Source organism: Ylistrum balloti, unplaced genomic scaffold, assembly GCF_031769215.1.
Source record: "Ylistrum balloti isolate Yb309-2 unplaced genomic scaffold, AGI_CSIRO_Ybal_v1 Utg369858, whole genome shotgun sequence".
In the NCBI taxonomy this organism is placed as follows: domain Eukaryota; kingdom Metazoa; phylum Mollusca; class Bivalvia; order Pectinida; family Pectinidae; genus Ylistrum; species Ylistrum balloti.
The window spans coordinates 800082-1045083 of record NW_026782007.1 but is presented as its reverse complement, the minus strand read 5'-3'; the positions used below and the strand labels follow the sequence as shown (position 1 = coordinate 1045083).

Sequence of the window (245002 nt, the reverse complement as noted above, 5' to 3'; positions counted from 1 at the left end):
CTAATTCATAGTAATCTTATGTCCAGAGGAACAAGGACAGGCCACGATGTTGTATCACCCAGCTGGTACATACCTCAATCTTTTCTTACAGAGAGGTACAATGTTTTGTAATTGACAGGTAGAATGATTTGTAATAGACAGGTAGAATGTTTTGTAATAGACAGGTAGAATGATTTGTAATAGACAGGTAGAATGTTTTGTAATAGACATGAAGAATGTTTTGTAAGACAGGTAGAATGTTTTGTATTAGAGAGGTAAACGTTTTGTAGTAGACAGGTACAATGTTTTGTAAGAGACAGACATAAGTTAAATGTTGTGTAGTCAACAGGAACAATGTTTCGTCAAAGACATGTATAATGCCTTGTAGTAGAAAAGTAGAATGTTTTGTAACAGAGCATGAAAATTTCTCACATAAGTCCCTGTGTAATCAATCTGCTGGTTGCTAGGAATGGGGTTAGACAACTTGCCTGCACTGGGATGATATTCACAATAGAATCATTTACATGCAGCATAACCACAGAGCAAATTGATAGTTATCAATTTTGATGCATATTTCATGGGACACGACAGCAAAATGAAAAGGTTTTGCAACAACCTACAATTTGTTACTATTTTTAAAGTATGTGAGAGAAATAATAAAACATTGTTCAATGGACAGGGATATCTCAACCCTCAGGTAAAAGCAGGAAACAGATCTCAACACTTTATTCTGGTCATCAGACATACCTTATTCCCATATAGGTACAAAATGAAAATTGTACACATCAACATTAACTAGTACAACACAGGCATAGAAAGAATTAGGCCATCTTTAAGATATTCTTTGTTTGGCACTGGCTGACCCATATTTGTAGATCTTGTGATATAGCAGGTATTTCTTTTTATATATAGGAAGAAAATCCAACTCCTTAATTTATGCTGTTTGACCCAGATCATATATCATAGTCATTGTGTGAACCTGGATGTCTAAGTATGCAGCTTGTTATTCACTGTATTGGTGGTTGGGTCAAGTAAGTAGTAAGCACTATTATGACTTAAGAATAGAAAACTCCATAAAATGCAGACATAAGAATCCAGAAATTATGTTTACAATAATAAAAACTATTAATGTTGGATTCCACATAAAATTATTTCAGTCAAGAGTAAAATTCTGGGTCAGTAGGTCAATGCCAAACAGTATTTGAATTTAAGCCTCATCTTAGCATCAATGTATCTAGATATTGTTCAATCGTAATGATATTATGAACAGATTCACAATATAAGGACACTGTAATACAAAAAATGATAAAACAGGACCTTTGTTAGCTTTTAAATTGCATCCTTATTTCTAAGGAAATGTTTGTGATCTGCGAAAAACAGATCTTTTTTATTTAGTCTTATACTGTAGAAACAAATCTTTGATTTTTAAACTTCCATATAACTGTGTTGTTTGTATGACAAGACTTATCCTCAGTAAGAATTTGAATACATATTTATCACAAGATTGCCTTGCTATTCAGTGAATATATCCATGTCATATTTTTCAATATTATACAAATGTATATAACATATGGTGACATCAGTTTAGCTAGTGGAAAGACATCAAATATCCAGTGACGTAACAATGGAGACCATAGAAATACAATGGATATGACTTTAGTTTGCCATAGAAATTCTGTTTTCTTAAAACTGCTCCGTTTGATGAATGAGTTACCAAACTAGTCATGAATAATCTATTTTAGTAAGCATTTGAAAAATTATTAAGACTCTTTCCATGACTTCATATCACAAATAGAAAGTCACGTAAGATCTTGTATTTATTGCAAAAGTAAATTCTGTACTAAAATATCAGTTTAAACATAAGCTATTGGTGAACAGTGTGATACCAAGTCATTGTCTCAGAGGGTTCAATAGATGACAAGGTATAAATCACTTATCTGTAGACTTTGTTATATTGTGATAGGACAGATTTAATGTGACATACACCTCTCTTAAAGGACAGATTTAATGTGACATACACCTCCCTTAAAGGACAGATTTAATGTGACATACACCTCTCTTAAAGGACAGATTTAATGTGACATACACCTCTCTTAAAGGACAGATTTAATGTGACATACACCTCTCTTAAAGGACAGATTTAATGTGACATACACCTCTCTTAAAGGACAGATTTAATGTGACATACACCTCTCTTAAAGGACAGATTTAATGTGACATACACCTCTCTTAAAGGACAGATTTAATGTGACTTACACCTCCCTTAAAGGACAGATTTAATGTGACATACACCTCTCTTAAAGGACAGATTTATTGTGACTCACCGCTCTTAAAGGACAGATTTAATGTGACATACACCTCTCTTAAAGGACAGATTTAATGTGACATACACCTCCCTTAAAGGACAGATTTAATGTGACATACACCTCCCTTAAAGGACAGATTTAATGTGACATACACCTCTCTTAAAGGACAGATTTAATGTGACATACACCTCCCTTAAAGGACAGATTTAATGTGACATACACCTCCCTTAAAGGACAGATTTAATGTGACTTACACCTCCCTTAAAGGACAGATTTAATGTGACATACACCTCCCTTAAAGGACAGATTTAATGTGACATACACCTCCCTTAAAGGACAGATTTAATGTGACTTACACCTCCCTTAAAGGACAGATTTAATGTGACATACACCTCTCTTAAAGGACAGATTTAATGTGACATACACCTCCCTTAAAGGACAGATTTAATGTGACATACACCTCCCTTAAAGGACAGATTTAATGTGACTTACACCTCCCTTAAAGGACAGATTTAATGTGACATACACCTCCCTTAAAGGACAGATTTAATGTGACATACACCTCCCTTAAAGGACAGATTTAATGTGACATACACCTCTCTTAAAGGACAGATTTAATGTGACATACACCTCTCTTAAAGGACAGATTTAATGTGACATACACCTCCCTTAAAGGACAGATTTAATGTGACATACACCTCCCTTAAAGAACAGATTTAATGTGACTTACACCTCCCTTAAAGGACAGATTTAATGTGACATGCACCTCCCTTAAAGGTCAGATTTCATGTGACATACACCTCCCATAAAGGACAGGCTTAATGTGACAAAAACCTCCCTTAAAGGACAGATTAAATGTGACACAAACCTAATTTGAAGGACAGATTTAATGTGACATACACCTACCCTGAAGGACAGATTTAATGTGAAACAAACCTATCTTAAAAGACAGATTTCATGTGACATAAACCTCATTTGAAGGACAGATTTAATGTGACATACACCTCCCCTGAATGACAGATTTAATGTGACATACACCTCCCCTGAATGACAGATTTAATGTGGCATACACCACCCCTGAATGACAGATTTAATGTGGCATACACCTCCCCTGAAGGACAGATTTACATGTGGCATACACCTCCCCTGAAGGACAGATTTACATGTGACATACACCTCCCCTGAAGGACAGATATAAATTTAACATACACCTCCCTGGAGGCATCAGATTTAACGTGACATACAACTCACTCGATGGACTAGTTTACACATGACATACACCTAATTACAAGGACAGATTTTTATGTGACATACTGACTGGAATGATTCTGATACCATCAAGTTTAGTGATTCAAGTTTGAATTTAGAAGTTAATTTTAGTAATATCATAAGTGAAAAGTATACAACACATATGTATTAACAAATTCTGGTATCAGAATTACTTTGTAAACAAATTTTGAAAGTTAAAAGGGAGATAACTCTGAAACTGTTCTATATCACTATATACAGTACCACTGTGATAGATACAAATGCAAAAAGGAAGCCTTTTTTTTTAAATTTTTGTTTTCTGTGGAGTATTGTATATATGGAGAAGATGAAAGAATAAAAAGAGGTCGCCCTTAACTACGTAATGTTAACATAATAATCACAGTCAAATCATTGAAATGCGATTCATCAACAAAACTATTAAGTACTTTTAACATGGCCATTATTTGACCGACGTACATGTACATCGCACGAAACTCTGCCATTTTCTCCACTTAAAGTTTGTTTGGATGTGACATTTTCCTGTCCATCTATTGATAATGAACTTGTATCTTCGATGTGACTATATTGTTTTTGTATAGACCCATTAACCTTGGTTGTATTCCCCTTGAATATCAACTGTTCCTCTATATTGAGTTGATGTGTAAATCCCAAGCGGATGACGATCCAGACGCAGAACTTGCCAAACAATGGAATCATGGCGGCCTGATGGAGCATGGACCAGAGGTGATACCACTGTCCATAAAATGGATCAGTATAGGCGGGACACATCATGTTATTAAGATTTACAAGTGAGACCTGTAAATAAGGAAACAGATAAAAATAAATAACATCATTAAAGAATACCTATACCTGACTAAGCCATATGTAACCATCCTGCATACCTAAATGTATCTATGCCTGAATGACAAACCCAATATACCATCACAAGGAGGCTAGACATAGGTTCCTCTTTTACAAAAAAATAAATATTTGATAACAAACCAACTAACTAGTAAATTAATGTGCTTACTCAACTCTTTTATTTTTTTGAAATAAATTATTCAATGGATCAAAAGATGAAAATAGATAATTTTCCAGCTCAAATTCAAAATTTGAAATTAAAATGTATGAAATGAAATAAAGATGATTTGTTATTTTTTCAATATTGTAAACAGATTGTTGATTTTCCTACTTTTGTATGAAAGATCCAAAGACAAAATCAATTTGTTAAATAGTGTTTTGACAATGACTGAATTTTCTTCCGCTTTTCGATCCCAAGAAAGACAAAATTGTTATCAGTGATACCATCAGGAACAAGGAACATCCTGTCTATTGTGTAACAAAAAATGTACACAGATACTGTAGTAGTGTGTAGCAATAGAGCAATGTAAACACAGCTCTCATCAAACTTACATAGGCCAGTAACTGAAGTGGTATGAAATGGTATATATACTGTAAACCAGTTGCTATAAAGGACCAGTTGAGATCACGTAGAGGCTCCGCTGTATAAACCCCTGAAATGCAAACAAATTGATGTGAAAATATTTCTCTATTAGATTTGTTTACAAATCCAACTGAGATTCTCATTATATGTACTATATAAATTGACATGGACACATTCAATGCATTTTCAAATGTAAACCAACCATAAAAAAATTTCGTGTCAGAATAAAAACACACCTGTACTCCAATAAGTCAGTTCATTGTCTGAGTGGGAAAATATCATTTTTAATGAACAGCATTGAAATCTGATATATAATGCTGACAAATCTTTTCTATGTAGGCATAGAGGTATGACCAGCATCAAAGTATGACGACTCTGTCACTTACCTCCAATCATCAGTAGATATATAGGGACGACCAGCATCAAAGTGTGTTGTATGTAGTAAGTCTGTACCTCAAATGGTAACTGAAATTGAAGTTATAAAGAGTGAGACCTGAATTAAATGACAGAAGCATTATGATCACTTCACTAATCAACACATCAGTCATGGTATTAAATTCCTTACACAAATATGAACAAAACATTATGAAAACATGATTGAAAAGAAAGAGATCTTTTCAACAATGCAATCTGCCAGAATTTGAAACAAATATAAGATTCTGTTTCTGTGAATCACATTTATAGTTTTTCGGCTATAGATGTTCATAGAAAAATTGTACTTCTCCACATCTGATATGCTTACAATGGCAATACTTTCTGCTAGAACTTTCAATTTTGAGAAATCACACTGCATGTGATTGGTAATTTAACAGAAACATGTTCATAGCGCAATTAATTGTATCAAAATCAGAAGGTCTAATGTGAAGTCCAACCAAATATACTTGGTAGGTCACAGCGACCTACTTTTCCTCACACATTCATATTTTGAAAACTGGATAATACAAGCTAATACATATAAGAATAACTAATCATTACAGAGTAAAGACAGACACACAATACTGTTACGTCTTAAAAAAAATTAGTCTCTAATAATGTGCTTAAATATCACAGTAGCAAAGTAAATGAGGGTCATTAATCCTGAGGTCACAACCACTCTCATGGTTTCTCGTTGGTTGATTTAGAATTTTGAGTGATTATGAGCAATGTCAGTCTATAACTCATTATCATTACATCAGACTTTTTATCTGCCACTATTTAAATCATAAATCACAGAGCAGACATACCATGTTAACCATATGTCTCTCTCTCACAATCAGAATGTCAAAATGTGCACTTAAGTGCTTAGTTAGGTCAATATCTCAACAATACTTCAAACAAGGTAGTTTTGGCATTAGAGGCCCTTTAGGGGTCTAGCAGTATTTTGATATGGGTTTAGTTTCTGAGCAAAAGGTGCAACAGTCCTGCATTACCTTTTACAAATCTAATTTTAGTGAGTTTAAAACTGACTATAATGCCAATTGCAAGGCTTGAGAAAGAACCACAACTTTTGAGGCCAGGATTCCAAAACTGCTGACATGATTCAATTTGCTAGGCAGAACACAATTCATTTATGTGTGTTGCATCACTGAATATGATGTCGCCATCCCGTTCATTGAAATATTGCTTAAATTTTCTTATATATACAAGAAATGTTGGAAGGGATGGACAACCAACGCCAAGAATAGCAAGAACTGCGAATGTTTCACCATTTATTTTGGATAAAGTTTTCCAATAATCATGAACCTGCATTCAGCTAATTACAACAATCACAGTGAAATGTTTCCTGATTAAGATAAAAGCATGATATTAACAGTGATAAAAGTGTTTATAAATATCTCCCACAAGAATGGCCCCCCACGGATTATAATGTCTATAAATATCTCCCACAAGAATGGCCCCCCACGGATTATAATGTCTATAAATATCTCCCACAAGAATGCCCCATCACTGATTATAATGTCTATAAATATCTCCCACAAGAGTGGCCCATCACTGATTATAATGTCTATCAATATCTCCCACAAGAATGGCCCACCATTGATTATAATGTCTATACATATCTCCCACAAGAATGGGCCACCATTGGTTATAATGTCTATAAATATCTCAGACAAGAATGGGCCACCACAGATTATAATGTCTATAAATATCTCAGACAAGAATGGCCCACCACTGGTTATAATGTCTATAAATATCTCAGACAAGAATGGGCCACCACAGATTATAATGTCTATAAATATCTCAGACAAGAATGGCCCACCATTGATTATAATGTCTATAAATATCTCCCACAAGAATGGCCCACCACTGATTATAATGTCTATAAATATCTCAGACAAGAATGGCCCACCATTGATTATAATGTCTATAAATATTTCCCACAAGAATGGCCCACCATTGGTTATAATGTCTATAAATATCTCCCACAAGAATGGCCCACCATTGATTATAATGTCTATAAATATCTCCCCCAAGAATGGCCCACCATTGATTATAATGTCTATAAATATCTCCCACAAGAATGGCCCACCATTGATTATAATGTCTATAAATATCTCCCACAAGAATGGCCCACCATTGGTTATAATGTCTATAAATATCTCCCACAAGAATGGTCCACCATTGATTATAATGTCTATAAATATCTCCCCCAAGAATGGCCCACCATTGATTATAATGTCTATAAATATCTCCCCCAAGAATGGTCCACCATTGATTATAATGTCTATAAATATCTCCCCCAAGAATGGCCCACCATTGGTTATAATGTCTATAAATATCTCCCACAAGAATGGGCCACCATTGGGTATAATGTCTATAAATATCTCCCACAAGAATGGCCCACCACAGATTATAATGTCTATAAATATTGCTGACAAGAATGGCCCACCACATATTGATGACTGGATCAAACCCTCACCATGACAGCTTTCCTTTGAAAAGAGCATCTAATAAAAACATACTTCAGGTAGAAACAATATAAAGTATCAATGCTATATGCACAACAACTTATATGATTACAGGGTGGTGTCTGAATAAAAACCTCACAGAACAAATCCTGTTACAGAGTAGAGTACAAACAGATTTTGCTAAAAAACCAAATAACCTTTAACTTACAGTATAAAGAAAATTATTTACAACGAACATACAGAAATAAAAACATTTAAAAATTACCCCAAATTAACACATATTCACAAAATGAGATCATAACCTCTGTGTAGATTCACCAAACTTGAAATTTAATATAAAGATTTATTGACCTTGAACAAACCTTTGGACCCCACATAGGTACAAGAACATTCATAAAAAAATCAACATTGTAGCATTTGACTTCAGGACTTGTATTCTAAGACAAGTTTCATTTTAAGCAGAGAATAGAGGACTAAATTCTGATTTGATTAATCAACGTACATCTGTTTTAGTAGATATCTAGATGTAATTAATATTTATATCATTGTACTATAGGGATCTGCCTCTCAAACACAAGATTTCTCTGCCAGTTCTGTAGGGAATTCTATAGCCCCCCCTTTGGGAAATTAAGGCACGAAAAAGCTCTGAGATCAATAATGAATCAATACTGAAGATATCTTATGATTTATATTACTTTACGCTGAGGCTCGGCCTCAAGAGTTAAAGGGGATAACACAAGTGTTAAATCCCACAGTGATCATTCAATATTTGGATGAAAATCACTAATACTACAGTACATAAGACAGTGTGGTTTTGGTGCAACTTTCCAGCAGGATAATGCACCAGCGCACATCAGACACACTAGCAGAACTTTCCTACAGTGTACACCAGTCACACCACACCAGTCACACCAGCTGAAGCTTTCTGGGTGGTCGGGTGGCGCGATGGAAATGCACTTGCCTTTCACCTGCCCATCCAAGGTTCAATTCCCTAAATGGATGTAAAAAGGTATGGGGTCACCTACCCGACCACATGGATTCCAGTTTCCTCCCACACCAAGACCCCTCACCTCTCTTCCATTCGAGCCAGCAAGAGTGATTAATATAAGTTGGAACAACTTGCTTCGCAAGATTTGTAAAATAAATAAAGTTTATTATAAAGTTTCCTCCATTATACACCAGTCACACCAGCAGAACATTCCTACAGTATACACCAGTCACACCAGTGGAACTTTCCTACAGTATACACCAGTCACACCAGTGGAACTTTCCTACAGTATACACCAGTCACACCAGTGGAACTTTCCTACAGTATACACCAGTCACACCAGTGGAACTTTCCTACAGTATACACCAGTCACACCAGTGGAACATTCCTACAGTATACACCAGTCACACCAGTGGAACATTCCTACAGTGTACACCAGTCACACCAGTGGAACATTCCAACAGTGTATACCAGTCACACCAGTAGAACATTCCTACAGTGTACACCAGTCACACCAGTGGAACATTCATACAGTTTACACCAGTCACACCAGTGGAACATTCCTACAGTGTACACCAGTCACACCAGTGGAACATTCCTACAGTGTACACCAGTCACACCAGTGGAACATTCCAGTCACACCAGTAGAACATTCCTACAGTGTACACCAGTCACCCCAGTGGAACATTCCTACAGTTTTCACCAGTCACACCAGTGGAACATTCCTACAGTATACACCAGTCACACCAGTGGAACATTCCTACAGTGTACACCAGTCACACCAGTGGAACTTTCCTACAGTATAAACCAGTCACATCAGTCACACCAGTGGAACATTCCTACAGTATACACCAGTCACACCAGTGGAACATTCCTACAGTATACACCAGTCACACCAGTAGAACATTCCTACAGTGTACACCAATCACACCAGTGGAACATTCCTACAGTGTACACCAGTCACACCAGTGGAACATTCCTACAGTATACACCAGTCACACCAGTGGAACATTCCTACAGTTTACACCAGTCACACCAGTGGAACATTCCTACAGTGTACACCAGTCACACCAGTGGAACATTCCTACAGTTTACACCAGTCACACCAGTGGAACATTCCTACAGTATACACCAGTCACACCAGAGAAAAATTCCTACAGCAGAATGAAAGTGTAAGACCAGGCATCAAAATCACCTGAGCTGTAACAATGGAGCATATCTGGGCAGCAAACTAGTAGGAGCTGGCCCAGGCCTTGAATGGTACAAGTTACGATATTTCAACCAAATATCTAATTATCATTACGCATTATAATTATATAACCATATATCATTACAATTATATAACCATATATCATTATAATTATATAACCATATACCATTATAATTATATAACCATATATCATTACAATTATATAACCATATATCATTACAATTATATAACCATATATCATTATAATTATATAACCATATATCATTACATATTATATAATAATTATATAACCATATATCATTACAATTATATAACCATATATCATTACAATTATATAACCATATATCATTACAATTATATAACCATATACCATTATAATTATATAACCATATATCATTACAATTATATAACCATATATCATTATAATTATATAACCATATATCATATTTATTATCACACATATATATTAATATTATTAAATTCAGGTGATAATACATGGACGTTGTAGATCCTGTATATATTTTTTATTTTTGTGTTACACAGTGATTGACTTATCCATCTTGTCATTTTGTTAAAAAAAACCTGAAGTGGTCCCACACCTTAGACCACCTGGAGGCCGTCATTTTATTTACTGATGGCGACTGTTTATTTATACCCGAATTCATAATTCGAGATTCAAACCGCAATGCACTGAAAGTTTCTGTGAACTGCAAACCACAAGTAATACACATATTCACTGAGAAGAGGTAGGGATGGGAATTTGATCTCATGATAAACACATACCATATAATGCAATGTATTTGTGCCAAATTCAGGTATCTACAGAAGCAGATACTACATAATATCAGCTTAATCCTAGCTAAAGAAGTCTGAGGTTGACTGGTTGCATTAAATAGGCAATACATATTAAATATTCATGTAACTTACTCTACAGTAACTGTATGTATTGACATGTGAGTCAGATTATAAAACTATCTGTTAATACAGATACTAATTTCTTCTATGTTAAATAACGGTAATTGATACATTTTAGAAACAAAAGAAATTTTTCCTTAGTATTTCTTCTCCCACAAATAACAGAGGATTATCAGCTAGAAAAATTGTTAATTTCCAGTTGTTTTTATTGTCTCTTAAAATCTTTCATACTGTTAAAAAAGCAAAAAATCTACCATTTTTTTTAGGACAAAGCCTATATTAATGGGGTTGCCAGTATTTCGAAGGTGGTGGCCTGTTTTTAAATTAAGGTGGTGACCCATTTTAAGGAGGTTATCATATTAATAAGGGGGTAGCCTATTTTAAGCAGATGACCTGTTTTTTAAGGGGATGGGCCTAATTATTATCCACTTTTTTTTGGGTTGAGTGGGTTGTGGGGGCGGGGTGGAAGGAGTCTTACCATTATTTATAAGGGGATAACTTTATTTAAGCTGATGATTTGTTTTAAGTGGGAAGCCTAATTTTAAGGAGAAGTCAATTCTTAAGAGCGAAGGTTATTTACAAGGGAAAGCCTATTATTTAGGAGGGTGTTTATTTTCAAGGGGTGAGCACTGAGGATTCTCTCACTACTAGTAATGAGAAGGATGGGACCATGCCACATGTACTTCATCATACGACATTAAATCTAAACACATTTACCAAAGTGATGTATCATAACTGATACCACAAGGGACCAGTATACACTGTCTATTTTTAGAAAAAAGTCATCACTATTATCAGTGACAAATTTTACAGACAGTGTGAATCTGTTTGACAAAAACAGTGTGTATTTTACAGACAGTGTGAATCTGTTTGACAAGACAGTGTGAATCTGTTTGACAAAAACTGTGTCTATTTTACAGACAGTGTGAATCTGTTTGACAAAAACAGTGTGTATTTTACAGACAGTGTGAATCTGTTTGACAGAAACAGTGTGTATTTTACAGACAGTGTGAATCTGTTTGACAGAAACAGTGTGTATTTTACAGACAGTGTGAATCTGTTTGACAGAAACAGTGTGTATTTTACAGACAGTGTGAATCTGTTTGACAGAAACAGTGTGTATTTTACAGACAGTGTGAATCTGTTTGACAAAAACAGTGTGTATTTTACAGACAGTGTGAATCTGTTTGACAGAAACAGTGTGTATTTTACAGACAGTGTGAATCTGTTTGACAGAAACAGTGTGTATTTTACAGACAGTGTGAATCTGTTTGACAGAAACAGTGTGTATTTTACAGACAGTGTGAATCTGTTTGACAGAAACAGTGTGTATTTTACAGACAGTGTGAATCTGTTTGACAGAAACAGTGTGTATTTTACAGACAGTGTGAATCTGTTTGACAGAAACAGTGTGTATTTTACAGACAGTGTGAATCTGTTTGACAGAAACAGTGTGTATTTTACAGACAGTGTGAATCTGTTTGACAGAAACAGTGTGTATTTTACAGACAGTGTGAATCTGTTTGACAAAAACAGTGTGTATTTTACAGACAGTGTGAATCTGTTTGACAGAAACAGTGTGTATTTTACAGACAGTGTGAATCTGTTTGACAGAAACAGTGTGTATTTTACAGACAGTGTGAATCTGTTTGACAGAAACAGTGTGTATTTTACAGACAGTGTGAATCTGTTTGACAGAAACAGTGTGTATTTTACAGACAGTGTGAATCTGTTTGACAGAAACAGTGTGTATTTTTACAGACAGTGTGAATCTGTTTGACAAAAACAGTGTGTATTTTACAGACAGTGTGAATCTGTTTGACAGAAACAGTGTGTATTTTACAGACAGTGTGAATCTGTTTGACAGAAACAGTGTGTATTTTACAGACAGTGTGAATGTGTTTGACAGAAACAGTGTGTATTTTACCAACAGTGTGAATGTGTTTGACAAAAACAGTGTGTATTTTACAGACAGTGTGAATCTGTTTGACAGAAACAGTGTGTATTTTACAGACAGTGTGAATCTGTTTGACAAGACAGTGTGAATCTGTTTGACAGAAACAGTGTGTATTTTACAGACAGTGTGAATCTGTTTGACAGAAACAGTGTGTATTTTACAGTGTGAATCTGTTTGACAGAAACAGTGTGTATTTTACAGACAGTGTGAATCTGTTTGACAAAAACAGTGTGTATTTTACAGACAGTGTGAATCTGTTTGACAGAACAGTGTGTATTTTACAGACAGTGTGAATCTGTTTGACAAAAACAGTGTGTATTTTACAGACAGTGTGAATCTGTTTGACAGAAACAGTGTGTATGAATGTGAACCCAGTTTATATAAAATATAGAATTAAGTGCACATTGACAAAGTGTGTATGGTAAATGTGAGTCTGTTTGGCAGTGTGTCAGACAGTGTGTAGCTGTGTATTTTACAGGACTTATCATTATCCCTTCTTATACACCATCATAGTATCTATATCATGCTGTGGTCTAGGTCTATTCAGTCTTATACACAGAACAAACTACACATTCACATTGATACACAAAGAGAATGGTTGATGATTTGAATATCCTTTTGGACAACGAAGTCTTTATTTACAATTTAGACACTAGAGCTTCGTGAGCTAAAAATATTAAAATCTGCTCACATGAATGTGATACCATATTCAAATATATGCAAGTGTTTGCTTTAAAAAGCACATTTCTTGGTCTGAAATCAATGTCTGCATCTTCATGTAGCAAGTCAGATCAAACTGACAATTACATTAAATTCTTTTAAGTTGGTAATAAACAAAAAAAGATAATAACTCTGACAAATGTTTCAAACAATAAAAAAAAAATTTTTGACTTTTAAATAATCTTAATACTGACACGTTTATCAAACAAAACTAAGCCTTGATATGTTGTCACATACAAACCTAAGCCCTGACACAGTATAGCAAACAAACCTTAGTACTGACACAGTGTATCAAACAAACCTTAGTACTGATGCAGTGTATCAAACAGTGTATCAAACAAACCTTAGTACTGACACAGTGTATCAAACAAACCTTAGTACTGACACAGTGTATCAAACAAACCTTAGTACTGACACAGTGTATCAAACAAACCTTAACCCTGACACAGTGTATCAAACAAACCTTAGTACTGACACAGTGTATCAAACAAACCTTAGTACTGACACAGTGTATCAAACAAACCTTAACCCTGACACAGTGTATCAAACAAACCTTAACCCTGTATCAAACAAACCTTAGTACTGACGCAGTGTATCAAACAAACCTTAACCCTGACACAGTGTATCAAACAAACCTTAACCCTGACACAGTGTATCAAACAAACCTTAACCCTGACACAGTGTATCAAACAAACCTTAGTACTGACACAGTGTATCAAACAAACCTTAACCCTGACACAGTGTATCAAACAAACCTTAGTACTGACACAGTGTATCAAACAAACCTTAACCCTGACACAGTGTATCAAACAAACCTTAGTACTGACACAGTGTATCAAACAAACCTTAACCCTGACACAGTGTAGCAAACAAACCTTAGTACTGACACAGTGTATCAAACAAACCTTAGACACAGTGTACCCTGACACAGTGTATCAAACAAACCTTAACAAACAAACCTGACACAGTGTATCAAACAAACAAACCAAACCTTAACCCTGACACTGTGTAGCAAACAAACCTTAACCCTGACACAGTGTATTAAACAAAACTTAACCCTGACACAGTGTATCAAACAAACCTTAGCCCTGACACAGTGTATCAAACAAACCTTAACCCTGACACAGTGTATCAAACAAACCTTAACCCTGACACAGTGTATCAAACAAACCTTAACCCTGACACAGTGTATCAAACAAACCTTAGTACTGACACAGTGTATCAAACAAACCTTAACCCTGACACAGTGTATCAAACAAACCTTAACCCTGACACAGTGTATCAAACAAACCTTAACCCTGACACAGTGTATCAAACAAACCTTAACCCTGACACAGTGTATCAAACAAACCTTAACCTTGACACAGTGTATCAAACAAACCTTAACCCTGACACAGTGTATCAAACAAACCTTAGTACTGACACAGTGTATCAAACAAACCTTAGCCCTGACACAGTGTATCAAACAAACCTTAACCCTGACACAGTGCATCAAACAAACCTTAACCCTGACACAGTGTATCAAACAAACCTTAACCCTGACACAGTGTATCAAACAAACCTTAACCCTGACACAGTGTATCAAACACACCTTAACCCTGACACAGTGTATCAAACAAACCTTAACCCTGACACAGTGTATCAAACAAACCTTAGTACTGACACAGTGTATCAAACAAACCTTAGTACTGACACAGTGTATCAAACAAACCTTAGTACTGACACAGTGTATCAAACAAACCTTAGTACTGACTCAATGTATCAAACAATCCTTAGTACTGACAGTGTATCAAACAAACCTTAACCCTGACACTGTGTAGCAAACAAACCTTAACCCTGACACAGTGTATCAAACAAACCTTAGTACTGACACAGTGTATCAAACAAACCTTAGTACTGACACAGTGTATCAAACAAACCTTAGTACTGACACAGTGTATCAAACAAACCTTAACCCTGACACAGTGTATCAAACAAACCTTAACCCTGACACAGTGTATCAAACAAACCTTAACCCTGACACAGTGTATCAAACAAACCTTAACCCTGACACAGTGTATCAAACAAACCTTAGTACTGACACAGTGTAGCAAACAAACCTTAACCCTGACACAGTGTATCAAACACACCTTAACCCTGACACAGTGTAGCAAACAAACCTTAGTACTGACAGTGTATCAAACAAACCTTAACCCTGACACAGTGTATCAAACAAACCTTAACCCTGACACAGTGTATCAAACAAACCTTAGTACTGACACAGTGTATCAAACAAACCTTAGTACTGACTCAATGTATCAAACAAACCTTAGTACTGACAGTGTATCAAACAAACCTTAGTACTGACACAGTGTATCAAACAAACCTTAACCCTGACACAGTGTATCAAACAAACCTTAACCCTGACACAGTGTAGCAAACAAACCTTAGTACTGACACAGTGTATCAAACAAACCTTAGTACTGACAGTGTATCAAACAAACCTTAGCCCTGACACAGTGTATCAAACAAACCTTAACCCTGACACAGTGTATCAAACAAACCTTAACCCTGACAATGTGTATCCAACAAACTTTAGTACAGATACAGCGTAGCAAACAAACCTTAGTACTGACAGTGTATCAAACAAACCTTAGTACTGACACAGTGTATCAAACAAACCTTAGTACTGACACAGTGTATCAAACAAACCTTAACCCTGACACAGTGTATCAAACAAACCTTAACCCTGACACAGTGTATCAAACAAACCTTAACCCTGACACAGTGTATCAAACAAACCTTAGTACTGACACAGTGTATCAAACAAACCTTAACCCTGACACAGTGTATCAAACAAACCTTAACCCTGACACAGTGTATCAAACAAACCTTAACCCTGACACAGTGTATCAAACAAACCTTAACCCTGACACAGTGTATCAAACAAACCTTAGTACTGTCAGTGTATCAAACAAACCTTAACCCTGACACAGTGTAACAAACACACCTTAACCCTGACACAGTGTTTCAAACAAACCTTAACCCTGACACAGTGTATCAAACAAACCTTAGTACTGACACAGTGTAGCAAACAAACCTTAGACACACAGTGTATCAAACAAACCTTAGTACTGTACAAACAAACCTGTATGACACAGTGTATCAAACAAACCTTAACCCTGACACAGTGTATCAAACAAACCTTAACCCTGACACAGTGTATCAAACAAACCTTAACCCTGACACAGTGTATCAAACAAACCTTAACCCTGACACAGTGTATCAAACAAACCTTAGTACTGTCACAGTGTATCAAACAAACCTTAACCCTGACACAGTGTATCAAACAAACCTTAGTACTGACACAGTGTATCAAACAAACCTTAACCCTGACACAGTGTATCAAACAAACCTTAACCCTGACACAGTGTATCAAACAAACCTTAGTACTGACACAGTGTATCAAACAAACTTTAGTACAGATACAGTGTAGCAAACAAACCTTAGTACTGACAGTGTATCAAACAAACCTTAACCCTGACACAGTGTATCAAACAAACCTTAACCCTGACACAGTGTATCAAACAAACCTTAGTACTGACACAGTGTATCAAACAAACCTTAACCCTGACACAGTGTATCAAACAAACCTTAACCCTGACACAGTGTATCAAACAAACCTTAGTACTGACACAGTGTATCAAACAAACCTTAACCCTGACACAGTGTATCAAACAAACCTTAACCCTGACACAGTGTATCAAACAAACCTTAGTACTGACACAGTGTATCAAATATGTATTGAATAGTCTGGTCATTATATCTGTCTATTGATTATGACATCACTGAAGCCACCAGGAAAATGGAATCACAAGGAAAATGGAACCTTTGCGAATATGTATATAAATATATCATATAATGATAATTCTATTTATAACTATCAAAACAGTGTTAGTTTTGTTATCTGCTAACTAGGCCTTCATTAATTGTAATAAGCTGTTTCCTGCATATGTATATCATGTTGTAGTATACAGTCAGTCTTCGATGTACCTAACTGACAATCACCACTTATAACAAAATTAAATAGTATAGAACTGATGTTAGATTTCCAATGACCCAGACTATTAATTGGTATTCAATCTATACTGGTAAATGTATTGACAATGTGATGGATCTGTGGTACTCAGGCTATGAACTCTCATTAAAGATACATATTTTATTAATGGTTCAATCATCAATGAGTGTGGTATTATTGAATTTTTCCTAAATCAACATCAACAGATCTAATCTATCAAATTCACCACCATTCTATGTGAAGATACAGTTATGACGCCAAACACATCCAGAAGCCCAACAGGCCTGTATCACTTACAGAAAGACACTATGGTAGAAGAGCTTATTAAGACAACTTTAAATGTTTATTCCTAACCTAATCCTCTTCCTTCCAGTATGCTACAGCTGGAATAACATCACCTTGGGTACATAGGTAATTCAAGAATGTTGGTCAAGGCAGATAATTTGAACCAACTTGATAGCTCCTTGCTACTGATTCACTAGCCTCACCCTTGACATTTTGGTTCTTCAAAAAACGTTTTTGAAGGATACAAGTTGTTCAACATCAATGACCTTTTAAGTGAGATAAGGCTATCTATTTCAATGAAACTGGATAAGTCTCCATTCCAGTGTAATATTAGCCAGAAATCCTCACCCTGTGCCTTCTGATTTACTGTATACCAGGAAATATTCACCCTTGTTTAGTTTTCGCCCTTTTTGCTGATGAACAGGGAGTGCAAATTTAAGATGGGGCGAAAACTTGTTACACATACCTGGTATATAACATATTTATATAATCCCCAAAGAGTGAAATTAAGTTGCGGTAAATTAATGTATAACGGTGCAAGGGTGAAAATAAGCTAAGGGCAAAAATATCTTTGTATACAGCACCTGGAAATTGATGGTTGAAAATTTTTACACATTTGATCCCCATGATCTTGAACATAATTCTAAGTCATTTATTTTAACAAGTATGAGTGCCTTTTATTCATGCATAATTCTAACTGAAGGTCATAACCTCTGCCATTTTTGTTACCCAAAAGATGTTTCAAGAATTTGGTCACAGCAGATTCTGTGACCTTAAAAAGTGGACCAAATTATTTCATTTGGAGAAAGTAAAAAAGCCCTGCATCCCAGCTTCTTTACAAGTGAGTGATGATGATAAGTGATGATGATAAGGACCAAGTAAAACTTACCAGTCTTGTGTTAGTGACTGGAAACAAAAGGGCTATAGGTGCTCCAGTCAGCAGATGTAGATGTAGTCGAAAAATCACTGTTAAAGACCGTGTTGGAGGTGCTGCCAAACAGTAGATCTGGAAATGTAAAATAACAAAATGAAATATTGTAATGATGAATGGCACTTACTTCTGACATTGTATGGCAGTACTTAAAGTCCTAAAGAATCAAACTTCTAGGTCTGTATATGCCAGCCCTACAAGATAATACACTGTATGTCAGTCCTACAGGATCATACTTCTGACACTGTATGTCAGTCCTAGAGGATCATACTTCTGACACTGTATGTCAGTCCTAGATGATAAGACTTCTGACACTGTATGTTAGTCCTACAGGATCATACTTCTGACACTTATGTCAGTCCTACAGGATTATACTTCTGACACTGTATGTCAGTCCTAGACGATCAGACTTCTGACACTGTATGTCAGTCCTACAGGATCATACTTCTGACACTGTATGTCAGTCCTACAGGATCATACTTCTGACACTGTATGTCAGTCCTAGACGATCAGACTTCTGACACTGTATGTCAGTCCTACAGGATCATACTTCTGACACTGTATGTCAGTCCTACAGGATCATACTTCTGACACTGTATGTCAGTCCTAGATGATCATACTTCTGACACTGTATGTCAGTCCTACAGGATCATACTTCTGACACTTTGTGTCAGTCCTAGATGATCATACTTCTGACACTGTATGTCAGTCCTAGATGATCATACTTCTGACACTGTTATCAGTCCTAGATGATCATACTTCTTATACTGTATGTCAGTCCTAGATGATCAGACTTCTGACACTGTATGTCAGTCCTAGATGATCAGACTTCTGACACTCTATGTCAGCCCTAGACAATCATACTTCTGACACTGTATGTCAGTCCTATATGATCATACTTTTGACACTGTATGTCAGTCCTAAATGATCAGACTTCTGACACTGTATGTCAGTCCTAGACGATCATACTTCTGACACTGTATGTCAGTCCTTATTTCTTTTCAAATCAGGGAAGCTGTTTATATCAAAAATTTTACATTTGAACTTATCCATTTCACCAGAACATTTTTTTGGGAGGGATATTTAATATTTAAGAAGATTTTGAATGGTTTTTTTTAACCATTATTCAGACACTTCTGCCCAATACACTCTGTTTTCTACATAACTATCAAAAATGTAGAGGAAAAAAAGTCTGACTCATTGACACTTCTCACACCAAGTCTGAAATTAGGTGTGAATATATACGAAACCTTGTATCTTTAACTATCAAAAGTATAAGGAAGCAAGTCACCAATCATATATACAAAACCACATTGGTGCGTTATTTTTCTTCAGGAAACCACCACATTTTGCTGTAGGAAAAAAACCTTCCGGGTGATCTGGGACTAACACTCTGGTCTTGTGAGATTACACACTCATTGTAAACAGCAGTCAATAGTCAGGGTCTCAGGTTTATCTGAACTTGTGCATGTGTATTTATCATGGGAAATAAAATACTCGTCTCCAATGCATGTCAGTGTAATTTCAGCTGATAATAATTATAAAGGAAAGAACTTTTTGTTTAGTGTATAGAACATGAGATACATTGAAAAAGTAGATTTGTACCAGTATTTATGTACATATGTTTAGTGTCTGCTAAACATATACATGCACATATTTCTTTGATTTGTAAGTGTAGGAGAAAAAACATACTGACTCTACAAGTCATTTGTTTTATGTGGTATACACAGAATCAAGCTACTAGTGAAACAGACAATAACACCGCCTGGACCGATGATGGTGCAGTAACTCTGATCTGTATAAATATTGAAACAACAGTAATTACGTTAGGCTTTGGGTTCCACCTTGAAATTCAGAGACTACCAATAGCAGCTATGCCACCTGAGCTATGTATCCAGGTTTCTGGTGATCAACACAACAACATTGCATAGTTCTGTTCAAGACAGGATGAATATCAGTATTACTTTGTGAAAATAGGATTTACATTTTAATATATGTTGAAATAGCTAGTTTAATAGCTTGAAGCTAGGCACTTTTAAATCTTATATGCACTTACATAGCATAAGAAGTGCAATTGTGGACATATCGAAGGTCCTATCATGTACAATAAAATTCCAGACTTGAGAAGTTATCATAATCCTTTTTATGCTAAATTCTTTATGGGAGTCAAAATGTACAAAAAGGACATATTTTAAGTCATAAGTTGAAATATTTTGGAGACTTCATTGTTTTAGTATATCATATTTTTTTGAATGATCGAAATATCTTCTAACAACTTAAAAGAAATCTTTGTTGTACTCTATAATACTTGGTTCAACACACTGTTATCTCCGATTACAAAATCACATAGATGTTACTGACTGATAGGAGAAACTAAGGCTGTGGTACACAGTTCAGCTGACACACAACACACACAATTTTATAACACAACTACAATGTAACAATGACCATATATACTGATTACTTCAGCTTTTTAAGCTTTCTGCCATAGACTATTTCACCCCCGACTTTTACAGAACAAATTGTACTACCAGGTAATATTCCAGCTTTCAGCAATTGTGACATGACTCAGCAAATCAGTAGAAATGCTTCTTATGAATCTACTTACATAAGACAATTCCTATTTTACTACTGACATTCACTGAATGGTATATAGGTAAATCTACCTACATAGAACGTATATATTTTACTACTGACATTTACTGAATGGTATATAGGTAAATCTACCTACATAGAACGTATATATTTTACTACTGACATTTACTGAATGGTATATAGGTAAATCTACCAACATAGAACGTATATATTTTACTACTGACATTTACTGAATGGTATATAGGTAAATCTACCAACATAGAACGTATATATTTTACTACTGACATTTACTGAATGGTATATAGGTAAATCTACCAACACAAAAGAATACCTATTTCACTAATATATTCACTGAATGGTATATAGGTAAATCTACCAACATAGAACGTATATATTTTATTACTTACATTCACTGAATGGTATATAGGTAAATCTACCAACATAGAACGTATATATTTTACTACTGACATTTACTGAATGGTATATAGGTAAATCTACCAACACAAAAGAATACCTATTTCACTAATATATTCACTGAATGGTATATAGGTAAATCTACCAACATAGAACGTATATATTTTATTACTTACATTCACTGAATGGTATATAGGTAAATCTACCAACATAGAACGTATATATTTTATTACTTACATTCACTGAATGGTATATAGGTAAATCTACCAACATAGAACGTATATATTTTATTACTTACATTCACTGAATGGTATATAGGTAAATCTACCAACATAGAACGTATATATTTTATTACTTACATTCACTGAATGGTATATAGGTAAATCTACCAACATAGAACGTATATATTTTATTACTTACATTCACTGAATGGTATATAGGTAAATCTACCAACATAGAACGTATATATTTTATTACTTACATTCACTGAATGGTATATAGGTAAATCTACCAACATAGAACGTATATATTTTATTACTTACATTCACTGAATGGTATATAGGTAAATCTACCAACATAGAACGTATATATTTTATTATTCACATTCACTGAATGGTATATAGGTAAATCTACCAACATAGAATGTATATATTTTATTACTTACATTCACTGAATGGTATATAGGTAAATCTACCAACACAAAAGAATACCTATTTCACTAAAATATTCACTGAATGGTATATAGGTAAATCAACCAACATAGAACGTATATATTTTATTACTTACATTCACTGAATGGTATATAGGTAAATCTACCAACACAAAATAATACCTTTTTCACTATTTACATTCACTGAATGGTATATAGGTAAATCTACCTACATACGTAAATACAAATTTTACTATTTACATTCACTGAATGGTATATAGGTAAATCTAGCTACATACGTAAATACATATTTTACTATTTACATTCACTGAATGGTATATAGGTAAATCTAGCGACATAAGAAAATATCTAGTTCACTGTTTATATTCACTGAGAGGTAAGAAAATTTAGAGATAGATGATCAACCCTGAGATAAGAAAATATCTCTGCAGCTTCTGACAAACATACTTTTTGTGCTAAGGTATAACAACATGTTACCCTGACAATGGCAAACATCAGTATGAGAACACTTCATTAAATGCTTAGTATGCATCTGTTGTGTAGAACACAGCAGGTGACATGTCCCATGGATGGTCGATCCTAAACTCTAGAATTAGGCTTCTCTCTAGACAGCTCACATACACTCACATGCCATCAAACAGACAGAATTATGCGCCGTGGTAAGGAATATAACTTGTCAGTCAGAGAATGAATTCGGGTAATTTCAATGAGCCAAATTCTATGATAATTTAACCTCAAAGATACATAATGATATATTCAATCCCTGAAATACATCATCTTAAAGCTGAAACCTTGAGGTTAATATATTACTTTGATAACAACCCAAGGCTGAATTATTACATAACTTAACCTCAGGGTTAAATTTTAGTATCAATTATTAGAAGTTTTAACATGAAGTCTTGAAGTTTTTAATTCAACTTATACTGTAGCTTAACTGTGGATTGGATAACTAGCACATCCTTAATTGGGCTAAAAAATGCATATATTTAATTCATACCCATTGCCAAACAATTTATTCCATCTTACGTCAATCAGTCTTGTTGGCCTTGATAGGCATGAGCACATGAAGAGCCTTATTGTGGCAGGACACCTGAGTACCCAGGGAAAACCCACAAGGTCGGGGAGGTGACCCCATACCTTTTCATATCCGTTCCTGGAATTGGTGAATGCATTACCATCATACCATTGTATCATCCTATTGGGATTTACCCCCACGGAAATATGGTCTATAAATTGGAACAGTTTTGGAATTGTTCTAGACCATCAAGAACAGTTCTAGAACTGCTCCATATTTGTGTTCTAGAACATCTGTTCTGGCATTGTTCTAAAACTAACCTTCATAAATGTTCCAGAACAGTTGTTCTAGAAATTGGTCTCATTTAACATTCTAGAACTGTTCCTAAATCATTCGAGAACATTTTCAGGATGATTCCAGAACACTTCTCATCATGTTGTTCCAGTACATTTCTAGAAATTTTATAGAACAGTTCCAGACTGTTTAGCAGGGGAAGAGCTATGGATCATCCAATGGCTGGGGGTTAAATCACCTTGGCCCCCATCTGCTGTCAAGTTTATCGCTATAACATCTTAATGACCGAGTGAAAGAATAGGCAGTAATTCCAGGAGATCAGAATGGATTACCAGGCCCCACTTGTATAAAACATCTCAACTTGAGATTTCCTCAAGTCGAGATTTTCCTCAGCTTATATCTTCTTGTAAATATCTTGTATGAAAATTCCTCAAGGAATTTCAGGACATCCTAGCCAATGACTTCCTCCTGTTCCTTGAGAAAATCTTATACAAGCCGTTTTTGAGGAGATATCAGCTGAGGAAAATCTCGACTTGAGGAAATCTCAAGATGAGATGTTTCATACAAGTGGGGCCAGGTTTTTGCTTTATTCAAGTTATAGTAAGAACTGATCTGATCTTATTCCTCACACTAAAGGTATTGTCTGAACTGATCTTATCCCTCACACTAAAGGTATTGTGTGAACTGATCTTGTTCCTCACACTAAAGATATTGTCTGAACTGATCTTATCCCTCACACTAAAGATATTGTCTGAACTGATCTTATCCCTCACACTAAAGGTATTGTGTGAACTGATCTTATCCCTCACACTAAAGATATTGTCTGAACTGATCTTGTCCCTCACACTAAAGGTATTGTCTGAACTGATCTTGTTCCTCACACTAAAGGTATTGTCTGAACTGATCTTATCCCTCACACTAAAGGTATTGTGTGAACTGATCTTATCCCTCACACTAAAGGTATTGTGTGAACTGATCTTATCCCTCACACTAAAGGTATTGTCTGAACTGATCTTATTCCTCACACTAAAGGTATTGTGTGAACTGATCTTATCCCTCACACTAAAGGTATTGTGTGAACTGATCTTATCCCTCACACTAAAGATATTGTCTGAACTGATCTTGTCCCTCACACTAAAGGTATTGTCTGAACTGATCTTATTCCTCACACTAAAGGTATTGTGTGAACTGATCTTATCCCTCACACTAAAGATATTGTCTGAGCTGATCTTATTCCTCACACTAAAGGTATTGTCTGAACTGATCTTATCCCTCACACTAAAGGTATTGTGTGAACTGATCTTGTTCCTCACACTAAAGATATTGTCTGAACTGATCTTGTCCCTCACACTAAAGGTATTGTCTGAACTGATCTTGTTCCTCACACTAAAGGTATTGTCTGAACTGATCTTATCCCTCACACTAAAGGTATTGTGTGAACTGATCTTATCCCTCACACTAAAGGTATTGTGTGAACTGATCTTATCCCTCACACTAAAGGTATTGTCTGAACTGATCTTATTCCTCACACTAAAGGTATTGTGTGAACTGATCTTATCCCTCACACTAAAGATATTGTCTGAACTGATCTTGTCCCTCACACTAAAGGTATTGTCTGAACTGATCTTATTCCTCACACTAAAGGTATTGTGTGAACTGATCTTATCCCTCACACTAAAGATATTGTCTGAGCTGATCTTATTCCTCACACTAAAGGTATTGTCTGAACTGATCTTATCCCTCACACTAAAGGTATTGTCTGAACTGATCTTGTTCCTCACACTAAAGGTATTGTGTGAACTGATCTTATTCCTCACACTAAAGGTATTGTGTGAACTGATCTTATTCCTCACACTAAAGGTATTGTCTGAACTGATCTTGTCCCTCACACTAAAGGTATTGTGTGAACTGAACTTGTTCCTCACACTTAAGGTATTGTGTGAACTGATCTTGTTCCTCACACTAAAGATATTGTGTGAACTGATCTTATCCCTCACACTAAAGGTATTGTGTGAACTGATCTTATCCCTCACACTAAAGGTATTGTGTGAACTGATCTTATTCCTCACACTAAAGGTATTGTGTGAACTGATCTTATTCCTCACACTAAAGGTATTGTCTGAACTGATCTTGTTCCTCACACTTAAGGTATTGTGTGAACTGATCTTGTTCCTCACACTAAAGGTATTGTGTGAACTGATCTTATCCCTCACACTAAAGGTATTGTGTGAACTGATCTTGTTCCTCACACTTAAGGTATTGTGTGAACTGATCTTGTTCCTCACACTAAAGGTATTGTGTGAACTGATCTTGTTCCTCACACTTAAGGTATTGAATGAGCTTATATTTACATAGAAGACCTGATCCCTAATCAATATCAGCTGACGTTTTGATAAATAAATAAGGTTATTGTTCCTGTAACTGGATTACAAAGAAAGACAAACAAATCCAGATATATTGACCTGAAGCATTATACATCTACAGCATGAAGATTGCTGGTCAATACATGTATTATTCTTTGGTTCAGCAATAAACTCATTCATAGACAAAAATCTATCTACTGTAATATATGTAGACAAGAGTAAGTCATAAGTGTATCTATATTTCTGTTTGAGGAAGTGGACCAGGAAACTACAACTTTTTTTTTGTTTTTCTTTGCACACAGGAAGAAAGAGATTAGAAATTCTATGGTTTTACCAACGGAAAATTAGACATTTATGTGCATAGAAAAACGAACAAAAAACAATAAAAACTTCAGTTACTTTGAACAGTTCATGTCTACCTGTATCTATCACAGTATGAGGAAAAATACTGCAGATACATTAAGTATATATATATGAGGCAATGCATCATTATAAAGCTGCAGTGATATTGATTCTAGAGTTTCTAGTGATGTACCTGAAAACCTTATAATATTGACCAATTAACAGCCACAGGATCTTTGATGGTTCCAATATGGAGCTCAAGACCAATGTATGACTGCTAGCTGACCACAGGATCTTAGATTGTCCTAGAGCTAATGACTTTACAGTGACAGAGCAAACTTCATAATCATTGATGGTCCTTATGTCATATAACTGACCCTATAGCGACTGACCAAATGATCTTGGATTGTCCTAATAAAGAACTTAAGACTAACAATGACTGACACCAGGATCTTCCCTACAGTAAATGTCTACAGGATCTTTGATTGTCCCAATGTGTGGCTAATGTCCCTACAGTAACTGTCTACAGGATCTTGGATTGTCCCAATGCGTAGCTAATGTCCCTACAGTAACTGTCTACAGGATCTTGGATTGTCCCAATGTGTGGCTAATGACCCTACAGTAACTGTCTACAGGATCTTGGATTGTATCAACATAAAGCTAGATTTTTGTTTTTATTTCTATAACAATGAACTACAAAGACGGATAGTAAAAATTCTTCAACAAAGTAAAGACACTTTTAATACTTGTAAAAATTTGAAAGTACATACTTGTATACCTCAATAAATTTTATAGTTTAAATAACATATCATAATACAAGCATTTCATCCTGTCATATTTAATTTTCCTTGAACAACATCTCATAAAAATCTTACATATCAGTTAAATTCAAATGAAATCCTTTATGATGAAGACTGAAATTTCCTCAATACACATGAATGATTCACTGGTAGATCTTCCTTTTAATGTGGACTAACAATCAATTAAGACTTAAGCTTGAAATATAGAATTCATAAAAAAGTTTGTAAAATAATTGTAAGATAAAGCCTAAAACAAATTTTTTCTCTGCAGTTTAATTTTTAGATTGTCATCTTCTCTTTCTGTTGTTAAATTATATCTATGTGTGTAAACAGTAGTGTCGTTATCTTTTGTTGTTGTCTGATCTTGTTAGAGTTGAAGTTATTTCCCTTGTAATTTTCCAGATTTGGGAACATGCTGTCCTCTTTATTGCATTACATAAGTGTTTGTCAGGCACCTGAAACGGATGTGTCGTTCCTAATACTTTACCACATGATGTATCTTATACATAAGTTAATATAATATTATTATATACATCAGTTCTACCGACAACTCCAGTCCCAATACACTGTAACCCTAGTCACTTCTATGCAACAATAATACTTCTAAGTTAGCTGAGAACTTCTCTCGAGTCTAATCCTAGAGTATTAGACAACAACGACAGATAAAGAGGTCTAAGGTCAAATCCCTATAACAAATAACGAACTCTGTTACAATGAATGGAACCTATATAAAGAGATTCGGGAATCATACTTGGCATTGCCGCACATCCATTGCTGTAACCCTTGGAGGCTCAAAGATAAAAGTTCTTTCCTGGAGGCGGATTATGTAACCCTCTAAATTACATACAGCTTAGATGCATGTACAATATACAGTATTTACATCAAGTGTGATGACAACAACATATGTGATCATAGGTATCTGCGTTTTCACAATATTAGTACATTTCTGAACTTTTTCTTTCTGTGATCTTAAAATCCTTTTGACAGAATGATTTTGTTCTCTTTCAAGGGTTATTTAGTGCTCATAATGAGCCTTATACTCAATGAAAATTATTCCATATTTAAGATAAATTCCTCAATTTACACCTTATTCCTGAAAATTGTATTCTTCATTCACCAATTTTCCTAATTAACCAAAAATGAGAGCAAAAAATCCCAAATGAGTGAAAAAATTCTAACTTCATCATCAACGAAAATGTCAAAATGTGAAAATTAAGCAACTTTCATTGCCCAGCTGTTGCCATCCACAAATGGATTTAACTGTTTAATGATTGAGTCCCCCATGTGTTGATTATATCCATGACACCACTTTTAACAAATATGTTGTCATGGATATCGGAGACTTTCAGAGATTATCAAAGGTACTGATCAAGAATCAATATCCAATCATTCAGGCAATTGGCACGAAAATAATATACTGGACTGTACATATATGTAGATCTGGAAATCAATGATCTGTTAATTCATTGCACAGTTGTGTAATCAGATTTAAAACCATCTTATTCCGAAGTCTCACACAAACTTTAGCATCAGTGGCAAGTGCATTATAAATGATAAAGAAAATGAGTAGCCCTTGAAACCAGACCTCCAATCACTTTTCTATCTCATTTGTCAATTATGCATTCACCTCCCACCTAGATGTTCAGGTTCAATTCCTAGAACTGTTGTGAAAAGGTATGAGGTCACCTGCCCAACTACAGGCCAACAAGAGTGATTAATATAAGTTAAAAAGCTTGTTTTGCAATTGTTATAAAAATAAATCAGTTTGATTTTTGTTATTATTTTAAGAGAACTCTTTGTATACCATTATAGACACTGAGTATCTGCCTAAAACCTAACAAATGATATGAAATGCATGTTTTGTATGAATTTACATTCATGTTTTATATTTGTTTTTATCAAATTACTGCAGCATTCTTTTAAGTATATAAATTACAAGTGAGGAGACACTAAAAAACATCCTCTAAAATTAAGTTTATTGTTTCTGAAGAAGAGATATAGGATGAATGGCTGACAGATCAGACATCTTCGATCACATATTAATACATATTACTATAGACTCAAAATGATTTTGACATTATTGACAAATCCTAGGCCCATAACTACAGAATGATAGTTGGTTACTACAGGAAAAACCCCAGATCCAGGTATTGTACAGTCCATGTAGCTATTTACTTTGGTAACAATCACAAATGTCACTAAGTGTCAATTCAAATATTAATGTATTCATTATATATAGTTCACAATGTATAAAGTGAGCCTTCGCAGGACGCATAGTTTTAACATAGTATTCCATTCTTACTAACTGACTGCACTTTTGGTATTGCAGATATAGATTAGTTCATAAATCATGTATTATAAAGCTATAAGTCAACCTTCATCAAAAGTATATTGTCTATGAATTTAGATTAGCCATCACATTTCCATACAATACACTTGATATTGTATGAATGCCCCTACACTGTACATACCATAATTTTTAACCTGAGCCCTACAATATGTCTCACAATGTCTCAGATATAAAGTTTCCCTTTTGTAACTGAAACTGTTTTGGAACTTGAAAATGACAAAAACTACAGCTGCTAATTTAAAGAAAAAAAAAACCAAGTGAATTGTTAAGTGGCTCAGTGGTTAGTGTAGGATCTCAGTGTACCTTTTATTGTTTGATCATCTGCGTGGTTGCTGCACTCAACATCATCTGGTCAGGGTCTGGTATTGGACAACTTATATGACCATGTGTGTTTTGTCCATTCCCCCTCCCCCACAAAATTCAGACCTGTTTGTTAGGCAATTGCTTGTATGCCAAATGCCAAACTTATATAATGATTGAAGAAAAATAACATTGATCAATGGAATTTGCAGGTATGTGGGTGCTGTGTTCCCAGCTATGACGAATGAGGCATATATCTGCATCATATGAATACTCTTATCTAAAAATTCTTCATAAAGTGTTATGAAGACAAAAAAATATTGTAGAAAATTATTATTGAAAATTTATTATTCATACAAAGTAAATTCATTTCCTGGAAAATTTAAAATTAAACAATAAAAACAATAAAAAAAAAAAACTTACCTGAATGATTGTCACAATATGACATGGGTTCAGAGTATATATCATTTGTCCTGTAGCTAATTTGAATCCAAGTTCAATTCCAAAAGTCAAACACATAACGACTAATAAAACACGCTTCCCACACCTGTCCGTTTTGTCGATGGGTGTCACCTTTTTTGGAAGTGTAAGACGTAATAATGATGGATAAATCATGAATCCTGCTACAACACATGCAAATATACTCTCCAATATTCTCTGGAATAACACAATAAAGTTCCGACATTCCTCGCCTCCATTTCCAGCCAGGTCAAAGTCCACTCCATTATATGCCCAGTCAAACATCCCCTTCTGGGCCACAGGGGTCATGGTTGGCTCAGTTGTCAACATGGTTATATCAAAGGGTCAAAAGACAAAGTTCACAAGTTCATGATGATTTTTCCTGAATTATTTACCTGAAAAATATGAAGGAAAATTTAAATACATTGTGCAATGTGCTCTTAAATTAATCATTTTTTCAATGGATTTGTGTATTACTGAAAAACAACCTGAAATCAGCCTAAAAAAATATTAGTCATCACATATAGATCCACTTACCTTTTGTTTTCTCTCTAGTTCCTAACAAATGCTCAGCTCATATAATAACTAAAAAAGGGGTATTATTCTTTTTTAACTGGGGCAGAATGTCCAATTTCCTTTCAAAACACTCTACATGAATCAAAGTTATGTAAAAGAATAAACACATGTCACAGAGCAAGAGATAAATAGAATTATAAATGTCTAATGAAAAAACAGCTATAACTCAAAGCTAGTCAAGCATCAGACCTATTTTCTGTTCTGACTGACAACAAGTTTCATGTAAGAATTCACATGAAATTCTGAATATACAACAGAAACTTGAAAGACATTAATCTAAGGTGTAGTTACAAAGATGATAAATTGAAGACTTAAGGGTTGCGGGTAAGTGTTTTAAATTGGTAATTTCAAAATTCAAAACTTCAAGGCTACACATGTAAAGTCTGTCGATAGTGGTTCGTTGTTTCACTGTGTATTGCTTTAAATGAAGATTAATTAGGGTGTAAGTATTCTACCTGTCTTCCTCATTGTATGATTCATATGACTCCCATAAGTGACACTGCCTTCCTGTTGGCTTTTAGTTGAGCAGTTATCACTGTGAAGAAGGCCATAACACTGGAAATTATGATCGAATCAATTCCAATGTTAGACTCATCTAAGATCTTATTGATGCAGTTTATATCTACATACCAAGTTTAATCAAAATCTGTTCATAATTACTAATGAAGTTATTGTATTCACATTGTCTACGGTACTTAAACTGCAAAGGGCTCATATTTATATTTGGTTTAAAGTTTTTTCATTAAAATTGATTCATATTAACTCAAGTTATCGTGTTCACAATGTCCATGGTATGAAAACTGCAAAGGGCCATAACTCAGTAAATTACCATTTAAGCAATCCCATTTTTAAACTCATCTGAGTTCTTATTGATATAAAGCTGCATCTGAATTGGTTCATATTTATTCAAGTTATCATGTCCACTAGATAAGTTAAGATGGTGGACGATCAACGATCGCTATGGGTCAACATGACCTATGGTCAGCTGAACTAATAAAATGTGATATTGTATCACTCTTTTGTTACTGTTTAAAATCACCTGATTATTTTTATATTAAGACACCTGTCTAATAAGGTTCCTTGGAATTTCCTTTTTAGACAGGTTTGGCAATAAATATATTATTCATGAACCACTATTGAACTTGAACCCTATTTGAAACAACTTTGGCAAGGTACTGTCAAAGTATAACTTCTATCAATTGATTTATCACAAGTTACAACCCAATGTGAAAGCCAGAATGGCAGTTAGAAAAATATACATGTACCTTCAGGTAATGTGCCAGTCACCATATATATTTACATAAAAAACTTGTAAATTATCCAGCAATGTCATTTTTTGTTGACATATTCTTTCCAACACCTCATTACCAGTTTGTTAATTTTGTGACAATTAATTCTTAACACAAACCAAAGGTATAAACAATTTCAAAATGGCTCCACATGTACAAAATACGTGAAAGTTTTGTATTCCTTAAATAATGTTATAAATGAAGGAATTTTTTTAACTTTCTTTCAGCCAAGTCAGTTTGCATCTATTGAATAACAGCTTTTTTAAAAAGATAAAGGATTGATTTGGTTTCAGCTCAAGTAAATATAAAACCTAAATCAATGATGTCAGACTAAGGTATGTGGTATTGGCACTACACACTCATCAGATTAAGGCAGTCTTTCCTCTTCAAATGGCAACTTAGCCCGAAATTGGTCTAAAAGTGGATAACCATGCTATGACATTTACACCAGTATAGAAAAGATACAGGTTCAATATACATTGGACCATACTCTTTGAAATACCAGTGCAAAGGTAACTTTTAAATGAGAATGTGTCTGGATAGTACCTAACAAGAGCACTACAGAAATAATTGAAATACAACTGAATAAACACAAACTATATATAATGAACCTACAATTGTCTACAAAAGAACAACTACCAAGATTACAATAGGTTGGTTAAAATCTGAGGGACAGGACAAAACTAAACTGTTGAAAAGAACAAGGGCAATAACTCTCTAAAAATATGATGAATTAAAATTCTTGATGAGGTAAGTAGTGTTCCAAATTTAATGACAAGTTTAAAAGAGAAAGATACAAAAACTTACAGAAAAAATCTCCAGAAATGAAAATGAGAATTGAAATTTAGTTATCGCTAATTCATAAACAATATATGCCTGTTTAGCTGTTATGATGAATACATTAGTTTAAGTCTGATTATATGCTTCAGGCCACTTTTCTCTAAAGCATTGATTCAAGATGTACAATGCGACAGAGGAGGATGTCTCTTGTATCATAATTAGCAGTTTCCTCACTGATGGGATGTTTATTTCCTCATCCGCTGCAAGCTTCCTCCAACATCTAAAACAATATTTAACCCCTTCACAGCACCAATTTATATAGCACAGTTTCATTTTCAATTTTACCATTATACGTAATTGTTCAGTTCCCTTGACAGAACTTGATGCGTAAACAGTTCCACTGGGATACAATTTATTACCTTTTACATTTAATAATTCAAATAAACGATAACAGACTCACTCAGGGGTGGTGTTGATGGGCCTACAGAGCTACACTGTAAAGTATTTATATTTTATTTATAATATTGAACCCGTAAATGAATTTACAATATGTTTATCCTATAACAGCCATTGTAGGGAGCCAATGCAACATATTTTGGTAATTCTACTGGAAATGATATGGCAAGGCATTAAGTTGATCCTTGACATCTGACAATCAGAAGTCGAATCACAAATATCTGATAGGTCAAAATATCTGTGAAATATATTAATGAATTCCTCCAAACTCAAGTCAAAACACATTTTTGGGAGTCATAAACATATTCTGACAGGTCTGAATGACCTGTATGGTTAGATCAGTTCCCAATCGCAGACGCAGCACTATTATGGAGAGTTTAACAGATATGGTACTGGGACAGAAGTGCTATTGTGTGTCTTGTGTTTCCTATACAATAACTATGATACCACATGGTCAACTTTTTATGCAAGTGACAGCAGTCCAAACAGTACAAGCTGACCTACCTGTTTTTTCAGTCATATAAGGATCGATTTAAATATCCTACATGGATTATAACACATAAAAGATAACATTATACAAAAAGATAATTTCAGTGTCTTGGTGCGGTTCTGCAATTCAATGAAAAATTGGAGACAAGGTCCATCAATCTTATATGACAAGAAAACAAATGATTACAAATCCTTCATGTTGAAACTTTTCTGAATGTTTATAAAAACAATATTACCATTACCACAAGTTAAACATATAATCAACATGAAATTAACCAGAATGGTTGCTGTTGTCATTGTGATTAATGTCCGAGGCCTAATTTCACAATGCACATTACTAATGGACAGGTAATACACTAAAAACATGTAGTCTTATAATAAGGCCGACAAAAACTGCTTAATGACTTCCTGCCTTTATAATTCTAATCTGTGTCAAAGTGGGTTGCTAAAACGAAGTTGTCAGATATCATAGTAATCCACATATTTATCACATAATCTACCAATTTTATGGTAAATTCATTGGAGACCTTTTCATTGATTATTCCATTTAGAAATTGATCGTACGTGTAATTTGTCATAATGATGTTATGTAATAAATTAAAAATGGAGCAAGAAAGTGGCTGCTTCTGTTGAATTTTGTCTTCCAAATTTTTGCTCTAAAACCTGTCAAAGTATAACTTAAATGAGTTATGTGAAAAAAGGTAACTTAATTGAGTTTTAATTTTATATGTGATTTTATAAAACTTGTCTCCCAAGTTTTAACTTTCGCTTGCCAAGCAGTAATATTTTTGAGTGGCATATTCGAGTTCTGGGCTACCACTTTTCCTATATTACATATCCTTACTCATATTTTAAGAACTCATAAAAAGTTACAATGTCTAAAAATAAAAGTCACAATAACCTGCTAATTATTCAACAGGTTGACAGTACGAAACAAAACTGATCCAGAGAGCAAGTCGAAAGTTGAATGGAAAATAGGGATCTAAACATGGAATATTATTTATTGGACAGGTTTTTTTTCAAAAGATAAAATAAACAATTCAACATAAAAATCCAATTGTGAATCCATCTCAATAATTCCAAACTGGACCTATGGACTTAAAAATAATTATTTTTATATTGCCTAACCTATTGCTGCTGCTGATGATAATGATGATGATGATGATGATGATGATGATGATGATGATGATGATGATGATGATGATGATGATGATGATGGAGATGTGTTAGATCATTACATTTAGTTAATACCATGTGTACGAGAGTGGTATTGTTCTGTTAATCAGAATGCTAGAAAGTGTACAGATCAGTGAATTCTGACTGATGCTGCAGGATGTAACATTATAAAATATCTATCTGAATGACACAATTACTACCATAATAACAGCTAGTTTAGTTAGGAAAGAGTAATTAATGAAAAATACACTTTGACCAACCTAATGTCCCTTATAATGACCTTTTCTCTAGATGAATAGCCTCATCAACATACAGTTCATGTAGCTATAATGTCAGGGAATGTAAAACCAGCTGAAGCCAGTAATTATCAGGTATTCTGACTTCTACATTATCCCCTTTTTCACATGTCTCAGAACCCAGGTTCATTTAGCTTCAGACGCTTACATCTCATACTTAGAGTGGTTAGCAGCTGGGGAAGTCAGTGATGAAAATGCTTGCTTTGGCTGAAGCTCAAGCCACTGACCTCTCCCAGAGAGTCTAGGTGACTATCCCAACACCAAGATAAATGGAAATGTATGTACAACAGTGTCATATATACAAATCCCATTAATTTATGAAATAACAACAATTAGCAGTTTTAAGTAATTCCAATTTTCTTAAAGCAATAATGACAAATAGTTGATCAATAAGACTAAAATTAAAAAAAGAAGAAATTATATTATATCAAAAAGAATTGTGTAATGTATATGTATATTTGTCATAGGATTGAATAAAAATAACATTTTTTGTTTTAAACTCGAACTGTTTAACACTAAATTTCTGTACATCACATCGATGTTTATTCAACAATGACCACGATCGAGTATATGAACATGTCTGGTAAAGAGATATGATCTAAATTATCTGCTCGTATTATATCGATAAACTGGACGGGTTCGTTGCGATCGTTTGAACTTGAAGAACAAAGACGTTATCTCATTATAACAATAGCAACATCTTATGATCTTTTAGGCTTCTTGCCAATATATTTGTCAATTTGCAATTCGCTTGACAAAAATATCAAGAAAGAAATACATTTCAGAGTATTCCGGCAAAATGCAAACGCGGCATCACTTACCATACGTGTCGTAAGCAGTCGTCAAGATTTGACCTCAGTCGCCGGTGTATACCGAGAAATCTAAATTTTCCCTAAATATAGCACTGCTAGGACTCCTGTCATTTTGACAGTGCCCGACTGTTTACTTAAAACCGGAAGTAAAACCGAGGTCAATTAATATAGATTACCTGATTATCATCAATCACATTCATATAAAAGTATTTAAGTAATTTGCCGTCACAGAAATAGCAGCTGTAGTTTGGTAACCAAATATGTGCTATCTTATGCATAAATACGAATTTAAACAAATGCTAAATATAGCACAATATTAATCCGCTTTATCCTGTTTCAAGGGCAAAAATATTTCTAACCATTTGATTGGTTGTTATCGATAGAAGGGGTTTCCCCAAACGCATGGTGTACGATTAGAGCACGTTTTACAAAGTTTGACCAGGTAAATAAACTGACATGGTTGCTTTGACATCTTTTCCAGCTCCTTCCGAGTTAATCCGGCACAAGGAAGGAGACACCGTCGTCAACATTGATGGAACTGGATATGGAAATGGCACTCTCTACATCACTGAAACGTGAGTATTGTTACTGTATTATTGATGCAACAGGGACTGTTTAATAAGAATGTTAAAGCGTTAAATGGACAAGCGCTCACACATTTGCTGTTAACATGGTTGATAGGAAATAGGCCACACATGAAAAGAGCACATTGGTAAAACAATGCTGGTAATTCTATCAACACATGTCTGTTATGTAGCAGTATTCATAAAATTCATTTTCACTTTATAACAGGTCATTTTCACGAGTAAATAATGCTGGGTTTAAATGAAAAAATTAAAGACTTATGTAGAAGTTGAGAGTACATGTTGCCTTATAAGTTTCGTCTAGTGGGAATATCCCTTAAGTCCAGTGGTAGAGTTCCTGGCTAATGACCAAAGTGTCCCTTATTCAAACCCCAGTGGTGCTAGGCTATTTTTTTACTACTGCTTGTTACTGGTAGTGCCATTGACAACACAAAGGGTAGAAGCTTTATGAGATTGAGATGCTTCCATGGAGATGTGAAACTTATGTTGTTGTCATTGAGGTCATTAGAGCTTCAAAGGGGACAATTATGTAGTTATCATTCATTACATTTACACAACGATCATACTCAAACTGCTTGATTTGATATGGGGATTTTGTCACACATTGAACAAAAAGGTGGTAGTGTTGGAATGCACATGACGGGAAACAGCATTACAACGTATCTTAATCTACCCTCAAGCTTATTAAGATTTATCCAAATATGATTCATAATGCTGAAGTTTGCAACATTTGTGCTGCGTTTAAGTCATTCTGATATTGGATTTGGCTGTATAGCACATAAAGGTGATCACATACGGTAACATGTATATTATGTGGCTGTGGGTAATGTCTGAATGGAAATGTGTGCTTTATGTGTAAATCTTGCAAAAATAAATGTGAAATATATATACTGGTACATGTATATTTATAAATTAATCAATATATTACACTTTTATATATATTTCAATGATATATGTATTGAAACTTCAATCAGCTTTTGAAATCAAAGTCATTTGATTGATTAAAATATTTCGAAAAAAAAAAAATGAAAATGAAAATAAAAAAAGATATTTATAGTTACCAAAAGAGGTCATTTGTAAAGTGTATGTAAGTGACCTAAATGCATTTCCCTTTTGTTCAAGGGTATTCTGTCCATAGGAAGACTGCTTTTCGTTCAAGGCCATAAAATTGGATAACACATTTTGGAAGGGAGGCAACTCTGTTTTTCTGTGGGAGTGCTTCTCACTTTTAAAAAAAGAGTATTCATGTGTCTTAGAATCTCATTACTCCTATATTTTTCAAGTGATTATTAGGGCAATATCATTGTATTACTATATATGAAGTTGTAAGAGTTGTATTGAATCACATTTTGATTATACTCCCTCCCTCTCCTTGTGACATTAGCATTAAGTAGGGGATGGGAAGTGGGGGTTAACAGACTGGAATCGGCTCATTCATCTGTCTTAAGACAGAATTTTATTAGGTACAGGGCATATAAATGTATACATTTATCTCACTAATGTTAAACTGTCTATATGTTTTGCCCCAATGTAATTATGCCATCTTACTTACTTTTTTTAGTTTGACTCTTTTTTGACATCAGGACACAAGTCTCACAGTTGGGGATATTTTATTTCTCTTTCACTCATTTAATCTTTTTATCAATGACAGAATCTCACTTTATTTTTTGTCTGATTTCAGTGTTGTAGCTTGGCAAAACGTTGAGGGAAAAGGTTTCTCCTTGAATTACCCAAAGATCAGCCTGCATGCTTTGTCCAGAGATACTTCAGCCTTTCCTCAGGAGTGTTTGTACTTGATGGTAGAAGGTAAACTACCAGGTAGGTCCAGAGAAAAACCAGTAATGCTACTTAATGGCTTATATTGCATTTATATGCAATATTCAATAATGTAACATACTTTTTAAAGGCAATTGAATGCTTAAAACATTTCTCACTTCATTTTGACATATATCTTTTTGATCTCACATTTGACTGCTTAAAGTCTATATACCATACTGAGAGCTATACCTCTGTCCAGGAGAGTTCCACACTAACAATCTTGTATAATGTACTAAATGAATGGTGACTTGGATTCAGTTAATAAATGGAAGGGAGAATTATAAAAATATATAAACAAGTATTCAGGACAGACAGAAACTTTCTATGTTAGCTCACATGGCATCAGTGTCACACCCCAAAATGTTTTAAGTTTATGGGTTAAGTTTTCGGTGTCAGTCATTTGCTTGTTACAAATTAAATATATTAATAATTTTCCATTAGTTATAGATATCAATATTTCAATCTCCACAAAATCTGTCTCGCTGGTCAGATAAAATCGTAATCAATCTGATTTAAATCAATAAAATTGTAGAATTTATTTATAGATCTAGGTTTCAGAAGGATACTTAGTGGTATCGGGAGTCCACTTGGTCAGGAAAAATAAAGCGGAAAAAAACATTAATACATAGTTATATAGTAAGTCCTGCAGCATGGTGTTCAACATGTATATATTCACCATAGCTACTATATATACATGTACACATACTAATTAATATCATTGTTGTTGTATGAACTATCATTCTACTAGCAGTCTTTTCATTATTGTTAATCATACAAATTTCATTTTTGTGAGAAAAGTGCTCTGAAGTTTTATTTTCTCAGATTAATACCTATAGCAAAGCCTTGTTAAGGTAACACCTTTTGATCTAGGTAAAACTGTCTGCATTCTTATTACATTGCTATATCAATGTACCTATGACTCGAGAGAAAAGTTCCTATTTTGAATTCTAAATTTTGACTGTACATACAGATGAAGCTGACCCATCAGAGAGACAGGATAGCGAGGAGGAGGAGGAAGAAGATCAGAGTCAGGTCATCACAGAAATACGATTTGTTCCCTCCGATAAAACGTCATGTAAGTACACTTGTATAAAGTTCCACTCACTGTAAAAAGATAAAGCTTCTCTTTTGTATATCTTAAATGTTGTCAATAACAATCTAAATATTCCACCTAGAAATGGTTGTCAGTAGAGTGGTCGGGTCACACATTGGTAACACTTAACCTTCACCTAGATGTCTGGGCTTTGATTCCTTAAAAGGAAAAGGTATTAGAATTATTCTTGAGTATCATGCCTCTCTATTGATTGTATCATAAAGTATATAAAATTTGTGTTACAGTAGAGGTGCTCTTTTCCTCCATGTCTGACTGCCAAGCACTACACCCTGATGAACAAGATACAGATTCAGAAGCTGAGGAAGGTAAGGAAACAAGGCAAGGAGGGTATGTAGCTGAAGAAGGTAAGGAAACAAAGGCTGTATGTCAATAAGGAAGTTAAGGAAGCAAAAAAAAGAGTGTATGTAGCTACGGAAGGTTAGGAGATAAAGAAAGGAGTATATATAGCTGAGGTAGGTTAGGAGATAATGAAAGGAGTGTATGTAGCTGAGGTAGGTTAGGAGATGAAGAAAGGAGTGTATGTAGCTGAGGTAGGTTAGGAGATACGGAAAGGTGTGTAGGTAGCTGAGGTAAGTTAGGAGATAAGGAAAGGTGTGTATGTAGCTGAGGAAGGTAAGGAGATGAAGAAAGGAGTGTATGTAGCTGAGGTAGGTTAGGAGATAAAGAAAGGAGTGTATGTAGCTGAGGTAGGTTAGGAGATAAGGAAAGGAGTGTATGTAGCTGAGGAAGGTAAGGAGATAAAGAAAGGAGTGTATGTAGCTGGGGTAGGTAAGGAGATAAGGAAAAGAATGTATGTAGCTGAGGTAGGCTAGGAGATAAAGAAAGGAGTGTATGTAGTAGTAGCTCAACATTGAAATGCTTGTCATGAGATGTTTTAGAGGTTTCAAAAACTAGATCTAATGGTACATATCCTGTTCCCTATGTGCTATTTTTGGAAAAAGATAAAGACAAGAAGCATTTACAAATTTCAGATAATCAGTTGATTATTAAGGAACATGTTTTTTACTCTGTTGCTCTTTAGAGTTTGATTTGCTCTTGAATTTTTTCACCAAATATTAACCAGGTACTACAGATAGAAATTGTGATGCAGTATTGATCTAACGAAATATTCTGTTAAAAGTCTCTTAGTTTTATTATAACATTATTTCACAAAATAGATTTGATTTAAAAGAAAATGTAGAAACAAATTCCAAGTTAAGATTGAGGATAAAAAAATGTCAATTCTATTTGTAACAGAGGAGGAAATGGCATATTACGAAGGAAGTGAAGGATATGACCACCTCACACAACAAGGGCAGGCCACATTACAACACCTGGAGAACTTGCTCATCTCTGGTCAGGGTGATGGACAAGTACCTAATGGTAAGTTTTATGGTGAAGGTAACAATTAGACTAAAGGTCAAGGGTCGAATGTTAAGTATCATGGTCAGTGCTTCACATATATTACTGTTGTCTGTTGTCAGGGTATCTTTTCTGTTATGCTGATTCAGGGCTCTCGATCTGCCAGATTTGGGGTCGATATTCTGCCCCATTCCCATTGCAAAATAGTATCTTTTTTTCCCAATTTAGACCCCAAGTTTCCCAATTCTACCGCAAACGCCACTATTTTTCCCAATTCTAAGGGCCCCGGGCCCCAGTCCCAGAATGGGGTGTGAGAGCCCTGTGATTTATCATAACTGTAATAAAATGTAATGACAAACAGAAGCCAATTTATCACAAATTTCAATGAAAATCAGACAGACAGAAGAAAAAATCAAGATATTTTCTAAAAGATGTTATTTTTCCCAGTGAGACAGTAGTACATAGATAAAATGTTTGTATCACACGCTGGTCTAGATTTCTTTCTTGTACAGATTTCATGAGAGATACGATTACAGGTTTTGTTCTGATGAATGCCTCTGTTTGAATGCCTTAATAATTCATTTATTTCCTCTAAAACTCTCTCTATATCTTATTTGTTATTCAGGCACAAACGTCACATCAGAGCAATTTGAAGATGCAGATGAGATGGACCAATAACTTCTTTCTGGATTGGTAACCATGACAACAGCTGCTGATGAGATGTACTAATAAATTCTATGTGAAAGGTTATTGGATCGGTAAACTTGATCTCAGGTTCTGACGAGATGTACAAATAAATTCTACGTCGAACGTGATTGGACAGGTAAACTTGATCTCGGGTTATGATCAGTTATACTAATATTCTTACTCGAATGCTATCGGATGGATGACCTTGACCTCACCTTACTACTAGATGGATTAGTAACACAGAACTAGACTGATGAGATGGACAAATAATGTTCATTCTAGTTACTGATGGTCCCATAACCTTGACCCTGATAATTTTTTGAATGGTTATTTGACCTTGACGGTTGTTATTGACCTTGGCTCTAGAGGAGATGGTCCAGTAACAATGACCTCAGCTATTGTGAAAATAATCAAGAGACTTTGTACATTGAAGTTCTTTATGTTACAGTGACCTTCACCTTGTCTGCTCTGGAGAATGTCCAGTAATGTTAGCACTGGAAGGCTGGTTTTTAAAGCGTTGGATTTTCAATGTCAGTTCTTTATTTTTAATTATCAAGCACAATTTATATTAGTTTCTCTTATTTTGAGAATTATTTCAGTCCAACTTTCCACTATTAGTATGAATAAAGGAAGAACTTCAGCTTATACTCAATATTTTCAAATGAGTTTTCCTCATTTGAACATAGGCAAAGGCTAGGCTGTTGGGAGTATTACTAGAATGGGACACATGGGATTATCCTGTGTACTTAGTTAAGAAAGATATCTCCTAGTATATCAAGGTTGTTTTTGAATGTTAAGGTCTATATTAAAAGATCCTCGATTAGCATGAAATTGAAGTAAAATTTAAGAAGGGGATTCGGTGTTGATGATACTTTGGCCTTTTATGGTCAATTCATTGGTTACTTTGTGAAACAAAAGACCCCGAACTTTTTCTATGGTAATGTATATGTTTACTTTCGAATGTTGTCCATTGAAAAGTGCAGTCATCATCATAGTAATGATCATGTGATGTCCATTCCATAAAATGTATGAAGCCTCATTTAGTGAGAGAGACAGAGAGAGGAGAGGGAGAAAGAGAGAGCATGAGCGATAGAGAGAGACAGAGAGAGAGAAAGGAGAGAGAAAGAGAGAGCACGATCAATTGAGAAAAACGGAGAGAGAGAGGAGAGAGAAAGAGAGAGCGCGAGAGACAGGGAGAGAGAATGAAACATAAAGGATATCATGTATCATATTGTTAACCATTTACTGAAAATAAAGCGAAAATATCATCAAGTTTCTTTGTTATATTAAACATGTTACACATTGTGTATGTGGCAGCAGAAGATTATTTCTTTATCTCATAAACAGACTGTTTTTAGCTGTACTATCAAGGTCAAGAGGCTGGATTAAAGTTAAAGTTAATATGAATTACTATCCAGACACTGGCCCATATTTTTTCTGAGGCCTTAAGTGGGTTAGACTTTTTTCTTTTAAATAATGATGAACATCTTAGTTCAGAAGCATTTTACTAAGTAGTAAATGGCCAGCGTGCAACAACACCTTAAGGGAGGTAATTGACTTAAATTGCCAAAAAATATCTAAATTTTTTCAGCAGTTTTGACACAATCAAGCAAAATATGAAGAAAAACCACTACCAGTATGATTTGAAGGTTGATCTGAAATCTTGGGGGTTAAAATTCTGTAGAATCTCATGCTCTGTTTTGCTTTTAACACATTTTATTACAGATCTTGCGGAATAGTTTAGGTAAACATAGTAACAGATTATATCGGTAGTATTCCATGTACAGCCTTGTCCACACATTCCAGTGTATTGACAAGCTAGATAAACTGAACATAACTATATTTTTGTGTCATGAATGACACCAATAACCTTCTTTTCATTTTTCTGAAGAATAAACATGAGAACTTGTATATGCTATATCAGCTAAAAGAAGGACAAACACTCCGAAGTTAAGGTTTTGTGTTTTATTGAAACACATTATAAATATCCACTTTTAAAGATCATTTACAGACATACTTGATTCAACCAATGATATGAAACACAAAAAGTAAAAGTTCAAAGGTTAGGATGAGGTCAGCTGGGGTTTTTTAAAATAAATTATGGTAAGTAAGCTATTTGGAGAAAAAAAAAAGACAAACAGTAATATAATTCCTTTATCAATAATACACAGAAAATATCTAACGTTACATGTACTAGTTACTTTCAAATTGCACACAAGTACTAATGTCGTAGTTTCTATTTCTAATATTTCATGGTTGCTACATCTGTCTTGTTCGAATTCTAATTATCAAAGATGTATTACTTTTTATTACAAAACTAAATTTTCTGTCAAACTGAACATTTTTTTTTATTTTACTGTAAAAAAAGCCAGAAATTAAATGTGGTTATAATTGGTTCTGATCTTGAAATACTAAACAGAAACTCAAATTGTAGACATGTATGCATTTAGAAATATACAGGTAAGACAGTTGATCTATATGATAAACATGGTTATTTTACATGGCTTATCAACAAATGAGATCAGTTAAATTGCAAAGAAAAAAAAAGAATAAACAAAACAATGGTGATACATATCACAAAGTAGATTGCAGCAAAATCTGACATACCAACAGTCAAACTTGTCTCTTACACTAGATAAAACATTACAGACAAAATGTTTTGGCCTATGAAGGTGGACATTTTCTAAAGACACATTTGTATTAATTCATTGTCAATTATGAACAACTGGCCATTTGTTTTGGATGCAAATTTGTGTATGGAACTTGACCTACACAGTTTTAACACTGAGGACAGTTGTGGATGGTGAATTTCCCTGATATTATTCCGTGAATCACATACATAGATGAGATCTACATTTCTCGTCCATTCATGAGAGTATATTGAACTAAAATGGCCTGAATATGTTTTCATCAAAACACATTCAACTTTGGGTTATAACACACACATGATCATTTTGCTAATCTCAACTTTGTGTGATGGTAGATGGATGTAGTCATTGATAAATATTTGAGTTAACAAGTTTGACTGTTTAGGAAGATACATTTTAAATTGTGACACAGACTAAACTGATAAAAATGCAGCTTTAACAAACCAGTCCTACTATGTAAACACACTACAGTTGTAAACCTAAAAACTACAGAAATATACACTTTCCTTGCACAGACAACTGACACATTTTAGTAATAGCCACTGTCTGACCAAACTACAGTAAAAGCTATGATTTTGTATACACAGCAAAGCAGCATAATTCATCAAAAGTGTGCCAAAGACTTTGTGCCAAGAAACTGAACTTTCAATGTTGATGAATGAAATGAGCTCAGTTTTACATCTGTAAAGTGTGATAAGGTAGAGAAAACTGATGTACTGAGAAGTAAAACCAATCGGACAGCAAAGTCAATAAATGTATCCCAGCAATTTGATATCTATATTTGACATATTATAGAGTGCACAAGCTAGACATCCAGGTACCGAGAGTCTTATTTTTAACAGTGATTTTGGGGAAGGGAGATAACTACTTAACTGATATCACTCAAGGGGGATAAGTGTTGCATGTATTTAGTAGGGTGGCACATAACTAAAGGTGAATACTTGTAGTAGTGTAAATGTTAATACAAAGCTTTATGGTCTAAAAAAAATTATCATTATTGTAATCCTGCTAAAATACAGGGACATACCACACAGACTTAGATATAGATATCTAAGTTTGTGGACCTAACACAGTATCAAGCAGAGATTGAAACCGAAAGCAAAATATCAACAAGATTCAGATTTTGATCAAATAAAAGTAACACTAATACCTTTTTTTTCTAATTCACATTTCTTAAATGATTTATGTAATTTGTAGTTTATAAGACTTTGTATAACAACCTCTATGGTAACAGTGATGTGCCATCAAACATGAGGTAAAAGTGAAAATATCCATGGCAATAAGTTACAGGGAGGTATATATAGTCAGTTTTTCAAATCCATTGCCTTCCTGATTTAGCTGCCAAATTATGTAATAAGTACTGTAGTTTTTTTGTTATACAACTTGATTTCATGCCACATTTAACACCTTATTTTGTTTCTGATTAAAAGGAGTTATGTGTGCTCAGCGTTGAGTCACTAGTATACACATACATACGAAACTCAATTGCTTTGTCTCAAAACAGTTACTCAACTTGAAAAAAAAAATATGTTCAACCACAACAGAATGGAACAATGTGGCAAAAAGTTGAAAATAATATATTTCTCAGTTAAAAGTTTGTGCCTGAAGCAATAAGACCATGTCTGAAAATAAGCCCATTCATATACAGCTCTTAAGTAGAAATACCCACTAATATCACTACATTGTTCTGCAGTAACTCATCCCCCGTTCCTGTGTGCACCTCCATCGCCTTTTGGTGGCTAAATATTCCTGATGTATGGTCAGTAAAATAAAAAATAAGGTTACGATGTTTATCTTTTGTCTGTTTCATCAGAGTTACTTTAAACATTATTGTTAATGTTACTTTATGAATGAGACTTTATACAGAAGATAGTATTTATTTTAAACTTCAAACCTAAGAAAAGTTCATATCTCACAGTACTACTTAAAGTTTATGTCAAAATGAAAAAAAAAAAAAAAAAAAATAAACTTGAGGAATCAAGAAATCAAAACTGAAGTATCCAAGTTAAACAAGGGAGGGTTGGTAAAGGTCTTCCACAGGTGACACAACATCTACAGTTATTCTGCTAACCAGTTCGGGAGATTATACCTAGATGTCTAATATTTCTGAACAGAGTCTATATATATATATATATATACCACCAATTTTTTTTGTTAAATTCTTACCAGTTATATCGATCTCATGATTTTTTTTTTAAGTGTTATGAAGTAAATCTTCTAGGATCATAAAATGCCTAGTTTGATTCTGGAATGGAAACTTTTTCATCCTGTACATATTTCATGACCTACCACTGTTTAATTTTGTCAATTCCTTAAGAAATAATGATAACCCTCCCACTAGATAACTCTGACCTATCACTATCTAAACAAGTGTCTGAACATAAATTACACAACTTAAGTAACAACACAGTTACATTCAATTCTGAAATTCACAAAATACCAATCCAATGTAATACTATAAAAAAGTAGAACATGTTTTTCATATTGTGTCATCCAACTAATTTGAAAATCACACATTTTAACATTAAACAGATAAACGTGAAAAAATTGTAAGTATAGAAGAACAAGCAAACACGCTTCATTTATCTTATCGACTTTAACATAGATCTGAACTGAAGTGTAAAGAGATTGATCCACCAGACAATACAGATTGATACATATTAGATACTGTATCTCACTATTAGCAGTAAAAATACCTGGTAATTATAACCTATCTATACTGATAAAAAAAACTAGTAATAATTTTTTCATTAAACAAACTTTCAGTTCTTACATCAAATTTGTCAACTCCATGTTGATATAGTATATTATTGGAAGATCAAAATGAATCCATTTACATTTGTAAAGTACAGATTTTTTTTCCGTTTCAATTTATGACACAGACAAGTAATAATTGCCAGGCAGTTAGTGATTCTTTGTCTCTTTTGCATTACCTCAGTTGGCTAACCTTTATTTCAAACAACAACAAAACTCAAATTCAAAAGCTGAGAAAAAAACAACTAGTAAAATACAGCAGCTTCTATTTCAGATGAAACTTTCAATGATTTATAAAGTTTATTATCTGTATTCAAAAAATGATATAGACATTCTATAAAAAGTTAAAAACTACCTGTTATCAAAGAAACAAAATGGAAAAAAAATCTTCAAGACAGCATATTTGTCAAGATAATAACATGCATAACACTTTCTCCAGGTTGGAAAATAAACTTATTGGCTATCCACAAGTCATTCCTTTAACAATTGTCACTGTATAATTACTGGTATATACAAGAACATATCATAAAAAGACATTGATCATAAAACTGAAAATAAATATATTACATGTCTCTTGTTTTTTCTGTTTTAGTGTGAACGTCTTTCACTTGTACAAAATATAAGTTTCTGATTTGTGGATTAAACAATGACAATATTCCATCATTATTATGAGGTGAGAGGAGATGACAGCAGCGATGAGACGATGATGTTGATGTCTAAGAGAAACTACCGTGTCACACTGATGAACAACAAGATGACTTATACAGTGATCGATGACAATACTGACGATGAATGCGATTTAAATCTATATGAGATATAATTAAGATGGCTGTTAATGGTCTAGATGAAAGCGATGAAAATGATATGAATTAAAATCTTTTAGATGTTTGTTGATAGTGACAATGTTTTAGATGTGTGATGATAGCGACAATGTTTTAAATGTGCGATGATAGTGACAATGTTTTAGATGTGTGATGATAGCGACAATGTTTTAAATGTGTGATGATAGCGACAATGTTTTAGATGTGTGATGATAGCGACAATGTTTCAGATGTGCGATGATAGTGACAATGTTTTAGATGTGTGATGATAGCGACAATGTTTTAGATGTGCGATGATAGTGACAATGTTTTAGATGTGCGATGATAGTGACAATGTTTTAAATGTTTGATGACAGTAACAATGTTTTAAATGTGCGATGATAGTGACAATGTTTTAGATGTGCGATGATAGTGACAATGTTTTAGATGTGCGATGATAGTGACAATGTTTTAGATGTGCGATGATAGCGACGATGATTTAGATGTGTGAAGATAGCGACGATGATTTAGATGACTACAATGATGATGGTTGAGATTAAAGTTGATAATGATGATGACAGTCCAGATGAAAGTTGATATTGATAACTTATGATGTGACAATGTTTTAGATGAGTATAATAATGACGATTAGGATGACAGTTGATAACGATGACAGATGAACAATGACAAGGACAATGACTAATGATGGCTTGAGATCAGTTATAAAGCCTATACATTTCTAGGTAAAAATTGGCACAAGACGGTTCCCTGCACTGTTATAGTTTGATTGGCTGATGATATCTGATGTCACTTCTCTCCTGGTCACTACGGAAGACAACCATGTCCAGAGTGATATCCTCAATGACCAGTGTCCAGAGCAATGTCCTAACACTGTATTGTGATCAGCAAATTTTTCTCATAAAATTTAAATCATAGTTTTTTTTTCAACTACCAGAAGTATTCTTTGCTAATAAGCATTACTTAAGTGATATATCTACAATTCAACATCCACCTTTATTTTCTCGTATTAATTGACATTGTAAGTCATTTAGCATGAAATTGTAAGATTACAGTTTCAATATTTAAAAGACATAGACACATAAATATTTTTTTTTAATCCTAGAGAAACTTTTAAACTATTGACCAAATCTATCAATACCACCATACCTTTTAAAACATTTCCAAGTAGGATAAGGACTACAATTTGGACGGATACAGAAACGAGGACAATTTGCTGAGGGATATCACACTGGACAAGCTGTTGTGATATGATTGGACAATCTCAACATTTATGTAAATTGTGGTTTATCCTCATTTGCATAGCTTTGGTAGCCATTTTTCTCCTGCATTCATTATGTAGAACAAAGTTTTCCTTAGAATATATTCCTGGGTTTCATGGTTATGTAGATGGAGATATATTCCCTGATTTTTATCAATCGTTGCTGCAGTTCTTCAATATATTATATACAAAATTGAAGGATAAGTTTGTTGAACATGTCCTCTACCGATCTATCCCACATGAAATTTTAAACTTTTTTCTCTTCAGTTTTTTTGTTGTTTTTTTTTGTTGTTTTTGTATTTTTGTTTTAAATTATTACAATTTAAACTTAAAAATATACAAAATAGTATAACATTATTTTGGAAAAGAATTCTTTAATTCCTGTGAATACAGCCTCTATATTTCATGTAAGATAGAGGTTTACCGGTCCTACAGGTAAATAAAAGAAAATCATATTTTACATACCACAAACAAAATCTTCCAAAGACCAGAAGATTTGAGAAACATGCTTGAATCTCTCCTCCATGGTAAAATAAATAATTATCTTTCAAACACCCAGGACTTCTTAGTATTGTACATTTCTTATAAAATAATTTAACCTGTCAATAAATAAGTCAGCCACTTCTAACAGCATGGACACCTGTCTCAGTAATGACATCACAAACCCTAAAAGTATTCATCCCAACATTAACCAATTCTATCTTTAAGAAACCCCAGTTCAACACCATTTCTTCATTACAGCAAAATCATATATTTTTGTGGGACTGAAAATCATGGGTTTTTTTTTCAACTTGCCTTTCCTTTAGGTATCTGCTATTGAGAAGCAGATGTTAGTTACTCAGGAAATCTCCTAAAACTAAAAATGAAGAAACTATTCACTATTTATCAGATACAGTTATAAATTATGAAATGTGATGTTGACGATAACATGAATCAATTAAAGAAGAATTTGAGCAATTGAGTAAATTCTAAGTTACTGGATGGAATTTTCGAAAAGAAAATAGAATTCTGCTTCAGAAGAATACAGGTAGGATTTGTGATGTATCATTTGTTGTAGTATTTCAATTAATAATATTCAGTCACTCATAAGTAATCTATTAATGCACACATATATAACTGTCATCCATTTTCTCCTAACTAAATTTCTTCTTTAGAATATCTTTGGAACAACAACATCAATTCTTTATCTTTCATCTTGATAAGTTTATCAACATATGTGTTCAATATTTGTCTTCATTTTCCAGGAACAATTTTCTCTAAATTATCCTAAATACCTCCACAGTTTCATCTTCATCAAACAAAAAACGGTGAATCAGTAATAATGAACTTACATTTGAAGTAAATTACTTTAGATTCATCATCTCCCTAAAAAAAAACATAAATAAACCAAAAAAGAGACCATCTACGAAAAATATGCCTTTTATAAAAGTATATCCTGAGAAAACTTGATACTCTTCACTATGTTTGAGGATGCCTGTATGATGATGTGTGTCTGTCTTTCCAACCTCTCTAGAATGTACATGGTTTGTGTGTGTTATACACATTGCTCTCTCTCTCTAGACGGTACATGTTTGATTGTGTTTCATCAGTGTTTAAGGCAGTGTCTGTTCCTTAAATCTCTTTGATGACTTGTTTAGGTATATGTGGAAGTTTCTCCTCCTTTCTGTCCTCCTATTTCTCAAGTATACACAAGAAACATTCTCAGCTGGTTAATGCTGGTACCTACAACAGCCAGAAAACACATATTAACAAATCCGGTTTTAGAATTCCACACAAGTCTGCATTAAACCTATCACAATATGTAATACTCATTTGAATATCTGTGTATATCTTGTAAATTCTATTAACATGATATACCTTTAGGTTGGTAATATTGTTCATATTCTGGAGCTCATTAACATCCGTTGTCCGAGGATGGTTTGGATAATTTATTACAGGTAACACCTCGAAGCACCTGACCCTGGAATGTTTCACATTTTCATAAATTTTAAAGCCTGATTCCTTTCATCTGTTCTACTTACATTTGTGTGATGTTGAAACTTGTCGTAAATATCGCACAACTCGTCAAGTTTGTATTGCGCTAATACAACAAATCCCTCCAGAACAGAGCTGATACGGCGAGCACAATCCTGACAGTGGACCACAAACTTTTTGTCTTGTTCCGTCACAAACAGGATATCAAACACTTCCACCTGGTGACAGAAATTGATACAATCTTAAGACGTGTTGTTCATTGTTTGTTTACTTAAAAAAATGATATTGGTCTCACAGATAATTCTCGAATGTTAAAACACATTGGTAGATTGAAGTACTTGGTTACACACACGAGACAAAATCTGTATAAAAAATGGTATACTAGGATATGTTGTTCTTGTACCATAATATATCAATTTGCTTGATGTACATTTCTCTCTCTGAGAATTGTATAAACTGGTTTCATAAGTGTAACAAATTTTTGCCCTAATCTTAAATTCGCCCTACCTGTTCAGGGTGAAAAATGTAACTGGTGAAAATTTTCCAGTACACAGTAGTCATGTGATCAGTCATGTGATCAGTCATAAATAAAGACAGATAAATAGCAACAGGGATTAGTAAATCATAAGATTGCTCCAGCAAACATTTCTACGATCTGACTACCTGTACATCTTACCTCACATTCGTTACAATAATGAGCTGCCTCCGACTCTGAGCGGCCATGCCACTTCACCTCCAAACCAAGGTTTTCCACAAAATCCAAGGTAAAGCGTATCTGCTGTAAAGACCGCAGTAAGCAGGACCTACAGTACAAAAAATGTTTAATTAATTCAAGTATCCTTCAAATCAGAACAATTTCAGTCTGGTCCATCCTATTGTCTGGCAAGAATGACTTTTGTTATCAAGTCTGGTGATTACATACATTCTTAGAAATGATAAGTTGTTATTTGTTACATGTAAAGTGTACACTGCATGCCAAATAAATAATCTCTCTTAGATTCTTACAACAATTATCAGTTGGGCTAACTATATGTTCCCTATTCATATTTTGACTCACAAGTAATCAGCATTGGAAAATCTTATCAGTATTGACTAGATTATCTGAGAAACAGGTGAATAATGAATTAAAATGTGGACATTTCATCATCTGATAACACCCAATCTGTATATGAACACTTACTTGACAAGTTCAAAGAACTTTGGTTCGGAGATGTGAAGGTTACGTGCTATGTTCCATGTGAGATGCACCATGGGTACAATGGATTTGTAGTTCTGGAGCTTGTTCCATTCGTATCTCTCAAGAGCCAGTTTATATTGTCTGGCGTTCACTGGACCAACGTTCCACGCAATATTGTTACACCAGCCCTGCAAAATGTAACAGTGCAGATGAAATACCATTACTGCATAAAGAATCTAGGCATCGAAACAGGCTAACCTTATATCTATTTATAAATGACCTTTGAACTCACATCTTGTAGCTTGTAAATATATGACCTTTGTACCTGACACAACTTTTAACCTGCAAATATAGGAACTTTGAACTTACCACAGCTTGCACCCAGTGGACTGTGCCAGCACTGACCCAAACCAGGTCACCAGGTTTTTGTATAAACCTATAGACAGGAATGTCTTCCTCATATAGATCCTCCAACATTGGCCACCAGGACCCTGTCAGGTAGTCCACACTGTTCCTACAATAAAGTCTGAGGTTAGTCTCATACATCAGGTATATTACACCATATGTAAGGCAGTAAAATTACACAATACTCCATGTATGTGTCAGAATAAACTCACTACATATATCATGGCATTCTTATATGTTTGGAAAATCCCAAAGAATGCTTTAGCCTTGTTAACAATACCATATTAATGCATGGAATGAAAATTATCGCTTTTAAATAGTAAATGATCTTTTGTTTAGTTAAAGGCCTGAAATTGACAGCAATCACTTGTTTGTGGACATACTTCTGACACATATTGTAGATCATGCCCCAGTAAGGCTCTGGCACTCCAAACCACTCACAGTCTCCTGGACCAATGTTTACATTGATAGAACAGTAGTTATTGTTCTCTTGGTGGCCTGTGGAAAAAACAACCATAACTGTACAATTTTCCAATCAATTTGTACAATAATTTTCAATCTTCCTTCGATTACTAAATCAAAAGTTGTACTGTTTCAAAAACTTCTATGTTCAAGATGTTCTTTTTCTCTTGATACCAGAATAGCAGAATTGTTATCAAACCATAATGATAATGTAATAAAGAGTTGGTATTATCAATCATTTCCTGTTGTCTCCCTGACAAAATTTTCTCAATTCAAGTTAAACTCACAGAATTCAGTTCAGGTCACAACCCCATACAGGACAAGTGTAAGTGTGCATAGTGAATGGTGATCAAATATATTTTAATCAGATTCTAATTGCCAAGGACACAATCTCAACAGCATCTTAGAAAACATAAACCTTCTTGGGCAAGGATGAACTTGCATCTATGAGGTTTCAACAATTCCAACTACCTGGTGTGTGTGAGACCTACTTGGTGAGACCTACTTGGTGAGACCTACTTGGTGAGACCTACCTGGTGTGGGTGAGTGTGATCTACCTGGTGTGTGAGACCTCCCTAGAGTTTGTGACCTACCTGGTGTGTGATCTACCTGGTGTGTGACCTACCTGGTGTTCGTGAACCTGGGACCTTCATGTACAGCTGGACAGTGTTCATGCCTAATATAGTGTGGCCCACATGACTCATCATATTGGAAGCAGAGATAACACGAGCAAATGCAGGTAACTTGGTCAGCTCCATCAACTGGGGTTTCCATTTCTTCTCGTCCGAAAGATCAACATTTGTACCGAATTTTATAATTTTCCTCTTCTTGCTATTTTATAGTAAAAAAAAAAACAAAATTTGTTTAAACAGGTACAATGATCTGATACTTAAAAATCTCATGTGACTTAACAATTACTTATAACCAAATGTTTTATCTTAATATAAACCTAAATGAAGGACATTGACTTGTACAGGTTTGGTGATCAATTTACCTTGTTAATTTTTATTTCATTGATTAGAAAAAAAACTATTATGAATGACCCCCTTAGAGTTATATATTTTTTTTAATTATTATTATATTACTTTTTTATCATTTTATGTCTTAAGCATAAATGTTGTATGAGTTTTTACAGTCTAGTAGATCATAAACTCACGGCTTTGGTCCTGAAGAGGAGTTGGAATCACTGTCGGAGTCCTTCTGGATATGTGTACCTTTGACTTTTTCGTTTTCCTCCTGGAATCAAAAGGAAGTGTAATGTTACATTTGAATTAATACATGTTCAAGTATTGGTATCGTCAAATTTTCTCATAAAATCTGTGGAATACATGTACCACCTCCAATAAGGAAAAAATGTTGCTAGATATACAGGAACTATTGTAAAGTTTAATTTCTGGAAAATGACAAAAAAGGTAAGTCATTTAAAATGAAATCCACTGTCACTTAAAACAATCCTGCTACAATTAATATGTTGAGAAGGGCTCTCCTGAGAGACAACAAACAACTCTCTAAACGAAAGTGAAAATTTGAACATGGGGATTTTTTTTTGGACAGACACCCATTCTGTCTCCAGATGAGTGCTACACATGGTAGACTTACTCTCAGAGATTCCTGGAAGGATGCTGCCTGGTACTGAGCATACTTGGCAACAGTTGTGTGGCCCCGACTACTGTCACAGCGCCACATACGGTTCCCATACATATCACAGTTTTCATCCGGTGCTTGCTGTTTCTGTAACAAAACATCACAACCAAAATGTAGTCTAAGTATTCTTTACAGTAGCTATAAGCTACAATATCTTTCTAAATATCAAGGATATTTTTTCTTAATATTCTAAGGATGCATTCATTAATAAACCAAAAGAATACTTTTTAAGCCTAAACAATCAATACCTATTATATTAAATACAACCTTAAATTTTAAAAATTAAATTATACAAGTCATTGCAGTATACATTATGTCAAACAAAGTAATTCAGCCTGCACCGTCCTCCAGCATTACCTGAGTTCTGACTTCAACAGGATGATCAGCATTAGCCTCCACCAAACTTTTTGTAGAGAAAAGACCAAGGTCTGAAAACGAAGCAATTCTCACATTAGGGTCAAATATACAGTAAGTAGAATTCATCCTGTATACTGACTTTAATAGAGTACTTTTTAACATTAAAATTAAATTACATTGGATTACTATGAAATTATGCAGAATTTTCTTCAAAATAATTTATCACATTTAATTTGATGGAAAAATGCACATTATATCTGTGGGATAAATCTCCTCTGTATATTATTACAGTATAAGCTGTATACAAACATTGAGTGAGAAAATTGAAAACTAACCTAACTTGAGAGCACCAGCTAGCCCACGAATCACTACAACCGGCTGTGAATAACAGTACTGTTGAAGTTCTAAGGAAAAAGCATCCTTTTTGGTCTCAAGCTGTAAAAGATATTAATAATAAATTAGAAACACATAAAGAAATCAACCTGACTTTGACCCTAGGATTCCCTCCAGTAATTCCTGCCAACTCCCCCTATAATCAATACAGGGTCATATCCACCAGGTACTGTGTATGTAATACTGGTATACACTATATGTATCCATTGTCACATATTCTGTAACTCATCACATCTTCCCATATAGTGATACACCCCCTAGGTTTGCTAAATGTATATGACTTTGTTATTGATTTGAACAAACTTTACAGCTGTGCTCCATCATTTATCATATTTGAAAAAAGAGATTCTACTACCAGACAATTAAATTCGTAAAAAGATTTCATTAATCTATATATACATTTTTAAGAATATTCTGTCTCTTTCAAAAACTGATGATAAACATAGTAATAAATTAAATTATTCCATTATTACAAAAACATTCACAGAGGTCAATTTTAAACCAAGATAATTTAAAACAATCCTTTATCATTAGCAATCCACAATGAGATACTCACATAAACGCTGGGAGTTGGGGGGTTGAGTGCCTCTTTAGGGAGTGGGGGGTATGGTGGTGAGGGAGGACGAGGTGGACATCGATCTCCTAATAAATTTGTTGTGATACCATTCTTCCCTACAGTGTGGAAAAATGAGTATTTTAGAGACCTCAACCTAGCTAATCATTTGTCAATGCAAAATAACACAGAAAGTAATACAATTTCAAAACCAAAGTCAAAGTTGTGTTGTTCCTTTTTTTTTAGCATCAAGATTATGATAAGAAACCTTGCATAAAAAATATGTATGTAATCAAATATTGATAATCTGAAAATGAAGAGACTTAAGGCTACATACTACCTTCTATGACATACTCTATCATTGGTAATATCCATGCCAGAATTAATTACATCATATTTCACAAACAAACATACCAAGCAAACATTTCTACATTGGAAGAAAATTTCATAATTGTCTATTATGTCTGTATATAAGGACAAAAGTTAATAGGTATGTTCAAAATCAAACACCCATTAACTAGTCCAAAACCAGGACAACTACGAAAAGTAAAATTCAAATCTATACAGAATTGTATCTAGTGGTATATATGACTTAAGGCTAAATGCTACCTCCCTATGTAATTTCATATCTAGTAATATAATAGATTACATCCCACCTTTCCTTGCATGGGATTTATCTTCATGTGCTACTCACCATGTCCCTTGCAGGCTTTGAGTATTTCTTTGCCATTCATGGAGATGTTTAGATTACAAGTAGATGGGATGACGCGCGATTGGATAGTTATTCCCGGTCTTTTAGAGTCTATATCACACTTGACGCTGTATTCCCGCTGGGAGAAAGAACCAGTTGTATTCTCTTCCTCCTGTTTGGCTTTACCCTGAGACACAGAGGAATGTACACTGGACATATCAGAATTAACGTCCTTTGTTTGTGGCGTTGTGTGTGTGGGCATGCGACTAGGATCCCCACCTGCAGTGTGTGGTGTGGCCTGCTCAGCAGATTTTTTATTGTCTGAGTTTGAGCCACAAGAAAACTGCGCAAGCAGGCCCTCCGCAATTGAGGTAGGATCGTCAGCACGAGACGACAATAAAGCTATATCATTCTTGTTCCAATGATCACTAACAAAGCTTTGAAGGTCTTTTGGCAGTCCCTGATCTGATGATGAAAGTGATGAGACTGAAGATGGTGATGATGACATGTTGTTTGAACCCATTGGCCGCTGGCTGTTGTTGCTGCCTTGGAAACCAGCTGTATGTGGGGCGTTGACCATTAGCGGTGACAAACTGGGAGGCCCAGATCCCTGAGATGGTGGTGGCGTTGGTGCTATATTGCCTGGAATGTTACCTTGCTGCTGTGTCTGAGGTAGACTTCCGGAAATGGCTGGATGGGGACTGCGAAGTGGCATCCCATTGAGCATATCCAGACCATGTCCATGAACTCCCCCTTGTCCGTGTCCCATCCTGTCAAAACCAGGGGGAAGTGGGGGTGGCATTTTAGCTGCCTCATTTCCTACCTCTGAGTTTCCATGTTCATTTTTAATTCCTCCTTGCATAGGAGGCATTCCATGATGTAAACCCATCCCTCCCATAGGGTTTTGTGACCCCATGGGTGAGGGAGGTGTCCCACCCCCAGGAGAGGTCTGGAATGGGTGAGGGGGACGGGACCCAGGGGAAAACCTAGGTCCAACCATGCCTCCCTGTGCAGGGCCCCCAGGACCCACTGGGGAATGCTGCTGAGCCTGTTGCATCTTCATCTGATGCTGCTGTTGAAGAAAGTATTGATGCTGCAGATTTTGGAGGAGCTGCCTCTGTTGGGGGTCCAAGGACGACTGTAATATTGATGATAAAAGTTAAGCAAGAGTTATCTCCCTTGAACAAGCTCTCTCTAGCCTGATAGTGCATTTGTACTTCAATGTCCAAGCTATATTCTTTGACAAATGTTTACTTTCAAAATTGAATTTGTTTATGCAATTGCCATTTAAACAACAGGTACCTAAATTTAATGAATGAAAATGAAATGAAATATTCAAGATCTTTTTATTTCAGATCTCTTCTGAAATCTGTGCCCTATAGTATCTTGTGACATCCTATCAATGCGCCGTAAATCTCAAAATGTTTATATGACAGCAGTGTAAAATTGACGAAGAAAAAAATATTATGCAAATAACCAGGATGTGAATGTTTCCTGACATGTGAAGGATTCACATTACACATAAGATCCTAATTGACATTAAACAAGACACAAAGTTTGGCTCACCTGATTCTGCTGCAGTCTGTGAAGCATCTGCATCTGTTGTGGGGTGAGATACTGGGGAGGGGGTGGAGTAGGGGGGTCCAATGGCTCTGTGGCAGGCTGTAGGTACAAAACATATAATTTATCAATGTCCCTTTTAATACTCATATCAATCAGCATCCTATATAACAATTAATCAGTCTATTCCAGACATATAAAAAATTATGTGCAAAACATTCCAGTATGCTTCCAGTTCCTTTTTTTGGGTAATGAACTAAATAGAATCACACTTTGAGACACCAACATCAATTGATAACAGTAAAACAAATGTTCTTTACCCTTTTGCGTGATTGCCCTTTTTTCTTTTTGATGGGTCCTTCTTCAGCACCTCCTGAGGTAACGGCAAAAGACCCTTGTTGCCCTGGAGACACAGAGTTGGGAACCATTCCAGATTGTGGGCCCATTGGTTGGGAATGCATCATTGGTGCCTTTCCCTGCTGCTGTAAGAGGGAGAGTTACAGAATAACAAAAAATGTAAAAAAAAAAAAATTGATCACTGTACAAGTATGCCTTTAGATAGGTCTGAATCAAAACAGGACCTTTCTTAACACTTTTTATTTGAGATATCCTCGGTGCAAACCTAATGCATGTTTGAAATAAGCTCAGCATTATACATTCTGGGAAACAGATATATATGCAAACATGTACAAAGGAAAAAGACATCTTCCCTATGTGGAAAAAATTATGTACCTAGTTTATACCTGATGAAAGGTTATAGACCAAATTTACTTGTGGGGTCACTATTTCCCCTTGGCGAGATGCGAGTTCTGAAGGATTTTGAAAATACTTACTTGTGGGGTCACTGTGGCCCCCTGGCGAGATGTGAGTTCTGCAGGAATGGGCAGAGCCCAAGCTTCTTCTATGCTAGGTAGAGTTCTAGGCCTGTAATAGATCAACATCCATACAATACATACCAACAGCAGGTCCTCGCACACCTGTCTAAAACCCCTCAACATTTGTTGATTTATTCATTTATCATTAATTTTTTTTTCAAAATTATTACAACTTCTTTCAAAACAATAATGGGAAAAAAATGAAAAACTACCAAAATACAGTGTTTATGACTGAGGAAAATACTTTATTTTTTTTAATAACAAAGATTGCACTAAAATATGTCTGTTCCTCGAAGAGATAGGACTTCACTTTTGCTAAAAAAAATGTATCTTACCACAAACACAAATAAAAGTTTACACAAGTCTGATACCTGACAAAGAGTATCAGGTACTGTACTTACTTATTTTGAAGCAACTGCACTCTAACGCTATCAAGGTTCTGCTGAAGAAATTTTATCTTTGTTGCCAAATTAGAGTTGAAATTTTCTGTAAAAAAAAAGAAAAAAAAAATTTAACACAGATTATCAAAGTCGCTGTAAAAGATATAAACCTGGTCAGAAGGTCACAGGTTAGAAAAGAAATGTAAAAAACCAATAGTTCTTGTCTATTACTGCATGCTCAAATGTACTACATAGGTACATAGCATGATCTACATGGCATGGATGTTCCCATGCACATTAAGTCTCATTGTTAGAAATAAATATGAAAAAAGATGTCAAATGTGACCATTGATCTTTCAGCCTTGGCCAATGACCATCTCAAAAAGACCACGTCTAAGACCTGATATTATGATACTATTGGGTAAATATAAACCAAAATGTCTCAAGTTAATACTTTATTATGAATGAGGTGGATGTGACAGAAGTTAAAGGTATTAGGTGGGATGGCCAGACATGAGTAATATTCAATATTCATTTTGAAAAGTATTGATGAAATTTCATTTTGGATTATTACCTTATCAAATGAAATAAATCATGATTTGTACAGCTACCGTAATTCTATAAATGTGCTATCATTTTTGTAGACTGTTTTAAAGTAACAAATCCATTTAAAATGTACAAATATTTTGCACAGCTACCGTAACTATAATGGGCAGCAGTCCTGTTTTATAGTTACTCTCCGTATAATGTATAAATCTTTCGTACAGCTATCAAAACCCTATAGATGTACAATTATGTTATACACCTGTTCTACGGCAACTGATCGTATAAATTGACAAGTTTATATTAATGGTCCATATAAATCGTACAAACCATTTGTACATCTACAGTAACTCTATCCCATGTACCAATAGTGAGACAGATCACAAAGAATCGATACGCAAGAAATTTAAATATCACCAAGAAATTAGGTCGTGCATTTTACTGCTATCTTACAAAGCTATTAGAATCTTTTATTACTTGACTCAACATTTGTCTGCTATTAGATGCTTCCAAGTCTAACCCTCATAAATCTGGAATTTAGGCAGACATGCTCAATAGAATTTGGCAGAAACTGGAATAACATCAATTTAAATATTCCATACAATTGATGTGTTCTTGATATCACTTACTAGCACAAATAGTTACTAACAGGTAATTTCCATTATTACTTGGTGGTTTTAAACCATTGTTATATAGTATACATTTTGTACGTAACTTTAATTCTCAATAAGCTATCATGTTTCGTCAAATCTAATATTTTCATAAAGTAAATATTCAAATTGACTCTATCTTTTGCAGTTGGAATACTGAAGACAATGCCAGCCACAAATAAGTGTAATTGCCACAGTGAAAGTCAGTGATTCACTGTTATATGAGAGAAGTAAGACAAATGGTTTAAAGTCGCGAAGGCAGCCTGCTGCACACGATCAATACGCTCTCCCAAAGGCATGGAACAAAACTCAGCTTGGAAATATCAATTATACTTCAAATCTGCTTAATATTTTTTTTTAGTCCATACAAGAACAAAATACAGATGATAATTGCTACCCAAATGCCTATTTCTGTGGTATGCATGTGAATTGTGAAGAAAGGCTCCTGTCACTGCATAACACTGAAATCAGTTCTCAGTAGACTACACATGCATTAAGAGTTTTGACAACATGACTTGGAAGGAGTTCCATTTTATGATGTTATACATGCAAAACTGCATGTTGTTCCATATGCCTTTAATTACATTGTATAGGCTATCAACTTCTCTCTCCTATCCCAACACTCCATCACAGACGTCTCGATGGCATCAAATCTTCATACTTTGTCATTAACATCTCACACATTCAGTCAAGTGTGAAAAGCTAACAGTCTATGAAATGCATGATCTAACATGTCTTTGGTGCATTCTATTGTTTTTAGTTGCAGTGACCAGATTTTGCCAAATGTATTTAACAACAATGTACAATAAAATGAGAATTGGTGTCTATATACCATTACTAGCTTTTACTGGCAGACAAACACAGACTGATTACGGTCCTCCATCACCAAGACCATTAGCACCAATAACATTGAATACTAAACATAGCTTTCATCTTTGTTTGTTGAGAGGGTTAACTTGTACATTATTATGGGGTAGGTAGCACTATATCACAGGAGGTAGTTTTCAATTGCAGGAGACAGACAACACTTTATAACAGGAAGCAGTACTTTATTACAGGGGCTTGTAGAACTATATTTTAGAGGGTAGGTAGATCTTGTTTACAAGGGTAGGCAGTACTTTATCACAGGATATAATACTTTATTACAAGGGTAGGTAGTACTTTATCACAGGCATAGATAGTACTTTATCATAGGATATAATACTTTATTACATGGGTAGGTAGTACTTTATCACAGGCATAGTTAGTACTTTATCATAGGATATAATACTTAATTACACGGGTAGGTAGTACTTTATCACAAAGGCTGATGTGTAGACAATACTATATCACAGGCTGTAGGTAGTGTATTATTACATGGGTAAATTCTACTGTGTTACAGGGATAGACAGCACTTTATTATAGGGGTGGGTAGGTCTTCATCACAGAGTGGGTAGTACTCAATATTACTGGGAATGGGCAGTACTCGCAAGAGGTCTTAGGTCTTTATTCAAGGCACAGATAGTACTTTATTATAGGGTTATGTCTTCATTACACTGGGAAAGTAGTTCTATATCACTGGGGAGGTTATACTTCATCAACAGAGGTCTATAGGTCTTTATAACAGGGGACAGGTACCACTTTATCATAGTGGTAGGTCTTTACTACAGAGGTGTAAAGTACCTTATCACATGGGTAGGAAGTACAACATTTTCACAGGAGGTAGATCATTTTTAAAGGTGATAGGTTGTAGAGGTAGGGAGATCTTTATCATATTAAGAGATAGTACTATATCACATGGGATAGATAGATCTCTGTTACATGGATAGGTGGTACTACAGTAAAACACAGATGTCGAAGTTGAAGGGACCAAATGAAATATTTGAATTATACCATTGTTTGAATTGTCTAACAACATGGCGTGACAGTAATGAATAAGTTAAAAATAAACAAAAATATTTTGTAATTTTATACACTAACAATCTCTTATATAATTAAACAGTTTTAAGAATATAAAACGAAAAATGTAATGTGAAACACTTGTTATTGAAATGCCCCATGTGTGGATACGCACCCACTCTCATACACATAACTTAGTGATTTCGATACCTATAGTGATACAATTATTACACCCACATTTATATCTTTATGAGTAACAACACCAGTCAACAATATTTTAAAATAAAGCTCAATAAATATGTACTCATATACATTCTACATTGATATAACATTAAGAGCATCGAGGTGGGTTACGAAAAGATGAAGGCTGCGGCAATGTCAGTGAACCATAAAATTTACATGTACAGCACCGTAAGAGCGTAACCCTCAAATAGAATTAAATAAAAGTTGCACGTTGTATCTGTACATGTATATCAGTATATGTACTTAAAATCAGAAACAAATGTGTCAATGACAAACTAGTATTTTTATCAATCTGCATCAGTAGATTTATGCCTTATAGACTACAATATGTGCATGAGTAAACACAGGGATTAATGCTTGATCGAAAATTACAAAAAGTCTTGTTAGAAACAGATGCAGCTGACCATGTACACACAGCCATTTGGACCAAAGCCAGGATTTTTTTATTCCAGATAAGGTAATGCCTGAATGTTCAACACCAAAAAGGAAATTTTCGCTGAATTTAGAGGGAAAGACCACAAAATATATTCAACACAAACACAGTATTCAACTAAACAGTATTTGAATCATCCGTGTTTAGGTTACTAAGATAAAGAAGAGAAAATATCGGAACCAATCAAAACATTCAATTTATCCTATATTTCTTTATTCAAGCGTGTTCAACACAAGTGAGTTTTACTGTATATCATGTGGTAGTACTATATTACAGGGTCGGTAGTACTATATTACAGGGGTAGTAGTACTTTATTACGTGGTATAGGTAGGAATTTTGTGGCATTTGTTTCTAATGTCTATGGAGGTTTATTTACCTTTGTTTCTAGTAGCATTAAGGTAGCATGTGAGCGCATCTATCGGTTGGTTACAGGACTCGTAGAGGATGCCAAGGTCAGTCCATGCCGCAGTGTGGGACTTGTCTAACTGCACAGCACATATGTAGGCCTGCAGGGCATCCATAGGCTGGTTCTGCTGCTGATATAGTACTCTACAAGATACAATGAAAATAGTATGGTGAGTTACTTGTGTGCTAAACAAATGAATTGTTTACCAGTGCGATAGACAAACTGTGTGTCGCTTAATCATGTGCTTGAAAAATGAACTGTGTGTTACCTTATAGTGTGCCAGACAAAAAGTACTGTGTGTTACCTTATAGTGTGCCAGACAAAAAGTACTGTGTGTTACCCTATAGTGTGCCAGACAAAAAGTACTGTGTGTTACTTGTGTGCTAGAAAATGAACTCTGTGTTATCCCACTGAGTGCCAGACTCTTTGATTTTATATAACACTTCATTTTCATAACTTGTCCAAAGTCTTGTTTCTTTCTTACACAACATTCTCTGATTATCAATGGAATGTCGGATTTCCCTTTCACCAGAGACAGTTATTACCCAATTTCTGACTAGCATTTAAATCTCCATGATACAGTCTGATAAAGCCTTGCCAGACCTTTACAAAATAAAGATGATAACTTACCCTATTGAGCACCAGGTGTCAGCACTGGCCTCTGACTTGTCAATGGAGTTCCTGTACGATACAAAGGCATCGTGGACTTTGGCAAGACTTGAGAAACACCTGGAAAAATTGATGATGAGGAAATCATTCTTCAATATTTCTTTACATAGTTTTGTTAAGTTTTTTTTTCAGAAAGTTTAGGACTATTGATGTGAATGGGGAGATATTTTAAAACAAAATGCAAATTTTCGGAGGGAGAAACATTCATAAAAGGTTTTCATAACCATAAATAATCACCTGGTCAAATATATATTGGTCTGTTGAATGAATTAATTTTTTAACTAAATCATATTTCAAAACAGCATACTTTATAGCTACAGTTCTGTGCTAAATGATTCAATTCCATTCAGGAGAAATATGTAATTGAAGGTACAGGTTTTAAGGTGACTTATTGAAAAAAGATAGAGTATCAAATTATGTTGCTTTGTTTTTGCAAACATGACCAATATCAAATAGATTCTTTTCTTTCTGAGAACAAGTTTTAACAACCTTACCTTCCAAGGAGGTACCAAGTCTGTCCGTTTGTAGTGTCAGCCTCTAGAGACTGCTTCAGGTAGTGGATAGCAAGTCCCTCACGCGTATTCTTGTCACCAAGCTGATCAACAGTATGAAAGAGCCAACCTACAACATCAGAAAGCATAAGCCTTTAATTATTCAAGAAATAAAGAAACAACTGCAGTATTTAACACAGAACCCTATCATACTGATATCTCTATTGCGATAAAAGACATTTAAGTCAATGATTACAGTGTTCTGACGTTTGATTTCCTAAACCGTGAAGGTGTCTGTAACACCTAAAATTCATGTCATTCATCAAATTAACACAATCACAAGCTCGAATGACTCAACAGAATATACAAGACACAGACCTATGTCACAATCATTTAACATTCATAATATATCTATGTATATCACAAACACATGACAGTCAAGATGCCTCTATGTATATCACAAACACATGATAGTCATGATACATCTAAGTATATCACAAACAGTTGTGTCATTATACATCTACGTATTTCACAAACACTTAAAAGTCATGATACGTCTACGTATGTCACATTCACTTGCGTTATGACTACAAATTTGCCTCTGAGTTATGTCTACAAATTTGCCTCTGAGTTACATCTACAAATCAGCCTCTGAGTTATGTCTTCAAATCAGCCTCTGAGTTATGTCTACAAATCAGCCTCTGAGTTATGTCTACAAATCAGCCTCTGAGTTATGTCCACAAAATAGCCTCTAATTTATGTCTACAAATCAGACTCTGAGTTATGTCTTCAAAACAGCCTCTAATTTATGTCTACAAATCAGCCTCTGAGTTATGTCTACAAATCAGCCTCTGAGTTATGTCTTCAAATCAGCCTCTGAGTTATGTCTACAAATCAGCCTTTGAGTTATGTCTACAAATCAGCCTTTGAGTTATGTCTACAAATCAGCCTTTGAGTTATGTCTTCAAATCAGCCTCTGAGTTATGTCTACAAATCAGCCTCTGAGTTATGTCTACAAATCAGCCTCTGAGTTATGTCTACAAATCAGCCTCTGAGTTATGTCTACAAATCAGCCTCTGAGTTATGTCTACAAATCAGCCTCTGAGTTATGTCTACAAATCAGCCTCTGAGTTATGTCTTCAAATCAGCCTCTGAGTTATGTCTACAAATCAGCCTCTGAGTTATGTCTACAAATCAGCCTCTGAGTTATGTCTACAAATCTGAGTTATGTCTACAAATCAGCCTCTAGTTATGTCTACAAATCAGCCTCTGAGTTATGTCTACAAATCAGCCTCTGAGTTATGTCTACAAATCAGCCTCTGAGTTATGTCTTCAAATCAGCCTCTGAGTTATGTCTACAAATCAGCCTCTGAGTTATGTCTTCAAATCAGCCTCTGAGTTATGTCTACAAATCAGCCTCTGAGTTATGTCTACAAATCAGCCTCTGAGTTATGTCTACAAATCAGCCTCTGAGTTATGTCTACAAATCAGCCTCTGAGTTATGTCTACAAATCAGCCTCTGAGTTATGTCTACAAATCAGCCTCTGAGTTATGTCTTCAGCCTCTGAGTTATGTCTACAAATCAGCCTCTGAGTTATGTCTTCAAATCAGCCTCTGAGTTATGTCTACAAATCAGCCTCTTAGTTAAGTCTACAAATCAATGAACACTTGGAGATATCTACTTATTACGATGAAAGATGAAAATTTGTATCTAAATAGAAATTTGTGAGGAAATTGTGTTAAACTTTCATAAAAGTATATCAGATTCAGCAACATCATAGTTGTGAATTTTTAACTTACCTAATTGTTTAAGTGCTGTGGCTTTGACTGGGTCCTCAGAACTATCAAGGTCAGCAAACTGTTCATAGGCTTCTTTAGCTTGTTTGTATTTTGCCTGAAACAGACGAATCATTATAAACATAAGAAAAATATAGAGACAAGAATAAAGTTAAGAGACTATAACTTGTGTACGTATGTTTTAAGAGACCTTTCCATCTGTCACTCGTGTAGAACCTCGCATGAGAGACCTCTCCTGTCAATAAAGTAGAACCTATCTTAAGCAACAACATTCGTCCATGTGTAGCTGAAGTAGAACATGTTTCAGACCCAACCCTTTCTGTCATTGTCTTCAGAGTCCACCCTCCTCTCATAACAATAAAACCTGACTAAGGAGACCATTGCTTTGTTACAGCAGTCATGACCGATCACCATCCTTCTGTTGTTAAAGTAAACCCAGCTGGTGAGACCATTATTTTCTATTATTATATTGGGTAAATATCTTACCATATAAGGTATATAGAGTAAATATCTTACCATATAAGGTATATAGAGTAAATATCATATATGGTATATAGAAAAAATATCTTACCATATAAGTTATACAGAGTAAATATCTTACCATATAAGGTATATAAATATCTTACCATATAAGGCATATAAAGTAAATATCTTACCATATAAGTTATATAGAGTAAATATCTTACCATATAAGTTATATAGAGTAAATATCTTACCATATAAGGTATATAAATATCTTACCATATAAGGCATATAAAGTAAATATCTTAACATATAAGTTATATAGAGTAAATATCTTACCTGAGCTTCAAGTATGTGAGCAATCTGAAGACGAACTAGAAATAAAAAAAGGCTTATGTTAATAATGTCTTTTATCTTTAAACTATAAATCTAAAATCTCTTTCCTCGATAAATCGCTGCAACATCTAAAGGACAAAGTTGAGAACTGTTTATATACTTCTGATCTGTAAGGTCTTTGATCTTGAATTTTTATAAATATTTATGATTTTAGAATAATGTTTTGATCTTTAAACATTATAGTGATCTAAGTTTACATTCTTTGTTAATTTTTTCACCTAGGATCAAAACAGTTTTACATCAAAGATTTCATAATAAATAAATTAACCTAAAAATGAAATAAATCCTGCATAAGGCATCAATTGCTACAGTTTGTTCTAGCTTGATAAATAAAATATCCAACCTAATCTTTTCCTATGCAGTGTTTCAGTAACACAGTGTGCATACTAAACATTTAAAACATATTATGTATCAAATCAGAATTCTGCATTAAATTTCATGAAATGCTAAACAGCAAACTAAATCATATTCTCATGAACTTGCTTATTCCAGATTAAATGCAGAACACAGGAAACATATTTCCTTTCATTTAAACACTGTTGTTAGGAAAGAGTGGTTTAGAATATATATACTCCTGGTATATACTCACTTTGTGCTTTGGAAAGGGAACAGGGGTTGGAGTCTTTGAGGGCCTGGTGAAAGTGCTGCAAAAAGACCGACATACAGTTAGAAATAACTAACTTAAATTAATACCTAATCTCCACTGAATATTGGTTTTAACTTTAAGCATTTCTTATATACCTACTCTTCAATGTACACCATTACATGTTTCAATACTCTGTCATGATGGCAAGCCACCCAGCACCCAACAACCTGAGGCCATCGTAAATTTTCCATCTGATAAAGTTAGGGTAGATATATTGGCTGTTCTAAAAGGAGGTGAAAATTGAAAATGTCTATAAGAAAAAGAATACTGCTTGGTAAGTCAAAGTCCCATCAGGTATAGAAGTTAATATTATGATACTATGGGGTGAATATGAAACAAATCTGTTCAGAGTTTCTCTAGATGACACTGATTCAACAGACGCACATGAAAATGGGATGTGAGAAATATCAGTAACACTGTGTGCCGCCCCCCACACCCTATGCTTTACCTCGAACGGTGGAGCAAAAAATATTTTGGGGAGGTCTGTCTTGTACCTTATAGTAAATCAATTGATACTGAATCAGAGCATTTTCAGTGCATTTGTATTAAAAGGGATAATGTCATTTATAATGTCATAAACACCGTACTGAGGCATGTTGACTGACAACGTATTTAGCTTTACTTATTTTGTGTCATCGCTTGGTGGTTGTAGCCATTACACCAATCACCGATCTGTGAGAAAAGTTTCTACAACATCCTCCACTATTTCTGATGTCATTACTTGTTAACAGACATTGTTAAAAATTGTGATGAGTTCATTATTTCTCAGAAATATTCCGTCAACAGTCTCATGAATTGTGAGCAATATTTTCCATCTACTTGTTCAATATGAAAATTGTTGTGATTGATTCTTGATAAAGAGTATACTTGATAGTTTTGTTGTTTGACATTAAAATCTTGCATTTGATGCTCAACAGTATACCTGGCTGTTTTCTTGTTCTCTATTTTTTGAGAACCTGACATTATGGTTACTTGGACTTTACCTGATTTTCATGGCAGGTGTTGTTCAGAAGAAGCTTACCCTTCCTAAACACCTGGTCATCTTTTCCTTGTCCTTTTTCTCATTTTATTTACAGTGCTGGTTTTGTAAACTTACATGTAGAATCAAGTTGATTCACATTTCATTACTCTTCACTTGTAGTCTTTTGTGTGAAGGAGATTTCTTATCAACAAATGGTGTGATGTTAGATTTTCAATTATTGCTCTTGTGATCTTTTATTGAACCATAAAAAGAAAACCTTCTAATCAATGTGCTTTGATGATGAAAACAAAAAAAAACTTAAAGTATGCAGATTTTACAAATACATTGTACTAGTTAATTTCCTGGAAATTAGTTTTTTTCCTGCATGAAGCATCAATTACCAACACTAAGGAATTTTTAAATAACCCCAAGTGTTATTCTCCATTCAATTATTAAAAGTGATAACAATCTCCTCACCTTCAAGCTTGCGTCATAGTTGGCAGCGACTTTGGACATCAATCCCAGGCGTATGTGGACCTCATTAGCCTTACTAAACCCCGGCTCTCTGTACAACACTTCCTGGAAAGCCTTCGTAGCCCTGTAATATACAAAGAAAAAGTCTTCATCACATTATGAAATGCTTCTATAAATGAATTGTACTGCAAAATATCTTCCTGGTTTGGATTTGACAGGTAAAACAAACCACTGCCCTGAAATAAAATCATGGCAGAAAAATCAAATGATTATTCTTTTTCTTATGAAAAATGCATCATGAAAATATTGAATGCCATTTTCTTCTACACATCATACTGATTAAGTATTTTTACATCTTATTGACTCAGTATTTCTACATCTTATTGACTCCGTATTTCTGTATCATATTGACTCAGTATTTCTACATCATATTGACTCAGTATTTCTACATCTTATTGACTCAGTGTTTCTACATCTTATTGACTTAGCATTTTTACATCTTATTGACTCAGTATTTCTGTATCATATTGACTTAGCATTTTTACATCTTATTGACTCAGTATTTCTACATCTTATTGACTCAGTTTTTATTTATTGACTCAGTATTTTTACATCTTATTGACTCAGTATTTTTACATCTTATTGACTTAGCATTTTTACATCTTATTGACTCAGTATTTCTACATCTTATTGACTTAGCATTTTTACATCTTATTGACTTAGCATTTTTACATCTTATTGACTTAGCATTTTTACATCTTATTGACTTAGCATTTTTACATCTTATTGACTTAGCATTTTTACATCTTATTGACTTAGCATTTTTACATCTTATTGACTTAGCATTTTTACATCTTATTGACTTAGCATTTTTACATCTTATTGACTTAGCATTTTTACATCTTATTGACTTAGCATTTTTACATCTTATTGACTTAGCATTTTTACATCTTATTGACTTAGCATTTTTACATCTTATTGACTTAGCATTTTTACATCTTATTGACTTAGCATTTTTACATCTTATTGACTTAGCATTTTTACATCTTATTGACTTAGCATTTTTACATCTTATTGACTTAGCATTTTTACATCTTATTGACTTAGCATTTTTACATCTTATTGACTTAGCATTTTTACATCTTATTGACTTAGCATTTTTACATCTTATTGACTTAGCATTTTTACATCTTATTGACTTAGCATTTTTACATCTTATTGACTTAGCATTTTTACATCTTATTGACTTAGCATTTTTACATCTTATTGACTTAGCATTTTTACATCTTATTGACTTAGCATTTTTACATCTTATTGACTTAGCATTTTTACATCTTATTGACTTAGCATTTTTACATCTTATTGACTTAGCATTTTTACATCTTATTGACTCAGTATTTCTACATCTTATTGACTCTGTATTTCTACATCTTATTGACTCAGTATTTCTGCATCATTTTGACTCCATATTTCTGCATCATATTGACTCCGTATTTCTACATCTTATTGACTCTGTATTTCTACATCTTATTGACTCAGTATTTCTACATCTACATCATAATGACTCTGTATTCCTACATCATATTGATTCCGTATTTCTACATCATACTGACTCAGTATTTCTACATCATACTGACTCAGTATTTCTACATCATATTGACTCTGTATTTCTGCATCATATTGACTCCGTATTTCTACATTATATCATTTTCTACATTTTATGCTGATTCATTATTTTTCTACGTCGTACTGACTCAGTGTCTGAACAGTTCAATCAGTAACAAAGACATCAAGATATATTTGGGGTCCAAAACAACCAGATTAAGTAACAAACACCAGAGATCAGAGATCCTGGCCAGTCGGTCAAAGTCAAAGCTCCTCAAAACAGCAGAACAAAAAAATTGCCATATTTTGAGTTTCAAAAATGTTCAATATCCTCTGAATGGCACCAGGTCAAACATTAAATTACAACTAACTTTTTATCTGCTCCTTTAATTAGCAACGAAGGAGGGAGTTTTGAGCTAGTGTCCCAAGTTATAAGATTCAAGCAGATGGTGTAAACAGGAGATGGATCTGGGGCTGTAGCATTTCTTGGTGTATGGTCCTTTATAACCTGGCTCCCTCAACTTTAGGGATGGAAGTTTGGACTGATATCAGTCTATTTTGTATCATGGAGAGTTTGAGACTTGCCTGAGTTTCCTGTGAAAAAATCTGTGATATATCTGATTGGGAGTTACGAGGCAATAATTAAATCACTTTTGAACATACATAAATGAGTCAGAAGTAAGACGCCAGGTAATGGTTTTAACATAACACATAAATTAGCTAAACCAACAGGGACAGCTTGCGATCTGGTTGAGGATAAGACAAATTAGGATTTAGCAGACTTTACACTATCCTCTGTAGATGTCATGCCTTCAAATGACAAAATTTAAAGTAAAAGTCACTGTGTACTTAAAGGTATAAAACCTATTGTCTCCCAGAGATGAAAAGAAACGCCTGCAAATTATAAATAAGGCACATCGCATGTCAACATTTCATTCAACAAAGTATCATGTAATATCACTAATTACAATAAAAACACTAAGGACTAATTAACTAGTTGCTGGCGGCCAACTGGTACCTGTATCACGATGGTTATCACACAAGTTTATTGAGTGGAATTCAAACATTCTTGTAAATGAATTTCAGTGGATATTTAAGTTAGTGTAAGGCCTTTGTAAATGTGTAATATTGTGGAGTCAGTTTTCAAGATTAAACTAAAGCTGATTCGACTGTGATCATATTAAAAGTGTTCATTTTATGTATGATGTGGGGGACGTTCAAACGGGTGATGCCCAATTCCGTATGCTGATTAATACTGGTGTTGTCTTAAAGACAGGTTTGGTACAATTGAAGGCATTTTTAATCACATCAGTGACCAGTTTGGTAGGATGGAAAAAACTGAACGTTAGAACACAGTAAAACAAAGATAAGTTTGGTACAACTGATCAAACATTATCCTCAGTTTTATTTTTTCTTTTATATTTGCAATTTTCTGGAAAAAAAATGGAACAAACTGATAGCAAATTTCCTAATGGAAAAAATCTATTGTGACATTCAAATATTTATGAACCAAGTCAATAATCCACAGTGATATACAAGAGGGATCTGTTTGATTTTAACCTATGGACAACATGGTTCAGAGTATAAGACAGTCCTACTTGATTACTACATAAAGGTAACAAGTTTCAGAGTATAAGATTGTCCTACTTTGACTATTGGGTAATAAGATAGTCCTACTTTGATTACTAGCTACAGGTAACAAGCTCCAGAGTATAAGATTGTCCTACTTTGACTATTGGGTACAGGTAACATGCTTCAGAGTATCCCAGACAGTTTTTAAGTTTGTCTGTCAACACAGCACACTTGGTATTTTTTTCATTAATTGTAACAATCATATATAATTTTATTCCCTTATAGAGTTATAAATACAAAATCTATCCTCATGATTTACAATGTCACTCACTGAGTGAGTTCATAATTTTTTTATGAATGTCTAAACCACAGCTTATTTACATAAATAGGAAGTCTGTCTATTACGTTAGACCACCCAGCAAGCGTAGAAGGTTAACAAACTCAGGTCATGTCTCCAGCGGGTCACACTTAACATATCTGTCTATCTATCAACACAATGGAGAGGTATGCATGTTAGTATGTACAAATTAAATACACCAACCTTGTATAGTAAAAGGTGGTAAAAGTATACTAGGGGTATGTTATACAGGGTGACAAATACAGGCCAGGTATGTTATACAGGGTGACAAATACAGGCCAGGTATGTTATACAGGATGACAACTCAAGGCCAGGTATGTTATACAGGGTGACAACTACAGGCCAGGTATGTTATACAGGGTGACAAATACAGGCCAGGTATGTTATACAGGGTGACAAATACAGGCCAGGTATGTTATACTGGATGACAAGACAGGCCAGGTATGTTATACAGGGTGACAACTACAGGCCAGGTATGTTATACAGGGTGACAACTACAGGCCAGGTATGTTATACAGGGTGACAACTACAGGCCAGGTATGTTATACAGGGTGACAACTACAGGCCAGGTATGTTATACAGGGTGACAACTACAGGCCAGGTATGTTATACAGGGAGACAAATACAGGCCAGGTATGTTATACAGGGTGACAAATACAGGCCAGATATGTTATACAGGGTGACAAATACAGGCCAGGTATGTTATACAGGTTGACAACTCAAGGCCAGGCCAGGCCAGTTATGTTATACATACAGGGAGACAATTCTCGGTCTTGTATGTTATACAGGGAGACAACTGTGAGTTGTCTAGATCTAGGCCTGGTTTGACCTCCACTGACTTGAAATCTTCAGATCTTTGACATGCTCTTGCAGACTAACCCTACTTAACAAATACTGTAGAAATGTCTGTGTTTATATCTTTTGCCAATAGCTACCTGTGCTATCCTACACCTGTCTGCTTGTTACCTCCCTTTTATCTTGATTTGTATACGTAAACATCAAAGAAGCTGTGGCTGGATTGACAGCTTACCTGTCTGTCCAGTAATCACCTAACATCCTCTCAACAGTTAACTACAAAAGTAACTTGATCAGATCATTACCACAAACCTATACATAACAAAGTGTTATGTCAGATCAGTTTATGAACTACAGTCACAAAGCACAAACAAGAAAATGCTACACGGTATAACAAGTCTGGAGTAACACACCTATAAAAAGAATTTTGCAAAACAGATTAATAACAGCAGTATGTAAATAGCAGTGCACAATACAACGTGTAATGGTTACTTGTATCAACTTAACAAAGCTCTGATAAAGGATATCAACTGTCATATATGTCAGATTTGTTCTTAAAACAAATTCGACACTAAAACCTGTGAGACGTATTTCATAAATTTGAAATCAATCATTTATCAAACTGATGACATGACTGACAGATATACAGGATGGAATGTTTACATTCAGGAAATACTCATCAAAATGAACCACATCAAATATTCAAGGGAGACAATTTTAAACCACATGAGTAAATTAATGTCGCTATCATGTAGCCTTAACTTGTGAAACAATCATTCGTATTTACATCTTTCAAGATGTTTTTTTTTTTTTGAGACCTAGCTACAATACACTCAACAACTTTAAAATGCCATTAAAATGTGTAATTTAGACATGAAACATAAAACTTTGTGAAAGGAGCATGGGATTTACAATTGTTGTGTACCTGCACTCATACAACAGAAATTACAGCGTGGAGAATACCATCGAATAAAAAAAAAAAAAAAAAGTTCACCTGTGCGTATAGTGCATCTGTCGTGTGCTGCAACATGATAACAAAGATTGTATGGTGCAGTGTGAACACTTTAAGAAATTGTATAATGCAGCAGGACAACACGCGTCTACTAGCATAAATAGTCAACTCACACGTGGCCCAATTCTTCAGAATCATTGTAATAATTCTTGTTTTGATTTTCAAATGTACCTGAAAGTCCTTGTTTTAACTTCAGCATAAATAGATTTCAACTTAACTTGACGTCAAGCTAAACTATGTCAACTTCGTGAAGCCTTAATCCCAGCAATAAGGTATAAATAGAATCAGACATAATACAACTGTAACACAATCTTATTTTGAATTGTAAATATACCTACCAGGTAAACATAACTTATCACTGATGTATACATTCCTAGATTTTTTATCATCATATACAAGTTATGACTCAAGTTTACCTGCCACAAGTTCCAGACTTACGTTTTAACAATAAACTTCCAGGTAAGAAACATGATTGTTATTTCACATGCATCATTTCCTCCTAGACACTTAGGTCCATGCGCCAACAGACACAGATATATTGGACTATACATAGCTTTGATGTCTATTTAAAACACAATCAACATTCCTATTTCTATACCTGTTTCTGACGAACTCATTCATAACACATACAGATTGGACCATAGATATTCCATTCATCTTTTAATCAGAACACTGCTATGTAATCTGACATTAGTCAATCTTTCCAATAACTTTTCAAAGTCAAGTCTTGATAGTTTCAATGACAGTTTGTATGTAAGGTGTTCAATGTTTTAAAATAAAGATAATTGACTTAATTTCAGGTGATAGATTTTTGGCAGGTACAAGAAATTATATAGTTAATGAAACCCAAGGTTGTTTAGTTCAGAGACCTGAAAAGAAAGTTAAGTCAATCAACCATGACCTGACATGACCTAATGTCTTCACACTCCAACAAACATGTGTAACAGCAGATCCTCATCTGAAAACAGCACTCCCATATCAGCAGGCAGCTAGCTGTGACAGCCTTACTAAAGAGTTTTTTAGGGAAGGGACAGGAAAATGTGGATATAATAAAAAAAGAATGTCTAGCTCGCAAATACTGTTACAGAAAAAATGGCCACACCTACCGTTAAGCAACAGAAAGAAATTGGAATATCATCGTTAATAACCAATAATGTGAATTAATATATTTACTGTAGTGAAAAGCATGGGATTATCATCCATGACACTAATCCTTTGAGATGTACTTGATAGATAATATTCACGATAATATAATAAAGGAAATCTCTGAGTATTTAACAAACAAAGTATCCAATCAGCTTATTTGTCTCTTTAGGAATGGAACATTCATCACAATGACAACAGATATAATATGTGATGGATGATCTGTTGAACCAGTCCATCTTTCTCTGCATCCCTACAGATCAGCTAGGACAATGGCAGACCAAGAAGATGATGGCTGATATCTCTTCCAGGTTATGAAAACTAAAGTGGCAGGGTTGACTTCCGGCCCAGGGAAACTAAGGGGCTGGGCTTACTTTGGCCTATGAAAACTAAGGAGCTGTAGGAACTAAGTGACTTTGCCGAATTCTGACCTACAGAAACTAAGGGGCTGGACTGATTCTGGCCTATGGAAACTTAGGTGCTGGGCTGACTTATATGGCCTACAGACACTGAGGGTCTGGAATGAAGTATTGGGTGATTCCATGGCAAAAGAAATGAACCCTTATGATTAATTCAATTAAGTCTATTAAAGAGCTGATTCAACTTATAAAAAAATTCATACTACATGATTAAATTTGTTCTCAATAGAAGCTGTAGACTTAATTGAAATGAAGGCAAAACCAAAACCACATCATCATAAAAGATAAGACAAGTTTCTTAGCATTTCAGATACACAAACTCTCAAGCGTCATGTCATAATAGTGAAATTGGATGTATACAGGATCCTCTATGTCTACAGAGCCATATATTTCTAAGTGATTCTTATACCAGCTAGAGTTTAGATTATGTCACAAGATGATCAGCTAGCTGAAGTATAAAATGTCATAAAATGATCAGCTGGTTTAGGTTTTGAGGTGGTATGAAAAAACCCGGGAAAGTCTACCCTAACAGTTGTAACTACCCACAGAGTCTATTGGACTAGAGCCAGACTGAGTGCCAGACAGGATAAATACATAACTGGGTCACAGCCATCAATATTCCTATATTGACATCAAGGGTCACAAAGGTCAGCTATCAGCTTGTATATACATAAATAGATGTAACATACCTGTGTGTGGTAAATAACTGGTGTATAACTGATACATACATATGTGTAAATGACAGGTATGCTATATATGTATGCTTATGTGTGTAAAGCAAACCTGTGTGTACTTCCTGTCCCCCCCCCCCACTATCATACTGACAGATGTCCCCCCTACAACCTATGTGTGCACCTTCCCTCCCCATACTGATAGCTGTCCCCCTACACCCTAGTGTGTACCAACCACACTGATATGTGTCCCCATACACCCTAGTGTGAGTACCTTTCCCCACCACACCAACAGATACCCCCTACACCCTAGTGTGAGTACCTTTCCCCTACCACGCCAACAGATACCACCTACACCCTAGCGTGAGTACCTTTCCCCTACCACACCAACAGATACCCCCTACACCCTAGTGTGAGTACCTTTCCCCTACCACACCAACAGATATCCCCTACACCTTGTGTAAATGTGTACACTTTTCCTGCCATACTAACAGGGGTCCCCATACATTTAGTGTGTGTACTCTCTGCCTACCATACTGATATTGGTGTACCCCTCCACCCTCATGTGTTTAACCTCCGCCTACCGTAATTAAAGGTGTCTACAACTTCCCCCTATCTTGTTAACAGGTGTCCCCCTCCACTCTTGTGTGTTTAATCTCCACCTACCATAATGACAGGTGTCTATTATAGTGTGTTTCTTCCCCTACCTTGCTGACAGCCGTCCCCCTCCACCCTCATATGTTTAACCTCCACCTACCACAATGACAGGTGTCTACTATAGTGTGTGTACCTTCCCCCTACCTTGTTGACATGTGTCCCCCTCCACCCTAGTGTGTTTAACCTCTGCCTACCATAATGACAGGTGTCTACTATAGTGTGTGTACCTTCCCCCTACCTTGTTGACACGTGTCCCCCACCACCCTAGTGTGTTTAACCTCCGCCTACCATAATGACAGGTGTCTACTATAGTGTGTGTACCTTCCCCCTACCTTGTTGACATGTGTCCCTCTCCACCCTAGTGTGTTTAACCTCCGCCTGCCATAATGACAGGTGTCTCCTATTGTCTGTGTACCTTCCCCCTACCTTGTTGACATGTGTCCCTCTCCACCCTAGTGTGTTTAACCTCCGCCTGCCATAATGACAGGTGTCTCCTATTGTCTGTGTACCTTCCCCCTACCTTGTTGACATGTGTCCCTTTCCACCCTAGTGTGTTTAACCTCTGCCTACCATAATGACAGGTGTCTACTATAGTGTGTGTACCTTCCCCATACCTTGTTGATAGTCGTCCTCCTCCACTGTAGTGCATGTATATCAGATTACCTAACATGACACAATTTCTACTCTACAGGGTTAGCAATGAGCATGCAATGCCTGTTTACTGGAACAAATTTACCTGACCTGACATGAGAGATCTCATTTTTAACTGCCCCCCCCCCCTCCTCCCCAGCCCACTTCCTCCTCCTCCCTCCCCAAACCCCATCACTTTGTCTATCCAAGGAAAGTTGTCAATTACTAATATATAATGTTTCCAGACAGAATCTCAACAGATCAGGATTCATTGCTATTTTCATAAAAAAAATATTGCAAACCAATATTACAAGTTTTATCAATTTTATGTAAATTTTGATTTTCTACATACAATTACATAGAAGAATGTGTTATTCAGCTTGTGACAACCTTGCAGAATGAAATCTAACATCATATATCTAATAATGATAAACACAGATATATTTATTATCACCTGGCTGGTGTATATACTTACACCAATAAGAATACATCAATCCAAACAATAGACCAACATCTCTTTGTTATAAGTCGACAATGTCAAACACAGCTTCGATATACACAAAGAAACACCACACAACACATGGTTAATTACTAGCTGAATCATTAATCCAATGCTTTACCAGTATATACATAATACTTCCCTTGTCCAACGAGGAAGTTTACATTTCTTTTTCTTCCAAAAGGAATAGAATATTTCCTGAACTAGGAAACAACGGAACACTTGTCTGGAACATTAAAGTGAAAGTAGAGGTTTTTGTATGAGTGCCCCCTGTTGACATAGGTATAACCAATGCTTTGATACCTGTACAGGTAAGAAGTCTGATAAACACCACAAATATCGGATCCTTCCCTGTCCTGATCATAGCATGCCCACAGCACTGATGTTTATATCCCAAACAAAACTTAAAGATAGTGGCAACAGGTATGACTGGGCAGTGACCAGCTGTCAGTGCAAATAGCACGTACACCACACAGATGTGGAGTGGACATACATCTGCTTACACACATGTACACACACGTCGCTGTAGTAAAGTCAGCTTACTGTTGTAAAACAAGCTGTCATTGTAGCTCACATAGGTGTGGGATTTACCTGTTTGTGGAAATCTTACTCTTCACTCAGATCTCTTTGACCAGTGTCCAGCACTGGAAAAAGTCTGATCTTCAATATGACCTCTTTGTTGAAAAGCTGAGGTAAGCCCTGTGGCATGCCAACAATGTCAATGTGAATAGAGCCATCTGATTGCCTTACCTGTTACAAACATTGAGCCAGTCAGAATGGCTGTATAGTACAACAGTGGCGCCCTATATATACTCTGTACTGACGGCAGTACACACAATGTACTTATCAAAGCCCGAGTGGCTTAACATTACAAGCTCAGTCCTGCTCACTACAAATTAAAAATCTAAAGTATATCCATTTTTATTTCACTACTTGTAATCAACTTTTTTTTATCCTAATTCTTAACAATTTTTTTACTTTTTTTTTGTAATCAACAATTTCCTACTAAATATGTAAAAATTAAATGTCTGTCCCGATTATTTATGGGAAAAGGTGTTTGTTTTCTAATCTATCACAGAACCCCTGCTACCTACGAACAATGCAGTGAACAATGGGTCTCCAACACAATAAAAAGGCTAAATATAATCATGTGATTTCTGACGTGTGGTCCTGTAATCACAATTATGTAACCACAACACCCATGCTACCATACGTTACCTGTCTAGGAAGTGATTGTAGGCGGGAGCTGGTCTAACTTCAACCTACACACTTGTGTGGTATCCACAGACATAGGTCAGTTACACAGATGTAACATATTACCAATATTTCAGTCCGTAAATAATTGATTGGTGACAATTTGTACATCAAAATACTTGATAAAATTATTACATTTTAATTGTAGTGAAGATCAGTGAACCCCTGAATAATGAAACAGCTTTGTGTTCACAGGCACACTGCAGCAGGGTCAAGTATAACAGCTGTCAGACAGTCAACATAAGGTCTGGTGACACCCTCTTTCTACTGCCTAAATCATGTTATTATAGAAGCTTTCAATAAATACCAGCATTGTGTGTTTTTTTTTTCATATGGCTAGTGATGTACCAGTGTTAATGTCTTGTGAGGTACCAGTGTAAACATCTAGTGATGTACTAGTGCAAACATCTAGTGATGTACTAGTGTAAATGTCTAGTGATGTACCAGTGTAAACATCTAGTGATGTACCAGTGTAAACATCTAGTGATGTGCAAGTGTTAATGTCTTGTGATGTACCAGTGTAAACATCTAGTGATGTATTAGTGTAAATGTCTAGTGATGTTCCAGTGTAAACATCTAGTGAGGAACCAGTGACAATGTCTTGTGTTGATATTAAAGACCTACAGCTATAAGGAGGGGATAACACATACTACAGACTTAAAAGCCTGTGGAGGGCACTACCTACCTGATATAACATATCCACAGACCTGTGGAGGGCACTACCTCCCTGATATAACATACCCACAGACCTGTGGAGGGCACTACCTCCCTGATATAACATACCTATAGACCTTTGGAGGGTGCTACCTCCCTGATGTAACATACCTACAGACCTTTGGAGGGCAATACCTCCCTGATGTAACATACCTACAGACCTTTGGAGGGCAATACCTCCCTGATATTAAAGACCTGAAGGCCTGTGGAGGGCACTACCTCCCTGATATTACAGACCTGAAGGCCTGTGGAGGGCACTACCTCCCTGATATTACAGACCTGAAGGCCTGTGGAGGACACTACCTCCCTGATATTACAGACCTGAAGGCCTGTATTGGACACTAACTCCCTGATATTACAGACCTGAAGGCCTGAGGAGGACACTAACTCCCTGATATTACAGACCTGAAGGCCTGTATTGGACACTAACTCCCTGATATTACAGACCTGAAGGCCTGTGGATGACACTACCTCCCTGATATTACAGACCTGAAGGAGAGTATTGGACACAACCTCCCTGATATTACAGACCTGAAGGCCTGTGGAGGGCACTACTTCCCTGATATTACAGACCTAAAGGCCTGTGGTATCCCATACAGTCTTTCCTCCTACGCATTCACAAACATCAGATATAATATGTCATGTGTACAAAGAATGTCACAAACCGCAAGTATCTTAGCAAGCTATAGCTTGCTCCAACTTTCCAACACACGCTGTTTGATGTCTACAATTATTCCACTTAATATAGTAATATAAAAATATTTCTGGTTTAGTTATAAATCTTAGAGATGAAATAAGGTTGTAACCTCCATAGTGGAGCGATGAGTCACCCTGACATCTACCTGTCCACCCCTTTTTTATCAAATGACCATTGACATGGGTGGCCTATTTCAAACTTTCAGCGCTATAATCAAACTTTCTATGGTGAGAAACTGAACCGGAATTCCTTAACTTCCGAAGACCGTTTGCTAAATGACCTAGATTTTAACCAACCCCTCCTCAATCTCTTTAAAGTACAATATGGCAGAAAATATACCCTTTCATGTCCCAAAATGTTCAGAGCCTCATACTGGCCCCATACTGGGTTGGGTCATATCAGCCAGATCTACATAAAATTCAGTTTGCTTTAAATATTTCTTCAAGTATAAAGTATAAACTAAACATTGTTACACTATATGAAATAAGTAAAAATTGCAACCATATTAAACGTTATTTAACACACGGAGCTAAAAAATGTTTGAGAGTGTTAATAAAATAATTCCATTATCATGAAGTTTTCTTATCAGTATGTCAATAGTAAAAACAAAGTGACCAGGGGCTCTCACAGATATAATCTCAGTCCTCATTTTTTCTTCTCTTTTTTCTCTCATTTCCTCATCTTTTTCCTTAGACCTATATGTATGGAGGGCTTAATATGTAAAGGAGTTCACAATGTATCATGTACACAAGCTTAGCCACTGACCTTTGACCTTGTACCCTCGACAGATGACCATAAAATTCTAATCAGGTTTAAACCTTCATAAAGGAATGCTACTGATGTGAATATAAAATGTCCAAAGGTTCATGAGACAATGTGTTCATGAAGTATGCATAGATGCACAGACAAAATTATCACGGCCAGTATAGACCCTTCCCCCTCACCCTCTTCCGATGTAATTTGGGTAGGCCATATAGCTATAAAATTACAACTACAGGTATATTTGTTATTTGTGTATTTGACTATATCATAACTGACTTCAATAAACAAGAAATACATTGCAAGCTTAATAAAGTGTTGTCATATTAACATCCTACCTCTGTATCTATGAACACCTTACCTTTATACCTGGTGGACACCTTCTCACCCTATAATTACATATTAATGATGTCATGACACAGACCGCTTATATACACAGATGCAGTCGAGCATTAAGCCAAATATCAATATTTATGAAGTGTATAGTGAATGAGACTATCCTTTCCCATTCTTTACCTACTGAAACCAGAAATATCAAAACAAGCAGTCACCGAGTGCATTATAGTATTATTGTAACACCTTGTGTATATAGTCACTTATATCCCTTCTGAACAAGTACATAATTTCTGTATGACAAATTGGCTCTAGTAATATCATCCTGTGTTGTTGGTGAGGTTCGTGACAGGATTTACAAGGACTTTAATGATTTTCACGAATCCCCCAGTTACATGAAATAAGTCTATCATTGAGTAATTCATTCATAAGTTAGTCTGGTCCAGCATAGGAATCACTTATCTGTATCAGTAGGACAACAGGAAGTTATAATCGACACGTACTGTTACAACTTCGGTTATGTCAATATCTCTAATAATGTTTCCTTTGTATACAGAATATGAGCCCTTGTTGCTAATGATACCTATTTTGCTATATTCAGAATCGGTAAAAATTCATTGAAATTCTTTCCAAAAATTATATATACTTTAAAAAAATAAACTTCTTAATCCTGAAACATATCTTTAAAATATATAATGTTCACTCTCGATCTACATTATAAAGTGGTTTGATACATTTCTATGTCTAACAAACATGTGAAAATAAACAAATATATACAAGGATACCTCAATGACAGTCATGGCTCAAGTTGCTTTTAAACTAATCATTGTAAAGTATGTAGGTCAATTTACACCGACATCAACTGTGCCTAGTAACACCACTGTAGTCTCCTTGTCAAAGAATTTACCCTTACTCTAGTTATTAATGAGCAACTTGGAGCATGTCTGGAAAGCAACTTCCGCCTGAAATATAAAGAGACCTTGCCATCATACTAATGTTATAGAGGCCGGAAGGAAGCTTTCGGAATGGCTCCAGACCCACAGTTTGGGTAATGAAGTCTCGATATAAATGCTTTCCTCCCAGTCTATTTCAGTCATCTAATGTTTTCAAGTTGTAAAAGGTTTTTTTTTCAGTATTTCTAGAAATAGGACCACTCTGATGCATTAGGCAACCAATGTACAGAATCAGAAATTCTTTCGAAGCCAACATTAAAATCCACTTATAAAACAATGTAGTTCTGTAATATTTCGTTAAACAATTCTACTGTGTAAAGTACATATCCTTATGAGAAAGACATTCCCAGGTCATTGGTCTCTGTTTTAGGAAAGGTTACAAAGCTGCAACGACAATCTGCGGACATTTCAATTAAAATTAGTATCATATCCATGAATGTCGCACATCACCTGTATCCTACCAGCATTACTTATACAGGTGACAACTTATTTGTTTTTCAAACCAATTTACTTTAGAATTTGTAGTACTTATCAATGTCAAGAACTGGTAATTAATAATCTTATAGCTACCTGTATCTTTGTTAAGGGCAGGTGTGTTTCCCTCTAAACGAGCGTTTATAGTCTATGTACTTACAGCTACCTGTATTTTCGTTAAAGGCAGGTGAGTTTCCCTCTAAGTTAGCATATCAAATTGAAGGACTTACAGCTACCTGTATCTTCGTTAAGGGCAGGTGAGTTTCCCTCTAAGTGAGCATATCAAATTGAAGTACTTACAGCTACCTGTATCTTCGTTAAGGGCAGGTGAGTTTCCCTCTAAGTGAGCATATCAAATTGAAGTACTTACAGCTACCTGTATCTTCGTTAAGGGCAGGTGAGTTTCCTTCTTAGTGAGCATTTATAGTCTACATACATAAAAGCTAACTGTGAAGGTAAAGTAGAAGTACTCACAGTTAAATGTATCTTCATTAACAGCAGGTCAGGTGAGTTTTCTTCCTGGCGACTTATAGCTGTCTGTACTCTTCATTAAGAAGAGATGATTTTCTCAGTAGGTGTCTAGAACTAGCTAACAACACAGGTTTTAATCAGGTATCCTATGATAAACTAGCTGTTGAGATAATTATCCACAGGTAAGGACCCTGATGCTGTTTACAGGTGTGAAGGACACTAAGGGGTATTTCAGCCAAGTACTTGTCATATACAGGTGTGACTAGGATTAATCAATGTTGTTAGCTGTGAGTTAAGCAGACATCAATTTCCTAACTACTGCTGCTGATTAGCATAGAGACTTACGAACTGGACTGGACGCAGAGTTTACTAGGTATACACATCACAATATGAATTAAGGGTAGGGCAAAGATACCAAAACAACTAGCTCTACAGTTTGATGTATGCCGTTCAAACTCGGCCCACAACTCATATAATCATTGCTATCAGCCCTGAGAGTGGGCAAAAAATAGGGTTAATGTAATATTTATGATGTATGCCGTTCACACTCGGCCCACCACTCATATAATCATTGCTGTCAGCCCTGAGAGTGGGCAAAGAATAGGGTTAATGTAATATTTATAAGTGGGTATTGTGACCTGATGTAGTACACAAATTCCAGGGCAACTGTAACTTTATCCAGGAAATGAGACCTAGTATGTAGGAGTTAAATGATCATCATTGAAAACATGTTTATTTATTATTAATATCAACTATCAGTGTTGTAGGGTTAGGTAATGGCGTATAGGCTTACATTCTGATGCTGTATTATTGTACAATCAGGACAGAAACTGAACTAATTGAAAGGAAAAAAAATAGGTCTATATGTCCAATATCAACTTGTCCTTGGTAAATTTTACACTTAATTCTATGATACTTTGGTAGTTTGTACAATCATCTGCACTTTACAATCATTTCAACTTCATTCGCAATACAGAATTGAAGTTCAGGGATGTCCCAACTATGCCTTTATATACAAACAATCTGTGTCCATCTAGTCCAGGGATGTCCCTACAGACTTATATTGTCCATTTAAGGAATACACCTTTATACACAAACTACCCTGTGTCTATTGATCTAGTTCAGGGACGTCCTACTATCCTGTGTCTATCGATCTAGTTCAGGGACATCCTACTATACTTTTATACACAAACTACCCTGTGTCTATCGATCTAGTTCAGGGACGTCCTACCATACCTTTATATAAAAACTACCATGTGTCTATTGATCTAGTTCAGGGATGTCCTACTATACTTTTATACAGAAACTACCCTGTGTCTATCGATCTAGTTCAGGGACGTCCTACCATACCTTTATATAAAAACTACCATGTGTCTATTGATCTAGTTCAGGGATGTCCTACTATACTTTTATACAGAAACTACCCTGTGTCTATTGATCTAGTTCAGGGATGTCCCTACTATACCTTTATACACAAACTACCATGTGCCAATCTACACCAGGGAATTGATCCTTACAATTTATCTACATTTACCCATTTATCTATATCACTATAATGTGATTTAATAATTTTTTCCATAATTTTTTTTCTTTAAAAAACAACATACAAATTGCTATCACTGAAATGTCTGAAAAATAAGACAAAGCCTATAGCAAGCACATATTGATGTACCTAACAGGACATAAAAGGCTAATAAATGACTATATCTCATTTCTTTTTTAAAGTCCTGATAACAATTTGTAGCTGTTTGCTGACTTGAAAACAAAACTTCAGATAACAAGTACAAATGAAACACTGAGAAAAAACATTAATTTCAACTTTATGCCTTATCTAAAGCCAAATTTTCTCTGTTTTTCTTTCAAACACCTCAACTGAGGTCAAAATTCCCCTGTAAAATTTATGAAACAAGAGGCCCATGGGCCTGAACAGTCATCTGACATATAATACAAGAATTCAAATTTTGAACTTGAGAAGAAGTTGAAAATGTCTTTTCAAGATGGCGGCCATGTTGGAATTCGGACCAACCAGAATAAAATTTACAATCCACAATTCTTGTCACTTAAATTAAGTTTGTTGGCAAAGCCCAATATCAACCTTAACCAATCATATCTATTTGATCTTGTCCTTCTTCTATCTCTACCAATCATATCTATTTGATCTGGTTTTGACCTTGTCCCCCTTTTCACTTTCACCAATAAGGCTACTTGACCTAGTCCTATAGATAATCTGTACACTAGCTGTTGGAAGAATGACTAGCAACTTCTGAAATAGATACATCTGTTCCAGAACAAAAAGTAATAAACAAAGAACTGGTCTTACATATATAACAAAATAATTGGTCCTCCCCCCCCCCCCAACACACACACACTCCCCCCTACTGTTTCAAGCTTCCTTTTCCCCTGGTGTTTCCTGTTTCAAGACCCCTCTTCCTCCTTCCTGATGTTTCTTCTTTTTCAAGCTAACAAGTCTTGATAAACATGTAGAGTTTTAATTGGAACTAAATAAAAGTGTTTACCAAGACTTGGTGCTACCTTATTGATTGTTTTCCTTGCTGTGTCTATAGACACAGGTCCCACAGGCCTGGCCAAGTAAATGGTGGGGAAGATGAAAAGCCTCGGATGCTGAGTTATTGCATGTGATCCTCTACGCTGTAATAATGATTGTATTGAGGGTCGAGATCAATCAATAATGATCAACACTTATACTGCACTCAGTAACACACATAACCTCAGTAATATTCCAGAAAATCTAAAGGTATTTCAGTTAAGTAGAATTCTGTAGGAATTTCCCACTCGCAGTAAAAAGTTGATATACATCAAGTGGTGAACAGAAATAGACCTACAGTCATACGAGTCTCTGTATCCATCTCAGGACACTAGTATATATGTCATACGATGTACCACTTAAAACACATTCATCCTATCTAATTATCAATAACCTGATTCTTCATCGTTTTCCTTTAAAACTAGTTACATCAACTCATTTCCATGAAAAAGTGTTTGACTGGGAAAATGGCTTTTGTAATTGATTGAATTAATGATATCCCGAGACCCTGATTGTCCGTAAACACTGGTCGAGTTATTATATTTTCTAATATCACCATCCATCAGGCATTTAGTATCAAAGTTTTGAAGCTATCTTTACCTTGAATACGCAAATAATTAGCAAATCATAAACAATGAGATTTAAATCCAGAAACAGAGATCTGAGTACGGAATAGCAGATTTGAGTATGGAACAGCAGATTTGAGTATTGAACATGGCAGACCACATTACTAGATATAAATGTACATTGATTATCTGGTCTCTTTAACCTTGTAATAAAGTTTATAGGTAAACACAGCTAGACCTGTGAACTACTGTATAATATCTAGATGGCTCTGAGAGTTAATGTATTGTGTATTATGATATACATATACAATACTGTGTACTGTCTAGACAAGCGTTGACCTTAATTTGGTGCCAATATTAGACTAGAGTAAGTGAACTGAATGACCCAGATATTTTATGACATGTTACTATATATAAACACATCAGACCCTCTTCCCTTGTTATTGTTCTGGTGAAAACAGTAGTAAAACTGGCACAAGCTGATGTAACCAGGGAAAGCTCTGACATCCCAAAACCTGTCAACTTATTATGAGATTTTCACCAGTCCTGTTTTTTTGTTATTGATAAATTGACCCTTATCCTATCAAACCTGACATCTAAATGAACGACCTATGTATGGACATCTAATGGTAGTCTCAATTCACATCTACCAGTGTAAGGACATCTAACTGTAGTGTGTCTTAATTAACATCTACCTGTGTATGGACATCTAATGGTAGTGTCTTAATTAACATCTACCTGTGTATTGACATCTAACTGTAGTGTGTCTTCATTCATATCTACCTGTGTATGGACATCTAACTGTAGTGTGTCTTAATTTATATCTACCTGTGTATGGATATCTAACTGTACTGGAGGTGTCTTAATTCACATCTACCTGTATATGAACATCTTACTGTACTGAAGGTGTCTTAATTCACATCTACCTGTATATGGACATCTAACTGTACTGAAGGTGTCTTAATTCACATCTACCTGTAAATGGACATCTAACTGTACTGGAGGTGTCTTAATTCACATCTACCTGCATATGAATACCTAACTGTACTAGAGGTGTCTTAATTCACCACTTTCTATGTATGGACAAGTTACTGTCCTGAAGATGTCTTAATTCACCACTATCTATGTATGGACAAGTATCTGTACTGAAGGCGTCAACACCTATCTGTTTACGGACATAAGTTTCTGATACTGTTACGTTACCTCAGACATCATGATACTTACTCAATAATGGCAGTTTCCAGCAAATCCTCCATCAAATCAAGGTGAAGATGATCCATATTAAATTATTTGCCGAGTGACAGTGTGATTTTTTTCTGTGAACACTGACAATAGGTGAACAAAGTTACTTGTCAGTTGCAGTGAGGACAAGAGAGAGCAGGAACTGAGAGTAGGTTTAGGTTGTAACAGTATCCTTATATAGAAAACTGGAAAGCCTCTGCCCACGCTTACTACAGCACGTCATCAACATAACGCCATGTCGTGTCAAATATCAACCACGTCAGGCCAATGGTTCATCTCAAGTTTTTAATAATCCAGAGGCTGGATCTGACTAGGCTCTGTGGGGATCACAGCAAATCTACCTGAGTTTATGTCTGGTCAGTTTCAGACGACTCCTGACAGGAAAGACAATATGTGACATCTCTAGAGAGTTCTCCTAAGGTATATTGGAATCAGGGGATTGGTATAATCTCAGAAACTGTCTGAGATAATTTTCCCAAAGTTAATCATTTGCACACACTTCTGGAAGTTCTAGCACATTCTGTCACATAACTGACAAATCCAGACCCACTGTTGTGCTAAAGAAACGATCTTTATATCTCTAGGCTGTACGTTAATTTTCATAAAGCTTAAATCTGAAATGCTTGGCTTGGAATATTACAGTAATTTAAAAGGAGTCTAAACCATAAAACCGCAGAACCCACATAATGTTGAGGTATATTGCCACCTTTTGGGAACTGTACACACCAATTATATCTCTCGTGACATCCATCAGAAGACTGTTTTCTACAGTGTTACAGCAGGTGTTGTGAGGCTGCCGTTACTGAACACAGACAGCACCTTATATGGTCATATTTTGTTTGTGCCTGCATTGCAAAATTTCACCAGCAAGGTAACAGTACCATTTTGCTACGTATGCAGATATGGAAGTTGTTTGGAAACAAAATCTTGTCTGCATTTTAAATTTCCCAAAATAAATAAAAATGGAATGTACTTCTGACATCTCAATGAAATATTTATGGAATTTTTTAAGTTTCCTGAAAGATAAAGAAAAGAATGTGGAGGAGGGGAGTTAAGAGAAAGAGAGAGAAAGAGTATGAGAGAGAGAGACAGAGACAGAGAGACAGAAAGAGAGACAGGAAGATAGAGTATGAGAGAGAGAGAGAGAGAGAGAGAGAGAGGGAAGAGATAGAGATAGAAAGAGACACAGGGAGATAGAGTATGAGAGACACAGAGAGAGTGAGAGACAGAGAGACAGAGAGAGACAGAGAGATAGAGATCTACCATCATGCTATAATTGGTACTCCAGTGTCATTTTTTATCATGAAATGTTAAATAAGCCAAGTACAAGGATGGGTGGTCATCTAAACGGTCTGGTCACTGGCCTACATCACTAGTAAACACATCTATAAAACTGTCATCTTTTGTTGTTTCTGTGGCTACAGATGGTTTGACTCGCCAATGGTCATCAGGTACTATCCATATAGACAAAATCAGACCAGGCTGGTAAGAGCCACTTTCACAGGACAATGCACTATACAGCTTGGACAGTGCTAGTAGTGTTCCTAAAGTTATATATCTTTCAAAATGAAAAATAGCTTCCCTTCTAGTGTGAAAAAATCCTGCAAGAGATACTCTAGTCTCTGGTGTTCACAGGGTAATCCTCTATACCATAAATTACATCAGTGAAGCTTAAATCACCCCTGGTAATTTATCAGCCGCTGAAGCCACTTGGAAACAAAGCTAATGTGACTATAACTTGCTGCAGTCACAATGGATAAGTGTTCCTGTTGCAGACCTTCCAGTCAATACAAGGAATCACAGAGTACCAGATCTTCAATTCTAAAACCAATGCAAAAATGTTCAACTTTCAGTTTTGTGTTTTCAGTATTGATTGTTTCAGTGCTTGACAAAGCCTCCATTTTGTACAATATTGTGCTTGTATGGTTTCACAGGAACTCTTCATTACAAGAGAGAAATAACTTTATAGATTAATTTTAGTTAACTCAACCAAACTTGAAAGGAAGCCTTTCATTATAAGATTGTTGTGTGGTTTCTGTTAAATTCCTGCAGCAGAAGAATTTTTTTTCTATCACAATTGTATGTATTCATGCAGTGGTGCCTGAAGAATTTTGTCATTGAAGCAAACCGGTGTGGTATTTACCACAGAGAGAAGCAAATATACTGTTTAATCGAACTGTTATTGAATACTTATCAAGGTTATATCTTCATCACTTTCTTACACATTATTTTCTATATAAAACTATTTATGGCAGTCTGGAATAATTCCATGAGCAGTATGTTATCTCCCTTGTTAAAGAACAACTTGATTTTTCCAATGTAGATAAAAATCTATATCAAGGTGACTAGGAATTCATTTTAAAACTGTTTTGTAGAGTTTTGACCCTCACCTCCCCCCCCCCCCCCCCCATCCCTAATTTTTTTTTTATTATATTGTATTAATCAATACAGATGAACACAAAGTACAGAAACTCTACTAGAAGGACTCAACATTATGTCAGTTTTTAACTCTGTCATGATGATTTATTTCATGTCTGCAGTTAGCTTTATATTTTGATTTTTTTAATCTATTGAAGAATTTTGTCACATAGTGAAATGTTCTTGGTAACACTCTTTATGCCAGCAAATCACTTCAGCACCATACAATGATGATAAATCATCCATACAGCCTGTTACAGATGGATACTCTCAAGTAAACACCATATGTTCTATGTAACAGATGTATTCATTGTATACAAATATCTGGGATACAATTCACCAGGCGCGATATCAGCCTGAAAGCAGTTTAAATATCCTTCTATTCATTATGAAGAGGAATATAAATACAATAATCTGATATTTTAAGTCTATTTCTGGTGTATTGGGTTAAATTATCATTATTCAACAAATTTTAACACCAAAGACAGTTCTGTCTAGGAATGACTAAGCTGAAAATGTGAATGACTAAACTGAATGTAAAATCATTTAATTTCAGTAAAACACACATGTTCCAGTCTGTTCACTGTCGCTGAACTCATAGTGATCAGAATATGTGTATTCCTTGGCACTTTCATAACAAATCAATTCCACAACTGTATCAAGACTACATTGTTTAATATCTAATGTCTCTATAGCTGGGTAATTCCTTGTCTATACACTGTAGTGTTGACTGTACATGGCCCCATACAATCGATGACAGACTAGCAGCACACTAACCCACTGCCCTCTTGTCCTTGTTAAACCTACATAAACCAGGCATTATAAATATGAAGATGGAATATAACTTACCCATAAAATTGAAATCACTGTAACCTCTCTACTGCGGTAATATTAATAAATACAACCTTTTTTTAACTTCATAACAAAAGCTCAGTTGGTTACATCGACTTCATTACTCTTGACGTTCATGTTAAGACCTCAATCCTCCAGATCTTAGCGTTATGAACCGTATTACTCCTGATCTCAGCATTCCCATCTCGTTACTCCAGACCCTAAAGGTCTGAACCTCCTCACCCCAGACCCCAGTGTTCCAACCTCCTTACCCCAGTGTTCCAACCTCCTTACCCCAGAGTTCCAACCACCTCCTTACCCTAGACCTCAGTGCTTTGAGCCTCATTACCCCAGACCTCAGTGCTCTGAACCTCATCACCAAAGACCTCAGTGCTCTGAACCTCATAACTCCAGACCTCAGTTCTCTGAACCTCACTACCCCAGACCTTGGTGTTCTGAACCTCGTTACCCTAGACCTCAGTGCTCTGAACCTCATTACCGCTGACAGTGCTTTGAACCTCATCACCCCAGACCTCAGTGCTCTGAACCTCATTACCCCAGACCTCAGTGCTCTGAACCTCATTACCCCAGACCTCAGTTCTCTGAACCTCACTACCCCAGACCTTGGTGTTCTGAACCTCGTTACCCCTGACCTCAGTGCTCTGAACTTCATTACCCCAGACCTCAGTGCTCTGAACCTCATTACCCCAGACCTCAGTTCTCTGAACCTCATTACCCCAGACCTTGGTGCTCTGAACCTCCTTACCCCAGACCTCAGTGCTCTGAACCTCCTTACCCCAGACCTCAGTGCTCTGAACCTCCTTACCCTAGACCTCAGTGCTCTGAACCTCATTACCCCAGACCTCAGTTCTACGAACCTCATTATCCCAGACCTTGGTGTTCTGAACCTCCTTACCCCAGACCTCAGTGCTCTGAACTGAACCTCCTTACCCCTTAGACCTCAGTGCTCTGAACCTCCTTACCCCAGACCTCAGTGCTCTGAACCTCATTACCCCAGACCTCAGTGCTCTGAACCTCATTACCCCAGACCTCAGTTCTCTGAACCTCATAACCCCAGACCTTGGTGTTCTGAACCTCGTTACCCTAGACCTTAGTGCTCGAAATCTCATTACCTCGGACCTCAGTTATCTGAACCTCCCTATCCCAGACCTCAGTGCTCTGAACCTCCTTACCCCAGACCTCAGTGCTCTGAACCTCCTTACCCCAGACCTCAGTGCTCTGAACCTCCTTACCCCAGACCTCAGTGCTCTGAACCTCCTTACCCCAGACCTCAGTGCTCTGAACCTCATTACCCCAGACCTCAGTGCTCTGAACCTCATTACCCCAGACCTCAGTTCTCTGAACCTCATAACCCCAGACCTTGGTGTTCTGAACCTCGTTACCCTAGACCTCAGTGCTCTGAACCTCATTACCCCAGACCTCAGTGCTCTGAACCTCATTACCCCAGACCTTGGTGTTCTGAACCTCGTTACCCTAGACCTTAGTGCTCGAAATCTCATTACCTCGGACCTCAGTTATCTGAACCTCCCTATCCCAGACCTTAGTGCTCTGAACCTCATTACCCCGGACCTCAGTTTTCTGAACGGCATTATTTGAGACCTTAAGTGTTCTGGAGTGCAATATTCCAGACCTCTGTGCCTAATCCAGATCTGTTTAAAAAATAGTACTGTATGTTATTCACGTCTTTTCTTGAGATGAAATTACAAAGTAAGAAGCAAGTATTTACATTGATGTTTTCTGTTTATCAATCCTATGTAACACCACATGGAAACATCTTAAATATCTACAAAGAAGAATATCACTGCTTGTAGAGGATTCAACAGACGCCAAGGATAGTGACAAGTAGAATAAGATGTTTAGTATTCTCTTTTTTCTCCTTGGGACAATACAATCATTTATATGTTTCCATATAAATATAATCAATTGTCTTCAATGGTGATGTTTAAGGAAACGTTCACATGAAGGTTTATCTAAGATGGCCCATTATATAATCCAGTCCATTGGTCCCCTTCTTACCCAGCTCTGTCAGCATGGCCAGACCCTAATAATAGCTGTCAGCCTAATTACAGGGAGATACATAATTGATGATGGAAACATTTGAAGAATCAATTCTTCATGATGATTTCAACAGATAACAACTTCTTTAAAGAAAGGTCGTGAATAGAAAAAAAAAAAAAAGAAAAAAGCCAATTCATTGTAATCACCAATACGAAGTCTAATTAATTATAATCCTTTAATTGATATGATGTCTAATTCAATGTATTCATTGATAGGATGTCTAATTCAGTGTATTCATTGATAGGATGTCTAATTCAGTGTATTCATTGATATGATGTGTATTCATTGATATTCAGTGTATTCATTGATAGGATGTCTAATTCAGTGTATTCATTGATAGGATGTCTAATTCAGTGTATTCATTGATAGGATGTCTAATTCAGTGTATTCATTGATAGGATGTCTAATTCAGTGTATTCATTGATAGGATGTCTAATTCAGTGTATTCATTGATAGGATGTCTAATTCAGTGTATTCATTGATAGGATGTCTAATTCAGTGTATTCATTGATAGGATGTCTAATTCAATGTATTCATTGATAGGATGTCTAATTCAGTGTATTCATTGATAGGATGTCTAATTCAGTGTATTCATTGATAGGATGTCTAATTCAGTGTATTCATTGATAGGATGTCTACTTCATGTGTTAAGTTTTAGACTAAGGTTAACTGTTTGACCATGTGTTAATTTTTAGGCTATGATTGGACCATGTGTTAATTGGTAGGCTATGATTGGACCACGTGTTAATTTTTAGGCTATGATTGGACCACGTGTTAATTTGTAGGCTATGATTGGACCATGTGTTAATTGGTAGGCTATGATTGGACCATGTGTTAATTGGTAGAGTATGATTGGACCATATTTTAGTTGATAAGACTATCATTGGACCAAGTGGTAAGTATTGCCTGAACCATGTGTTACAGTATATAAGTACAGAGATCCCACTACATGTGAGGCACCAGGATATAATCAATGGCTTGTTTAACCCTGACCCATCAATGTGTTACTGTTCTGTTTCCTCATTCCAATCCACCCACCTCACAAGCACTCATCCTACAGAGCCAGAAAGAATTCTACAAATTGACTCAAATTTATAAACAGAAGGAGTTAAAAATAGAACTTACTCTAAAAAATTCTGAAGTGATGAAAATTATGTAACAGGCTCTCATATATCTGAAATGATGCTGGAGATAGCAGCCGTTCATTCCTAACATATTACTGTATAAATATCCCTAATTGGGCCTCTCTGAAGACTTAACTATTTTTATCAAATAGGAATCAGACATAAAGATTGGGCATTTCTTGGTATTTGGATTCAGGCCCTTCAGAAAAGATAGAAATAAAACCTTTCTAATAAAAATTTAACCTTCAAAATGCAATATCTATACAAAAATTTCGCCTCAATCATTCTAGATTAAAATTGTATCAGCAGTTTATACAAAAATCAAAGAATACAAAATCATTATATTGATTTGTCCATTTATCAATAAAATCTCAAAAAAAACTTTCTAAAATGTTAATGATTGACATTGAAATTATATTCAATAAGTTATAACGATATAAGCCAAGGGAGGCAACATTATCTCTGAATTATTTAGGAGGTGGGCTTATTACATGACATGAATAAGCACTTGTTTTCTTCTGAACAGTAAAATTTGGATGGTCTATAATTTTGATGTAGCAGAGATAAACGGAGCCTCAATCAAGTCGGTCTGATATTTATTTCAATATTCTTTCATATTCTCTTGGGGTTTTATTAGCATTTGCATTTTTTATTTTGACATTATATGAACATTCTTCTCAGCTCCAATGCCATTTAATGTTCAATAAATGTGATAAATATTTTATGTTTTTCTATTATTATTGATGATAGTTCTATACAAACCCCTTCTTGTCCCCCTTATCCATCACACCAGCTGAATAATTATCATGCATGTTCATGCATGTTTAAGTTTGAGGATGTAAACATTATGATGTAATGCTTATACTAACATATTAGTGCTAGCCTTTTACAGGCAAGTTTTTCAATGAAATTACCTCATAAATTTTGCAGGGCCCAACAGATCAATCACCTGGGTGCATGTTGGCCTACCATTATAGATATCAGTGACTGTTACATGCTGCCATCGATGGACATTTTGGGTGTGCAGCACCACTTAATATCACAATAGAGATAACAGAACTTGGGATGGTATAGAGATCTTACTGTACGTTTACTCCCCTATAATTTGATTATGAAAGTCACATGTGTAATCAAAAGTCATGCCTGAAAGCAGTTGTGCATATTTTTTTTTATATATTCTTCCTGGATGAAAGAAAATATAAATGGAAAGGTTACCTACTATACAGATACAGATGAATCTGACCTTGATATGAATCATGACATATTACATACCGTGCATTCAAAACCATTAAACCTGTCTAGAGAAATCATTTTTCATCTGATGAAACCTGTCTTGAGAGACCATCAGTTATCTGGCACAACCTGTTTGAAAGACCGCTTGTCATTTAACATCATCCTACCATGGGAGATTACCCGTAATCTAATTCCATTTCACCTGACTAAATGACAGGATCTGACACAACTTGTCCTCTGATTTATCTGTGTTCAGAGAAGTACTATTGTTTTGCACCACCTGTTTAGAGGGACCACTTGTCATCAGATACAACTTTTCTTAGGAAACAACTTTCCATGTGCCCTAACCTGATTTGAGAGACCACAAGTAATCTGACACCAATTATCTGTCTTCAGAAAACTACTGTCATGATGTACCACCTGTCCTGTGGGACAACTAGTCATCTGATAGAACCTTTCTTGAGAGACCACTTAACATCAAACACCATTTATTTGTCTCCAGAAGACTACTGTTGTTTTTCATCACCTGTCCTGTGGGACAACTAATCATCAGATAAAACCTTTCCTGAGAGACCACTTGAATTTCATCATTGACAAAAAAGACATCTACAAGCTTTTCTTTACTTACCCATAATATTTAGACAAATTATCCTTGTTAAGATTCCCAATTGATTCACATGTCTGCCACTAAAATTCTCGTTGATTTTTCAGTTACCTTGGATACAACTTTGCACAAATGTAAATAAAAAGAAGCTAAAACTTATATATATATATATAAGTAAATAGAATATAACCTTCACATGATATATATATATAGACATATGAAATGACACATGCAGTAAAATGACTTTGGAAAGAGATATTATATCATTACAATTTGTACACAAAGACTTTGATAATGACCATCCTCACCTGTGACCTAACGCCCTAATCACAACCTTGACCTTTACCGAGAGTGACCTAATGTCCTTGCCACAACCTTTCCAACAAATGACCTTATCCCTCCTTATAACCTTTGATCTTCCCATCAGTGACTAACCACCCTCCTTATAACCCATACCTTTTCCATAGATGACCTAAGCCCTCTTCACGACCTATGACCTTTCCCTCCTATATTGGCTGTTGATGATGACCTTGGCTATTCCAGTGGGATACAGACTCCTCTCTACCCAATGTCACTTCAGCAGCTCTCACAGCTGTTTATAGTCAGTATAACCATTGATTTAGAGGGTATGTACAGGAAACACACAAACTCACAAGATATATATACTAGACATCTGCGGAACCGAAAGTCATTGATTGGGTACACATAAAATCCAGCAAGTGTAGGTTTCCAATTTACTTTTCGATCAGACAAGATGATTGCTTATATAGGCACATACTGCAGTTACTTCTACCACTATAGGTCTATTAATAGCATGGCTAACCTCAGTAGTCTGTGTACTATCATACCTTTGCGGTCTGGATGATTTGGTTCATGTTAACAGTAGAACTTCTGTAATCCAGACAACTTGTGTGTATAAAGTGGAACCTCTTTAATCTAGACCCATTAATCCATGTAGGGTAGAACCTTTGTGACCTAGACAAGCTGTTCTGTGTACCTTTTGGTTTGTGTGTACAGTGGACAAATGGAATAAGCACATTTGGTTTGCATGTACAGTGGAGAATTGGACTAAGCACATTTTGGTTTGTGTGCTAATTTAAGCTCTGTGTACTGAGCATCATACACTGTTTGGAACCATGACATACCCATCAGTATGTAAGAAACATTTTCATTTCAATGAAAATGTCCATGTCTTCTTACACAGATAACAGGTAGCCTTTTTACACTGACCCTGACATTAGCAATATATTGTATTCTTAAACCTTTCATTAATATTAACTGCACTACAAGGACATATTTTTATAGTATGACTTGATGCATACATCTATTATACTACAGTAGATTTTAAAGTAATTACATTATGAAGCAGCACATTGTAATACTGAACAGATAACATTGTGCATGCAGCACCACAAGGTGCACAGTACACTATGCACACAGGATGGGGTCCTATGAAGCGTGCCTGCTTATAATTATCTATTAGCAAACTACAATGCTTGATTCCAGCCAGATAGCACAGTGTACTGATACTTATTCATGCTTGCAGCTCTGTATTGCTTATACTATCGATGTATTCCACGGACAGCAGCATGCAACTATACAGATATAGCTGGGTGAAATCCTTACCTTCTCAATGTACAAGATATAAGCAGTGATTCCAAGCCTGGAAGGGGAATCCTGCAGAAATATGTGCTCCCTTCTCCAATCCTTCTCTCTCTGCTTCTGCCTCACCAGACCCAGCATCAACTAGGGGTACAACTTGGACCCCTTAAAGCCTTGGGTCTGGACCCTTGCAGAAGTCTTTAGAACATACAGGTACCTTCCTCAAAGGGCCAACACACACCAGACAAACAGCCCTTTCCCTACCCTCTCTCCTCCAGAGTGTTGTACTGGCTACACACAGCTCGCATCCAGCTCCCAAATCAATACAAAGCTAGCTATGCTCTGTTTCACGAAACCCCACAGAGCATTGAGTGCATGGTTATAGTAATAAAACAAAACAAACTTATCTGGAACCGACTACATTTACTGGAATCTTGTCTCCCTCATTTTCTATAGAGTCACTCTGGACCAAACATTAATAGAAATCACAAGATTATGGATTGGATTCACTGCTTTAGTGAAAACATTAGCATGGTTGACCGTCTATTGTGCTTGTCACAGGATAAAGGCTAAAATGAATAAAGAATTCTATGTGAACATGTTTTCTTGTAAGGTTTTAACGATTGCTTCCCACTAAACGACAACTACTCTGATCTTTATATATGCGGAAGTGTTGTTTCATTGTAATCCCGCCCTGAAAGGTTGACATAGTATCTGTAGACCATCTCTGTTCAGATGATAAAACGAGCCAACTCTGCTGGAAAGGGCAAGGGTTTTGACTAGGTTTATCAGTTACATAAATCTCATAAAAACCTTATTGGTGAATGCACTTCCCAGGGAAGATGCTAACACAGTGCTGTAATCTGGTATCTCAGATTACTACTTTTTTTTTAAAAATAAAAACGTCAGTGAAGTATGGCCTCTGTAATTCATAACACAAGTGAGATAATCTTCATATGAAAGCCGTAATGTACCTGTATGTTTTCTACATAATAATCACTCTGGATACGTGAATTCAGTATTGCCCTAATTTGCTGAAGGTGATATAATACCCTAATATTTTATAGCATTCAATGAAGTACATTTACAGATACGACAAGAGAAAAATCTTATCTTGGAAAAACCCTTCAAGCCACACATTATTTCCGAGGAAGATTTTTTTTTTCACTTGTTTTTTTTTTAAATGTGAACTTACAAAAAAAATTTCAAAAAATTTAAAGTAGCTTTCATGTTTCCTGTGCTGTGTGTTCAACATTCAACATGTGTCTAAGCAATGAGCACAGACTTTTCACAAAACTACATCCGTACATGGAACACCTTGCTGTGTTTGCAAATTGATTCAGGCTCATGCATACATGGGCCGAGACAGTTTGTAAAGAAACACCTGAAGTTTACAAAAAGTTTGTACCCGACAACCAGCTTGCTAATACAACAGTTGGAGTACAGCTCAAGGCCATACCACTCAACTCCATTCTTAAACCATAGTATTTCCAAAGCACCCTCCATCCATGTGTCTCCTGTCTTTAGTAAAAACCAACAATACATGACAGTCTGAAGGTAACAATGATATTCACAAGCTCAGTATGGAGTACTGAATACCCTTATACTAGGGAGATCACTACAGATCACATATTCCCAATTATTTCCTCACTTACATACAGGGGAGATCACTACAGATCACATGTTCTCAATAATTTCCTCACATACGTACAGGGGAGGTCACTACAGATCACATGTTCTCAATAATTTCCTCACATACATACAGGAAAGATCACTACAGATCACATGTTCTCCATAATCCCATCACATATATACAGGGGATATCACTACAGATCACATGTTCTCATTAATCCCATCACCTACATACAGGGGAGATCACTACAGATCACATGTTCTCATTAATCCATACACATACATGCAGGGGAGGTAACTACAGATCACATGTTCTCAATAATCCCATCATCTACATACAGGGGAGGTAACTACAGATCACATGTTCTCAAAAATCCCATCATCTACATACAGGGGAGATCACTACAGATCACATGTTCTCATTAATCCCATCACATACATACAGGGGAGGTAACTACAGATCACATGTACATTTTCATTAATCACATCACATACATACAGGGGAGGTAACTACAGATCACATGTTTTCATTAATCATATCACATACATGCAGTCATTTAAATAGATATGGTTGTACTCTATAGAAAGAAATATCATTTTCTTTTTCTTATTATTTTTATCACAAATATTGCAGAAAACAGCTGACAAACTAATAGCAACCACTAACCCCATTAGCTCCAATATCTAGTCAAGCCAAGACTAGAGTCAGTCATTTAGGGTAGATTTCTCCTCATAAATCTAAAATCACTTTTGGACGATATTTTAAGTGAACATGAGAATGACTAGATCAGCAATATCCCTTTGTACAGATTGGTCAGAAAATGTGTCTTGTACTCAAGTAGGTTTCACCTCACCAATCAGTTTGAGTGACCTTGTGTATGAATGACCTTATTAATCGACCAGTATGAGTGACCAGTGATGGTCTTCTTGACAAACTATTATTTCTAATTAACAATATAGGCTAGCCAGAACTCATCATACCCTACAATGTAAAATAAAAAATTAATGTCAAGGTAACTGACCATTGACTAGGTACCAGATTAAATCAATCATCAATCTGCCCACAGCAAGAAATGACCATTACCTGGTGATTGGTCAAAATCAATGGTCAGTAATTACACATGGGTAAAGTAAGCATGCTGATACAAAGCTACAGTGGTCTTCAGATCTATTGATCATGGTCCAGAGTCTAGCTAGTTGTATATATGCTTGATATGATGACCAGTAAACATGATTTGTGGACAAATACTGATGGGCCAAACTGACCAATACAAGTGGTCAGTCAACATGGATATGCAGTCTTGCATGCATTACACATGTGTCACGTGACCAGCAGGCTGTAAGTTGACTGTCCTGGCATTACCAGGTCGAGAGTTGAAGTTCAGGTCAGATTTCCATATCAATGAACAAGCTCGGAGTAGAGAGCAGCTGCTATAGGGAGTAATTCTGTCAGTTTTCACTGACCACAGAGCCACTTACACATAAACAGTAGGCCTGCTCATGTCTTATACAGCTCAGTAGGGTTCAGTAAGATCCTAATGAAACACATTGTACATGGTCAGTGACAATAGTCTTGTTCTTCCAAGGCAAAAAACTTTAAATGAATCAAATCTTGTTCTAATCACAAACTGGTGGAGAGGGAAAAACTTCTGGATATCAGTCACTGAATTAAGGATTAATTAAAACAATACTACTTTATATTTGAGGGAGTGAGAAAACTTTAGGATAAGTCACTGACTTAGGATTAATAAGAACAACATTTTTACATCTGGTAGTTTTATGTACTACATAAATATATTTTTCTCAATCTGTATACTAAAATGACAATGTAGCCTTGTTATCTAGATAGAAAGATTCAGTAATTTCAGAGTTTGTTGTCTAGCAGAGGATATAAACGGTAATAAAAGCATGATTTATATTTTAATAAAGATTTGCAATAATGAAATGGACGGAAGAATAGGTGAATGGGTGACTTTATTTTTACTTAGGTCACTAGGTTTACAACACTGTTTTATTTTGAAGCATGGCTACAATAATTCACATTACACACATTAAATGTACTACGTTTTCACCAAAAGACTTCAGTCGCTGGGTACAATACTGTAAACACGGGGTATTCAGATAAAGTCTAGGCTATATATACCCAGGTAATAGCCATGGCAAGCACGGATCTAGTTCATCAATAATCAGAAAATGCTCAATCAATAAAGATTCTTAGGGATACAAAATGTCTAAGTAACACTGATATACTTAAATAGTTTACACCAGGACCTGGAAAAGCACTTGATCAGCAAAATCCTATTTATATTTTTACATAAAATCCAATATCATCTGCAGCTTTCGACACCAAGTTTTTAAAATTTTTCTATTTCCCTATTCATTATTTCAACTGAACGATAAATATCAGTTCCTATTCATTGGAAGAAATTCATCAAATTTCTGTTTTTGAGACACAGGTAGTCGAGTCCTGCCAATGGACATTCACGTACATAAGTATGTATCAACAATGATAATTTATGATGATGGATTTGTGTTTGTCTATTAAAGGAGATCTTGTCTGAATGGTCCGTCACCTCTTTTTGTCAACTCAGGTGGAACTACTTACTACCATCTCATAACAAATATTACTTGGCACATTGTCAGGAAGAAGTATCTACCTCATCATTTGTCTTCCAAACTAACCTGTACTGACAATAACTGAAGGCCCTAAATCATCCATCCCTTGCATTCAGTAACCTTGACTACAGGGACTGTCAGCCCAGTACCTTGACTACAGGGAGTGACAGCATGTCCCTGTAACCTTGACTACAGGGACTGTCAGCCCAGTACCTTGACTACAGGGGATGACAGCATGTATCAGTAACCTTGACTACAGGGACTGTTAGCATAGTACCTTGACTACAGGGGATGACAGCATGTATCAGTAACCTTGACTACAGGTACTGTCAGCCCAGTACTTTGACTACAGGGGATGACAGCATGTATCAGTAACCTTGACTACAGGGACTGTCAGCACAGTACCTTAACGACAGGGGATGATAGTATGTATCAGTAACCTTGACTACAGGGACTGTCAGCCCAGTACCTTGACTACAAGGGATGACAGCATGTATTAGTAACCTTGTCTACAGGGAGTGACAACATGTCCCATTTAACTTGAATTTGTCACAGGGATTAGAGAATTCCCAGCTACCTTGACTAGACAGACTGACAGTATGTCCCAGCAACCTAGACTTCAGGACTGACTATGATAAAGGTATGACAAGTATTAAACACACAACTAGAAAGTTATCACACAGACTGAGAATAGTTTGTCATTGTAAAAAGTACAGTATGGTAGGTGTTTAATGTCACCAATTCTGAAAAGTAAAATTGACATAGTTGATATTAACTTAAGACTTTATTATAAAGCATAAGGAGAGAATCTCACAATTTGCTTGAAATGCCTCTTTTTAATGCAGTATAATTCATTAATTTACAGAAAAGCTTGCATGGATTAAAGTCAGCTGTAGGAAAAACAAGTCACAAACAAATGCAGATGATTGTTATAGGACAGACACTTTGTTCTTTATGGTGCAGAAACGGGACGTTCAGATGAGCTAGACTGTTTCTCTGGTGCACTACAGATAGGAGTAAATGTGGCACCACAGTGTCCCACGACTAACTTCTGTTCTCGAATCTGCTCAATAATGCAAAGCATATCAAACAGAGTTCAAAGAAAACCCTAGGAAAAATACATACAGATATAGGACCTGGTAGGTCAGCTATTGTACCTAAGGATTGTGTTAATAGGCGACCATCACAGGATTATGTAAGGCTACATTTGATGTCCTACACAGAAAGTGAAAATCTTATTTTCCAATTTTACTTAAGTGGAAAATGAATATAAGACAAGCCTTTCTGAGTCACAGCATTTACTAATATGCAGAAACAAATGTCTATGGTTATATAGATATACTATGAACAATAGGTTTGTTCTTTTTATCTACCATACTTTTTTTTTAAATTAGAATTTGTTTAATTTCCTGATGGCTGGGGACAATATTACAGACTATAATTTTGGTTCAACTTTGGCCATGGAAAGTTTCTACAAAATTTCACTGGTTTAACAGAAGAAATCACAAATGTTAATAGTTAGCGATGCATATTGCACATAACACATGACGCCGGACAAAAAAGGCGATGGGCTTCGTCTAAAGTGACCTAATAAAAGTCTATATTGTCAATGAAGTGTAGGTAATTGTCAGTGAGATATGTTAAACAATCAAACTTTGCATGTCCAGAGTCGATCTAGTTACACCTAAAATTAATTTGGAAGTTTATCACATAACAAGTTATACCAACTAGTTTCCAATTCTTCATTTAATACCATCTGCTTCTTTTCTGATAACCAACTTATTTTTTTTTACCTAAAATAATGAACTGATCGCTTGAACCGATGTGCTCCTCAATGCCCTAGATCTGTATGACTCTTGACTTAGTTCAGCTGACCCAAAGAAAACGTCACATTTTTTAAAGATTTGACACACGAAAGCCTGAAGCATTTAAGCTGTGATTTGCATACAAAAAGACAACCAAACTGTTCTAAAAAGCAAACCCATAATCTCCCACGAATGTAAATGCTTTTCTGCAGATGCTTCATTCACAATAAAAAAAAACATTGAGCTAGATTACCTAGTTCTGACTCTTGTTATCTATATAGAGTAGTCAGTTTTATAATAAAAAACCACCCTGGTTTGGCTGTGTTACACAAGATTAAAGATAAACTTTTCAGTCACACATGACCTACATATACATGTATGTAAAATCTGATGTGTTAAATCCACTTCAGCAACCCTTGTTTAGATGATGGCCTGATTAGCTATTTTGTGAGCTCCTGGGTTGTTGTTGTACCCTCAGCAATGACAAATATTGATAAAGTCCATACATAAAGGGAAACCTGCTCGTAAAATATCATGTCAGGGTCAATGTTCTTTCTGACCATCCACCGACATATGGGACTCAAACAGTTCAATAACCCTGATTGGTTATGCAGTGATCAATCATGACACACATTTGATAGACCATCCGGATATTTGTATATACACAAGTCTCATTGTCCATGAACTGTCACTCTGTTTACTCTGATATTTGTATATATAAAAACCCCAATGCACACTGTTTACTCTGATATTTGCAGGTCTCTAAAACAATAATATTTTCAACTGTTAGAACATTTACTTCAAGAATATTTACTTCAAGCATTTTTGGTTGACACAATGTTGACACAGTGAACTTTTATATCTGTGCCGTTTCCACTGCTGCGGATTTAAGTCCCACTGAGTATTATTACCAGGTATTCTCACATTCTTCTGAAATCAATGAATTAAGTCTGATCTATTTGAAATCAGATAAATCAAGTAACTATCCCTTTATCAGTGTTAAATGAAGACATACTGAAACACTAACGACAAACATATAAAGTTCCTATAGCTGGTTTGTTAGGACTCATGGTAACTGGTGAGGTCACATAAACATAATTATCATCATTTAGTGGGATTTTTTTTTAAAAAGCAAATCATCATTTCTACCCAGCTGTATTATCCTCAGCAGCATCACCAATCCTCAACAAGCTCTAGAAACATCACACAAACTTCCATTAACACAAAATAATCAAAGCAATTGGATATCACGTATTATTTATTGGGAAAAGCTAAACATAAATATTTTGAATTGATATTAAAGCTCTATTCCTACCCATTAATTTTCTTTCTTGACAATATCTAAGCTCGCTGAAATATTGAGTCCCATTGACCTATTCATGAATTCAAATATTCTTTGACCTAAAGTATAATTTCATAAAGTTAAAAAAAATTTGAAAAAAATATAAAAAAAAAATATATATATAAAAGTTCCACCCAATGGCAGAGTTTTTCAAAGTTAATTTATTTATTCCTTAAAAAAAACTAAACAATTTTCTGCAGTGATATAAAGTAATTGATCAGTCAATGTTGAATTATATAGAAACAAAAACCAATTCCAGTAAAATGAAAACAATCTGAAACCTTGTAACAAAACTGTAGTAAAAAAGCATCAAGGGTAAAGATGAAATGTAATCAGTCCGATCAGGAGAGAAACCGTTCCTCCATTCCGCTCCAATTCCATAGATATGCAGACACTGGCAATCACCCTTTGTGGGATTCCACTTCACATAGAACATAAAATAGATGTTTTGGTAGAGGGACAGGAAAGGATGCAAGGCAATGGGAGATGTGTGTATTTGAGGGATATATAGGAAGTACACAGGACTTATGAGGGTTTAGAATCGGGAATTTTTACCCTTAAGGAGATGTCCTCATGATTCAGAACAGGTTATTAACCAGTACTATCAGGGACAAGGGTAGACATAGCGGGACAGGAAAGTCAGGTCAGCACTTATACAGGAGAGTAAGGGACAGACAGATAGATACAAAGAAATATAACCTTGATTTGTAACAATTGTGGAACCAGTTATACAACGACATAGGGCAAAAATATATTACTTTGGCAGATGACAATGCTTCTTCTCACGTCAATGAAAGTATTAAACCTTGGCTGCTTAGACGCATATTTGGCGAGATACCACTTCATCAAACAGGTGAATCGACAGTAGAAGGTAGCAGACATTTAGAAAAATCTAGGTAACACCTTCACTTGATCTAGAGGCTTTGGAATGCACCAACAGTAAAATTCAGTACATTACAGTAAGACCAACCCATTTCACTGAATATTCTTTCATCCAGAATTAATTAAAAAGAAATCTGAAGTCTGATGGAAAGTTATTTCAATTACTATTAAACTTAAACATGTACTGGTAACACCAGTTTGTTTACAAAGCTTCAAACCTGTTTCCAGTCAAATTAGTAAACTTACAGAAAGTACAATCTGATACAATTTGACAGGCTGTAAGCTTATACACATTGCTTTCACACAAAGTGGAAATTAAATATGTAAAAACTTAATGATGACTGTCAGATTCCTGGCAGTAAGGTGATTGTAACATCTGGCTACAACCAGTTTCAGAGCTCTTCACACATGGAACTTAAGAAACAAATGACCCCTACCCTCAGACATATAAGGAGACAGCCCATTCCCTTCAGACACTAGGAGAGACTGACAACTTCCCTTAGGCACATAAGGAGAAAGCCCTATCACTTCAGACACCAGCAGAGACTGACCGTTCCCCGAAGACACATGAGGAGACAGTCCCATCCCTCCTGATAGTAGAAAAGACTTAACCTTTCATTCAGACACATGACTGCTCCTCCATTCTGATATTGTACATTATTGACTGTTGCTGACCTGCTTCATTCAGCACCCTGCCTGAGACACTGATACAGACACTTTGGCATTGTGATCACCTCCACTCGTCCCCTGCCTGAGACACTGATACAGACACTTTGGCATTGTGATCACTTCCACTCGTCCCCTGCCCGAGACACTATAGAAGAATGATAACCTCCATTCAGCCCCTACTCAAGATACTACATATAAGTATTCTGATCCCCTCCACTCTTTCCCTGCCCCAGACACTTGAGTGATCTGATCACCTCCACTTGCCCCTCCTACCCCAGACCCTATAGTGACCTGATCGCCTCCACTTGCCCCTCCTACCCCAGACCCTATAGTGACCTGATCGCCTCCACTTGCCCCTCCTACCCCAGACCCTATAGTGATCTGATCGCCTCCACTTGCCCCTCCTACCCTACCCCAGACCCTATAGTGACCTGATCGCCTCCACTTGCCCCTCCTACCCCAGACCCTATAGTGACCTGATCGCCTCCACTTGCCCCTCCTACCCCAGACCCTATAGTGATCTGATCACCTCCACTTGCCCCTCCTACCCCAGACCCTATAGTGATCTGATCACCTCCACTCAGCTCCCTGTCCCAGACCCTATAGTGACCTGATCACCTCCACTCAGCCCCCTGTCCCAGACCCTATAGTGATCTGATCACCTCCACTCAGCTCCCTGTCCCAGACAGTACAGTGATCTGATCACCTCCACTCAGCCCCCTGTCCCTGACAATACAGTGATCTGATCACCTCCACTCAGCCCCCTACCACAGACAGTATAGTGATCTGACCACCTCCACTCAGCCCCCTGTCCCTGACAGTACAGTGATCTGATCACCTCCACTCAGCCACCTACCCCAGACAGTATAGTGATCTGATCACCTCCACTCAGCTCCCTGTCCCAGACAGTACAGTGATCTGATCACCTCCACTCAGCCCCCTACCCCAGACAGCATAGTGATCTGATCACCTCCACTCAGCCCCCTACCACAGACAGTATAGTGATCTGACCACCTCCACTCAGCCCCCTGTCCCAGACAGTACAGTGACCTGATCACCTCCACTTAGCCCCCTACCCTAGACAGTACAGTGATCTGATCACCTCCACTCAGCCCTCTGTCCCAGACACTACAGTCTATGAGCTATTCTACAGATGGCAAAAGGCCAGAGCATGTCTATTAAAGTTATCTCTTGGTAATCATGTCATATGCCAGTAGTTAGGCCAGGGGTTACTGAGGCATTTGATAGTCTACTGGCCCAATAACACATATAAGATGCAGGAAAAGAATGCAGACTGAATTCCAATATAAACATTTTTTTTTTGTACTTTATACAATTGCTTTACAAGAAAGTGATGGTTCCCTTGTAAACAGTAAACTATATTCACTTGCAGGCAATGGATAATGTGAACAGACAGATTTAAGAGGGTTCAAAGCTTGGCTTCAGGAAAAGCACAAAAAGCCCGCAAACTTATTTAAACACAATATGTACTTTTTCTTATTTGGAACCAACTGTCGTAGTCTTAATCAAACTACCTGATGACATCAATATTGCCAGGATATCATGTTTTTATTGTTGTATAACATCTATGGTTTAACAAGAGGAATTAAAAGTACATTGGTGTTACCACCACACATAGCTATGATACATATATATTACATCTGTAGATATTGTTTTCTTCAACAGTTCTAGCATTTTACTGAATATTTGTCAGGAGACATGTTAAAATCACCAGTGTCATATTTTTCAACATTAAATGTACCATAAACAGGAGACACATGATACACTTGAGACCTTGTGCATTGTTGAGAATCACTGTGTAAGTTAAACCAAGCATACCAAGCACAAGATGTACTTAAGATGTCAAAATGGAACCAGCCTCAAAATACACTTAACATGTCAAAAGCAAACCATTGCATTCCAAAACCAAGATATACCTTTCAATATCAAAACTTTAAATCAACATGCATCAAAGATGTCAAAACCAAACCAAGCACACCAAAGTCAGTCAATACATCATAAAATGTCAAAGCCAGCTTTGCCTTTGGCAGGCCTAAAGAAACAAGTGTCAAAATCCCCTTCTTGGCAGGTACCAGTAAAATGCCTGTAAACATCTCTACCACACCGTTTTGGTGGGGATTTTTTTTTTGCCTGTCTTGTGCTTCCAAATAATGTTCCATTTGTATTCATCAGTTGGTAAGTAAAGCCAGTTAGGCTCCACCTGGTTCTTTGAAAAAGGATCAGGTAGCCACGAAGTCCCAGACATACCTGTTATTGGTTTGTCAGGGCCAGTACAACAGCAGACTGTAGCCATATGCTAACCATTCCTTACAGCTTAATGATTATCATGCATAGGTGAATCTAGATAGACTCATCTTTCACCAACACAAAAGAGCTGCATGATAAAACCTGTACCCAGCTGTTTTAAGCAAGATCAAATAGCATGTGTTGCATTCTCTGTTCAGGTAAGAAAAAACAGGTACACCTCATTTTCATGCAATCTGAACTTTACTTTTTAAAAAGAGGTCAATATTGTTACAAGATTGAAATCCAGGTGCATTTATCTTCTAATATTTTCCACCAACCAATACAATATACCTCCATCACAACACTGGTAATGAGTTTTTCTTTTCTTCTCATAATCAAGCACTGAGCAATTAATCGTACAATTTCAAACATTTTTCATTTGAATCGATGAATTCTTAATCAGAATTCATAAATTTACAGTAACAATACCAAATTTGTAGGGAGGCAATTTTCATTGCTTTTGAAAGTGATCTTTAACCATGAGTTCATGTCCACAAACTGTTAAAATCAGTAGATCTACTGAGCCATACTTATCAACGAAATTTAGTGTACAATCCAATAACATTGAAAAAAACCCATGAAAATTTGGCTCCACAAAAACGTATGATTTTAAAGTATATTCTTTATGTTTCATGTCAACAGATTTCCCTGTATATAAAGTGTACAATATTTTTTTAAACATGAATTAAGGTTTACACAGATAACCAGTAGTCGTAATGCCAGCTTCACCCCAGACATGTTTCTCTACATAAAAAGTAATTTTCTTCTGTTGGATGAAACATGCTACAAAACATGTACCACAGAATCTTATTGATTTTTCCTCTTCGTCTGTTTCCCAATCCTCAGTTAAAAATAGAATACTGTCGCATTACATCATCCAATCGGGGACAAGCGGAGCCCGAACTGCTGAGAGTTAAACAAGTCTCATCTTCTTCTCAATCTAAACACTAAACATATCACACTTTTCCCACTCACCTACTTCATGTTAATGGATTATAAAAAATTGAATTCATGTGATTTTTACTGAGGTAGGAGACTTTTATGTCATACAGCAATAATTTTTTGGACGATAAACTAGATTTTATGTTATTTCTAACAGATACATATGTAAGATTTAATATGATAATCTAGAAAGGGGAGATAATTTATAATTCTATCTGGATCTTTAACACTTTACGATACATACAACTTTGTGTCATATCTACTGATATGAAATACTGTGTCATCTTTAATTTTAAGGCCGTGGCAGTACTGCTAAAGCTACAAGAAAGCAGGTTTTTTAGAAAATTTTCTTTGGGTTGGTAATGTCATTAGAGTAGAAGTTCTTATAACACAACCAGTAGAAGATTTGAGTGTGATGTTTCAATGAATAAATGGTCAAAGAGAAGACAAATATTCTACAGTACACTGTTACTATCTCGTGTATTTTTATTTTCCATAACCTGTTTATCTTGTCACACTATTTCTAACCTTAGTGTACATAGGATTGAAGCATAGCTGAACAAGTTGGTTGATTCCTCACCAGCTTGAACATTACATACATCATTGCTAGTACACTTCACACTGGTCATTTGTCTGATAAAGATGACTGTGTAGTCATTAAAAAACATCACATTGAAATTTTCTGCTGATTGTGTTACAAGACCTATAAGGTGAATGTGTAGTCATTGAAATGTCTCACTCAAATCTTCTACTGGTTGTGTTGTAAGAACTTCAATTCTATCATTCCAGATACTGTTTCTCATTTCAATAGCTTTCATTAGTAGAGACTCTGCATGCTGAATTATTATTATCATTACAGTAAGTCATATTCTATAATTCAGACAAACATCCTTCAGATAACCTAGAATTTCACAAATTTCAACAACGTCAAAAAGGATCTTTAGACTTGTAACGTTACGATAAAAAAATTCTGAGCAGACAGAAGGTCAATGCAGTCCAATGATAAATGTTTAACAGTGAATGGCTCATCACATCATATGCAGAGGTTTATCTTGGCCTTCCAACATATACGGAAGACCGGGACAGGAAAGGACAACTTTGTCTTGGTGGTTGACTCTATAGCACAGAGACCATTCACCACCGATAGGTTCTACTAAATGCAATTTATCTGCATGCAGAATCAATCAAATGATTTATCACTGGAAGTCAGAGATTTATACAAGTATAATTCATGCACAAAATCCTGAGGAATTTCATTTTTGAAAGCCAAGTGAATCAGAGCGTAGAGGGTACACATAAAAAACATCAAGAATATAAAATTTATCAAAGAACTATTTTTTCTAAGCACCAAATGCTCCAATCTTCAGACAAACTGTACATGTATATACTTGTCTTCAAAGCTGCTCTATTGCTACTACTTGAGATTTATTTATTCGACATGAAACTATGTTATATTTTTACAGAAACTAAAGTATCTCCTCCACTAGGACTAGTGACACATGTGTAGCTGAGAAGGGCATGATCATATTCACCTCCATCCCCATGGAAAAATGCTTTAATAAAACCAACATCCATCCCAGAGTCCTGGTAACTTGACATGATATGCATGGAACATCTGTCACAGCCAGAGTCAGTCACTCCATAGGAACTTCTTCTCATATAAAACACCATACATTGGCTGTGAACATTGTCAACCTGTTTCCTCAACATGCTGCATATGTTTACTATTACTCTACAGCTTGGAATATATGAAGTAGGCCAGTTAAACTGAGTAAGGACAGAGGTCAACTTCCCAATATATACACTTCTCTTATACTGCAAAATGATGAGGGTCAGTGAGACAAGGTAATGATGGAGGTCAGCTTCCCAATATATACACTCCTGTTATACTGCAAGAATGATATAGGGCAGTGAGACAGGGTAATGATGGAGGTCAGTGAGACAGGGTAATGATGGAGGTCAGCTTCCCAATATATACACTCCTGTTATACTGCAAGAATGATATAGGGCAGTGAGACAGGGTAATGATGGAGGTCAGTGAGACAGGGTAATGATGGAGGTCAGCTTCCCAATATATACACTCCTGTTATACTGCAAGAATGATGAAGGTCAGTGAGACAGGGTAAGGGAGGAGGCCAACTTCCCAATATATACACTCCTGTTATACTGCAAGAATCATGCAGGTCAGTGAGACAGGCTACAAAGTTTTGAATAAATTAGACAAAATGTAAAACAGTTATGTTTACATAAAATTTCATTTCTGTTTTATAATTGTCTATAGGTAGCTCATTGTATTAGAAATATAATTGTCAAGAAACCAGCTGTAAAGCTGTACTGTATAATTAGATGTTCTCTTTATAATCTGTTTCTATCCTCTGTGATTTTACAGGTAGCCCTGGTAAACATGTTCAATGGAAATTTCAGGCTAATCTTGTCATTTCACTTATTTTCTATAACAAAAACTTATTTTGACCTCTTATTTTGAGATGATGAGGGATTTTGAGAAACAGCATTTCTGACTGATGACCATGAATGTAACCAAAATTTAAAACATGATGGAATGATGAAAAAGAAATAAAATAATGCTATTGTCTTCCACACAAAGGATCCTCTATGTTAACTCTGCAAACAGTGATTTGTCGCGGCAAAGTGTATGCATGCTGATGTGAATGCCATGTGCATGTGCATTTGTTTGTTGGTGCTAAACCACATGACACTATTTACATTGACGGTAACAAAGAGAAAATATTCCTGCATGGTTACACAAAATCTGTATTACGTAATGATAGCACTTCTCTACATGTGTCACTCTCTTTGCATTTGAAACGGACTATTACATATTCAATTCTAAATTACCGCATGAAATGTATGTCTGTTCTGGAATACCAAATGTTGTCTCGTATAATTAGCTCATACACCATGTCACATAATAATTGTTTGATATGAAATCTAACACATTAAGAAATACAATATTCATGTGTACAGTCAATGTCATCAGCAAATTTTATCTGTAAACTACAAAATCTCCTAAACCAAGTGTAAATCAGATTAATAACTTCCTACACTAAACACTACAAAAGACCTCATCTAAACACTGTGTACATCAGATTAATGACTTCCTGTATTAAACTATAGGAAAGACTTCATCTGAACCCTGTGTAAACCAGTTTTACGCAATACACAGTAAAATGATATTTTTTTCCAGTTATTATATCAATCTATATAAATATATTTGTGTGTGTGTATTACTTTATGAGCAATACCAGTTGCTTTTCACTGAAATATACACATTAAAATTTTAATCAATAATTATAACTGGAAATCTGTGGCTGTTGACCAACTGTCTGTAAACTTTTTTGCATCATGAATGATAACGCATGCGCAGAGCATACACCACCTGTAAACAAAATGTCTTCCTGCATGAATAGGACATAGAAGAAAAAGGTTACAGCACCAGTCACAAAGCAAAAGATGTCCAAATGAACTCATGAAAGCCCCAGATTTTTGCAAAGGAAGCAACGGCAGATGTGAACTGTATAAGCTAGAAAAAAATTGACATAGCAGTCAGGATGGTGGGTTTATTCCGCTGGTAAGACTTAAACAGAAACATTCACGATACTAAAATATGCCTAATGTGTTCGATATCAAAATAGAGAAATTTGTTTTGAGACGGAAAAACAAGTGTTTATGTTTTGTGTCATTATTGTTATTGTCATTTGTCTCCATCGTCCTAAGTTTGTGTTTACGAATGGACTGCCTCGGTTTCAAAACAGTCGAGTGATGTTATCAGTGCTGTATCTGAGAGGGCCATGTTTCCCAGGGAAAAAAAATGATTGTGAATAACAGGACAGCATAGAAATGTAACTGAAAGTGTATAAAACACAAACAATCAATAGAAAAAAATAATTGTTTTTACTGTGATGTTGCTTCAAACGTCCTATACTAACTGCACTACAGACTTTCACTAAACCTGAAGTAATTCACATTATGGACTTCTTGTACTAAATGTACCTAAACACTGTGTAGATCAGGTGAAGGACTTCTGTACTAACTGTTACCTAAACACTGTGTAGATCAGGTGAAGGACTTCTGTACTAACTGTACAAAAGACTTAAACTAAACCCTGTTAAAACTAGATTGAGCAGTACTAACTGTACCATACACTTGCAGACTTGAATTTTTTTCTTTCACGTAGCACTAAAATGAAAATATGTGCATGTTGAACAGGTAAAACTTTAGAAACAAATTTAGACAGTGAAATGCTGTTGGAATAAATAGCTCACTTATTATTCTGCAAGTCTTGTAATATTTTATTGGTCCATATGTTAAAAAGACTGGTCATGGAAGTATGGCTTCCAGGTCTAGATATAATGAGACATTTTTGTCTGTGATGATTCAACATTTTATACAAACCTACAAAAACTGTAATACATGGAATGGCTGCACTCAATTGGATTTACTTCTGTTTCTGGGTCAACTTATACATAAAAGATTCAATGATTCACTCTCCTGGCACATTGATGTATATAAAAGGGGATTTTGAATTCTGAAACCATGCAAACATCCTATAATACTACAACTATATGTGGTGAAAGGTGCCAGTTCGTATGGCCCCCTACGGTTTTCTGATGTACCGGGGTGAGGTCATTCTCAATATTTGCTCAGCTGCTCAGTGTATTTTGGGTGTAAGCTGCTGATTGGGATTTTTTTTTAGCTGGTTTTCAGCTTAAAATTCTTCATTACCTGAATTGCACACGATTAGTGCACTAGCTAAGAAAAGACCTCCCTGTGTGCTTCTGTAAAAATGTGCTTAATTTGACACAATTAGATTTTATCTCATTATCCTTTTTTGTCAAATTAGGTAAATTCTCTCATCTGAAATAGTACCTACTAGTTACTCAGTGCTAAAATAAGAGTACTGCTAATATATGTCCCTAGATCTCTTACCTACAATGAATTGATTGAGGAAAACCAAGGTAAAACTACCTTTATGTTATTCTGGGCACATATCTTATGACTAGTAAAGAACATGCCAGCGTGAAATTTCATGATCAATGAAACCTGTACAGAAATTAACCCAAAACTGTTTATACTGGTTTACCTTTTTAACCCTTAAAGTGAAAAGGTTAAAAATGCTCATAAACATTTATGAAAATTGATATTGATATGGCATGAAATTGCTGTTACAATCATCAAAATTCCTGTTTTGTTAACAGTGACCTATCTTTTTAACCTAAAAGCTCAAAAAGGTCATTTAAGGAAACTGTGTCACAGAGGAATCCAATAACTGTAAAAACAAGCAGATAACATCAGGAATCTCATTGCAATACAACACAATCTATATACTGTATTTTCTGGGTTATAAATTACATCAGTATAGAGTCCGCAGAGCCAAATTTTGACAATTTTTTTCTATTTGATCCACATATTAGCCGCACCGAAATGTAAGCCGTACCCTTTTTTACAATATGGTAACAATCATGTTGACAAAAGTTTGTTGATATTAAAGACGATGGAAGGCAATGCATCAATTCATCGTCATTGGAACCATATTATTTCTTCTTGTATGGCGGTCATTCTAGAATTTGTTCTATAACCTGGTGACCTATCGATCCCAGGGTGCAAATGCTACTGTAAACTTTAGCCATGCCTTCTTGCAATCGCTGTGAAGTAACAACGGAAGTCATGAAGATGTTATTGTGATTAATATTAAAAGATATGATCAATTAAATCCATGATAACATGAGTTTTATTGCAGTCTCCAAATCATACTATATAGGTTACAAGTGACGGTTCTAAACAATCTGTTTCAGTCACAAGTGTGGTAGGCAGGTACGCTTTACCATTTTGTACTGGTAGGCTTTTGTTTCCATTTTTTTTTCTTCATCAACAAATAAGCTGCACTGGTATATAAGCCACAAACCCAACTCATGAGGCAAAAAAACTGCAGCTTATAATCCAGAAAATACAGTAATGTATCACCCTGAAATATAACACAATCTTCTGTATTATCCTTTAGCTCTGCAATATTTTCAAATCACCCTGAAGTCCATTAAAGCAACAGAAGTTAATTGATCCTGAGGTTTGATGTCTGGGTTATACCTATTTCTGGGCTGTAATCCAGAAATAAGGTCATATGTGATTGGAGTTACACAATGCTTGTCTATTGATTACACATAACTGATTGTAAAGGCAATGTCTGTGTCCAAATTAGCATGAAAGATCTGTGTCCCAGGATTTACCTGTATGCTCATTACCAGCTGGTAGTACCTGGTTCTATCAGGAACGGGTCTATAGGGAGGTGCTCATTTGTTATCTCCATTCTAGCTTGTTTAGCTTTCATAAGGTTGAATTGATAGAATTATGGCACATAATTCTCATCTGAGATGATACAGCAGCTGACAGCCAAGTCCCAGAAAACTCAGTGAAGAGTTTGCTACTTGCCAAATTTGTTTTACGAGATATTGAAATGATTTCAAAAAGATTTTTTGAAGTATTATAGATTTACTTGATGCAGTATCTGTGATCAATTTTCTTTGAATCCTTTTCAACTTCATTGCTAAAAACAATGGGTTCAACAATGTAAAATTAAAGTTATTTCCAGATCAAATTCTATGAGTACAGGGCTCGCATGTAATTGATCACTGAATACCAATTTATTATGCAATAATGCATCAAATATACCAGTCCAACTGATCACAATAGAAAATAAAGAAGACTAGTAGTGTTATCACTGAATCCAACCCACTAATATACTTGGATATGATACTACAGGATCCAACCCACTAATATACTTGGATATGATACTACAGGAAACAAGAGATATTCAACATCCCATGGTAACTTTAAGTTCATATACTGGACTAAATCTGAAAGTCATAACACTGTAACCTTCATCTATGACCTGAGTGGACCATGACCTCCCATATGACCTCAGCTATAATGATGACTGAGTGGACCATGACCTCCCATATGACCTCAGCTATAATGGTGACCGAGTGAACCATGACCTCCCATATGACCTCAGCTATAATGGTGACCGAGTGAACCATGACCTCCCATATGACCTCAGCTATAATGATGACTGAGGTGACCATGACCTCCCATATGACCTCAGCTATAATGGTCACCTGGTTGACTGTAACCTTCACATATGACCTGAACTTTAATGGTCTTTTGGTTGACTGACCTTCATGCATGACCTCAGCTATAAAGGTCATTTGGTTGAGAGTGACCTTTAAAAATGACCTCAGCTATAATGGTCACCTGGTTGACTGTTACCTTCACACATGACCTCAGCTATAAAGGTTACTTGGTTGACAGTGACCTTTTACAATGACCTCAGCTATAAAGGTCACCTGGTTGACTCTGACAAGTCATAAAGAAAACCTATACAGTTACTTTTACGTTAAGAAAGCCTCAGCCTTTCATTTATTGTTTTTAGCTGTATATTTTATCTAATTTATTCTGTCTGTATAGAAATTAACACACTTGACCCTAGGGTAATTGTGTGATTACAATCTGTGTAACAGCTCTCCCTGTAACCTTTCCTATCACATATCTACAGCTTGTCCTGGTTAGTTTTTGTCTGTTTGAATATGCGCCTTACTCACCATATTTCCAGCAATAGACCTTTCATGTTAGTCACTAATAGTAGGGCTTGACATGAGTGTTATCCCGGGGCTTCCAGATTCCAGATATTTATTCCAGATACTAACTCTTGTCAGTCCATATTCAGCTGTAGGATACCAGACCTTTGTTTCATCTAAAAACTCTACAGACCATTTTCATGAGCAATTATTAACTACATAAAGTTTGTAGGTCTATAATCGATAACAAAGATTGCTTTCATCAACTCTTTGTTTATGATTTACTAGCAATTCATTTGAAACAATTGATAGTTATATAAATATTATTTCAACTAATTAGTTGGTTATGGAATATTAAAGCTGGCTTTATGGAATTCATGACATCATCATCTGAACCATGCTATTGTAACATAATGTGCACATGAATGTTTCATTAAAAAAGAAAACCAAGAATAATTTTATTTGTTAATATCTAAATTGGTAGATGGTATCATCACCATTGCCAGTGATTAGTTTTACTCTAAATATGATCAGCAAACACATCTAACAATAAATTTTATGAAATAGCATCCCAGATGGTAAGTGTGATGACAAGATAGTGAAATTGGTATTATTAACCAGTTCAGCGTAAATGTTAACACAACAGTTTTCTATTGGTGTATTGATATGTGCTCAAAACCTTTCGCAACAACAGCCCTGGGACACAGGATCACTCAGCTTTTGACGAGATCCCCAGTTCTCGCCAGGCGAGCACCCACAGTATAACAAAGCACCCCAGTTGTTTATACCGGTACCAGCATGTAAATATGAGTCCTGTCCACAGGTGACATGTGCTCAATAATAACAGGATCAGAAAGAGAACATAGAGTAGTCAGATGAATCTATCAGATAAACACATGTTACAGAATTTCATCTTAGGCATTGTATAACCTTAGAACATCCTCCATTCAACCAAGAAATTGTTAGCTTCTCTATAACAAATCTAAGTTTGAATGATGACAAACCACAAGGCTCACATATAGACAAAAGACAAGTCCAATTTGTGGCAGACATAGATTAATTATTGAGTTATCGACATATATCCAAATATTACAGCTGTCAATTAATGTGTTTCCTAATATTACAAATGTCAATGAGTATGGTGTATCACAATATTACAGCTGTCAATGTGTATGTTTATCCCAATATTACAGCTGTCAATGAATATGAGTATCCCAATATTACAGCTGTCAATGTGTATGTTTATCCCAATATTACAGCTGTCAATGTGTATGTTTATCCCAATATTACAGCTGTCAATGAGTATGTTTATCCCAATATTAGAGCTGTCATTGAGTATGTTTATCCCAATATTACAGTTGTCAATGTGTATATTTTTTACAATATTACAGCTGTCAATGAATATGTTTATCCCAATATTACAGCTGTCAATGAGTATGTTTATCCCAATATTACAGCTGTCAATGTGTATATTTATTCCAATATTACAGCTGTCAATGTGTATGTTTATTCCAATATTACAGCTGTCAATGAGTATGTTTATCTCAATATTACAGCTGTCATTGAGTATGTTTATCCCAATATTACAGTTGTCAATGTGTATATCTTTTACAATATTACAGCTGTCAATGAATATGTTTTTCCCAATATTACAGCTGTCAATGAGTATGTTTATCCCAATATTACAGCTGTCAATGTGTATATTTATTCCAATATTACAGCTGTCAATGTGTATGTTTATTCCAATATTACAGCTGTCAATGAGTATGTTTATCTCAATATTACAGCTGTCAATGTGTATATTTATTCCAATATTACAGCTGTCAATGTGTGTTTATCCCAATATTACAGCTGTCAATGTGTATGTTTATCCCAATATTACATCTGTCAATGAGTATGTTTATCCCAATATTACAGCTGTCAATGTGTATATTTATCCCAATATTACAGCTATGGGTCAATATTTTAATTTCGGAAGGTGTATCCAAAGATCCCAGAACTTTACCACAACTGTCCTTTGACAGATGTAACCAAATATCACAGCAATCTGCCACAACTGTCAATGGACATGTGTATCAAAAGGTTACAGTATTGTGCATATGACATAGGACATTTGTTGCTAAAGGATACAGTATTGTGCATATGACATTGGACATTTGTTGCTAAAGGATACAGTATTGTGCATATGACATAGGACATTTGTTGCTAAAGGATACAGTATTGTGCATATGACATTGGACATTTGTTGCTAAAGGATACAGTATTGTGCATATGACATTGGACATTTGTTGCTAAAGGATACAGTATTGTGCATATGACGTTGGACATTTGTTGCTAAAGGATACAGTATTGTGCATATGACATTGGACATTTGTTGCTAAAGGATACAGTATTGTGCATATGACGTTGGACATTTGTTGATAAAGGATACAGTGATCTGCCACAACTTTCATGGGATATGTGTATCCAAGGACTTTTTTCTGGCGAGTCCAGAACTCCATTTGCAAACTTTTGATGGTCCCATTACTAAGAGATAGTGTGGATCTTTAAAATTGGAGCGAGTCCCACAGGAAAAACATGAGTACAGGACTCAAATGTCTGAGTACCAAAAATCAGTGCCACATCTGTCATTGGACAAGTGTAATCAAAGATTGTAGAACTCTGCCAGAACAGTTATTGGTCATTACAGTATCCATAGATAACAGCAATTGTCAAGGCAACTGTCAGAGTTAGATTACAGCTCTCAGTCATATAGCTTTGTTTGGGGACCCTAAGAGTAACCAAAGCATATTTCTGATTTAAGAAAGAAAATTTGTCAACTCTGATAGGGTTGTAGATTTGTAAACATAACATCTAACAGCACAGGCCAACAAAAAAAATGGAAAGTGAGTTACTGGCATGACAACTGTTTGTGTTAAATTAAAAATAAACAGAATCATAGGGAAGACAGATTTTGTTTAGCCCATTAGCGGTGGGTGGCAGGCTCGGAAGTCTTGGGAATTAGGGTGTCCCATATTCTCAGACCTCAGTTCATAAGTCTTGTCAACTTGTTGAAGTGTTCATATCTATTCTCTACAGAATATTAGTATCTATCATATTTCAAATAGAAAAAAAAAAACCATCAAGATCTTATACAAAGCTACCAAAGTCTCTAAATATCATCACCTTCAAACAGTAACAAATGGACACTGTTAAAAAAATGAAATTGAAGTAACAACAACATCCCCCCTCCTCCACACACACACCTGTCTGCCAAAAAGGTTCAAATTAGTGACCTAAATAGTGAACTAAATAGTGAACTAAATAGTGAACTTTCGTTCTCTAGACAAGATTCTCCAAGGTTGTAAGTAGTGATCTCTGTTCCTGTAAACTGATCCCCCCCCCCCGGACAACAGATCACCACAAAGTTCTAACTAGTGATCATCTGGTTCTCAAAACAGATGTCCTATATATAAACTACCATTATAGACTAAAGGATATTCCCATCAAAGCAGATTAGTAATTTGATCTTACACTCTCATCTTCCACACACTTAATTACGTAAAAGAAGGTAGATATGAGATATAGGGAAATAACATGCAAGTTCAATTTGACCATCCTGAACCAAACGTTCATCAATGTTATGTAACAGGTTCATACGAGCCACAAATCTAAGGTATAACTCAGTTTTCCTACCTAACCCTTAAATTGAATATAGCAATGACATATTGTACAAGTTCGTACACGCATATATCAAATTCAAAATGAGGCTGTGCTACCAGGCTGTTTACTTTCACTTTCAGACTGAAATCTCAACACTGTTTGAGGGAACATTGGTGTCAATAGGTAATCCCTGCTTGATATGTCTTCTTAGATCCTTGAATACTGTCAACAGATATGAGTTCAGTCCTATAATTACAAGGAATCTAAAGTACTGTCAACTTAATGAAACACATGATTTGATAATAGTAGCGGAATTCAGTGTATTATACAATTTAAGATACAAATTAATTTGACTTACATATCAAAAATGTCATTTCTTTCCCAATCACTTCAGTAGGAAGTAAACAAACAAAAAATCTGACTTAATGAAAAGTTCATTAAGATTTTCTATATAAAGTCTGGACCTTTGAACATAAAAGATAAACATGTTTTGATGAAGGCTGTGTTTTTTTTCAAATTTTCATTTGTATAAAAGTAAATTAACTCATTAAAGTACAATCAATCAAAACAATATTAAAAAAAAATAAATGTCACTTCACACACAAACAATAAATAGATTGTAGCTTTACTAATGTGTAATATCCTGACTGAAACAAACATAGAAAGCTGACTATTCCTAGTACAGCCAGGAGCTCCAAGATTGGTGATGATGCTGGAACATCACATCTTTCAGCTGCATCATATTTCATAAGGATTGTGTGACCTGGAGTCCACTTTACTGGCTTCACACAGCTTGTCAAAGACATTCTACTGAGGCCCCAAAGGGTTATTTACCAGAAAACCATCAGCAAGTTCTATGCCAGGTGTCTCAAAAACTTCACTTACATTCAGCTTTTTTTCCCCCTCTTAACAAATTTATGAAAGATTTTGTACATGAACATCATGTGTTCATGAAATACACATTCTGTAGCTTTGATACCAAATTGAATGTATTGGTTAACTCTTCTCGAGGAGAGAATCTAGTTAATATTTTCAACACTAAAATTTCTTTCCATTTTTTTTTCAAAACTAAAACCTTTCTCAGTGGCATGTGTTGAAGAAACCATTATACTGGATGTTTCTTCTGACATTTTTGCTCGAGGAACCCATCTACGTTTGAATATACCTCTGCAATTTTTTAATGTTTGATATAAAATTATTATCATTGTGTCATGTAACACCTACAATATAATATTTATATCTTCATGGTATTCAGTGATTTCTTTTGGCCCCACGAAAAAGAAGAAAGGAAATTTCACACTTCTATTGCATCAACCAATGTTTGGTAATAAAAAGGTACAGTTAGCACTGCTGATTCCTAATATTAAATAGAGGCAGAAATGCAGGTTTCTATGTGCTATCTCATAATATAATAACCCTGCTATGATGGCATACTTTTAACATATTTTTCCTCAGTTAAACTGTTGCATTACAGCGACTTGTACGCCAAAAATGTCAAGTATCAATGAAATTGATTTTATGATACCAGAAATAATTGATATATTCTGGTATTTAACTATTATTATAAATATCTTCACATATTCCTATAAATAAAACCTCTAGTCGGATCTGTATCACACTGTCTGCACATAATATCTGTATTAAAATAACACTGTCTGCACATACTCATCTGTATTAAAATAACACTGTCTGGTGTTAATGATGTTAATCATTTATTAATATTTACATATTATTATAAATATCTTCACATATTCCTATAAATAAAACCTCTAATGACTTGAAATTATATCAAAATAACACTGTCTGCACATAACTGATCTGTATCACACTGTCTGCACATAATATCTGTATTAAAATAATATCTGTATCAAAATAACACTGTCTGCACATAATATCTGTATTAAAATAACACTGTCTGCACATAATATCTGTATTAAAATAACACTGTCTGCACATAATATCTGTATTAAAATAACACTGTCTGCACATACTCATCTGTATTAAAATAACACTGTCTGCACATAATATCTGTATCAAAATAACACTGTCTGCACATAATATCTGTATCAAAATAACACTGTCTGCACATAATATCTGTATCAAAATAACACTGTCTGCACATAATATCTGTATCACACTGTCTGCACATAATATCTGTATCAAAATAACACTGTCTGCACATAATATCTGTATCAAAATAACACTGTCTGCACATAATATCTGTATCAAAATAACACTGTCTGCACATAATATCTGTATCAAAATAACACTGTCTGCACATAATATCTGTATCAAAATAACACTGTCTGCACATAATATCTGTATCAAAATAACACTGTCTGCACATAATATCTGTATTAAAATAACACTGTCTGCACATAATATCTGTATTAAAATAACACTGTCTGCACATACTCATCTGTATCAAAATAACGCTGTCTGCACATAATATCTGTATCAAAATAACACTGTCTGCACATACTTCTCTGTATCATAGTAACACTGTCTGCACATAATATCTGTATCAAAATAACATCTCCTGCACATAATATCTGTATTAAAGTAACACTGCTCTGTACCTAACTGATCTGTATCAAAAAAGCATTTCCTGCACATACTATCTTTATCAAAATAACACAGTCTGCACATAACTGATCTTTATCATAATTACACTGTCTGCACATAGTGGCCTGTATCATAACACTGTCTGTACTCACAACTCTTGACCTCAATATCATATATACAAACATTTGAAATCTATAAAAAGATCATTTTTCTTAAAATAAAGTAATGAATCTATAGCAACAGTACATATATAAACATACATGTATATATAATGATATACTTACAACCAAGACCAGATGTATAGACACACAGACAAAATGGTTAAGTTTGTAGTGGTCACTCATAAAATCCTAACTGAAAACTCTCAATGTCCATTCAAACCCTCCTTATCTTAAGTGTTATAGCCGCCAGAAGGTCGGAGGTCAGTGACTATAATTAGAAACCCTTTGTCAGCTGAAAAGGTCTGCTTTGTACAACAAATATAGTTGTCTTGCATAGAGTAACCAGGCACTCGTGCACACAATTTATACATATAAATATGAAAGGTGACCTACCTTAGCACAGCTGATGCCCACAGTTATCTCAATTAATCCGATCAAAGAAAAAACTTCACGCACAAGAATGTTGTGTAAATTTACATGTACACACAGACAAAACTGGGTCAAAGTTGGCTGTAGGCACAGTCTCAACCTGTAATAGTCTCAATGTATAAATACAAGGAAAATGGTGTGGATATTGAAGAGGAAACACCCTTCTTCCTCAGTGCTATACAGTATGAGAGTACCTCAGCACTGAGTAGGGAGTCTTTTGACTAATCACTCCTCACAAAACCTACACGGGTCAGGCCATCCATAAAAGGAAACAGGCCAAAGTTCACAGGTCACAGAGCATGCCTACAAGACAAAATTTGGTTCAGTGACCTCAGATAGTAAATAGTGGAAGAAAAAGACAAAGGAAATTAGACAATTTACACATAGATGAAGTGTACCGTGCACATTTGCACGTATGTACATGTAATGCTTGTCTACAGTAATTCTAGGGCTACCTACAACTACTTGAACTAGAGAATGGATATCAACATACAGGGGCAAGAAAAATGTAGAATACTTCAGTTTTTAAGGATAAATTTTATGAACATTTTACATAATGTTACAATATAAAATCACCTAATTGCATCAGTAAAAATTCTTGCAAGCTTATATATAAATTTTTTGAAAAATATTCAATACAAAAAGAAACTGTTTTGTTGGTTGCTTTCTCATTTAAATAAGGTTCCTAAAACTTATTAGAAATTTAAAAAATGCTTTTTAATAATTCCATACAAAGCTGCTGCTGTTTTCGAATATCACCTTAATAACAATAATGAGATTATAACAAATCCTCAAAAAATTATGATAATAAAAAAAATGAAATATGAAAAAGTTGTGAAAAAAAGTTTTTAATTGTCAACAATGATTAGTTATCTTCTATGATTGTAAAAATTATAGGACTGTAAAATTTCACAGACTGATGTTATAAAAAAAATTATGAAACACTTGTTTCTGAAAATATACAGAAAATCACATTTAGAAATGGCTATCAAAAAAATAATAATAAAAATGAGAAAAAAGACGTTTTAATATAATATGAATTGAATTGATAATTGTGTGCCAAAGGTTAAGTCTCAAAACCATCTGAAACATGGTAATCGTTCTTCTGGTAAAGTTCCTTCAAAATCCCTCAAACAAAGCACTATTGTGACTAAAACAAATGCCAACATAACTTAATGCACTGCTGAACAGTTGACCCTATCTGTTACATTCAGAACATAATGAGAATTCGGGGATGAAAGTAGAAGTATATTTATTGTATGATGTTAACAACATGTATGATCAAACAATCTAAACATCAGTTAAGATCAAACACACATCTGAACAAACCTGCCTCTACAACACTGGGGCGTAGTCTGAACATATTCAGTGTTACATTAACATTCAGCTTAAAAAAATCTGACCAAACGAGCTGGATATATCATATCACATAAAATCCTTAATACTGAATAACAGCTCATTATGTATCCTGATAATTAACTGTGCATACCCTTAATCACAAAGAAAATAGCATACATGTATTTAGGAATATATAGGGAAAAAAGAATTTCATGGTACTAAAGAACAAAGACTATTTGCAAACAGTTATCAAATTAATGAATAAACATTATCTATAATCCAAACTCTACACATTAAATCTTTCTTCTCCTGTGATAATTACACATATACAATTTCAATTCAATATTATCTTTTCAATATAAATGCAATTCTCTTTTGGTTTCTCCAATGAATTTCAAAATCTCCTAAGATCAATGCCAACAAAAATATTTTAATATCACTAAAATAAGCATCTTTGTAGTGTAACTAGAAATACAAATACAGGTCACCTTAACTACTGATTATAGTGTAACTAGAAATACATCTCCAAGGTTTTGTGTAAGTAGAAAATACAGGTCACCTTAACTACTGATTATAGTGTAACTAGAAATACATCTCCAAGGTTTTGTGTAAGTGGAAAATACAGGTCACCTTAACTACTGATTATAGTGTAACTAGAAATACATCTCCAAGGTTTTGTGTAAGTGGAAAATACAGGTCACCTTAACTACTCATTATAGTGTAACTAGAAATACATCTCCAAGGTTTTGTGTAAGTGGAAAATACAGGTCACCTTAACTACTGATTATAGTGTAACTAGAAATACATCTCCAAGGTTTTGTGTAAGTGGAAAATACAGGTCACCTTAACTACTCATTATAGTGTAACTAGAAATACATCTCCAAGGTTTTGTGTAAGTGCAGAATACAGGTAACATTAGCTAATAATTACAGTGTAACAAGAAATATGTCTTCAACGTTTTGTGTAAGTGGAGAGTACAGGTAAACTTACCTACTAATTACAGTATAACTAGAAATATGTCTTCAATGTTTTGTGTAAGTGGAGAGTACAGGTAAACTTACCTACTAATTACAGTATAACTAGAAATATGTCTTCAATGTTTTGTGTAAGTGGAGAGTACAGGTAAACTTACCTACTAATTACAGTATAACTAGAAATATGTCTTCAACGTTTTATGTAAGTCGAGAATCCAGGTTACCTTAACTAATTAGAGGGAATTTCCCTTACGGACCAATCTAGCACTGTTTTAAGTAAGAAAGCATTAGTTAGAGAACTGATGAGGGAAGGACTACTTTTTCATCATAGCAAAGCACTACACTCCATTGATGGTTTGATAATTTTACCAAATGGCATATTACATAGGTTCTTATAAACAGCGTGATGAATACCTAGATACCATTCTCAACAGCGATAACAAGCTAGCACTTCTTTCAAGGAATTATTGGAAGAAATTTGAATGGAATTGTTTAATCAGAACTTCAGAGAATGTTTTGAAACAAATTCTCTATTAGAATACGCAGTGACCTTAACCTCTGACTTCTGAAACTGAAAAGCAACTCAAAGCAAGCACTTTTCTCTAAACAGTACTGTATGAAATCTGAGTGAAATCGGCAAAACAAGACTCTATTATGTGGGAATATAAGGAGGACAGAGTGACTGCCTCGGCATGATTACAATATCCCCTGCTGATCCCTCATTCATTCATCTTACACCTAATTATCTATCAAACAATAAACCTATCCAATTTAAGAGAATTATTACCCATCTAAATAACATGGATCATTGAGTGCTGGAGTTGACAGTAGAAAATAACGATAAAAAAACTCAACATACCAAAGTTTAGAGTAGAAAATGGTCAGTAAAAATACACTTAAGTATAATTAAATTAAATAACCATCTTACGTTTATCACACAGTAACATATTATTTCAGCCATTGGCCAATGTATCAGTACCCATGACAAGGCACCAATCAATATAAGATACTGTAATTTAGATAATGTTAAAAACAGAATACAATCTTCCATGATGATGAGGATCGATATATGTGAATGATGAGGATTTTCAAGTGACTATCATAATATGGTTGGTTGATAATGTTTTTGTATATGTATCATATATATATTGAAAATAACTGGAAAAGTTTTTAAAAATACAATTATAATAACAGTTCTACCTTGCTCTATAACTATGTACAGTCAAATACAGTAAGGATCACAGTCCTATACAGAAAAATTGGGGCAAAGTAACAATTGGTCGGGTTGCGGGATGAGTGCAATGTTATATATCATGCTCAAAACAACGTTTCAGCCAATGAGAGGCTATCACGCTCAAAACAACATCTTAACCAATGAGAGGCAAAGGCTGCCATTTTGTATTTTCCATGCCAGATTGTTGAAAATGACTATGTTCCAAATCCCAGAAAATCAAGAAAAAAAATCCGGAATGAATCCTAAATAAATAGGTGCACATCTTCAACATACATATAAACATCCTACAAAGTTTCAAGCTTCCTTGTCAAAAACTCTATGAGGAGTTGTGGAAGATGGCTACATTCCAAAGCCAGGAAAATCAAGAACAACGTCTGGAATTAATCCATGATAAGAGGTGCGCATCCTCAACAACATCCTCAAAAGTTTCAAGCTTCTATGTCAAAAACTCTAGGAGGAGATGATTCTACAAAACTGGTACCCCTTTTCCCCGCCCACCCTCCGGCCTGCCCAGCCACCCATCTGCATGCCCACCCAACAATCACCACACTATAACCCAGATTTGCACTATGTGCAACCCGGCCAATAAAGCTTTGTCAGTCAAACACAATAAGGATCACAGTCCTATATAGGCTAAACCTATGTCAGTCAAACACAATAACGATCACAGTCCTATACAGCAATAAACCTATGTCAGTCAAACACAATAAGGATCACAGTCCTATATAGCAATAAACCTATGTCAGTCAAACACAATAAGGATCAGTCCTATATAGGCTAAACCTATGTCAGTCAAACACAATAAGGATCACAGTCCTATATAGGCTAAACCTATGTCAGTCAAACACAATAAGGATCACAGTCCTATATAGCAATAAACCTATGTCAGTCAAACACAATAAGGATCACAGTCCTATATAGGCTAAACCTATGTCAGTCAAACACAATAAGGATCACAGTCCTATATAGCAATAAAACTATGTACAGTCAAACACAATAAGGATCACAGTCCTATATAGGCTAAACCTTTGTCAGTCAAACACAATAAGGATCACAGTCCTATATAGCAATAAATTTATGTCAGTCAAACACAATAAGGATCACAGTCCTATATAGCAATAAACCTATGTCAGTCAAACACAATAAGGATCACAGTCCTATATAGGCTAAACCTTTGTCAGTCAAACACAATAATGATCACAGTCCTATATAGCAATAAACCTATGTCAGTCAAACACAATAAGGATCACAGTCCTATATAGGCTAAACCTATGTCAGTCAAACACAATAAGGATCACAGTCCTATATAGCAATAAACCTATGTCAGTCAAACACAATAAGGATCACAGTCCTATATAGGCTAAACCTATGTCAGTCAAACACAATAAGGATCACAGTCCCGTATAGGCTAAACCTTTGTCAGTCAAACACAATAAGGATCACAGTCCTATATAGCAATAAATTTATGTCAGTCAAACACAATAAGGATCACAGTCCTATATAGCAATAAACCTATGTCAGTCAAACACAATAAGGATCACAGTCCTATATAGCAATAAAACTATGTACAGTCAAACACAATAAGGATCACAGTCCTATATAGGCTAAACCTTTGTCAGTCAAACACAATAAGGATCACAGTCCTATATAGCAATAAACCTATGTCAGTCAAACACAATAAGGATCACAGTCCTATATAGGCTAAACCTATGTCAGTCAAACACAATAAGGATCACAGTCCTATATAGCAATAAACCTATGTCAGTCAAACACAATAAGGATCACAGTCCTATATAGGCTAAACCTATGTCAGTCAAACACAATAAGGATCACAGTCCTATATAGGCTAAACCTATGTCAGTCAAACACAATAAGGATCACAGTCCTATATAGCAATAAAACTATGTACAGTCAAACACAATAAGGATCACAGTCTTATATAGGCTAAACCTATATCATACACAATAAATCACAGTCCTATATAGGCTAAACCTTTGTCAGTCAAACACAATAAGGATCACAGTCCTATATAGCAATAAAACTATGTACAGTCAAACACAATAAGGATCACAGTCCTATATAGGCTAAACCTATGTCAGTCAAACACAATAAGGATCACAGTCCTATATAGGCTAAACCTATGTCAGTCAAACACAATAAGGATCACCATCCTACATAGCTCTTAAGTGTTCAATTGCACCCAGTACATATTTATCAAAGCTGTACATCAAAGCATTAGTAAACAACAGCTAGGAGCCATGTATAATGAAAATATTTCATCAGCTAAGTAAGACAAGGTCACTGGTGAGATCAATTAAATACATATATTGAAATACAACATACATTGGTGAAAGAACAGGGAAACTACACATTCCTGTCGAATGTCCTAACCTGGAACCAAACTTAGATCTCTGTTGGAATTACATTGATAAAATAAAGGATTATCCATGTATAATTCATATGCAAACTTTATGAAATGTTTGACTGATGATCTTGATAAATTGCTCTCCGTTGTCTGTAATATCAACAAACTTTGGTCAACATAACAGTTACCACTTTGTATGAAAGGGTGTGACTTAAAACCCAGAAAATACAGTCATCATCTAAATAAACCTTGATCAATAAAAAGCCCATTCACATCCATGAAATTCAAAATTTATGGAAGCAACAGCAATAATTAAAATGACTGATTGTAATTAATCAATTATAGCTCATTCGTGTAAAATTTACAGATAATGATGGTTATCAAGTCCAATCTTGTTAAGTAGTTGATAACTATCTACAATACATTGACACACAAGTAGAAGTGTTGAATGGATATTTTCAGTGAAATTACAATATTGAGACCAAAGACTGACAGACAGGCTTAAGAATGGACAGACATAACTGTATATTGGAAATCTCCTGTTGTTTGTGATAAAAGGATAATTTTGACAAATATATCACATGGATACCAATGAGTGATAGACAGACAGATGGATGGACAGATAGAAATAACCTTATATCTGAAATCTGCTGTTTGTGACACAAAGGATAATTTTCACGGAAGTTATCACAAATAAACCTAGAAGTGACAGAATGATTGACGAATGAATTAACTGATGAAGTCTTATCAAGAAATTTCATGCTGTTTTTAATGCAGAGGATAATGTTAACGAAACTTATCGCATAGAAACCAGAGAATGAAAGACTGACTGATGGATGAATGGACAGATATAATCTTATAACCTATCTCAAATATGCTATTTGGAAACTACATCAATCACTGGTTTTTTGGAATCTGTATAGTAGTATCATATATTTTTATCATCTGACATGGCTAATATGCTTTTCAATCCATGTGAAATTGGCAAGAAATCTTAAACCACGGAAATAATAATCTCGCTCTCTACTTCAATATTGTAAATAAAGCACTCAACCTATCAGACATACCAACATAAACAGAACAACCACTTATAAGGTTGAAACATTTCAATGTGTACACAGAATGAATTAATAACATGCCGGTATCTGTTTACAAACCAGATCAACCTCAACATATCCTTACATATCATTAACACAGTTACACTCAGACTCTTTTACAAACAATTAATATCTGACCAGATGACAAACCGAGAAGTGATATGTCTTTGGATGGTAATTCCTCACATGTTGCTGGACAAAATGTGTGTCTCAAGCTGGTTGACATCATATACAACTTTCCATCACACACAACAACTCCAATATGATATTGATGAGGTTTTCACAATGGCTAATGAGAAAAAGTTCTGGTTCATGTATATGATGATGATGATGATAAGAAACTGCTGTGAAACTTGAAACATTCAGAAATGTTGGACAGGTAACAATGGTATATTAGACATTATGTAGACCAACAGTGAATCAAACAATTTTGATTTACAGATTTTGATTAGTTGACCAAGTGGAGTACTTCTAGTTTGCTGAAGTTTTAAACGCAAAAAGCAAAGATGTGACCAATACCAGGTAAAGAAAAGAACTAGTCAGTCACCTTTGTAATTACATATGTAAATTTTGTGTACACATTCACTTTTCTTATACTAAATTGATTATAAATGCTTACAAAGTCAGTAATCTTAGCACAAATGAAGTTAATTTAATCAATAAGAATTTCAATCCTCAACATGGATGTCCTGAGTGTTAATCCTGGTTTCACCCTTACAAATTACTCAAGTATTATGAAGCTCAATACAGGAAAACATTCATTTGAACATTTATTCTGGTTGAAATAAAATGATACGAGTCAAATGACATGCAGTAATGTTGATCAGTGTGATGTCCCAGTCTGAGACTGTGATGTTTCATTTCAACATAAATTGTGCAGCATGAAAACAAAACTTTATAGAAGCACTCACTCAATAGAAAAACCTGTTGGAAGCAGAAAGCACAGAAGCAATGAGTCTAACAAAGAGATATAACTTACAGTGGGAAGGCATTGAAGTGGAAGTACACCAGACCAAGTCCATACAGGAACGATGAGTCCTACAATAATAGAAAGCTTTATACAGCTGACCAAATATAGTTACTTCTCGTTATTTTAAAAGAAGTTTTATTTCTTACTTAGCCCATTACAGGGGTAGTCTATCCTGACTCTTCTAAACTAAATTTAATCCCTAAGAAAGAACTGCTCTGAGGAAGATCTTTAAAAGTCAGAAAATTTGTTTCTTTTTCTTGTAAACCCTAATAAAAAAAAGGCAACAGACTACCTTAAACCAGAAATCAATATAAGTCTCATTCAACTATCATGAACAATACAAAAGACTTTCTGGAGTGTTTTGGTATTTAAAATCATCATTTAATGTCCAAGTGAGAGAAAAACAATAATGTATCAGCAAGACCACATAACCATGGGAACAAAAGAAATCAAATTGTTCAGTTGATAGGGTAACAATATTTATGTAAGACCACATAACCATGGGAACAAAAGAAATCAAATTGTTCAGTTGATAGGGTAACAATATTTATGTAACCTACTGTACATGTATATGTTATATAACGATGCACCTTTTTGTCCTGTATTGGTTTAATTTCTTTTGATGAAAGCTAAGAACCATTGTAACTCGTCATTCACACTTGATGGAATGTAATTGCTTTCAAAAATGAATATCACATAAATTTGATGGATTGCTATTTGAATAAGAAATAAATAAAAAGGTCTGTTGCAGCATAGCAACAACGGAATTTAAATAATTTAAGCATCAAAAATTTATGACTATCATAACCGAGGTATGCAACAGGTCTTGGTTTGAGAAAGGATATCGTAGCCATTAGCAGACTACATCTTATTATGAAATGCTTACCTTCCAGTAATCAGGCTTCAGATAATAGAACCGCTGGTATGCCGACAGTGCTGAAATAAATACAGACCAATATCAGTAACATTTCAATGGCTTCACTTATCGGAGTGATGTAGAGATTCTAACACTTTGTACTGTGTATTCTGGCGATGAAAACAGTGGTTTACTGACCAAGATATTTATAAAACAACAGCCCAATACCAACAAGAATACAAATATCAAATTCGATTACTACTAAAATTTACATTTTTTGAATAAAGACTACTTTTTAGTAAAGATATAGGAGTAAAAAAATTGGAAGGCCATTTCTGTTAGTGAGTGAATAAAGGGACGCAACTCTTACTGTGCCAAGAGATAAACTGAAATTCCCACTGTGGTTTGCAATTGATGGGAAGACATCCTTAAATTTTTGTAGTAGTTACATTTTATTATGGGTCTTCCTTCTGCATTTGACAACAACTTTTAGTATTGAACATGTTTGTCATAAAGGCAATGAGGAAGAATTTAAAATTCTTCATGATTCTCATAAATTTAATGTTATGTTCCTTACTTCCTGCAAAATTCCATGTTAATGTTGAAAATACTCAAAGACAGGAATTAAACCTGGTGGTGATAACTCATGACTTTAAAATCTTAGGGCAAAGAAGGTTAACATGTTTTGTTAGCTGACTGACAGCTGAGAACAAATTCTTATGTTCCCAAGGAGCAATGCTTGGCCAACTAAAACAATCCTTTAGCTTATACCTTCAGGCCTTGAATCTAACATTTTTTGTCACTTGCTGAAAACAGCAAGTGTCTTAAATTTTTACTTGCTAAAATGACTTATTACTTGCTATTATCGCAAATCTGCATGTTCAAATAATGTGTTTTGTGATTTGTAATGTATTACCTTGCTTCATCCAATATATATCAACATTATAGAAGAACTGCTTTGTCCCAATATTTACACTTTGAAAATCAAAACTCAAAACAATTCAATTCCGTGAATGTAAGGAATAGACAGGCACTCACAGTTTGCATCTGATGAATCCACTTGCTGAAAAAAGCAAGTCATTATTTTTTCTACTTGCAATTCTTGGATTTCTACTTGTAAATAGCCAGTAAAAGGCCTTAAATTCGAGGCCTGTACCTTTTGGGTATTGTTCTAATAGCAGTAGAAGGTGGCCTAACTGACAGTAGATTGTGGTGTCCACACCACTGTCCTTCTCTCCTCCCTCTACACCACTGGCTTGGTTCTGCTTGGCATTTTCACGGATCACCTGCTCAAAGTGCTTTATACCCTGTGTAGACAAATACAAAATCTATCAAAGCATGAGCTGACACCAGTTTTGTAGTCAAATATTGAATAATACTGTGCTTTTATGGTAGTTAGTCTGATAATTCAGAATTCTTGAAGCAGGTATTTACCATTTTTTTCTGAAAATTGTGTTAGACATAAAGAATGATGGACCTTGCAAAAGTTTAGTGTATTTGTTATTTGTGTATTTCTCTAGTAATGTGGAGTTATCTCCCTGTAATGAGTAAGGAACTACACATAAACACAAACCATAATACCATATTTTGTTTCAACACAACCATTCTTACAAACATTTTCTGTAAAGGGAGATAATTACAACATAGATTCTATTTGTTATCAGTTTGCATTAGTTGAGGTATCTTTATTTGTGAATTTGAAATACAGCTACTCCATGTAATTTGTATAGTAAAGCTCACAAGTGTTAACATATCCATAACTGTTCTATAAACCTCCTTCACTTACTCCACCCAAAAGTATATTGTATGTTGATCCCAAAATCTGAGTCAATAGCCATAGCTTTTTACTGATACTACTTCTATATCAACACTATATACACATTACAAGTTTTGCTTTTTAAACACTACATGCATTACCTTTTCCAGTAGACCTTTCTTTAAAGCCCCTTCTGGTGAGTTGAACTTTAAGAATCCAAACAATCGACTGTAAGACAAAAATTATAACAGAGATATTATGGTTGGAACATTGTAATTATTCATACAAATACAATCATGTTTTGCCTCTTAGATCAAGGCATGTGATATTAATTCAAGCAATCTGGTCAAAACTTCTCTATCATAGTACATGTCCTGTGAAGGTCAGCAATACTAGAATAATCTGAAATGCTATCTTATTTATAAAGATGATGTATGTAAAAGATCCGACATCATGGATGGATATTTGGAACTCAGGACAGCCCCACTATATAATTCTTCATATAATGTTAAGCGCATGAATCAAATTTGAATATCCTTATTTCTATAGCACTTTAACTGTATACAGACACTGTATCATTTGTTTTGTAATAAAAATATTGTTAGATCTGGTTTCCAATTTCATATAATACACAGAAAATACCAAGTGAAAGCAGTTAAGCATTGATTAAATTGCACTTTGGGGTATTCTAAAAAAAAAATTATACTAATAAGATTTTTAAGTCAGAACAATCAATGAAAATTCCTTTCATAACTTTCTATTCTGTCACATCTAATAAGATAATTTCTTTGCCTTCACATATCTTTCAGTTCATTGTTTTCATCAGCTGCATAATCTTTAACATCCTTAGGTTGTCACTTCCTGTCTTTTGACTAGTACTTATAAATATGGATGCTAATTATAATTTCCTATTCAATGCTTTGTGTGGGTACAAACTTCAGGTATACTTACAGAAAGGTAAAAAGGTTTACAGGTTTAGAAAGATAATGACAGGCAGTTGTATGAAAGTTAGGGGTGTTAATCATATAAAAAAACAAGATTCTCACATTATAACTAAGACTTGGAAAAGTCTACAATCACTAAAAAAGACACCGCATAAATCTCCAAGAGCAGCCCTTTCCAGATATGGCATATATATCCAAGTCACCGAGCAGGGGTAGATCATATTCTACTATGAGTTATCTCCCTTTATTAACTTTCTTCTTAGTTTGTGCTGGACACTAGCAATGTCCCATTATATTGGTTATCAGCCAATATTGCACCTATCTTTAAGAAAGAGGACCATAACAAAGTGCTCTACCTACAGAGCAAGCTCAAAGAACACATTCTCCATAGCAGCTTAATGACACATCAAGACAATCGCAACATTCTCACCGACTCAAAACATGACTTAATATGCAAACTGTCAAATTATTATTCAACAAGGTATAACCAGAAATATAAAAGATATGAACATATTAACATGGTACTACATGTCCTTGATTTTTGACAATCCTCTCTACCATTGCCTTATAAGCAAATTTAACCACTATAATATCCGCAACAACTCCCTTATCTGGATCTCCTCATTTCTATATAATCGATGACAAAAGGTCCTTATCAACAATACCAGTTCTTCTCTTTCAGTGGACACCGGCATTCTGCAAGGTACAGGTCTTGGGCCATTACTGTTCTTCCTCTTCATAATGGCCATCCCTATTCTGTACTTCCCAATGCTTTTCACTTTGCTGATGAGTATCTCCTTTATAGACCCATCAACAGAATCAGAGACTGTGAGCAGCTCCAGCAACATCGTGTACACTTCAAGATGTGTGGGAATCTAACTGGCCATTGAATTTTAATTCTGATACATGCTTTCTAATTAGGACATTTTAAAAACATCACTCCATCTCCTTCAACTATTCGCTCAATCAGAAATCACTGCAAATAATCCTAATTATTAGGTACATTGTACCTAGGAGTTAATCTATCTGATGACCTGTCCTTGGGACCACATGTTAGCAGTAATTTTGCGAAGGCACACATAACAAGGTTGGTTTCAGCAATGGCTGACTCCCTCAAATGGTTCTCTCTTCAAAGCCAACAGACGAAGAAAAGGCTGGTCAACTTTTATAACATTACTGAAGACCTCATAGCTCTACCAGTCAAAAAGTACTTAAGCAAAGCCAACACTCGTGGGAACCAACACCATCGTCATATACAGGCATCCAAAGACTTTTTTAAGTTCTCTTACTTATACAAGCCAGGGATCATAAAAAACTGAAACAGCTTACTCTCCTCTGCTGACAGTCTTGAGTCATTCAAAGCTGGTCTATACTTTCCACATTAAACAATTACCATACCCCTTGCCATGAGACAGAATACCACCCTCCCCCTTATCATTTGATACATTATATATACCTTTGCTTAACATATTCAGTTTTAACTACAATTTTTTATGCACCAAGTCCAGAAATAGAGACAGTAATCGCTCTGTTTTAGAGATTTGTCTCTAAGAAGAAGACATGCCAAATAATATTTGATTTCAAGCTACACTGTAGAGTACCATGAGAGTATTGACAATAGGATAAATTACAAAATTTAAGTTTGTTCCTGCTGTTCAATCATATAAAAGAAGAAGAAAAACAAAGTTCATTATCTGATAACAACAGTCAGATCACATGAGCACGTTACATTGAGATAACGTTATTGAGCCCCAGTACACAAACTACTTTAGCATGAGGCTAACCTGTCGAACTCTGCAAGTTGCTTCTTTTCTTCATTTTGAAGAACTATTTCCATTCCTTCAAGATTCATAGTTCAGGCTTTCCCGCTTGCACACTAAACTAATTGCAAATTAGTGTAGTCTCTTGAATGCACAGTTGGTCTAAACTGCATGAAATGTTGATGAAAAAGTCATTTTCCGGTTCTCACTACAAAGATGCCAGAGAATAGACCTAGTGACCTAGTTTCGAGTATCCAATGAAATCTGTTGTTACTTATACTCTTCGGTTGATCAAATTTAGCTATCTTACAAAACGTGATAAAAACGAAATTGACACACTTCAAATTGATTTATTGTTATATATATCCAACAGATTACGACCAAATTTAGATGTAATACATATACATATGCATAATTATACTAGTATCGAATGATGTTGTTCTGAAATGTTAAACCATAACGATAAAATTAGATAGTGACTGGTCAAGCGACGATGTATTTCGTAAAATAGCAAAAAATAGTAGAAACGAAACTAAAAAACACAGGAGAGATATCTTAACAAGTGCGAAGTCAGAAGTTGACAGGGACATATCTATATGGAAAGGTGACCCTATGTGTCTTTTAAACATTTGTCAATGGTTCAGTGTTTTGTAGTTTAAATTGGTCTAACTGTTCATTCATTGTTGGAAGTTCGACACGCATTTCTTGATTGTCAGATTTCTGATGAAACATTTGACATTCAATCAACTCCTTGTCTACCATATGCAAATGTCATAAATGGAACGGCACATATCTTTTTCCTTTCTGGTGACTGACTTCATTTTAAAAAGACTCGAAGTATATGTCCTAAAATGTTGCTTAAAGCAGGACGTAAAATAAAAGGAATAGTATGTTAGAGACGCTATATTTTGTAGTAAATACATCGGAGTTGCTATGTTATTGTACCATTTTCCTACAAATACATAGTGCTTTTTCTTCAAAATGTAGTAGAAGGCTGAACAATTTTTATGTAGAACCTGCTAACGTTTGTGACAAATAATTTCTATTAACTTTTGAATTTTAAACGAATTCAGTTATTATTTTTCGTTAAGAACAAACTGAAAAATTACCCTTGACTTTAACTTTTGTGATTACAAATATATTTCTATTAAAAAACATACAATATATATACATGATATTTTATAATAAATATAGTATGTACAAATCAAAATAATATTTTTTAGTTCCGTTGAATTACTATTAAGACATTCTATATTGATATATCAGCTCTATAATTAAAAATGATATCTTGGTTTTCCCATAACTTATCAAGCCCACTTTCAATTCAAAATATTAAAATGACCTTGTCTAAATCAGTGGCATTCAAAAACAGTAATTTTCCATTACAAACATATTTTGTTATGACAATGTCATTTTGATTAATTTGTATCATTTTTTATATGACATTGAACTCTACTTCTTGTTTGGCTATGATCAGGCTGTTCAGTGCTTTCTACTATTCTCTCTATACATCCCTGTTACAAATATCAGACATTTCACCCCATGCACAGTTTGCACCACTGTGTTTCTCAACCACTAGCAATAGTTTATCCTATTTTCAAGTTTCAAAAAGTGATGTTTTGCCGCCACCTCCAAAGAAGAAATGTAATACTGAAACAAAATTATCTAATATACATAATTTATCATCAAAATTTAAATTGCATTGCTATATAGTGTTCATAATTTAAGCAACAGCCCACATATGTTTGACTACTGAACACTGAGTTCCAAGGGACTGCCCTCTTATTATTTTGTTTCAGCCTCTGTGCTGTTTGCTAGCTCTTTTTGTATTTTCACATATAGAAATTAGCAACATGATAAACACTTTACCACAGATTTAGATCTCTGTTTAGGACTTCATTTTTCTCACAATAAGATCAGAAAAATAATTACTGTCAATGGTACCAGCAGGAAAAGGGAAAACAGATTGTTTTTAAGAATCAAACCATCAGATATTCTTATTGTCATAAGCAAATAAAAAGGAAGTCTTCTACATAGGAGGTGCGACTCCATGTGGTGGGGTACCTAGGATTTTTTTGCTGTCTTCAGAAAAAACATATTTCTTTAAAAGAACAGAGTTTCTTTGTAAATGGTTAAAGTTTTGTGGCAGTTTTGTAGTCTTTTATAGAAATTTAAGTCAGATTATTGTAATATTGTCAAATGCACAGGTTTCTGGTTTCAAATAATGAATTACTTTCTTCAATGAACTTCAGTAAATAACAAACTCATAAATCGGAGAAGATGGCAGGCAATCCTGATGACAATGAGCCCTTTGAGGTCCTTGACTTAGAAGCGATTCGTAGAGGCAATAACTGGATACAGAAAGTGTTTGGAGACATTTCAAAACAATCTGCAGCGAAGCAAGTTGCTATTGGAGGAGCTACGGGATGGTTTGTATTTCAAATTAGTGTGTTATGTTGTCAAGGCCTTTTTTTCACCGAAAATCAATGAGAGTGGGGTAATATTTGTTAAGGAAATGACACTTTTTTCCTTCCGACAATTCATATCATATCTCCTTGAATTGTGTTCTTAAAAGCCAAGCAAATATTTCGTTCTATTTTTTTCTATGAGTTTCCTCAACCAAACATGTTATTTATGATTATTTATTATACCCCATGATTAATTCCTAATTTTTCGATCAGTTTTGGATTGTGTCTTATGTGTGAGAAGCCATTTTGTTCGACTTTGTCACATGAATAAAGTTGGAAGCCCCTTTCCCCATTGAAAAAGCATACCCATGAGCATAAACATGTTTAACACATTTTTTATTCTACATTTTATTTACAAAATAACAATAAATAACATGTACACTAATAACATAAAATAAATAATCAGACGTTTTATTGATTATGAATTGTTTCTCAGAAAGTCTTAATACACAGCAGGCCTGTTTATTATTTCTTAGCAAATTCTCAATGAAATACTATTCACTGTAAGAACTCCTCTTGAAGTTGTCAAAACCTTCTGGTCGTTGTAATAAATGGCGTTCTCGTCGTCTGATGGTGTGTACACAAATAGCCCTAATGATATAGTGCAGGAAAGGTCTTGACTTTATAGTTATCGTTAATTGGCTAATCACACGCTGTCACTCACTCACACTCGAGGTGAGGAGACGACCCAAGCTGTTTATAACACTGCTGGGCTAACCCTTATCAAAACACCAATTATCGAAAGGAGGACTTGTAAGATTTTCATGAAATTTGGTTGAATAACTGTTGTTATAAACAATTAAGTGAATTCTTGAAGGCTGCTGTGACCATTGCGACATGCTTCGGCCATTACACTTAGCTCGTGAAATGAAATCGGCAGCTTAAATTTGCATTTTTTACCCGCGGACATTACATGGAAGGTGGGTTTTTTCCCCAGATTTTTGTGTCAAAAAAGGGGTGCGGACATTACACAGATGCGGACATTACGTGGGTTTTTACGGTAGTGTGTTATGTTGTCAAGGCCTTCAAAGAGTTTTGAGAGTGTTAATATTTGTTAAGGTCAAACCTCTCACACTTTCTCTTTAATCACTCAATGGGAAGTCTTTCTGCACATTATCTTTGGAAGGAATAAGATTTGCAGGAAACTTGCTTCTTTTGGCATTCTAAATGATTGCTTTCCACAAGTTATCTTTGAGAGGTACAAGTACATTATGATGAGACTTGCTTTGCAGACTTTTAACCTTAATCCCTTGTTGAAGTTTGATTACTGGAAAATTCTGTGCATATTTAAGGAGACTGCTGTGACCTTTATTGGCCGATATCTTTTCCAGTTCTCCATATTGCTCACATTCAATGTATATATTTTACAAATGAACATGGGCAGGGGATCTTAACGACTATGTCCTTGTTCTTTCTTGTAAATTGTCAAAAGAACAAAAGAACTTAAAGCTAGATGAAAAAGTATAGGATCGATCATTTATGGTAGGCTAAAAATTATATGATCTGTCATTTAAGTTGGGCTAAAAAATATAGGATCTGTCAGTTAAGGCAGGCTAAAATTGTAAGATCAGTGGTGTTAGCAGAAAGATATTTCTAGGCCTTAGAAACAGTTTTAACCCAACGTTGGTGGAAACAATTATGCAGTTCCAGAGGTTTTATCATTTCAGTGACCTTTTGATTTGATCTGTTTTTTATATGCTTGTATACCCTGTTATTTATCTTGTATTGAATTTTGATTCATAGGATATCTGGATATCTGTTTGTGAAAGTTGGAAAAATAGCTGCTGCCACTCTTGGAACAACGATAATACTTGTACAGGTAATGAAAAAGTATCAGTTTGAACCAGACTAAAATTAGTGGTGCAATTCATAATATCGATAAGTACTGCTGAAATTCTGTATCAACTTAGCTTGTAAACTAGGCTAAGAATAATGTTACTAGTATGTATAAGTATTGCCCCAATTCTATTTAAACTCGGCCAGTAGTACTTGTACATGTATCACAAAATGCATAAACTAGTTTGTCCTGCAACTGGCACTGCTATTGTCAGAATACACTTGTCATATATATTTTTGCTGTATTAGGCAGTGACAGAAAACAGTAGAATTAATTTCTGAATCTACTTAAAAATTATGTTTAACAATATAAATAAATATTGAAATAAGCGATTTTAAATGTTGTAAAGAACAAGTTTATTTACGAAAATTAATGAAGTCACTGTCACATCAGTTGAAGTTGAAGTTAACTATATTTCGGCACAGAGCAATTATTGTGGCGTACATCATCAGGCAAAATTCAGCGCAACATCAATGTCAGGTAAACAAAGATTAAACAAAAAACTGTTGAAGTTTTGATGGTTTGATTTTCAATCAGTGATGCTGGAAAAATAGAATACATGGACAGTGTCTTAGAATATAAGACGTATTTTGTCTTGAGACAGAAAGACAAAAGTTGCTCGCCACTTTTGCCTTTTTTCACTCTCACCAAATACAGCTTTTATTTTAAGACACTGACTATGTATTCTCAATATATTCTGACATTGTTGGTACAGATACTGCATCAGTCTCCTTGAACATGGCAAATATACTTGTACAGGTACTGTCATAGCCTGTAGGTACTGCCACATTCTGTGTAAACTTGGCTAGAAATACTCATACAGGTACTGATCATAGCTGTTAAATGAAATAGGAAAAAGTACTTGCACATGTACTGCCATAGCCTCCCAGTATAAACCATTCTATAGATACATGTATTGCTACCTTCATTAAGTTTATAGAAATTGTCCTGTGTATCATCATATCCATATTCGAACTGCTATTAGAGAATAATTAAGTGATGTTATGACAATGTTTTTTCTGTCTTTTTTATTCACACAGATTGCACAATATAAAGGTTATATACAGATAAATTGGAAGAAAGTCCAGAAGGAAATGAATCTTGCCAAAAACCAAATGTCCAAGGAAATATCTAAGAAATACCCTCACTACTCCCAAAACGTAACTATCAGTTTCTTTGTTTTATTGTTGTGAATGTATTTTTCTGTTCAGATTGCACAGCATCAAGGCTACCTTCAAATTAATTGGTCAAAGGTGGAACGAGAAGCAAATCGGGCCAGAATGGAAATTAGAAGAGAGGCCAATCGCAACATGTCAAAATTACAGCATGTAAATAATTTTGTTTTTGTTAACAAACCTTTCTGCAGTGATTTGTAACATATTTTATTACCTTCTCTAACCCTCATGAATTTTTTGTTAATTCTGGTGTTTGTATGACATTTCTGATTGTTTCACAGCAAAATTATCTTCTTTTGTAATTACTTGAAGGCTGAGGTAATATTCTGGATACTATTTGAGCATAGCCATCTAATTAAGCAAGGTTGTCATACAAATTAGGTCACTGTGACCTAAATTCATACCTCTTTCAAAAAATATTTTACATTTGACCTTGATAGAAGAAAAACATTTCTGGAGAATATCCTTTCTGTATAATACAAGTACAATTATAAGATTTTTGAATAGTAAAAAAACATCAGAGGTAAATGTAAAGTTTGTCAGAATTCAAAATTGCTTCAAAAGTTTATTTCATAAAGGAAATTCATGTCATATTGTGGATTGTTAAGGTCACAATAACCTTCATTTTGGGTGATGGAAAAAATGATATCGGCACTAAAAACTTTTCTTAAATATGCACCCTTTTAAATATTGTCAGTTCATAAGAAAAAATGGATTATCAGAAAGGAGGTCAAACAAGTTACAGGCTTTGTAATGTTATACAAGTAAGGCATTATAGCCAAGTGTTAGCAGGTTAATTATAACGAAAGCACAGGTCACCAATCATCGTACACTCATTTTATAAATACAGGGTGTCTGCATCCTTGTGTATTAAAGCTAAACAGATATTTTCCAATTGGAAGCTTAATCAATCACATAAATCCAATCAGATGATGAATGGATGATTTTAAACTTAGATATACATATACCTTTGTTATACACATACAATCCATGTTTTCATTCTTATAAAATGTTTACTTTTGTTTCAGATTCAGAATTTCTTCCGACAGAATATTTTCCTGGGTACTGGATTTGCTGGTGGCTTCTTGATAGGACTGGCCTTTTGAGACTCTAGGTCTCTGTAGGATCTGTTTGTATGATAGATTGAAATGTTACTGAGATTGAGTCTGACATACTGCTTGTTTCTGACATTTTACTTCCCTAATGTTAATGTATAAATGTAAGTGTGTTGGATCTGAAGCTGAATACATGGGGACCTGTTACAGTGGTGACAGTTTAGCAGATATTCTGAAGGATTTTATTTTCTGCATAAAGTTAAAAATTTCTGAAAATTTTTTTTTTTTTCAGATTTAACATGACTACAATTTAGTATAGTTATTGTTTTAACATATCAAATTTTGTAGCATTTAACTTCATGATATTGTGACGATTAAAGCCAAAATTTTATGTTTGCCGTCCTTTCAGTGTATTATCTTTAAAGGAAAAATTTTCTATGGAATTAACAAGCTAGTAGAATTTGTTTTCAATATTTTTCCAGAAAACAATTCTGAAATATGAGAATCTTTAGAATAATCTGTATGTTTTTAATTTTGACTTAGGGTATTGTAAATTGATGAACAGATTTTGCAAGAATAACCAGTCATTAACTGTATCTTGATGTGTTGCTTAACATGTACATACATGGTAACTCTGTTTTATAAATACTGTTTATATTGACTAGTCTGTTTTATGCTCATTTACATCTAGTAAACTCTTAAATTGATTTGTTTGGATTGAAAGTACTGCCATTATTTTGTATTAACAGTTTGTACTTAACAGGCAAAAGAAAATATACATGTACAGTATACCCACTTATCACAGAAAGACACTTCTCAAAACGATGAAATCACTTGCTCCTTTGTATTAGCAAAAAATACTCAAAATTACTGACTTCACATGTCGTCATCATGTTTAAAATCCTCAAAGGCAAAAGAACCCAAAATGAAATGTCACTTAAATTTACTTTAATTTTTTTTTAGATCAAAACTCATTTTTCTGAACTAGGACTCATTATATGATTGCAATGCAAACTTATCTTCTTTAATGTGAGGAAAGACTTTTGGACTTAAATGGACTTAAATGTGAGGAAGAACTATGGGAAAGTATCTCATTGTGATCAATTCTTCATGAGACAACTGAATAGTTGCCATATTTTCCAGCAATAAGCCATGCATGGTGTTATGTACACATACACAAAAAATCTCATGTTTGAAGCTTCATAATATTATTAACATTTCAGTTTTCTTTAACAAGCTCTACTTTTTTCTGTAATAAGCTCAACTTTTTTCTCTAAGCTCTACTTTGAATTAAGTATGATGTATTTTACCATTATACTCTGCTACTTCCACTTGCAGACAGAAATATGTGTAATTCTGTAACAGTCACATACAGGCAAATGAAAAAAATTTAAAAAAAAGTATGTATCTGACGTTTCATAAAACAGACCTCTCTCTTTCAGCAGATTAAAACTACCAGACTCTTAGTTCTATAATTGAACACAATTCACAAATCTAATGGAAATCTGTACATTGGGCTCTATTTTTTTTCTTCATTTGTCTGTAAAACCAATGCAATCATGGCTGGCCCTGGGTTTACTACAGAATGCAATTTTACTTGACATGTGCCACATTAGTGATTTAAATGTGATTCAAAAGTTCAGTTGCAGGATATGATACGGTTTTTCCTCCTAACCCTGGCTGTACAAGCCAGATGTCACATGGGAAACAACAGTTTTTACCCATTTTGGGTGTGGATTGTGTTCTTATTTTTTGTGTTTGATTCAGGAATAAGAATTTCATGTTAGTAGTGAAGTAAATGTTTTTATATATCTAAGGAGCATGTAGTACAAGTGAAAAACACCTCTTATGAACAATATTCAACCCAGAAGATTCTGTTTTCAGACTAACGTGGATCAATGTTTTCATGTCAACATATATGTTTTGTTTGTGTACAAATGTAAGGCGACAATGTGATGACTATTAATACCAGAAATAAATCGAAGAGGCCAGTCGGTCTTAAAAGTCACCAGAATTCTGATATAATTATTTTTGTTGATGCCTTGTGGAAGTTTGTTTCTATAGTCGTCTAGTTAACAATAACATCATGTGACAGTTTGACCGCTTAGGGAACAATATAATTTGCATTCTTTTTGGTCATTTAGTATATAATGTTCATGTAAAAATCATGTGTAGGATGGCGAGATGCTATCACACATTTTTGTCACCAAAGTCAACATTTTTGTCATCAGGTTCAAATTCACTATCTCTGCTATGAATTTGTCCTCACTGAAGAAAGGTCGGTGTAATTTAAAGTGACATCATGGTAAAATGATTTTTTTCATTGATTCTTTTTATTATTGCACATATATATCAAGTGTATCACCTTGAAATCAAAGTCATGTTGAGGTTAATATCAAATTCATTTTCTCCCTTTAAAGCTGTTTAATAAAACTTCATGAATAACTCTAGGATGGCAATGAATTGTGTTTTGTAAAAATTTGGGGTCCTGATGGTCAAGATCAAAAGAAGACCAAATGCCTACACATCAGTGTGTCTCGTACCAGTTTAAGGCCATTATGACTGATGTCAAGGTCATCTAAAAGGTAAAATTAAACTTTGTAAGTAAAAAAATAAATCTTTTGTTTAATCAATCTTGAAAGTAAATGGATAAAATTGTATGTTTTTTGCAATGGATTTTCAGTAGTATAATCATAGTGGGAAAGTGTATATATGTTTACTCCATTTCAAATCTACAGAAAATATTCCAGAAAAAGTCTGCGAGCTTCCTAAGGATATGTTGTAAGGCATACATTTACTAAACACTGATTACAATAATATAAGTGTGTTTATTGTACCTGGTCTAGTTCATAAGGCAAGATTTTAATACTGAATATTTTGTGTTTCTTGTTCATTTAGCCCAGAATTGGATCATCAGTAAGCAGTTGTCCTTTAACCTAATACTGTATTTATCCACATGTAAGCCCCCTCACAAGTAAGCCCTTTTCTTCATTTTTGCTGAATCGTTAAGGTAAAACAATAGTAAATTAAAAGTAGTTCACCAACAAGCTCTTCCCTCTCTATAACACTGAACTTTTACGCTAAAACATGAGGCTTAATTTAGAATAAATATAGTACAAATGATGAGTTTTTGAAAGATATATTGTGCTGACAACAATACATTATAAACGTGTTATGTACGTCCTGATTAAGATAATTCACACCTTGACATTATACCCGGGGTATATGTAATCCCAAAATCTACTCATATGACAAACATGTCTGCACAAATACAAATAAATGATTTTCCTAGTTATGACAACAATATCAATTTCATTGTAAAAAAATTCTACAAAATGAATAAATTGCAAATGCTTTAATAACCATAATCTGTAAAAGGGTAATAATTTATTCAGAAACTGCTGGGAAAAGCAAATTGTTCCCAGTACAATTTATTTAGTATAAAATAATCAACAAGCTTCAAATCAATATCGTCATTTTAACACTACAATGATAATCAAATCACAGGTGATGACTAATTTATAATGTATTAAGTAAAAACAGCTGTTAGTCGCAGAAATCTCTTCACTCCATAACAAAAATAAAAAATAGATTTGGCATCCTTGTGTTCTATCACAGGTTCCATCAGTTCGTAATAAAATTCCAAAGTGTATGAGGTCAGATGATCTATATATAGACTGCCCAGGTGTTGTTCACAAACATTTGTAGCAGACTGATAAAACCCAAGTCTCTGACTACTCGGCTGTTATTTGTTTTTGTTTATAAATGTAAACATTACACATGTCACATGTTCCCAGTAGATATGAAGAGATATCCTCATCAACAACGGTCCAGGTCCTGAATAAGTGACTGGACTAACTGGTTCATAGTCAGCTCCTCTGGTTCCTGTAGCATGGCTGAAATGGCAAAGAGACTTCATTGTTTTCAAACAACTCTTGTCTAGAGTAATACAAAAGTCATTTTTTGAATGATTCAGATTTTAGCTTTTGCCAATACTCTTTTTGCAGAAATTATGAAATCGGTTGATGTTTTAAATATGAATTTTATTTGATTTATTCTATTTGTTTAGAATAAAAAATGTTACAAGATAGTGGAATCAATTTACTGGGTGACTGGTGGTTCACAGCTACTTAACAACCTAATGCTCAAGTTGATTGCAAATATATCATTTCATCCCTGTGTTTTGTCAAATTTTGCAGACTGCACTGGGACTATCAACCCTCAGTGAGATGTGATTACACAAACTAAACCTACTGCACTAGGACTATCAACCCTCAGTAAGATAACATTACATAGACTGAACCTACTGCACTAGGACTATCAACCCTCAGTCAGATAACATTACATACACTGAACCTACTGCACTAGGACTATCAACCCTCAGTAAGATAACATTACACAAACTAAACCTACTGCACTAGGACTATCAACCCTCAGTCAGATAACATTACATACACTGAACCTACTGCACTAGGACTATCAACCCTCAGTCAGATAACATTACATACACTGAACCTACTGCACTAGGACTATCAACCCTCAGTAAGATAACATTACACAAACTAAACCTACTGCACTAGGACTATCAACCCTCAGTAAGATAACATTACATACACTGAACCTACTGCACTAGGACTATCAACCCTCAGTCAGATAACATTACATACACTGAACCTACTGCACTAGGACTATCAACCCTCAGTAAGATAACATTACATACACTGAACCTACTGCACTAGGACTATCAACCCTCAGTCAGATAACATTACATACACTGAACCTACTGCACTGGGACTATCAACCCTCAGTAAGATAACATTACATACACTGAACCTACTGCACTGGGACTATCAACCCTCAGTAAGATAACATTACATACACTGAACCTACTGCACTGGGACTATCAACCCTCAGTGAGATATGAATACACAAACTGAACCTACTGCACTGGGACTATCAACCCTCAGTGAGATAACATTACATACACTGAACTAATTTTCCAGGTGCTATCTCCCCTCCATGTCGCAGCATTTTTTCCCTGTATCGTTCACCCATTTGCCTGTAATGTCAAGAAAAAATAATATTAAAGACACAATAAGACAATTATATTATAGATAAGAGTGAAAGAATGTAACTAACTACATTGAATAAATAAAACTATTTCTGCGGCTAACTTTATGCACATTTTACATAAAGTATATACTTTATCTTAGTAATATTACATCTCAACTGATGGTGTGACTGGCTATTCTACATCTCACCTGATGGTGTGGCTGGCTATTGTACATCTCACCTGATGGTGTGACTGGCTATTCTAAATCTCACCTGATGGTGTGGCAAGCTATTGTACATCTCACCTGATAGTGTGACTAGCTATTCTGTATCTCACCTGATGGTGTGGCTGACTATTCTATATCTCACCTGATGGTGTGACTGGCTATTCTACATCTCACCTGATGGTGTGAATGGCTATTCTACATTGTACCTGATGGTGTGACTGGCTATTCTACATCTCACCTGATGGTGTGACTGGCTATTCTATATCTCACCTGATGGTGTGACTGGCTATTCTATATCTCACCTGATGTTGTGACTGACTATTCTACATTGTACCTGATGGTGTGACTGGCTATTCTACATCTCACCTGATGGTGTGACTGGCTATTCTACATCTCACCTGATGGTGTGACTGGCTATTCTACATCTCACCTGATGGTGTGACTGGCTATTCTACATCTCACCTGATGGTGTGACTGGCTATTCTACATCTCACCTGATGGTGTGACTGGCTATTCTACATCTCACCTGATGGTGTGACTGGCTATTCTATATCTCACCTGATGGTGTGACTGGCTATTCTATATCTCACCTGATGGTGTGACTGGCTATTCTACATCTCACCTGATGGTGTGACTGGCTATTCTACATCTCACCTGATGGTGTGACTGGCTATTCTACATCTCACCTGATGGTGTGACTGGCTATTCTACATCTCACCTGATGGTGTGACTGGCTATTCTACATCTCACCTGATGGTGTGACTGGCTATTCTACATCTCAACTGATGGTGTGACTGACTATTCTACATCTCACCTGATGGTGTGACTGGCTATTCTACATTGTACCTGATGGTGTGACTGACTATTCTACATCTCACCTGATGGTGTGACTGGCTATTCTACATCTCACCTGATGGTGTGACTGGCTATTCTACATTGTACCTGATGGTGTGACTGGCTATTCTACATCCCACCTGATGGTGTGACTGGCTATTCTACATCTCACCTGATGGTGTGACTGGCTATTCTATGTTGTACCTGATGGTGTGACTGGCTATTCTACATCTCAACTGATGGTGTGACTGACTATTCTACATCCCACCTGATGGTGTGACTGGCTATTCTACATCTCACCTGATGGTGTGACTGGCTATTCTACATCTCACCTGATGGTGTGACTGGCTATTCTACATCTCACCTGATGGTGTGACTGGCTATTCTACATCTCACCTGATGGTGTGACTGGCTATTCTACATCTCACCTGATGGTGTGACTGGCTATTCTACATCTCACCTGATGGTGTGACTGGCTATTCTACATCTCACCTGATGGTGTGACTGGCTATTCTACATCTCACCTGATGGTGTGACTGGCTATTCTACATTGTACCTGATGGTGTGACTGGCTATTTTACATCTCAACTGATGGTTTGGCTGGCTATTCTATATCTCACCTGATGGTGTGACTGGCTATTATACATCTCACCTGATGGTGTGACTGGCTATTCTACATCTCACCTGATGGTGTGACTGGCTATTCTACATCTCACCTGATGGTGTGACTGGCTATTCTATATCTCACCTGATGTTGTGACCGGTTATTTTACATCTCCACTGATGGTGTGAATGACTATTCTACATCCCACCTGATGGTGTGACTGGCTATTCTACATCTCAACTGATGGTGTGACTGACTATTCTACATCCCACCTGATGGTGTGACTGGCTATTCTACATCTCACCTGATGGTGTGACTGGCTATTCTATGTTGTACCTGATGGTGTGACTGACTATTCTACATCTCACCTGATGGTGTGACTGTCTTTTCTACATCTCACCTGATGGTGTGACTGGCTATTCTACATCTCACCTGATGGTGTGACTGGCTATTCTACATCTCACCTGATGGTGTGACTGGCTATTCTACATAGAACCTGATGGTGTGACTGGCTATTCTACATCTCACCTGATGGTGTGACTGGCTATTCTACATCTCACCTGATGGTGTGACTGGCTATTCTACATCTCACCTGATGGTGTGACTGGCTATTCTACATCTCACCTGATGGTGTGACTGGCTATTCTACATCTCACCTGATGGTGTGACTGGCTATTCTACAGAGTTCCTGATGGTGTGACTGGCTATTCTACATCTCACCTGATGGTGTGACTGGCTACTTTTACATCTCACCTGATGGTGTGACTGGTTATTTTACATCTCCACCTGATGGTGTGACTGACTATTATTCATCTCACCTGATGGTGTGACTGGCTATTCTACATCTCACCTGATGGTGTGACTGGCTATTCTACATCTCACCTGATGGTGTGACTGGCTATTCTACATCTCACCTGATGGTGTGACTGGCTATTCTACATCTCACCTGATGGTGTGACTGGCTGGCTATTCTACATCTCACCTGATGGTGTGACTGGCTATTCTACATCTCACCTGATGGTGTGACTGGCTATTCTACATCTCACCTGATGGTGTGACTGGCTATTCTACATCTCACCTGATGGTGTGACTGGCTATTCTACATCTCACCTGATGGTGTGACTGGCTATTCTACACCTGATGGTGTGACTGGCATTCTACATCTCACCTGATGGTGTGACTGGTTATTCTACATCTCACCTGATGGTGTGACTGGCTATTCTATATCTCACCTGATGGTGTGACTGGCTGGTGTGATTCTACATCTCACCTGATGGTGTGACTGGCTATTCTACATCTCACCTGATGGTGTGACTGGCTACTACATCTACCTGATGGTGTGACTGGCTATTCTATCTACCTGATGGTGTGACTGGCTATTCTACATCATCACCTGATGGTGTGACTGGCTATTCTACATCTCACCTGATGGTGTGACTGGCTATTCTACATCTCACCTGATGGTGTGACTGGCTATTCTATATCTCACCTGATGGTGTGACTGGTTATTCTACATCTCACCTGATGGTGTGACTGGCTATTCTACATCTCACCTGATGGTGTGACTGGCTATTCTACATCTCACCTGATGGTGTGACTGGCTATTCTACATTGTACCTGATGGTGTGACTGGCTATTCTACATCTCAACTGATGGTGTGACTGACTATTCTACATCTCACCTGATGGTGTGACTGGCTATTCTACATCTCAACTGATGGTGTGACTGACTATTATTCATCTCACCTGATGGTGTGACTGGCTATTCTACATCTCACCTGATGGTGTGACTGGCTATTCTACATCTCACCTGATGGTGTGACTGGCTATTCTACATCTCACCTGATGGTGTGACTGGCTATTCTATGTTGTACCTGATGGTGTGACTGGCTATTCTATATCTCACCTGATGTTGTGACTGGTTATTCTACATCTCACCTGATGGTGTGACTGGTTATTCTACATCTCACCTGATGGTGTGACTGGCTATTCTACATTGTAGCTGATGGTGTGACTGGCTATTTTACATCTCACCTGATGGTTTGGCTGGCTATTCTATATCTCACCTGATGGTGTGACTGGCTATTCTACATCTCAACTGATGGTGTGACTGACTATTCTACATCCCACCTGATGGTGTGACTGGCTATTCTACATCTCACCTGATGGTGTTGCTGGTTATTCTATATCTCACCTGATGGGCTGACTGGCTATTTTACATTGTACCTGATGGTGTGACTGGCTATTTTACATCTCACCTGATGGTGTGACTGGTTATTCTACATTTCACCTGATGGTGTGACTGGTTATTCTATATGTCATCGGATGGTGTTGCTTGTTATTCTATATCTCACCTGATGTTGTGACTGGCTATCCTACATCTCACCTGATGGTGTGACTGACTATTCTATATCTCACCTGATGGTGTGACTGGCTATTCTATGCCTCACCATTTATCATGTTACCTGTTGAAAGGGTCATCTTTAAAGCAGGTATTCCAGATTCTGGCAGCTACACCCCTTGACATGAGATATGAGTAATACTTGGCGCCATATCCAACAAGGTGACCAAACCTTAACTGCCATGCCTAGATAATATATGCAGAATATATTGTAAATAAACAATTTGTGTTGAGGTCATTGTATGATTTTAGATGCAATATCAGTGAACAAGTATTTTCCTTTTTTCAGGACAAGAAATGTGACACAATGCTGAATAAAACATGATACTTAACATAGCCTGCTTCAGCTGATGCTATCAAAAGGTCATGATATAGAATGTCTGCAATAGCTAAAATGCAAACTCGGTGTAAGAAACTTGTTCAAACTTACATTTTTGCCAGTGAAGTATCAGAAATTATCAATTTGATATTACATTATTTTTAACTCAACTCAAACTTGAATTCCATTTTTGGCAAAACAAAAACCAGCATATTACAAATAACAATAAAATACTGAAAGTAGCTGGCATCAGAGACAGAATAGTCAATAAATAAGTTTATGTCATCTTTTTCAATACTTTTTTGCAGCAGAATAATTTTGCAATTTTTTCAACACTGAAAAAAAAGAAATTCTTTATTTTCAAACTTTAAAATATACTAAGTAGAAAATCAAAATGACAAATTATATGAACATTCTCTAGCTCACCCTCCACATCTTTGTAAAAATCAGTATTTTTTCAGACATATGGCATTTAACAGAGAACTTCATTCATTTATTTAACAGATCTTATGACCACTATTACGAAAACAGGAAACCACTTAATATCTCTAATTTATATCATTTATCTTCAGTCAAATGTGAAATATTGTAAAGTTTCAAGTGTCACCCACTACAGAAAACGAATGGACTTACTGTGTTATTGACATAAGGAATGCTGTAATACTTGTCCTGTAACTCAGCCATCACTTGTGTTGTACTCTTGTTGTCCTTAAATGGATATCGACTGTGGAACACCTGGTCTGTGATGGAGTAGAACACCTGGAGCTGCATGTCCTGGTAATACAAAATACGGGTACATAAAACACCTAGACCATTCTCCTTTGATTGCTTTGACCAGTTGGACCAGGTTTGTTTGTAAAAAAGAGCAGACCTACTTTATTTTACTTTCTGACAAGCTTAACTTCACTAAGCCTTTCAATGACTGTATTAATATTTGTAGATCCCTCCCAATTAGAAATGTTGTATTTTAAGTGCCGAAGGATCTGCTTGTCAATGAAACAAACCTGCCTTTATATTTATATAAACCTATTCCTTAATAATGATGTCCTGTTAATACAGAAAAACAAGGGGTCCTTGGGCCTTAACGGTCATCTCTCTATAAAAACCTATATATTAAAGCGACAAAATAGGCCTAAAATAGATCGCTGAACTACTCTACAACTCACATAGAAGACATTGCAGATTCATCAAGACATTTTCAGCAAACTTGAAACCATATTCTTTATACATGCACTACACAAATGCCATTACTCCGTACATATTGCTTGTTGAAAAAGAAAGCTACAGGCCCATTATCAAGACCTTTGGCATTTCGGTTATTGAGAAGAACATATTTAAGAATTTCTACACATTTGACCCCTGTGACCTTGAAAGTGGGTCAATGTCATTCATATTAACAAAATTGGTCTCTACATTCTAGCATGCTAAAGGCCTAATATCACCCTGGGCCTTTCAGTTATTGAGGGGAAGTTGCTTAAGCATTTCAACACATTTGACCCCTGTGACCTTGACAGTTGGTCCAATATGAGCACCCTGGTCATTTCAATTATTGAGAAGAAGTCATTTAAAAATTTTAACATATTTGATCCATGTGACCTTTCAAGCAGATCAAGGTCATTCCTATTAACTAGGGGTTGAATTAACATTCTGAATTTAAGAAATGATTCCCCACTCTCCATGACATTTTAGACTAAATTTGGTTGAAATCCATTAAAGCATTAAGAAAGAATAGCATTTCGAAGCAAAATATTGACTAACTTTCGCACTTGGGGCCCCACACGCCCCATGTCACGAGGGACAAATTGAAGAAATATAGGAGTAAAACTTCACTGCCTCACTTGGAATCTGTATTTGCACCAAAGGAGTACTTACTGCTGCTGTGTATAACTTCTTGGCCTCACAAATTTTCTGTATATGCACCAACAGAGTACTTACTGATGCTGAGTATAACTTCTTGGCCTCACAAATTTTCTGTATTTGCACCAAAGGAGTACTTACTGATGCAGAGTATAACTTCTTGGCCTCACAAAGTTTCTGTATTTGCACCAAAGGAGTACTTACTGATGCAGAGTATAACTTCTTGGCCTCACAAAGTTTCTATATTTGCACCAAAGGAGTACTTACTGATGCTGAGTATAACTTCTTGGCCTCACAAAGTTTCTGTATTTGCTCCATAGGAAGGGGCTCACCAGTCTTGTAGTGGAATGCAAATGTTGAGAGCACCTACAAATCAAATAACATGATGGATCAATTTAATGTTTAAATCAGTTCATGTACAGAAGGAAAATCCTGTTTTATCAAATGATAAAAAACATTCCTTATTTCCCCTATATGACACTAGCTAAAACCAATGAGTACCTACCCTTGGATCTGAGACAAAATACTCCATAAGTATTGATGGTACTTCAGCAAAATCTGTTGGACATCTGGTCCCTGGAACAGAGAAAATGACACTTTATTGTAGAACTCAGCAGTCTTAGGTCCATAGGTGGTTTGGAGAAGGTAAACTCAGGTTTATACTATGGAAGAGATTGATCAGTCAACACTATTGTTACAACCACTGATATTGAAAATTGCCACAAACAAAAGTCTACATTGTTTTTTATACAGAGAAATATTTCTTTTGCATAGACATAATATGTATCATTTAAATAAACAAATACACTTAATATTGCTTAAACAGTACATGTCCTCTACTGCCCCGAGCAAGCAATTAGACAATAATAATTTGAAAAGAGAGTGACCTTGACCTACATCCAACAAACTCAAAAGTCAATCCTGTTCAAGATATTTTGAGCATTTATAAGTAAGTGAAATTTGATGAGAATCTCTCCAGGAATAAGGTCGCTAGAGTGCTGACAAACTTGGGTGTTGCATACAAACACAGACAGAAGGAAGGACAGATAAATACATGGATGGTCAGACGGATAGCACCCATCCCCTAGTTTCACCTGTAGGGCTGTAGGGGACTTACAGCACTGTTTCATTTTTGATGTTATGAATTCTTTACAACTTACCTGTAACATGTTGGTATTTTGTACGTCCCAACATGGAATGCATGGCATGTCCAAACTCATGGAACAAGTTTTCCATCATGCTGTGTGTAAGTAGTGAGGGGACATTACCACGATTTGAGGAGAAGTTGAGTTGTAATACTACAATGGGAAGCTGGTATGTCCCATCCTCCTTTTGTCTACCTCCCTGGATAGTATAATGACTGTCCTGAGGGAAAATAAAGCATTTTCTATTATCAGAATGTCTAACCAAGTTGTTACTTACAGACATTTTACCATCAATATGTTATGTTGTTAAGTAGCAGATATCTAAAGAAGACATATTTTAGCTATATGCTAACTTACCTGTAGAGGTTTACCAGCTCTATCATAGAAATCAGTAGATATAGCCTAGCATACTAACATTGTGTGTCTGAACTAACTTAACTGTGGAGGTCTGTCATCTCTATTGTAGAAATCACTGTTGATATAGCCCAACACACTAACATTGTGTGTCTGAACTAACTTAACTGTGGAGGTTTGTCAGCTCTATCGTAGAAATCACAGTAGATACAGCCCAACACACTAACATTGTGTATCTGAACTGACTTACCTGTGGAGGTCTGTCATCTCTATTGTAGAAGTAACAGTAGATACAGCCCAACACACTAACATTGTGTGTCTGAACTAACTTACCTGTGGAGGTCTGTCATCTCTATTGTAGAAGTCACAGTAGGTATAGCCCAGCACACTAACATTGTGTATCTGAACTAACTTACCCGTGGAGGTTTGTCAGCTCTATCGTAGAAGTAACAGTAGATACAGCCCAACACACTAACATTGTGTGTCTGAACTAACTTACCCGTGGAGGTTTGTCAGCTCTATCGTAGAAATCACAGTTGATATAGGTCAGCACACTAACATTGTGTGTCTAAACTAACTTACCTGTGGAGGTTTGTCAGCTCTATCGTAGAAGTCACAGTAGATATAGCCCAACACACCCTCTGTCTCATGCACCACTGCCTGTCACAGAAATCACAGTACACACTGTCAATGCTGATTATCAATTGGATATGTACTATATCTAAGGAAATATAGCCTACGCAATCACACTTTAATAAAAGCTAAATTCTGTACATGAATATTTCAAATGTACAAAACATAAAAATCTAATGTTTTATACATTTTAAACAATTATGAAAACTTAAAGTTGAAACCATATCATATGTTCAATATAGTCAATAGTGTGTTTTGAAAGAGAAATATACAAAATAGTTTTATGTATATCCTTATGTTTCTTTTTCTCTCTGAAGCAATATGTGTACTGTTGAGGTCTTATTCCTAAATTTGATGCAGTATCAATGCAGATTTGTCTCTTCAGAACTTGTATTAGTAATTTACGTTCTTGTCGGTAACCAATTGAGAAGACTAGTAATCAACCGAACTTACCAGTTTGTGAATGTCTTTTGCCCAGCTTTCGCCATTCTCAAGCTCCACATTCTTCAGGGTGACATTGAATAAGCAGTTGTACAGATTGTTCAGACCCTCCATGCAACCCCCCAGAGAGAAATATGGCATCATTTCATAGCTCTTCAGGTTAGATCTAAAAATTGGTACCAGATGATGACACAGGTATCATTTCAAGACATTACTTGAGTCTGTACAGGTCTCCAATTTTAAAAAAAAAACTGCATCCTTTTTAAAAATATCTTAATATCTGATACATTTCTTTATACAATTTTTGATACAATATTATGTACATCAATTATAATTCAGATACCGGAAAAACATATTTTTTATCCTGCACTTACACAAGTTGTCTCCCTTTAGCACTGTAATACGGTGGGTCCCATGCCAAGATTTTCTTTAAAGAGAAAATGAGCAAAAATGATACATAGCAAGTTCACCGACAATGTATATGTAAATTATAAGTATATTTCAAATACCAAACATTTCACATCGTTTTTGCCATTAATTCAGAAACGATGCCATAAAAAACAAAATTTTGTAGGCAGTTAAGAAATTAGGTATTTACATGATAAACTCTGTACTCACATTTTCTATTCCTCCTTCAGCTTGTTTTAAGTGAAGCATGTCAGCAAAATCTGCATTGGCTCTGAAAGAAAATGATCAGGACAATCAGACACATTTCATAGAGAAATTCTACTGGTAAATGCTGATGAGTGTTCAAGAATTATATAGTTTAAAAAGCAAATTCAAAAAAGTCAATACTGCATGGTCTCATTAGTATAGAAAAGAATTTGTCCAGTACAGCTTTATCTTTTATCCAAGGAATGTGAAAAAATATTTTCTACAGATGACATAAGATGGTCCAAGTAATTCTCAACAATTAAAGTGGGTGAAAAACAACAAATGAAAAACAACAAAAATATGAAGAAAGTAAACTGTTGGTGTTGAAGGACTAGGGGAGATAATAAACAGTCTATGTGTGACTGTTCTCTAAAACACCTCACCGTATAATCACTCACCTGGATCTTATACTGTCAGCCAAGGTTTCTAGAAAATCCATCACATTTTCTGTGGAATCAGAAAAAAAACTTGGTTGTGGAGTAAAAAAAAAATATGACAATCTCAGTAAAGTAATGCAAGACTAACATTTTCAATGAAGTAACACATAAATTTTTTTTTTTTTTTTTGAAGAAACAAAATATATTTTCTGTGCAGTAACATGACATTTTCTGAGGAGTAAGTTAACATAAAACATGACATTACAGGTGCAGTGACCCAAGACATGACATTTTCTGCATGGTACTAAAGCAAATGGCATTATCAGTGGAGTAGCAAAAGACATGGCATTTCTGTACAGTAACATGAAACATGACATCTTCTTAAAAGTAAAATAAAACACTAAATTTTCTGTGAAGTAACACAAGACTATGAAGTAACAAACAACATGCTAGTAGCACAAAAAAGACATTTTCTGTCAAGTAGCAAAAGATTTGACTTTCAGGACATGACATTTCCTATGAAGTAACAAAAGACATGATATTTCCTGTGAAGTAACAAAAGATAGCATTTCCTATGAAGTAACAAAAGACATGACATTTCCTGTGAAGTAACAAAAGATAGCATTTCCTGTGAAGTAACAAGCAAATTCATGTAATTTATATCCCCCGTTTTCCAAACATATTGTAAGTAAATATTTTAGAGGTTAGGAGTAAACATGTCATAATGCTGTGTAGAATGATATATTCTCTTGAGCTATGATGTATTGCTTTAAAGCCAAAGAAAGATGTAAAGGATTATAGAGAATAGATGTTTTATTGGACATATCAAATGTAGTATGCATAGATATTAACAGATGATGCTGATTGCTGAACTCAGTCTTATGTGCACTAATATGCATATGCTGACCAATAAGTATGGATAATTTATCACATGACTTATTTCTCTGTAAGTAACAGTCACTGGATGCACTAGGACAAAAAATCACAGAATAGTTGAAAACAGTGAAAACTAATGACTTGGAAATGAGGTCTGGACAATAGGAAATCACCAAGTAACAGTGTCAAGATGTTATCTAGCACATAATTATTCTACCTGGAGTTTCAGCCATAGTGCCTTTAATGGTTCTATGAGCGTACGTCTCAAAGCCAACAACCTGAGCCAGTTTGTGTCGAGCATGTAGCAGACTCATCAATAGATGTTCCTGGTGTTTGTCTGGATAAAGGTAGATTTTGTAGGCTGCCTCCCTCATCTAACACCAAACAAAATCACAAAGTTTCTACATTACAAAAATTTTACAAAATATAATATTTGCTTTCTAATCAGAACTGATGACTAGTGATGCGACGATGATCAGGTATAAGCCATTATCTAATTGTCCAGCATCATCTGATGCGATGATCAATTGTGATTTGCTGTAATCGATCATCGGTACATTGATATTTTCTGATGTTTATGCAAAATCCAAATTCATATTACGCGTCATAAAGATGCCAATTGCCAATAATGTTCATTCTTATGTAAATTTTAGGTAAGTGAGGTAATCTAGGTCAGGATACAAAAAAATATTACTGCATTGTGCAATGAATATTTTCTATGAATATTGAACACATAGTCAGCTGATTATGTAATTGATCCATTACATTTGAATTTGGTTTCAACTGATAAATGATTGTGGATTTCTACAGATTTCCCATCACTACTGATGACGTTGTTTAGTTTTTATATTCATCTACAAAAAATGTAGGAGTATTCCTTATCAATGATCACAAGGAGAGCATTTCTGTTATGTTACAGACATTCCGATTTTAGCTTATTCATAGAGAACATTAAAATCAACCTGTAAAACATCATAGAAATTTGATTTGTTCTTGCTAAACAGTTAAATACTTACCCGTTCATTATAGTGGTCTGAATGGAGGTTATAAACTTGCACATGTTCACCATCAATATTAAAACTGAAAAAGAAATAAACAAATCCAATGATGACAAACACAAGTATGTTTTTTCAATTTTGCAAAAATTGTTTGATCTTGTGATTAGGAAGATTTCAGATCTCTTCAGAAGTGCATGTATACCAAAGCACCAAGACCCATATTCCTGGATCTCAAGTTCTATACAGCAAAATATAAGTAACCCAGGTGACATAAAGAAACATAGGAGAAACAACATCAGGAATGGAAAAGAAATAAACTGATACAAGAGTCAATATGGGGAATAGGGGAGACAGCAAAAAGAAGTAGAGACAATATCAGGAAGGTGTGAACACAAAAACAAAAGGAAAAGCAACGTAAGGTATAGGGGGAGACAATCAATTGAAAAGTTGAGACAACATCAGGAGGGTGTGAGCACAAAACAAAAGGAAAAGCAACATAAGGAATAGGGGAGACAATTAATTGAAAAGGAGAGGCAATATCAGGAATAGAAAAGACATCAAAACACACAAAAAACTATTCCATGTACTGACACACATGTAAAATTAAAGGTGAATCTATCAAACTGCTTGAAGGCATGTCTTTCCAGTACATGTGGCACCAGTCAGTATACCTCTCATAAAATCCAGTAATTATCACCGCAAACTTACTAATGTCTTATACTTTCTGGTAGTGAAGTCTTTTTTACAGATCTCATTGTATGTGTTCCCTGCATGAAGAAATTTCCAATCATCATGACATCCTCGTTCAGCTTTACAAAAGTCTCCCTCTGTGTCAAGGAAAATAGATATCCACTATTAATTGGGGGCTATGATACTGTTAACATTCTCCTGCATTATCTCATGTTAACAAATTCTGTTTAAAAACATTATGGCACTTATCTTAAAGAATGTATTTATATCTAGGTTTCCTGTAAGTATACATACCATGAAAGTACCTGTCTAATTGGTAATCCTACAGTGATCAGAGGTACACAGCTTAGTTAGTATCAAAATGGCTTATAAAGAAGTAAATAAGCATTAAACTACTCGATGTATTCTGAACACTGTTTTCTCATAATCAGCATAGTTCTTTTGCACTAACACAACATTTTCATTATATGTAATTAGCCAAGAGTGTTCAACAGGATATGCTTGGTCATAACCCTTCATTAACAAAACCAATAGCACAGGGATTGTACCTTCTCCTTGTCCAGATGGATACCACATTGTTCATGGTCAAACAGGAAGAGTTTTCCAACTCTCTTGTCTAGATCATTGAGAGGTACTACATCCCCTTCCTCCACAGCCTTCTTTAGAGCATTGTATATGTCAGGGTTTGTATTCAACCTTGAAAAGCAGATTATATGAAATGTATAATAATACTTATAAAGTAAGATCCAAGCAAGCAAACTCCAATATTTGTACAGCTATCAATGAGAAGCACATCTTTGAAACACAATTTTACTTTGTTATGCACTGAAAACAGATCAACAGAACCTTTGACCATGACGGATCCTAAATCTGATACAACACAAAGTGCTTACTTTTCTACAATTCCTGAGAGATGCACACAAGCATCTTCTGCAGCCTGTGCAAACAAGGGTTCTGGATGGGAAACGCGGATGAAATCAGCCTGAAAAACAGACTAAAATAATTATGCTGTTTCGGTCAGGAAAAGTTATGTCACATAATAACAGTAATTCAAATACAGCATTTCTCTAATCACACATCCCAAAAATGTCTCTATATAACATCATATTATAAATGTTTTACAAAATGATGTATTCTAAACATCTTTTGTAATTACTTTCTAATTTTGTTCCTCCTTAACAACAGAAGTTTTGATAAATTTGAGATAATTTAAGCACTGAGTTCATGTACTTCCTTATGTAATGCAGGAACTCTGCTTTTTGTTTCTTTTTTTAAAAAGGAGAAATTCTTTTAGGTATTTTCTTTATTGCTTGGATACAATCAAGGAATTCTGTCTTTTGTTATTCACTCAGTATGGTAAGAATTCTATTCTTCCATTGAAGGAACTCAAGTTTCATTACTTCTGTCTCTATTACAGTAGACATGTAAATCATGAAATTACAACCAGTGTTACTGACCAGATCTGCTACCCTACACAGACAATCAGAGAGCTCATCAAACAGTGTCACAACACTTTTTGTCCTGTTCAAGCTTTTTATCTCTTCAACGAGGGATTCAACTTCAATCTCAGCATTCTCCTTCAGGATATGAAAGCCACTAAAATCTTGTAATTCCATGATCTGAAACAGTCCCTGTGAGAACAAACATACAATTTGAAAATGGTCTGAAAAAATAGGTATAAATATGAGTATAATTTACAGGGAGAAAGTAAAAAGTCATGATATCAACACTAGTTTACATTTCTGCACCAAGATGAAAGAATCATCTAAAAGGACTGACAGTTACTTGAAATACTGCAAAATCAATCTTAATGTTACACACAAGCAAACTTACACAACCAGCTCTGAAGTTGAAACTGAACTTGTAGGATGGCTTGGAATTGAATGCTGAGGCAAGAGGAGCTGACAAGGTCGAGAGTGGTCTCTTTGTAGTTACTGCTGACCAACTTTTCTTTTGGCAAAACAAAACACGGCTTTGGAAGACAAGTTTTGACTTCAAGTGCCATGACACTAAACATTTCTGACATAAAGCTGCCATTTTCTGCTAGGATGCCTCCTCTTTTTCAGGTATTACAGAATTCTTGTCTTTTCTTGTCTTCTCATGGCAAAGGCTAGCACCTACAATATGTATATGTATTATGTAACTGAGAAATTAAGATTGATGTAAAAATTATTTTGAAACGTTGCAAGTAGACAGATCAAGAATGGAAACAATTTATGGTTGAATTGGATGTCCTGTCTGAGTCACTGGGACTTCGCGCGAATTCACAAACCATGATCCATAATACATGTAGTATACTGACTTGTCGCTACATGATACATACATAGGGTCGGTGGGTTGGGAATTTGTGCCAATTATCAGTGTTCTGAGTCTAGAGATCACATCAAATGTCATCTTCAGGTTTACTGTAGAAGAAATTTTAACCATCAAAAATATTTAAACAGATGGTACTCCGACTCTGAACCTCAGGCACCGATTGTTCAAAGGCTGGGTAAAGATGACCAGTGGTTAGTGAAAATTAAAAAATAAATTAAACAAAATTGGAAATATCCTTTTTTTCTAAAAAGATAAAACAGCACATTTTATTTCTTCAGCAATTATACATATATACTGATACAAGGCTGATGAGTATTGGATTCCGCCCCAATAGAACAATAGGTTGTCCTCTCCATTCCAATGGTACACACATGTTTATTCATCACATTTTACATTAAATACAATTAAGTATTTAGATATTATATTCATACTGCATTATATTTGCCAAATGTTGGTTTCAAAAAACAAGAATTACACACATAAATGTATAAATTTGTTAATTTCATGAAGGATTACTTTATAATAAATCACTATGCATAAAAACTTCTGTGACATGGCTTGATGTACTTGACAGCTAATTGATGCCATTTACAGTTATTCAGAATTCATGAGTGTACCAATAACATTCCAAACGAATATCTGTAAAAATAAAATAACATATTTCCTCTGATAAATCCATTATGTTTTAGTTACTTATTGTTTGTGACCATATACATTGTGAAATATTTGGACAATTCATGATGATATAGTCCAATTTATGTTAACATCACTGAATGACAGTGATCCACACACCTGATAAATGAAAACAGATATTCCATGTATACAAAAAAAGATGTTCCAACAGAAATGCTGCAAGGTGGCGTGTTGCCATTGATTGCTCCAATCATTTTCTAATGGGTGGAGCTAGATAGTTTTTTTCATAGAGACATGAAAAAAATGGACAAATCAGATCAGTGCATTTTGGGTACAAACACTGAAAAAATAATCATATATATGAGCTATCGGGGAAACATTGTATTTCATTTCAGAGTTGTAGATTTGTTGAAACAGGCCTAATTGATACATTTCCAATTTTGTAATTGCAATTCATTTTTTTCACTTACCACATGTTTTCTCTCATTTAGCAACCTGGGCCAGATCATTCAACTCATTTGACCCCCAAGTAAACCTACAAAACCCTCTGCCACCAATTGCTGAAGATACAATTAGACATGTCAAGCACAGGCACCTGTACCTGGAACGTAAACAACTGAAGCAAAAATCCAATCCACTTTGCATATGTCGATAGGAGTTTTGCTAGTGTTGTTTACCTTCCAGACTGCAGGTGCGTGAACATGTATGTAAACAAACGTAAAAACACAAAAGAGGATATGACATACCATATGCAGATTTAGCGAACACAATGGCGGTAAAGTTACAATATAACAAACATTTATTTCGTATACTCGCAATGCCGACTTACACACTACTCTTGCCAGATAACCTTAGATGCATTTTTACAGTCATTTTCCGACCGTGGACGCTGACATATTGAATCTCGTTGAATCACTCAGATCTCGCGCGAATTGACACTGTCACACCGTAATAATATGGCTGCTGCTAAACTTCCACCGCAAGTATTGGAAGCATTGTTTTCTTATATAGACATATCTGATCTACGGAATTGTGCTCTAGTGTGTAAGAATTGGTATAAATATCTAAATGATGAGAATAACGATGTATGGCGATTTAATTGTGTGCGAAAACTCGCAGAAGAAGCATTGAAATCGGACGTTCTGAAAAATGTCCCTACATACAAAGCGAAATTACGGGCATTTTACCATGCATGGAACCCAAGTGACTGTTCGAGGAATATGTATGTGAAACAGAATGGGTTTACAGTGCATCGGAACCCAGTAGCACAAAGTACAGACGGTTCTCGGGGTAAGATAGGGTTCCGAGCGGGTCGACACTGTTGGGAGATTTGGTGGGAAGGTCCACTTGGAACTGTAGCTGTGATAGGACTAGCCACCAAAAATGCCCCAATTCAGTGTCAGGGCTACGTGAGTCTACTAGGCAGTGATGACCAGAGCTGGGGTTGGAACCTTGTAGATAATCATCTTATTCACAATGGAGATAACCAAGGAAATTATCCAACATTAAACAATGCTCCAAAGTATCAGGTAGTTAATAAATGACATGTGAACTGATCATATGCTGAAGCATCTACATGTACAGCAGTACAATACAATCTTAATTGATGCAGAAGTGTCAAGCGGAAGTTCTTAATGGTTGTCTTATTTTGAATGATTTACAAATCATATGCCTATGTATTAATCATATTCCAGCACAATTTTGGCATTCTTATCGTCTGAAACAAGCATTTGGTTGGTCTGAATTATTCTGACATTCCGTCCACTGTTTTTTTAATATTGGTCTCTGGAGCCAATGAGTTCATTGATTCAAGACCAATATGATAAAGTCAATAGAACGTCAGAATATTTCAGGCTAGCATTTGATAAGCTCATACATGACATAAGGTGTTTTATGTAAATGTGTTTTTGGTAACCAAGATTACAAGGTATATAGAGTAGGAGATTAGAACAATTCAGACACATGTTTAGTCTTTTTTTTTAATTTTCACAGACAAGTTCTGTGTTTTGTTAATGTGAATTTGCAGGGGGTTGCCAGCATCTTATCCCAAGACCTTTGACTGGGACTAGGCTCATACATGTAAAATGTACAGGTTTCCTAGGGCAGAGACAGTATCCATCATCTTGGTTGGTTGGTTACAGGTTTTCTGTCTCTTTGACGCTTCCTATTATTAGACAGTGTCTCATTGATAACTGTCAGTGTTCTTGCAATTTGAAGGGCAACCTGCATCAATAGCCATCTTGTTGTGGACCTTTTTGTCACTGATAAATGTAAGCACAGTGTTTGCAACACTGAAAACTTGCCCAAAAGGTTTAATCATAGTATTTGTTCAGTTGATGCATAATCAAACAACATCAGTGCGAGTCTCTCGTCTGCTAAATTTGTACAGCTGTCAACATACACATGGCCATTACTGACAAATTGCAATACAATTTTCCAACACGCGAGACTTACCAACACACTAACATTCTAATATTCTGCATTGATACACATACATATTACAAACATTCAGCTTCAGATTCTAGTTAATCCAGTAGTTTCCAGGTAGTTTCCAGATTAAAAAACAATTGTTCATTCTCGACAGCTTGCGCGCTTTTATCACCCTCCGTTCCTGTCCTTCACCACTCTGTCAACATCCAGTTTTTCTACTTTCACTTTCACATCAAGGTATCACACTACTAAATTACAGAACAATAAATAGCGAACAAGACAATTACCTGATAAACTATAATCATTGGTAATACACCTAATGGAGTGGAACTACCTGACAATGATCTGTTGTGGGTCCATGGTGGTTATGTAATGCAGTCAAGTCCAATATACAAATGCATATGTTGTTGAATCATTCCATATGTCAAACCATCAACGAGAATTTGTTGTGTGTTAAACGTTTTTATTGGTACCCTTAGTTTAGGAATGAAACTATCTCATATCACCGACCGTCAGTTCGTGTCAGTACTTTACATCCATAGCTACATGTGGCGCCTGGACTCCTGGACTCCTGAGGACGTCCAGAGTGACATAGCTAATCTGTGGTTCTGCCCAGCACCCAGGGGTATCCCTAGTTTTATTACCCTACACACACACTCTCACACAACTTCCTCACCTGTCACCCCTGGACACATACACATCTCAAGACAACTCCATATAAGGACAGACACTGACAATACCTAACAGGTAACATACCGAATAAGGACATACACGTAAATGCACGGACAGTAACGAATACAAATTAAACAGGACGTTTACAGACACTTACTCCTATTTACCCTGTGACACATACATTAACAAAATCTGCCTAATAAGTATACACCAGTACTTCTGCCCAGCACCCAGTGGTATCCCTAGTTTTATTACCCTACACACGCACTCTCACACAACTTCCTCACCTGTCACCCCTGGACACATACACATCTCAAGACAACTCCATATAAGGACAGACACTGACAATACCTAACAGGTAACATACCGAATAAGGACATACACGTAAATGCACGGACAGTAACGAATACAAATTAAACAGGACGTTTACAGACACTTACTCCTATTTACCCTGTGACACATACATTAACAAAATCTGCCTAATAAGTATACACCAGTACCTCACAAAAACAAAACTTAGCTGCTAACATATCAGAATTGTTTATTAATGTTTTATTATGAAGACAAATGACCATTAATTAAGGCCATGGGTCTCTTATTAAATTTTATTTGGTGAGGTCAAACATTGTTGTACTCTGTTTGCACAATTCCTGATTTTTTTATTAATTTTGAATGCTTTAATTTCAAGTTATAGTCAACACATAGTGAAGTAGTGCACCAGGGTTTATTTTTGGGAACAAACAAGTTTTAACATAGGTCTACCTTTTATACTAAATAATTTTTATAGTGTCTTTTTAAGTTAAGTTCTGAACACCGTTACAAAATTATGATGATCCCATATACTAAGAGATGCATGTATATATGATACATGTTGGGTCTAAAATTTGAACGAGTCCTACAGGAAAACACTCAAATATCTGATCCTAAAATTTACTGCTATTATACCAGCAGTTAATGGAATCATTGCTTATATACATGTCTGACAATTCCTATAGATTTAAGATCCCCCCTCGCGGCATTTTAAAACTGGGGATACAATATTAACACTCATTAATGTATTTAGATAGAGGAGTCCTTGAAAATTAGAGATACAAGTTATGGATTTGCCAATTTTTGGGGAACATTGAGATTGTTTCCAAATGTGATACATCACTGATATATCAACACACACTGACAGAAATTGGGCATGTACATTTTCTTTTTATTAATAGTCTATAGCTTTTGCTCTTGGAGTTATTGCCCCTTGTCCATCTCCCCCAGAGCTTACTTTGTACTCCTTAATCTATTCAAATGCTTTATAGTTTGAGGGGGCAAAGAAGTTGATCAGAATTGATGTGGGAGCAGGGGTTTTTAGTCTGCAACCTTGGAGAAAGTTCTAGTTTGTAATCACAATTTTTACCGTTGTCCACACATTCATCAAAATTAAGTTAACAAAATTATTTGTATGTGTATGCACACTATCACACTGAGTTATCTCCGCTCTATAATATGCTACCTTTGATCAAACATAACAATTACTGAAGTTTTTTGTGCTATCATAAGTGTCTGTGAGTCTATATCACTTTGTATCATATAATGTATGTTTGTGTAAATTGTTGAACAGCTTCTTTAGTCTTAGAATAGCATGCCTGGTAGTCTTGTAATTCACAAATATTTAGTTAAAAAACAAGATTCAGAATGTGAATGATACAAATATTTCTTCCTTTAAAACTGTATGATATATAATTAATCATTCTGTGTGTTTGATATTTTCAGGTTGGAGAAAGAATACGAGTTATATTAGATTGTGATGATAATACGCTAGCTTTTGAGAAAAATTATGAATTTTTAGGTGAGTATATGAGCAAATCATGACACTGGGTTTTTTTTGACAACTCCAGTATAAGTGCTGTTTAACTATCTTGATTTGGGAACTGTGTCAGTTTGTCTGGCCATTAATTTGGAGGTGTCTGTCTTAATGGCCATTGTCCATCTATCCCGTTTTAGTTTCTGTGCAATAACTTTGCTTAATGTCAATGAATTTGAACGGAATTTGGTTTACAAATATGCATTTTACCATCCTTTAGTCAGACTTTATATATAGAATCAACCAAAGAACCATTGAGAGTGGGGGACACAAATTACATGAACTTGCTTGTTGATATCTAGGATAGGGATATTGTATCTTATAATCTCTTAATTAAATTTGGATTAAACAATGCTATCAACATTGCATATGCAACACAGAAAGTTGCAAAATTTCAGAAGGTGAAAGTTTGTGTAAATGAAGCATTGTCAATTGCCATTTGCAGTGAATGTTTTGACGGGCTTTGATCTAACTGAATGTAATGTTAGTATAACATCCTTTTGTGTTATCATTCAAATGGTGTCTCATTAGATAGTCAAGTTCATCGATGATGATCATTAGTGCGCCTTTGTCAAGTATGTTTTCAAATTTTCTTCCATACATTATGTTTTTGCTAGAAAAATGAAAACTTTTTCGTCTCCCTAATTAAAAGGACAGCCCATGATCATCACATGCACTTAATTTGATATGACAGATATCAGTTTATTCAGGCTAAATGTAAACAATTATATCCTGAGGATAAATAGACATCTCTTTCTCCCATACTTCACAGGGTTATCCTTGTTCGGAGTAGGGAAAGATAAATCTGTCTTTACCGAGGTAGGGAAAAGATATACTGCACACACTCATTATAATATATTATGCAATATACAGCGCACTTCAATTTATCTGACCTTTGACCCACTGCACTTTAAAAAAGAAATAATTGCGTCACCATTTTCTGTACATGACGCACAGGCGATTATTGTAATTGGACACAAAAACATTCAATCCCTAAACAACTATAGAACTGTAAATAACAAACAGAAACAAACGATGTCATCTATTCTGTCATCATCTGGCCGCCCCACCCAGACCGTGACCAAACTTGAGTACATGTACATACCTCAGGAAATCAACCGAACATTACACATGTGTCATCAGCGCACAACAGCATTTCCTTGTGCAAACGCCGTAATGAATCTATGGAAAATGAAGTGTGTGGTCTTTTCCAGGGTGCTACTATAACTGGTGGAATATTCAGTATCATGATAAACAATAGTAACACTTCAGTCCAAGCTCAGGCGAAGAGTCCTAGAATTTTGAATTCGGACTTAGAGTGAACTTTTGTACAAGGTCTACTGTGTGCAAACAAAATATAGTTGGAAGTGATACGATTAATTATATTGTAATCAAATGCTAATTTTGTTTACGATGTATGAAATATACACCTAAAACTATCAAAATATGTTTAATAAATGTTTATTTCGTAACTTGAAACATGCATTGAATTGTAGTATCATGACATACATGTCAACCTAATTTACATGTCATTGTATTCATACGCCATTCATGACAATACACTAGGTTCACATGTACTTAAGGTAGGCCTATACTACAGGATTTTTTTTTCTCAAAAAGTATGGGAGAAAAATAATCAATCACCCCTGTGTTTTATAGACAAGGATATCCCGAACCTCGGGATATTTTTTTCAAATTTATAGCTCTCGGCAAGCCTCTAGCTATAAACTTTGGAAAAAAAAACCTCGGTTTGAGATATCCCTGTCTATAGAACACAGGGGTGTAAGATTCTATTAGCCTTCATCAGAGGAAAACATTTACCTTCCTTCCATGCTTTCTGATCATTAGATACTGAAATTTGTTTTGCTGACCTGTTCATGAATGTATCACAAATGGCCCAATAAGTATAAAAGATGTTATCCAATTATGATATGGTTACTTTTATATGAGGGGATATGTTGACCAATTTTTAAGTATATTTTTAAGACTTAAACATTGTTCACTTTCCTTTTTTCCCATCCAACAAAGGATGTCTTTATCATCTTTTCCCTTGCAAAACTAGGAATGTTTTTGTGAATAGCAAAGGAATTTGTTGATATCTGATGAGATAATGGTATACAAATGATGTCAGGGTTTTCTTGTGTATGAGAAATACACACATATGAAATACACCCTCTATTTCTAACCTATTTTAAATAGATATGTATTTTTTTTATCAGGTGTTGCATTTCGGGGTTTGCCGGATACTCCTTTGTACCCGTCCGTGTCAGCTGTTTATGGAAACACGGAAGTGTCAATGGTGTACCTTGGACCACCTCTGGATGGATGACACGGTTCCACTTATTTTAGTAGGATTTATAACTAATTGTATTCTGATAAGCATCTCAGTGAATGTGACTTGTGTTGTGACAAGCATATGAATGAATTGAGCTGACCATAGAAACGGAGAACAACCCAATTGGGTTTGATTCATTTTAAATCACTATAAGCCTTAATACAGGTGTATAGTGTAATGCTATCAGCAGTATTAAGCAAATCATGTTGTGTAAACATGTATGCCTCATCTATCAGCATGTAAATGTACCATATGGCATCACTTTAAACAACATGATATATACATGAACAACTTTGATGTGTTAAGCTTCATCACAGGTGAAAATAGGACACTTAACCACTAGTGCTAATCACAACTGTACAAAAAAATATTCAGATAGAGAGAACCAGTAGTGCTTCATAGACTTTAAGGTTGAACCAGTGTGTGGATGAGAGGTTGTTTGTATGGGCACCTGATTTTCAAGTTTACAAGTCTGCTATGTGATGTCCATGCTGTGCTTAAACTGCACAAGTTACTTCCCTTGACTTGGGCCATGACATATATGGCTATGTACCATGTATATTTCTTGTTGAATGGAAACTTAAATTGGAAGTTTTCTTCTGTTTTATTTTGTTCATTCTTGTCACTGATTTGGAGATATTGATATACACTATGTAATTAATTATGACATAGTATTTCTGCCAATTCAAAAATTAAGATGAAAAAGTCTTTTTAAATAACATGACTAATTTTACCACTTTCAAAAAGCTATTTTACTATTTTATATTCTCCAATTTTGTACATGTATTGTGGTGAATTATGTTTTGGCTATGCTAAGAAATTCTGTATTTCTACAAATATAAATACATTTCAGAGTACTTACTGCTGTTGTAAATTGTGAAGTGGCATAATTACTGTCTCTAACATGCCAATGACACCAAAGTAGACCCTGCCTATAAACTACACAAAGAAAATACAGTTATTTAAATAATAATAAAAAGAAAAAATTGTCAGACAATGAGACAATGAAAAATTGGGAATCTCTCTATAATATGATGTTTGGCCAGTATATTAATATAACTGAAGACATATTTCTACCTGAGTATGATGCTATAACTTCAATATTTAGGACTGGTTGTTTTTTGCTCTTATTCTATATGTCCTTTGACAGAGTAGACCAAGTATAAAAGAGTTATTAGATTTTGAAATTTCGAACAAAACCAAAAAGAAAAAAATAGATAAAAAGAGGGGGGAAGGAGAATGCACTGGTTTGTTTTCTGACGATTAATGTAAGAAAATCTGGGGATCTGTATTATTGCATATAATTTTTTATCATAGATTTTACATGGTTTGACCCAAAAATGATCCGAAGGATATGGAAGATGATGAGCAATTTTAGTGCATATTTCGCTAATAATTCAGAATTAGTTAATCACAACCTCAGGAATTATATGCTTTAGATTCATCATCACAATGGCGTTGTCACATATAGATAGGTGTTATTTTGATAGTGAGTACGCCGACATTAGGTTGGATCAATTTAGGAATCTCAGGGATAAATTTGGTTAACATAAAAAGAAACATTCCAAAATTCATGTTTTTTCCACGATTTCCGACATCACTTGTATATTTCTCCACATTTTGGATCAGTTTATGGAAACTTTTAACATTTATATACATTTGTACATTCATCTGTACAAGACCATGGAATGACTCCAATTTGCTTCATGCTGTGTACATTTTATAAAATTATGACAATTTTTCTCCATTGAATGCAATGTAGCTATCACAGTGACAAGAAATCAAATAAAACCTTCAGTACTGTTTTGATATATCACATACTTCTGGACCACCTTATCATTTGGTTTCTACCATTGATTGTTCATGTGATAAGTGTCTTATTATTGTGTTTATTTGTGAGAAAGTTAACACTAGGGTCATAAACATGTTATATATATATACTCACAAATATGGACTATATCAAAGAAATATGTATTTGGGACACATTAAAACAGCTTATCGAGTCCAGATGTGGAAGTTGCTAATAAATGGTCTGTTTAGTTACTAAAATATTAATGTTTTTCATTTGAATCTTTTGAATCTACCGTTATTGATATAGTATTTTAAATTTAATGTCTAGCAACATGTGCAAGTCAATAATTTTACAGAGATTCATCAATGTAATTACTTGGAAATGATAAAATAATACTTTCTCCTTGTTAAACTTTTCTAATCTCAACTATCTGGCCTTTTATCTGCATAAATATAGTGGATTTTGTAATTTTTGTTATTTCTCAGTTATTGTCTGGATAGTGTAGCTACATCAGTACTAGCTATATTTAAGTTTAGATAACTTAATAACATCCAGAATCAACAACTCTGCAGCTGACAGTTTCAAAAGGATCAGCTTTGAAGACTTTATGTTTGTTAATATACACTTTAAAACTAAAAATAGCTACGGGGATAGTAAACATTTACTATGATTAGCATTTATTTTACTGGTTAAAACTGATTTTTTAACAGTTGAAGTCTATTTTTCTGTCTGAACAAAAATATTATTTTGAATGTTTGTATATCACATTTTGAAAAATTTTCTAATTTTACACAAATTTAAAGTTGATTGAATGTGAAAATTGGCCTGAAATGAAATTTCTGTATTCCATTAAAATTGATACCGGTATTCTTACCAGGTATGTTTCACAAAATGTACTACCAATGTTTTTGTGTTTGTTAGTGATTCCTTAAATTGAGAACAAGTCTGTAACCCTGGTAAAATACTAGTCTGATCGGTTGAATGTCAGACTAGTAAGCCAGAGGTCGCAAGTTCAAATCCTAGCAGAGGCATTAAAATATATAATAACCTCACCAACAGATGTGAAGAGTTTACACATTAATACTATTCCATTTTGAATAATATTTATTAGATTCCAGAACTAGAATTGTTTCATTCCAGTTTTAGAAAATTCACAATACATGTCCATTGCTCCTTCACATTGTCCATTTGATTTGTAATTGATGCGTTGTTTGTACTGTGAAACAAACACAATTAGGAATTAAGGAAATTTTACACTTTGTTAGTAATGATATTCCTTGTATGAAAAGTTGCTGTGTTAAAAACAATGCTCTGTGTATGAAAAGATTATGTGTTAAAATAATGTTCCCTGTATGAAAAAGATTTTGTGTTAAAACTGATGTGGGTTGTATTCCTTAAAGTGTTCTAAGCCAGAAATCCCTGTTCTTGTGTTAAGGATAATTGGCAGTGAGCTATATGGGTGAAGACATCATCCAGCTCTGATTTGCCCATATATATATGTATTACTTATTCATACTGCAATTTACATACATATTTTTGTGGTAGCATTTTTTACTTTTCATTCTCAAAGGTGTGAATTAAAACGAGAAAATATCAGTTATATATAGCAATGCTACGTTGTGTTTTTTAGATATATGTAAAGGGAGATTATCGTTAACATAAATAACAATGCAAATTACAAGTGTTGTACAATTATATTAAGTAGGACACATTTTCTGAGATTTTAATCACTGTAAAAGTAATTGCTGGGTTTTTAAATTTTGCAATATCTTTAATGATAGTGTATCAAGTGAAATGAAATTCCTTGCAAATATTACTTACTATATATACATAAGTGTACAAGTGTAACGCTGTACATAAACTATGATACTCAGTTTGTAAGTGAGTATAATGGTACCAGGTATGTAATTTCTTTTGATATCCTGCTTGAGATTCTCTTTTAATCATTGTATGATAAGTTCATATAATGAAAAATGTAAAGCTATGGTGCGGAACAAAATCTTCATTTTATTCCTGATAGAGGGTAAAAGAATATATTTAGTTCAGTGAAGGTTTCCTAAGGCACATTGTGGCGAATGCAGGTTGTTTTAATTCTCAAAGAACAAATCTGCATAATCTGTTGTTTGAATAGTAATCCAATGACTTCATTAATATTATCACTAAAGAGGTTTTAATGCACAATATCATACATTATTTGTGACAAAAGTGTGTTATACATCAGGATAGATCAGTTGTAATGGTGTATGGTACCTGATCCCTTTTAACAGTCATAGTTAGTTAGTAGTTCTTGTTAATTATGACAGAAAATGTCAGATTTAGTTATTTAATAGTTAGCTTCAAGACAAATGAATTTGTATAAAACTCAGAGCTCTTAAGGTATTGTTTTACATATTTTTAACAGTATGTATGTTAATTGGTATAAAGTCATTTTGCTATCAGTAAACTTACATTAGTACATATATATTGATTATCACAGGACAGTTGATAGTTGACACAGATTTATTACATAATTTGGTTTTCATGGGACATATGATAGGGGACACAGATTTATTACATAATTTGGTTATCATAGGACAGATGATAGTTAACACAGATTTATTACATATTTTGGTTATCATAGGACAGTATGATAGGGGACACAGATTTATTACATAATTTGGTTATCATGGGACAGTTGATAGTTGACACAGATTTATTACATAATTTGGTTATCATGGGACAGTTGATAGTTGACACAGATTTATAACATAATTTGGTTATCATGGGACAGTTGATAGTTGACACAGATTTATTACATAATTTGCTTTTCATGGGACAGTTGATAGTTGACACAGATTTATTACATAATTTGGTTATCATGGGACAGTTGATAGTTGACACAGATTTATTACATAATTTGGTTATCATGGGACAGTTGATAGTTGACACAGATTTATAACATAATTTGGTTATCATGGGACAGTTGATAGTTGACACAGATTTATTACATAATTTGGTTATCATAGGACAGTTGATAGGGGACACAGATTTATTACATAATTTGGTTATCATAGGACAGTTGATAGGGGACACAGATTTATTACATAATTTGGTTATCATGGGACAGTTGATAGGGGACACAGATTTATTACATAATTTGGTTTTCATGGGACAGTTGATAGTTGACACAGATTTATTACATAATTTGGTTATCATAGGACAGGTTGGACAGTTGATAGGGGACACAGATTTATTACATAATTTGGTTATCATGGGACAGTTGATAGTTGACACAGATTTATTACATAATTTGGTTATCATGGGACAGTTGATAGTTGACACAGATTTATTACATAATTTGGTTATCATAGGACAGTTGATAGTTGACACAGATTTATTACATAATTTGGTTATCATGGGACAGTTGATTACATAATTTGGTTATCATGGGACAGTTAATAGTTGACACAGAATTGACTTTTATCTCCTATGTATGTGAAAGTGTACTACAGCTGTGTTTTTTATTCAACTTGCATGACTAAGTATACTACAGCCTGTTACTAAGATCAGGAAGGGACTGGACATTTTTATATGCATGTATAAATATTACAAAATCACATGATTGTCTTATTGTGCATTAAAATCACAGTGGTGACAATGAAATGATTTATAGCATTGTGAGAGGAAGCATCGCTGACATGAATATTTGATAAAAATATCTTGGTAACTTGATAAAAGGAACACTTCATTGTTTCCATTTCATGCAATAACTTAATATGTTCCCATCTTTTTATATAACCTTGGCAGAGCCTTGGAAATTGTTTTTTTAAAACTCTGTTATGAAATAATGCTATGTATTGCAGTACATAATTTTTACAGTGATCACTATGTATGATACAGAAAATCTGTTGCTGATCAGGGTTTTGAGAGCTGAAAACTCTTTAGGAAGAGTGTTGAATGTTTGATGTATGCAAGAAAAGAAGGTCATGGGTCACTGAAGCACTGCTGGATACTTATCTAGAATATGACATTACCAAGTATATAGAAATTGAAAATAGAATGTCTGCACTAACTTAAAAAGCATTTTCATGTAAAAAGTGCTGAAAGAAGATGAAATTTCTCTACAAATGAATTATTATAGCATGGTTGGACTTAAACAATTTGTTTTGTTTTCTTATGTATGAGTGTATGGATTCTATTACTAGTGTGATGGTAATGAAATTTTGCAATTTCATAATAGCATTGAAGACAGAACATTAAGAACACGTTTTTAATGTATATTATAGCAATTTGGTCAGATTGTATGTAAATGTATCTCTAAATAAAGAAAATGTTATGTCATATTGATGTAATACAAAAATTAGAACCTGTTTTCAGTTACTATTTGTTGCACTGGTATATAGCTACTGACCACAACCAAGTCAAACAATAAAATATCAAGGATAGACGGTCAGAATCTGTCTGTCTCTCGTTTAGCGCAACATTGATAATTTCTCAATAACCAATGGTATTTTGCTGATAACACATTTGGTAGAAGTGCTGTTAAGTTTATTCAATTGGATGAACTTGACCATCTAATGATTAACATTAACATGCCAATAGCAACGCCTTGATGTATTGGGAGTAATGCACCATCAGATTTATTCAAAATAAATAGATCTGTATTTCTGATTTTTTTTTCAGAGTCGACTGTGTTGAAGTCTACAAACTAGGTCAAAATGACCAAGCTTTCAAGGGCAATATATATTGGTGGTACACATGTTCATTTAAAGTATGCGTCCATCAGTTTGATGGTAAACTATCTAAAACTTTCTTGGTTTCCGGATTTAATTTTGCTTTGTTAGGATTGAAGGTCTTGCTGTATCATTCCTTTATTATGTTTATGAATTCTTGGCTAGCATGAAAGATTTTTTGAAACAATGTAATTCTGTGATGTACATGTTTCTAGAGGAGCTTCAAGGTTTGACTTCATTTTAGAATAGAACGATCTTGTTTGTTTACAATTAATCAACGTTTTATGAGGTTTGCTGCCAACAGAGCTAGTCCATTTTCTTTTCATACACTTTGAGTTTGGAATTTTAACAGACTTGATTCAGAGAAGATAATTAGACAGCGTTGATCTTGGAAACATTGTATGGACCTTTCAATGCAAGAAGATGAAAAAGCTGGCCATGCCTTATTCACTCCTTATAGATCACTGATATGGTCGCTCCAGATTGTGGACCGCTAAAACCTAATTGCTCCCTCTGGAAATTTCTGTCATTGGCCAAAACGAGTAATTTTGGTGGGCTGCTTTAAGTATTTTTGACTGGTTTGGTGGTGCAGTGTTAACACATTGGCCTTTCATCTAGGTATCCAACAGACAAGAAAAAGTATGGGGTTACCTGCCCGAATACACAGATTTTCCCCTGGGTACTCCTGTTTCCACCCGCAGAAAGACCCCTTGCACTTTTTCATGCAACCCATTTCTTGATATCAACTTAAAGTTTGTTTTGCAATTGTTGTAAAATAAAGTGATTTATTAAAAATATTTTGTTAACATGTTGGTATTTGCGATAGAAGGGTACTCCTCGTTGACAGCTGGATTTGAAATTCATCTGGTCAGTGTTATGTACATTAAGGGTTCAACATACCAGATATATTGCAGTTTGTTTGAAAATCTATTGCAAAATATTTGATTATATACATGTTTACCGATAGATTCACCCTGACTTGAAGGAACAGGACTTGACAGGAATGGTGTTGCTATGCAAGCATATTGATATTTTCTGTGATAACTTGTCACATTATACCCCAGTTAAGGAATTCAACCGTATTACTACAGAATTTTACTCTTGAAGATGGGGATACCTGGGCTATGGTACCGAATGCAGTCATTGACATAGCCAGACATACTGTCGTCTTTACACAGTCTTCATTTTCTGGTATTGTTTTTAATGGTAATAAGACGGAAGATAAATCCAGATTATTGAAACTATTGATGAATATTCCAAGCACAATAAAATATACTACGACTTATTAACAATGTTAAGGTTTCAGGCTTTCTCAACTTGATTTTGAAAGTGTATGTGGTTATCCCGATATAACGTTATCAACAGGCAAATTTCAGGACTCGTAAAAATAGCAATATGTGTATAGATGAGGTAGAGAATTCATCTCATAATTTGATTCATTTAAATAAATTTAACAGATTAAATCAACTCTTGGTTTGGTTCACGTGCTCTGCATTTCTTCAAATTTCCAACTCAACAACCATTTCTCCTCCTAAAAAAAAAAGAGTTCAAGACAACTTATCACTACAAGTCTGACAAGAGTTATCCCCCTTCCCCAAATAAACATTATATGTGTACGACTCCTAACTTGGAAATGGGACATATCTATGACTTTCATGCAAGGTACTTGTTTAAGTTTATATATATATATGTGTGTATTTATTGTTATTTAACGAGGGGTTATATCATTGACACATGCAACATGTGATGTCTGGAAAATCAAAAACTATAGTCAATCACATATACAAAAAACAGCAAGAAAATACCAACATTTCAACATAATGATAATCCAGACTCAAATTCAATAAAACTACAGCAAAATATGACCAAAAGAAAGATTTACACGGATACTACTTAAAGAGTACAAGGAGAATAAGACCGGTGTTCCGACAGAGTAAGCGTCTTCTTCCTTACCAACGGAACGTTTTCCTCACGTTAACCTATTCGTAAGTTTGCAATACCTCGGCAAGTCACATGTTTGCCAGTTTCATCCCCCAACCAACAAGGGTTGAAACTGGTAAGTAACGTTAAGGCATTGTCAACTTACTAGAACATGTCATTTATAAGAAGAATTTTTTTCATCTGCCATGATTTGGGCCACAACAAAACCCATGGAAGAAAAAGGAGCTTTTAAGTCGTAGCGTGTTGGACAAAGCCACAACAACAGGTATACTTTACCGTTGACAGACCATGTCTAGGTACAGAATATATGTTTACATACTGCTTTGCGTCAAAAAGTGTATGAATAGTATTATATAACAACTATGAATAAATCCATGTTACTTGTAGAATGCATTTCATTGGCTGACAAAAATAAAATCAGTTGATAAATTACTTGATAACCCTTTCGTTCACCCAGGTGCCTGTAAAACGAGGATTCAGTCAAACTAGTGTGCACTGCGAGATCACACGGGAATAAGGAGAGCGAGAAGGTGAGTGTACCAGGGCATCAAGTCATTGTTAGAAGACTAATATGATCTTTCCCTAGCTTGAGAATAGGACCGAGAAATCAATCCTTGTATTTCAATTCGCGCTTCTTTTATAGCAGTTTATCTTCTACATGATTCTCGTTTCTTGTCATCATATCGTCTGCCGTCATACAAGCAAATAGTACGCTTCGCTCCGACTCTTTCAAAACCCTGAAGCTTTCACTTAATACAATCTAACCTTTACATATACTTCAATTACGTCTTACTTTCTGGGTCTCCTGTGAGAGGAGACCGCAGAATCAATGACGTCAGCAGATGACCACATACTGTTTCACATTCGTTTAGGGAATCGAACACCGGAAGTGTAGGTGAAAGACGAGTGTTTCCACATTGCCCCACCTAACAACTCTATCATCCGTACCTTGGTCCAAACCTACTCGCTAATGTATCCGTGTTTAAAAACCAATTCATTTATCCAATAACGAGAATACATAGGTAATCTTTATTGAATTACCACTTCCATTGTTTAGCAACTGTAAACATTTGCTTCTTGGTAAGTTACATAACCGTGTACGAAAAAACCCGAGGACACTGTGTTTTCCGATTTTGCGGCTTGCCTTACCCACATCAGAACAATGTTTGCTTGAGAAGCTGTGTCTTGAGATAAGAATACGTGTAACCCAGAAAGGGATAAACTCGACACCGTCAAAACATCTCGAGTCGAACTAAAAATCGATGAAACGGATGCAAAATATGAAGAAATGACATATTAGGAGACCCATGTACAATAAGAGTCTAAGGGGTCTAAGTTGATTCAAAACACCTCCCCCACATAACCACCATTAAAGTGTCAACTGTCGACATCTTTCATGAAAATCATGATATAACAAATACACAGTTGAAAATCAAATCAAATCATTGGTCTGATTGGTCACGATAGGGAAATCGAAATAATCGTGTTTATCAAACAGCTTACTCGAAGATTTTCCTGTTGTAGTAGATAAAGGTCGAGGTAGACGGCTAATGCAGAAACGTCAGCAGTTCTGTTTGTTTAAATTCGGCTGGATTTGTATCATGGACATTTTCAATGAAAGGTGTTATATAGAGACAGGACATCAACAATCTATCTAAAAGGGCAATTTAAGGAATCGGCAGGGGCTTTCTTATCCGAGTCGATAGTCTCTTAAATAGGAAGTCAGCCGTTGGAGGGACACATGTCCCATGTGTATGCTAAAAATCTAATGAAATATCTTACCACCAAACGCAAGGCAAAGCATGTCAGTCAGAAACCCAGTCATCTTGATTTAGGCGTAATAAACAACCACATACTTGCACCGCAAGTCAACATCCTTTGGCAAGATTAGAGTATGGACTAGCTCCTTTACTTTGGAACGGGGCATATTAGTGTATGGAATGGAAAAATCAAATGATTTAAGATAGCGATGTTCACCAAGAGCGGATATATTCATGATTGGTCCATGTTTCATATTTAAAAAAGTCTGTAATCATAATTTCAAAAATTCTTGGAATGGATTTTATTGATTGTAGAACTGAAGCATGATTGGCTAGAATTTCAACTGCGGAAAGATTAGTTAATATGGGTGTAGGGCTTCCAAGTTTATTAATCAAACATATTTCCTTATTAAACAGAAAATGTGATACTGTTTATAGGAAAGGAAATTTCATTTCATGTCTTATTTGTGGACAAAAATATATATGTCGTATACCAATCATTGCTTTTTAATGCCACATCATCGACACTTTTACGGAGTCTCCACGCTTGTTCGTAAAGGTCACCAGGGCCAATTTTAGAATCCAATTCGGACACTTTTCTCGATAATATCATCATTGCTATTTGACAAAAATATGCAATTTCGAAAACATGTAAACAATGAAGTGTTAACAGGGGAAAAAAAATCATCAAAAATGGTCTGTCCCCCTTTAATCAATTTTCCGGTTTACGCGCTTATTACACCTCTCACATCCCAAGCCCTCGCCGTCGCCTTTCATGTCGGGAGTAAGTAATCAACAACCAGTGGAGACTTTTGGTATAAACAGTGGCCTTTCCAGCTGTAAATGAGATACAAACAACCACCTGAATTCAAACCTTACAAAATTTTACTTTTGCTAGTAAAAGTGATAGTACATTCCCTAAATGTGTGCCATTGTACACTTTTGTATAGTTAAGTGATAATTGCACCATACAAAAGTGTACCTTGGTGCACTTTTGAACATAAAAGTAATGAAAATTGCCCGCTTGTTGTCAGCCATCGTACAAAAAGGTAAAAAGATAATAATCTCTGAGATAAAAACACTTGCAGGTCCTTATGGTGCCTGACGTGGTCACTCTTTGAATCTTTTATCAGAGGTGCAAATGGTGCTCTATAAAGAGACGAAGGTATTTATTGACTTTGTTGTTATTGACGTAATGTATTCATGGCTATGACATACAGCTGTATTTTGTATTATAATTGCGCCTGGTGTTATTCTCCTGGCACTCTTTCTATAGTCTTCTTGTTAATATTTCTTTTTTTCTTTTTTGCCAAGTTTGATCGAATTTGAGTTTGGATTATGATAATATTCACATGTCGGTATTTCTTTGTTGTTTTGGTATAGTTTGTTGCCAACCAGTGGTGGGCGTATATTGGCCCATAAATGGCTACGTTAAGTTTTCGAGACAGGTAAATCAATATTAAAAATGACAACTAAAGATTTATGTTAATATTCAGGTATACGATGTAGGTTGTTTACTATTAGAGGCAAAACGCCTAATTACATGTTTATTTCAATATACATTTTTCATAACTTTGTGTTACAAAATGATACATATCTAGAACCATGATGCTTGCTATTCAGTGCATTTGTACATTTATATCTCAGAGGAACGACAATTGAGGCTCGATGTTGATTGATCTTTCGTCCGTTTATAAAAATGCTCAATACTTGTATTGAGCTTCCCATGCATGGTTAACGTTAAAGGAAAAGTACGTGCTGTGAATAACTCTTTTAATTTACCATGGCGTTTGAACGTACTTACAAAATCGCTCATGCTTGTTAACTATGGATAATGATAATATGCTCTCTTTTATGTGTATATATACAGTCAGTTTCCTTTGTTATACCTTGCTCCGTTGAAATCAACTCCCATGAATTAACATTTTGTGTACGTGATCTTCTTGTTATAATGTCCTGTAATCTTTTGTTTTATGTTAATCTTTACAGTTTACGTATTACCGTCACTGTGGATAACTTGCAGGGATTCAGTTAAATGGTTTTAAGCTTTTCGTAGAAATGGTACAATAGTACCATTACCGAGAGAGAACCCACAAGGAACTTAAAGCTTTTCATTGCAATAGTATAATAATCAACAAGAAAATACCGACATATTAACATAATCACAATCCAAATTTGATAGAACTAGGGCAAAGTAAGAACAAAAGAAAGATTTACACGGAGAATCCTGAAAACAGATAAGGAAATGTAGACTAGGTGTTACGGATGTGTAAGCGTCTTTTGCTAAATCGACGACAACTTCCATGTAAAATGTGGTCAATGCTTTCGATTAATGTTACATTCTCAAATGAGAACAAGGCAGTCAGCAACGGAATCAAAGGGCAATCAACGAGCATCAATCACGTCAAGCTGCATATCGTACAAAGAAACATAATATTTCATCTCAATGCGATCACTTTGACGAGCGTAAAACTGCCCATAATTTTCGCCAATCGGCATTTTTTGAAACCCTGTGTTACGAGTTTGTCCGTCAGTTCACGACTTCTTCCACGAAAATTGTGATAACAGGATCAGGCTCTAGAATATTGAATAAAGTGCACCATAACACCATATGTTGTGATTGCCGGGATATTGCTATTCAGAAACGGAAAATTAACAATAGAAGAATTGACATCATCAAGCTTATCATACAGCCAATGGTCTGTTCAAATATCTTACCGCCAAGTTACCAGAAGCTCGGGCATTTTTATGATTTCGCCCTCTTTATATTTCTTCTTTGATTTAGACGCATATAAGTACCGCTGTTCACCTTGGTAACGAAAACTCTCAAGAGAAACAAGATCTTTCACGTTTTAAAATATTGTATGGTTGAGTGTGAAAAATAAAATGTCTGTAGATGTAAATTTTTTTGGAAGAAGGTGTTGAATATTGGTTAAAAGCTCTTTAAAATCACATAAAATTAAGTCCACTTCTTGAGTAAACAGTTCGACTGTAACTCATATTTGATAGTGCTAAGAATATTGATTAGAAACATTGACAAAGGTTTGGTTGAACAACTAGAAGTATTAGCACCCTAATCGAGATAACCTGGCGTTATTTTGCTTTTAAGCTATTCAATTGTTATAGAAACAGTAATTATTATTTGCACTGAGTAATACATTAAATTGTCGCATGATATATTCTCTCTCATAATGTTTGTGCATGGTATTAAAATTCCATCTAAAGGTATAGAAATGAAGCACAATATGAGAAGATATGGTGTCATGTTTCGAAGGTATGATATTCAAGCCTGTTGCCACTGTCGTCAATGGCTACTTCAATTGAGATGACCTTGGATGTTTCAAGAACATAAAATGTAATACAAGCAGATTAGTGGCTACTTCATCATATTTTAACCAATATAAACTGAATAAAAGTATGAATAATTCATCTTTATACCTGAATTCCTGCATAGATTTGGTGTAAAGTGTTACGTATAAATTACCTACTCTACTTCCTCCTAATCTTCTAACCTTTGTACCTTTTCTGTATTATGAAAGCATCATGTAAACTTTGGTCAGTGTGATTGTTATAAGATACAAAATTGAACTTTTGTTTTCCATTTAGGCGAGAATTGGTTTTGTTCCAAAATTGTGCAACCTAATAGAAAAAAGAATCTTAAAAAATCGTCTCCTCTATAACAGATACTGACAGATCCAACATGGCAGACTTAGCGACAATGGACTACGTCGTCTTTATATCAACGCTGCTTGTCTCCCTGGGAATAGGTTTGTACCACGCATGTTGTGGACCGAAACAGAACAACATACAACAGTATGTTTTAGGTAACAGGAAGCTGAAGGTATTTCCAGTGGCTTTGTCCCTCACAGTGTCCTTCCAGTCATCCATTACGATGTTGGGGAACCCCACGGAAATCTACATCTATGGCATTCCGTACATGTGGCAAGCGATTGGATTAGCAGCGTCAAATCTCTTTAGCCTGGTGTCTATTATACCATTGCTTCATCCACTAAAGATCACAAGTTTTTATGAGGCACGTGGTATGATTTGTCATTTTAGGATACAAAATGTAGATGGTGTACTAATCAGTTTAATTAATTAAGTATTAGATATAAACAAACATTGTTAAAACTTGATGATACTTTACTTTGCTATCATACGTATTGTTATACTTGTTTTGAAGGAGAATAATCACCTATAGAATAAGATTTAGTATTCTATACAGTAACCATACAATGATAAATCATGTGCAACACTATTAGTATATATCATACTGTCAGCGATAACATCCGCCGACGTCATGCACGAACATGACCTTCATACTGAGGACAAAACGTCCTGTATCTCTTCACAAATTATTATTATTTGTATTTTATGCATTCACAGTATTTTCAAAGAAGATTTAAAAGCAGAACAACCAGAATCTTAGCTACTGTCATGGGGATTCTTTATAACGTATGTATTGATGTTATCGATTCTAATATTACCAAATTACTATGGTTTTCTTTATGAAAAGTATTAAACACAAGATTCTAAGTTCATTTTCATTTCGTATTAGATATAATGAAACGAGTTTTAGAATCTTTTATAACTTCGAGACGAATTCCATAAAGTCGCAGATGAAATAAAAACAAATGTAAGATATTTTTTTATTGCATAAGCCAACAGTTGTATAATTACTTATACAACTATTTCTCACATGATCACTGTAGTAGTGATAAAAGCTTTATCAAATTAATGATTTCTTGCTCGACATATTTAAAAATGGAATAAGGCCATTATTATATCATAAGTGTTGTAATTTCGGAACATTATGAAAATCATGAATATATACTAAATATTGTTAATGTAAATAAATATACAACAACCTATTACAAAGCAAACATTTAAGATTTAATGAATACCAGGTTCCAAAGAAACCTATTAATAAAAACACAACAAGTCACCCTCATGTAGCTAGCAAAGTTACTATTCCTTAAAGGGGAGTTTTCTCAAAAAATGCCTTCTTCTATCCTGATGGAAAATACATTGATTCCAATATTTTCATATGAAGACGTTTTACATGGGGATAGCGTTGTTTGGACCAGGAATCGCCATAGAAACAGGTAAGTGATTACAGAAATCTCTTGCTGTGCCTTAACCGACATTTAACACTACTACTTGTACACAATAAAGGGCATAAATGTTTAAAAGGTGACTGACGAAAATACGTATCTCACTTCAATATAAACATTTGTTGATATTTCTCTAACACTATCCTTTATGCTGAATATCTTTATATGTTGTTTTGTATTAGAAATTAATACTGTCAGCTGATGACTAATGGTCTTAAAAAGACCAAACTTTTTACAAGTGCGCATGCGCTAAATAGTCTACGTACGATAAAATAAGTGTATCTTTAGTAGGAAATCTTATGAAAACTGAAGCCAGATTATATTAACGAAGACCGCCATATTCTTTAAAGGTTCGAATGTTGTGAAGAATCTTTTAACACAGAGTGTTTCTCTATTTCTAGTGACAAACTTCCCTATGTGGGCATCTGTTTTGGTCGTTGCCTTCTCTGCGATTATATACACCGCAATGGTACGTCTAAGTTCATTCTGATATCCGTTTTGATGATATTGATAATCGCTTGGTTGAAAAGGATTTGTTTTACTAGTTAAGAAATGTTTATTTCCTATTCATGCCCTAAGTGCTACCGTTATTTTTCAAAATTCTTATTTTAATTTTGATCTCACTTAAATAAATGCAAAGATGAAAAAACATATTTTGCACATCTTGTTATGTTTTTATCGTAATATGGCTACTAAGATTTTGTTTTGACAGGGTGGACTTCGAGCGGTGGTATGGACAGATGTTTTTCAATTCGCTGTCATGTTCGTTGGCTTTTTCAGTATTATCATAAAGGTATTGCACCACTCTATACAACATGCTATATCGTTTTGCTGTTTTGTTACACATTATACTATAATGAGATAAGCTGTTAGTTCATATGTCATTCAAAAAATATATATGATTATCGTCATCTTCCTAAAATACCATAAGGTACTAATTGCATATATACATGTAAATCCAAATCCACTGTAGGTTCGGGTAACGGAATTATTCTATGTTATTAAAATATGAATGCGACTACACATATCCTGTTCAGAAAATGTTTTCATACCCAGACAACCCTTGACGTCGGTGGACTCAAAACAATATTCGAAAATGCCAATGCTGGGATGCGTCTTCAAATGCCCAGGTAACATAAGTATATCATGTAAACAATCAATTGATGTAAACCAAGTCGGGGTTACATAACGGAAATTTTGAGAATATGAAGAATCTGTGAGGGTGCAAAAGTTTTTCTTTTATACGTTATTAAATGTGTTCTTTTCGATGCGGTAAATCGTATGTAGAATTAGAAAAAAAATGCGTTTTACTCTTTGCTTTCAGCTTCGATCCGGATCCGACTATCCGTAACACTTTTTGGTCATTAGTTGTCGGATCCTCTATATCCCTGACCTACGTGCTTACCACCCAAACAACTGTCCAGAGGATCTGTTCAATCCCTACCAAACGGGATGCGTGCAAGTATGCAAATCCAAACACAAGTATTGAAGCGTGCTTAAACGACAAACACTTACATGTAAACTTAGTATCGTCACAACACAAAGGCGTTTAGCTGATATGATGAAGTCTTTCATCTCTATTCCACCGTTCAATCATACAAACTTAAGTCGAGATGTACTGACGCTTGGTAACGACTTAGTATATAGTCTAATGTCTAAGTCTTTCGACTCTATTATACCGTTCCATGTCCTATCAAGTCTAAATAGTAAACTTAAAGAAACTGTCAAAATATTCCAATATATTGTTATCCATTTGGGTCGATACTTTTTTTCACGAGTGCGAAACATATTCTACGTTGATTCCGTTTATAGTTATATACGGAAATGTAGTAATTATCCTAATCATTGATTGCAGATTGACCATGGTCAATAAATCACTGTTCCTTACATTTCAAATTGTATATAGATGATATGTTATGATGAAATGATAATATTTATATTTTCTGCAAATATCGTGACATGCTCGGGCAATTATGAGTGAAATATAAAAATTATTCATTCTTTACATGCCGAATTTATCCTACTGTTTGATATATAAAATTATCTCCTTAAAATAATTTCTTTGAGGTTGATGATTATTTCTACTATATCGACCGTTCTGAATTTCCTCCTGTCCTGTTTTCTTGGAATATGTGCTTATGCTTATTTCTACAAGAAACGATGTGATCCATTGGCATCCAAAGAGATTGAAAATCCAAACCAGGTAGGTTTATTGATTTATTGGTTTTAAAATGATAAAAAGTTAGATCGAATAAGTTATTATTGATGGTTAATAATCTAATCATTGCTGATTAAAAAAATGAAAGTAGTTATCTCTGTAATTAAAACTGTCCAAATGATCTGTCATAAGTTGAACATTCTTTAAAATGCAACTACAATCTGAAACAATGTTAGGCGATCAATAATATGAGACATCGAAATAACGGGAACAAAATTATTTTCTGTTAAATACTTTCCAGCTTCTTCCTTATTTGGTGGTGGTCCTGTTCCGTGATCTGCCCGGTATGGCCGGAGTGTTTATAGCAGCTTTGTTTAGTGCGTCACTAAGGTAGAGGAAAAGAATGTTAATCAGTTTTATATAACGAGCTTGTTTTTTAATCTAAGATATCTTCATATTCCATTTCTCCAATCAACTGAACATGGACATAATGTGAAAACTGGTTATTCTTGAGTAGTATTAATAGCAGTAAAAAAATCATACAATATCTTAGTTGTACAGCAAAATTTGTCTGTAATCACACAATCGGCCTTTTATCATTTAAATTCACCTATACTTACTAAACAAAAAAAGAAAGGTAACACTACTTTATTCTGTGATTAATTAATTAACCCCTTCATAAATCCTTACCAATCATGTACGAATAAAGTAATTGATCAATTCTGATAAAACTGCAGTCATGGTTCATCATAAAACTGCGTTCAGTTGATTTTATTCGACTGTAAAGGACGTTGGGGTCAATTTCAAAGGTAACACCATTAGTAACTGGTATGGCCACCGTTTGCGAAGTAAACAGCATTGCAGCGTCGTCGCATGGAACTCGTAAACCGGCGGATAATTAAAAGAGAGATGTTGTTCCATTCAGCGATCAAGGCTTGGGCCAGCTCCTGCAAGTTTGACGGCTGATTTTGACGTTCTCTCCCCCCCCCCCCCCCCCCCCCTCTCATCTGAAAACAGAACATTGTTCCATTGTCGTAAGGCCCAATGACGTTGAACACGGGTCCAGTTACGCCGATTATTACGGTGACGTCGCAACAAATTGGGTCCAGTGTAGGGACGCCGCGCTTTCAATTGGTAGGCCCTCAACCTGTTGCGGACTGTTTGGGGAGACACACGACGCCCAAACAATGTCCTTGTAGTCTCTACTGCGGTTACGAATCGATTGCGCAAGTGTATCAATCGTATACGACGGTCATCCCTGGCGGTCGTTTTACGGGGTCGGCCGCTTCGGGGACGATCGGATGTTGACCCAGTTTGGTTTAAACGACTTACCAACTGACAAATTGTGTTACCACTGCAACCCAGTCTGGTTTAAACGACTTACCAACTGACAAATTGTGTTACCACTGCAACCAAAATGCCGTGCAACTCGACGGTGAGACTCCCCAGTCTGGATCATGCCTACAGCCCTTTCTTTCTGTACTTGTGACAGCCGGGGCATAATGATAAAGTTGATAGATAGCAAGATTCGGTGATTTCTAAGTCCTAAGGATCTAAAGAACAGTTGTCAGTTTGAATGTTTATGAAATTCAAGCGAAGATACAAGTCAGTCCCAGAAAACCTTGTGCAGCTCTTTCGCTAATACAGACTTACACGCTTGAATGATTCTGGTAACCCCCTTGGGTTTTGTAATGTAAAACATTACCATTTTCTAATATTGCACAACCTCATTTTGTTTTCACTCATTTACAGGTATTCGCCAAGGAAACATGTTAACCTTTCTTTTTTTGTTGAGCATATAATAATATGATAAGTGAATGAAGTGTTTGTGCATCTATAATTAGCATTGCCACAGCCATGTCGGGTTCTCCCATACCTGAGGACTAATGCTGGAGGAAAGAAAGAGTCATTTTTAATTAGGATTTACGATGTTCAGCTGTGGATTACCTACCTAATTGATACACTTCATACCACCCTCCATTTTAAAATCATATCAGTATGTAATGTTATGTTACCTTATGTAGTGAAACTGTTTTCGACTCAAATTTTATAAGGAAATAAATAGAATTAAAATTGAAAATAACGTCACATTTAACTGTTGACTGTATTTAGGTCAATTAAGTAACGTTCACTTATAACTACCATTAAGTTGATGGTGTTTACATTGGTCTGTCTCGGTAATTTTTTTTTTTTTTTTTTTTACATTTTATATTCTAATGTCAAGACAGAATTATTTGTGTGCCAAATTTGATTGCTTTAACAGCTATATGATACAGGCCATTTTAACAGTTGGTTGTGCTCTAGTTAGGTGTCTTTAAGACGATCCTTTAACAGATGAAACAAAGATTCCTCAATATCGTATTACTATTCTCCTTCTTGATTTTGAAAAGAACTATCGTCAGATATATGTCGTATGTCTGCATGACCTCCCGAGTTTTCGGATTAAAATTGTTTTATCTATTTCAGTACAATTTCATCATTACTCAGTAGTCTGTCTGCACAAACTATAGAGGACATCGTAAAACCTCTGGTGAAGGACATTTCCGAGGCAAGAGCTACCGCCATTGCTAAAATATCCGGTATTGTTGTATTAATCACATCGTAGCTCTCCATTATGTGTAATATATTCTTAAAAAATGATTATGTATACATTTATGTGTCATCAGCAAAAAGAAAAGCTATCGAAATCGAAAAAGTTCTTAACCATACCGAATTTTTAAATGACTATATATTTGATACGTTCGAATGATATGTTTTAACAATACATTTATTTTACAGTCTTTGTCTACGGATTGATAGGGATAGCGATATCTTTTATGATTGCAAATATCGAAGGACCACTAGGCCAGGTAATATTGCTCATATATACTGAAGAGTTACATATATTACAATGATTACACATTATATTGACCCATACAGATATTATAATGATCACAATAATATGGACACGTTCAGATATTACAATGATTAAAACAATATGGACACATACAACAATAACAAGGAGTAAAACTCTATTAACACATAGAGATATTACAATGATCACAATATTGACACATACAACAATAACAAGGAGTGAAACTCTATTAACACATAGAGATATTACAATGATCACAATATTGACACACACAACAATAACAAGGAGTAAAACTCTATTAACACATAGAGATATTACAATGATCACAATATTGACACACACAACAATAACAAGGAGTGAAACTCTATTAACACATAGAGATATTACAATGATCACAATATTGACACACACAACAATAACAAGGAGTAAAACTCTATTAACACATAGAGATATTACAATTGTTTTGATACCCACGGATATTACAATGATAACAACTTTATTGACATATTGAAGTATTACAATTGCCATAATCATATTGACACATACAGATATTTCAAAGATCAAAACTATCTTGACACATACAGATATTACAATTACACATATTTGGATGATCAACACTATGTTCTCTGCATCATTATTGCTTTTATGGGTATTTGGACAAATATAGGTATTGATCATATGATTGACATGTGATTGGGTAGATATACCGTTATGTTATGTTATGTTATGTTATGTCATGAAAAAAATTTAGATCATGAAATGTGGACGTCACCTCTCAGATTATATTATGACGTCATGACTGTGACTTCACAAAGAGGAAAGACCACTTTTAAGAATAACATTGGGAATTCCTTTTCTGCAATATTAAAGAAATTGATTAGACTAGGAATTTGTTTATTTCCCTCACATGTAAGGTGTGTTTTTATCAGCTTGTGTAAAACACACTGATCTCAAAAGCCAACGTGAGAACACAAAATCCATCACGAAACATTGCAAAGAAACATTTTCTAGTGTATAAGTACACTTTATCACGTTACTGAATAATTTTGTCATGCCTTATGGTAATAAGGAGATAAAGCGTAAGGCACACGTATAATATCTCTATTATGACGTCATAAATAAGCTAGGCTTGATGACGTCAAATGACGGCAGAGTCGAAATAAGCATATTTTATGAAGAAGATTAATTAGAGTATTCGTTTATTTTTGTTTCTGTCTTAAAATGTTTTCACAGATTACCTTCAGTATGCTGTCGAGTTTCGGTGGAGCTGCCGCCGGAATGTTCTTTTTTGCTGCATTTTGTCCATGGGCTAACTCAAAAGTATGTAATGTCCTGTTTTCATCCTAAAAAAATCAATTTGTGGAGTAAGAAAGGGAGAACATACAAAGACTCCAACTTAAGAAGCCTTCATGCACTAGGAAGAGCAGAAACTAGACAGAACAAGAGTTTGAAAACGATCAATGAAGTAGGAGACGCTTGCCATTCTGGAACACCTTCAGATAAGAGTTTTAGTTTTTCACGTGTCTTCACGTAAATCTCTTTTTTTCTGACATTCAGCCAAAGTCTTCGTATCTGATATTATAGATTATTCTTAGGAAGATGAAGCAGCTTTATAATACAGTTTATTTGATATCATTTTACTACAATGTAACTTTTATTAAGATCGCAATGCAAGGTGTTATTATTTTATATGTCTGTTGTACAACTTAAGAAATTGTACCAAAACAACAAAAAGAATGCTGACATCTTATCGGATTATTAATCAAACACCAATTTGATTAAACTGTTGGGCAGAAAGAAAATAAATAAAAAATAAAAGGACGGAGACTCTTGAAAAAGTAATAGGAGAATAAGATCAGGGGTTTCGGAAGAGTAAGCGTTTTCTGTTTTATCGATGACCATCCCCCTTCACGTAAATCAATCCTAGTAAGTAGTGTCATGTTCCAAACGATAACAAGGCAATTCCAGGTATATTAACGAGCATCAAATGCCACCACCTTCATATCGCACAAAGAAATAGAATATTTCTCAATGAAGTTACTATGACGACCGTAAAACGTCCCCTTAGTCTTCATCAACCTGCATTACTCCATGTGTGTGAGTTTGTCTATCGGTTGCCAACATAATTACGGAAATCTTGATACTGGGAACAAGTCTTTGAATGTCGAATTAACAACGAAAGGTAAACACCATAGGTTGGGAACTCCAAAGGCTGGAGAAAAGGTAATACTGCTATCATAAATGGAAAATTCACTGTAAGGCCATCTTGTGCCTAAGAATTTCTGCCTCTGTTGTCATTCTCATTGAGTAAATAAGACATTTAAAATAGTTGTTAACTTTATTGTCATTCTTTTTCAAATTGTGCTTATAATTAGAAATTTACATTTTTGTAACATATTTTTATCGGACGGACGCTGTATATAAATTCTTTCAGGGAACAGTTGTTGGTGGAATTACAGGGATGGCTTTAGTACTTTGGATTGCTTTAGGTCAAAGCTTCTCTACAACTTTGGTGAAATCAACGACCTTACCGTCAGCTCCTGTCGACATGTGCCGAAATAATATATCTTTAAACACTTCATATGTGACATCATTAGCACTTGTGCACAACATTACCAGTTACAGAACAACTCCGTCCTCGATAGAACCCACAGTGAAGTTAGTTTAATACCTGGTAGTTGTCTAGATAAAATAATGCATAAAGAATAATAAAACGTTAGTTGAATTAAGTATTATTTGATGTATAAACTAAACATCGTGACCTGTATTTATAAAAGGCTAGAATATTCGTCAATTTTCAAAATTCAGTTTTTTTATTAAGCACATCACGATAAAACAAGAAGAAGGGACTATTTGATGTCTAGAAAACACGCGTATTGTTCATAATTTAAGTTTCATTACGATGATTGTCATTTCACCCTATACTAGTATATATATTTAACCATATAAAACAACCCATGACAAATAATCCTGTTGACTGGAATTAGGACATACTTTTGCATAGAAAAAAATTAAACTTAATATCACAAACTTTTGCATTTTGATATACATTGTTAAAAATAAATCGTATTGTTTATATGTATAAACATTTGTAAATTTAAAAGAAATTAGATTACACACTTAAGTGTCAAGCACGAGCGCTGTCATTAAATCGAAACAATGTGTAAAAATAATTCATTTGTATGTATATTTCAATTTTAGTCGTGGACTGGACATTCTTTATTCCATTTCGTATTTCTGGCTGTCACCTTTGAGTATAATGACGACCATCCTCGTGGGGACCATCGTGTCTTTTATGACAGGTATAGTTTATTTATTCACTTGAGAGTCTTTTGTAAAATAAAGTTGTTAAACTATCGATGACTGAAATTTTCCTGAAAATCCTGACTCCATGTATTATGATTTCTAGTTCGACAATGCTGGTTTATGTACATCAGGAGAATAAGGGCACAGAGTAATCACTTAGCTTTCTGTTGTTAATTGTCTTATTATGTGTAAAATGAATAACATAAAGCGGTTAGGGACAAGCGATTACAAGGACGTAACTATCCCACGAAGACGTTAAAATACGGCATATATTTTATATTGTAAACTTTTGTAGGTAGGCTGATCCAATCACAGGTACATGCAGAAAACACAATAATTGTTTGGTATATTTTATCAATCTTTACTTTTGCAGGTACACCTGCCTTATCGGAAACACATACAGACATATTCTACACAATTTGTGTTGTTATCCGATGTTAGGTAGACCCGTCGTTACATACTAAGTATGGTCACCCGATGTTAGGTAGACCTGTCGTTACACACTTTGTATGGTCACCCGATGTTAGGTAGACCTGTCGTTACATACTAAGTATGGTCACCCGATGTTAGGTAGACCCGTCGTTACACACTTTGTATGGTCACCCGATGTTAGGTAGACCCGTCGTTACATACTAAGTATGGTCACCTGATGTTAGGTAGACCCGTCGTTACACACTTTGTATGGTCACCCGATGTTAGGTAGACCCGTCGTTACATACTAAATATGATCACTCGATGTTAGGTAGACCTGTCGTTACACACTTTGTATGGTCACCCGATGTTAGGTAGACCTGTCGGTACACACTTTGTATGGTCACCCGATGTTAGGTAGACCTGTCGTTACACACTTTGTATGGTCACCCGATATTAGGTAGACCCGTCGTTACATACTAAGTATAGTCACCTGATGTTAGATAAACCCGTCGTTAAACACATTGTATGGTCACCCGATGTTAGGTAGACCCGTCGTTACATACGAAGTATTGTCTGTTAGGTAGACCTGTCGTTACACATCACCCGATGTTAGGTAGACCTGTCGTTACACACTTTGTATGGTCACCCGATGTTAGGTAGATCCGTCGTTACACACTTTGTATGGTCACCCGATGTTAGGTAGACCTGTCGTTACACACTTTGTATGGTCACCCGATGTTAGGTAGACCTGTCGTTACACACTTTGTATGGTCACCCGATGTTAGGTAGACCTGTCGTTACACACTTTGTATGGTCACCCGATATTAGGTAGACCCGTCGTTACATACTAAGTATAGTCACCTGATGTTAGATAAACCCGTCGTTAAACACATTGTATGGTCACCCGATGTTAGGTAGACCCGTCGTTACATACGAAGTATTGTCACCCGATGTTAGGTAGACCTGTCGTTACACACTTTGTATGGTCACCCGATGTTAGGTAGACCTGTCGTTACACACTTTGTATGGTCACCCGATGTTAGGTAGACCCGTCGTTACACACTTTGTATGGTCACCCGATGTTAGGTAGACCTGTCGTTACACACTTTGTATGGTCACCCGATGTTAGGTAGGCCTGTCGTTACACACTTTGTATGGTCACCCGATGTTAGGTAGACCTGTCGTTACACACTTTGTATGGTCACCCGATATTAGGTAGACCCGTCGTTACATACTAAGTATAGTCACCTGATGTTAGATAAACCCGTCGTTAAACACATTGTATGGTCACCCGATGTTAGGTAGACCCGTCGTTACATACGAAGTATTGTCACCCGATGTTAGGTAGACCTGTCGTTACACACTTTGTATGGTCACCCGATGTTAGGTAGACCTGTCGTTACACACTTTGTATGGTCACCCGATGTTAGGTAGACCTGTCGGTACACACTTTATATGGTCACCCGATGTTAGGTAGACCCGTCGTTACACACTTTGTATGGTCACCCGATGTTAGGTAGACCTGTCGGTACACACTTTGTATGGTCACCCGATGTTAGGTAGACCCGTCGTTACACACTTTGTATGGTCACCCGATGTTAGGTAGACCTGTCGTTACACAGTTTGAATGGTCACCCGATGTTAGGCAGACCTGTCGTTACACACTAAGTATGGTCACCTGATGTTAGGTAAACCCGTTTTATGAGACAAATGCAGATAATTTTGTACACACTTTTTATTGCCATCCGTTGTCTGTCAAATAGACCTGTCTTATCGGAGAAACACACAGCCAGATTTTTCACACTTTGTATTGTCATCCGTTTGCAGGTAGACCTGTCTTATCGGAGATACATACAGACATATTTCTCACATTTTGTATTGTCATCCTTTGGTAGGTAAACATGGCTCAACAGAAGTAGACGTGAGATACATGTTGCCATTCTTTGATAATTGTTGCCCATGGTTACCGGACCGATTGAAGAAACTTTTGTATTGTGGCGCGGACTTCAAAAAGGTTTATTTACGCTATCATTCAGTAGTAAACACGAGGGATTTAAAGAAACATCATAATGCTTCATCCCATTTCATTAGTAATTACATGAATCAGTTTCTTGGTAACAGAGCACGGAAGTGATAATTGGCTCAACTTTGATAATTAATTTAAATGCATTGTTCTATTTCTTTCGCGTTTTGAAAATATTGAGAAAAATATCGGAGTTGGTTAACGCCTTTTAAGTATATTCCTTAGCAGTACAATTACTTTTCTATCTCAGTAGGCTTTCAGTTTGTCGAATTCCAATGAATGTGAATTTACAGGACAGGCTTCTTAATCAAACTATATAATCTGTTTTTTTATTGTAATGCTATCTTCCAAAAACACCTTTTGACATTTGTGTATTACTTATAGAGACCACAATTGTTGGCGATGATTGACAGTGATACCGGAAATGAAGAGCTAACCAGTAAACTGCGCGAATGCGTTCTTAGTAACGAGGGAGACAATGCTCCTGACACAACACTGATCTAATGATATGAAAGTCATCTATACATCTTAAATCCTCAGATGAAAATAAACACGCATTAATATATCATATAAATGTGTCCACATTGTTGACTTCATTTTTGATGGTCCGAAGACCAGAAGTAGTATTACATGGGGAATAATCTTCGATAAGACCCTTGGGAATTTCATGAAGCAATCAAACGGTTACGTTAACGAAAATGGTATATACACAATTGTAGATATAACTTGATTATCTGAAATTGAAGTTTTCAGTTTTAATAACATTTTGTCATAAGGTGAGGCGTTGAATAAGCTGTATATATATATTGGTAAATATTCTGTTAGAGTTAACTCCATTATATGGATGTACCACAAAAGTTGCTTTAGTGTGCCTGTTATCCCAATCTTTTCATGATTACGTCGACCTACGATTTTTCAGTTACGATTTGACCATTTGACTTACTTTGGTAACATTTAAATACATGCTCTGTATGTTGTATTTCTTTATGTTTGCATGCATATTTGTGAAATAAGTTTTTACTTTACCGCATGACAGTGGAATGCAACAGTTGACAGTGAGTTACAGTGACCCTGCGCAGTCCAACCCAGTCTTGGTTCAAACAATAACAATATGACGAATAAGATAAAGGTAACATCTGTGTCCAAGACCAGGACATTATGATGAGCTACAGTAGATTTCACTCCCAAAAGAAAATCGTTAGATCCTATATGTACCTGACATTTTTTTTTTTTTTTTTTGAAATTTTGATAAAAATATATAATGGTTTTTTGCAGTTAAATAAAAAAAATATTCTTCTACTTTTTCAGGAACCTGGTAAATCTTACTTCATATTTTGTTCTTGTTTGATTTTGAGGTTATATATATGTTGGTATTTTCTGAGAGATTTGAGATGTAACAGTTTTATAAAATAGTCCTGTGCACTTTCTCTACTCTAAATATGCTCAAACCATAAAATCAAAATATAAAGATATTGGCATGAAGTATCTCTTATATTGTGTAGCTACTTGATAATTAACGTGAGACATAGTCTCACGGTAACCTATTAAGATCACCATTGTGCTGCGTCTTTCGTCGTGCCTTCATAAACTTTGAACTTTCACGACTTCTTTCCGATTTCAACGAAATTTTGCAGAAACCTTCCTTGCCTAAGGTGAACAAAAATAATGAATTATTTATTTCGCCCTCATTTTTTATTGAAACTGAGTTTGGGTTATTATCATATTGTTATTATGGTATTTTCTGGATGTTTTTTTATGATAATGTCAGCGATCAGATGTTCACTTGCACATGGTCAGCCATCTTTGTTGATGTACAGTTAATGCTAGTTATTTACCTAACTATATAAGACCATGTCAGTCTAAGAAACGCCAAATGAATTATATGTTACAATTGTACGAAGTAGAGAAACACTTATATATGTACCAATGCGTTAAGTTACTTGAGTCAAACTAGTTTGTTCCATTATATCTAATATCTAGGTAACTTTGTTTTACCTTATCGAACCTTTATATACTCTTAGTCCACTTACATTATAACAAAACATGTGTAGATTTGTCATATTTTATCCTTACCTGTGTATGTATACACTATTACTACATTAAAGTACATCTCAAGATAAACCTGGATTGGATTTTATTTTTCTGAATCACTATAACTCTTTGAACACCATAGCCATATATTCACCTGGTGGTCTCGGTTCATTCATACTATACATTTCACTTATAATGAATCGGAAATAATACATAGTATGATTTTCTAATACTTGTGGTAAACTAATCTGTTTCACTGTGATGAGGTAGTTGATAGATAACTAATAAATATTCATAAATAATGGAAATTGTTTTGTCAATATGATAGACATCCTTAGGAAATATCTGTCATTTTATTCTCCTTGCATAAGAGAGATCGTGCAAGTGAATGGATTCAATTATACTTGGCTAAGCAACTGAAGAGCAGTTTGAAAAGACAGCTTAAAACGGCACAGCGTACAGGTAAGTGTTGACTAACATGTTCGTGCCGCTTTCGTTTTCCTAAAGACCTCAGTCATATTCAGGACAGTGTGCAGTTACCAAGGCACCCAAAAACGCCATTTGACAAATTTTCATTGCATTCAGTGGAACGTTAAAATATCAGGTAAATACCGACGGGGAGATGAGACATGCTGCCCGGACAGAAAATCATATGCCATTGTTTTCTTCATGATAATGTGTCCCTTCTTGCTGTAAGTGAAGCTGTATAGTGGTAAGATCTGACCAGCTAATTGGATGCTAAAACTAATATATTTCAGGTCTGTAGTGAAATTATTCAAATCTAATCATCTAATAATTGCTTTTTGAAGCACGATTAACAATTTCAATGTAACAGATTCCGTTAAATCTAACTAAATTAACATTATGGTACTGTAGATGTTTTGTCTCGTAAAATTTTCACTAACATCTGTAAACATTGCTACCGATGTATTATTTTCTAAAATGCTATTGAATGACCTATAACAGAGGCAAGACAATGTCCATAACAATTAGACTGTGCTGGATAGTATCAGTAAATGACGCAATAACAGGTCCCGAGTGTTAGTTAAATAGGAGCAAGTAGAGAAAAACCTGAGTTTACATTAATACTAATAATAATAATCGTCTTTATTTATTCTTGATTACATATTGAGCGTAGTGCTCATCTTCTATATGGTCAAGACATATCAAAATGTACAATATTTACAACCTTAAGAAACATATGTGTAAACAAATTAACCTTTACTTGGGTTGGAGTGTCGCATAAAACGGCATCAAAGTATACTTTCCATTCATCTTCGGACAAAACGAACCATTCAGACATGACAACAGGATAAGTCAAATGATAGATTAGGTCTGTAACATATGTAGATTATTCAGATTAGTGTACAGAAGTTGTTATGAATGTTCACACTTTGTCGGATAATGGTTTTGTTAGTGTTGTAGGGCAGGTTGATAGTTAGCATTCGATGCTGCACGTTGCCCTTCTTTGTTAATATTGGCACCAATTTTTAGAATAACACTCGGTATAGGACTCGCACATGTAGGAAAGTTTTTGTATATATCGTTTTGTTTTCGTTAGTATTACACGTTCTATGTAAGGATCATTGGTCATTAATTCATTGACATATATAGCAATATGTTACTCGTTTGATAGAGTGTTGATTCCACCATCTATTTTAATTATATATTATAATAGGATAGACTTCTACATGTAATGATAGGGAAAGTATGACAGGTAATGCGTTGTGTCTTTGGATCTTAAATCTTGTTTTATTGTTGTGTTCAACTCAGAGATGAAAGGTGGTTTAAGACAAAACGGCGAACGTGTTCTTTCTTTAAAAAACATAGAACAGCTGAGACCAGGCTAAAATATTAATATGTGAAGTCCGGGTATTGAAGTTAGTTTTTTACTGATGCTCTATATATATGAAATAATGTTTTAGTGTTTTTATTTCTATTGTTTTTAAAATATTTTTGTTTCTAATAATTGTTTCGTTTGTGACATATCATGTGTTGAAACTTCAGAGGATTGCTTTGTTTTGTCAAGTCCCGAGTCTCGAAGGTTTAGCAAATCTTTTCATTTCACTAAGCCTTCACACAAAATTCCGCAGATTCAACATGGCAGACCTAGCGACGATGGACTACGTCGTCTTTATATCAACGCTGCTTGTCTCCCTGGGAATAGGTGTGTACCACGCATGTTGGGGACCGAAACAGAACAACATACAACAGTATGTTCTAGGTAACAGGAAGCTGAATACACTTCCTGTAGCTTTATCACTCACAGTTTCCTTCCAATCTTCGATTCTACTTCTGGGGATTCCTGCTGAAGTATATGTCTATGGAATTCCTTTCATTTGGTATACCACTGGTTTCGTGATGTCTCATCTCTTTATGGCTGTTTTCATGGTGCCATTGATTCATCCATTAAAGATAATCAGCTTTTATGAGGTAAGAAAACATTTATCATTCATAAAAATAGAAAACAAATAAATAACAGATAGCAGCGACCGCTGCTCAAAGGTTAGAACTTGTTAATCAGCGGATCGAGAGAAAAATGAACTTGTTGTCATAGAAAATATTAAAGCATTACTGGCAAAATTGACACTCAAAATATCAATATGGCTTGTCAAACCAATCATACCTCTGTGTAATGTTGAATGATGTTCCTAATTTTGTACAAATAATGCAACTGTCGCTATTCATTGGATATCTCTAACCAGCCTTGAACAATCAGGCCTACAACCTGGATAAAAAACAAAAGATACACATTTAGAATTGTATACACTAGAGCCTGAGAATGAATTAAAAACATAATAGAGTTTTTTTTTTTTTTTTTTTTACATCGAGGATTCGTCGGTGATAATAATGGTATATATTTTGGAACCAAGATGGCAACTGTGGAATCCATATAATAATTCTCTATATCTGTTGATTTCAAAAATGATGTCAAATATATTAGTATATTCTGAACCATGACACTATTCGAATGATGTCATGTAGATTACAGCAACGGTTCATCAGCTCAGAACAACGCCCGTAAAAGTGCATCCATCAAAGCTACTAATAACATGTTAGAATGTCTCGTTGATATTCTAACCTGCCATGTGTGATGTATCTTTTTGTCCGTTATGAAAATCTTATTGATACAACAATCAAACAACTAAAAAACACATAATTCTGTCATATTTTAATACCAATCTGCATATAAAAATGATGACAGGTATGCATATTTTATCAGCTATCTGTCGCGTTTGACCTAGTTAGGTTACCTTTAGGTATTTGTTTCTATCAACATATAATGTATAATGTTTCAATTAAGAAATTGTCAGTTGGGATTTCTTTAAGGTGGGGTTATATTTAGTAAAAAGAAACTCAAAGAAGTTCTTTATTAATTGACATTCGACGGAAAAGATTCAGGAGTGAGAATTTCGAAGTTCAAATCCAGTAAAGACTTTCCGATATGCATAGGTATATGCAACTGGAATATAGCGATTGTAAAATAAATAACGATCTATTCCAAATCCATTGGTGATGTATTGTTAGAAAGAGTCGTGTGATGTGAGGATAATTGATAGATTTGAGCTCATACTAATACAGATTTCGCTTTTTCGATACATCGACAAGTAGAATTGGTCTTATTAAAACATAGCATTGAAAAAATGTTAATGCTAATTCCAGTATTTTCAAAGAAGATTTCAAAGTAGAACAACCAGAGTCCTGGCTACATTCATGGGAATCTTCTATAACGTAGGTATTATATTTACATCACCTCAATAAAGATCATTTGAATATGTCTATGGTTATAATATACAATAATCAATACCATTTTCTGACATTTCATGTACATAACAAAGAAGTAGACACAGCAAGCGAATGGTTACGAAATAAAAGCATGTACGTCATTATTGTATTGTTACAATAATGTGGGGCAAGCTATTTAGATAAGACTGTCTCATTGCCATATTCATTTGTACGATATAGTAAAATGACGGATTGAACATGAAAGTTCTTCTGAACCATACAGTTTTTATCCATAGTTATGTGACCATTTTCACTTTTCATTTGAAGATATTTTACATGGGGATCGCGTTGTTTGGCCCAGGAATTGCAATTGGAACTGGTAAGTTAATACATCAAATTATTGCTTGTAGTATGGTGTTGATGTTCCACAATATAATCGAATTTCCTTATTTCAATTACATTCAGTTAAAGGTAGTATTACGAGACCTCGTTTATCAAAATGACATGAAAAAGTTAGGCTGCAATTATTATCAACTGACGTCATATGACTGTGTTACTGATAACTGATTAATGATATATATGTTTTAGCATTTCATTCGGCTAACTGTGTTTATTCCTCTATCAGTTGAAATTCCATTTGTTTAAAAAAAATATGTAAAATAATTAGAGATAACAAATATCGTGTATAAAAATGTAAATAAATTATGTGCCGATTTGATATGAAAATTGTAGGAACAATGGATGTTAATGGTAATTTTAATAATGATCTTTGAAATTTCTTTTTTTTCCCGCCATTATCAGAGGCATATTGGCTACAGATTCGGTTTAATATCAGTAATTTCTCTTTTAAGTGACAAGCTTCCCTATGTGGGCCTCTGTTTTGGTTGTGGCGTTCTCAGCGATCATATACACAGCAGTGGTACGTATCTATTTATAAACATGTATAGCTTCACGCTATATTTCTTCCAAATATTAAAGAGGTTCGAGAGATATATGAAAAATATGATTAATTTCTAGGAATATTGTTACTACATCGTGTACTTCCCTACCTGAATATGTCATGAATTTGCATACACTATATAATATTAAAGTTTGTAATTTTAAGACTGAAATAATAAAAAAAAAAAAAACGCGATGAATATAGAAGAAATAATATTGGTAAGTTGTAGTGAATCAGTTTTTGTGGTAAATCGCACTGTTTGTAGAAATACCAGATTTCTTGAAAGTGCGTTATAAAGAAGTGAGATTTCAATTATTGTACGAAAGACACACATTATCTTTCTTTTGTTCATATTGTGAAAAGTTGTATTGATTTTAAATTTTTTTAAATTAAGATTATATTCATATGTTGTTATTTTATTAGGGAGGATTGAGAGCCGTGGTTTGGACAGACGTTTTCCAGTTCATCATAATGTTGATTGGCATTGTCAGCGTCATAATAAAGGTACAAATTACTTATACAATAACAAAAATAATAACTTAACTATTCCTATAGATATTAGTGTGAATATGAAGTGTTTGTATCTCTAAAGTCGTAGTTATAAAGGTTTTATTACAAGGTTGCGTTCGGTCAATATATTAAACAAAGTATTCGTTATGATGTGATGCATATATTGGTCGAAACACATCAGGAACTTAATAGAATATTCCGCTACATAAATGAATAAATCAATGCATAAGTTGTTTGTAAATCAATAAACAAACGTCGTAAGGTTATGGTTATATGATATAGTTTCTGAAAATAACGAAGATGAATGTTATCGATTTTTGAACATCACATCTTCTTTATAATTTGCATATTCAGACAACCCTTGACGTTGGCGGAATCAAATCAGTGTTCGAAAATGCCAATGCTGGAATGCGTCTTCAAATGCCCAGGTAATATTGCAAACTATTATTCTGTGTTTTAACAGTCTTCTTTAAAATATACTGGAAGGAAAAAGAAACGCAATTAAGAATTTCCAGGTCAACTACGGGGAATGGAAAAGGGTCTTAAAATGTAATTATGGTGTAACTCGAAGATAGTTGACCACTCTGTCATCTACGAGAATTTCATTCCTGCACGTTATGTAAACCTTTCAAATTTGACGTTGATTCAAGAGTACCCCACTCAAAATGAAGTGCGTTCTAGACCCGTCAATATCGTTTGTGCCCCCGCGAGGTGCACTAGTTGCGCGAACTCTTTTGTGCATTGATCGGAGTATTAACCCGCCTCATTGGTATACGATTCCATTCCTCATCCAGCGCCAACACCAACACCAACTGAGCGACGTTGATTGGAGGATTCGGCCCACGTCTTATCCTTCTGTCCAACTCGTCCCGTAAATGTTCTATTGGGGAGCGGTCAGCGCTGTATGGGGGTCAGTCTAGGGTGGGGACATTTTTTGCTGCGAGATAACCACGGCAAACCCTCGCTACATGCGGCCGGCCGTTGTCCTGCTGAAACGTCAGTTGACGCTGCTGTACTAGAGGAACAATATGCGACGCTAGGACTTGATCCCTATAGCCAACGGCCGTGAGATTTCCCTGAATAACGACCAGTGGAGTCTTGATACTATGCGTAATCCCTCCCCATACCATGACCGATCCTCCTCCAAAGCGGTCATTCTCTATCACACAAGCATCTGCATAGTGCGCGTGGGTACGTCTATAGACACAACGTCGGTAAAGCGAAAACTTGGACTCATCTGAGAACAGGACCCTTCTCCATCGTTGCATTAGGAAGCGTCTTACGGAATGTACGTTCAGTCATTGCATTCGTTTGGCACGTCGCCGCGCATTAAGCTGTGGTCACACATATGGCCGCCGCGGTCTTAGACCGAAGGCACGCAGTCGAGTATGCACTGTCTTTGGATCAATTGGAACATGATGACGCCCAATTGTGTTCCTTGCTGTTTCCGTGGCCGTTAGAAAGAGATTGCGTAGATGCGAAAGTCGCATTGCTCTATCCTGCCGACGGGTTGTCACACGAGGGCGACCGCTTCGGGGACGGCCTGCAACTCTCGGGTGGCAAGTAGTCTTTGGATGAGACGGCAAATGTTCGATGGATGGACTCCAAATTGATTAGCGACTTTTTTGCGGGATACCTTGATAAGAAGTGCAATGGCACGACCCCTGTCAACTTCGGACAGTCGTGGCATTTTACGGTGAACTGTTTATCCTTAAAATGTGGAAAATCAAGACGGATATGTCTGAAGATTCGCACACACAGATTTTGAACCAATCCTTTATACTGGGTTTGAAATATCGTGCTTTTGTCTCTTATTCTTTTGTACAAGCGGCGTGCACAGTTTAGTTATGCATCAGTGATTTTAATACGGTATCATAGGGACCTAACGCAAATGCACATATTTTAAGTTTCAAGGGTGTACGTCAAGGATCTAATTTACAATATTAACTTTCTGCTAATTGTGTTTCTTTTCCCTCTCAGTATATAATGGAAGGATACCTCCACCCTTATTATTTCCATGTTAATGTTTAAATCTGTGTCCGGAAAAATAGTTATCCGCTACCTTCTTCATTGAAAAGTAACCAGAATGCCACTTTTCCTGTTCATTCAAATGGTTGCATGATTCAGAATATAAACATGATATTCTTGTAAGATAATCATACATACAAAGATTACGAGACAGATTGGATAATGCGGCCACCGCACTTAAACATCAATATTTTTACCTTTTTTCGATCACCTTGGAATTTTCTCATTTGTTTTCGAAGCTTTCAAATTTTAGGAAAACAGCTGTATGATGTATGAAGGTTTTCTCATTATGTGCTAAGCAATATTTATCTTACTCACAATTATTCAGAAATTTTATATTTCTTTGTCCGATTTGAAGCCGGATTTCTTTGATGCTTGTTAGTTTGCCTGTTGGTTCGGTATTGTATACTTTGTTCTCATTTGAAAACGTGACATTACCGACATGAATTGTTTAAAGTTTCCTCTACTTTTATTGGATTTGAGTTTGGATCATGATTATATTGACGTAATATTGGTATTTTCGTGGTTTCTTTTACATGTCAGCTTCGATCCCGATCCAACTATTCGTAACACTATGTGGACATTAGTTATTGGATCCAGCCTTACCAGGACGTACACCCTGACCACTCAAACCACCGCCCAGAGGATCTGCTCAGTCCCCACTGAAAGGGATGCCCGGAAGTAAGCACAGCTCAACAGAGATTTCTTTTTTTTAAATATACATATAAATTACAAGTGTCATATCAAAAAGACTTTAAACAAAAGATGTTGAATACGGTATTAATTCATTTGCATCATCACCGAATACAACATTCTGCTGTAGAGGGGTTATACAGTTTACTATCCATAATTTGTATTGAAAAAGTTTATTTTCTGTCTGAAATAACATAAGCAGATACTTGTTTGTATCCCATTCATAAATTTTCAGTTTTCTTTGTTTAACTTTATTTGTTTTGCTCTTTATTTCAGAGTTGCTTTTGTTTCGGCTATAACAACCGTTGTCAATTTCCTCCTCTCCTGTTTCTTAGGAATATTTGTCTACGCATATTTCCATGAAACAAGATGTGATCCACTCGAGTCCAAGGCAATAAAAAATTCAAACCAAGTAATATCCAGTTTTAGTTTACATGAGATACTTGAATACCTACTGTGAAAAGTTGAACAAGGTAATATTCAGTTTTAGTTTGCATGAGGTACTTCAATACCTGCTGTGAACGGTTGAAACAAGTAAGATTCAGTTTTAGTTCACATGAGATACTTGAAAACCTACTGTGAAAACTAATTGTCGTTATTTAATATCATACAAGGAAAGTGTGCATGTCACTGCTCTTACACTCTTACACAAGTAAAGAGTACACGAAATTTCAACTGTTTTCCTATCATTATGTATTTTAAATTTGATTAGATCGTTTAAATCCTCCAATGACTCGTTAATTTACAAATGTTGAAGTTGTAATAAGGGGGTGGATACTGTAAACATCAGCAATATTTCATACACCCCTGTAGTTTCCTACAGTTATTCCAACCCCACCGCATCCAAACAAACGCTTAAGCAACTCAATGTGCATGGCTTTAGAACTAGTTCTCTGTCAACGTTTTCTTGTTCTACCTCTACTTATAGCTGTGGTTATTTTGAGCACATATTAACTGGTGATTTAAACATTATTCAAAATGATGCGCCACGAGAGCGTTTCATGAAGGGTCTCAAATATCGTGAAATCCCGTCCGTTCATTGTAATGTCTAAACTACTAACCACTATTCTAAGTTTTATCAAATCTTGGTTACAGTATTATTGTGATACTGTTTACTCCAGACGTGGGATTAATAGTATGTGGATTTCGCAGAACTCCAAAGAGCTTTTAATCAATCTTCGGTACCCTCTTCTAAAAAGATTTCTTCTATAAGAACATTTGATTTTTCCAACCTGTACATTACCATACCCCTTTCTAAACTGAAGGGAAGTCCTTGTTCTCTTGCTATGAGAACATTCTTCTTCATATAAAATGGACGGCGATGTAAGTTTATTGTGTGAAGTATACTGAAGCGCATTTCGTATAAATTGCGTCCAAATCAAAGAAGCCATATACGAAGGAAAAACCATAAAACTGGTCGAATTTCTGGTTGACAACATCTACGTCGTGTTAGGTGTTAAGATCTTTCAACAGATTATTGATATATCTACGGAGACGCACTGCGCCCCTCTGTTCGTTGACTTTTGTTTTCATACGAGACTGAATTTACTGAAGAGGGTTTATCAAACAGATCATAACCTTTTAAAATATGCATTTCATTGTGTATTGATATTCCGTAACATTATTTCAGCTTCTTCCTTATTTGGTAGTAGTCCTGTTCCGTGATCTGCCTGGAATGGCCGGAGTATTTATAGCAGCTTTGTTTAGTGCATCACTAAGGTAACAGAAATATCTATGTAAATAAAATTTACATATTATTTTTTTGAGAACGTTTAAGTATAGTTTTAAACTACTTATTTATGTATATTTAAAACTTAATGAATCGTTTTAATGTATCATACACACAGGCACGCAAACACGCGCACATACACGCACATAAACACAACTACGCACGCACGCTAAAATTAGCTGTGAGGAAATGAGAAATGCGTTAAATTCCAAATATCAGAAAGTCGATCAGTAGTTATTTTTGCACAGCTATTACTTGAAGAGTACAGATGGCAAAATCCCGATCCCGGTCCGTTTCTTTGTGACATGTATTGATGGTCATAACATATGTTTAAAGTTTCTACTTGTCTTTGAATATTATTCTGCATTTGTGAATTCTTAATTTGTATTGATCAATATTTACATAGAGGAAATGGGTGATAAAACAGAAAACGGTTATTCTTCCGGAATACCAGGTCTTGTTTTTGAAAGTTTTCAATGGTCTTCGTGTAATGTTTTCTTTTGTTATTATTTTGATCTCGTTTCACTTTTGAATTAAGACTGTCGGTATGTTAATATTTTCTTTGTTATTCTTATATAATATCATATATTTCTTTGTCATCACGTTTATGTCGTATCTATTTTCAGTACAATTTCATCATTACTCAGTAGTCTATCGGCTCAAACAATAGAGGATATCGTGAAACCTATAATGAAGGACATTTCCGAGAGCAGAGCTACTGTCATTGCTAAAATATTGGGTATCAGTCGATGAAGTATTTTTTTTTTTTTTTAATTTTGACATTCAAAATATTAAATCAAATATTCTATCTTTTAACTGTGTATTCATAACTTTAAAATTAAAAGTAACATTTAAAGTTGTGCAAAAATAGTTAACCGTTTTGTCGCCAAATTCAGTACAGTTTTAGAGCATACAAATAACTGTATGAATGCAATATATACATATATCATTTTCCTTTTTTTCAGTCTTTGTCTATGGATTTTTAGGGATAGCTATATCCTTTATTATTGCAAACATCAAAGGACCGCTTACACAGGTAGTATGACTCAAAGATGATACTAGATAATGTTTCTTTAGTTTCATACCTAGAAACGTGAATGGGACATAAGTTACTGTTTAGTTTTTTAGGAATCAAAAAGATTTAAACATTTATTTCAATGAGATCATCTGATTTATAATAGAATAGAAATAATAAGAATATGATAAGAGATTTAGTTATTAAATTGATTTTAGTTATAATAGTTATAAGTTTTTTTCAGAATGAAATGTCAGTACATAGGAAATGTATACAGAACATTTTTGAAGTCTGTGCAACAGGAAAGAATCAAAAAATAAATAAATAAAGATAAATGTATTACAAGAATGATGATTCTCAATGCATTTTTATTTCTGATATATCTTCTTGGGAATTCCTTATTCATTCTTAGAAATCAATTAATATAATTATATCTCTCGGATATACAAATTATTGACGCAATGCAATTTATGATGTAGCAACGTCAATAATTGCTACTTTCATATGAATGTTTTGTAATGAATATAATTAAGGATATATTGCTCTAGATTATATATTGTTCTATATGAGAATATATTGTCCTGATATATTGTTCTAAAGTGTCTATAAATTCCTGATCAACTTCAGTCGTTTATCTTTTCTCTTATATTTGTCATTATATTTATGATACACAGGTAGAAAAGAGTTATTCTATTGTTAGTCAAATGTTACATTATCTATATTCTATTTGCTATAGCATGTGCTTACGGACCCGCTTCTGATAGACATGAGCAGTTGCTTAATAAAATCAGATTTTACTTAAAACAACGAGAAAAAATAACAACATGTCAACACATTTAATCCAAATTCAAATTCAACAAAACCATGACAAAACATACAGAAGAAAAAGTTTTTACTATAAGGACAAGGAGAATAAGGCCAGGTGTTCCGGAAGAGTAAGCGTCTTCTGCGTCATAGACGACACAATGTAAATCTAAGGCTAATGTAAAGTAGTTACTTCGTTCCATGATATTTTCAGTAAGTTAAAGAGGTGATAAATCAACTGCGAAGGTACAAAAATGGGTATTACCGCCCCTTCCTCACTTATTTATGTAAGCAGTTAGAATGACAGGGACAATCGCCGTATTTAGAATGTTTAACATATCTTAATGTCTATATGAAGTTAAACATTGTTCACACAGATAACGATGTGCATGCTGTCGAGTTTTGGTGGAGCTGCAGCCGGAATGTTCTTTTTTGCGGCATTCTGTCCATGGGCTAACTCCAAAGTACGTCATACTGTCTTTAATCAGAATGTAATGATAATAACTATTTAGACCGAGTCAGATTAAGGGTAAAACTATTCATTCATCATTAAATGACGCATTTTGCTAAAAGTTATTGCGTTGTTTTGTGCAACAAACGTATTAAAAAGTAAATTAGTTGCTACAAGAGTTTTTGCTTTACGGACCTACAACATCTAATGACATACGATGCTTCCATGAATAATGGGGTCATTAAGGGGGTGCGGGGGTTACAAGGTCAGCATTATATCTAACTATACATGGTAGCATGACATTCAACTCCGCCATTCTTAAAAAAAATACTTTAATTAGGCAATATTAACGTTTCATTACTTTCATATATATAATCAATAAAAAGCCTCAATTACAAATACTTATCTTTTGTAAAAGAGGCGAATTCTTATAATAATCACCATTGTCAGAGTATCCAGTGCATAGTTAAGACTTGTGGAAGAACGCCAAAGGTTGTTTATACAGTAGGAAGTTACATGAACGGGTTTTCATCTAAATCATCTTGCTATTGTATTGAAATATTATACAACACAAAGGTAATGTCTATTTCATTTTAAAAGTATCCGCAACCACTGATATTCACAAAATAGTGATAAAAGTTGAGAACTACAAATCCAGGTACACATTGCTCAAGTGGTTAATGTTAAGTCTCATGATGGATGTATGGATGAACGTTGACCTTATCATACATACTAGTACCTTTTTCAGGGAACAGTTGTTGGTGGAATGACCGGGATGGCTTTAGTACTTTGGATTTCTCTCGGTCAGAGCTTTTCTACGAGTTTAGTGAAGTCACCTACTTTACCGTCAGCCCCAGTCGACATGTGTCGGAATAACATTTCCACGAGTATTGGATTGGCAACTTCACAAGACTTGTACAACGTTACCGATGACACGTCATCGTACCATCCTCCGTCATTAGAACCTTCAGTTAAGTCAGTAAATTATCTGATCATCAGGAGCACATCAGACAGTAGTGAAAAACACGTAGTACAATGATAAATGTACACAATTATGAATCGAAAATATATTGATGCAGTTGCGATTTCCTTTATAATATCTAAAATTTGAAATAAATTCCAACTTAAATATACATGTATATACAATGTCAATACTTAAGGAAAGAAAATTATTTCATTGTTTGCAGTCAGGGATTAGACATACTTTACTCCATTTCGTATATCTGGCTGACTCCTCTAAGTATACTGACCACCATCCTCGTAGGAACTATAACTTCGTTTCTAACAGGTAAACATTTAAAACTATCAGAGTCAAAATATAAAGATCATTTTTATCTCGAATTACGATTTATCAATGGTTAAGACAGTATAGATTATAAAAATGAAGAATGATTAATTTCGTTGAATACGTGCTTACCCTTAATACTCAATTAATATGTTGACAGAATGATATTATCTCGTACACCCTAGCTTCGCGCTAGTCATTTGTCCGGTGAAGGTTACATTGCCGTCATCGAAACGTCACACATAAATCTGATCAGGTTAAATCATAAGAGTATATGCTATATTATCATCACCAATCTGATGAAAATGTCCCGACATATAAAAAATGACTATGGTACAAGAAATCTGTATTCATATTGAGTAGGAGCAGTCGTATGGTATCGCTTAGCTCGTGCAGGAAGACAATGAACTCATGGTTGTGTGATGCTATGGTCCAAAGATGCTGAGATGATACTTTAAACACACATTGTATTGTAACCCATTGATAGATAGACCGGTTTCATCAGAGGTAGATAAGACTTAATGGTTTGTTGGATTTTAAATAGTTACACTTTTGTATGTAGAATAGTGTCACCAAAGGGAGATAATACACGATGATTCGTTAAATGTTATATATCTACACCTTTGTAGGTAGACCGGTCACATCAAAGGTAGACGTGAGATATATGTTACCATTCTTTGATCTTTGTTGTCCATGGTTACCTGTCAGAATGAAGAAAAAGTTTTACTGTGGAGCAAAATTCGAAAAGGTAAGTTAATATTATTTGTATAATATTATGACACACTAGGTGAGGACCATATGGAAGATTAGCTGTTGGCTAAATATGTAATCCTCAGAAAATAAAGTGTATTATCATTATTATTATTATTATTATGGTGATCATCATTACATAATAGCTGTTGTTCTATCTTTGACTCTTTTCGTCTCATACAAACACTCATTGAAAGAACATTTAATGACTTTGATAAAAACCAAATGTTACTGGTTAGAGACATGTTTTATTAAAACCAATCATTGTTATTATACACCAGTATTGTAACAAAGTAAGTTGCATAAAATCATTCCTTATTTTCCATTGAAGGAACAACCTTATTTACTTTGATAAATATTTCTGCAAAAGGAATACGTTAGACAAAACGTGCTTTGAAGAAAGTGGTTATCAAATAACAAAATGAACCATCATTTCATCGTTAACAGTTCGGTATCATATCCAGAATATACATTCCTAACTTATATTGTACAATGTATATTATTTTCGAAACATTACAGGAAGTACGCGCGGGCTTGTATGTCTAGCGTAAATGATCTCAACCATCCATCTTTCCATAGCTAATACATGGCGGTTGTGATAGTCCAATATAAATATGTATGTACTTACAGCAATGTTTATAAAACAATCTTCAATATTCATTCGACATTTTTGTGTTACTTCTAGAGACAACATATGTTGGCGAAGTTTGACATTGGTACAGCGGATGAAGAGCTTAACAAGATGGAGGAAAGCGGTCCTGAAAACGAAGAAAACGATGTTTACACTACTGATACATAACACAGTAAAAATATTTGGACAGTTTAACATGCGAGCATAATAGGTGAAAATTAAAAAGCGATCAGAAACAAAGGTACGGAATTTATAAACAACCAAGCAGGATCTATTGTCAACCTATTTTGGAAAGATTTTTAAACAGATTTATAAAAGTTTTCGAATGACGTTAATGGAGAGGATGATATTTATCAGTGTCTGTTTATACCAATAACATGAATATAGGAAAGCAGACAATGCACTTTAAACAGAGGACTGAAGGGAGCATATTGTTTGTAAATGTATAAACTCACGGGAAAATTTATGTCATAAACATAACTTTAGTCCCTAAGTAGTAATGTTCTAGGGTTTACCTAATGTTGTTATTTCCATGCGGAACTGAATACAAAAAAGCTAACTTATCCTAATACCCAAAGTACATTCATTACAAAAGATTTTCAATATATATACACTTGGCCATAAGTTAGGAACCACCTATATATTACGTTTGGTTTTATTTCCTTTGCTATGTTTTAGAACATAATTCAATGACAACCCAAAAGGTTGTATAGGAATGTTTTAAGGCATCTAACGAAAAGATATATACACACTCGATAAGAAATTCAATTTACATGACCAAAAAAGCTAGACGTGCTCAAAAAGGCATTCCTAATGTCTAGAAAAAATATCTTTCTCTTATTAAAAACTACGTCATCAAATCACCAAAACATGTAACTTGAGCAAGAAGAGTAACGAATCGATAAGTTATAATGGGCTTGGAAATTTCAACATCGGCTACAGTCAATATGTTTCTGGTACGGTTCATGTACCCGTCGTCTTATACCGCTGACCAGACGCCGGAACTTGTTCTGAGGAAACCCTCTACCATGCTTGAACCAATGCAGCCCATAATTCTCCTATTGCTTGGTATTTTGGATCATGTGTATTGCCTTTTTGTCAGAGATCGCCCCATACATGTCGAATTGGGTTCATGAGTGGTGATATTGCAGGTCATGGGGATGTCTCTGTCACGTGTTGTTGGAGATGCTCTTGCGCTAAGCAGTTTTTGAAAGCGTCTCTATCACGTGGTGTTGGAGCTGGTCTTGCACTAGGAAGGTTTTGAAAGCGTCTCTATCACGTGGTGTTGGAGATGGTCTTGCACTAGGCAGGTTTTGAAAGCGTCTCTATCACGTCGTGTTGGAGATTAATAATTTATATTATGTCTATACACTTTCAATTTAATTCCCGAAATTATAAAAAGATAATAATAATTAGATGAATTGAGAACTGAACAAATAAACAATGTTTAAAACCAAGCCAACGTCCATATTTTTAAAAATCTTTTTAATGAAAAAACACGAAATCACGACGGATCACTAGCAGTACTAAACATAATCAACAGCCGTAGACATATCATAGTGCTAACAGAAGAGCAATATTGATCGATTATAAGTATATGTAATTTTATTGTATTTTAATTATATTTCTTCACATCAGCATTTTATTTTCATATTAATCATTTCCTAGTATGACTGTAACTGCTGTGATAGTAAAAATCGAATGTTGTTGATATTTATAATTGAAAATCCAGATGTTACATTAAGTGTCTCATAAGTCTTTCTTAACTGGATATTGTGTATACTATGCTGATGGGTGAACTTCTATTGTTATAAAATGTGTGAAACTATTATAAAATATAGCTTTTGTTATCATATTCGATATCTTATTAATGGTTCGATAGCCATGCCGTCGTTTTATGAATCAAACGGCAACAGAAAGATCAAAACACTGATAATATCTTTCTAAAAATAGGAGAAGGTGACAGACGTCCAAATGGGTTTTTATCTATGAATATTTTACTTACCCGATATTTTACTTTTTTTGTGAACGGGACGTACGATTCCATATACTCAATTCAAGGGCGATAACTGTTATTCTACCTCCCGGTGGCAAAAGACTTGCAACTCATGCCACACGAGCTATTGTTATAACACAGCATTATACTATGACACGAAATATCACAAGGTTAGCTCCGTACTGAATTGACTCATTTCCTTAACGGTGGACTTAATAACACATGATTGGACGTTGATTATTGTACACAAACATAGAATCAAACAATGGCAACATGTACAAAATCGGAGTACTAGAAATATAGCTGAAGCAATAATTACCAGTATTTGATTTTAGGAGGTTTTTTAAAATCCAATGTTGGACTCTACCTTGGAACCTTTTGTGGTGTACAATACTTATGTTTGTTTGCTTGTTTTTGTTTTTCGTTTTTGCATCTTACCTCTCTATAGCTCTGTTAAACGAAGACTCGTTTCCTAAATCCCGGATGCTAATGAAAACTTCTATAAACTCGCCGATATGAGATATTAGCGTTCCTTGTCATATTGTTGTCGATAGCTGTTCATTTGGAATGTAGGAAGGGAGACAACTCGGACACAATTAAAACATGCTTAAGAGTGGTCCCTGTTATTATGTTGTCGATAGCTGTCCATTGGGATGTAGGAAGGGAGACAACTCGGACACAATTCAAACATGCTTAAAATTGGTTTTCAGGTGTGCGGAAATAATGATGTATGTTTAATTATATCTTTTTTAAGTGTCCAATTTCTAGGTATTTGCTTAACAACCAGGGTATAAAAACTACACCTTCTGTCCCATCTAAGACATAAGGAATATGTCCGCTGTCCTAGTTAAAGCATATGAACTGCACCTGTCATCCAATTTACGGCATTTAAAAGGAATTATCTGCTCTCCCATTTTGCACAACATAAAGAACCCCTGAACCTAGAACCTTGGTTGTGTTTCAATGAGAGTCCGCCCAGAGGAGGAAGGTGTAATTAATTCTGTCCTAGAGTCTTTTTATACATACACCATTAAGTAAAATATCGTGTTTACTGTCTGTCATCTCATGTAATGTTAAATTACTCAACAGTGTTAGTTTCTTTATTGAAATAAAATCTTAATTACTGTAAGGCCATCATGTAATCTATTATTTTTACTGTCATATATATAAGACTCTGATTTAATATTAATAGTTGAAGGTGGTTATTTATTTGTTTGTGATTTTGAGCATGGACATTTATGCTATCACGGATTCAAATTCGAAATAAGTCCGACATGTTATATACCGTATTATTACGGAGTAGAAGATGTGTAACCTCTATATCATATATCATATGTGTCATATAACCATGGCTACACGGGTCTCTGAGTCCAAGTCTGACCAAATCACTCATCAATGAATCACCCTATTCTATCTGTGCACTCACGTGCCTTCGACTCACCTAGAGCAAAGGGGACGTAACCCATGGTATCCCGTAGAAATAAATGTAGTTGCAAATGAATACGAAAGCTTCAAAATCTCACTACATTTCAGTTTTCCGTGACAATATTACTACGTAATTTGTTATTTTAAGCATAAATATATCTCAATATGCTGATTTCATTACCTGCATTGAATTTTAAGTGAAACTATGTACCATGTATGCAAATGAGTGTGTACCCACACAGACGATTTATGGAACCTGTATAACAAATATACTATGACGGGAGTATCATTGAGGCCTTCAAATATCATTATGTCCTTAAAATAGGAACAAAAAAGACACAGTAGAAGCGCGTGTGAGGATTGTCCACTTCCGCACGCTGAAGATTTCTCTGGGACTGTTCGTAACACGAGTAGGCGTGGTAATACCGGTATACCGACAGAATCAATCATTTTTTAGATATTAAACGGACAAAATAACACAAACCAAATATAAATAGACCCTTAACTGATAGAGTAAGGTTAAGTTAATATTCAATTGATCACAGCCAAAGACGGTTTCAACCCAATGATGGGGATACAGGTCGCCCCCTCACGTCACAAAAACACTGACGTTCGTCGGTGATACGATACCCGAACACGGGAGGAGTCAAGGAGACAAAAAACCTGTTAACCAGCCAACACAGTAGAGCCAAACAATGAATTGAACTGCACCTTACAGCAGCTTTGCCTTTATTCCTCTCATCAATGATATTAAAGGGCTACAAATTTTAACCCAAGAGGTGACTAAGGCAAATCCATAGTAATCGAAAAACACTAGACGATTGTCCTTTGTGTTAAACTTCCAGTGTAAATTCTATTAGAAAAATAAAATAAAATAGAATAAAATAAAAATAAGTTTAAGAGACAAACCGGGTTCAATTTTCATTTTTGATCCCTGCTCTCAGTTGAAAATTTCATGAATCGAATAGTCCTGTTGGGATTTAAGCTTTATTGAAGGGAGATCACATGGCATTTTCGAAAGAAAACATTTAAATATGAAACAATTAAATATTTGGCTGTTTGAGATGGGAATGAAGTATGAATATTAATCTAATCATTCTTACATCGTCTCCAATTACAAAAACCTCTCTCTCTCTCTCTCTCTCTCTCTCTCTCTCTCTCTCTCTCTCTCACACACACTCACACACACACACACACACACACACACACACACACACACACACACAAACAAAAATATTTGTTATGTTAATTTGTTTTCTATGACTGATTGTAATTTGTGACTAGCAACTGAAGTCTGTGTGACCACTACTGTGGGATTGTTCATCACACTTGTCTTGTTTTTTGGATAGAAGCGTTATTCGATCACTGTGACGATGCCAATTAAAATCCTTGGAGGTTTGGTTGTTGAATTGTATAGGTATGAACTCGGATGTTTCGCTTACAAACTCTAATATCGTCAGATCTGTACAATTTTTCTAGTATGATATATGGAAATGAATTGTGGAAGAGTTGGAGCATGTCGGCGTTGTAGTGACTGCTCACAACTTCTCTAACGGCATCGATATATGGAGCGAGGTAGAGATAACAAAACTATTATTCTGGAATAAATTAAGAAACGGAAGTTTTTAGGTTTATACGGAAATTAATATTTATTATACGACTGTGTCAGTATATGTATGGCGAATTCTCCAAAGTACAAACTGGTTTTACTTCAGATATTTTCTATATAACGAAAAGGCTTGATACAGTCTTGTTTGTAAAAAATTTTATTAATAACTTTTTACTGTCTTAAATGCAAAACGACTTGTATACGATTTTTGCGAAAAAAAGTGGCGAGAATAATTACAATCGAATCCAAATCTGGATATGCGTCTATTCATTGTAATACTACTCGCAATCCTTTACAAGAACTTATCATGATAAAAGTCATATACATTTGTTTGGGGATTGATAGAGATGATGAAATGTTCATTTATATTTGAAAAAGGAAAGGTTGTTTGTGAATTCTTTGCAAAATCCACCAAAGACAGTGTTAAGCATTTTCTTATCCAGTGTCCCAAAATTATTTCAAATTCGTGATGTTTTGTTGGACGGCATTGTCAGTGTCGTCAAGGTAAACAAGTATGTCTCTTTCTCAAACCTGAGTGATTACGATCAGTGTGCCTTTCTCCTCGGAGACCGAACTAAAGTGCATATCTCTGATTATGAATGGGTAAATATGGCTGAAAATGTACCAGAAATGATCTGAGAAACGAATGCTGCAATGCAATGAGATTTACTATACATACAAACATACCTGCGGAGGTAATTGTCTTTGTGTGTTTATAATTTCATGTACCTGTTGTAATATTTCAATATAAATTATGTAATGACAGTTGTGAAATCTCCCTCAGGAGGATATAGTCTGTCTGTCCGTCTGTCTGTCTGTCTGTCTTATGGTCAGTTGCAAGTTATATCTATAACTGATGACCAAAACGTCAACTACAACTAATTTTGGCCACTACTGTTGGCACTGTTGCAGTTCTAAATAACCAACACAACCAAAACATCTGTACATTTCTTTATAAGACCCCACGAGGTCAAGATGCACTGTAAACATAATAAATAAGAAAACACTTTAAATATCAGTGGTCAAGATAATTTCTACCGGAAATGGTCAAGACACTTAAAAGTTTAGTGAAAATCAGCGATGAACCCAATGTGCTCCGATCGCACATAATGAATGACGTCACTACCCTTCGATATCTTCTCCTTCATGAATAGTACATCGGATCTGTAATGGAAAAAATATATGTAAAAACGGTACATTTACCAATTTTGAAGTATATTGCATCTCTTTCTATCGTTCAAAATGTAACAATTTTGCAACTACATGTATATTGCAATCAAACCCTTAAATATCTACCTAGCGAGGCACTGGGTACCAATAGTTGATTTGACGCTGGATACAAAGTGGAAACAGCACCATGTGTTTCTCTTCAAACTGGTGGCAGAATTTCCTTTCCCAGTAGAGGTCATCCCGGGGCAGCTCCTTGGTCAACACCACAGATAACTCGAGACCATAGTTGAACAATTCCATTGCTTTTGCTCGCTCGGCGAAATTGGCTTTGTCTCTCTTCCGAGATCCGGAAGGTTTCCACAAAGATCTCCGTTTTGCCTGGCATGGGGCGGTTTCGCAGTGAGGACAGCGTGAAGGACCTGAACAAACAATATATATTTCAATACATCTTCAAAATAGAAGGGTTTCACTATTTATCTGATTAGTCATAGCTGTTTAATCGGAAAGAAACCGTTAGACATATCCGTATGGAGACATGAAAGAAAAAATGTATATACAAGAGGCCAATCGTTCACTTGGACATTTCAGTTTTAGAAATTATTTAAAACTATTCCGCTATTTCGCTATATTATTGAAGGTAAAATAGCTGAAAATTAAATTATCAATATCACGTACGAGTTCTCCATTCCTTGAACTTCGCAAATGTAGCCAACAAGGTCTGTTTGACTCCGTTTCCAAGCGACGGCGCATATCCCATAAATAGAGTCAGAAATACACACATAAGGGTATAAAACATCTCGTGTCCAATTCGCTGAAATAAATTAAATACGCCAAAAATAAACATGATCAATTTATGGAAATAGCTTTTCATAGAATGGTTCATATGCAAGAAGTTTGGATAGGAATAGACACGTTTTCTACCTACCTATAAATCAAATCTGGATTGATAAAATGGGGAATACTTGATGAAATAAAACGCATAGATCGTAACACAGGGACTTTACACAAATGATTTTTTTTAAATCTAAGTGTAAACGAACGATTTTTTAAGTATTGTAGAGAGACATTGAAAACTAAATTAATTTTCCCTTCGAAAGCTTGGACCATCCAAAAACCAGTTGTTACAATCTAAAATAATGATATTTATTACAATAATGCTGACATGTTCAGCAAATAATTATGGTGTGAAATCCTTACCAAGATCAAATCGGCTGGCGTTGGGCATACTTTCTTGATTTCGTTGGCAGTGACATAATGATAAAATCTGTTCAAATATCCAGGCTCTGGCTCCACGCTACACAAATAAATTATAAAGTTTACACTAAGATTTCAGTACTGTAAAATTTGTTAATTTCGAGGTATTTTATTTTTCGATTTGTTTTCATGAGGATGGAAAAGAAATATTGAAGAAGAAGAAGAAGAAGAAGAAGAAGAAGAAGAAGAAGAAGAAGAAGAAGAAGAAGAAGAAGAAGAAGAAGAAGAAGAAGAAGATTGTAAATAGAGAAATTATGTAGCTTGTTCCTGACTTCCGTAAAATCAATATTTCGGTGATACCGCAAAAAATCAAACTTACCACATGATGTCCCGATAAGCAGCAGGACCTTGGTGGATTGTGGTCAGCATTACCACAAACAGCAGTAACAGCTTGATATCCATTGTGGTACACCAAAGATTCAACATTAAATGTTTATATTTGGGGAGAGACTCATCATCACCTTCATTTCCGATTGCTAAGCAGCTTAGCAACTAAAATGTGACGTCACAAATGGACCACGGTCTAAAGTCCACTATGACGTCATGTTTTAGTCTTTGTAACACAATAGAAGCGATTGCAAACTGGGTGTTAACCTGACTATTTTTTCCCATTCTTTTCCGTTTTCCTAGATAAGGATTGAGGTATATAAATGGAAATTTTCTACCCGCGAACCCTACGAGACCTTGACCTGCAGTGTAACGGATCTGTGGGAAGGCTTCCAATACAAGATGCAGTTAGCAGAATTGTCGGTGACTCCTCGAAAAATAGGAATAGTTTCCTTTTTAACGTATTCAATTATCGATAATTAATTAAAATTTAAATCGTATTTAAAAGACAATATCAGGTGTAGTTAATTATATTTAATTGTAAACGGAGGGATTGTTCATTTGTATTTTACAATTTTAACAGGTATTATGGTGAATAATCGAACTTAAACTTGTGTTTATCATTACCTAACCTTACATACATCATGAAATATCTTTATTAATGTGATTTCCCAAACATGCTAAAAAATGTTCTGTATGCTCCAACAAGCAAAGGTCCCATGGATTTTCCCCGAGTACTCCGGTCCCCCCTCCCCCACACATAAGACCCATCGCGCGTATCCATACGGGCCAATAGGAGTGATTGATATTAGTTGGAAAACCTTGCTTCGCAATTGTTGTAAAATAAATAAAGTTTATTTTTATAAAAGGCAAAGGTCATGGTATTACATTAATCTCTCTCCCTCCCCCTCCCCTTTCCCTCTCTCTCCCTCCCCCTCCCCTCTCCCTCTCTCTCAAATTGTCTTACATGTCGATCCTTAGCTGTCAGCAATAAGGTTTTCAATGTCGTCTAGGACATACTACCATGTCATTCACCCTTTATTTGACACCAAGTAAGTCTTTGATTAAGTATGGCACAGTGCACTTATTCATAAATTAAGTCTCTCTCTCTCTTATACTCCTATGCTGGTTGCTGACGTCACCCAAATAAAACTAGTTCAGCATATTAGTAAAACGTATACTCGGTGTTGGGAAACGGACCCGATCCCAGAAAGTATACTCTCCACTCTCTCTCCCAAAATATCTAACCGCTTACATAGAGACTGGTTACTTCTCACCTGAATGGAAACTATTTATCAAAACTAAATTTCTCAAAAACAGAACTTTTAACTAAAGCAACGTCTGAACAATGATATGAATTACACGCGAGACAGGGAAGTGCATGATACATACAGTAAACCTTATAGTCTGCTTAGACTCGGAAACACAAGTGAAAATATACGCTGTATTAAACAAGTTATAAAAAATACTTACCTGTATACCTCATACTGATCACAAAATGTGTGGTTACTGTAACGAAGTTTATAAGGACGAAATAGAACATTTAATTATGAAGTGTATATCAACAGAGATATATAGAGAAAGCTATTTCGAAACAATTACAGACACATTCGCCTTTGAACTATATATATATATATTAGTGAGATTTAACTGAAGAACAAATGCTGTCTGTGTTCTTTGGTTAGAACTCTGCAATACGTGATTACATCAACATATCAGCTGATTGATCTTGTATATCTAGGGGGTCTTGTGTCCTGACATTTGTTGAAAAATTCTTTAACATTTCTACATGTACTTAAATATTATATAACTTGTGTCATATGGCGAGACAAAGAACTGTGGAAATAGACATTCTTTGTCAATTGTAATAGTCCAGACAAATTGATTGCCATCATGCCATTTTATTTTAATTATAGTAATTACAGAATTAACGTAGAAATATTTTCGTAATGATCATCATATACAATGTACATTTTTGTAACTATTCTAGGTATATCATAGAGCTAAATGTTGATGTGAATGTAACCTAATCTGTGTTATTATTATATGTTTTTCTCATTAGTGAAGAATAAAAGAGATGATGATGATGATGATGATGATGATGATGATGATGATGATGATGATGATGAAATCAAATAGGACATGATGATGTACAATTATAATTCACACCTGTCCATGTAAATTACAGGACCATATGCACTCCTATAACAAAATGTGATGTTTTTATTCATAAGATATTTCTGTCCTGAATTGTAACACTATGAGTTTTATGATATTAATTGAAGGTCGGGTCTCCCAAGTAAAACAGTACCTACTGTCCGTATTAGTACAAAGTGTAATTTGATTAAATCGCTCATCCATGACTGGCTCCATTCTACCTATGGGCTCTCGTGCCAACGACTCGATAAGCGCTAAGGGAACGTAACCCATGGTATCCCATAGAGATAGCTACATATGATTGACACAATACTGGTTAGTTTGTTGTCAATGCAATGTGACCTAGTAGGTCAATTTCATCTCAATATTTTTTCATTGACAGTACCTTTTCGTCAACAAAGATAAAATAGCAGGCTCTGTCTATTGTATTATGCGTTTTCTCAACAAAATGACCAGAACAACCCGTATTATTACTATCATACATGTAAAAGGAAGGGAGGTAACTCAGACATACTACACACATTGCAACTATACTTAATAATGATCACAAATCGAACAGTATTGATAACATTATAGAATTAGGAACAGTAATTGATTGTTTACTACTGTCTCTAGATTATGACATTTCAGTGTGATGGCACTACAGAACGCTATATACAGGATCATAGCACACTGTACACGAAGAGCACCAACATCACGGAAAAAACATCGGTCACAAAACAGGTTCGTGACGGTCAGATGATGTCAGGTGATAAGAAACATTGTTATTGACGCCGACGGATTCCACAGATTTGAGGAAGAACTAGAATATTTTGGAATTTGAATATTGTTTATGGACAAGAAAGAAAAATAAACTCTAGAGAATTCCTGTGTATTTGGATAAAAAAGAGGAATATAATATTTCATTGTTGATTTTGTCATACAATAAATAGTGCGGGATAAATAAAATTCCATTTTATTAAATCAACTTTTCTGGATTGTGAAAATGTTTAGAACTGTACGGGTTAACCACCAAAGTAATTAAACATTTTATGTCGGCCCGTCGATATTAACAGCTTGTTCGATACAAAGGTAAGACATTGTTTTACACTAATAAACAATTGAAATACACGATGCCTGATGTTGTCCAGCCTTCCGAAACTCACATAATATATTGCAATGAAACCATGATGCATGGATAAAATATAAAAACGCGAGGGATCAGAAATTATTTATAAAATGATATTTTCAAGCATTCAATAAACATAATAAAACAAAGAAACAAAAATTAAATAAATGAAAAAATAAAATCGCAATGTTCATAATGTATATCAATTGTAGTTACTGGTCCTTTTGTAATCATTACATATCAACTGATTAAACGATAAAAGAATTTGGAAGCCAATCAAAATAGATTCAAGTAATTTTCGTTCTTTTAACTTTTGTTCCACAAAACATTTTAACTATGTTGTAACAGAACCCTCTTTTTAAATATAACTCGAAATATGAGTTAGAAAAAAAACCGCTCTGTAGTCAATTGAAACATAAGATATATACGGTGTATAAAGATATATACACCTATATATGCGTACCCATCTCTCTTAGCAACCAGGTAAACAATATGGCCGCCAGATCGATAATTTTGCATTAACGATCTTACCTGGGAGCAGTGATCTACCTGGGCACATTGACAGCGATGTGTTAAAACCGGCTAAGGATTAATCTACCGGTATGGATTAGCAGATATAGACGAATGATTTCTGTGTACGATCAGGAAATGGTCACTTAGACCTGGATATGTAATTGGTGTCAAACTACAAGTAATAATATAGCGAAGAAAATGACGAATAGATCTACTCGTGCCCGCAGTGGAAAGAAGCGAGGAATTCGACTTGTAGATCTAGAATTCCAAAGTAACATCCAGGGGAAGGAGAATATTGAAAATGGCAGACGCCCTCATGGAGGCAATAACGGTATGTATAATATTAACATATGTTTACTAATTAGAATGCGCAGTTAAGTTTCAACACATAAAGACAGCAAGCATTTGATAAATTAAATGTCTTCGTGTTGTATAAATGGTATGTTTGCCATTTAACTGTTAAAGGCGGATATATTAGGTGTGTACAGTACACCAATCCACATAGTCAGCAGTAATATTGTGTACCCAAGGTATATAGAGTATTGAATACCTACCCCGGCCATTAGTACTTGGTCAGAATTACAAAAACCTGGCCAGGTTTCTTAACACACAACAGTCGTCTAATACTTCCTATAACACACGACTATCGACATAACACTACACTATTTAAATGCCAGTATTTTCAATACATTCTTCATTCTATATGTGGAAAGCCCGAATTTTAAACCTTATTTTTTTACATTCAATAAACACTTAAGTAATTACGTTACATGTTTGTTTGAGTTTTGTTCACACTACCTTCAATATGTAATATAAGTAGGAAATAATATTGAAAGATTCCCACTTGAAATAAATGTCGAAGGGAAGTTTGATAACTTTAAGACTGAGGTGATGATAGACGTCAGGCGATACTCTTTCCTGTTCATAAGTCTCCTTTCCCAAGAATCAATAAAAGCCGTAAATTTGTGTTATATTCTGAACAGCAAATGAATAGAATCTTTGATATCTGATAATGAAACTTACATTTATCAAACGAGTTACGGCAGTTTACATTGAAATTATTGACGGATGGTTTCCTTTATTCAATAAGTCTTTTGACAAGATGCCACTTTTGAAATACTTGGGAACTCGTGTCGTGGTGGACATTGTGTTGTAAATTATCAGACGAATATCTACGTACCTACGTAACGTTTAAGTTTTTATCTCAAATAAATAAAGTGTTCAGTATAAATACACCTTACATAGGTCAGGTAATGCTTTAGTGTGAAATGTTATATACACATGTAGATCACGTGTTTTACGTTTGATTTTTGTTTGAATTAAGGGTATATGTTACCTTACACTGTGTTAGGTTTAATGGTATATGCTGCCTAATACATGGTTGTCGTAATTTATGTTAAAGTTTTGATGATTAATACTTCACTGAGCGTCATAGTTGTGACTCTTAATACTAACACGCATATCACAATTGTATATCATTGAGTTAAGGGTATATGCTACTTTACCATTGTTCCGTCGTTAGTGTTATAATTAGGGACATACGATACCTCATATACTATTTTCCAATTTGTGTAGGAATGAGATATACATGCTATCTTACACATTAAACATATCAATTGTCTTAGAAATTAAAACGAAGACTAAACCTAGAATATGTCCTTCACACATTGTGATTTTTGTTAAAGTTAAGGATATATAATACCTTCATTAGAAATTAGAATTTTTTTTTTTTGCTAAAACCTCCCATTTATAGTAAGTATACCAGTCAATCCGGATATTTCATTCTGTTGTGTACAGTAATACTGTTATGTACAGACTTTGTACCCCTGTCTGTTGTGTACAGTAATACTGTATGTACAGACTTGGTACCCCTGCAGTAATACTGTTATGTACATACTTTGTACCCCTGTCTGTTGTGTACAGTAATACTGTTATGTACAGACTTGGTACCCCTGTCTGTTGTGTACAGTAATACTGTTATGTACAGACTTGGTACCCCTGTCTGTTGTGTACAGTAATACTGTTATGTACAGACTTGGTACCCCTGTCTGTTGTGTACAGTAATACTGTTCTGTACAGACTTGGTACCCCTGTCTGTTGTGTACAGTAATACTGTTCTGTACAGACTTGGTACTCCTGTCTGTTGTGTACATTAATACTGTTCGGTACAGTCTTGGTACCCCTGTCTGCTGTGTACAGTAATACTGTTCTGTACAGACTTGGTACTCCTGTCTGTTGTGTACAGTAATACTGTTCTGTACAGATTTGGTACCCCTGTCTGTTGTGTAAAGTTATCTATCTATTGAGTACAGTAATGTTTGCTCTGTATAGACTTGGAATCTCGGTCTTTTGTGAAGAGTAGGTTCTGTAAATTTATTTTGCAATTCAGTCTCGTATTTCTCTTTTTCAATGATAATTAGAGAGTAGTCGATGTGTCTAGCGCGTGTGTTAACTTTTCAGATGATCAAACTGTTGTCTGCTTGTGGAATAAATAGAGTTGCCTCTGTATTAAAAACAAAATTAATCTAAAAAAATATGTCACCACCAGTTTAAACATTGACGGAAAGCGTCAACTCACTAATCATTTGGTTTTACTAAACTTTAAGTGACAAGTCAGTAACAATAATAATTCGATATCCTTCCGAGGTGACGATCTCCATACACTTCCAACCAGTTCCTATACTTGTATTATTTTTAGCCTACAAGTTATTGCCTTAAATAAACTTTTTTTTCTGGCACTATACCACAATGTTTGTTCAGGTCGGAGAATCTTAATATCTAACACTTGTCTCTTTGTTTATTTATTTTTTTATTTGGTCTATCAGTCATCATTCGGATCGTGTATATGATTATATTATATAACATCAAAGCAGTTCACATGTTATTTTCAATATTGATGAGAAAACTCTCTTCGAAACTAAAACCCTCTGAGTGTTTAAAAATGTCGATATCGTAAGTTCATGTGTTCCTTTTCTTGTGAATACAGATCTTCTTCAAATGTTAGCCTCTTCATAAAGACATATTAGTCAGTAATTGTGATATGATAATTTGTTATCAAGAGAGTTTGAGGAGTGGCTATCTAGAATCGATCTAAATGTCTCCAATTAGTCATTACATACCGATAAGAAAGGATTTACTGGTCTGTAAATATGAATAATTTATCGAACATTCTGTGTACTTTTCCTGCTCATTTTATCTAAAATCATTGCTTTTGTCTACATTTACTTCTTTTATTTCCCTCCTTTTTCATCCAACATTTTGGTCCACAGTAGCCTCCATTTTAACTCAACCTTCTCGTCATCTTCCCCACTTCATTTCCTTCTATCTGTCCACTTCGGTTTTTGTCCGACCCTCTTCTTTGTTACCACACTTTCCTACCTTTATTGCCGAAAGTTAACAGTTATCTCGTCTTTTTACCACCCCACCACCCCCACCCCCCCCCCCCCCCCCAACCTCCCACCCCCACCCACCCAACCCCCATCTCCGTTGTTTCCTCCAATTTCCTATTATACTATTATATGTCTCATGTTTATTCCTTTTTTGTCAATCTCTCTTTCCCTGCCCACCAATTCTCCTTTATACCCACCCGTTTTCTCTCTATTGTCGTATTTTTTCTTTCTTTTGCTTGTCATAGTTTTTGTCCACTTTTATCGTTGTGTATACGTTTTTATCCTCCTCTCTGTCACTTCATTCTGTTCGTATATTCTTAATATTAACTTATGCTAGATTTGACCCTTCGTCTACAGTAAAGTCACACATATGAATTACACAGAAACGAAGTGATGTTATACACTGTATCAAACAGTTTTTTAATCGTTAATTTCAAGGAAAACATATTAGGTATTGTGGAGAGGGAGGGACCGTCGTATACCTGGTATATATACGATGTCTCCTTGCCTGAACAGTTGTATTATTACGAGAGAGCCTGCACTGATTAACACCCCCCGTTACATGGTCGCGGACCGTGTGGGACTAGTCAATCCATACTGGTGTTTCCTTTACTATTGTCGGTTCGAGATCATAGGCCCATTCACACGTACTCAGCTTTACATATCGGTAAACACCAATGAACTTTAACAATCAAAGCCGAAACTATGTTTGTATGTACATAATCTATGTCAGATGTGTTCGACCACTGTGAAAAACTCAATGAAAGTCTAAAAATAGCAGTTTATATAAGTCGCCCGAGGATTAAATGTAAGAAATACAATTAGCGTATATTGATTACTTATACTCAGTAAATTAATGAAAAATATGTATCAAAATATCTCCCTCTGTCTTATATATATATATATATATCCCTTCTCTCCCCCCTCTATCTCTCCCCTCTCTCCCATCTCTCTCTCACCTCTCTCTGACGTTAATTCTTTTTTCTGATATTCTATCTGAATGGCATTTCTATCTAGCCTGACAATATTCAAAATATTGATGTCTGGCCTTGTACGTTACATATCATACATATTTTGTATATTGTGACCAGGTGTGATGTTTACATTGTAACATATTATGCTAACACTTTACGGCAATCATTGTCTTGCACACTAATTCATTGGAAGGACTGTTACAAAGAATGCAGTTTAAGACAATGTACAATCCAATCTGTGCAAACGATACACTATACTCCTCTATATAAGTCTGACCGAATACCAGTCTGACAAAAAATCACAATATCATCCCTAAACAAACCGTTGTAAACACTTTGAACAGCCTTGCCAAAGGAATTTCACGTTTAACAACATCTTTGTAACATTCAACAATGCAGAAGTATTTAAAATCTATTTGGCGACTTCAATAAACGATATCTGTGAAAATCTTGGATGTTATCAAATAGTTCGTCTTTTAAACCTGCCACTGGGTTTGTGTTTACTTACAACCCTCCAGCGGCAGAGGGATATTATTTAAGCTTCATTCCTCTTGTGTAATGACATCCAATTAAAATACAAAACGTTGTAGCTAGATGGTGTGGTATAACTGTTAGCCACCAAATATTATTATAAAGAACAAAGCGAGCTGTTCACAATACGTCAGCTGAATGAGAAGGACAGTATCGTATTTATCTAGTCTTGATCCCAAAATATCGGATGAAGTTTAGCAATGCATAGCTAAAATATGCGCCTTTTTCCAAAATGTAAATTTGTCAATAACTAACGTTAGTAAATAAATAAATTGTATATATATAATGAGGATACAACAAATATGCAAAAAGAAAAATGGCAGGTACAATAAGCCAAGAATCAAACTAATCAACAACGGGACCAGGCATGCTTCTAAGAGATATTCTAAACCCAAAGGAAGTCAAAGGACACGGGACTGAAATCGATCACGGTTCCCCAAGCAACGCCCATTTGGTGATAGGTTAAGGTATAAGGATCAGACAATATAATGATCCAACTTTCTTTTCATATTTTTTAAATTTTAGTTAACGGAATTAAGGTTTTAAATAGCGACACGACAGACGGTAAACCATTATGAGCTCGAACCAACACCTGATTTCTATCCCATTGAGTGCAGTGATATTTATCAGTCGGGTTTTGCTACATTAAATATAATCGAATGGGCCTGAGTGATTCTATCTCGGGTAAGGTGTTGGTAACACAATATCGTAACGCTTACCTATTCAAATTGGTATGTTTATAGATAAGTAAATGGACGCACGTGACAAACTGAGTTACAGAACATTGTCAGTGGACTTTTACACCTTTTATTGTTAATCTGACCAACATTTGTCATCAAAGTGTCCGGTTTAAATGGCAAACAGTAATAAACCGTTGTACTCGCAACTGCCGTGGAAATGTGATAGTGTGATGAAATTTAAGTACCTTTTCATGTAGAATAATTTATTTTTCCTGGGTGTTTATTGAAAGCTAATGTATCACGTAAAAGCATGCTGACAAATTGATAACAGATTGAACAGTGAGCCCTGTCCGGACAATTAAGTCTTTTAGCTGGAAATTCAAACGTCTGTGCCCCCATAAAAAAAACTTTGTGGTAATAACCATACGAATATATAAAATGAATCTATTAAATTAGTTAAAATTGAATTGACGCAGTCTGATAATTTATCGTTAGGAAATCCGACACAAGATAGCACGTTTTTACTGTTATGGATTCGACTTTTGGTTGCAATTCAGGAATGATAATGCCAAGGTAGATTTTACCTAACATTCATACCCATGTAACTGGGTGTTCTCTCACTTTGTCATAGTGATCTCATGTCACACAATAGACATCGATCAATATCAGATTGATACCCAGAAATCAAATTCCCAACAGCACGAAAACTAGTGCCAAGTACATTCACTTACTGGTTAGGAACGTCTGGCAATTTACCAGTACTTTGACAATTGATCTGTGTAAATGAACATTATTAATCACTTGAAAAAGATACTGGGGGGAATCTGAAGATTTTGCATTCAAAGCCCTTACTACTTTGATCTGGTGTGGTTATTTTTAGCGTTCAGGTGACACCTTTCATCGATATATTTTTTTTATTTCCTATCTGTTCTTAAAACGTATGGGGTCACATAGCCGACTGCCTAGGATTATTAAAACCCACCAACATGATACAAGCCAGACAGTTCAGCTTTATTTCATGATTAATGTAAAATGACTTCTGTCAAATCATGCATTTTCGATCGGTATAATTTTAAAAAGACTATTTCGTTGACTCTTGATGTCTCGGACAAATATAACTAAATTAAGTTACTTAAACTAATTATAACGGTTCTTGAACACATGGAAATTAATCACTTCACAATATATAAATAATTAAACATTAAATCTGATTTTGTAGGCACCAAGAAGCATCCACTTAGTCCATACACTTACAACCGGGAACCGACTTACCTACAACAAATACGGGACGAATTAGATCGCAGCCAAACAGAAAAGTTTGTCGAAGGTCACAGGTCACCCAATTGGGCAATAGACACTAGCAAAGAGTCGAATCACAGTGGGGAATCCCCCTTGTTCGTCCACGGTCTCCTTAGCGCAAAAAAGGTAAGTGGTGTGGCTGTTAATAAGACCTGTATTTTTTATTTGTTACATTGTGCTGATGTCATATAGAGAAAGTGTGCTCGTTCTTGTATAGAAAATGGACTTTAAAGCCATTGCGCTTGTGTGTCCTTAAGCTTCTGTACTGCTAATTAGTACGCCTAATGTATTCAGTTTTTTAATATTGCAACTGTGTTGAGGCCTAATATAGCTATTATATTCTTGTATTGCTAGTGCATTGACATCCTAAAGTCTAGTGCACTGATGTCTTGTGATTCTAGTGTATCTAAGTCAAGTTTGGCTAGTGCACTCATGCCTTGTATATTCCGAGAGGTAGCAAGGAAAAACGCTATATGTTAACGTTGATCTATCGACAGATTTGACTTTGTACCCCTGTAGTAAAATGTCAATGACTCTGATTGGGTGTTACGTCATTGTAAATCTCCCCGCCACACAAATTCCTGCCAGCGAATGTGATTAGAAATGTATTAGCCAGTAGACCTTTACATACTTATCGTGTAACTAATGAGATTAAGAAATTCACATCTAAATCACCAACATTGACTAGGGCCTATAACTAATTGGTTTAATCGTAAATCAGTTGACAGTTTAAGAATTTATACACATATCCTGAGCTAGAAATATTTCTTAATTCTTATCATTGCACCACAAATTTGTTTAAAGTCAACTTGCTTGAGAATAACGAATTTGAAATACTTGTTCGACATTGCATATTCCTAAATGATCTCAATTCTGGCACCGTAGTGACGGCATACTGACGTCATCGTGAGAATTGACAATGTAAGGATTGATGTGTAAGCCGGTGAATGGCAATGCTAAAACATACTGGTTTTTCATTTCTCTTTACTTTGAATGAAGACGTATAGTAGATTCATATCTCATCGTGATATCCATGAATTACCGAAGTCATACTCAAACGACGTAGTTCTTACAATGACATATATTGATTAGGGACAACTTCTGAAAACTAGAACTGTCATTATATCAGAGAAACTTTCTATCTTAACAATTTCACAGTATTCGGGAAAATAGTCGCTGAGGTTTAATTTCGCCCTCTGATAAAATACATATTTTCGCCCATGGTTAATTTCATGTTTGCTGACGCATCAAATATTGTCCACTTTTCATTTCCGCACTAATTGAAAAGGGATGAAATGGTGAAAATGATACTACAGCGAAAGTTTTCCCGTTTTCGATACTCCATTGATTAGTCTATATAAATTTGTGTACTATATGTATGAGGTTAATCATTATCTGTTTGTAGTACGATCAGCACGGGAAACATCTACATGAGCCTCGAACTAAATCTCTCGTTAGAGGGCGCTCAGCTCCACCAAAGAGAAGTGGAACACTTTACTATCGACCAAACACTACGCACCAGTACCTCTCAGCAACTGAGCTGCACCAAACCTCGCAGTCTTCCGATGCAACGAACCTCAAATATGGCCGACCTACTCGTACAACGTACGGTATCATTTCTAAATGCCCATTTAATGGAATTTTGACGAAATTGATTTTCTAAAAAATCTTAGTATGGTCACGGACATAACTATCTAGATATAATTCTGTAGTATAGGGTAAGCATTCAATACAATTTTAACTGAGTAATATTTGTTACATATATACATGTAAATGTACCAAGACACTTCAATAAAGATATGTTTATACTTAGTTGATAACTAAATTATATTGTCTCTTTTGTATAGGTTATTACGAGCTAGACAAAGGAGCAATTCAGCACCTGTTAATGCATACACACAACGACGGGAAAGTGCCAAAAGTAAGACTTGATAAAAGATATTCTGACGTAACGAAAGATAATCGGCTCCGTTAATTAGGCTTAGTGCAAGATGTATGATTCAAGTGTCGAACACAACATCAGACATGATATCTGGTAGAGGCTACAATGAAAGTAACGTGAACGCAATACGCTCAGCTACCTTGTAAATGTTTCGACATCTTTTTAAATGCTCTGATACATTCTAAATAGACTACCTGTTAATGCCGTTTTTTGTCGTCTTTAACTCTCAGCTATGTACAATACATTTGTCAAGTATGGAGTACAGGATTTTATTTTGTTAAGAAGTATTTTCCTCCAATATTTTCTCTGAACAGTATTATTTATCTTTATTACAGAGATGGAGAGTACTCAATATTCTGCTATACCAACTCCTAGAGAGTAAGTATCTATCCGTCTGGTTTGTTTTCTTCTTTCACTGTGTAAAAGGATTACTACTTATCTTGAGATATAGAACAGTGCTTTGATACAATTAGAGAATCAGATCATTTTCCCATGTAGTTACTGATAATTCACGAGTCCTAGAAGGACGAAACAGCTGTATGATGTTGAATCAATGACGAGCCCTAGTAGGATAAAAACGGCTATATGATGTAGCATTACTGACGAGTCCTAGAAGGACGAAACAGCTGTATGATGTTGAATCAATGACGAGCTCTAGTAGGATAAAAACGGCAGTATGATGTAGCATTACTGACGAGTCCTAAAAGGACGAAACAGAACGGCTAGTAGGATAAAAACGGCTATATGATGTAGCATTACTGACGAGCCTTGAAGGACGAAACGGCTATATGATGTAGCATTACTGACGAGTCCTAGAAGGACGAAACAGCTGTATGATGTAGCATTACTGACAAGTCCTAGAAGGACGAAACAGCTGTATGATGTAGCATTACTGACGAGTCCTAGAAGGACGAAACAGCTGTATGATGTAGCATTACTGACGAGTCCTAGAAGGACGAAACGGCTATATGATGGACGAAACAAACGGCTAGCATTACTGACGAGTCCTAGAAGAACGACAGCTGTAATGTACATTACTGACGAGGAACTATATGATGTAGCATTACTGACGAGTCCTAGAAGGACGAAACGGCTATATGATGTAGCATTACTGACGAGTCCTAAAAGGACGAAACAAACGGCTATATGATGTAGCATTACTGACGAGTCCTTGAAGGATAAAATTGCTGTATAATGCATTTAATTGATTATTTTGTTCACCTGTGCCTTACTCTAATTTATTTTAATATATGCTATTCACCTGTGTGTCTTTTGTACAATGGTAATCAGTATACACCTTTACTAACAGTAAAACCATCGTTTACTTCATCACCTTTTTACCAGTTGTCGAAGAGACATCGACATCTTCGCTGTAATATGCAACGTATAACTAATATCAAAGAAATCGAGATACTAGGACTGCCGATTTAAATCAGTTTTCAAGTTAGTTACAAACGAAAAGGAAGGATCCCTCCCAATTAAGATTTGTGAATATATTCTCGCAATTAGTAACAATTGCTGAGAAGATAATATATATACTGGTAAGAAAAATCAAAACACGTCATCTTAATGAAAAGTGATATTTTGTAAATGTAGTGTTGCAATGTACGAGGAAAGTTTTTAAGAAAGCAGTTGGTAGGGGTTAACTGTTTACTTAAATCTTATGGAACAAATCAGTAACTTGAAACAAGGGCCGAATGATTGTTTTGAATATGTATAAATATTAAAAAAGAACTTCAGTAAAATGGGTGGTAATTCACTTTATTATACATTCATTTGATACAAATGTATTTTCTTACAACTGCAGTTGTATCATCCGTTTGGGTAAGCTATACAAAACAAGACAACATACCTAATTATCACAGGAGACATACTTCACCAGCCTCACCTACATATATATATATATATACTTGCATGATCAATGACAGAAATATTGATTTTTGTCTTGTACAAAGTATAGCATGGTTCTGTGCATTATCTGTTGATGTGTCTTTGGATAGTTTTCTCAAAGATTCACAACACTGTTAATACAATGTATGTTTCTCGTTAAAAAACATAATTGCCCAAACGCGTTTATATTACTTTGCCATTAATATTATTTATTCAGTGTTGTTTTATCTAAATTATAACTTAATCATGTATATAATCATTCGTCATTAATTAAACAAAGATAATAATATTTCAATTAACTTTTTTTTTTGTGTGTTAAGACCAACCAGAATGTTCAATAAATTTCATTATAGTCAGTGTGTGGGCAATTATGTTGGTTGTACAATGTATCCAACATGCATGTTTTTTATTCTTTATCATACGCTGATACAATGTATGTATCTGTGCCACTATTTAATCAGAATTTCCTTGCGTTATCATGATTGATATTTGTCATGTTATCTTGCTGTATGGTAGTATCTATAATGATCTTGTTTTTGTCGTTTCCTGAGCACGCACGCGTGTTATGCTACGTGGTGTTTCTTACCGAAGAGACCGTCATATTGTTCCTTTTATGACAAGGCGACGTTTCAGCTCACTTAAAATGTTTATAATTTCTTACTTGCCATTAAATTGTGTCCACTAAATCCATTTAAGCCTTATTAAAAGGTATTAGGAAATACATAAATACAACAAAGCTTCATGACATGTTCCCTGGATACAAAAATGTCATATAATTGTTATCTGACATAAGTTAACTTTAAGTTTCAATAAAGCACAACGTTTACGTGATATTTAGTAACAAGAACTATATGAATCTGACAAAAAACAACTTCCTCTTAACACAATATTATCAGAATAATTTTCTTGTCACTTTTGATAAGATTCAGAATCGTTTGCTGCCATTTTAACATCGAAAAATGGCTTGTATAATATCATCATAGTATTGTCCATTAGATGTGACGACACATTGGGAGGTTTAATGCTTCACATGCTGACGTCACGTGTTTACACATAGCCAGTGACGTTGTCGTTAAGTGTTATATAACGTGTGGTGGGACACTTCAATTATCCAACCCTAGCCTTTGTTTTGCAGGTTCTTATTAGCAGTTATGGTATAGATATTATTTGATACACTATAAGTAAAAGTGATATGATGCCTTATTAGCAGTGTAACACGTACAGGTTATGGTATAGATATTATTTGATACACTATAAGTAAAAGTGATATGATGCCTTATTAGCAGTGTAACACATACAGGTTATGGTATAGATATTATTTGATACACTATAAGTAAAAGTGATATAATGCCTTATTTCCAGGGCTGATGATTATTCCTCTGATGAGGACAATGATTACATGACTATAATGTATCTCATCGCCGACAGGTGAGGCGAGGGTTCTATTCTCTATCATATTAGTTTATAACTTTTCTTTTTATTTTTTATTTTTCTGTTTCCATATACCGGGGAATTTTCGGAGTATGAATTTTTGAAATGTTTTTGACATAATTACACACTTGTTAGTATAGCAATGAAATTTACTGAAATAAATTTTTATCAGTCAGAGGTTCGTTTGGAATTAAAACATGCAATGCTAAGAAAAAGTGAGAACAATATGAATCCCGATAAGTGGAAAGCCAATTAATTCCATGGACGGTTTTCAAAGTAGAAGGGTGTTTATTTTAAATTTTTATATATCTTTTTTTTTCATTTATTGGTTATGGTTTCTATTCCATGTTATATGTAGTAGTGTATAGATTTTTTTTATCTAAGGATAGATTGGATATTTTCTTTTGTTCCGGAGGGTGACGGTGGATGTACGTTTCCTGCCTGTACATTATATACAAGCTGTAGATTGGGTTTTGCTTGGCTGGTTTTAAGCTCCACTTCTTTATACGATGAAAATATCGTTATTGCATATGAATTTGTTGTAACTAGCTTATGTATTGATGATCAGTATTCAAGTCTGACTTAGCGTTGTTTTATTGTTTAGCTTGTAGGAGCTTCCTCACAAATCTAGATATTGACGTTCTCAACAGTCATCTAATGAAGATGATTATTTATTTACACAACATCTAGATTATAAGTATAATTTGATTATTTCATAACAAAGTATAACGCGATTTGATTATGGAGTGTCCACAAATCGTTATCAAACCTCTTTATTATGTCATGCTATTAGATACATCATCGAAATGTGAGTGATCACATTTTCACTTTGACGTCATCCATATCATAGACAATAGTATATATGATCAAGGAACAATGATTTACCTCTACGTTTAGGTATTTACCTGCCCGCAAAAAAGAGGAGTCTACGCATGCGTTTCTTACTGGGGCCCGCTACAACAGGTATGTGTTATGCGACATTTGGTAATATATTTTGACTTCATATACATCAGTCAGTTATGTCCGTAAATCTTTACCTTTCAAGAAATCTTTTATTAAATAATCTATAAGTAATGTCCGCATACAAGAGAACTCCCATAATTAATCAATCAATCACTCAATTAATCGATCAATTAATCACTTAATACTATAATTTCACATATCTTTATCTTTAGATTATCTACTATTCCCGTAGTTTGATCCGATACTGTAGACCGCAATAAACATAAAGAAAAGGGGATAATCACAAGCATATGTATATTTCATTCGTTCATTCCGTCTTTCATACAACCAGACCCTTCCATATATCATTTGTAATATGGAACGCAAGTGTGAAATATTATCAATCAGCATCATCCTCACAGCACAAATATCAAAAGAGTAATTGTCATTTAATTGCTTTGTCCATGATACCTACAGTAAATCTGCTAACTTGAAATACTAAATGAAATTAAATGCTACAGAACTATGCAAAGGGATTTCAAGCGCTCTGCCAAAAGTCATACCCCATTGTAATAAGACAAGAACAAATTATGATAAAATACATGTAGGTGATGCAAACAATTATTGTTCTATAATAATAAATCCGGTAAGAGAATAATTCTAACGTGTTTACTATGTTATTATGGGTTATTTCAGGGCACATCTTTTAGATGCTAAGGGCCTGACAGTGTATGGTGTTTACATGCCAAGAAAGAACCCGATGGCCTGCTTTATGACAGGGGCTGCTTCTTCACGTCTGAAGGAGAAAGCTGAAGAGGTTCCCCCGCCGCCAGGTTAGTCACAATATAATAACCTAAAATTAATATAAAACGATATCATATTAACAACCGCTGAAGTCCTTTTGTATTTTAAGAATATCTGAGGTATTCTTTTAATGCTTTAGTCTGATCATCGTCTTGTACATTATTTCTCGTTAGCATTTTAAAGGAAGACAAACACGTCTAATTAAGTGACTATATGCGTCTATAAAGCTAGAATAATACAGTTGATGTCTCTCTTTATTTGGTTAAAACATCGCAGATATGTTTATGAGGAAGGTTTACCGTTAGAGTATAGAATCCATTAAGATGTAGCAGAGACATAGCTACATATTTTCGTCTACTTCATACGTTTAAACTTTGTCAGCAGCATAGTAACTTCATGAAAGAAAAAAACAATACACTTCATCATGGGTTTGAATTATTGTTTTCATTAGTTAGAATTTATGATTGTTTCAATAATTGATTTGGAAAATAAGCTGAAATGTTAAATCAAAATGTTATTTTAATAGAGAATATATTTGATTAAAATAAGATTTTTGAAAAGTCGAAAGCATGATGAGTTGACATTTTCCGTTTTATCCGACAGATACACCGCGATCCGAGGTATCAGACTACCATGACCAAACGAGTAAACCGGAGTTCCACCCGAGACCATCGACAGCTCCAGGAAAAAGGTTACTATCAGGCAAAATGGTGACGCCTAGGGATCGCCCCAAAAGCGCGTGGGGTGACGCAGCAACTTCGTGTGATATCATACAGAACGAAAGTGAGAACTTATCCAATGACGAGACGTCTTACAAACAACAGATATTAGATGACATAATACTTACACCTAACGGTTTGAATGTCCAAGGTGACTATGGTGGTTGTGGTAACGGTAGATAGAGATCCCAACCTCTTTACTTTTCTCCATTAGCGCTTTTTTCTTGTTGACTGTCGTGCATTTTGCTAGATTACCTGAAGTGTTTTTGGCTGCTATGTACTGCTGATGTGAATGTAAGAAATGTTTGTTTTTGGGGTTTTGTTTTCGAGTTAACAAAATTACATTCGAAGATAATTCCACATGCAATTAATAGAAAACAGAACTATTTACGGTGCAATTTTTATCCGACCTCGACATTTTACAGCCAATATTTTCCTGACGTGTAATAAAGTTCTTGCTGCAAACAGAAAGACTTCGTGAAATCAAGAGACATGAAAGCACCATCTAAACTATCAGTATCTGTCCAATATGATTATATTGCACTATTGAACCACATTCCGCATTCGTTCACCGATCAACACATATCTATCATCTTATTTTTTTAGTTGAATTCATAAAAGCGGTAACATTTTTCACTTTAAAAGAATTGAACTATCATTGCTGCATATCTATCGAAATGTATTGTATGAATTATGCCTTCATTGAAGACCCAGAGTAATTAGAGAACATCTGAAAGAGACACATTGTATTGAGTATGAACAACATTTACATTGATAGAAATCTTCAGTATAACAGTAGTAACAAGCATGCTGATGACACCTATTGAACCCCTTGCTTACTCACCAAAATGTATAAATTTGGAAACACAAACTCAATGTTTGATATATGATTGAGATGCCGTTGATAACTGGCTTTGGGTTAGTAGTGGAATTAATTAGTTTGAACTTAAGAATAACATTATTTCGTCACAGTCGTTCTGAAATAAAGCACCATTTGGAATTGGTTTTTACATGTTTGAAATGTAATTCAATTATAAAACATATGTTTAAATGAATACCATAACGATAGTTGATATTTTCTGCCTCCCTTATTTTACATCAAACACCACTTAGCAGGATTCTGCCAAATTGTATAGAACGTTTAGGTGAATGCCATTGTATTTTCTTTCGATGATGTCATACTTTGTAATCACATTGCACGCTTTACCTTTGTGGCAGTTTGCTTCGCTTGTTTACATAAATGGCGTAACTTTGTTGTTAAACATCATCGAAAATATGAAATACACGCTGCAGACATGATACAGTAGGTTCCTACATAAATAAGTGTTAAAGCATTTAAATATCACACACCCAGTAACATATTGATAAGAAACATATCCGATTCTCGAAATTCTGTAATTTGCTATGCTTGCTTCTTCTTCTGCATTATTTTTATTTTCATTTATCATTTTAATTCGTTTGTCTTCACTAACTCATTCTAATTTCCGTATATATATATACATAGAAATTATATACTACAATTATCATTTTATAATCAAATATATATTCATACTCTTGCAAATTCATCTTTTGCTTCTTAGTTTGATAATATGCATGTTGTGTTCACATTCATTAAATGATAATTTGTTGCATGTTAAAATATATTCTGTAACTCGAAAGGTCAATTCCGAATCATTTAGTGTTAATAATGTATATCGAACTATTTCAACAACGAAATTATAAAAATGATTGAAAACTATTGCATGTTAACAATAATCTTAATTATTTTAATTTGAAATTAATGCATAATCAATTTCTATAGGTAAATACAACACAGTATACTTATTCTAGTTAATTAAAATTTACTAAACGAAAGCAAAGATGTCATAACATATTTATAACTTGAACACGATAATTTATACGAATATCAGTGTACCGTTGACTAATTTGTTGGTTTATGATTCACAGGCAGCCGAGTCTTGGTTTCTTTACGGTCCAGCAAACAATATTTGAGGACATCCGAATCGACACTCCCCAGCGTCACAGGAATATCCGTCCCAAAAGTCATTTCTAAGCGACCACGTGATCCAGTTGAGGAGACCTCATTGGTTAATCAGCCTCCCCCTACCCCAGTTGGCGGCTTGTCTGTAGTTGAAAGTGAAAGAGTAAGAAAGGCGTCTTTATCAGTAAAGGACTCGTCCATAGGCAGGATGGAAGATTCCACTGGACCAGTGGTTAAAAAACAAATTAATGTAGAACTTATTGATCAGTCTCTAGAATTACAACCAGAAGAGGTATTAGATGTAGAACATCCAGAGGACGATAAACAATCCGATAAAAGTGAGCCTGTTGATTCTACAATAGACCTCAAAAAGGAGGGAAATAACAATATTGTTAACAATTCAAACACTCACATGGACAATGGAAGTGAAATCAAGGTTTTCATGACAGAAAATAATAATACTGAGGGAACTGACGACAAAAACGAAAGTCCGGAAATGATTGAATCTAACAACGATACAGAAAATCTCTCTTCTACCGATCATATTAAAATTGAGATTAGCCATCCCGACGTTGACGAGGGTGAAAAAGGAACCCAAAATAAGAGTATTAATGAAAAAAATGAAGATATTGTCAATCAGGATGGCCCTGTTGTACAGTAGTTAAGTCCAAGTAGGTGTAAAAATGAAATTTAACAGTCTACTTTTTCAAAATCTTAACATCAATCCTCGGAATAAGTAGATCTTACGTGTGGAAAAAAAGTGTTTTTGTCTACTAGGACCAATGGCGATTGTACAATGAAATGGCAACCGAATTTGGTGTATACTTTACTTAGGGAGAGGTTAACTAATTCTTATATCATCGTTTAACTACTAATTTTTAA

At 35.1% G+C, this 245002-nt stretch overlaps 10 protein-coding genes across 13 annotated transcripts; 6 read left to right on the top strand and 4 right to left on the bottom strand.

Moving 5' to 3' along the window:
• Nucleotides 1-3971: 3971 nt before the first annotated feature.
• Nucleotides 3972-36478, bottom strand: LOC132545836 (transmembrane protein 164-like). The gene is made up of 6 exons (XM_060209506.1): nucleotides 36414-36478; nucleotides 30495-30925; nucleotides 18887-19003; nucleotides 5364-5442; nucleotides 4947-5047; nucleotides 3972-4349 (listed from the first exon to the last, which is right to left on the bottom strand). The coding sequence occupies exons 2-6, from the start codon at nucleotides 30858-30860 to the stop codon at nucleotides 3972-3974; spliced, it is 1041 nt and encodes a 346-aa protein (XP_060065489.1). The 5' UTR covers nucleotides 30861-30925; nucleotides 36414-36478.
• A 334-nt stretch (nucleotides 36479-36812) lies between these two features.
• On the top strand, nucleotides 36813-43216 carry LOC132545838 (methylosome subunit pICln-like). The gene is made up of 6 exons (XM_060209508.1): nucleotides 36813-36979; nucleotides 38670-38806; nucleotides 39777-39881; nucleotides 40145-40225; nucleotides 41157-41282; nucleotides 41887-43216. Exons 1-6 carry the CDS (start codon nucleotides 36861-36863, stop codon nucleotides 41937-41939), a joined length of 621 nt encoding a protein of 206 aa, XP_060065491.1. The 5' UTR covers nucleotides 36813-36860; the 3' UTR covers nucleotides 41940-43216.
• A 7914-nt stretch (nucleotides 43217-51130) lies between these two features.
• LOC132545867 (histone demethylase UTY-like) lies at nucleotides 51131-139176 on the bottom strand. Its single transcript, XM_060209539.1, has 29 exons — nucleotides 139109-139176; nucleotides 136542-136608; nucleotides 135781-135931; nucleotides 134655-134704; nucleotides 133778-133836; nucleotides 69953-70073; nucleotides 68458-68512; nucleotides 67812-67846; nucleotides 67014-67107; nucleotides 65217-65343; nucleotides 64684-64782; nucleotides 64024-64196; nucleotides 59922-60006; nucleotides 59479-59569; nucleotides 58966-59127; nucleotides 58652-58747; nucleotides 57089-58223; nucleotides 56398-56513; nucleotides 55784-55883; nucleotides 55449-55519; nucleotides 55047-55178; nucleotides 54604-54683; nucleotides 54073-54278; nucleotides 53369-53483; nucleotides 52950-53094; nucleotides 52584-52768; nucleotides 52080-52206; nucleotides 51451-51621; nucleotides 51131-51151 (listed from the first exon to the last, which is right to left on the bottom strand). The coding sequence occupies exons 1-29, from the start codon at nucleotides 139174-139176 to the stop codon at nucleotides 51131-51133; spliced, it is 4137 nt and encodes a 1378-aa protein (XP_060065522.1).
• A 441-nt stretch (nucleotides 139177-139617) lies between these two features.
• LOC132545840 (FUN14 domain-containing protein 1-like) lies at nucleotides 139618-147627 on the top strand. 2 transcript variants are annotated; one of them, XM_060209511.1, is made up of 5 exons: nucleotides 139618-139688; nucleotides 141337-141513; nucleotides 143296-143371; nucleotides 144601-144717; nucleotides 145593-147627. In XM_060209511.1, exons 2-5 carry the CDS (start codon nucleotides 141365-141367, stop codon nucleotides 145668-145670), a joined length of 420 nt encoding a protein of 139 aa, XP_060065494.1. In that variant the 5' UTR covers nucleotides 139618-139688; nucleotides 141337-141364; the 3' UTR covers nucleotides 145671-147627. The 2 variants fall into 2 exon arrangements, with proteins under 2 accessions (XP_060065494.1, XP_060065493.1); XM_060209510.1 differs by lacking the exon at nucleotides 144601-144717 and adding an exon at nucleotides 144430-144549.
• Nucleotides 147628-148976: 1349 nt separating this feature from the next.
• On the bottom strand, nucleotides 148977-168540 carry LOC132545835 (mitochondrial intermediate peptidase-like). Of its 3 annotated transcripts, none has more exons than XM_060209505.1 (20): nucleotides 168484-168540; nucleotides 164914-165197; nucleotides 164538-164711; nucleotides 163974-164062; nucleotides 163629-163776; nucleotides 163099-163217; nucleotides 162409-162472; nucleotides 161610-161766; nucleotides 160538-160586; nucleotides 160104-160164; nucleotides 159860-159912; nucleotides 159498-159651; nucleotides 158994-159071; nucleotides 158073-158277; nucleotides 157418-157488; nucleotides 157180-157278; nucleotides 155689-155829; nucleotides 154801-154922; nucleotides 150605-150678; nucleotides 148977-149515 (listed from the first exon to the last, which is right to left on the bottom strand). In XM_060209505.1, the coding sequence occupies exons 2-20, from the start codon at nucleotides 165115-165117 to the stop codon at nucleotides 149439-149441; spliced, it is 2139 nt and encodes a 712-aa protein (XP_060065488.1). In that variant the 5' UTR covers nucleotides 165118-165197; nucleotides 168484-168540; the 3' UTR covers nucleotides 148977-149438. The 3 variants fall into 3 exon arrangements, with proteins under 3 accessions (XP_060065488.1, XP_060065487.1, XP_060065486.1); XM_060209504.1 differs by lacking the exon at nucleotides 168484-168540 and adding an exon at nucleotides 166859-166932; XM_060209503.1 differs by lacking the exon at nucleotides 168484-168540 and adding an exon at nucleotides 166500-166672.
• LOC132545837 (F-box/SPRY domain-containing protein 1-like) lies at nucleotides 166986-174027 on the top strand. Its single transcript, XM_060209507.1, has 3 exons — nucleotides 166986-167558; nucleotides 170887-170962; nucleotides 173197-174027. Exons 1-3 carry the CDS (start codon nucleotides 166986-166988, stop codon nucleotides 173304-173306), a joined length of 759 nt encoding a protein of 252 aa, XP_060065490.1. The 3' UTR covers nucleotides 173307-174027.
• Nucleotides 174028-188582: 14555 nt separating this feature from the next.
• Nucleotides 188583-199890, top strand: LOC132545866 (sodium-coupled monocarboxylate transporter 2-like). The gene is made up of 14 exons (XM_060209538.1): nucleotides 188583-188622; nucleotides 189033-189100; nucleotides 189344-189424; nucleotides 189688-189761; nucleotides 189956-190093; nucleotides 190699-190834; nucleotides 191091-191179; nucleotides 193256-193368; nucleotides 193568-193638; nucleotides 194877-194963; nucleotides 196078-196301; nucleotides 196845-196945; nucleotides 199259-199377; nucleotides 199771-199890. Exons 2-14 carry the CDS (start codon nucleotides 189047-189049, stop codon nucleotides 199888-199890), a joined length of 1407 nt encoding a protein of 468 aa, XP_060065521.1. The 5' UTR covers nucleotides 188583-188622; nucleotides 189033-189046.
• A 6118-nt stretch (nucleotides 199891-206008) lies between these two features.
• Nucleotides 206009-216147, top strand: LOC132545865 (sodium-dependent multivitamin transporter-like). Its single transcript, XM_060209536.1, has 13 exons — nucleotides 206009-206062; nucleotides 206507-206587; nucleotides 206948-207021; nucleotides 209165-209302; nucleotides 209591-209726; nucleotides 210945-211033; nucleotides 211670-211782; nucleotides 212009-212079; nucleotides 213240-213326; nucleotides 214062-214255; nucleotides 214501-214601; nucleotides 215228-215346; nucleotides 216034-216147. Exons 1-13 carry the CDS (start codon nucleotides 206009-206011, stop codon nucleotides 216145-216147), a joined length of 1371 nt encoding a protein of 456 aa, XP_060065519.1.
• Nucleotides 216148-222305: 6158 nt separating this feature from the next.
• LOC132545839 (uncharacterized) lies at nucleotides 222306-223835 on the bottom strand. The gene is made up of 4 exons (XM_060209509.1): nucleotides 223753-223835; nucleotides 223377-223473; nucleotides 222855-222990; nucleotides 222306-222598 (listed from the first exon to the last, which is right to left on the bottom strand). The coding sequence occupies exons 1-4, from the start codon at nucleotides 223833-223835 to the stop codon at nucleotides 222306-222308; spliced, it is 609 nt and encodes a 202-aa protein (XP_060065492.1).
• Nucleotides 223836-227736: 3901 nt separating this feature from the next.
• Nucleotides 227737-244781, top strand: LOC132545864 (uncharacterized). Its single transcript, XM_060209535.1, has 9 exons — nucleotides 227737-227869; nucleotides 234332-234537; nucleotides 235817-236016; nucleotides 236259-236332; nucleotides 236689-236731; nucleotides 240572-240637; nucleotides 241313-241449; nucleotides 242024-242290; nucleotides 244087-244781. The coding sequence occupies exons 1-9, from the start codon at nucleotides 227737-227739 to the stop codon at nucleotides 244779-244781; spliced, it is 1821 nt and encodes a 606-aa protein (XP_060065518.1).
• Nucleotides 244782-245002: the final 221 nt, after the last annotated feature.

Coding starts and splice junctions, on each gene's coding strand:
- LOC132545836 (XM_060209506.1), bottom strand. CDS start 30,860: ATGTTGACAACTGAGCCAACCATGACCCCTGTGGCCCAGAAGGGGATG. Junction 19,004..30,494: donor ATATTGTGACAATCATTCAG/GTAAGTTTTTTT, acceptor TTACATTTCCAG/ATCTACTGTTTGGCAGCACC. Junction 4,350..4,946: donor CACTTCAGTTACTGGCCTAT/GTAAGTTTGATG, acceptor CCTTATTTACAG/GTCTCACTTGTAAATCTTAA.
- LOC132545838 (XM_060209508.1), top strand. CDS start 36,861: ATGGTTGCTTTGACATCTTTTCCAGCTCCTTCCGAGTTAATCCGGCAC. Junction 36,980..38,669: donor ACTCTCTACATCACTGAAAC/GTGAGTATTGTT, acceptor GTCTGATTTCAG/TGTTGTAGCTTGGCAAAACG. Junction 38,807..39,776: donor GGTAGAAGGTAAACTACCAG/GTAGGTCCAGAG, acceptor CTGTACATACAG/ATGAAGCTGACCCATCAGAG.
- LOC132545867 (XM_060209539.1), bottom strand. CDS start 139,176: ATGAATCTTGAAGGAATGGAAATAGTTCTTCAAAATGAAGAAAAGAAG. Junction 53,095..53,368: donor ATCTACAATATGTGTCAGAA/GTATGTCCACAA, acceptor ACTTTATTGTAG/GAACAGTGTGGACTACCTGA. Junction 52,769..52,949: donor TCCACTGGGTGCAAGCTGTG/GTAAGTTCAAAG, acceptor TACATTTTGCAG/GGCTGGTGTAACAATATTGC.
- LOC132545840 (XM_060209510.1), top strand. CDS start 141,365: ATGGCAGGCAATCCTGATGACAATGAGCCCTTTGAGGTCCTTGACTTA. Junction 141,514..143,295: donor ATTGGAGGAGCTACGGGATG/GTTTGTATTTCA, acceptor TTTGATTCATAG/GATATCTGGATATCTGTTTG. Junction 143,372..144,429: donor CAACGATAATACTTGTACAG/GTAATGAAAAAG, acceptor TTATTCACACAG/ATTGCACAATATAAAGGTTA.
- LOC132545835 (XM_060209505.1), bottom strand. CDS start 165,117: ATGGCAGCTTTATGTCAGAAATGTTTAGTGTCATGGCACTTGAAGTCA. Junction 163,218..163,628: donor TCCATCTGGACAAGGAGAAG/GTACAATCCCTG, acceptor TCCTTGACACAG/AGGGAGACTTTTGTAAAGCT. Junction 154,923..155,688: donor TTCCTTATGTCAATAACACA/GTAAGTCCATTC, acceptor TATATTATCTAG/GCATGGCAGTTAAGGTTTGG.
- LOC132545837 (XM_060209507.1), top strand. CDS start 166,986: ATGGCTGCTGCTAAACTTCCACCGCAAGTATTGGAAGCATTGTTTTCT. Junction 167,559..170,886: donor ACAATGCTCCAAAGTATCAG/GTAGTTAATAAA, acceptor TGATATTTTCAG/GTTGGAGAAAGAATACGAGT. Junction 170,963..173,196: donor GAAAAATTATGAATTTTTAG/GTGAGTATATGA, acceptor TTTTTTTATCAG/GTGTTGCATTTCGGGGTTTG.
- LOC132545866 (XM_060209538.1), top strand. CDS start 189,047: ATGTGGGCATCTGTTTTGGTCGTTGCCTTCTCTGCGATTATATACACC. Junction 189,762..189,955: donor ATGCGTCTTCAAATGCCCAG/GTAACATAAGTA, acceptor CTTTGCTTTCAG/CTTCGATCCGGATCCGACTA. Junction 196,946..199,258: donor CATCGTGTCTTTTATGACAG/GTATAGTTTATT, acceptor ATCCTTTGGTAG/GTAAACATGGCTCAACAGAA.
- LOC132545865 (XM_060209536.1), top strand. CDS start 206,009: ATGTGGGCCTCTGTTTTGGTTGTGGCGTTCTCAGCGATCATATACACA. Junction 207,022..209,164: donor ATGCGTCTTCAAATGCCCAG/GTAATATTGCAA, acceptor TTTACATGTCAG/CTTCGATCCCGATCCAACTA. Junction 211,783..212,008: donor TGTCATTGCTAAAATATTGG/GTATCAGTCGAT, acceptor CCTTTTTTTCAG/TCTTTGTCTATGGATTTTTA.
- LOC132545839 (XM_060209509.1), bottom strand. CDS start 223,835: ATGGATATCAAGCTGTTACTGCTGTTTGTGGTAATGCTGACCACAATC. Junction 222,991..223,376: donor CGCCAGCCGATTTGATCTTG/GTAAGGATTTCA, acceptor AATTTATTTCAG/CGAATTGGACACGAGATGTT. Junction 222,599..222,854: donor GTTCAAGGAATGGAGAACTC/GTACGTGATATT, acceptor TTGTTTGTTCAG/GTCCTTCACGCTGTCCTCAC.
- LOC132545864 (XM_060209535.1), top strand. CDS start 227,737: ATGACGAATAGATCTACTCGTGCCCGCAGTGGAAAGAAGCGAGGAATT. Junction 236,333..236,688: donor ACGACGGGAAAGTGCCAAAA/GTAAGACTTGAT, acceptor TCTTTATTACAG/AGATGGAGAGTACTCAATAT. Junction 240,638..241,312: donor ACTGGGGCCCGCTACAACAG/GTATGTGTTATG, acceptor GGGTTATTTCAG/GGCACATCTTTTAGATGCTA.